Consider the following 245,819-nt stretch of genomic DNA (forward strand, 5'->3'; position numbering starts at 1 on the left):
GTGCGCGATTAGGAATTTGCTGTAAATACCTAACAACTTTTTCCAATTTATTTTTATTGGAACCTGAACATTTATAATAAATAAAGTTAATATTATACTAAACTTAAAGATAAGATAAATTTCAAATTATGATATTACTTTTATTTATTACTTTTATTTATTACTATTATTTTATCTCTTTTTTTATTATATTACACCATCTCTAAATGATAATTTAATAATAAGAGTTCTGGATTTAATAAGTGTACAAAATAAATATTTGTGTAACATAAATTCAGATGAATGCCCCTCCTCGCAGTTCATCGCTCTAGATCTATGCCTGGTACTTACAACTGCTTGTTACGGTTAAATAGATAAGCACAGATACAGATGACACACATGCAGTAAATATGCGAGTATTTGTATATATATTTAATGTAAACAATTATTTAAATGCATTTATACATATATGGTAATGGTATATAGAACATTTAAGCTGTAAATAAAATTAAGGAATATGTCATAAATGTATTCAATCAATTTAATTAATATTCGTTTTCTGTAACTTACCAATATCTATACTCTAGAGATATGAAAATTATCTAAAAAATTTTTTGTTGGTTTAAAGTGAGTACCTATGTCAGTCAAATCTATTTTTATTAACTATATTTTAAGATTTGTTGTTTTTAATTTATATAGAACTTTTAAATAGATATTTCAACTGATTAATACTTTAATTAATTTAGTATTATTACGTTTTAAAACTGAAAGTTAAATCGTAATAAATTGAACCATCTAATAATTATAATAGATAACTTATTATGTTTACTCATTAATAAAAAATATTTAAACGTGTACACTGTACAGGAAAACTATATATTATATTTTAAATAAATTAGTTTAAGCATAATTTAAAAAAATGTATTATCAAGTAATGTTTTTTATTAGTTCATAGTTTTGGAGATATTTTGAATGTTAATTATAAATTTTTAAATCTTCATAATTTAAGCTTCAAAGCAAATATTTTTGCCAATTGTCATATTTCATTATACACTATGGTCATTACCTAACCTAACCTAACCTTTCAACACATAACCATTTCACAATTACTAGCATAGTAAAAATTCACTAAACGTGAAAGCCTGGTATTCAAAATATTTTATCATTCTATTTTTTTTTTTTTTTTAATTATTTAAAGCATTAAGATTTAGTCCATTTGAACCACTCTTTTTAAATTTAATAGTTTAATAATATAAATAATAAAATTTATTTATTCTAAATAAAATATAATAGATATTGTTAATATTGATGAGAGAAAAAAGTCATATTTATTTTTAAAGCATACTATTATATTTTAAGTATTAAAAACCTCTACAAAAAATGAAGATAATATATGCTGGTTTTTATAAATGATAAAACTTCCATACAACGAATATTTCTTTTAAAGTTTTTTTTTTTTGTGTGTGATGATATATTTTTGAAAACTAAATTTATTTAATGCCGTATATAATATTCAATTTATTTTATTTTTTTTTTTTTTGTCATGTAACTTAGTAATATCGAAGATTCATTGTATTATTCTTTGCTAGGTTAGAATTCCTATCAGTCTTGTCAACTGCATCTCTCTATTAAATAACTTAACTTCATATTAATCTTAAATTTACTGAAAAGAGGTCGACAAAAAATATAACAAACAATAGCATACAAACGTTTTTATATGTATTATACATTTATAGGTACCTATACTCTATAGGTTAAATAGGTATATGTATATTATAGCAATAGTCATTCACTACTAAATGTTTATTAAATAATTTTCGTATAAAACTATTTATCACGATTGATTACTAACTAAAAACAATAGCATTTAACATCGTAAAACAAGGTAGTACATATAGCTACCAGTTTGTGTAAGCAATACATATTATTAATGTTTTTTTTTTTCACTCTTGTAACAGAAGAAGACAACACATTAGACTCGATTTCAAATTATACTTTTATAAAAGAAATACGATACAACAGTTGTCCCCTCCCCCCAAAACAAAATTTCTATTGCGATATCGCATACAAAAAATATACTTATAGGGTACCTCGCCTAAAAACCATTGTTTTTTCATCCTTTTCAAATCGAATATTAGTAACGGTATACGATTGTATGGAATGTCAATGCTCATTATTATTATTATAAAGCGGACCACAATAATAATAAGTGAGTGTTTTCTTTGATAGTCACGCTACCAATATCCTTGTGACCCATAGCAATATATAGGTTTCAGAAAATGCTACCTAATGTCCAGTACATGGTGGTAAGTATATACTATATTATGTATAGACTTTCTCGGTTTTAGTTATACAGGTACACTGCGTCGCTGCATATATTATGCATTCGTTACAATAATATTATAATTTTACAAATCGCACTTGTCCAGTTAATAAATAAATAATTGAACAAATACACAATATAATCAATATGATAAAACGTCCAAACGACATATTCTTTAGCTATTGATATAGCGTTTTGATAGAATATGTTTAAACGTATATAATTCGTGGTAATAAGTATAGCGTAACTGGCCCAGTTTATATATTATATTAATGTTAGCTATAGGTAGTTTCTTTACATTCGTCGTAATAAATGATGCTTGAATCAGTTACTTTACTTTTATGTAATAACCTATATACTAGTACATGCCTATTATAATTTACTATATATCTAAATTACACATATAAAATATATAAACACGTATTTTACCGTATAATTACACAGTTACTGCAGTTATACTCGTTTAAATGTAATTTGAAGTGAAATGTAATATTTGATAGTACCTAACTAAACTTTTGAGTTCACAATAATAACAATTTTAGTCTATTTTCGATATTTAAACTTTTAAAGTGAATGTACAATTCATTAATCAAAATTGGATTTACATATTTTTACTGTAACACTCAATAGAGTAATTGATAAATTGAAATAATTATTTTGTTAAACTATTAACAAATCATACAAAAAATAAAATACAAAATGATATGTGCTCATGTGAACATATAGCTTATCTGGACCAATTGTAATAGAACAATGACTAGTTAATTAGTAATTGATATGGACACAAGTAGTGAACCATTTGTAAATTATTCATTAAACTGTAAGAAATCTATAGTGCGTTTTTAATTTATTGAAACATTTGTGGTGATTTGATATCTATATTGAAGACAAGATTACTTATACTATTTATTTTGCCTAGTTGAAAATTTAATGAGTCGTAATCGTTCTCACAACCTCGTTTACATTACTTAGACTTGCTGGACTTGCAATATATTATTACTCCACGTTTTAACAAAGTAGGCACATGTTATAACAATCGTCAATCATCTAAATTTTCCATATGTTATAGGAATATTATATGTATTTTCTAAATTTAATTATTATTATTATTATATAGTTAATGATTTTTTTCCATACTATTGCAATACACCCATCTATAATGTACCTCTATGCTACTTCTTAGCACAAACTTTTAAACTTACACAACTATTTAAAAATATATATATAGAAACAAGTAACTCAACTTATTTACCTAAATTATCAATACGAATTTGCCACTTCAGATTTATAAATAATATTTATGTATAATTTTTCGACAAACATAAAAAAAAATGTTATGATAAACTACTAAATAATATTTTGGTGAGAGCTTATTAATTATTTTTATCACTATTAAATACACTAATAAAATAATATTAAATTGTGTTTTCTATATATTGGACTTTTAAATAGTATAATTAATTATACGTTTATACATAGTATCTATTTACATAGATATGGTATCAAATTTAGTAAAATGAGAAATAAATTGATCTCGATGTATATAAGGACAGCGAGTAAAGATTGAACATTAATTATTACTAATCAGTATAGCCTGAGTATTTCATTCAAGACTAGATATATTAAAAATTACATTCGGTAATAAATTAAAAATATTAAAATTATGTTAGGTCGAAAATTCAGTAGAATAACAATGATAGATAAATTGATAATAAAAAATATTAATCTGTTTTGTCACTTCTTTCTTATCTGTTCAATAAAAATCGTAGTGAGAAAAATTATTAATTAGCTATGTGATTTATAGCTACTTATAATAACAGTCAAAACATATGTATTTTTTTTCTGACCTGGCTTAATAGTTAGGTACCTAATAATATTAAAAATATGCATTTTTGTATACAAAAAAATAGGTATTCAAATTTAAATATATTACGTATATAAGTACTATGCACGATGCGCCTATACATAATAAAGAGCATTAATCAACCTTAACAACATGAATATTCTAATATAGTTAAAATGTCATGGATAAAATATGTTATTAATTACTTTTATATATTAAAGCAATACATATAAATTACTATTATATATTATTTTAAGGAATATTAATAATTGTAATTCATTGTGTATTTTGTATACGATAATATTAGCTATGATATTTATTAAATTAATTTAATGCTACTGTAATGTGATCGGGGAAACGACTAGTTAAATATGAGATATCCAAGGAGAGTCCGCGGGATCCCGTGGATATAATCACCTTAGCTAGATAGAGTAGGCAGAGATAAAGAATCCAAAATATTTTTAAATAACCAGGGCTTAATGACAGTTATTATTATTATTATATTACCTACTAAATACTTATATAATTATAATACTCACAAATATGTAACTTCAAAAATTTTACAATAGTAGGTAGCTGAATCGTAGTCTTACAGAATTCGATATTCGGCTGTGTGTTTATGTCTAATGTGTTCAATGAACTGTCATTCTTAAATGGTGTGTATTGGCAAAAAGCTTTACAGTTAATTATGTGTGAATATGTTTGGTAAGCAGTTAGTTGTGTAGTGTCATGTTACATAATTGTTACACTAATTTAAAAACACCAAAAATGAAAAAAAAAATCTTTTTAATGCTTAAAGAATAAAAAATAGATATTATATGTACTCTTAGAGTTAACAACGATACATACGCCTATATTGTATAGGTAATTGACCTACCATTATCGATAAGAAGTAAAGGATAAGAACTAATAAGTAAATATACAGGTATTTTTGAGATTTTATTTTTATTTTATTAGTTTTGTAATAAAGTGTAACCGTTAACTAAGATAACCAGAATTAAAGCTATTCAAGGCTTGTAAGCCCAATAAATTACTCAATTAATTTATTAGTTTATTAAATAATCCAATTTTAATCTAACCAATTGAACTTCGACTAAATCATAAGCAATAACTATTATACTTATAAGTCTTACAATATATTAAATAAATGACCAAAATGATTTTGTCATCGTTAGGAATATAAATGAAGCGTCGAAGGGACGTGAAATGTTATGATAATTTCGAAATTAAAATGACTTTAATAATATTCTATAAGACTTCAATACCTCCTGATTTATTTAAAGTAATTTAAATATATTTACCATAATTCTTGACATAGTTTTTATTATGTCGGTGCAGACGTGCAGTAGTATAAGGGTGAAATATCTTGTGGTCAACTATCAATATTTTATCTATACAACTCAAAACGTCTTCCGACCAAAAAGCTAAATTTCGACGTCAACCACATAAACTGTAGGATCTGAAGACAGTAATCAACCAACATAAGTTCAACGATTTCTATAGCGATTGTCACTTATCAGACAATAGAACACAACTGCAGTAGAGACATTATTAATTTATCATTTATATGTAAACCAATCAAATTATATTGATAATCGAAAGTACATTCTAGTTAGTCAACATTGTATTTCTAAATAAAGTATAAAAATTATTATTACTGTAATTGTAGTATAATATATAACAAACAAGATTATTAACATAAAATATGTATTCACCTTTTTTTATCTTTTAATTCTTATGAATATTTTTAAATTTATATTTATGGTATATTTAAAAATACTAAAAGACTATTATTTATTATAGAATGTATACACACACACACATACACACATAAACATATTGTGTATATTTGTGTGTAATTTTTATAACATAGCAAAACAATGAAAAATAAAATTTTAAGAATTTAGAAACCATAGGTATTAAATATTTATAATAAACTGGTTAATTAATGATAATAGTGTTTAAAAATATCTGAAAAATCTTTAAAACCTTTGACTTATTCGTTTAGCTTATTTAATATGTGAGTGTAAAATAAAAATATTTAAAAACTTCGTACATTTTTAAAATCAAGACATACTATTATATTTATTTTTATTTTTAAAACAATCAATCAATTATTACAATCGTACATAATTTAACAAAACAATATAATTTTAAATTTCAAATGAAACGCTTGAGCGTTAGATACTAAGATAGTTAGATACCATACTGATTTTAGTTATTGAAGTTTTTGGTTTTATTATGATTTTTATATCTTTATTATAATAATTGTTATAATGACTAAAAGTCTCTATATAATAACTTTTTACGTGTTGGTAAGCATTTCGTTAGTTTAACTTAATTAAAAACAAATACTAGACTCCCAAGTACAATAATTATTTAGACAAACGCATTATATAAATATATACTATTCATATATTACATTCTTAGGACGGAATCGTGTATGATCGAATTTCGTTGCTTATATAATCAAGTTTAATTTTCAATTTAATTGATTCGATACACGATAGGTATACCTCAGGTACAATGGTTATTTTTCGACCCTAACATTTACCAAGTGAGTGGCACACTACTGATTAAGTTTTCGCATCATTCGTACCGACAGCAGGTTGTCAAGTATAACTGACGTTTTCAAAACGTGCTCAGTGTGTGTAACCGGAAAAGGTTCATAGGTCAAATGATTTAAAAGTTACGTTATTATATAGCTTCTTTTTTATGCTGGCTTTTTTCCTCTCTCTTATTCTCTTTCCTTCTCACTTCCTCTTACTCCCCTCTCTTTATCGCAATATCGCTCTCTCTCTCTTTAAACCATTGTAAACATTCGTATGTTACAATGTTATAGTTATTTGCGCGAAAAAGAAGGTCATGCTGAACAAATAACTTTTCTGATACCACACTATAATACACACAGAATTACCTGGTATCGCGTAATAATAGCGCAAGAAGAAATTATTTGTGGAAAAACAACCGTTTACTTATTGGTCGCGCACAATGGCACCGTGAAAATGGTTATTTGTATTAAAATTACAATTATCAAGGGGGAAACGTGGAACAAATTTTATTGCACGTTTTATGATTTTTAATGAGATACTGCACAGTATCAACAAATTGTTTTTGTTTAATATAATTTAGGCAGTAGATTATAATAAGTAACCAATAGTAATTCCAGCAAACAGAGAAACATAATAAATTATAACTGAGGACATCTAGACCGATAACGGTAACGTTTTATTATAAAAGTCAATAATATTATTATCGATTTAGTTTCTATTATAAACATAATATTAATACAAAAATTTCACCATATTATTGTATTACTATAATATAATTATTATGTACAATGCACCAAGATTGGTACTACTTATGTTTTATACATATTTTACAATTTACGCCATTATGTTCAACTTACTATCTCCAACCAGTATACTTTACCATACACTCAATAATAATTTAATTGAGTATCTATATTCCATTACGCACCTTATCATTAAAAATTTTTAATTTTACCAAAATGTAAATACGTATTATATTATATTTATTCATTTTTAGTTTTGGTACAATAGAATATTAGAATGATACAAAATGTATGTAATTGTTCTAAAATTATCTATAGTCATGAAAGTCAACTTCGAGGTGTCCAATATTACTGTTATACAAACATGTTAAAAAAAAAAAAAAAACTATAATCATACTCCTAGTAAAATACTTAATCTGAAAAATCAAAAAATCTTAAAATCTTATTTATTGTTTGATGAAATTACTTTCAAAATACTTTTAAAACGACTAAAATAATATATTATTTTATTTAACTTTATTCTCGACATTTATGGTATGTTTATTTTTTTGTTTGAAGATGGTTTTTTTATTGAAAAACATTTGCTTGGTGATCAGCTTCGAGAGAAATTTCTAGTAGAAAATTAAATCTACTTTATTCCTTAGGGAAGTCAAAGTTGAAGATTTTCAGTACTTTTAAAATAATTGGAAAAAAAATACTTGTTAAAATTTTAATATTATTATTAAAAAAATAATAATTGCTTGGCATTCTTGGCAACCAAAAAATTAAACCATGTTTGCTCCGAAACTTTTTCATAGTTTAAATTAATTTATCATTTAATTAAAATACACATCCACGTGTCATCTCAATAACAAAAAACACTCGACTTCTACTGTATAGTATAACGGTTACTAGATAATACTTTTCCTCTTTTTTCTGTTATTTCCCGATTATTTAAGAAAACACTGAGAAATTTATACTTTGATCCACAAAGTACAAACTTTAATAAACTTTTTTACAGAAACCTTCCTAGAAGTTGATGATTGGAGTATTTTTTCTACTAAAAAGAGTATTTTCAGAAACTAAAATAAAAAAATACACATTATTAGAAAATCAATACATTCTATTCGTTCTTCTCAAAATGTAAAAAAAAACCATATTAAAACCAACAAATACGTAACCACCACTTTACTACATAATACACAAACACATCCTATCTCTACAGAACCTAAATTTGTACTATTTATTTTTTTTGATAACCTATAAAACTTGTTCTAGTACAAATGCTAAACTAATACTAAGTACCTAAGCTAAAAATAATTATGAAATTTTCTATTTTTTATGGTTTAATCATTAAATACAATAATAAATTGTCCAATTCAATGATAATAATTATTATAAAATAGTTAAGTTGTATAAAACTAACTGCAAAGCCATACATGTTACTTAATCATAAACTCTATTTTAAAAATGAGGTTTCAGAAATTTTGTTAAGTATATACTATATAGGTATAAATATAACATATAACTACAACTTAAAACAAGTACCTATTTTCACCTTTCACAAATTAAAAATTTTTTTTATTGACGAACTGTTATATTTTATTTGTTCTATTATAAAGCTTAATATTAAATAAACACTTAATGAAACATTTTTTGTTCCAAAATAAATTAAAAAATTATAATAATTGTTAACTGATAAATAAACCAATGCTTTGTACCCTTAAACCACTATAACTATAATTAGTATGTACAATCACTGTATATTAATGTACAGTAAATAATACATAATATACATGTTCTACGTTATTCATATATTTCATCAATAATGTATCTAAAGCGTATATCTTTACTTATACACATAAATACATTTTACTTTATTATATTATGAGTAATATACACATAGAATGATTGTCATAACGGAGTGAGTAGAAAGACGAAATAATATATTCTAAGGTTACTCGTATATTTTCTATCACATCAAATAGTGATCTTGGTTTATAATATTATATTATACGTAAGAAATATGATTATTATTATTCTTTATTAATAATATATGTTCGTACAATGGTACCTTTGTATTATTCGAAATGCATTATTATCTTAAACTCATTAGGTTATAATAAAAGTTTAACACTAACCAAACGATAGATTTTTAATAATAATTTATCGGCATGTATAATTAATAAACACCCACTTAGAAGCATGTACTATCTATGTAAACTTAAATTAAATATAAAAATAAATCTTAAATAAAGTACCAATAAAGTCTTAAATCACATTTAAAATTCAAAGTTAAAATCTTATTTTCTATGCAAACATAACACCATCTGTGTGTATTGTAGTCATTATTTAGGTAACTCATCGTCATTCTAGATGACATTTTATGAATACAAGTAGAGAGACCTATGTTATATTAACATAGTTCATAATTATGACTTTTAAAGTGCTTCTCAATAACGAGCGCAAATTTCATTACCAATAGTGAAGGGATTTCTATTGCTCCATTTATCGAATACGACACGCCTAATGAGCCGAAAATTATAAGCGTTCGATGAATATATATACGCATGCATAGAATAGAGAATAGACAGCGTTTATCTTATAAAATATTGTTATATAATTATCACAATGTCGGTCATCGGAAGTCTTTGGTATCACTATATCGATGTATTCATTTCATTATAATATTATGCTTGTAGGTACGCAATACGCACCTATCGCCTGTACTATATTATAACAGCAACATAGTACAACATATAGTAGAGATCTATTCAGTCTATAATAGGTACTCGTCAGCGATATTATTATATACCAAGTACACAATATTATATTATTAAACATGTACAGCCATTAATTAATGTATATAGTTACAAACGACCACGCCCACGCGTATAAATTTTATATATTAATTAAAATAATGAAAAGGAAAAATGAAAAAAGAAAATTATCCAATGAAATTTGTAAATAAGACGTCCGTGCAGATGTTCTCTGGCTAATTGCGGAATAAATAATTATTCTTACACCGGAGATCTCGGTTTTTCAAACTGCATGATTACTGTACACATATGATTATCATATCCATATCCATACCTAACCTCCTATATAAATTATTATATAAAAAAACGGTCTGGTACAAAAATAACAATTAAAAGAGCCAACACCGGTCAGAGAAGCGATTAAGCCTTCCGCCATAAACATTAAGCACACGCACGGAGGTGCGCGTGTGTATGTATATGTATATATATCACGGTTTAATATTATTATGTTTATATGCATGTTACCTACATTATATTTACATGTAGGTACGTTATTAACGCAGTTCCTATACACTGTTATATTCTTGTATCAAACACGTCTTAAAAAAATAAACAAGTAGAGCGCTATACAAGCTCGCAAACTCATAAAAATCACCGAACCGTTTACTTATAAAAAAAATAGATATAGCCATTGTAGTTTTTCGTGACATTCTACAGTTTTCTTAAATCTCATTAAATCTTATAACATATATACTGCTGCTACGTGGATATACGAACTAATTAGTAATTAGTTTATTTATTTACTAATTACTATCTTTATGATCTAGGACCCATGACGAGATTATCGTTCAAAACACGTTGTACATACACGAATACGGAATGACTAAAAACATATAAACTACTGTTGTTAAAATTGTGTAGGTAAAGAAATTATGAAAACTGTTTTGAAATATTAATATTATATTTAATACTATTACAGAAAAATGTAATGCTGAGCAAATATATTTTTTACTATTTTAAGTGGCGTAAAAGGCAATAATACAAAAACTGTACCACAAAATCAAACAGAATCTTAAATAAAAAATTAACAAGGTTTCCGTACAAAAAAAAAGTCGTAATACATTTTTTTAATTAAAAAATTTATCTCATTTCCCAAATAGATTTTACTGTTATTAGAGAACATAGAACTTATAATGCGCCTGTAAAATATAGTAAAACATCATTTTGCTAATCTTTTGTTAATTATCTAAATAACTATACATTTTTTAACCAAATGCCTATAACCCCAAAGAAAAATATTCACTTTGGATTATTCAACAAAAGAAAAATAATATAGGTATAACTGGCTATTTTCAGAATTATAATCAAAAAATATTTTTTATCAATAGAATAATTTTTGTGTGTTGATAGCTAATTAAGTTGATACTAGGTCGTATCTTTTGTAATTAACAATGAAATAATGCTTTATTTTTGTCTGTATACTTATTTTCACTATAACTTTAATTTCATCTAACTGTCCAACCTACTGTAAATCCTTTATTGCTGTTAATATATTTTTTTTCATATTACATAATCAAACTTGTTTAAAAATTAATCTCTACTCCAACACAACCTACGGTTTAAAGTATAAAATATTATTATATTTACATATTATTAGGTATGTTATGTGTGTATTAATTAAAAATATTTAATTAACATTTCAAACTAAAATAAACACAGAAACCGTAATCACAACAAATTATGAGTTTCAGATTTCTAGAACACCTGAATAAAGCGCACATTTTATAATTCCTACCAACGAACTATAATTAATAATTATTAATTTCTGAAGTGAAATAATTATACCAGCATTTTACTGTAATTAATTCAATGAACGACATATACAAGCATATATTTTACTGCATATTTAGACCTAGGTATATTCGACTTATCACTACAAGAACGTAAATATTGCTATTTATTATACGACCGTGTATTTGAAATACAAATAACTACTCATACTTATAATAAATAAGCGAACCCCAAGTACTAAGCTTAAACCCCTTGATCGTAGCGGCCAAGGGTCACTCGTTACAAGCTTCAAATACTAGTGGTGGGCTGCCAGTGTAGGTATACTTGAAATAAACAACAAGTAAGTATAATAAAATTTTTCAATTTTACAAGTACTAGCGATTTGTTGCGAGCACCTACTTGCTTTGTTTCTTATCCGTTTTAATCTTTGTACTTATTACATTTCACTACGTTCGTTTGTCGTCCACCATCACAAATTGAAATTCGTTAACCATTAATCTAACCATGGCTAATCGAATCTATTTAATACTGTACCCAAGAATAATTGAAATAATCATTAAACAGCATAAAGTAAAACACCGTGTAATTAAATAGTTTGTAAAAAAACACCCTATTCAAATTTCAAATTTGAAACAATATAAGTAGGAGCCCAAACATAGTTTTATCATGAAGTAAATTTAAAATGTACCCATGTGGTACCACATATTATTATAATATTGTGTATAGCAGTTACACGCAACGAGGAAGTGATTTTATACCAATTGGTTTTTTTACGTCTATGTGTATAAGTATAATATAGCGATGGCGACGAGCACCACTTCTACACTCAGGACACGAATTCATCACATCCAATCCGCGTGATGGTACAATTCCTTTCACGAATACCTACCTGTAGTTGCTGAGCGTGTGATAAGAACGACCATGTCATATATATTTTATGTATTATGTATACAGACTCGAGTTATCTGTGCAAATAAAACAGAAGAAAACGAAATAAAAAAGAGCTTTTACCACCGATCGTGTGAATCAGCTCAGAACGTACGCACGCTCACACTCGCACTATTGCGCGCACACGCACACGGCGCGTATCATAGAAATATCGTGTAAGTACATGCGAAGAGTATCTCATAGTATTTCGTGATGAACTCTTTTTTTTTCTGAGGGGAAACATTGTTGCAGACTCATCACGGGCACAATAGAGACTACGTTTTTCGAACGCACACGCGGCGGCGGCGGCGGCGGCGACAAGGAGGACGGCGGACACACACAGCACACATCCAGTTATATAGCTATGGGTGTTGACCCTTAACACCGGCAGGAGAGGGGTGAGTGGGGGGTCAGTCTTCTCCGTCTAAGTCGAAGAACATGTGCAGTCATGGTCTGGTGTACACACACACACACATACACACAAGCGCGCGCGAGATATGACCAACACAATATTATTACAGATATACAGCAACACGAAGGCCGAGGGTAAGCCGCGCGCGTGGAAGGAGCTCGTGTCGTTTTTACTATACTATAATATAATATATATTTTTTAATGATTCCGTATGACAACAACATTTATTTGGATGTATAATAATGACAACAGTGATGGTTGTGCGACGGGCTGTTACTGCTTCGGCGGCGTTCGGTCACGATTTTTACACACACGCATAATATCATTAAATATATTATTATTATTATTATTATTATTATTATATTATACAATATATATGGTGTAAAAAGTCCGGCAAAGACTGCAGTAATATACGTCCGTTAATATGCACTATCGCTACTTTATTGTAATAAACGCGCGCACATTGATATATAGGCAGGTACACTGTAAGAATTTTAATTGACTCGTGTCCGCGCCGCGACGTGACGTGTCTCGTCGTCGCATTGGATAATTTTTTTTTCGGTTGATTTTAATGTACCTATATACGTGTTTAAAACGTTTACAACTGACGCTACAGCGCAGTCGACAGTTTACAGACGTTTATCGTATCGATAAACTATATTCTATAGATTAGAAGTGTATATCGCTTATTCGCTTGTGTTGTTCGTATTAAATACTTATGTCTTATACAGTTGTTGTACTCGTATAAACACAGAAAAGTCGTAATCGTAAAAACTTAATGAAAAATCTTTATTTATCAAAATAAATAAAGTCTGAACGTAATCAGATTATTATGATTAACTTAATACTACGATTTTAAAAATATAAATGTGAAATGTTGAAAAATATTGAACGTATATACCATATACCTATACTTCGTACAATATTACACGTCACGATGTGTACAATCTAAACTATTCATTCTTTTCTATTCTGAGACTCTGAGTAGAGTTATATTACTGTTAATGTATTTTTTATGATTATATTTAAACTTTTTAAGCATTTATGAAACAATCAGGTATAAGTTGAATTAGTATAAAATCACAAAACGTTGTTACATATACGTATTATTATTGATACTAATGTATCAAACTCCGTCAAAAAATAAAAAATACGGAAAAAGAAAAAGAAAAAGAATAAACAATTAGGTAGTAAAATTAGTTTTCATTCATACAAATAAAAAAATATTATGTACAGACAGTTTGAGTAAACCAGCATACAAATGTCAACGAAGTTAAGCGGCTTCAGATAAAGGTACAGAATCACATAATTTAAGGCTGTCAAAATAAGGACTACAAATTTATAATAATAGAAATAAATTTAAGAAAATATACATTGAATGTTCGTTTATGTAGGGTTATAAATTAGAATTATATGCCAAATACATTTCCTACAGCATTGTACTCCATATTTGAAACACATTATATTAACCCATCCAATATAATGATTTTGTTATGTCATTATAATACTTAATAAAAGTAACAACCAATGGTAGAAAATAAATCTACACTATTTATAGCAACAATCAACACTGTGTATATATTTATCAAAGTAGTAGTGCATTATTATTATTATTATTATTATTATTATTATGATTTTTTTTTTTTTTGAATAATCCAAACGACGTACTTTTTCGGTAGTAGTATTTGCCTCAAGACAAGAGTGACAACAATTTTTCACAGCGCAAATTTCACTACTTTTTTTTTTTTTATTAAAATTTTATTTATAATTTATTAGTGTACGTTTAGAAACTTTGTAACAATACAAAGAAAATAATTTGTAGGTTTGATAGGCATGAACGGGAAAAGCATTCAACAAAATTTCTCGGTGGTGTATAACTCAACCTATTTTATAACGATTTGTTACTTAAGGAATTTATGAATTTCTCAGTCCATTAAATATCCAATAGTAAGTGTTAATAAAAAAATTTAAATACATGCAACAATAAATTTAAAAAAAATTTTAACAACGTTAAAAATGAATTGAGTATTCTGGTATTTATATGTATACGTGCTTTAAAAAGTGTACTATTTAATTGTAACTACTACTACTGTTATCTCTACATTTTCTCCCATTCGGTATTTAATCTGAATAAGTCATCCATTTAAAAATTATGTTTGAAGTCGGGTCAAGTCGACCACGTTACGCAGCACTTGGCTATTCTCTTTATGTTATTATTTGTCGTGTTAACTGGTTTAACATCACGAATTTGATTGTACAGCATAATACGACGGTTAAGCAATTTTGAGAACTTCACCGATGAAAAGAGTAGAGCGTGCATGCGGTAGCAATTAATGCTGCAGATAAATCACACAATCCGCTATTAAAAATATATACTTATAAGTTACAATAAACATAGCGCCTATAAAATTATCACACTATTTTATCAACACTACAAGTCAATCAAATGTAGGAACGCTAGTATTTTTTTTTTTTTAAATTGTATGGGGACACGAGGCCCAACCTCTACAATGATCAAACAACAATGCATCCGAAATGATGACAAACCGACCGCACAACATTATAATATATTATATTATTATTGTACACATATACTTATATAGCCGTATTGTGTTTATGTGTTTAGTGTACAGACGAGTTTTGCGTAATAATCATAATTCATTTTCCTAACACGTTCTCGTTTAATTTATGTCGAGAAGAAACAGAGATAAACTTGCATGACTCGTTGAATTTAAAGAGCTCCAACTGATGCGATCTTGTCCAAAAACGCTGCGGTTGACCCGTACGGGTTTAACGAAATTTCACATGACAATAATTTTATTGGTTGTAAACTAGAACACGACCGTGATGTGTATATATTCTTTATTTTATTCGTTTCACTTAAGAAACGTTGGAACAATAATTTAAACGACCATGCAATATTTATAACTGAGCTAATATAATATTATATTGTATACGATTATACGAATGCAAACATTATTTTATTGAATACTGATTATTTTAATCTACAGGCTAATATGGTGATAAAATACACATGCGAAATGATAAAAAAAAATTAAATCATGTGTCGAAACATCTTTATTTCTTTTTTATTGATTGTCCATATGATCTAATATAATATAGTTTATCAATGCATAAATAGAGAGTTATCGTTGGTACCTACTAGTTGTTTACTTTTGAGTTAAAAAAATAAATATACATATTTTTTTATTTATTGATTTTTAAAATATACATTATATTTTAAAAGACTATCGTCCTATGTAGTGTGTAACTATAGTAGGTAGTGCTATAAAAGCTAATATCAATAAAGTAACCAACCTACTTAATATTAACTTATAATAATATATATATATATATATATATATTTTTTTTTTTACAAAAATTCATTGGGTTATTAATTTACTGAATTATAATTTTTAATCAACTTAAACGAGTATATTCGATGATACCGGCATATTATAATAATAAATATACGTAATTGTGTCAATACAATATTATGTCATAATATAACAAAAATGTTGTTATGAAAAATTGAGAACGACGCTCGATGAAAACTAATATTATTCGAGTGTTACTGTTCAGTTGGTAGACAGGCGACTTCTCATAGCGATTACATAGTGTGAGAATAAAAAAAAAATTGTAAGCGCGTATGGTAAATAAACAAATGAAAACATTTACGTTAAGTGCTGTCTGCCACGACTCGACCGTTCGCTGACAATACGAGTAAATAATTATTATTACGTGCATCATAATTATTATATTGATGCTGTGCACCTTCAAACGAGCGATACGTCTGTAAATAATTAAAACATCAAATCACTCGCCACGTTATAATAATGAAATGAGGTCGTGTTATCGGACTTCGGTATCTGCCGCCTTTCAAACATTATTGTGCGAGTGCACGAAGACCAATAGGCAATAATTAAATAATAGCCAAACTGAAGACGTCGTTGACCACGGAATACTAAGCCGATAAAATTAAGTTTTATTATTATTATTATTATTATTATTAGATAACATAATCATCCTACATATTATGACCCATCGTGGCAATAATATAGAATTCGCACTTGGCACATTATGTTATGTTCGTGTGGGTGATACACACTCATTTCTACGGTACATATCATTTTACTATATACATATTGTAGATTATTAGACGGTTAGACGATTCAATTACACATGTATTGCATAAATTACTTCATAATATATTATTGTGATATTGTACCATGATAATATAGTGTTAAGATTCGCAATTAAATAACATGAAACGGTGATGTTATAATAATATTCAATTATTAATTTATTTGTCTTGTTATTAGACGATTTCATGTCAACCCAAATAATCTATACGTGGAATAGACACCAAGTTGTAAAAAAGAAAAAACTTTCTCTACGACATGAATTATAAACATATATTTTTTTTTATGTGTATTAAATATATACATATACACTTGTTACATATATGTTCTTCGGCTCTATACAAGTGTAACGCGTCTGCTGTCGTACCAGCAACCGATCGTTGCTCCAAAAGAGAAACCGAAATTCATAAATCGCACAAAAGGTCTTGCAACCCAAAGTGTACGTGCGAACGTGCGTGCTTGCAATGAATTATGTAACTGCTTGTCTGCTTAATACCATTACATTCCCTACTACTATAGTTGGGATTAACACGTTTTCGTGCATTTTACATTAAGATGGGTAATAAACTCAAGTACGTGAATATAAACTTATTTGTTTTAACCATTCGATGAGCTTAAACGGCTTATTCGTAAATAAACGGTAAAAATAAGCGTAGATACCTAAATAAAAACAAATGCACATACATTTAAAACATATTTAATGATATCTATACTTGCTATAATAGATGAATTAAAATCTTTGTCATCACGAAAAACATGTAAAATAACAATAAAATTTAAATAATTTATAAATTAGTAACAGTTTTGCCATTTAATCTATTATACTTGCGAATTTTTAAGAAAAATGTTTTTACTTATGAACAAACTAAATTTAATACAAATTATAATTATTTTGAACCATGTGCAAACTGAAAAAAATGATAAGTTATAATAAGTAATACACTTTTACCTAATACACACAATCACTAGATTATTTATACTAAAAGTATACCTTATACAGTTGTACCTACATCATTCAAATTTAATATTGAAATATTGCAAAACTTATAAGTTATAACCATTTTAGATACTATTCTTATAACGTATTTTAATTAAATTAATAACGAAATAAATACCATAATAATGTTGGGTTCAACCAAAAAACTATTATTAACTATTTATTATATCGAGCATATTGCATATAAGTAAAAACTACTACAATGTTTAAAGAAATTTAAAAAAAAAAAATGATTATTCATAATAAACTATAAAATTATTAATTCTACGGTTACTATTCTTTATTATTTATAAGCTGATAACTAACCATAAATTTGTGAAGAATTTCGGTATACATTTTCAGTATAAGTCTTAACAAATAAGTCTCCATCAAATATATCCTTATATTTTTTTTTGAAAAAATACAACAATCTATAATATAAATGCATAATGCTCATCAACTATATAGAATGCAGTATATAGTTTTTAAATATATTAGTTGCTATTACTGTTTTTGATATAAATATTAAAACTGTATAAGACTGTATGAACATGTATATTATTTGCAAATAATTGTATGGATTTGTTATAATTTAAACAAAAAATTTAAATTTTCTCGTTTCAAACCAATATATAAGTATATAATAATTAAAGTTTACATGTTTTATTCAATTAGTTGCGAGATCAATTATCATAACCGGTTTTTACATAGTTATACAAAATAGTTAATGCACACGTCCTATACGAGTAGGTACTGACATGTACTAATTTTAAAATGATTAGCTGGAAAATTCTCATAACCAACACTATCTCATTAAAAAAAAATAACTTCATATTTAGTCTCCGCGTAAAATTAATAATTTTAGATAGATCACGAGTAACTTATAATAATAAGATATATAATATGATATCACAATATAATATATAAAAATTGAAATATTATTTAATGAATTTAATTCATTTTTAATTATAAAATTGTATTTATTAAGTAAATATCATAATGATAATGTGTTATAAAAACTATACAATTATAGTTGCGCATAATTTGGCTTAAGCTAAATATATGGTGTATTTCATTAGAAAATGTATAAGAAAAAATATTATATTCTTATTCATATTTCGTATGCAATGAGAATTAATCAACATTGGACTATTGGATTGCCATTAGTGATGAATACGTATATCTTAAAACTAATAATTGTTTAAATAAATTCATAAACTTTGAAATATATTATACCTAATAATAATTAATAAATTAAAGAAAATAACAATTTATAAAAAAAAAAAAAAAAAACAATTCATACCAAATCGGGATATTATTATAAACTATGTAAAAATAAATACTATAAACTATTAAAACCTGCATGGTAATGCATTCGTAATAAACTCACGGATTATATTTCGGATACATAATTATCGTAGTCAGTGTCATTTTACCAATTACACGATATTAACGAATGACTTGCATGATCCGTACTGTCAGCCTTAAGAGTTAAGACTTTCAACTTTTAACCTTCAACTTGATAAAATACGATAAATAGTTTCTTTTGACCAAAAAAATAATATTATACATTTATAACCTACTCATACTTCTGATTTTTTTTTTTCAAATAACGCACAATAAGCATACAAGTATATTATACAGTATATATACAGTGTATTGTATAGTTTTATAGATATATATATACATACTGAACTATTATTTATAATAACATCGTGACTGATCGATATAAGAAAAAATATGTGCGCTTACATCTAGTATCTAATCGATTTTAAACGGAACGAAATCTCTAGGTTATTAATTTTAAAAGATTATATTATTTTGTTTATTAATCCTTGTTTAAGCTTTATAAGAATAGCGCAATAATTTCAATAAATAATCGATTTCCAATAAATTATGCATTTTATGCATTTTAATTTAAAAACATAATTCTTAACAAACATGTCATTTATTCGGTTCTACATTAACAATATAAATATAGATATAAACGATATCTCAATTCGTTTTCCTGCACTGCACTATCCGTGAATCCAAACGCTAACTAAAAACACGTACTTTTATAGAGATTTAAATTAATTTTAACTGCCTATTTTCAACAAATTAACTTAAATATTCAGTATTTAATTTAAATATAATATAAAGTTATATTTTAAACCAACATTTAAGAAAATGTTAACAATAAGTATGTAGTATAAAATTATAATTAATATTATGTTTTAATACTTATGAAATAAACATTTATAATTAGGTGAGTTATTTGTTCTGATATTAATTTCTAAAAACTAATGCATTGAGTTCAAGGATTTACATTATATTAAAAATAAAATTATATTATATAGTTTCAATCTGCAAATGTATATTAATAGTAAACTACTAAATTATATCCCTATAAATATTATTATATACTATAACATGATTATTGATCTATTATGATTTATAATTACAGTTATATTATAAATATAACAATTAAAAAACAATTACATTGCAAAATAATAATTTAATTTAAAAACTATATAATCCACGTTGAACTTGAATTTAAAACAAATTCATTTCACATTTCAATTAAATGCATTTATAAAAAATATATTAATTTTTATGTTGCTATACATACTTTTTATGATGAAAGTAGATTGTAGTTGTATTTTATGTATAATTTATAGTTATTTAATTTGATATAATTTATCAGTAATGTAAGATGTTACAATAACCATTTTAAGATATAACACCAATTTCAGAAACTTTGATTAGTTAATTTTTATGGAAGTATATTTTCTTTTTCTTTTTTAATTGAAAACTCATTAACAAGTGAAACAAAAGTTTATTTATATAGGTTTATAATATGCAAAGGAGTAGCATTGAGAATATTAATGCATTTTAATCATACATTTATACATAGATGCTTATATTTTATATTTATACCATATTCAATAAATATATTGAAACCTTTTTTTTTTTTTTTTGTGGAATCGTGAGACGTGGATTACTTGGACTACGAGTTACGTTCTCGCTAAGAATTACGGGTTGGAGAAAAATATATTGAAACCTGAAATGTCTAAAAAATGTATAAGTCATAACATCATAGATATTAAATGAAATTAGTTTAAATTAATATTAATATGTCATAACAATTTTAGTTTCAAGACAGAATACTTACAGGAAATCGCACTTCATTAAGACCAAACTGACCTTTATTTTGGACTTTGACATTTTATTCAAAAATGACATTTGAACTTTATAATTTCCAAACTACAGACACTAATACATTATAATGAAAGTAATAGTAAATTGCACAATACTGCCGTTGTATCATCAGTTTTATATTAAGAGTTTAATTAAAAAATTGGATAAAAATTAATAACTTAGTAATAAACTATAATATTGTTTTAAAATTGATCAATAATATACTAAATTACTGATAAATATTCTAGATAGTTGGTTGTTTTTGGACGATATAAATATATATGAACAATTATAAATTATCTACATAGTTTTTAAAATGTTCATGAGTAATAAATGTTTATGATTTCATACTGTTGCCAATATCAGTTTTTGAAACTACTTTTATTGAACAAAAATTTAAAAAAAGTTAAAATAATAAAAGTTTTTATCATTAAAAGCATTCTCAATATTGTTATTTAACACAAAATCACTAAAGATTTTAACATTATTGCATTAATTTATTCTCGAGTAATAAAATAAATTGAATATAAGGATTATGTTATTTTAAATGATTATAAAGTAATAAATAATAAACTAATACGTAATTAATAGTTAACGTTTTCCGTAATGCAAATATTATTAGTTTTTTAGTTCCTCGAAACAAAAATTAGTCCACATTATATTAAATTATCCTTTTAGGCTAAGTACAAGGACAAGTAAAAGGACCTTTTAAGGCCAAAGCTGAGTTTTTGTAATATAGCCATTATATTTAATTCATAGTTTTTATAAAATATAAGTAAAATTCCGGTTTACGTTTACGAATAACAAATAACAGATCCACATTCATAAAAATTAAATTGATTTGTATATATGCGAGTTAATAGAGCTATATTTAGATTATAGTTTATCCTATTCGTGACCATACTATTTTTTGATTAATAACAAATTTATTTGAATTTATTTTTTCTGAGTTTTTTGAATTATTAAGTATGCTCAAAGATTAAATCTTTGATTATTTCGATTTTTTTTTTATCAAGATGGAGTTACCACAATATCTAGTAATGATACTAATTTATTTTTTCTTCTTTAAAATGTTTGATCTAAATCGAAATTTTAGTGAGTAACATTTTAATATTTAAAAAAAATGTTTACAATATTTTAGAATAAATGGAAATTTTTTAGGGTTTAAACTTGTAAAAAACAAATTATACTATAAATTTCATAATGTGAAATAGAATATTTTAGTATGTACATCAAAAATTGGAAAAATAGCTTTTTCGTTTTAATTAAAAGCCACCTAATCAGGAATAAATTGTATCTATCTCACAAATATTAGATAATTGACTGTGTCTTAACACTTTGATCATTTGATATCTGCCTACTATTAATATAGTATTCCTACTTGAATTGTACATATACATATTACAAATTTGAAATTATTATTATTGCCACTGTCTTGAAGACATAATATTATATGCATTGAAAAAACTTCTATGCTAAGTCATACTTTACTACAAAACCCGTGTTTAAAAATTGCATCTAAATAGAAAAACTTTTACATTTAAATGCATTTACAAAAAAAAATATTTAAACCTTTATGTTGCTTAATAGTAAATGCTGTTAATAAAAGAAAGTAGACTATAATGATAGTTACTTTAACTTTAATGGTAATATTATATTTATTTTTATAGAGAATGCACTAACGAGTACAACTAGAATTTATTTATGTCAATTTATAATATGCAAAAGATAAATAGTAGTTATAGAGAATATTAATGAATTATAGTCTTTTTACTTGTAATATTATGTATACATAATGTATATACTCGTACTATATAAACAGTACTCGTATTAAAAAATATAGTTATTTCCAACCGTGTCGAGGAAATACATACATTATTAAATATACAATTTAGTATATAGTACTATAATACTAAGTCCATACTACTTATCATGATAAACAAATATTTTCAATATTGACCAAGTCTGAAATAATGTTATCCTGTTACCTATGTTCAATATTATTTAAAATAAGTTATTAAGAATACATCATACCCGCATGACCTCGTGTGTTATCTCTCTCTTTTTCTTTTCTTTTAATTGAAAAAGTACGTAACTATACACCTAAATAATAGTAATTCATATACTTAACCTAACGCTTCACATTAAACTTATATTTTTCCCTACAAATTCGATATTATATAAATTTACACCATTATAAACAATAAAACTGTAGTGAGAATTACTATATTACTCATATAATCATATGCTATGTGTTGGAAAGAAAAGTTTTTGAAACATATTTTATAAAGTTGCATTTTTATTAAAATACGATTATTCTAGACTCCAGTTGTCATATGATGTCTATGAAATGTCGGCACATAATAAATGCCTGTACCTTGGGGAGTATCTCCTAATTTTAAAGTAACAATAGTTATAATACAATTAAAATTGTAATATTTTTAAAAACCATACTAATAATAAGTATTGTTTGGTACACTTTTTCATTATTTGTTAGAATAATATAGTACCTGGTGACTGGTATTATAAAGTTGACTTTTCAGCTTAACTCAGAAGTAAAACACAATAACTAATAAGTAATATGAATATAACACCTTACTTCAGCGATTTCCAAACTATGGCACTGGTTATATTATACCATCGTTTAGCGGCACCACGGCACCTCAGCGTGAACCAATAGGAAGTCTTAACCCCTCAAGGGGTTGCTGAGTAAGAGAAAATACCTTCTAGTTATTAACAATAATTGTGTAAAATACACTATTTATCTGATAATTAAAGACTATAAATATAGACTTGTTGATCAAATATGTTTGTGTTCTGCGTCTTTCACGTGCCACTTAAATGCAAATAACATTATATACATGACTTCCCGGAATCGGCTATGATCAGTATTGTTAACTTCCCGTACTTGGCTGATATTTTTCACCGAAACAAACAAATTTTTTATCAACAAGAACTAGTACAAGTATATTATATGATTTATATGCATATTTATCGTAGTATTCACTGACCACAGCAGAGTACCACAGTTGAATTCGATCCAAAAGAGAGTATCGTCAACTAAAAATTTTGGGAACCGCTACCTTACATTGCTAAAACATGTGAACTGAAATATATTATTAACAAATTATGGCGGAAAACAAGATTTTAAATTAACCGTAATACAATTATTTTACTTATTTCGCCAGGTTGTTCAATGTTCAATTTGTTCTACGCATGAGAATACATGGAAAAAAAATGTATTACCTACTTAACGATTTTGCCCTTTTATTTCGATCACAAATACCTAATAACTCCAGATAAATACGTATCGCATATTTTTCCATTCAGTATCAATTTTAACGTCAATCATCGTATTACATTGTTATGGCAAACACTCGACGTATCCTGCAGGGTGTCATCTCATGTAATTCGCTTCCCATGACGAGTTCTATTGTGGGCGTTCCGTCGTCAACCTATTGCCTATTATAGCTATGTTTATTATTAAGAGCATGGAATATTATATTTTATTATTATGATTTTTATTTTTATTTTTTTTTTTTTGTAGTCCAACAGTTACAATGGCCTCGAGTTTATTATTTCTCTTTTCTTTCACAAACTCTTTAGCTGGCAGAAGAAAACCAATGACCTGCGACGGCCACGGATAATATTATATTTTTGTCTCCCAACACATCATATCATGGTCGATTATTTTTCACCTATCTACACCACAGATATCCCCCACCCCCGCCCTTGGTCCATATTTTGGCCCCAATACGTGACCGCCAGCTATGTGGTTAAATATATATATTATATATGTGTGTATACACTTCTTTTGAGGTTTTTGAGTGACGGTGGTAGCAGTATAACATGCGTAACAATGAAATCACAGTATATTATACAAAGATACTGTATGTGAATGTGTGTACCTATGTGAAATCAATAAGGACGAAAACAAAAAATTAATTGGCGACTATTTCAACCGTAACCATTTTAAAGACAATATTTATCGACCAATAGAATAAGAGAATGATTTTTTGTAATATAAATAAAACATCATACCATTAAATTATAATATATACGTATACTTTTATGTATATATTTATAGAAAATATCTTAAAACTAGTTATTTATATAATTATAATATATACAAAATCATTTTTTCATTTATATAAATTAAAAGTGTTAATTAATAGACCCAAGTTTTTTTAATAATTTTTTGAGTAATGTAGAAATAAATAATTTTTTATAAGTACCTAATTGTAATTATTAAAATTTTTAACCATAAGTAGTTTTAATATAGATTAACCAAAAAATAACAGTGCAAAATAAAAATACTTTTTATTCTTGAATATACCTACACATTATCATTTATCATATTCATAAACATAAATTTTCCTAATGGTTATTTAACACATTTAAAAAACTACAATTCATTATAATATTTTGGTTGAAAAATATGATATAAAAATGACTTTTTCAACTATTCGAGACATAATATGGTCTTCGTGTATGAAAAAGTTATTTTTAAAGTTTAAAAATACAATTATTTAATAATCTATTGTTTTAGACTATTTAAAATAAGATAACTTAATTATTATCTACTAAATATTAAAACACTATACACATTTGTTTTAATTTTAACTTTTAAACATTTATAATTTGCAAACTTTGAATTACCTAGTAAAATACATAAGTCATACAGTACCTACAACAAGTACAAAAAATAATATTCGTTTATATTTTAAAACAAAATTAAATTGTATACTTTATTTTATACTTTTTCTTTGTTTTTAAATCCTTTTTAAAATAACCAGAAATTGTTTATATTTAATATTACATGTAATTTTTATGCTATATAAACTTCAAAATGCCTTTTTCAGATACCTATTTTAACGTGACTGTAAATAAATTGTTTTCACGCATTAAATTAATAAACAGGTTTATTTTCACTTTTGATTTGCAATATTTTTATTTTTTTTCAATTACTGTTACTACGTAAATAGGCACTTATGAAAGATTATTTTACTTAATTTTATTATTTAATGTTTAAAAAAATAATACTATAATAATATTAAAGATAGTTATAAATAGTTAAAGTATTTCAGAAATATAAGTACTTAAATAATTCACTCTATTCAATATAATTAGATATTTTATATTATTATATAATTTACATAAATTCACTTAAAAATTAAAACTATTAAATTTATATTAAAAATTAGGAATATTTGTTTTTGCTAACAAAAGTTGTACACATATCCCTTCTTTTCAACTACATTCTTTCAAATATTTATGTATGTATTATTCAAGATAGTTTAATAAACATAAACAACGATCAAACCAATACGTTAATAATGTTTGCACATAAAACCACAAAAATAAATTATAGGTATCACTTAAAATAATTTAATTTTAAGAGTATAAATAATTATAAATTATAGTAATTTAGAAAATAAAATATTTAATTGGACGGATGTAACACGATTAAATACAGAAATACGCAAAAAGTTGCCTTTTTATTATTTATAAAATAAGTACATCAATATTTATTTTTACTCATTAAATACGTATTTCCTTTATAATACTATGGTTTTTGACCTTAAAAATTATATGAAATTATTTGTAAATGTCATACAAAAAATATATACATCAAACATTTTAAAGCAGTGTCCTTAAATACAAAGTTCCCACTTTAAATAAATATTTAAGTAAATCATTAAAATGTTTATTTCTGAAATATTCGACATAAGCCCCTATGGGGTTATATTAACTTTTTGCCTTTCAATAAAACTCATATTTTTATGATTCTTAGTTTTAGTTAAACCAAATTTTCATTATTATTTCAACCTGAATTTTTAGTAAGACCATAATTATCAAGTGTATATGTAAGTAGGTAAGACTTATAGAATTGTGAATTGTAAGTTCTATGAAAACGTCAAATGCGTTTGATGTTTTAAAAAATTATTTTACCAATATTCATGAAAAATTAACAATGTTAAATTAATTTGACTATGTTACTTAATTGAGTTGTTAAAAAATATGGACCGGGCTCAATCAAGTTCCACCGACCCAAACATTTATTTTGGTTTTTCGGGAAGAAGAGAGTTATTGCTTTCTACAAAATATAATCCTTAAACTACCTAAGCAATAATATTAATATAATTTATAAATTAATAATTTAACTAATTTATAAACTACAAGTATTAAAAGTATTTTATAGATAAAAAATTAAATATGGAATTAAAATGGGTAATAAATAATATAATGTTCGCGTATTGTGTTAAAATATTCACCTAATATTAAACTCATAATATTTCAGCTACCAAGTGGTCATCTTTCATGGAAACGTCTACTTAAATTTTAATTTAAAAAAATCTAAAGAACAAAAAGAAAACTGCAAAGACAGTAGACCTGACAGTAACCTATGTCAATATATTTTTGAAAGATGCAGCACACTTATAACTTATTATAAAGAATAAAAAATATTGAAAATCTAATCCGAATCGGTCACGCCTTTTAACACGCCTAAATATATACTTTCACCAGAACCATGTTTATAAACGAGCAACAGTAACAAATAATATCTTTTTTTTATATAACACAAGTTAATACTAATTTATATCCTACAATTATTGTCGCGACAACAACAATGTACTTCTAAAGTCACGACTCACGACATTGTTTTAAAAAAGAAACATCTAAAATTATATTCATAATATCTAGGTAGGTATATAAATACCTCCTATGATTTTGATTAAATATATAAAACCAGATAAATTATTATTCATAACTCTTGTAAGGTTATAAGTGATAATTATTGGGTTAAATGCTAAATTTAAGTTTTAAAAGTAGATAATTATTATGAAATACTTTTTATTTTTATTTAATATAAAATATAAAATCTGTGTATAGCTTAAATACAATAAGAACATTATTGACTAACAATACATAAAGAGATATGTATTTTTTTTTTTTTTTATACAATCAAATAGAAACAATTATATTTTATATATATATTTATCAATTATAATATTTTATAATCTATAATTTTTGAATATTTACATTTATGATTGTATTAAATATTGCTTTAAAATACTTAACATCTGCAATATTCAATTTATACATCAAGAAAATTAAAATAACGCAATAATTTTTAATAAGTACTCATGAAGCCATATAATATAAATAAATAACACTAGCATAATATTTTCACAATAATTGATAATCTTTTCATTATTTAAAATTAATACAAAAATGATTGAAAAATAAAACACTTATAATTTAATCTCATAGTATAAATATGTTATAATTTTAAATAATTTCATTAACGATGTAAATATATAATATCAAAATAAAGTTATAAATCATTAATTACAAATAGAAGGTATTTTAATTAATATCAAATTATACCAGAAAAAAAATCATAAAATACCTTGTGGTTTCTTACCTATTTTAAAACAGTATAAATAATTACAATCGTATTACTTTTCAAGTTAATACTTTAAAATTTTAAAATAATAAACAAAAAATTATGTTATCTAATTTGGGTAATTAAGTAGTTGAGAACGTAATACAAATATTACTTATGTTATTTACATAAGTATACGTTTATTTTGTAACAAAATCATAATTTTCTTAAAGTATATTACAATAGTTTTGCGATAAGTATTAAAAATATTAATTAAAATCACCCCAAAGAAAAGTATCTTCAAACAAAGAATATAATTGTTATAGCCTATAGGTATAGTCTATATCGTTGGAATTTCAATTACAAAACCAACTCTGTAGCTTTAGATATATAGTATAATTATACCTACAATTATAATATATACTTATAAATCAGTCTATAATATATAAATATATTTAAAATTAAATTAAATTAATATAAAATTATGAAATATATGTAAATGTACATAAATACCAGGGTTTAAATTATTATCCTAACCTTACATTCATTATTTTCTTATGTGGTTGTCTATGTAAAAAAAAAAATATCAACATAGAATAAAATCCGTAATGTGGTCCGAAAACCATCCATACAGAAGCAGCAAGATATTTTTCATCCACCGTGAAAGAATGCTACTTTGTTAAGTAAAAAATAACTGCTGACTAACCGAAATTAAACAACGAACATACAAAACCGTGCGTGGAAAACAGATAACATGCACTGATGACTATTTCCCAGGAGAAAAAGAAAAATGTCCGTTTGATAACTTTTTTTTTTTTAATGGTTAAAAATATTCAAAGTATTTTATTCTAATTGGTTGTATATTATAGTTAAGAAGTTAGAACTCTTAAAACAAAGGTAAAATATTATCGACTGAACAGATTTTTAATTTATTATTATAATATTTTACGTTTCTTAATTAAACTGCTGACAAATAGTTTTCAATGAAATTTATTTAATTACCTTTATTTTTAATATTATATTAATCAATGAAACATTTTTTACAAATAGTTGTAATCAAAATTAAATTTTCTAATAGATTTAATAAAATATTATTAATTATAATTTCATCTTAAATTTTATTTCTGTTTTACACAGTTTTAATGAAATAGCTTAAGCTAGGCAGATGGTCATGGATACTTGTTAAAACTATCATTGAATGTGATAAACGTTTATAAATAATTTAGTTTATGCACCAATTGTTATACACAATATTTACCTACTTTACATTTCAAAAGTAATGCCTAATATATAGGAATATATTTATATGAACACACTATATAAAATATACCAACATTATACATCTAATAAATGAATCTTATAGCCACAGTATGTATTGAAGTACCTACCTATAGATAGTATATATATTCACAGTATAGATGAAGGATTACAAAGATAAAGGTGGGTATTATGTTAAAATGATTTCTTAAAGAATGCATTTGTGTGAAGATGCAAGTCCACGCCCTTGACGATGACCAATAGTCATGTGTGTAATGGTAGGGGGCTCGCTGTAATGAGCACGTGAGCCCGACACATTCGTCCTCGCATGAACGTGCCCCCGCGATTTACATATAACTGGTGACATTTTAACCTCAGCCAAGAGCATAATAATAAAACGCAACCATTTATGGAAACCTGGCAAACAGCATATAGGCTTTTGTGCGTTCTATGCTTCTTTGCCGGCCCGTTAATAAGCCGCAGGTCACCTCTGGGGCCTGGGGGTCTTTTGTTTTCAATGCTATCCGATTGTGTATTGGCTACTTGTATTACTCATGTATATGTATTCACAATAATAATAAAACCAACCGTTTTCAGCATTAAATACATTTGAAAAGAATAGTTCTTTACTGGCAAAGCAATAACCTTAGGAATTTTGGAATCAGTGCGGCTTGTATTATATAATAGTGTAACCAACTGAAAGAGAAATGTTTAACAAAACAAAGTGTTTACACTTAAGCAAAAATAATATTTAAAAACTGTCTATACATTACAATAACTGTACAAAATATTCAAAATTTTATGTATGAAAAATAATGTTGAATAGCTTTAGGAAAAATTCAAATAATATTACTTTAACTTCGTAAAATACAATCTAAAATATGTTTTACAATGCCATTAATAACTGGTATTTCAATAAATTATTATGGGTTTTACAATAGAATATTTAATAATTATGAAAGTATTTTATTTTAAATTGTATGTTTCTTAAATATAAGCTTAACATCAAAATAAAGACGTTAAGTATAAAAAAATAAACATAATACCCATAAGAATATTTTACAATATTTGAATACTACAGAGTACAGACCATTGATACTACAGCCACAGGTGTTAAAACGATTACCATAACAAATCCAAAGTTCTGATTTATGGTTCTAAATGAAATCGTCACCAATTGTGTATAAAAATACCTACAAAACGTACTAGGAAAGAAAACTCCGCAATATCTTCTCTAAATAAAAAAATATGAATGAATAGAGCCGGTACCACTTCTGTACTCCCAAAAATTCACAACAATAATAAATTATGTTTGTTGAATGGGAAAGGTACATTATGTATCTCCCTTTGAAAATATTTTTATTTGTATGTTTGACGGTGATGTTGCTTTCCTGCTTCTTTTTCCCTAACCTAATGACCGTCGATTATAGCCATTGTATAATGTATTACTATTATTCTTCACCTGGGTATTATGTGACCTTTTCAGTTACAACCGTCAAGCCTGTCAAGAACATCAACTCGCTAGTGCAGAGCAACCAATATAAAACAAAAATTATTTATTTATTCTCAAATTACTATTTTGTAACTTAATATTAAAATATAATATAATATATATTGTGTGTGTGTGTGTGTGTGTGTGTATAATGTTTATTTATTAATTAATTCTATGAGGGTCTCTATGTCTGTCTGTTGAATTTATCTCCACTCAACAAAAGTTTTGTATTTTATGGAATATACCGTTTATATCTTGTGTTTTTGTTTTGATATAATAATAAGCTAATAGATGATATTAAAAATAATATTTAACAATGGATAGATTTTTGAAACCATAAAAGTAAGTATAAAAAAAAAATTAAAAATATGACCCTTTAAAACTTAATAAAAAAATATGGGCATTCGTTTATAAATATATATATATGAAGAACATTGGTCATTAATGATGGCGATTTTCTAAATTTTGAAAATAATAGTGATTTTTATATGCTTACCTGGTTTAAATACAAAATGTTAAAAGAATTTTTTTAATATGAATAACTAATTATGAACTGAGGAAAATAATAAATTGGAAATAAAAATAGTTAACTTTTTTTCGTTTAAACGTGTAATTAGTGAAAATTTTTGTATTTTTTCATTGATTAAATATTCTATTGTTATTAAAAGAAACATATCCTTCCAACAAATATTACAATACGAATACATCAATAATTTTAATTAAAATTAATTACTATTATTTTTATATGCACACTAATTTAATTTTATTTATTTATTGGAAATCTACATTTAAACAATTATTAAACTTGATAAATAATTTGTATGTTAAATTTTTTTAGAGTTTAAACAGAAATATGAAATTGTTGATTTAACAACGATACATGTTTTTATATTGCGTTTCAAAATATTTTAAATATTTAAGTTAAGATTTATTGTATCTTTATGTTAAAAAATATTTGTATTAGGTAGGTATTTCTATTTAATAAATATTAGCGAACGACTAATTGTATATAAGGTAAAATGATTTCGAGTATTTTATAAAATTTAATGTTATGTGTACTTTAAAAATTTACTCCTATTGGTTATTACCACAAAAAAAAAAATGAATTATTATTATATATATATAGAAAATGTCATGTTTGTTTAGTAAAAAGAGTATTGTATAATAAGTATATAAGTACTTATATATTTTATTAAATAATTTAATTACCTATAACTTATTAAACTTGAAGAAACTAAAATGTTATTAACTATAAATAATTTATGGCTAAAATAAATATTGTCTTATACCTACAGTTGTATTTGTATACATAACTCAATAAATTGATACTTTTAGAAAACATTTTTAATTTCAGCATTTAACATAAACTAAAATCTAGAATATATTTATTTATTTATTTTTTAGCTCGTTTATTGGAGTTTAAAATCTGATAACACTAATAAAATTATAAATACTGACAAAAAATTTAACCAAGTGTTCTAATATCAAATATGTCTACGTCAGTTTTTTTCAATCTTCTGCCATAATTTTTTGATGAAAAAAAAAAGTTATCTGATTATTAAGTTAAACAATTATTGTAAAGCATAATAATGGAATTTACGTTATGTTGCAGCTCTTTCGTGTTAATTTAGAATTTGACACCAAATTTTGTTTCAAATATTACTGATAAGACCGTCACGCGAACAAAAATGTGAAATTTACGCATGAAAATTATAACATGTAACGCTAATAAACATATTTCAAATTTAAAAATTAACACGAACCGATTTACAAGCAAAACACTGTAAAACTCATAGATCCGAATCACGCACGATTTCCGTTTATAATAATTACCATCCCCGACCGTCCAAAATGTTAATGTCATTCGACGACAACTTCAATAACAAACGAGTTGGGAATATTTTGGCAGTTGAATGCGCTTGTCGATATTTTCGTCATAAAATTGTTGCTAACCTCAGCACCTCACATCAAACGACAATAGGCAACATATAATACACACGAGTAATGTTTTGGCCACCGCACGAAACTGCCGTCGTTAGAACCTCTTTGGCCATCATGGCGCGATGCCTTATCTCGTTTTGTTGTTGTTTGTAAAAAATTGATTACAGATGAAAAAAAGAAGTAGGAAAGTAATATAATGTTTCACAGTTATTTTTCAGTTTTCAATTTCATCTTGACGTTAATGTCGTTTGTAAGTTAATCTTTCGATTGAATTTAATTGTTAAAATATTGATTGCTGTTTTTACTCCATCGAATACATTTTTCGTTTGCGTTCATTGTTCGAATTATGTTGAAAACAGTATGTACATTTTGACGTTTAGAAAGTGTTGCTCATGTTTTTTATTTATTTCTAAAAACCTATCATAAACGATCAGTGTATTCAATTACAGTTTTGTCAACATTTATTTCCAGGTGTCGTAAATTTTCATCTGTAGTATCTGCATACCATGTATATCGATCAAACTATTAAAGAGTTATGAGTCAATTGTTATAAGATTTACATTTCAAATGTTGAAAGTAGTACAGATGGGCATTCAAGCTTTCATGGTGTTAGCCTCGAAGGTGTGGGCCTGCATATGCTTCCTAATAAAACGACAGATTAAAACTGTAAGTTATAAAATTCAAATATTTGTTCGTTCAGTAAATTATCACGATCATAGTTTTTTATATAAATTAAGTATTATGTTGTACCTATTTACTTTTATTATTAGAATATTTATTGTTGAAACTGTTGTTTAACTAAGTTATAAGTTTATTTAAGTAATAATTCTTTTAATACAATCTTATAAGTTACAATAAAATCTACATTATGTAAACGCTGATTGATTTTATTTTTATAAATATTTCCTATTTTACTAACAAATACATTCTCAAACTTTATAAAAAAATTGAAAACTGGTCATTTTTATTACAGGTACGCCAATATCAACCAGTTAAATATGGAGTGTTTCCTTTATTACCATTGTCCAGGCATAGAATAAGTAAGTTACAGACATAGTTTTATATAATATCTATAATTATAAGTTATTTATACAAAATCAAAAGTTTCTAAGGTTAATAAAATAATTTTTTCTTCCTATTTTAAACCATAGGTATGGTAAAACGGAAAGTTTTGGTGCTAGATTTAGATGAGACATTAATTCATTCACACCATGAAGGTGTCCTACGTCATCCGTCCAAACCAGAAATGCCACCAGATTTTATTTTAAAAGTTACCATTGAACGACATCCAGTAAGATTTTATGTTCATAAAAGGCCACATGTTGATTTTTTCTTAGATGTTGTAAGTTTTAAAAATACTTTATTGTGTATTTAGTATTTTTAAATATTAAATTTAATATTTTCCATATTAATAATCATAGGTTTCTAAATGGTATGAGCTGGTAGTATTCACAGCTAGTATGCAAATTTACGGTGCTGCAGTCGCTGATAAATTAGACAATCGAAGGGGAATATTAAGAAGGCGATTCTATAGACAACACTGCACACCTGAAATGGGTTCTTATACTAAAGATTTGACATCAGTTTCAAGTGATTTATCAAGAGTATTTATACTCGACAATTCACCAGCAGCATACAGAGCCTTTCCTGGTAATTTAAACAATTAAATTTATTTTTAAAAATGTTTATTAAATAATAATATTTTTATAATACTTTTTTTCAGATAATGCAATACCAATTAAATCATGGTTTTCAGATACTTCAGACACAGCATTGTTAAACCTCTTACCAATGTTGGATGCATTACGATTTACAGATGATGTACGTAGTGTATTAAGTAGAAATTTACACAATCATAATTTATGGCAATGATCTGTTCAATATAACCTGTTGAATTTCTTATTAAATAATATTTTGATTATTTAAATAATATAATGTGAATATACTAACTAACTTAACTGACTTAAAGCGCAAATATTTAATTTATATTAGTATAAAATGTAATAAATAATAAAAGAAGTGTGATACCTACTATTTCAACAGCAATACTTTCATTAATATTCATTTATTTATTTTATGTCCATGCGTTATGAAATAATATTTATATAATTTCAAACAAACTTGTTATTTTATAAAACATATTTAATTGAGTTTATAGACTGGCCAAGTTTATGTTGATTATTATTGTCTTTTTATTTCTACTAGGTAAATAAAAATAAAGTATCTATTTTAAGGTTCTAGTCGCTGTTATTTGTAATATGTACTTTACAATACTAATTTTAATAAATTAAATGAAGTATACAACATTTTATAACTTATAAATACTAATTTGTATGGTACCTAAAATTAATTAATTTTCATTTTTCACTAATATAAAAATTCATAAACTATAATCATGTGAAATGTGTTTTCACTTTATTTTAATCAAAATTATAGATTATATTTTAATTTCTACTCAAATTTATTGCTAATTATTGTTGATTAAATTGGTTGATTTCTCGAATTCTAATGCATATCTTTTAGTGTTAATATGAAAACATATTTTGTAAATGCACACCTTTAAAAATATTTTTTTTGTTGTTGATATTTAAAACCCTAGAAAAGTTATAACTTAAAAATTATAAGTCATTTTGTTAGTTTTTATATGAAAAGAAATAATTTAAGTTAACTTTTATTGTTTCAATATTATTTATTAACTGTAAATTTGTTGTCATTCATCAAATAACTTCCATACACAAGTATTAATAAAATAAAATTTAAATATTATACGTATTTAAATTTATTGTGGCACCTAGCCAATAAAAATTGAATATAACACTTTCTGAAAAATACAATTAAAAAAAAAAACTAACTGTTGAAATGAAAAACAATCTTACTTTATAATAATAAAATATGCGATTAATTATATATATGTATAAAATATTCAAAGTCATATTACATGTATGTAATTTAAACTTATTTACATTAAATTTACTATTTAGAGAATAGTAGTAATTAATTTATTATTTAGTTGTGTGCTTACTGTGTGTCTCCAACAATAGTTGTGAAATATTTTCTCTTAATGTGATAAATTATGTATAAACACACATGTAATTTATAATAAACACATCATTTTTAAAAGTATGTCCAAGAATTAATGTAATAATTGTCATTTAGTACTTAATTTAAAGTTTATGCCACAAAATTGTGATGTAAATATAGATTGTCTTATTTGATTTTTATAATTTATGTACATATGTTTGTATAAATTATAATATCCAAAGTTCTTTAAATACAATTTTGTGGTTAAAAAAAATTATTCATATTACATTTCCAATGTTTTAATTTATACAATATTCTGTATTAATGTTTTCCACATTATTGTCACCTGTTATCCATTTTTTTGTCTACTTAATATTTAAAATGTTTTGGACCATTTATTATTGTGATAACTGCAAAATATTTTTTTGTATGCAAGTTATTGAAATAGAGTATACAGTTAAATGAACTTTTTTAAATAATGTTTATCTGGTGATAATTTTGTTAACTATTAATCTGAAAATGAACAATCTAATACTGATAAAGTTATTGATATTTAATTTAAAAATCTACGTGCATTGTTTAATTAATAAAAATAAATAATTGTAAAGTTTTATAATTTTTGCAAACAAAAAGAATTTATTTAAAAAATAATAATTTGAGTTGTAATACACTTTAATGAAATTAATAACTTGGAAATATTTTTTTGTTAAATTTTGTTTATATTAAATCCACTGGGTATTTTTTAACATTAGCATTACATAAACATAAAAACTGTAACATGTCTTCAATGTAATACAAATTATGTGTTTATAATGAAATATAAATTTCATTTGTTAAAATGTTTTTAATTTTAGATTTTGAATGTAGAAAAGTTTCTTTGTGTTTTAAGATTGAGGCTGGATTTTAGGGTTTTTAGTACCAAATCAGTTTAGTAGTGGAGAGAAGGGTTCTTAATTAGGAATCTCTTAGTATGTACTTTTCTTAATATTTAGAAAAGAACTAATAAAATAAAAATATTATTTTTAATACCTAACATCTGAATAAATTTAACATTTATATGTCATAATTAGAGCACAAATTTTTAAAAAGTATCAAAATATACCATATAATAAGCAGTAAAAATCATAAAAATATGCAACAAATATGCAAGAAAATTTTTTTATTTATATAAAATTTACAAATTAAACAACATACAATAATTAATTAATTAAATAAACTAAGTATATAAAAATTGTTTGTTTTAACATGCAATATATTTTCGAATTCTGTAAAAATATATAGAAATGTATAAATAAAATTTCACCATTAGATTCAAATTCTTATGATTCTTGAAGATAACTGAAAAAAATGAAAAAGAAAATAATAAGCGATTGCATATAAATCTGTGCTATGGTTATAATTTAATGTCAACGAAATTATTTTTAATATTTTTACTTGACAAAATGTTATTTTACACAATTTTTTTTTTAAACTTTTGCTTTAATATCTATGCAATATATTTCAAATTCTATAGAAATATGCAAAAAAAAAAAATCACCATTAAATTCAAATTGTTATGGTGAAGATAACTGACAAAAAATAAAAGGGAAAAAAATATACAATTGCATAGAAATCTGCACTCTAGTCATAATATTATCTACTTCATACTTGGTATACTATACAACAGAGACACAGAGTAAGACAAGTAAGTTCTCCAGTTTTAATCATAGAAACTCATATGGTACATCGTATCATTTTTAAATCTTAGTAACTATTTTCCTACTCAAACAATCTGTTATTACTTTTAAAAAAAATGTGTTAATTCTAATTAATACTATTACAATCATAGATATAATTGTAGTACTAAAGTATACATTAAATTTGTCCAAGAAATAATTTTCAAATTATCAATACTACTGCAACTTTGAAATTAAAATCTTAGCGAACATAGTAATTACCTTCATTTAACCATTTAAACCTGATTAATGATTATACTTAAATATTTAATTGTTCTGAGTCATAGACAATTCAGCTATTATAACTAGTGATGGTGAGTCAACATGTAATTGTATGTACATAATAATTCTAAAAGATGTAAGCATCTTTAAGTATTTGTTAAAAATACCAAAGTAAGTATGAAATACAAAAGATTGCTGGTAGTTATTTTCACCACATAACTACCGAACAATTATTATTAAATGTTTAATACTTAAAAATTCAAACTGGCAATATTAGACTAGTAACAAAAAACTGACAATAAAGTAGATCTGCCTAGTATAAAATCCAGAAATTTATTTTACAATTGAATAAAAGCAATTGCAATTATTTAATATTTCTACTAGGTTCTACAATTATTACCTGTACTTGAGTACTTCAGTACTTGACATGGAGAGAATTTTGAAAACATATAATAACATAGAAATGTAATAAACTCTTTTGATGAAAAAAAGTCGATTTATTAAATGAAAACTAAAGAATATATTTTATTTTAATGATTGGTAAGTAACTTTGTAAGTGGTACAAAAAAAAAAGAAATTGTTATCTATATCTTAAACACTTTAATAATGTGGACTGCGGTATCGTATATATTTTGTTATTTTTCTTTTTCATTATCTTTTTAACTCACTGCAACTCGTAAATCATAAACTCTACGTAAAATATAAGACAAACGGATCAATTATGATAGAAAAAAAGGATATGGAGATTAAAAAATCAAAATCTACTAATTCAATGTTACTAAAGGAAGCTCTTAAATACCGTAAACTAAACCTCAAATAAGTTATGTATAATATAATTAAATAGACATTATTATAATTTATTTGAGGTGAAATAATTGTTTTTTTTTTTTAATTTTTTTATTTTAGCATGAATGACGTAAAGAAACTACACCTGAATTAAAGAGACGTAAAAAAGACGAGAAACGTATAATGTTAAATAACATTTTGAACTAATTAATTAGTACCCAGGTAATTATGTTATTGAAATATTTGTTGTTTTTTTTTCATGTATCACCTATATACATAGAAAATTTACGTTCGATCAACTACATATTGTGATTTATGTCATTAGTTTTAATATTAGAATTAATGGTCCTATTATTAAACTTGAAGAAAATAATATTATAGGTATAATACACTTTTGAGGTTTTTGTTGATATTTAATACTTAAATTGTAATATTTTTTATAAATATAACTCACTTTAAAATAAAATTATTAATAATAGCCTTAGAGTATGAGGGCCGAGGGGCTTTAAATAATATTCTTAGCTTTAACTTTTATAATAGTAGGTAAATTCACTGCAAATTAAAGGCAACAACACAAATTATTTGGTTCTACGTTCTACCAAATGTGCATTTTCTACGTTGTGTTTGAGAAAAAAAAAATAGTTTTCTGGCAATCTGGCATACTGTAAAATATGAATTTGTTTTATTAATAGAAGATGTAAAATCATCAACTGGTATTTGTCATGATAACATAGTACGTCAACATCAGTTTAAAGGCCTAGTAGAAAATTAGTATTTTTAATCTAGCAAATCAGTTATAATTAAAACAAAATAGGTAGGTATACGAGTATTTAATCACAGAATTTATAATTAGGTACAGAAAAAATCTCCTTATTCAAAATAATGGTCTAAACACTCTAAACGAACTGAATTACGTCATAAAAGATATTCCTTAAATATGTTTATAATTATAACAGTAATTAATTATTATTATTTATAGTCTTAAAGAAACGTAGACAGTTAATGGGTTTTGTTGATTGATACAAAAACAATTAGATGAAATAAAAACAATCAAAAACCATCGTTTAAATAGGTCTATGCATTATTAGTAAAAATTCATAGAAATGTAAATAAAAGAATGTATTAATATTTATATAGGTACTATTATTATTATTACTATTTTTGGCCACTAGATTTTATTCTTCATAATATAAATACTAAGAAAAAATGAAAAATAAATATTTGTTACCCACTAAGTAACTTAATATATTATAGTATATAGGTAGTTGACGTTTATTATTATAGTATTATATTTTCTAATCTATTTTGATTCAAAATTGTTTCTTAACATTGTATTTAAATGTATAGGACAGGTGGATAATTAATTCAGTGATCATTTTTATTCGTCAACATTAACATAATTGTGAATATTTTCAAAAAATTGTATTTTAATATTGTTTCCATTGTATTTAATCATTTTGTTTGTTTTTTGTTTTGTTTATGTGTATAGTAATATACGTTTTTATGCGATTGTAATGTATTTAAGATGATTATGTACGCTTATTTAATTTAATTTTAATCAATTTTATTTACATGTAAGTATTTGAACAATGATTGACATTTTGAATCAATTATTACAGTTAAAAAGTGGTAAGTAGAAGTTACTAAAAATACTATATAATATATTTCAATAATGCTTAAATTCTATGAGGATCCTTGTCGCACAGTATTCGCAAAAGATGTAGGTACATGGATTATCCCAAAAATCTTCCACAGTTATCTTCGGCCATCTATATTCAGACAACCTCTTCATAAACTCAAAGATTAAGCGCTGAGCAGTGCTACCAATATCCTAGGTCAGTAAGTTTGGATTGGCATCCTCCGAGGTGTGACGAAACGCATGTATAGGTTTATTACTTGAAATTTCTAAAGTTAACAATAATATCGTGACTTAGCGTAATAGTGTAGTCTGTGATCACAAGGTATTATATGCAATCAAAACGTTCCGGTCGAACGGAATCAACAAAACGACTAGATCTGCCAAACAATGTGGTAATAATAATTATTATACAGACATAATATCATTAAAATCGTCAAGAGACAAGAAGAGTTTTTGCGCCTTATCTACCCGAGAAGAAACTATTCATAATAACTAGTACCGAAGGAATGGTATGCACTAACTGTTACCATGATTGTGGTAAAAGCCATTCGGGGACAATCATATATTCGCAAACGGTGTGAGGACGGAAATGTGAAAGTGACAGGTTACTGTTTAGGCGGTACCTACTGTGTACGGAGCCAACCAATTGTGTGTAAAATTAGAAATGTTGTACATATCTCAGCTAGTTATTTAATATAATGTATACAAGAGTGTTTTTAACGTTTTAAATTTATTTAGAGAGTGTTAAATGTCTATGTTTCTAACATGTATATTATGTAAGTATAATAATTGAAATGTTATTCCCGCTTTATTTATCAAGACGTAAAGCTGATTTTAACTTTTACACGAATTTTTCAAAATTAAGATCACTATAAATGCATACGGTATACCTTTTAGTTTATGATTATTATTGAATTATTTGTAAAAAAAAAATCTTTGTACAAAAATATTATTAAATCAATAATAATTAAACATAGAAACAAAATTAATATTTGCGGTGGTCCATGAGGATGACTGGACTATCAAAAGGAAAATGACAGACATACAAGTATTAAAAAGATTTCTTATAAAATTTAATTTGAAATATTAAAAATAGTGGTATAAAAGTGAAAACGTAGGGTACTACATGAATTAAGTAATTAAGATTATCCTGATTGAAATATTATGGGGAAGTAAGAATTAATATTCACATATATCAATCTACTATTATACTAACAGTAAAATAGGGTGTAGCAAAATAGTAATAGGGTACTTAAAATTAATTTTAACACCTGATGTTGATTTTACTAGGCACGACACTGATCAATGTTGTCAATTGGAAAAAAAAAGTTCTGATCGAGTTGAAAAAACTTACATACAACGAAACTAATAAAAAATTCCATCATCAACAAAAAGAGAATTTATTTAATTAATAAGTAAAAAAAATATCAAGTAGGTAATTTTTTTTTGTACTCAATATTTTTTTAAAATCATTTTATCAGATAGGTTTAATAAAAATTAAAAATTAACTCATTCTTTGTTATTTAATTATTAATTTTAAGTAAAAATGTCTAGAAACCTAGTAATAGGTAATCTACAAAATACTTTTATTATGATTTAAAATTACCTATGGTTAAATAGATCTATTAAGTCATGAAATTATTTACGTATTAAAATGAATAGTTATTTCTTGTAAACATTAATAAATTTAATTTCAAATATAAGTTTTGAAAGCTGTAGTGGCCCGTGGGAAGTTTGTGTATCTACCAATATGGTTATTTACTTAACATTTTCAAAGCTACAGAGTGTAGACGCTTTATAGTACGGTATACATAGACGTGCGCAGACTTTCATTTCCGGTTGAGCCTGAAACAATTAATGCCCCAATATTTGAACAGTACTCTTGATTTTTTTTTTTTTTTATAACATATTAATTTATTTTCTAATTATAAATTAAAGACTGTGTAAATAGAACCAAGTTGTATGTACAGTGTACACATAACATTAATATGCTAATTTTTAGTCATATATTTTTTAAATTAAAAATAAAATGATATAATTACATTATTATACATAAAAAGAATTATTATAATTTATAAATAATACATTTAAATACCCAAAATTTAATAAAAAATTTGGTTTAATGAACAAAAAATTGTATAAACATGATATTATATTATATAAATTTATAATTATGTAATAATTTTAATTAAAGAATTATAAATTAATTCTCCTATTTCCCATATTTTTGAATTCCCCAATAGCCATGTTAATATTAATACAAGATGTTAGTTTTGGTTCAGTAAACATTAATAATAAACTATCAAGTCGTTCTTGATGTATAAATATAATACTCCTTAATTTATTTTTTACTATTGTTAATTTAGAAAATATCCATTCGCAGGAACTGCAACTTTTAACTGGTATTACACTGAATAATTTCAGTGCAGTCAAAAATCCATTAAATTATTTTATGTAATTATTTACTTTCATATAATCTAACCACGAATGTATCGATTTATTATTAGTATTAGTATCTGGTTGAAATTTTATTATACCTCAAAAAACATTCTGGTTGAGCCAGGGCTCGCCTCATGCGCACATCTATATAACGCTACCATAGAGATCCACCATATGCGTCACTATTATAGTAGGTACTATATCGAACATCGATTAGGTATCCTAAAGTATTGCGTATATTAAATTAAATGTATGATGTTTATATTTAATTAAATTAAAATTATGGAAGTATATATTTATTATTTCATATTGTATATGTAATAAAAATTAATGTCCACTTAAAAACTTTATCTGCTTTTTACACGATTCAAATGGTATAATTAGAAATTATTATTAATAATTTTATTAAAAGATTGCACGTTTCATTAATGCTGCCAAATACGAGATAGACGTTTTATTCAATTGATTAAATTAAATTAAATTTAAATTCTATTCTTGTTGATATTCGTACATCAATATGTACTATATGTCAACCAACTATATGATTCAGCTATAAATTATAATAATAATTGTGTGAACACAGCGATAGAGAGAATTTCTGGGTGATATTTATATTGCACTGCTGCAGAAATAGTCAATGGCAAATAATAAATGTGTGACGTGTGTAATTATTAATTCATGGCTAACTTATATTTTGCAAATTTTAATAATACGTTAAATTTCAGCGTATTACAATAGCATTATTTAAATATTATATTGTGATGATTTTTCTCTTCTCGAGATCGTAATTTGGCAACTATCTACGACCTACCAGCTATACAACGTTGCGAAAAACACATCGATTACAATTTATAACATTATAGATATAGAATATCCTGCACTTTATATTAATCAATTATAACAATTTAATATTTTAAGAATTATTGATACGACTTAAGAATATGTAATACGTATCTATATCACTATAATATGTCTATCTATTAAGACTATTGAATTCTATTCTTTTACAAGCGTTGACTAATTATCTATACTTAAAAGTTTAATTATTGTTGCGTATTTTTGTTCACTTGACTCTATCGTGTGAATTCCGCTGTAGTCTGTAACAATATAATATAATATCTATTTTCCAACAATTTTCACACAATATAAATATTATTCCTCCATAACTATCTACACGGTCTGACAAATTTTAGGATTAATGATGTGAATTTCTTCGTTTAGGGAAATCGAATCAATATGAGTAATCGAATAAATAATGAATTACAGCACGTGATGGGTGAGCAAACGTCAAATAACTTAATACTGCAGTAAAGTAATACCAGTGATACTACTTACACGTTTGAAAGCCTGCATGTAAGAGTATAACAGGGGTTTTTAACCAATTACCTCCAAGTTATTATAATTTATTAACTAAACATATATTATGTACAGTACTGATATTGACTATTTTTAATTAAAAAAATGAAAAAAGCGATTTATTTCAAAATTTTTCAAAGTTATCTTAAAATCTAAAAATCTTTAATTCACTCTCTGAAACCCCTAAAGTCAAGCAGTCATAAATTAAGAAAATATATTTTTTAATAATATATTTCAATAATTCCACTAAATAAATAATAAATAACTAAAATATTTTATACACGAGTGTCCCCTGAGGCCCTGAGGAGTGTGCCTATTACCCTTAGTGAATAAAGTATCAACAGAACAAAAATTTTTTTTTCACAATTTTTCTAGAAGCTAAAAAACAATTCAAAATCATAAAAATAAAATGACATTTTATTTTTAAAAACGATATTTAAAAATCAATATTTGTCTTATTATTAATAATTACAAATTAAATCTGTTATATTTTTTTAAATAATTATATAATAATAATATTTAATTTGATAATAACATTGATAAATAGGAGTTTATACTTAATAGATTAATGGATAGATAGTTAGTAACAGTTATCATAATATTGAAAACAATTGCGGTTTGTAGTTAAAAATGTATAACCACGATAATACAATTTAATCATTGTACTTATTGAAAAAACTCTGCTGTCAACTACCTACTTTCAACAGCTATAATTATTATAGATATAATATTTCTTTCTTCGATTAATAAAGACACAGTTCATTGACAATTGGTACTTAAAAGCGAGCTATAAAAGCATAAAATTTAAAAATCAAAGGGAGCCGTTTAAAACTTGGTGGTCGGTTAGTGGTGCACGTCTCTCACACTCGGTATTGCATTGCGGCACTGAGCGCCGAGCGGCATTATTCACTATTATAGTAACAGTAAGTACTATAATCACTGTCAAGGTCATGCCTATATAATACTAGTAATAATCAGCTGAGTGTTTGTCGTGACTGTTCTCGAGTGTCGTCGGCTAACCTCGTCCTCGTGCACACGCCGCACGCTCAACACTCGTCCGTTCGTCACTTCATCAGTTGTAAATTTGTAATTCATAATTCATTAATCATTTATCGTTAGTGGTCTACTCATTTTTGAAGTGTGTAGCTTCTGTAGCTGACGGTCAATCAGTAGACTCGTTTCAAGTCCGCGTGTTGAAATCGTTGGCGACAGAAAATACATCGTTTTCGTTTCAATTCTAATATAATATAGAGGTAATATAAGTTCTACATAACTAGAAAGAAATACGTGTCTATCACCTTATGATATTATATTGACTAACATTATAAATTATTAAAATTATTTATGTATGCATAATCTACAGTAGGTACACTATATTATATTCCTAAATAAAGTAATAAGTAGTAATTTAATTTAGTTGATTTAAAGTTATTAATTCAAATTCGTGGCCGAAATTCAAATGGCGTGCGTCAGTGTATTGATTATTTTACAATTGTGAGGCAATATGTTGAAATCTAAATGAACATGTTTTTATCGCATTTACTTTTTTTAACTAAAAGTAGGTACTATTTTTCTTTCTTTATAAATCACGCTAATTTCATAAGCATTTAAAAATATTAAATATTTTAAACACTTTAATCAGACAATAATATAAATTACAATTCAAATAAACTGGTACCTAGGTATACGTATTTTTTACTGACTAAAATAAAATCTTTAAGAATTCATAAATCGATTTATTACTTAGTGAATTTCCTATAGAAAATGTTAAAATATATGAAATAGAATATAATGTATAATTGTAGATACTTTTAGAATTTTAGATACTGAATGGACCGTTGAACATGTTGGTTTTATGATGTGTTTTTTTTTTTATCTATCATAACTCATTATCTTTTTTTAACAATAAAAATGATCCGATTTTTAACTTAAAGAGTAGCTTCAAATAGAAAATTGAATTTAGCTAGCACTTTGAAGAGTCAAACGTAATAAAAAAAATTAAGGAAAATCTCGTAAAACAGGTTTTTAACAAAACCTATTTTATTTTTTCGTTAAAATTCAAACGCAATTCAAGTTCATTAAATGAAAATTTAACACACTCATTAGAGTGTTAAACTTATGATAACATAAATGTACACAGTTCACTCTCAATACCTACTTTAAAGTAGATTATGCAAGTACCCGATTTAATTATTTACATACTTATTGTATAATGTTTAAATGTGTATTATTAATTTTGTATTTAAATAAATTTATTCCTCGGTAAATGCATTGTTTTAAACTACTTCAAAACGGAAATTATAAATATTTCATTGAAAAGAAAGAAGAACAGTATAAACATATACCGATCGAAATTATTCCTAATAAATATGTCTTTATAAAATTAAAATCATAATTATATACGCAAAAGTACATTATAGTTTTGTGTGAAAAAGCCGAAATCTTGCCGATTTTTATTGGAACACCGCGATGTACATACTATGACGTACACGGCTGTTTATTTTTTGAGCGTTCTACCAAAATGTGAACTGTTTTTAAAATAGTGTACAATTATAAATCATAATTACAAAACACAAATATAAACTATAGTCAGTAGTCGTAGACAACTAGACACCGAGTTTCTTGTCTCCGCGTATTACTTTTTCTTACATGTGATATTTGCAATACTTGAATAATATTATCTCATACATTTAAAACCTATTGCACGCAGTTAAAGTAATCCAACTCTATATTTAACAACTATCCGTAAGCTAAACCATACACGTGGACATAGTATCGAAATATTTATCTCAATTGATTTAAACTAATAATATTACAGTAAGCTTGCACTTGAAAAAATTATGACACTGACATTAAAAAAATATTTATTTCCATGTAATACTAAATGAATTATTTTATGATGGCGTAAGCAATTAATACAAAATCTAATACTCCTCGTAAAAATGTTTAATACCCTATAATCACATTATCGATCACATTTTTGTTCTTTAATAAATTGCGTATAAAGTTATGTATTTTTAGATTTAGAATTTAGTACCTACCTATACAATAGATATTAGTATGTGATCATTAAATTTTAATATAGATATAGTCAATTAAAATAATAAATAATTTTTAACATAGCTTTTTTAATTTTTATAATTAACATAATAGTCTTTGTTTAAGTTACATTTTTTTTTAAATGGAGAAACTTTTTCAAAAATTGAACTGGTTTATTTTATAAGAATAAATTGGTTTCTACATTTAAATTGAACTCAATAAGTATGCTTATTATAACTACTATACAGAATTATAGTTATACGTAGGAAAAATCATTTATTGTAGAAATGTTTTCTAATAAGCTGTGTTAATATTATAGTAACATTTAAAATATTTTAAAAACAATTTGTTAAATTATATCTTGAAAATTATTTTAATCAAAAAGTTTATTTTAAGATATAAAGGCTTAAATTTTTAACGCAGAGTTTCATATAAATTGATTAATTTAATAGTTTAATGGTGGGTCATTAAATCATATTTAAAAAACTATTAGCCCACTGTTGATTTATTAAATTTATGTAATTCAGCATAAGCAGATTTCAAAATATTAAATAAACACTTTATTAGATTGACAAAAAATTTTACTTAACCGATCTAATTTTCTTGACTTACTAATATTAATATATTATATTACTATAGGTCTTAACTGTGCAGCAGAGATACATACTTATTACCAAACTTTAATATAAATTATTATGATTTTAGATTTTTTATCAAACATATTACTTAAAATTTAAAGATTTAAAATTCAATAATTGATTTTTTTATTCAATGTATTTATCAAGTTTATATTGATCAATACTATTACAATCAAGAACAATAGGCAATCTATAAATTTATAGGTATAGATAATATTTTAATAATTATTCATTTATTTGGTAATAACGCTCCGAAGAATATGAATAAATGAATGCTTTAACTTTTTTTTTATTATTGTACATCATGATATATGTTGCAATTACTAATAACTATATACGTAATAGTAACTATTACCTACTACATTTTTGGTAAATTGATATTTATAATATTATTTTTAAAGAAATTGTGAAAAAAAAATTGTAGCAATACATTTTTTAACATAAGTAATAATCTCGTCTAAATAAAATAAAATATGCTATACAAGATAATAATTTATCGTTAAAATATTGCTGAATATAGGTATATACTATATACCAACATTATTTATTATTACATTAACCACGTGTTATTAAATCCATTATATGCATGGTGTGTGTGACCGACCTTTTGATTCATTTATATGATATCACAATTAAAATAATTAAATATGACTATAATTGTAGGCAAGATCTATAATACTGAATACTGATATATATATACATGTCTGCAGCTATCGGATGCATACCAAATGAATGTTAATTCACAGTAATAGTAATGTTTACTATATTATTTCTCTGTATAAATAGTATTTTCATTTGTTATCAAATCATTAAAAATTTGTGATACACAGTACTTAATATAATTGTGTATAATATGTAAAAATTATTTAAATTTTTAATTGTATACAATTATACTTTATACAGTTATATTACTATAGACACTTAATATTACATAGAATATTTAAGCGTTCAGATTCGTATGTAGTATTATCTATAATTTAAATATTTATTTTTGTAATTCATTATCTCACTATATCTATAGTATAAATTTTAATAATTTTTAGAAATGGCCTAAAATGGAATTTGTATTGGGTGCTTTGGGCGCCAGTGGCGCTGTGTGTTTCACCAATCCGCTGGAAGTTATAAAAACTCGGTTTCAACTACAAGGAGAACTAAAAAAAGCAGGAAACTACAAAGTTCACTATAGGAACTTTGCTCATGCTATTTACGTCGTAGCAAAAAATGAAGGGCTGTTGGCCCTGCAAAAAGGTCTATTACCGTCTATGGGACATCAAGTGTTTCTGAACGGTACACGATTAGGCATTTTCGATCTGGCGCAGAAAAAAAAGTGGATACTTAAAAATGATGGTTCCGTTTCGCTAATTAAGTCTGCGTTCGTCGGAGGTGGAGCCGGCATGTTGGGTGGTTTTTTAGGCAGTCCACTAGGCATGGTGAGTTCAATTAATAGTTTAGTATTTATGCATCGTACATAAACACAAGCGCATCTTAGAATCATTGTTAGGGGAGAGAGATCGAATTTATAACTTTACTGTAATATCTAATATTAAAATAATTAATTTAAAAATAATAAAAAACAATATTTTAATGTTATTATATTATATATAGGCCGTAAACGACGGCAGTACTTTAGTCGCAGATCATCAATAAAAACCAAGTGGGATAGTTTTAACACCGAACAGAGTTTGCTATGTACACAGGCCACAGAGACTCATCTTAATTGTATTGATAAAAAAAAAAAAAAACTTATTATTCAATAAACGATGTATTGCGTATTAATATTTTATCAGTTTTTTTTAAGAAAAATATTCTACATCTTATTAGATTAAAAAGTCGAAAATTGAAAAATTCATAAGCAAAACATATTTTTTATTTTAGACGAGTATACGATTAAAATAGTACTTGAACAATAATAATAAAAGACTATTTTCCTCTAAGATTTGTCTGAGTGAGCCTTAGGTACTGTTAACAAATAATATTATTAAACAGCTTGTTCACATAATTTGCGGTAATGCGCTTTTATTTATCAACGAAAGTGTACAGATTTTTTTGTTTTTTAATTAATGTTGGGCACGTGTGTATTAATATTATACATTTATATGGTTCGGATCGTTTAGTTAAAAATTCACCTGCAATCGTTTTCGGCCCAATCAATCGCTGTCGGTCATCAGCACAACACCACCAGCACGATAAACGGTCTAATAACGTTGTACAATAAATACGGCATAGTCCACGGGCTGTGGCGAGGGGCAACTGGGGCTATGGTACGCATAGGTGTTGCATCGGCTACGCAACTGAGCACGATAAGTTTACTCAACGAAGCACTCATCGATCACGGGGTGTTGACCAAGGATCAGAAATTCTTGAGCACTCTCATTTGCAGTATGCTGGGTGGAGTGCTGATGTCAATAGTGATGGCACCGTTCGATCTGGTATCCACCAGACTCTACAACCAAGGTAAGTACTCGTATTTATGACGCACGTGGCCATTCTCGCTATTTACCAACTACATACATTCATATTGTTATTCACAAGTGGCGTCGAAACATATACGTAATATATAATAATATTTATTGCATATAGTACATACTTATGTATTGTGTTCACTTTGGGGCCTGGGGGGAGGGGGATTAAATGATATCAATGCCGTAGGGTAATATGGTGACTGCTAATGTATGAGTACTTAGGTAACGTAATTAACTAAATAAATGTACTATACTTTTAATTAGTGATTTGGTACATTTGATATATTTATATATTTCGAAGCCATTAAATATATACAGAGTGATTCATCAGGCATGCCCAATCCCATTTTTCTTTTGATAACGAAATTATGATTTTTGGAGTTTCTTAAGTATAGACACTTAAGGACCCTATTTTCGATTAGTTATTATACTGCTTAAGGGATGTCCTGTTGTGATACCAATTTCTTTTTTTTTAAATAAGAACTTCCCTTTTTTCACTAAATTTATACTTAAATTACTTTTTTAAAAATGCTAATGTATCTAAATTTATTCTTCAACGAGTAGTCATTGAGTTTCTTAACTTTTCTAGGTACAAAGAGTAGGGATAATAGGTTTGAAAGATTAAATAAAATGTATTTTATAATTCGTAAAATTTGTACAAATATTATAAATAATATATTCTATCATATCTGTTTAATATTTCTATAAAACCATTTTTAACTTTAAATCAACTTTAATTTTTATATTTTAATAACTATTCGTTCAAATTTTGATTTAAAGTTTAGATACATCAATATAATTAAAAAAAAAAAATCATCTGTTCAACAGTATACAATAAAGAAGATGAGTTCTCATTTGAAAAACAGAAAATTATATCATCACAATGATAAAAAATATGGAATGAAAAATCTAAATAATTTAAAATATGATCCTTAAATATAGGAACCTATTTAAAGATTCTAGAAATCTGAATTTTAGTAAATTTGAAAAAATGACGTTAAGCATGCTTGATTAATCCCTATGTATATTGAATATTTTTTCCTAAGTACATAAATTGTGCAATACCTACATTTATTACATATTTTATTATTATTTATACTCGATTTTCAATTGCAGCTGTTGATGCCAGAGGCCGCGGTCTTTTATATTCATCGTACATTGAATGTATGACCAAGACTTTTAAACAAGAAGGAATCTACGGACTTTACAAAGGCGTTGTTCCGTGCTACCTTCGACTTGGGCCTCATGTCGTTTTGAGTATGGTGTTCTGGGACAGGTTGCGAATACTCGAATCAGAATTATCCAACCGCTTTAAAAGCGTGCAAAGTCTTTAATTTTTAATTATTTTATTAAACGATTTCATATTGTGCATTTTTTACTCAACGTGTAAATTGGAAATCCCGAGGTTATAATAAATTGTTAAATAATTTATATTTATGTTCGAAAGGTAATGTTCCTGATGGTTTTGAATTTTAACCAAGTACAAAAAAAAAAAAACAAAAATGTTTACATTTAAATTTTCAAATATAACCTCTGGGTCAAATATTTTTTCACTATTTTTTACCCACGCTCAATGGTTATTTTATTTTATCAAATTAAGCGTATTAATTATGAAATGACCATAGTTGTATAATAATATCCTAAGCTTTAAATTATAACAACACTTTATTATGGTCTGAATAGTCTGATATAACTATGTACCTAAGTATTATGTGTAATTGATTAATGGTTTCGTATCTGCAACAAATTACAAAATATGTACCTATAATAACATATTAGAACTTGTAATTTGGTACCTACACAATATAAAATAGCTATTAGTTACAGAGTATTAACTATTAAACTTAAAAGTTGATATTAAGTATAGTACCTATATCATAATATTATATGCCTAATATAAATACCTAGGTATTGGCTGTAATCTTTATTGTCTATTATATTTTTATAATCTATAGTCACTGCTCATCAAATATTTGCATCATTTCTTGAGTTATCGCATTAATAAAAATATACCAAAGTACGTTATAATTTGACCGTTTATTTTTTTATTATAGTGGGTGTACCTCAATAATTTTTTTAATAGATAGGCACAGCTCATAGTAAATTTATAATTAGTAATATACCTACATTTATGTTACATTTAAGGTTAGGTAAATTAAATCTCGAATACGCGTCCGGCATATGTCTACGTGAATAATATTGTACAATAATAATTATTAGTATTTAATATATACTTACCAATACGGTTTTATCTGTTGTTATTAAATTTTTAAAAACTATGAAAAATAAAAATAAATGATTGTTAATAATTTTATTAAAGTTGTTTTATAATAGTTCATGACGTATAAAACTATTATTATTATTATTATTATTATTATTTAACCATTTTTAATACTTAATTGTTCTTTGTATTGAAATTATTTTTTTTTTCAAATATTTATGTATAATACCCATACATAATATGCATCTTTTGTACTTACCATTTTGTTATTATTCCTACATGAGTGTTATATAAATAACGTGTTTTTTAAACCTATGTTTAAACACACTCTTATCAGTTTTACGTATGATATAATTATAATTTAATAGGTTTATAATAAGGTATCCATAGTTAACAATGTTATTAATGGAAACTATGTACCTAATATAGCGTAATGAAACGAGGTGCTTATTGTAAACGGTGTGTAGTTTTTTCGACTACCGTAAGAAATCAGCTAAAAAGAAAAAGGTAAATCGAATTAATAATTTTTTTAGTTATTTAATAAGATATATGTTTTTAGTTTTTAGGTAAATTAGTTAAAGAACCTTTAGTCGAGTATAAGAATATAATTGTTGATTTACAAAATCACGAGAAAAAGCGATTTTCTTGTTTCATTAGAAGTAGCAGATTTTATTTTTTCTTATACATTAAATTTAAGTCAAATTCTTCAAAGTAAATAACAGACTTATCAAAAGCATTAAATTATGTTATAACTGAGAATATTTAGAATCTATCCATAAATATATTGATAGTCATATCAAAATTATGTTTAGTGAAGTACTTAGAATTGCTTCTAATATAGATGTCGATGTTAAAATACCTCGAATTTGTGGCAAACAAAATCAAAGAGCTAATGTGAATGTTACAAATCCGGATGATTGTTACAAAATAACTATATTGAATGGTATATAGAACTATACTTGAAGGGTGAATCCCATCACATTTCAATAAATATGATACTAAAAATATTTTAGAGGTTGCAAAAATGTACGAAAATGATCTTCCCTTAAATGCAATTGTTACATTAAAGGCTGAATTAAGTATATGGCAATATCAATAGAAAGACGATGGACAAAATAGTACATTGAATAAACCTCAAACCGCTATTGAGACTTTACCATATTGTACTAATATTGTGCCTAATATTAAATTGCTTTTACAAATATTCACAACTCTTCCTGTTACAACAGCTACGCTAGAACGTACTTTCTCTACCTTAAAACGACTGAAAACTTACTTATGATCAACAATGACTGAAAATAGACTAAATGGATTAGGTTTAGTGAACATAAATAAAAAAGAGGTCATTTCAGAAACTGAAATTATTGAGCATTTTGCAGAAAAAGCACCAAGAAAATTGCAATTTGTAGATTGGTCAAAATAATTTTATACAATTATTACTATTGTTTTTATACTCTTATAATTTTTTTGGGATTAACCCGTTTTTATTATTAAATTACTATTACTATTTATTATTATATATCTATATATATATATATATATTAACTTAATGACTGACTGAAAATATAAACAAATTATTTGCACTATAAACATTAAATATTTGGTTTATTTTATTTTTTTGTTTTAGACACTGTGTGCCCCCTCCTCCTAAAAAAAATCCTGGATACGCCACTGGATCTATCCAATGTATATTAAAGTAATAAAACAGAAGTAAGCAAGTGGCTAAACCATATATAATTGGGTTGCCATATTTTATTCCTCCAAACCAGGTCAGTTGCTGCTTTATTAAAGATTTTATGACACCGATTCCTAAAATGACATACGATTTCAAAAATATGTAGTTTATTTAGTTAACACATATATCAGTGAAGAGGCTAAATTTCCACCAATAATTTGGCTGCGAACATTACGTCACTAGCTTTCACTACTTGCGAATCATATCATGCACGTTTCAATTCCAAGTTCTATCACCCACATCCTACTATTAACCACTTTTTGGACATACTGAAAAGATTTCAAACAAAAACTTTGATTACAATTAAAAGTGAACATCTTAAAAAACGAAATTCTACTATAAGAAATAACCTGTTGAAAACTTTTCAACAAATATATGAAGACTTTTGTTAATTTTGATAATTTGCATTAGATTAGGACGTAATCGGAGATCGATTGCTTCTTACAGAGACGATATGTCATTATTATCAATAGAGTACAACAATATTTAATGGACACGCGTCACTACGTTTTATTGTATAACCTATGCAATATCAGTAAATTTATCTACTGGTAAATTCGAACTGCAATTGAATTTGAAAGTGTGGCCAAATTACATATTACATTTTATTTTCTGTCGTGACACAAAATACCAAAATTAATTTGTTTATGTGGCTCAAAAGTCAAAATACTGTTATATTTTTATATTTTTAACGCAAATTACATACGTACATAAATGTACCTATTCGTGGAGCAAATTACAAGCAATACAATTTGTGCAAATTACCATTTTCTCCGGTAAGATACGATCAGCGGTGTACTATTGCATGCAGCGTCAGAATAATAAAGGAAATGATATATCTAGTTACTGGATTTTCTGTACCATGATTGAGTTAAGTGAAATCTACAACCGAATAGTTTAGTATCATCTCAGACTTGCCTCAATGCTATATGAATTGCTTCTTCGAAATCAGTTATAATTAAATTTGGTTTTTGAAAATGTCCACATACATTACACAAATGTATGATATGTATAAATAAATTTACGTGAGTTGAAATTTTTTTTGCCTGGATTTAATGAAAATAAAAGTAGTATAATATAACGATCATTGCATAAACCACGCAAAGAAAACAATTGCATAAATAACTTGGGTCAATATTCAAAAAATCCATAAATGTATATAATTTCACATTGGCAAAGAACTTTTAAGTTTGTACTTCATGAAAATATTATTATATGATAGTTCGGATCATTGATTAATAGAAATTGCTCATTAAGATCCGATGTCAAATCTAAATTGATTATACTCTTTCACATTTCTTCCATTGTTTTTGGAAATGGTGACAAAATTTTTCTACGGGCGTTATAATTATTTCGTCTAACTAATGATGTATCATCGGTAGTAATGGTATCTAAATTAGATATACTTATTCGTTTACACTTTATTTTATTATATTAAACACGATTTTGGTGATACATTTAATTTACCATCCGATTATTACAATAAAATGGTTTTCAACAAAATATTACTTAGTATTTTAATGTGTGCTGTTGCCTGTTCACCTGTAATCGTTATTTAAACAACTGGCACGCGCTATTATTTAAGTAGTAACCTAAGTCATATAACACTCCAAACAAGTTAAATAATAAGAACATGTAAAATTTGCGCCAAAAGCAAACAAAAAAAAAAATAAAAAAATAATGATAAAATATGTCATTTGAGCCACATCTAAAAATTTATTTTGATGATTTGCACTAAATAAAACTAAATAAAAAGGGTTTATGTAATCTGTACATCGTGTACCTAATAATATTTTTATCAAGCCTTTTCTGTCAATTTTATTTTTTCTGTAATCTTCATATATTTGTTGAAAAGTTTTCATGTATCACCGGTAGTAATGGTATCTAAATTAGATATACTTTCGGAAATTTTTGTTCGTATTATCTTACTTGGTTTAGTATCAGACATTCCAAAGTTTTCTCTTACATCCATTGGAATAAATTTTTTCTATACTTGGTTGATCATTCCCGCCATGTTCATTTACAACTTCAACTATTTTTACAATATTTTATAATGAAGTATACACATTTACAGTGCAACGGCATTGTATTGAACAAATTTTTGATTCTTGAACTTTTCGATACATACAATTTGCATATTATAACAAATCTGAGTTACTGATATTTTTAATAATTTCACCAATATTTGTATCCATTACTTATACTTTTATATAATTCTGAAATGTAAAAATAGCATGAACGCACATGTGATTTATATCGGACTAATTGTTAATATCACGATTCGCACTACATTGCTGTTTAATTTTTGTTCGATGTCTAACTTAACAGCAAATTGATAATTTTCTTTAGATTAAACGTAATCGGAGATCGATTGCTTCTAATAGAGACGACATGTCTTTATTATCTGTAGAACACAACAGTATTTAATGGACACGCGTCCGTACGTATAATTTTATATCCTATGCAATATCAATAAATCTATCTTCTGGTAAATTTTAACTGCAATTGAATTTGAAAGTGTAGCACAAATAACATATTCCATTTTACTTTCTGTCATGACGATAAATACCAAAATTAATTTGTTAATGTAGCTCAAAAGCCAAAATAATGTTATATTTTTTATATTTTGGTTCAAATTATAAGTAATACAATTTGTGCAAATTACCATTTTCTCCGGTAAGATACGATCAGCGGTGTACTATTGCATGCAGCGTCAGAATAATAAAGGAAATGATATAAACCATTCAAAGGCATACGATTGTACGTGAAATTGGATGCAAAGTTGTCTTATTTTTTATTAAACATAACCAAGTTATATCATAATTTTTTTTAATATCTAAATACAGATACAAGCACTATAATATAATAATAATATAATTTAAAATAATAAACATAAGATTTAGTAGGTACTGTAACACAGTTGAAACACCAACACAACTGACAGTAAATACTAAATGGATATAGTCATAAGTCACATCATGCATGATTATAGTATCAATAGGTATACTCGTACATATACAGTAATTTATTTATGGGTCATTATTTAACACTTACTCAACTTAATGATAATATAATAATATTAATGTGTTATTTAATGAGTAATGGATATATCACATAATCAAATGCAGTAAAATTTGAATAAGTCAATACACTATTTTTAATTTTAGCTATATCTATGATATAATGTTTATATGGATACAAATTACATATATAAATATATTATGTGTTACAGAAAACAACATTTCAAAAATTATCAACAAAACATATAACATTAATCTTCATTTTTCAGCAAATTTAAATTTTTCATGTTCATTTATTTTCAATTATAGGTAGTTTTAAATAATCAGCTCCAAGGGCCCAACTTATATCAGAAATGATATTATAATTCTTGACCTAAAGTATGTAAGCATTTTATGAATTTCAATTTTAAAATCATATAAACTTATCGAAGTTATATACAAACAGTGATTGAAGGATTGCCACCAACATTAATTAGATGATTCAATAATGCATAAATATAGACCAAATCGAAACATCTGAATGGTTTACTGACTTCAAATGTTTGGCTAAAACATTCTTTAAAAAATGTATTTCTTATATTAATTATAGATGCATTAGGAATATCTGTAAATACATTTAGCTAATAATTTTAGTTATAAATAATAACAACTTACGTATAGCGGCATTTTTAAATTTTTCAATTGTTATGCATTCCTCAGTATTACCTTAGTAATTATATTATGTGAATTAAATTAAGAATAATAACATAATAATATCAATACGATATATGGTAATATTATGTTTGAATTTACATACTAATTAATTTAGCTTCTAATGCAGTTTCGTGAAAAAAAGAAATCGCCATGATAGGTTGTTTAATAGTTACTTTATTCACATTTTCTGCGATTAAAGATTGAACTGCACTCAAACATAGTTTGTAAATATCATCTTTAGGACTTGACCCACTGAAATGATAACATAACAATTATTTACATTGAAAATAAAAAATAACCTTAAAACATAAATGCATATAACCTATTTATATTTTATGTAAATACATTTAATGAATTTAGTTATAACAAACTTTACCCAAAAAAATAAAAAAAACTTACGTGATTTCGTAATTATTAAAAATATATGTATATAAAAAATTATCAGTTATGCCATGGCATGGAGAAGAATAGATGGATTTATTGTTATTCGATGTCAAAATTTTTATTCGCATTTCCATCAAACCAAAATCTAAATGGCTAAAAAATGTATTATGAATTTTATTTAATATAATTTAAATAGAAGAACTCCATTTACATTACCTTTGATTATAAAAATGTCTCTCTATTCCCATGATTGTATATTTTTTTACAAATTGTGACTCATAGTTTTGTAGGTTTTTAGGTGGTAAATAAAAAATGATTTGTAAAGATGAATCACGTAGATCTAAAACAGCTATTGTTTTATCTAAGTCCTTTATGGTTTCTAAAAATAAATACATTTTCATAATTTATTTATGAATTAAGTATTGTTTAATTATAGTATTTTTTTATATTTTTATATTTTACTGTTCATTAAATTAACTGTTAACCAAGCATAAAATCCTTCATTATTTTCATTCATTATAAGCACTGCATTTTCATTTATTTGATATACATTTCTATATTGACTCAAAATGTTGGTTACCTAAGATTAAATTATAATTGAGAATTTTGAGGGTTTTGAGAAAATTTAAAAATAAATAAAAATACTTGATTGACTATTGTTTCGGATTCTTTATTAAACAGTCTTAAACCAGCGGTTAATGCGAATACAATTGGTGCGTGTACAATATAATAATTTAATTTCAAAAATCGTTGAGCATCGTCTAATACTTTATATACTGAATTAATCAACTGTAACAAACAGAATATAGTTAAAAAACAAATGTCTAACGTTAATTTAACTTAATTAATTAAGTCTCCGTTCATTCAAATAATAACATAATATTTTTCTTACTGTTTGTTCGTTATGATACAATGCGACTAAAGAATAATCTGCTATTAGACCAGTAAAGTCTAAAAGTTCATAAATACCTTTAAATTTAAATAAAAATAGCAATAATTATTGTTATAAGCTTGTATATTAATTCTATATAAGTTATTATCTGATATACGTGCTAAGCAATACAATACATGTCATGTCTGTATAAACAATAATGTTTTATATTTTTTAGTAAAAAATATTAAGTTAAACCAATACATAACCAATAACTTATGTATTAAATATTTTAAATATTTATATATTTATTTATTATAGCTAAATTACCACCATAATACAGTTTTTTCTACAATACAACTGATTAAGTGGCTTACATATTTAATTTGTTAAAAACTGGCGCAAAACTAGTGTAACATTTATGGAGTGATAGACTATTGAATTAACAAATTAAAAAAACAATTATATTTTTTAATTTTTGTATGCTACATTTCTATTAATTTTAACTACATGTAATCTGTACATAACGAAAGGTATTTAAACATAATATTCTTTTTCCTTGAGCCAAAAAATAAAAAAAATACACATACTAGCAATCTTAAAGCAATAACATAGAAATGTTTAAATAATAAGCTGCACACACCTTATAAGCCTCAAGAGAACTATTAAACTATAAACTACAATTTCACAACGTTTTAATAACATAATTATAATCGAATTATTAACGTTATAATATAAGCTTGATGTTAAGATTTATGGGGATATCCGCTATGCAGTTTTCAAATGTTTTCAATTGTCAAGTGAAAGAACAATCAATGCTAAACATCAAATTTATCATATCCAATGACTAATTGTGCATGTTAATAACAATGCCAGTCTCAGAGCGTATAGAATATAATCGATAGAAAACTTTTAAGAATAATATTTTATAATCATAACGAAATAACTAAAATAAAATGATGATAAATCCTTAAAAATTTTTTATAATCTTTATATGTACAAATATATATGCATATATTTTTAGTTATATTCTGTATGCTGATATACCCATCTATTTTCCTAAGAATCAATTTTTGAATACAATGCTCATAATTATTTAAATTTAACACTTCCAGTATGTACATTAAACCTACTTTCTTCACTTGAATTTCTCCAGCAAGAAAACCAACTACGTTTCTTACTCGTAGAACTTTTAACAAAAACTGAAACAAATACTTTAGTTCTAATACTATCTGCCTCAACAGTAACATTATAATATTTTTTTTGACTTTCCGAATCTTTTTTTACTTCAGTTTCTTCACATAATATAATTGATTGAGCTGAAATGATTAAAAAATAACTTTAAATCAGTATAAATCATAAAAAAGTAAAGTTGATTAATCTTATACTAACAGTAGATTACCACAAAATATACCAGAGTAACGATAATCTTCATAAAATATTTTTTTTGATTTATATCAGATTTAATAGTATAATTATAACTATTATACCCTGAAATAATCTGTAAACAAATAATTACAAGTAATACAAGAAATTTTAATTTTATAAAATAACAACTAAAACTAAATTTAAGATATTGTACTAAAATACCAAACATTTTTTTCTTAATCACTTATGACACATCTGATTTCAAATCTGAAGACTCAAAAGCGATATGATCACTAGTAGGGTGTAAAGCCGCTCTCCGGGGATGCACTCACGCATTTGAACAAACCTTTTATTCATTTGGTGAAATATTTTTAAGACAATAGATTAGATTTGCATAAATTATTATAATTTATAACACTGAGTTAACGAGTTATGTATTTGTTAATGTATTTATAAGCGCAGTTAACATGGATAATATTATAAGATATACGGCGCACCAGCCAATGATTTTTATAAGCGATTCAATTGTCAACAAGTGAATCATTACAAAAATGTTATCGTTTTAGATTTACAACGTTATGCTGATCAAAATTGGCAGGTTAAATGTTATGATTTGTAATTTATAGCCTACAGTATACGTCGGATTTGTAAGGATGATCCAAGGATTAATGAGAAACAAAACAATTCTATAGATAACATATATATGGTTTATAAAATTAATCATAATTTTATTATCCACTTCAATAATGATAAAAAGTGTGGGTATGTTAAATAGTAAAAGTGCGTTGCAAGAGTTAGCTGTTTTTCCTATTTTGAGAATTCAATTAATTAACTTAAGGTAAAATCGCCTAATAAAATTTGCAATTATAAATTTTCCAAATTGAATTTTAGTAAGTCTATAAAACCAGTTTATCTGTAATGCGATGAGGTGAATGCGAAAGGTCGTTCTTTACATACCTTTTTTGTGCGAATAGTCATGTTTCTCAAGCGGCTTGTCCACTAATTAAAATTTCAATAACAATACGATATTGGTACACCAAAAACTTGATAGAAATGTGTCGTTATTGCAATGTAACAAATAAATAATTCCATAAATTATGATTAAATTTTTTATTCTTTAGTAGAAAAAAACAACTGCAATACACCTGTAATACCTTAGATATAACGTCATGAAATAACTTGTGTCTAGTCCTTTGGTGTTTTTGCATTCATTCCTATTAAGATAAACCAATATTTATATAATTTTAAAATGAATGTGTTAGCATTGTTGTTTTAAGTAATAATCATATTATGCTGTTTAAACTTTAAAAAAAATATGGCTTTGAGGAAAATTAAAATATTTATTATGCTCTACAATTAATCGAAAAATATTTGTACCTTACTTGCTAAAACTAAGTCACACTTTTCACATGTTCGTATGATACTTATTCGTTTACGGTTTATTTTATTAGATTCAACATGATATTGGTGATACATTTAATTTACCATCCGATTACTACGATAAAATGGTTTTCAACAAAATATCACTCAGTATTTTAATGTGTGCTTTTGCCTGTTCACCTATAATATTTATTTAAACAATTGGCACACGCTATTATTTAAGTAGTAACTAATATATAGAAATAATACCTTGGACTCTTTAGATATGAAGTCATATATTACTCCAAGTCAAACTGTAAATGCTTGTGTAATTTGCGCCAAAAACAACCAACCAATAAAAAAAAAATTATAAAATGTGTCATTTGCACTACATCTTAAAATGTATTTTGATGATTAGCACCACTTTTTAAGTTTGTAATTTGCTCCAAATAAAATTAAATAAAAAGGATTTATACAATCTGTACATCGTATACCTAATAAAATTGTAATTAGCCCTACAATTGTTATAATTATATATAAATGTATGTATTTTACGAGTTTGTCTTAGTGTAAATTATTTAATAATTCAGTAAGCACTTAATTTTTTTTTTTATATTCAAAACTATAAATTAAATAACAACAAGTATGTTTGAATAGAGAACTATGTTATGTTATATTCTATTTTCAATACGAAGAAAAAAAAGTTGCACATTTTAATGACACAATAATTCTTACTATTTTATTTGATTCATGTTTAGTCCTCAATGATTGGTAATGTAGACGTAGTGACTACAGATAATTTAAAAAATTGTCAAGAAGATGTTAGTATATTATGATTACAATATGTCAATATACATTTTATTGTATAGAAAACAAAAAATATATATTTGTGTTAATATTTTAGAATAAAGAATTGCATGGTTCTGCCTCAACTACAACTCATGTTTTGCACGATATTGCTTCTTTTGGAGTTAGTAGATCTTTAAATATCTCTGAAATAACTGCTTGCTTGAAAAATGCATATATACCGTCACCTTCTTACGATTTTCCAATAAGTATTGAAGGTAAACGGAAACCAAAATTTCAGTATAATATTTACTATCATTTCCATGGCTTGCTTATAGCTGTACCTAGCACATATATATGTGTAGATTTGATAAATGCTATTAACATTACATCATTACTATTGAGTGTGGTTAACATGTATTTATATGATAATTATTATGAATGTAATAATTTAATCTCCCGTAGAAACCTTTTAAACATTTGATATTCAATTTAAAATAAATCGCATGCCTACAATCGTTATAACCTACATGATAGTATTCATTGATTATTCTGTAGGAGATTTCTATCAAAATTTCTATATTAAAGTACCTAGGTACCTAATAAATACTTTTATAGTTCGACCTATACCTATTTTAAAACAAATAGAAAATCAAACACGATTGAACGTGTTCAGATCGTTGCTTAAACAGTCATACATATTATATAACCACTGTGGAACCCATACACACACTCTTTAATCCTTAATCCTGTCTTGCAGTGTCTCACAACGACTGGAAAAAGACATATACCCGTTAAGTACCATTATAGCGGTGGTGTTTTTTAATAATAACAACTTTATGGTCCAGCACATTTGTTTCATCGGTCTCTGACTTATATTAATTACTTTTTTTAATTAAATACATTAACCTCAGCCCGCTGGTTAGGGGTTACCTACTTAACTACACAAATACAATACTATTTGGCACCTGCATTGTGTATTGTTAAATAATTATAAATGGCTGTCTGAAAGTTTTATACTCGCAAGCAAGTTAAAAAGTTCAACATGACAACGATAGATGTCGCTATAGTTATCGTTAATCGAATGCGTCGATCGAATACTTAAATTATTGGTAACAACCTCCCCACTATAACCTTCGTGGATACTACGAAGTTACGTAATTTATTCATTCTTTTAATGACAATTGCAATAGTCAGTGACAACTTCAAGGTGGTCCAAGTCTGAGTGAGAATGAGGTGACTCTCATCCAGGTATAAGTCCGCGAATGTAATATAATTTATTATTTTTAACTATTGGAGAAATGCCTACCTAGATTTCAAAATAAAATTACAATTGATTATTCAAATTAATGACATTTTGTGGCAACATTGTATAATATATTATTATTATAATAATACACCTACATATAAATATTGTTGATATTAAACCATTGCATCAGTATTTTTTTTTTCAAAAATATGTAAACGATTTTAATTTCAGTTTTATTAGTTCAATATAATTTTCGTTCAAACGTATATTGAATGACAATAAATTATTGATTTTTATGCATTATTTATAGATTGATAATTCAAAATTTTTTAAAATCAACTTAAATCATAATTATACAGCTATTTATTCAAACTAATCTAGAATATTAATTTTTGTATATTATATTATATTTTATTTATATAAAATTCTGCATATTGATATTCTAAAATTATTTCTATGATTCTAGGTACTAAGAATATTCTTGACCAAATGAATAGATTAATCAGATATCGTCTATAGACATTATTTATAGGTATACGGACTTTTAAAACTTTATTTTTTGCAATATAATAAAAAAATTTATGACTTAATGTAAATTTAATACTTGACTATAACTAAATGATAATTTTTTTTTTTTTTTTTGGGGGGGGGGGGCTAACGTCTTCAGCTGTTACGTTTTCCTCGCCATGTACACCGCTGAGTTTCAAGAGTTCCTGGGTCGTCTCGAATCTTCCGTGAAGAGTCACTGCAACGTTGGAGTCGACGTCATCGTTGGGGGACCGCCTCACAGAAGGCCGCGGTCACGACCTTACTGCGTTCGCCGACTCGTTGGGTCTGGTCGTCCTGAACTCGGGGTGAGAGTCGAAATTCTTCGGGAGGGTGATGGGTCGTGCATCGATGTGACCTTTGCCCCCGTATAGGTTAGGTATATAAAGAACATGAGTATCCATCATCACTTGTGTTTCTCGTATAGCACTAGACGCACGCTCTCGGACACGCCCGGTAATCTCTCGGCGGCGTTGAAAGTTGTTCGGTGACATCCGGGTTGGCGCACTTCCTGGATGCTGGATGAACGCAAACTTCCTCGCCACCTAACCTAATCTCACCGTGGAATGGGCGGGAATGACTCAGCCTTCGAGGCTCCAGCTGGCAGCTGGTTCCGAAAACGCCGAAGCCTTAGCCGAGAGGTTAGTCGGCAGCGTGACGACGGCCTGCGACATGGCTCACCCCCGAAGGAACCCACATTCTCAGGGGGACCACCAGTTAACTGGTGGAACAGCAGTGTTGCGATCGCGCTTGCCGAATGCGTGCGACGGAAACGGCTGTGGATCAGGCGTTTCGGACGCGTTCACGGCGGTGACAAGTCCGCGGCCGACGCTGAGCGAGCCTACCTGGAGGCTCAAAAAGAGTTGAAGCACCGCATTCACAATGTGAAAGCGAAGTGCTAGGCAGAGTTGGTGAAGACCGTTGATGACGAACCCTGGGAGAAACCCTTCTGCAAGGTCGTCATAAAGAAGCTCCGTGGATCCATGGCGATAGAACCGCAGATGGTACGCGACATCGCCGCTGTCCTCTTCGCCCAAGAGGACAGAGACGGGGAGCCTGCTGACCTTGCAGGAGTCCAGTTTGAAAACGTGACAGAGTTCTCTCTGGAGAAGATGACCACCGCAGTCAGCCGCTTTAGGAGCCGCTGCAGCGCGTTGGACCCAAGTGGTATTCCAAGCTTAGGGCATCATGCATGCAATGCGTCCTGGGCATCTGGTTGAGGTGTTTAACCCCTGCCAGGAGGGCGTCTTCCCTGGCCGGTGGAAGCGCGCTCGGTTAGCGCTTCTCGCCAAACCAGGAAGGTCGGAGGGGGTGCGGTCTTCTTACGGTCTGCTGTGTCTCCTCGACGACGTCGGCAAGATCTTTGAGTTCTTGTACGTAGTCCAGATGAACAGCCACATGATCGCCACTGGAGTCAAACTGTCCGAAAGGCAATTAGTTAGGCTTCCGGAGCGGCCGGTGCATGGACTACACGTTGCGGCTGCTTTACGAGTAGCAAGGAAATTGACGACGATCACCACGAACGAGAGCGTCTCGTCGACGCGATCAGATCTTTCTACCAGGGCGCGTATTTCCCGATTCTAATACGTTTCAGCGCGGGGTGGAGCCAAAACCTTTCTGCATGATGTCAGGTGTATACATATTTTTACCGATTCTAATCTAATTCAGCGTGACAGTGGACTGGTTTTCAAAATGTTGGAGAGTCCGGCTAACTGGGAGACACGAGGGCTGTGATGTCAGCCAATGAGGCGTCTGAGCGCGACAGGCAGTTTCGACAGGGTGTCGCTCCGTTTAGGCTTCTGAGATCCGTGATGACGATACGTAAGCGGGCGGTCGCGTCGGTTGCGATGGCCTCAGCTGTTGGCTGAGAGGATAGGCTAGAGTAGAGATAAGTTTTTATTGTCCCTTCCGCGCCTACTCTGAAGGGCTATTATTTGTATATTTAAAATGTATTGTTGTTGATTTTTTCAATAAATGATAACGATTCACTTGGACTTACGAGAATGGGACGTTTCGGCAATACATTAAGGTACTTTTCAGCGCGTAATCAATTCGGCTATATACTCGTAGCATTGAACTTATATTTATAATATACAGCTTTGTCTCACTGTGCAAAGAGTGGCATAGAAATATTATCTATAATATATTTTATTTTACTATAAATTATTGTTATTACTACTACACAATAAAATGGTTATGATAGTCGAAAATTTATGGTTGATCTGACTGTAGACCAGTTAGATAATTTTATAATTTTTAGCTTATTACTGGGGTCGAAAATTTTTTATATTATTATTATTATTATTATTATTTACAAGCGACTTGTTTATGCTATTAAAAGAACTTCTTGATAATCACATCACATTTATATATATATACCTAATGGCTAATATCGATTGATAGTTAAAATATATTATACTTTTATTATTATTATTTATAAACCGGTGTTTGGTATTATTTATATTATAATTTATAGGTCACCCTATTTATTGACTCTTTTGTGAATATATAATCTTTGTATTTTTCTAACCCATTATACGGTGCGAGTTGTCAAACCAACTGCTATAGCTAAGACATCGATAGCGTATACATTAACTATAAGTCTATATAAATAATAATAATTATTTTGGTTTATTTATTTATGAATTAAAATGAATATGATATTTATTTCATTATAAAATACAATTTTACATTATATTACAATTTTTTTTACTATTAATTTTCGCCGAATCGCCCATGCCGAAACGTCCTACAGATCCTGGATTTACGCATGTTAGACAACCCACCCCGTGTGTGAAGAAAAAATTGTCTCTTAGTTACCTACACAAATATATAAATCAAATAAATACTATTCCATTTTATGGCAGTTATTATTTTTTTTAATTTATAGTCATTATTTGCATATAATCTATATTCTGTAAGTTTTGATTATTATTTATTAATAAAAAATCTGCACCTCAAGTAATATGTTGTATGAACTTCATCTCGGGTTGTAAATAAAAGAAATGTTTACTTTCTTAATACCCATGACAATAAATAATAACGTAATATAATAATAATACTATAATATCTTATAACATAACATCTGCTTGCATATTGAAAATCATCAGAAATTATTAATCAAATATATTTTTATTCTAGTAATATAATTTAGATGACCACTTGGCACTTACCCTAGGCATATATTAGAAATTATAATATTTATATTGTACGTTGTTAATTACTTTATTTTTGTTTTTATTATTTATAATAATTATAATTATAATATTACTATATACAGTTATTACGAAATTGCTATTATTCATAATTTGTAAAAAAACTGATTAATTCAAAGCCCTGTAGGTTGTTTTACATTCCTTTCTTCTTCAACACATTTCTAAAAAACCGCATCGTGCATGTATATTCAATATGTTGGTAAATATATATGAACAAATGTAATATAATGGATTTTGTATATCCTTCACATATTAAATCCATGGTCAAATCGTAACTGATTATTGACGTCATTTCAATTCAACCTACTGTAATACACCCGAAGTATTAATTAAAAACAAGAAATATATATTCTAAAAAATAAAAAGGTTATCTATTGTTTTAAAATTAAAAAAAAAATCAGTAGAACTATAAAACCAACTATAAAATTAAGTATCATGAAATAACTGTCTATATAGTATATATCATTTCATATATTCAATACTTATTTAATATATATATTTTTTTTTTTTTAGAGTGATCTTAGCACACTAATATAACATTATTTATTATAGATAAATGATGCAAAATTAATATAGTGACGGGCAACAATATAATTTCAAATATCGATATTGAACAAAATTTACCGATATCGTATCGCAATATCGTAGTTCCTGTGATATCGAGATCGTATACTCGTATCAAAAATATATAATATTAACTTTTAATAATAAAAAAAAAATGAATAAATTAAATATAATATAGTATAAGTATAGGTGACCCTTTTCATGGCTCTTCAAACGTGTAAGTTAAATTTAAAAACCAATATTTTAGAAAACAAAAATAATAACAAATTGTTACTAACAATAATTTATCATAAAACATGCATAAGTTAACACGTGCGGTGCAAGTCCACGGGTAGTCTAATATGCCCGCATTAGTATAAATTAAATAATAATGCCAAGCGAATATTTTACGATTTGTGTTCAATTTCAGTTTTCATACAACGTAATCAAATTTCAAAAAATTAAAAATACATAAAAGCAATAATATAAATTTAATTAATACGATATCGTGATATATTAAATAATTATAAATCGATATATCAATATCGTTACCCATTGCTAAAACGACAGTCTATATACATATTACACATTGATCTATTTAACCAATTGGCTATTACAGTATTACCTACTACCTAGTATCATTGTCCATTGATAATAAATACTAGTGTTTAAACTTAATAATAATAAGTGTTTTGCTGATTTTCTTAAATGTATAATATGAGGTTTTATGAATATAAAAATAAATATATAATAATATGCAGAAGAATAACAATATTATAAAAGTACTTAAATTTATTTCAATTTCAAATTTCTTTATAAATTAAAAATTATTTTGATTTCATGACTGTAAAAAATAAAACGATAATTTTAATATAAACTTGGAATAATAAAATGGACAACTGATTTCAAATATGGCGCTATATAAATACATATAAACTAATAATCTATTCTGATTTAAAATCCAATATGCCCCAAAAAAAGGATAAGATACTTTAAAAATATTTTATTTTCTTATACTACTTTTTTAAGCTATTCTTAAAGTTTATAGTTTTATACTTGTAGATTATTTGGTGTATTTATAATATTCAGATTGATGATCAGTTCATAGACAACTGGTGTTTTTATATTTTTTTTTTTTTTTTAATTAAATATAATTGCCATAAAACACATATTTATAAACAATATGGATACTTACAAGTTACATTCGACTCGCAGTTTTTTACGATGCGTCATATATAATAATATGATGTATTGATGTGACACATCAAAAAAATCTTATTTTGATTGCGATTCACTATTGAGTCATAGTTTTTGTAAAATATAATTTATGTGTACAACATATAGATCACATATTATTAACGTATACATTTTTGGTGGATACTTTTTAATTTTTATATACGTTAGGTTACGTATTGAAGGAATATTATAATCTCCTGCTTATAATTGACTAGTTGTTCCCATGCACTTCGTTACCCGTTAAAATTGACACCTCTTGTGTGATTTAAACTTTGTTTAATTCGTTATTTAATATTTAATGTAAATAACGTAATGATGTTCAAAACATAATAAGTTATAATTTGTGTTTAAATAATGAAACACGTAATATTTAGTAATGCAGAAATCAAAATGAAATTATTGATAATTAGGGCTCGGAAATTTATGACCTTAAAAAACATTAAAAATAACCTAAAATGATAACTGATCCACTAAAGAGATTTAGCGAAATAGAATTTATTTGTTGGCTTTCCATTTCATAAATCGAACAAAACAGTTGATTGGAAAATATTACTTTGTTTAATAAAGAAAACATAGTAGCTTCAGTGTGTCTAAAATTGCTTGAAAATGGAATTAAAGTATATAGAACATGGGTATACGAATATAACACATAGATAATTAGTGGATAAGAAAATTAAAAATACGATCTAATTTTTGCACAAATAAAAAAAAAACAGGTCTTTTGGCTTGTTACCTACTTTTGTTTCGCCAATAATACATATCTCTAACACTACCAGCTTTGACTGAGTTCATACTTTTAAAATATTATCATTCACACTTCGCGATAAATATGGGTAAATAACTAAATCAAGTACTTAGGTAACGAAAATAATATACTATGACATGAGTACGTGTTGTGCATTATTCAAAGCGACAATAATAAATTAATTAACCAATAACTTTAACAAGAATGTTCGTAAATTACAAATTAAATCTGTTAATACCATTGTCCATTAGTACCTACTATACCTATTCATAAATATATAAATGTCATAGAGAAGATATCAAATATAATTGCGATACTTAATAGCTCGTAAAATATATAGTTAAAGGAAATTATGTTAGCATTGCAACCTTGTCAAATAAATATTTCGGAGTTCACTTATCTTTTAATTTAATTTTTTTGAAATTATTACTTACTAACGAAGTTTATTGTAGTAATTATGTTATAGGTACATTAAATATATTATTTTATATATATAATACATAATTTTGTATATATGTAAAATTAAATAAACAAAATTTAAAAAAAAAGTCGTTGACATCGACCTCTGTGTACTGATCGTTTGATCTTTATTTTATATTTAGGTATACCTAACGAGAATTGTGTGACAAAGCGAGGGAAGTACAATTCCTATGAATACGCCATTTAACAGGACACGGTCGATTCACATCAACTTAATAATAAAACTTGAAGCGGTCCATTGGCCAATCAAGATTCTCGGCGAGAAATATGATTTCGTTACTACATTATGACTCATGATAATGCACCAGACACTCGGCTGAAAATATATTGTAGATTCCAAGGTATACATTCTCTAAAAACGTTTTATATTTTAGTAACAACCAACATTCCATTCGATAACACAGAAACGTATATCACTAAGTATCGATATTTATTGTATATATAGATAAATGAGTTAAAAACAGATTGAGAATTTATTCTCCATACTTAATGAAAACTTTTATAATGAAGATCGTATAATATTACAAAACAGCGTTGTTCGGGTGCGCCCCGTTAACTATATCTTATATTTTTATTAGCCCAATTGTGTTCGCGATAATATCGCTAATGATTTCGGTATATCCCAAATGCGTCCTAATTTTATCGCTGATAATATACTATAATGAAACTTAAAACTATATTGATCCACAACTAGACTTACCTACCTCTTTAATTACACATGGGCATATATGAGCAGTAGTAGTGAACAAACAACAAATACGTACCTATGAAAGCTTCCACTTAGAATTTAATTTGTATTTTTATACACCTCCTCTGGGCATATATTCTTTCTTAGAAACATCAAAAAGAAATTTAATTCAAACTTAATCATACATACATCTAAAAAAGTTAGATCGGTCAATAAAAAAAATTATTTAATTCATGGAAGATAAAATCAAAAAAAAATCCAAACTGGACAAATTTCTAAATTTGATAATTTGAAAATCATGGCATTGAAAAATCAACTAAACATCAATAAATAATAAATCATAAACACTATGAAATATTATGACACTCACCCAACATTTTAAAAATGGGCAGAGGTGTCATTTAAGGTTTTTTTTTGGATGTACTAAGTTTCAAACAGGCCATTTTGAAATTTCACTAGGCCATATGAAAAAAGATATACGTATATGGGCAAAATTCAGATTTCAATTATTTCCAAACATCGCATGTACCAAATTATTGCATCAATAAAAATGGGAAAAATCAATTTAAAAACTAAAATATAATAAATAATAAACATTCATAATAATTGACAGTATAAATTCAAATTAAAATACCATTTAAGAAGATTTAATTTTGAATATTATTTCAGCAGGGCGCAGGCCAATTGGCACTATTTTAGAAGTATATTGCATCATTATTTTTTATTATTTCAATTAAAATGTATTTTCTATACAAAAACTAACATATAATGCTATTATTAACAACTATATATTTATACTGTATAGTGTTGTAATACATAATATTCGTTTCTGTGACATATTTTGTTATTATAAATAAACCTACCTACATCGAATAACATATGTTCAAAAAATATTAAGCATACGTTTATTGTAAAAATATATTAACGTATACAATACTATAAGATCATACAGAATAAATTATGTCCGATGTCGAAATCCGATCGCTATCCGTTGCTTCCTGCTCGGTGATTCTGTTGGTTTCAGCCAAATCACTTGCAAATGGTCAGTCCGAAAAAGAATGCTGCAATTTTTCCGAGTCGATCATAAGGCAATATAGATTAATGCCTAATATTGCAGTGACATCTGGTGCAGATGATGCATTAAAGATACGATCGTCTTCGTCGTCGATATGGCAGGTTTGTTACCGAACGTGACAATAAGCGACTTCATCGGTCTATCAAGAAAATTATGGAGTTCAATGCCGAACATTCATATGGTGCTTGATGCAACCGAAACAACCGAATTTGAGTGCATTCTGTTGGAAGTTTTGGCTGAGATTGAAAACGGAACAACACTGGCTTGTGTGTACACTTGTTTAGATCCTGAAATAACCAGATGCAGTGCTGGAACAGAGCCCACGATAGCAACGGTCGAACTTAAAAAACATCGTTTGTTGTAGAAAAGGACAAAACAATTTTTTCGTTTCATGTTTTGCTGCGCAAAAAAAATGTATAAATTGTAATGTCCGAACTTATGATTGCGCGTATAAGTTAAAATAAAAATCAAGTAAATATATTAGGATAGTTATTGAAAATAGTATTGATTTACACAAATAAATGTCTTGTTATGTTATTTGATTGGTTTTTTTATTTGATGTATTATTATTAAATAAGGCCAACACGCATTTGTGAAAATGTTGACTTTATATTATTATATAAATAGGTATCTACTTTCACTTCTTTCAGTATTTGGTACTATTTTAAAAGTAAAGGCTAAAGGGTGCAATCGCATACCCTGATTCCCCCAAAAGACGCCCTTGAAATTGGGTGTAAGACAAAATAATTTAAAAAATAATAATAACCAAATATTTTTGGGGTATAAGCCAATTTACCTCCTCGTAGTGCACCCTGGGTAACTTTAAATGAACTGGAACGCGCAATTGGACTACGCTAAAGTATAACCTTTTTTTTCTCAAAATGCACTCGAATGAGTCAAATGACACCTTTTCCGAACGTATTTGAAACATTATACAAAGATCATTTTGGAATGCACTCGATAAATTCCCTATAAGACTGTTTTTTGACGTGTTGTTATATTTTAAAGGACTGTTATTGAAATATTTAAAAATTAATTTAAACTTTAGCGAAGAAAACCAAGATGTCAATGGACTTGGAATTTAGATAAACAAAAAAAAAGTATGTTCTCTACCTCTCTCTGTACACAAGAAATTTAAGCTTAACTAAAGAACTTAACATGTCACAGGGTAATCATAATTCATAACATTATACGTCTACAATGTCTACATGATAAAACATTTAATACAAGTTCAATTCAATCAAAATTGTTAAAATAAAAATAGGTAGGTACGCTATTCATAATTCATAAATTAAATGTACATAAAATAAAGTCAGAAAAACTTCGTATTGTATTACAAAATAAAACAGATATTATTAAATTGAATTGTTAACTGTAGTATTGTTTGCTGATAATTTTTCATTCTTATAATAAATGTAGTTTTTTTACAATATACGTAGTATAATTAAAAATATGATTTTGTGAAGGTTATACTTATTGTGATGTATGAGACTTCTCAATTTCTAAAAAAAAAAATTTGTTTAATATTATTAAAATAAAACTACGTAGCATTATAATCATTTCCTAGGAGGAGTTTCAAAGGAAACTTTTAATCTGAAGTAGTGATACTTAAAATATAATGGATATTGTTGAATCCAGGGATACCCGGAAGAGCGAATGCCACCCTTAAATTTCATTCACCCCTTCCCCGTAAAATACAACTGTCAACAAAACGTTTTTATTGAATATACAATACTCATCAAGATTTTGTTATCTTTTATTATTATTAAGCAATGAATCACTTACACATCTTACATCGAATTGCTTAAAATTTTTCTGATCGTGTTCAATAAAATATAATTCATTTTTATCGATGTTACAACTTTCAATAATGTGCACCCACTATAGTTACCAAAATTAAGAATACGAGACATATTGTAGGATATTGTATGAAAATAAGACGTATTGAAGGCGAAAAAGACTCACCTCGGGAGTTCATCAAAAAGGCGTAATCAATTTGTATGCGAAGCTTGATTTAAAAAATAAAAAATAAATTATCACCTTTTTTATTTGTATAAAATAAATAATATGTGCTCAGTGTATCAATTTCGAATGCACTGAATGAATATTGAATTGTGATTGTACAATTTATTTTATTAAAATGTATGACAAATTAAAAAAAAAAATAAAGCGAGCCCACTTAAAAACAAAAACATAAAGAAAATTGTTTGAATTCAACACTTGCTGATAATAAAAATATTAGAGAACAAATATTATTACGATATCGTTGTTCTATACGTGGAGCCCGAAGACGATATTATTATTATTTCGCTATAATATAATATTATTATCATTAGGTAGGTACTACACAAACGAAACGTTTTGTGTTGCTAATGGCTATCGTAGCAGCAATACGTATTGCGCACATTACACACAAACACACACACACACCCGACAGTTTTCGTCCTCGGTTGCGGCCCGCAGTCTCGGTGAACGCTCAACAGGCACGGAGACGTACACTGCAGATTGCAGTACTGCAGTCGTATCGCACGCGTCACGGCCGATAGACCCGACACGTGTGTGCAGTAAAAAAAACCGTTCTATGTTTAAATTGTATTGTTTACCGTTTTCGTTTTCTTTTCCGTTTACACCGCCGACGACGTTGTAAAAATCGTCGGCGGCACACACTCGCGCGAGATGGGCCGTCCGCCGTTCGCGTGGCTGCCGACGCTGCTTTTGCTGCGGACCGCGGCCTTTGCTGACAATCCGTGTCCGATGAACGTTTCGCAACCGGCACCCGACAACGCTTACCAGGTGAACGACGTACTGTGGGCTGGGCAACCGGAAAAACCGTATCCGCCGGCCGCGTACCGTACGATTCCGGGCGTCGGTTTCGTCCTGTGCACGTGCGAAATAGGACCGTGTGTCCGCAAGTGCTGCGCGCCGAACGCTGCGTACGTGAATTCGAAATGCAAGCCACTGAACGAGTCGGACCATGTCGCCAAGTTCGAGGTAGGGGCACCGTGATTGATTAAGAGTTTAAGACCCTAATGACTGTTTTATGCAACACGACCAAATGAGTTTTCTTATTTTTTGACCGTATACTGGGCAGGCATTTCCGGAATATCTTAAGTTCTTTGTTGTTGTGCGAGTCATTATTGAATAATTTCCATAAAACGTAGCGGCGTAATACTGTAGAAGGCATCACTTGACCCCCTAAAATGTTAGTGGGGGAAAATATATCATCCCCCCCCCATCAATCGCATAGATAAGCCAATAGTAAAAATTTTTAAATCTTCTAAGATAAAGGAACGATGCAATACATATTTTATAAGATAAAATATTTTATTTCTTGTTTCTCCTGTTGTATAATAATATGATGACCTCACATTACCCAAGTTACAAAATTAACTAACAAAAAAAAAAATTACCCATATTTTTATTTTATAAACTTTGATTTCAAGATTATCATCATATTATTTTAGAAACAAATTGTAGCATGTTTTTGTATGAACTCTACTTATTATATTTTACTATAACGGGTACTTACGATTTGTTTTTTACCCATTAGTTGAGCTTCAAGACTTATGTAAAACAACACTATTAGATTATAGTTTCAATTTAAAAGATAAATTATTTCCCCCCTCTAGTTATTTACCTAGTTACGCCATTTGTAAAACGTTAGTTGTGATCCTAACTCCTATGCAACGCTATCGTCTCCGTTCCAAGTTGTAAGAACAAAAACGTTTATTATTCTATAATAGAACTGATGGCGATGTGTTGATGTAGTAGACAACTGCGCAATCCTATAATATTACACTATTAATCTTAAGTAAATAGTGAATAGTTGTATCAAAATCTTGTTTTATCGATCAAATTTAGATCATCCGCCTCAGACCTCAGTGCTGGGCCAAGACTAAATCGTCTATACCTGGACTTTACTATCCCATATATGCACAACAGACTGCAAACCGTCCATTCAAATTTGTGTTTTTGTAGACCGCTTTCCAAACACACGGACTGTTATAATAATAAAACATAGGTTCCTTTCTATTTTCATGTGACTCGAAAAAATAAAATTTTCCCGAACGATATTGATTATTTCCTGTTAAGACTGAAAATCGAATGATTCCTGGCATAGAAAACATCCAATAGAAAGAAGCATCACGAATTGGCAGGCAGCACCCATTACACAATTCTCGGTTTTGTGTTGTAAACTTTTAAAAGAATAACTGCTGTTATTCCATTGACTATTTATTTTGTTTATAACATCATAACATTAATACAATATTATAATTTATCATGTATGATTATTTATTACAATTTACATTACTGCACATCGCGCTGTTCGAATGTCATCGAAACTAGTTTGGTCGTGGCTTTCTACATTTTGCACGTTCTGATTAATAGCGTGTTTTCCCACATTGATATTTCGTCGAAGTAAATATTATATATGTTATATCATTGTTTATAACAGTCTAGACCTCCTCATGGATTAAAATATTACAAAAATCGATTTATTTTGTTAATGCCAGAATCTCCCACAAATAACAATACATACGTAATACATGTACACTGAAACTGATATAAAATATAAATTACAAATGCATATTATCATAAGTCCGGCCGGCCGGCTGGTTATAATGTGTTCAATGTTGCCCGGTGCTTTTTGTTTGTGCGATAAAAATTGAATTAAACCATTTTATTTACGACAACTATTCTGTCCTACGATATTATAAATTATCATATTTTCGCGTAACTGTGTAAGGCGTAAGCTATTCGTAATAATAACTATGTTTCCATGGTTTGTAATTATCTGTTTTGATGTCTCTGTTGAAGATTTTACGTAGGTGTAGTATCACATAGCCCAACGATTTCTATTACGTAAACTTAATATTATGCAATATGTGAAAACTAAAAGATAATATTATAACGTGTCTACAAGTATACGGTGCAAATGCATTAAATAGTTTCAATACATTTTTAACTACTGACCAATGGGCCATAGGCATACTTGTATATTTCATGGAAGGTTCCGAGACACATTAAAATGTGTTTTCCGTATCTATATAATACTTCACAGTTCACACATCAGTACGTTGATATTCATAAATCATAATAAACAACATCATTGGTTTAGCTCAGAAATTATATTAATTATCATAGTTGAATATATTATATGACAATTGCGTATCTAATTCAATTTTTAAAAATTAAAAACAATACCTAAATAAATGTTTAAGCTAAATATTCAATAATTGTGTATTATTTTGTCCTTGGTTTATGTTTATGTTCTAAAATAACATACAAGTACTGAAATACCTAGTTGAGTATTTATAAATATTCTACTATTGTATAGGTACATGTATACAATTAATATGAGTGATAATCCCTAATCAAGAAGCTAAACTTTATCAAAATATAAACTTAATCTATTAGTTTTCTAATAACTTTTTCTTCAAAAATGTCTGGTTTTTATGTGTATCGTAATAATAAACACATCTTAGAGGTTCATCGACCCAAAATTTGGTTAGATATAATTCTTTAATGGATAACATAGTTAATTTACATTTCATTTTGGACCACAGATTCATAATTACTGAATTACCATAATATTTTACTGGACTTCAAAAGTAATAAACATTGAATAATTTTGTTCATGATACATTAATACCTATGACCTACGCTTAAAACGTAATTATATAATTATATACATCCTCAGTTATAACTCATTATTTTATAAGTATAGTCTAAAATAATCATATATATGCAAATTTATTTTTTTTATATAGTTACGAGTTTACGACTAGCTATGGAAGCGATAAGAACACTTTGTTATAAGAGATTAACGAAAATTCATTTTTTTAGTTATTTATGATAAATAAAAAAAAACAATTTAACGTAGGTAGTAAAAATAGACAATAATGAGATGCTGAATTGATGAATAATGTTTAATAATATACCAACTTTAAATAAAAATAAATATCAGCTAATACTTGTGTACAATTAGTTCTGCTAGATTTTATGTGTAAGTACTTAATACATATAGTTTTATGTTCATTCATAATATACATTTTTTCAAGATTAATTCTATATTATTAATCCTATTCAACACGCCAACATTGATTAATATATTCATCACACAAATGTTTAATTTATTTAAACTGTATAAATTTATTATTGTTAATAAAAATAATAGTTTTTATATTAAATTATACAATATATTGTAAACAAAAATAATTAATTATGACCTTTATAAAATCCACACAATTAATTTTTATTATATATTATATATTATATAAACTGATTAAGTCTTTAATTAAAATGTAACTAAGATTATATTTACTTATTTACTTTATTGGTATATGTATACAGTACTTTGTATAGACTATAGAGTATAGGATGTACATTATGTTTTTTTAAATATAATGTAATACAATTTTGAACTATCTTTTTTTAAAAAATTTTGACTTAATATTGGCGATGTAAGCCTTTTTCCGTGACTGCTATGTCTTTCCAATGTTCTCTATATTCATCATATTTTTTTAAGTTTTTTGCTTTGAAAGTTGGATTAGTTCAACAAAACACTAGTCCTGAAGTACGCGATCACGCTTTTTTGGTCGTACCTAGAGTTACTTTCTGTGGCATCCAATCTTTCTTCGTAATTACCACTATATCCTGTTGAATATCTAATTTATTGAGGTAAATAGGTCATCAATGGTTCAACGTTTATACTCATTGACGCCCAACTATATTATTAAAAAATCTTTTAATTTTATTTTATACTTGCATACAATTTTTAAATTAAGTCAAAAAATAATAAAAGTTTTAGACTTGAGAATTAATTTAGTTTTTATTATAGGTTCCGAAATTAATGAATGCAAGCGGGACGGTTGATGTATATGAGACGAGCGTGTTTCATATAGTCCATGGAAAACCGGCATGTGCTAAAAAATATAAATTGGTTCCATCAGTGGAGGAAAATGATCATTTCTTAGTATCTGGTGCGGGATGGTTGCTGAATGAATCGAAAACTGTTATTGCTGCACCGAATCGATTTTGTTTGGAGCAATTTTCTGATTTAAATTATCAAATTTTAGCAATTGTTTGTTCTCCGGAAATATCGGAGAGTCCACAGGGAGGTGTTAGTATAATTTATACGATCGGCATGATGCTGTCACTACCATTTTTGTTTTCAACGTTCCTCGTTTATGCGCTTATCAGAGACTTACAAAATTTGCATGGAAAGTCTTTAATGTGTCATGTAGCAACGCTATTGGTGGCCTACACCAGTCTAATAATTGTTCAATTTATTACTAATAGCGTTGTTAAAGAATGGTGCGTTTTTTTAGGTAAGTAAATATATATATATATATATATATATATATATTTTAATTATACTTTGGTATAATTATATACCTGAAATATATTTTTATACTAATGTCAACATTTTAAATTTATGATATAAATATAACCAGTAAATAAATTAAATAATTTATTCATTAAAATAATTTTAAACAACACATTATATGTCATATTTTATTACACATTTTTGGTTAACACAATAAACTACCATTATTATGTTATAATATAATATGTTCTAAGAACAATAATATTATTCATTATTCTATATTAACACGCAAATACGTAATAATAATTCTAATATGGTGATAAAATAATACTCGGACAAATATATGTATCTACATTGAATTAAACGACTTTTTATGACTGAAAAATCCACTTATAATATTAATTAATTAAGCAAAATTTACCAACACTTTTTCATCTGTTTTAAAATCATAATTTTTAGAAAATATATAGTTCAAGGTTATAAGCTGGCCAAGCTAATAATCTATATTATAGATTTACTTAACTCTTTTAAGTATTATAAATACGGTTTATTTAACATATATTTATTCTATGTAAAAAGATACTTTAGAATAAATGTCAAAATAGCTATTAATACACTTTGAATCTTTAAAAAATTAATTAAAATACAATTAAGTTAAAATAAATTATTGCGTACAAAAATTAACTTATATTTTTTTAGCTCATTTATCGCTTATCAGTAGGTAATAGTTATAGGTATAGGTATTTTTATTTTATTTATTTAGTTTTTTTTTGTTCAGTTAATGTAAGTTTAATTTATAAAATCTAAAATATTAGTTAAGCAATCTGTAGGACTTTAATTAAAATCATTATTTTAATATTATCTTGATAAAAAATATAGTTTTTAGTTGAAAACATAATACCTAAGTTTGAAAATGTATTTGTTGATACTAAAACTAGACAGAAAAATGTAGCTTTCCAGGAACTTAAATATTAAGGTGTGAAAATGTTAAGGCTATTATTGTTTTTTTTTTTTTTTAAACAATAGTTTAAAGCTCCATGTACACCAAGGTCTAATACGCGGTACACATCATCATTAACCGTTTGACAACAATAAGATGATTTTCAGTTTATTTTCAAAATACACATAATTATTTTATTTTAACGAATATATATATATATTATATAATTAATTAATTTTCTAAGTCGTAAAAATTTTAATGTTTAATTTTAGTTTCAAACGTTTGATAGAAAGAACTTAAGTTATTATAAAATTATTGAAGTACGCAAAACTAAACATTTCTAGTTAATAAATTAAAATAGACCAAATATGTGTTCATTAATTAATTAGAAACAAACAATAAAATATTCATTTATGTGTTTGAGTTATTTAATGTTTTATTTTAGGACTAACTAAATTCCATATAAACAATAGAAATACAATCAAAAAATCTAATATAAATTCTAATGGCTCTTTAATAAAAATTATCGAGACAAAATCGTGTTAAAAAATTTAATTTGAAATGTAAAAACTAGGAGGTGTGAGTTGTTGTCATACTGGCACTAAATAACTGATGATTAATGCAAAGCAGAAGTTGTTTTGTACAAAGTACGTTGTTTCTTTTTCGGAGCTATAGTAAAAGTAAATAAACCTGGACGATAAATTCAAGATTTTCCATACAATTGTAATCTAAAATCGAATTTGTTCGATTCAATATTTTAATTATATAATCTATTGAATTATATATTTTACTTTAATTTTGGCTAAAATTTATTAATTCGTCTGTTTCACTTCGTTTTATTCTCGCAGTCGGCCATACATCTGCGCTGTCGTGCTGATATATGATTATAAAATATGTATACTCAAATTTAGTGATAATACCAATTGATACAATCAACTGGTTGCTTGAGAAGTTGCAAATTCGTACAAATGTTTCCATTAAATGTTGGTACACTTCCTACACACGTGTAGTAGTAAATGCTATTGCCTCAAATGAATAATAATGTGTAGGTATAGGCACGTTTTTAAAATAAAATTATTTTAAATTAATTTCCAAAATTTAATGAAATAATAATTATTGTTTGAATTGTATAATATTTAATTTAATCACACACAATTTTAATAACGTAGTTTTAAAAATCTGATTTTTAGAATTTTTATATGTATTTTAAGACTACAATTTTAAAATCTTGACATATTTTGTACTATTTAAGGAGTTTTTTTTTTTAAATGAAAACTCCTCTTTTTTACTGTAAATCATTTATTGGACAATTTTCCAAAAAATTTTGACGTGTCTATCAAAATTAAAATTATAATAAATAGTTTGTTAGTAATTTAAATTTGTATACTAAGGATATTATTGGTTCATTATTATGGGTTTGGGAGATATGTGAACTATTACGATTTTAAAATTTTGATGATTATGATAATTTATCAATATTCAACATGGTATGTAATCCGTAAAAGTGGCACTACTGGTATTAGTATCCACCTCTATAACTATATTTTATAATTTTGTACAAATACAAAAGTTCTTAAAAATTCTTATTCTTAATATAAACATTAGTAAGTACTGGGAAATAACTCGTTCGCATTTAAATTGGTGCATCAACATTTAAAAAAAAAAATAAAATATTCACTATGTAAGGGAAAGGGGATTCTCATTTAAAAACAGAAGTTTGTATTACCACATGACGTATTAAGTAATAAAAATTATCTTATGGATTTAAAATATGGTTTTTAAGTTTATTTAAAAATCTTAAGAATCAGAATTATATATTAATCATAATACTTTATGAATCACTCAGTATATAATATACTATTAATGAAATGTGGTTTTTATTTGTTTCAGCGTATACCGTTCAATTCTCATTTTTGGCAAGTTTTTTCTGGCTTAATGTTATGTGTTTTGATCTATGGTGGACTTTCAGGTAAATAAAATATTATATATTGAATATTGAGTGTTAGGTCGTACTGATTTCTTCAATATAACAATCCTTCAGACAACAGCTAAGAAATAACCTTATCTTTGTCTGTATTCTTGCGTTATTTAGGTTTGTTCTACAGTCTACACCGCTACTATATTATATATTATAATTATCTATATGATCTGTACTATCGTCTATTATTATTATTATTATCATACTTTATTTTTTTTTTCCTTTTCTTATTTTAAATATAGCCGATAGTCATGTATGGTTATTGGTTATATTAAGTTCTTGACTATTATAGACTATATAGTTATAGATAGCCGAAACAATCGAAAATCTATCTTTGATTATTATAGTTGTCAGTGTTGAAAAATCTCCGAGTATTAGTATGCCAATATATATTTTTAATAAAAAACGAATCTTGAAAAAAATGTACAATCACGATGATGATGCTGTTAATTGATGATATTTTTGTTGTAAAATAATATTATAAACATATTGTTTAAATAACACGAGCAAAAATTAATTGGTTTTTAATTTTATTTATGATAAAATGTACGATACTCTGTTTGATTTAGTCGACGGTTCGCTGTATTTCGTAAACAACTTGTACTTACCATGTCAGCCTATATTTTATTATTTACATATTGTATATATAAGATGTACGTGTTTTTATTTATCGAAAAAAAAATTTCTTTATCGTAAACATTTAATTATTTTAACTAGGTATATACAAATATCTACACTTTATTTATCATTTAATTCATTAAATGTTGATAAGTGGCCAAAAGTATAAAGCTTTAACAGCGAAATAAACTGTCAATATGTGTAATTTAATTGAAATTTGAATTTCGATACAGTATATAGTTTTACCCTTTACCCATATCAGTCTTATAATAATTACTTAATATAATATTTAATATAATTACTGATATATGATTTACTATCAATATATTATGACTATAATTTCCTACGTTTTTAGGAAATGAAACAAAATGCTCTTTTATTTTTAAATTGAAAACTTACCAATAAAGTTTTTATATATTTTAATGTATAATTAAAACTTAGTAAATCGATACGGTTTATCACGGTAAAATATTTTATTTTTAGTAATGAAATAAAATTAACGATATTAACATTATTATCTACTAACAATTCAATACATTTTTGGTTTGATGTACATTATTTACATTCGTTTCAATATTTAAAAAGTTAAAATTAAATGTTTTATTATAGTTTGATATATTAGAGGAAAGTATAGTTAATTTCTATTATTCGTAATAAATTCTATAAAAATATAGAATTCATTATAATATTGTATTTAATATACTACTGGTTAAATGGATGCCAATTTATTATACACAATATATTGCATCACCACTAGTTAGATGCTATCTAAATTTAAAACTCATAGGGTTGTAAATTATTAATATTTTCAATAAAAGAGTATACTGAATATACATGCCATCACAAGGTAAAAATATGTACGTATATTATTAACTTTATAGAGTTCCCTCCATAATACTACGCAATACTAAACACCTAAAAATAATACACTTATATCGTCAAAAAAAAAAAAAAAAAAATTAACAAAAAACGTAATTTAGTTGTATATAAACAATTCTACTTATTAAAATGTTAATTTTCACACGACAACCCATGTACAATATTAATCGTATTTTAGTTTTAACGTAATAAAAATAACATTAAAATTTAAAGTATTTATATACTAAAAATAAAATAAAAACATTTTATACTGAAATATACTTTTTAATTTTTTGTCAAATTTAATCAGTATTACCAATTTTGAAAAAAAAAAACAAGGTTATAAATTATAATAATGTATTAAATTCAATATTAATTAAGAATAGACATTTAAATAAACGGCAAGAAATAGTGTTTTGGTTATAAGTAGTAAAATAGATACGTATACTTTTTAAATTATTTAATTTGTTTATGTATTTCATTTTCAGTGGATTTAGACCATTAAGAGGAAATTTAAAAGAACATGAGGCGAAAAAGTTTATTGTCTACTCTATTTATGCTTGGGGATGTACCTCATTTATCTCAATAATTACATTTGGTATGGAGGAATTACCATATTTACCATCTGGTGCAATTCGTCCGGGATTCGGAAATAAGAGCTGTTGGTTTGGTTGTAAGTATTTTTTATGAAAGTTGTTTGTTTTTAAATAAAGTTAAATTCTATACAAAAGATTTTAATCGAAGTCATAGTATTTGAGAAATTACTGTTATTTATTACTTCTTATATATTAATATTTTATAATAATTTCTAGTTTTAACAAAGTAATTACTTTAAATATATGCAGTTATTGTAAGTAGTTGGTGTATAATAAAATATATATTACAATTAGTAATTATTAGTTCTTATTAGAGTTTGGATTAAAAATTAACGTAAATATATATTATAGTATAAATAGACAAGTATATTTAATTAAGTTTATATACATTTGAAAAGAATAAATTTTATTAGTCTTTTTTTGTTGTAAATAATAATAACCGTTTTCTTTTTATATTTGACCTATTTACATTAAAAATTGATAAGAGCTCGCAAAATGCAATGTTTTAAAATAATAAACTAGAGAGTAAATATCCATTATCAATATTGCTCTCATGTACATTTTGATAAAGTCATTTTTAACATTGACTTTTAAGAATTAAAGAATCATCAGTCACCACTCACCACACAACTGTTTTTAAGGGGTGTGATATAGGCAATTTATATGTAATTTAAGAAAATACAAAATTTTAAATTTTACTTTCGAATAGTAAATTACTATTAGTAATTCAAGGTAACTTAAAAATTGTCTCATGATATCATTACCATTTACATAAATAGATTACGTTATTACTAATTATAAAATTAAAACGAAAAAGCGGTTTCTTATGGAATAAAAACAAAAAAATCGAATATTTACTACAATAAAAAAGAAAACTTGAACTAAGTTCATCTAGAGTATGATACACTCAGCATTATCTAATTCATACATACTTTTTTTTAACAGATACTAAAATAAAATAAAAAACAAGTAAAGAGAATACCTTTATCAAATTAAGACACGACTATTAAAATTGTACAGAATTATAACATTAAAAAAATAAATAAATAAATAATCAGACATATAATGTTATTTAATTATTCATAAATTTATATTTTAGCAAATTCAGCCATGCTGTTATATTTTTATGGTCCTATCGCTACTCTATTGTTAAGTAATTTGTTGATGTTTATACACACAGCAATAATGATTGTCAAACATATGAGGGATGCTAAAGTACTTAGAGGATCTGAAAGTCAAAAGAATGTGGACCATGAAAAGCGAAGGTAAATACTAAAAATTGTATCTATATTATTAACAATGACGTTATTTATAAAATTGGTAGTTTTATAGAATAGCAATTAAAATTATGATAATTTACCTGATGAATTTGATAAAAATAAAATTTATACCCATTAAATTAGTTGAACAAACTATACTTGAAATTAGAAATGTATTATGTTTCAGATTTATGTTGTACTTGAAATTATTCATCGTCATGGGTGTTAATTGGTTAATGGAAATTATATCATGGGCATTAGGTTCAGATGGTCCTGCAATTTTGTGGTACATCACAGACATTGGGAACTGTTTGCAAGGGGTGTTGATTTTTTTAATTTTTGTGTGTAAAAAACGTGTATTAAATTTATTAAACAAAAAGCTTTGTCCACAATTACAACTTTTTAAGACATCTAATGTATCTACTAGAACCACCAATAGCACCGTCTCTAGGACTAGCTCCAATGTAAAAAATAAAGACGCAGTTGAAATGTCCACTAGAAGTTCAAGCAATTCAACTAATAATCAATTGCACGACTTTAAAGCTTAACAAAAGTGTAATAAAAATAAAATAAACTTAAATTCAATTTCCTTATACTAAATTTAAAATTTGATTGTTATTTAAATTTATGCTTTTGACCACGATTTGTATTTTGATTAGAATTGAGTTTTTTGTTTTGAATTCTACTCCATGTTAGTTCCAAAATATAGTCTCATAATAAATACACTATTTTTAAATTATGCTTTGTTAGTTAGTAACATGTATAATTTACATATAAACGTAATGTATTTTTAATATTAAGTATATTAGGAGATTTTTAATAATTATTATTAATCTACTTTTTTAATGTATAATTTTACTAGTCATTTATAAATCATAAAGAGTACTAAAATTATATTAGTATTAAATAAATTATTATTTATTGACAATTGTGTATATTTACTTATCAATTTGAATTAGTTATCCATATTACATACCCACCTATTATAATAATTAATTGAATAATAATTATTTGATGAAATATTTTTTAACCTAGGAATAATTTAAAATATTTAGATGTTTTATTATAAAAGATTTCCATATTTTAACATTTATAATTAAAACTGACAAATAGAAAAACAGTACCAAAGATTTTTTTTAAGAGGATCTCCAACAGTACCATAAACATAAACATAAATTAATAATCTAGTTAATAAAAATTATTTACACAAATTTACTATGAAATTATGTAAACTATATAATTGTTTATTAAATTATTATTATTAAAACAAAATTTTATTTTATTTTCAATGAATGATGTATTTTTTTTTATTTGTGTATCATTACTTATAGCCTTTAGAGTTTAGGGTGATAAAATGCTTTGATTTTCAAATTTAAAGATGATTTCTAGTAGTAATTATTATTGGATTTAGCCGGTACTTGGTTATAGTCATTTTCCTTTAATAATTTTTTATTAGGTTTATCAATAAAACTTAAACATAAATTATTGTTTATGAATTTTTAACAATTCTATTTTTATTTTTTTATTTTTGTTTTATAGGATATCTCAACAAAAAATAAATATTAATTTAAAGAAAAAAATATTAGAGAAATTTATGATTATTTTAATATTTGGAGGGAAATGAATACAATTTTAGTCCAAAAAAATATTAGGAAGAAAACAAATTATTCCACAACTTAAAATTAACAACTCCTAGTACTTTCCAATACAACTGAAATTTTACGCTAAACCAGTTTTTAATATAATTGATTTTGTTTTTTATTATTTGTTTACTTACTCAATTTAAAAATGAATAACTATAAATACTTGAAATATTAACATTTTTATATAAGCATTTCTTGTTCATGGAATACTTTTCAAAATGTTTCGACAATCTAAGTGATTTATTAGACATTTTTGATTTTTTATGTCGATGAACTTTTTTTTACCTGGTCAAAAATCTTGAAATATAATATAAATTTTTCTCATAAGTAGGCTTGCCACATTTTGAAATCCCCAGGTTGAAACATGTGACTTTTTTTATGTAACACTTAATGCACTCGCTAAGCGACAGATGAACCTAAAAACCATGCCAATTAGATTTAATCATTTAGATAACATAATATAAGATTATCATATAATGATACAGTGTATAAAATTATTCAGTTTTATTTCTAAATAATAAAATAAACATTATTTTCTCTCAGTTTCTATTAACCAGAACAAACTAAATGACAGACCAGGATATGCTGTTAAAACTGGTACTAATGGCAAGCCTACTCAATACTCATAAGAAGTTAATAAGTTAATATTCTATACAAGCAATTTATTTTTTTCATAGACACCTGAAGTTTAAATTAAGATATTTAAACGAAAAATAACAATTTTAGTTATTTTGTTGTGATATAAAAATATTAATCATAGATACTTGAAACTTTTAATAAATATTATATTTTATACACATAATAACATTTTCAAATGGAATGTTTTTGGCAACAATTAATTCAATCTACTGTATTACTAATAGTAAAATAAGTTACTTTAATATAAATATAAATATATTTTAATATACACTTAGTAATATAAGCTGGCGTCTGTCTACATTCAAATTCATTTTTGGTAAGCAATGATTTATCATTGAATTCAAATTTAACCTAATTTAAAACCTAAATCCAAAATGTTAAATAATCCTTTTATTTCTTTTTACAATACACTAACAAAATTACAGTGTAAACATTTAACTTATAGCCTATAGGCTTAAGTAAGATTATAAATTTTTGAAGTTCAAAATTACAGTTAATGTTACATTTATTTAAATACATACAACAATTATTTGAAAGAAAAATGTAATAGTGTACACTATTACAAAGGATATAATATGTCCTAGAAATATTATTTAATAAATTATTTGACACAGCTAATTTAGTAAATGAAAACAAAAATAATTGTTTCTACAATTATGTATAATAGCAAATAAATTGTAACAAAATGTGCAAATAACATAAAAATACATTTTTAAAAGGAGAAATATAATAGGATGGACGGTTGATCTGTAAATCTTAAGGGTAAAATAAATTAGGAGCACTATAAAAACAGCTCATTTTAAAGATATGTAGTTTTAACAAAGGTCCTTAATATATATAGTTAAAAAATATAAAAAAAACTTAAATAATAACATATTATGTTGGAGATTATCATTTCTCATGAATATTAAATAATTGTTATACATATGTTTATATAAAATCTATGGTGTTACTAATTTATATTTAATTAAAATTATAATAATAGGCAAGAATACAATAATATATTAATAAAATGCTTTGTATAAAAAAATCAACGGGAAAATAAACACTGGTAAATAAATAACGGGATAGTCTTTAACAAGATTAGGGTGAAAACATAGGTACTATATACAATCAACAAAATAGAGAAATTATATGCATATAGGAATATTAATAGAGGAAGATTATCTTTTATTTTATTTTTTTTTTTGTTCTTTGGCAGGGTCAACTCTCTTTGGCTACTGCTTGTGGTATAAGACACAAGCCAGAACATAGTATGATATACAAAATATTATAATATTTACATTTGTTTTTGCTACTACTAAATTTAAATATTTTAACAATAGATAATATTAGATATGAACATGTTATTACTTATTACACTTGATCAGATAGTACTTTATAAAAGAACTTGTGTTACACAAAATTAGATTATTTTTACATTATATCATCAGTATGTTGAAATAACTATATTACAATTTAAATTAGACAATTTTCAACTTGTATTAATAATAGAAATTAAAGAAATGATAAATAGTCATTGCTAATCTGGAACAATGAGAAATGTTTCAAAATATATTAAATTTATGTATATGTACTCATAAGTCATGAACAATAATGTTGATAATTTGAATAAAAACACAGACTACCACAATCACATGTTAATAATTATTAAGTTAATATAAAATTCTATTTTAACTCGTCACTTGATCAACAAAAATCTCAAGTTATTAAAGTTAAAACATGAAAAAAAATTATCATTCTAACTATATATATATAAAAAAAAAACCTAATGCTAATTTGATTATGATTACTGAAATAATCTTTTGCAATTTTATTTAGTGTGATGTGCGCAAAGCAAATATTCCCCCACCAGAATAGTTTTTACTGTCAAAAATTAATGATGTAAGATAAATTTTGACAAGTATGACGTGTGTTAGTAAATCTTGGTAATGACTGTCTTATCATAAAAATAATAAGATCACCCTGCCCGTCGTCTGACCAACGGAGGAAGGTCACTAAAGTACTACGTCAGGCAGGGGCGCCGCACACTAGGCGGACGAAGTCACTTTACGTTCTTTATAGTAGATTTCTTCAGATTCTTTGTTGCATAACAGTAATACAACAGCACCAAACAAAAATATTCCAGCGCCCCATCCTACGCCGTATGCCCATCCAAACTCCCACACAGTACGGTTTCCTAAAATTTTTTATTAATACATGATTAAAATTTCAATTAACAACAGTAATCACAAGTTTATATTTTACCTAAATTTAATTCAGCTGCAAAACATACTGGATACACAATCAACGCTATCAATAAGGACAACACTATATAAAAAAAAAAAGAATTAATTAAAACGATTTTTATGACACAAATATAAAGATCATTAAGGTATACAAACATGCAAGTAACATAACGTAAACGGCTACTCTGTAGAACTTGTATTTAGTTCGCTGATCTTTGCTCCTCAACCCAAGTCCTGTTAAAAGAGTGGCCACTATATCTGTGACCAATGTTACTATACAGAGAGCTGCAGCTACTCTTATGTATCCTAAGACATAAAAAACAATAACATTAATTAAAGTTGAATAGGTGAACAAAATGAAACCTGATACATACCAACTTCACGTGTTGGATAACAATCTGGACCATTATCAGGTACATTAAATGGTAATGGGGTAGGTGCATTGACCGCAATGCAATGAGAAAATAAACCTTGACGCCAACCGGCTGATAATAACCAATCAGTGGAAGTCAATGTCAACAGCATCAGAACAATTACAATTAGTCCACATATCAAAGCGATCACCTGTGAAAATGTAACATATTATCAATTATACAAACCCTCAAATTGACCAAATTATGATATATCATAAGCAATTTTGGAATGAAATACAAAATGCTTAATAAATATTATTAAATACTTCTGTATTTTGATTTTTAATTTTTTATCATTAATTACAATCTAAAAAAATAAAAATATAATAATATTTAACAAACAAATTGAATATAATATCAATTCAATTATTAACAAAAAAATATGTGTACATAGAGGTATACCTACTTATATTCATGAAAAAAAAAAGTTTGATTTTAAAATTATTTTATAACTGTTTTTCTTATTTATTTATTTCATCAAATAAACATAATAAAATATATTACACTGCGATTAAATCTTGTGTAACAGTCATGGCAGTTACATACTTACATCTTGCCTACATTATTAATAAGACTATTCATTCACAGCAGTATTGCAGGAAGGAACGAAACCAAATATTTCAATAGAACAAACACTATGCAAGTGAAAAATGAAATAACTCATTGAAACACTCAAATCAAAAACTTATCCTAAAAACAATAATTAGCACACGCTCTTGGTCCACAATAGATGAAGAAAATTGACGACTTGTAACCCTCGTGCACCTTATGTCTCGTACTACTATTATTCTCAATGCATTTATACTTAGGTATTTATCGACAGTAATTGCAGGTAAGTGTAATTATAAAGAGCTATGCCTGCCCCTCATACACTTCGTTCTAACCTGAGCGCTGTAACCCTTGTCGGACTGCATCGACCTGCCGTGCCAGTCTTCCGTTTCAGCAGCCGTCGCCGTCGCCGGATGTAGCGACAGTTCCTGGCGCCGCTGCCACGTAGTTTCCACGGCCGTCCGTGGCAGGATCAGCTTGCCGCTGTATTGCGGGCCCGTCTTGTATACGCGTTTCTGGGCAAATGCCCAGAACAATTTTATCGGTTTTAAGATGTATTATACACACACGATAGCGTGTCTATAATATAACGCGCGTAGTCAGATTGAGAGGACTATATTATTATTATTATTATTATTATTTGTTATTTTTAAGTAAATCGAAGTTCGGGTGTTAAGACTGTATTATTATATACTATGAAATAGACGTTTAAATATTATTCCACTAGCACGTGCACAACAACGAGTCGAATAAAACGATATATTATATTAGTAGCTATTTCGAGAAGAACAAATTGATTTCGTAAGTCAGCGTTCGATTTCTCTACGGGACGACTCTACCCTTATCCGGAACGTCAATAAAAAACATTCGCGAGAATGTACGTAGATAGACGTGCGCGCACACACACACACATACACAAAAGCACACACACGAACAGTATACTATCGTCCCTCTCTCCGCGCAAATCTAGGCGATTGGCACGCGCAAGCTCGAGAGTTTACCCCGCCCGTAACTCACCTTTTAAAGGCAATTCGTACTCAAAAGCCGTTTCGACGAACGCCGACGAGGACGGGTCGCCCGCGAGCGAGGGTTCGATCGATTAGACGTGCTGTCGAACGCGCCGCCGCGAAGACTACAAAACCGCCAAGGGTGGTTACTGGTTATTACCTTATATACATATACACACACACACACACACACACATATATATATATAGACGATAAAGCAACATACATAACACACATACCTATATTACTATACATATTTACAAGAGCTTTACAGTTAACGCGTTGCGACGTTATACCGTGCCCTACATCGCCACCAGCTAACTCCCAATATAAACACAATAATATTTTCTCTCTTATACCTTCTATAGGTACCTCTACAGTCTCTCTATAGTATAGAATTCGACCGCACCCCCATCTGGAGCGACTCCGCACAGTTCAACATAAATTTATAAATTTTTTTTTCCCCGTCTGTGTATACACATACAGTATACATTCATTACGACTACACCCATCCATCGCTGACAGATTGAACTAAAACGGACGTACAGCAAGTATATCGTTTACTATTATATACATTTGAATAGACTCCTGCACACATCACACGATAAATCATATATAATTGAAGACTGCGGCATAAACGATATATAGACGGAAATAAATTGGTCCAGAGTAAGTATTATCGCTATTATTATTGGTAGTAGTAGTAGTAGTAGTACTAATAGAAGATATTTAGTGTCTAAATTTTTATATTATAATCAAACTTAGTTATTGAATCATTATTATTATGATGGTGTTCCAAAAACCATAGCTTTCAATCATAATTGTATCTATTAGGGGTACACCGTACACCACATTCTGACAATTACAGAATAAATATGTTTCTAGGTTGTAAACTGGCCAAATTACTAGTTAAATGAACGCTGTTTTATTTTTACAATTTAATTGTATCAGTTATAATCTAAAGTGAATATTTGATTGCTTTAAGTAAAAGCTTTGCTCAATAAAATTAAAGTTTTTTTTGTTTATTTCTCAATAATGTTTGTAGTTTATGTAATAGTTTAAATGATAAAGTACAAGACATTTTTTAACTGTGAACAACTTAAAGTTATTTATAAGGGTACAATAATTCTCAGTTCAGGAATCTTATGTTATGGTACATTTGATTTAACATATTTTATGACATGATTTAGAACAGCGGTTCTCAAACTGTGGTATGCATACCAATAGTGTTATACAAAAAAACCGCATGGTGGTAGGACGGAAAATTAAAAATAAATATTTTTACTTGTGTTTGAAATAGTTGTTACAATATTATTTATAAAATAATTACAACTATATACTAGATATTCATGTTTACACTAATGCAGATAGTAATTCGTTATGTTGCTAACACTACAATAATATCTTATAATATATACTGAACTTTTACATTCATATTAGCAAATCATTTTAGTTTCTTATAACTTAAGATATACATAATTGATAAAAATTAATTTATACATATTTATTATTTCAGCATAAAGTAAATTATATATCAATAATAAAAATAACTTACTTTTAAAGGTCTAGTGATAGTAATAGTTTCAACAGTAGTTGCAACTTGGGCCATGTTATATATTTGAATTTAATCCTGTCAAAAAGAAAAAAAATATATTAAAACAATAGTTGAAGAAACTAAATTAAATTTAGTAATAAATTAAAAACTAGTTTTAAAATATAATGTAGAAATTATTAGTTTATAATAAAAACCCCTGTAGTACTAAAATGAAAAATTCTTTGAGATTTATAAGTTGTAACAGTTAAAAAATTAATTAAACACAAATACTATATAATCTAATATTTTAAACCAAATGTCATTAGTCATTTTCAATATTAAAACAAAAGTATTTTATTAGTTTTTAAGCAACCCAATTGTGATAAATACCTGTAGTATAATAGTACATTTTTCCTGAGATTTATCAAATTATTAGATTATTAACATGATACTATGATAGGTAGGTATATCAATTATTATAATAACTAACCTCGACGGCATAACAATAACAAAACAGTATCAATAATTTTAGCACCTAAATATTTTAAAAATAATAATATTTTACTCCTCGATTCCTATTAACTTTTTATAAAAATATAACAAAATATAAAAGCACAGTAAATCTTAAACTTTTAGGAATTGTTTTGACATATTTACATTAAATTTATTATTGATTAATAAGATCTTCATAAGAAGAGATTGGCACCCTTTAAATTAAATAATAATTGTTTACTACTATTCATTGGCTTATTTTGTTTAGATTAGGAAGATTTTAATCCTCCTGCCTAAAATTCAATAAAATCTACTTATGAAAGACATTATTCATTATAATAAAAAATGCTATTTAATTAAAAAAAAAATTAAAAACAAATAATATGTTCTTAATATACAATAAAATGGAAACAAGTAGTTGAGATAATTGTTTAATATATAATCTACCAAAAATTATTTGATACAAATGTCCATATGTTTATTATCTATGCAATCTACAAAACATATAATGATTTACTATCTTTTAAAATGTAATACACATTTATTAACTACTTTATTGGCTATTTCAAATTATAAACAAAATAATAGATAGTGAAATAGAGAAAAAAAAATAATCCAAATATTTAGTTATTGGATGTCCTATAATAATTAATAATTGATATTTATTTTATTTATAATTTTATAATTTTTTAAATATTAATACCCCACACTAAGATTTAAGCAAATTAAATATTTTTATTAATGTATACAGATCACACACATTGTAACCACTATTTTTCGGAAAACAATTATTTAATTGTTTTATTTTGTAGATTATGAGTCTTCCTGATATAATTTGTAAACCCTTCATTACCAATTATTATTTGTTTATTAAACACAGTTAATAATGGTTAAGTTTTATAAATAAATTTAAAACATACCTATTTCTTATACAAAGACACAAAGACATTTCGTTAAAAATATTAATTATAAAATAAAGATATTTCCCATTAAATAAATAAAAATAGTATTATTTGCATGGCTGTAAAAAACATATGCTTGAAATTATGAAAATTAAATAGGTATATTTATAAAGGATGTACTGTATTTATATTATCAAGACATAGAATATTGGTTATTCCAATTAGTCATAAATACAAAGTTTAAAAATCCTTTATTTAAATGTGTACATTCTAACTACTAAAGACCTACCTTCCAAACATTCTGACTACTATTTATAATAAAAACTTGTATTAATTAAAAGTAAACTTATGCACTTCAGTATTGACCTAAATTTCAGTGTACTAAAGATATTGAAATATTATAATAAGATCAATACTTACACCTTGTGTAGACTAGTGTCCAATATAAATTTGGTATATATAAATCAACATAGTACTATAACAGACAATAATTGTACAGCAATAGGCATTTAACATCAAAGTCTCGAAAATAAATTGAATGACGCAATATATAAATACATAAACACTACATTAAAATTCATTCATGATAAGGATTAAGGACCGTGGCTATGGTACACGGGTACAAGTAATGAATAATAATAATGATCGTTGTTTTTTTATGCGTGAACAGTGAATGGTGTTTATCCTACATTATTATCAACTACGAAATAAAAAACATAATATTATAGTAAATAAAAATACTATCACTTGCTTGTAAATAATCAGTCTGACCATATAATAATTCTGAAATAGCTACGTATAAACATTAAATACTAAACTACTTGCTTACTAAGGATATAATATAGTTGAGTATAAAATAATGATGTGAACTTTGATAGTTTTAAATTAATATTATAAATAAAATATAAATTAGGTCATTACTCATTATAATTAATAACAACTACATATCCATTCATGTTTATAAATATAAATTTTCAGTACTAAGATAGATGCCTAAGTATTAAATACGAATCCGATCACAAGCTTGGCTGTCGCCTACTTAGGTATTTGCTTTACGATTTATAAATTAAACTTACTTATTTTGTTTAAATATATTAAGCTAAAAAATACTGTATTTATAAGTTTGTATCGATTGTATATTTTTAGACATTTTTTTCTAAATGTGCACACAGACTTCACTGGTTAAGTATGTAAAAACAAAAATTAAATCCTTTTCCAATAAAATAAAAAAGGAAAAAGTAGGTAACTATTTGCTGCTGTATCCAGTAAACCTCATAATTGGGTAGGTCTTTGTAATTTATAATACATTAATACGTTATTTGAATTCAATGATGACTTGTTGCACGCGAAAAACGATTTTGATCCAACAGTCCATCAGGCATCAGCCTATATTACTTAGTATATTGTTAATGTATGATATACCTACACTAAAACCTAGTTAAGACGCTCCCTCTTAAGAAAATTGCTATCTCGCTTAATTAGTGGATTTTTTTCGGTCCTTAGTACCTGTAGTTAGGTCTTATAAGTTATAACATTGAAAAAAAAACACGCTTGATAATCTTTCTCTTAATTCACTCTCTTTTCTGGACACTTGTACCTCCTATACAGTATACATAGAAAAAAGTAAAAACCCATTTAATTCGTCGATAAAAATTTCGTTGAAACGTGTTTACGTATATCTTAACTTCATAAGATAATAAGATAATATTATATATGTGTTCTAGCTCAGCGCACTCGTAAACTGTGTATACCTACATAGTTGATAGTAGTAGTTGTGTTTGAGCATTGAAGTGATGCACATAAGACACGTAGATTTTTAATTTTTAATTTTTATAGTTGTTGACTCAGTGGTGTATTGGAGAGTATACGCGGGTATACGATATATAATCGGATCCCTATTTTTGGATTTATACGTTTACCTTAAAAAAAATTCGGCTATTGTAGGTATACGCCAACTGAAAATGCATGTATTATGGGTATGCGTAAGCTTCTAGTTTATCACCAGTCATAATTAATATCACAGTGACAGTATAAAATAAATAATAATAATAATCTGTTGAAAGACTAATTCATCATAAGATACATTCAATGCCGATGAGTTTAACTCGTTCTTTAAATTGATACCAGATGATTCGCTAGTGCTGAAAGATAAAAAATAGTATGGTGGTAAACTAAATTAGGAAAGGTTATAACTGTTTTAGCTTGGTAAAACTGGACTGGAACTAACAAGTTAAAATTATTGGTAAAAGTCAATAGGTAAATTGAAGTCCCTCAGATGTTTTAAAAATGTACACTCTTTCGTGTGAATATAAAGCTTAAAACCGCGTGTGGATGACTGGAAGTTTATTCATTGATTGGGTAAAATAGCTTAACCTCGTGTTTGTTAAATAAAAGAGAAAAATTATTTTATTAATCGACAATTGTTCTGTTCATTCGGAAGAAATTTTCCTTACAAATATTAAAGTTGTACTTTTCTCATCGAACATCACAAACAATAGCTTCAGTCTCTTGATTAGGGTGTAATCAAGGTTTTAAAACAAAAGTTCCATAAGAAATTGGTACAAAGGTATTTATTATCAATAGAATTAATGACCGATGAACAAACCCCCAAAATTAATATTTCAGATGCCATTCACTATATTTCAATTGCGTAGGATGAGATAAAATCAAATGTAATTAAAAACTGTTTCAATAAAGCTTACTTTAGAAACGTCCCACATGACATTTTGAACTCAGGTAAAGAAGATGAATTTGAAGAAGCTTATCTAGGCTACACATCTATTAACGACCAACTGATTACGGGTGAAATGCTAGGTTTTGAAGAAATTATCAACCCTATTAAAGTTAATGAGTTAACCAGATGTTTTAAAGGATGGCGAGAAAAAAATCTCTTCATCACTCCCTTCACTTGTAAGTACTGTACAATCAATATCTTCATTGAGACAGGCACTTACTGTAACTGATGGATTCGAAAATATATTTCAATCCTTAGGTAGGATAGAAACCTTTTAATTGAATAATCATAGAACAGACTTATTAAAACAATAAACCTTTACCATCTTCAAAAAAAAAAAAACCATAATATAATATAACATAGTAGTAATAATTAATATGTATAGTGTATACGTAATATAATATAATATAAAAACCTTTTAAATGTGTATGTATCATTCTATATTTGATTTTTTTTTTTGTGTGTAATAAATAACATGTAATACTATGAACTTTTTTCTGTCTAGCATCCCGCATAATACGTAGTTTTACGATTTCCCCTTCGAGAGTGTCTTAACGAGGTTTTTCTGTATTTCTATTACTAATTTATTTTATTATTTCTTATACAATAGATATTAGTTACTGTATAAATAGGCTTAAAATCCTAAATATGTTTAAAGTGTCATTACTCATTACATAAATAGTATAGACGTTAAACGTATAATATAATATAAGCATGTAAAATTCTTAGGTCTTAATGAATAATATTATTTTTAATTAAAAAAAAATAGCATGAATCTTTATTTTTTGTTCAAATATGTATCTGATTTTGGTATTGTCCAAATTCAAACTTAACATGTTTATAAAAATAAATTGTGCCTTTATACTTTTTTTAAGGTTTTTTAATTTCAATATGAATTATACACGAGGAACCTATTGTATTGAATTTTTAAATACTTTTACCTAGTGATTTTTTTTTCATCAAAATTTAAAAGTAAAAACCAAAAAAAGTTCCGAAAGTTTAAAATTTCTAATAATAGCTAAAAAATAGTCAAAATATTTTGAAAATTTTATCTTGTATAGAAAATGCTATTATAAAAATGTTGTAAGAATTTCAAGTATCAATGATTATTTGATGTTTAATAACAACCATATGAATAATTATTCTGTAGCTAAAATTTTTTAGTAGGAATTTTTTAATAGATATATTGTATATAATGAAACCAAAGTAACGTTTATTATTATTTTTTCCACACTAAAAATGTACAATGATTTATAACTTAAGTGTGCTGGCTACAACAAATTTATAAATAAGTCACGTAGTGGCCGACTAATGGATATGTAGGTACTACGTATTAAGTAATACTTCCATGGATATATAGGTATATAGATAAATGTATGATTAAGGCTACGAAAACTGAAAAAGTTCACTGATCAATGATTAGCAATTACTAAATGTACTATAAATTATAGATCAATGCACTTGAGGGGGAGTAATTAAATAGGTTAAAATTAATTTAAAACTACTGTAGTTTGTTGCTTTATAATTTAATTATTGGTTTCTTATAGATATGTGGTAAATAATGAGACTACAAGGAGACATGGAATCAACCGATGACGAGCTTGACCAAAGTGTGTTCGAAAATAAAAATGGCCTAGCTGATGATATGGCGTTCCTGGCCAGTATGCCCGAATTATGTGATGTAACATTTTTGGTCGGTGAAACGAGAGAACCAGTGTGTGCTGTAAAAGCAGTCCTAGCTGCAAGGAGTCGGTAAAATATTTACAGTTTTGATTAATTTTTGTCTTATTATAGAAATATCTACTATTTAAAATAAAATTTACGTTATAAAATGCCTGAAATTTTGCTTGAATAATAATATAACAACGGTCAATAATATAACGCTCAGTACTTAAAAAAAATAAATATGTTTATTAAAGTTATTAAATTTAACGTAAGTTTAGATATAAGAATAAATAGATAAAAACCGCTAAACCAAAAGTGTTAAGTAATTCTTCATCTATACCTATTACGTATATCGGATATTTCTACAGGCTTCAACCTTATGCATACATAAAAATATAAAAGTTTAGGTACTAGTTTATACATAGGTATTAGGTAGTAGTCATACTAGCCAGCTAATTAACAATTATCCATAGTTCATAAGTACTGTACAGTGTTAATCATGAATTCGTAAAATTATTAAGTACCTATATGTTTAAAGCCATAAAAATAATTAATGATATATCTATCTTAATTTCGAATAAGTACAGTCTTATTCAATATATAATAAAATCTCTCACTAATATACTTATTGGTATTAAGTTCGTATAATTTAAGGTTTTCGCCACTTAGAAGATTCATTTAGAAAAGATCAGTATTTATTTTATTTCATAGTAATAAATAATGAGCAATTGCGGTGACCAGTTGTTTAAAAATATTAAATTATTAAATTAAAACATTTCTATTTAAATTAAAGAACTTAAAGTAAAGTATAATTGTGACAATTGTAAGAACTTATTTCATAATTGTGTGAAGTTTTTATCGCTTCCTAGTAGATAATTTTAATATTTTTATTGATTAATCTCATGGATCATAATTATTATATTTATGAGTAGAAAGTATTAAGTGTATCTCAGTATCTATATAATGTTGAATGATTAAAAAAACATATCAAAAATAGCGACCAAAACAACAAATTAGTACTATAAAAACAATATGCCACGTTTAAAAATATTTTAATTATTTCTTTAAATTATTTTATGAGTCAACACAATATAATAAAAGTCTAAGAATACTTATCTTGTTGATTTAACTCGAGGGCGTCTTGGTAAAGATTGGCCAGAATTTGAAGAACGCATCATTTTTACTATATAAGGATTACACTATAATAAAATAATATTTGTACGGCAAATACGTATACATTTTTCAATAAATTTAAATGAATATACGTATATTTCGTAATTTTTATTAATGCTTTATACTTTTTTTCAATATTTTGTGTTTGATACTATAAATGCCTAAAATATTATAATTTTTATATCTTACTTTATTTGTTTAAATAAGTTTTCCATTTTACAACTCAATTAGTTATTTAATTTATTACTTTTTTAGCAATACAAAAATTAATTAAATAGTAACTACTACTTTATCTTTTATGTTTCGTGTTACGTACTTGATTGGGTCTTGAATACAGTTGGATAATTAATTTTATAGTAAAATTCTATATTACCTATGTTTTAAATTTTTAATAATTCTGTTACTTTTTGACATCAGAAATGTGACAATATTAATCATTAGAATAAAACGCATTGATCTTTGTTTTTAATATTACAATCAACAAATTAAATTTTTGTTATGTTCACGTATATTACCAGAGAATTTTCAAAAAAAAAAAAAAAAAATGAATGAAATATAAAAAGATATGGGTTTAGTATTTGGTTTAGTATAAGAATAATATACAAATGGAACATTAATAATGTTTATATGAAAAGCTAAATAAAACTATAAAATGGATATAATACGAATTATTTTTCTAAGTCTAAGTCATATCTGTAAGTAGGTGATTTTAGTAATATTGTTTATAAATTATTATAAAGTATAATTGCTTTTAATAATTAAAAAAATATATTTCAAAATAAAATATGATATAATATACCTATTTTAAATAATTATGAGATAAAATTGTAATATGAAATATAATTGTATAGGCTTGTGATACATTTTTACGTTTTAAAAATGTATCTTACTTATGTAAGATTTAAAAAAAAAGAATATATATAAACTTATCATATATAATTATTAATTAATAAATAATTAATGTAATATATAATTTGTAAATTATTATATTATATTATATTATATAATAAAAACACTTTTTATCTAAACACAGAAGTAACTAATTATGCAACCAATACTCCCCATCATAGAATTATGAAAACTATAAATAAATTAAATATTGATCTGTTCATATCACCAAACTTCTATTCATTCAAAAATTATTGTAATTTCTTACTTCGTAATTCATAGCTTTAAGTATATTAATAATAATTAATATTCTGCTTTATTGTTTTTCTCTATAAGTATTCTGTTATTTGTATATTATTTTAACGATCGATTGTTTTTATTATTATCATGTATGTAATTGGGCCTGGCCCGTTTAAAATTTAAATAAATAAATAAATAATTATCAATTTAATATAATAAAATATAAAATAATTTGTAAAAAAAATTCATTGATATTTTATGAATATAACTTATTGAATATTATACTTTCAGAGTATTCCATAAAATGTTGTACCAACCACCGAGTCCCCAAAGAAAAAAAGAAGTTTTACCTAAAGAGACCACAAAACTAAGACGGCCTACATTTCTTAAACGAAGCAGCGAACCACTTCTCAATGTAAAAAATGCTAATACACAAGTATGATTATAAATTGATTCAATTTTATAAATTTTAACACAATTCGATCAACGGAAATAGGTTCTATTTAAAATGTGTCTTCTGAATCAAAAAAAAAAAAAAAAAATTGACTAGGATATATTGTATTTACTTTATTATTTTATCATTTTATATATTATATAGACTCAATCCAATCAACATCAAACAGTTGTAGTTGATGAATTCGAACCAGACGTGTTTCGCCAACTCATTGAATATATACACACTGGTTGTGTAACTTTGCAGCCCAGAACATTATTAGGTGAGTCAAATTAAATAAATATGCATAATAATAAATTATTAAAAATAATTACTTATGCTATTTTTTGAACACATCGTATTTAAATACATTAATTTAAATTTTAATGATTTATAGTTTTATATTTCACAGAGAAGCATTTTATACTGCTACCTATATACATACTCTTACTGTTATAACCTATAACAACAAACTATATATACTTTAAAAACGACCACTCAAATAAATTGCATTTTAGATGATATTCTATGTGTTTATAGGCGTTCTGAATGCAGCGGATTATTATGGCCTGGAAGATCTGCGAAAAGCTTGCACGGGTTTTGTTCAATGTTGCATAAATGTGGACACGGTCTGCGCACTTCTATCATCAGCAGAACGGTACATTCAATACAAATGTACCAAAAGCCTCGTGCAAAAGGTAACGGTATTATAATATTGTCCCTTGTAAAATATTATTCACTATATCTGGTCGACATGATTTTTTTTTGACGCTGACGCCAAATGTCTAGGTTTTGGAGTTTGTCGACGAACACGGTAACGAAGTGTTAAACCTCGGATCATTCGCTCTGTTACCACTACACGTGGTTCGATTGATATTGAGCAGAGATGAACTGAAGGCAGACGAATTCACTAAATTTCAGGTGCCTACCTTACGTATAGCATTATGTTATGTAAACATAGTATAAGTACTATTTGTTCACAAAAAGAGTAAGACCACTGTAACCAGTAACCACTAACCCCGATATAACTGTATTATTAAAAGGCTGCGCTGATGTGGACGATGAAATATGGCGATACTAACCCGAATGTCGACTGGAAAGAAGTTTTTGTGGAAAATTTCATGTCATCCATTCAATACCATAAAATACCGGCTAATGTACTGATGAATGAAGTGGAACCTTTAAAACTAGTTCCATACGAAGTGATCATGACATCATTAGCGTATCAGGTGCGCAACAAATTTCATAAAAATATAGTTATCGTAGTACCTAATAAAGTTCTATTGGTTCGTGAATAAGTGCTCATGATGTTATTGTTCTAGGCAGACCCCTCCTGTGTCGATCCCGACAAATTGAAGAGGGCCTTGAGAATGGGTAATTATCATGGACTGATGGGCATCAGTAGTACAATTGGCACCGTGACGGCTGAAAGGACCATGTCGGTGCAGAGTTCAGGCACACACCATGGTTCCAGTTCGACTATTAGCTCCATTGGATCTAGTGATCTAGTTGGTTCTGACAAAACTTGATCCGAGAAAACTCCAAGTTCATAGGCGTGCGCATTAGCCTTAATCTTGGTTTTACTTAAATAAAAACTTACAATTCGTTATTAATTAGATATTGCGTCTAATTAATTAGGTATCGTTAATAAATAAAATTCTTATCAACATAAAACAATCAAATTTACTCTAATAAAAAGACTGTGATGGTTACTAAAATGAATTTTACTTTAAAAATACAATATCATATTATTATACGTACAAATATTATTATCATTAAATTAAATACAAAATATATTATTATAAGGACCAATGGTAATCCAAAGTTACCTATAACAATAATCTGAGCATAATACATAATATGATAGTCATATACAATTCAAATCCTATCTGCGCACGCCTATGTATAAATATTTATATATATACATGTATGTATGTATATATATATTTATATATACTCAAAAATAAAAAACATTTTATCAAAAATGAATTAACTTGAGATCCATAAAAAGTTCGATTTAAATTGACTCTAATGTAATCATTCTGATTCAAATTCAAATAATCACCTATACCAATGAGATTTTTAACTTTTTGAATTATTTAATATACATGACACTTTTTTATACCTACTATAGGTATCTTTAAATCATTGTAATATTTGTATTCAAATTCAATTTTTTCTGTTCTTAGAATTTTGTAAACACTTTAATGTATTGTTCGTGCACAGTTTGACAATTCACTATAAAATAATTTAGTATATTACTTACAATTTAAAATTTATGTGTGATAAAATAGATATTCAAACATTTCGCTTTAATTTCAGCTTAAAGATACTAAATAATTATATTGATTAATTTTATTCAATACAATTTTTAGCTTATGACATTTATCAAATTAATATTTATTATTAAAATACACACAAAAAATTCTAAAAATTTTTTCGAAAACGTTCAGACATTTTAAAATAATTAGTATTTACTGAAAAAACCACCCCTTTATTAGAACTAACTAGATACTCAAATCCATATAATTTCTTGATAATAACGTATAATAGAAACTAATGGAAAAAATAACTTTATTAATTTGAATTTCATTGGCATATGGTTATCATAATTGTTGCCCACGTTTATATAATCATAACTTTAAAGATTTATATTACATGACTTGTGCCAAAATGTATTTATATATATATATATACTTAAATCTAACAAATAATTTTTAAATTATATATGTGTTGTCTAACCTGTTTAAATTATTTATGTGTCTTTTATTAAAAGTAATATTTAATAATTTTGTTTAATAATAATAATACTATTAAAATATGAATGTTATTATATACTTTGTATAAAAAATTATAATCTTTTTAATCATTTTAAAGTTTATTAATAAAATATAATATATAGAATATAGTTTCTTTAACACAGGTAAGACTTTTTCTATACATATTAACCAAATATATATATATATATATTGTATATGTCTATAATATATATATATCTAATATCTACTATATTTTTATTTTATTGAAATAATAAAATTTTAATTACTAAATGAAAATTTACAGGTACTTAATAATAAAGAATTATACTCTTATAGAAAATTCATATTTATAAATTAAATATTAAATTATATTATTGTATTTCTGACTATTCTAAGTATAAAATACAATTTCATAAAATAATTTAATAGTTTTATATCTACTCTAAAATATATAATATATATATATATTATGCAAAATAAAAACATTATAAAAATAATTGTAAACGAATTATGTTTACGATCTGTATTCTGTATACTTTATTATTAATGAATAATACTTATTGCCTACTTTTAATAACATAAGTAGGGATTTATAAAATTGTTTTATTGTTTGTTCAAGTAGATTGGCTATTTTATTATTTTATTGAATATTTGTCCAAGACACTCTACTTTCTTCATATTCTTCAATAAAATAATTTGAAAATTTGAAAGAAGTAACAACAATATCGATTTTTAATCTTGAATACGTATTTGTATTTTTTCACTTAATTTATTAAAGTTATAGATTATTTGTGTTAAATATATTGTATATATGAACATACAATATACATTTATACATTTACTCTTCCTTTTTGATAATTTTTTTATTTTATTATATGTATTAATTTATTCAAAATTATATTAAAATGTTTACTACAATAAATTATAATACTTTAATGTTATATTAATAACTCAAATGAAATTGTCTTGTTTTTTGTATGCTTATATTTTTTTTTAATATTTATATATAATATACATCTTACAACGGCTACAAAAGAAATATATCATTAGGTACATACTTCATGTTCTCATTGTTTGTATAAATTACATAGTATTGATATGAATCAATTTAATTCGGGAGTAACATGCATAGTTATAATTTAAAAATTTAATGTTCAAGAACATTAGGTATTTAATTTAGTTTATTAAATTTTAGGTTACTTAAGGATTAAAAAACCCATATAAACAGTTAAATTTGCATTAATAATAATTTTAGAAAATATTTCAATTTTTTAAAACTATATCTTAGTCATGAACATAAGGAAATATTAAATCTTTTAATAATCATGACCATAAAATACATATTTTTCATCAAGGAATAAAATATTCAACTTTAACTATAAAAGATTCATATTATAAGTAATGTGGCTGTGGATTAATCATAGTCCATAGACCTATAAAGAAATGACTGAATACATAGGGATAAGGTTACTGGATTACGAAATTAAAATAAAATGGATTAAAAAAAAATATATATATTATCTTTATTTTATATATTAAATGTCAAAATCCTGATAAAATTGTGGGAAAGTACCTTAAGATATACAGCTAAGTATTGGACGATCTTTATTCCAATGAAGGATAAGTTAATTTTAATATTATTTTGCTTTTGCTAAAATATAATAAATTAAGATTTAGTTTTAAAAAATATATCAGGCGCTTCTTTTAAGATAAACCACTCATTATTTAATAAATAATTAACGTTTTTGAAAATATTTCTTTTAAATAATTTTAAGTAATAAAAAGCAAGTGTTTTAAAAAAATTATATTTTTTACCTATTTTTATGATTATATATTTTTTAAGTTTTTATATGACAACATGCAATTTTAATTTCATATTCTGGAGCAAAAATTATTTTGAGAACTTGAATTCATATAAATTAGACGAACAATCCAAATTAAAATTAATAAGCGGAGTGGAGTGGTATTTGGATATCCCGCAAAATATTGGTCTATTATTCAAAAACTATAATAGTGCAAAATTTAATTTATACATATCGAAATACTTCAAATAACTGTCTGTTTCATAAAATAAAAATGTTATGTTATCAAATAATACAATGAGAAACTTAAATAAATATGACAATAAAACAAATAGTAAATATATAATTACTTTTTAATAAGTAAAATATTTAATAGTTATTAATTTAAAATGTTTAGAATTCATACGAAATACAATTTTGATCAAGTTTGACAAATAAGTTTCAAAGACTGTTCTTAGAATCATCAGAAAAATTTATGAAGAGTTTGAACACTCTGAACCACGTCCGAAAATACTATACCCCAATATCCAATCCAAGTATCCAACATAGGAATGTCCAACTTGGTCTAATTAGTATACAAAGCGAGGTAGGTAGGTAGGTACACGCTGTTTTCTAATTTACTCATAAACTAAGCTTCACTAAAATTAAGATATCACTGATTTAGTGCCATGTTTTATATTTGTTATTTTTTTTCCGTTCAAAAACTTCAAAGTCGGGAGTTAATTCATATACATGACATGTCTATATGTCATATATTCATATACATACGATATGATGGCGACATAATAAACAAATAACTAATCATTGTGTTTTTATATTTGTCAATTTGTCATGTGTCAATATGTATTATCGCATGAATTTCTGCAGAGAAATAGCGTATATCTACGAAAAACTATATACAGTCGGGTCTCGATAATCCGAAGGTGATTGGGGAAAGGGGTCGTTCGGATTAGCGATTTGTTCGGATTACCTATAGCTTAAAAAAAACATCAATTTTATTGTAATTTAAATTATGAATTTTTATTTTTATCTATATTAATCGTGTAAAAACTTGTAATTTCAAAAGACAATGTATATATAAAAATATTAATATAATTATGAGTATAATTATGAACCTTACTATTAAATGTTACAATACGCAGTGTAAAACGATCTTTATGCAGTACGACACTCAACTGACGAACGTATGTAATCGACGTTCATATCTAAACGACATACACGTGCGATTACAAACATAATCGAAAAATTTTATTAGCGAAAAATATTATTTATAAATACATACGTACATACGTACATATTACATACAGCGATAAGGTAATCCTCAAGCTCGTTCGGATTACCGCGTCTTTCGGATTAGCCTGTGTTCGGATTATCGAGACCCAACTGTATATATTATGAATCATAATATAAGTGCCTATCTACCTAATATAATTTATTAAGAGTTTGTCAAGCCATTATAATTTGTTTTCCCTTTCTTCCGCGTTACCCGTACACGACAGCAAAACCAAATGTATGTTGACATGTTGTTAGTTTTATTAAGTACATTCGTACTTGCAAGAACAAGATTGAATTTCGGGACATCAATTACATTTAAGCGTTAACATTTTTACAATATTTCAATTTAAAAGCGATATAAAAGAATTTTTAAATCGCAATATTTTACATACTCATAACTCGCGTAAAAATTAAAATATCGTAAAAAAATTCAGTATGTAAACATCATGGATAATATTCTTAACCATAAGTCTGATAACGGGTCGATTCACTTTAATATTAATGCTAAAAACAAAGAATTGGTTTTTTTGAATGAAAGTTTATCATGTTTTGCGTGAATCTTCAGAGAAAGAAAACATCGTGCGCTGACATTGCATAAATTTTATTTTGTATGTATCTAAAGTCCCTGTTTCCTACTATGTCATATTATAATACCCAAAATCCTATAATATTTTTAGGAATACGTTTTACTTGTTTGAGCGTAAGTACATTATGTAGTATACTATTACAGTAATACGTGTACTGCCGCGGCCGTACTGGAGAAATTTACTACGTTTGAAGTTACTAAATTTCTGACTTATCCTTTGTTAATTTATCTTGTGTAAAAATTGATTTCATAACTATAGATATACATCAGCCTTCAAAATTATTTTCTGCGTCATATGGTTTTGTGGTAATAATGTCGTAATTTTATTTTAATGTTTATTTTGTATTATCATTATCCAATTTTTGTAATTACCATAGCCTTACTATATGTTTGATTCGCGTAGTCGTGTCGTACTGCGTGAATATCTTAGGTGAATTAATTGTATTTTAATTAATAACAGCAAGGACTGAATTTTTTAGTACTTCCCACATGCAGTGGCACGCTGGTTTGGATAACAGCTAGGTATATAATAAATAAATATAGTATATACTATATACTATATACATGCAGAATTCATCAAGTATTTGCTCGCTTCAATTTTATTCTTTAATTATATATATCATTATGTATCTATTTAAATTCTGATTTTTTTTTAATTTTGAAGTATATTTTAAGACCACATTTTTAAATACTTGAATTTTATTGTCATATAAGAAGTTTCACTTATCTGTGAGTACTTATTGCTCTTTTTTATCATAAATTGTTATGATTTTCATTTTTTGTGAATGATAATACATTTATATTTCTTATATATTGCTTGTTTACTGAATTATTAAATATTATGAACAAAAATAAAAATAAGCATGTCATTAATACATTATACTTATGTGATAATAATTTATAACTTATAAGTATGGTATTTAAGTAAAATACCAAATAAAAAATTCAAAAAATTAGAACTTGAATAGATGTTTAATCAAAATATAAAATGATACTTGCTTGGTAATTAATGTGGAAATTATGTAAACTTATATAATTACAGAAAATTTTTTTAATCTTTTATAATTTTCGTTTTTTTTTTTTGTTTAAAAAATATAACTTTACTGTTTTAATGTTTAGTCGTTGTTTATTTGTTTGATATTATATACATAATTGCAGTTGTTTTGATTCAATTATTATTACAATAAAACATATTTTAAACATGATGACAAGTGATGAAATGATTAAAGTATGGTTGCAAGGTGGTTATTTAGTAAAGAACCACGAGTGGTAGACTTGTACCTATACTATTTAACTATTTAATAATATTATAATTCATCTGGTTTTGTTTTTGGTTTAGTTTCGTTAGATTGGCCGGATTAGGTATTATTATTCATTATAATCAGAATTTACATCATTAATTATCATATTATATAATCATTAAAATAAACAGAAGTCTATTTGTCTATAGATTGATAGTTACTTTAATTGATGTTACTTTGATAGTCTGATGTTACGTTATCGGAAAAACTATAGTGTTTAGTAGGCTACGTATAAACTGCGGCCTTGTTAACGAAATAATATATGTTATTAACTTAAACGGATTAATATTTTATGTTTATGTATTCTTAATTTCTTTAAAATTAAAATCAAAAGAAAGGGGCTGTCTTACAGAAAATTAAACAAGGTTTTAATTTTTATAAATTACACATTGTTTGGTTTAGCGCGTATAGGAGATACTTATCGGATGCCTATATTGTTTTAATTAAATATATAATATTATGATTCAATTGTTTCAATTGAACCAATGATTCCCAACTTTTTATAAACGTGGACCTAAATTATTGAAATTTAATTTTTTGCGAAAATAACCAAAATAATTATAAAAATAATTCTCCGTTATTAACATTACTAATTATTATTGCATAAAATAATGAAAATATGAATAAAAAATAGAAATTACACATACAAATACACTGGTCACTAAAATGATATTCAAAATACGATATCCTTTCTCAATTTTTTTATTAATTTAAAAAAAAAAATTGTGCTGAAATAACAAGGCAACTAGTGTATAATATACACTTGCAACTTACTTTAAAAACATCCGTGACCCCAATTTGAATCACAACTCGAGGTTGAAAACCACTGAATTCGAGAAATTTATTGTTATTGCATGAATATAAAAATATATATGTAAAACGATTAGAAATTTTGGGCAACGAGTGACGAAAATACAAGATTAGTATTCTCTGTCCAAAGTAATAAAAAAACAAGATTTTTTTTTTACAAACCTTTAGTATACTATTTTGCTTAATTTTTCGAAAACTATGACTAGTTGTTGTTTTTAGATTTAACCACCTCAAGGACAAAAACGTGTAAAGAAACCGACAACATTATAACACCAAATATATATGTAACAAACTAATAAATAATACACATTCATAGTACAGATATAATGAGTTTTTTTTACTAAGTAGTACACAATCATGTCCAAAGGTAATTAACAGTATACAAATAAGTTTTAAATGCATATTAATAGTAGTATAGTACATTAATACAACGTTGATATAATTGTATACAATATACATACGTAATCTATCAAAAGGAATGATTAAAAATATATATTGATTATTAATTATTATCATCGTTTTTCTAAAACCTATATTACTTTATAGTATTATACTATTATACTATAATACTTAAAATTTAGTATAATTTTTTAGTAATAAATATTATGCATCGCTTAAATGGTTTTATGCATTTGATTTGTTAATAATATTCATATTACAGGTATAAACAATATAAATTATACGCGAAACATTAACTTTAAATGCGTTTTAGAATTTACGTTGTATTTAGTTCAATAATATGGAGGTGGAATCGAATGGACGTTGTTCTCGTATTGCTTATGGGAGATTTATCGGAGAAATTATCGTTAGTTTGTATTAGTTAGTCATAATGGTCGTATACGCGTTAAGTTTTTATAAATATAATGCATTTTTTTCGAAATAGATTTATCAATTATTATATTATTGAAGTATTTAAGAAAATATAATCTATAATTATAATATAATGGAGAACGATATAAAAGAAGAGGAGAAAAAAGGTAAAACTATGAATTAACAATAATTAAATGCATTTTGCACGCATTAGGTATAGGTTATAAAATATGCATATCGCATATGGGATAATAACATAAATAAATATAATATTATTATTATTTTTTTTTTATATAATTAGTTACTTATTACTTAATAAATGTTTTATAAAATATTCGCAAACTAAAATACAAAATATTAAAATATTTTAACAAAATTATAGAAAAAATAAATACATGATCATAAAAAGTGTTACCTATTTAAAAAAAAACATGATGTATAATTAATTTTTTTTACTCTTACCTAAAGAAATTTAATTAAGTATATCATGTAAAAATCAAAAAAAAAAATAATAATAAATAAATAAACAAATTAACTAATAATTAGAGTTATTAAAATAAGTAGGTATTTATATGTTAAACTTTTAATCAAAAATCGATAATTTTATTTCATAAAAAATTCAATTAAAAATTTATTTTTATAAAATAATATAAAGTTTTTATACAAGTTTTAAATGTTGAGCTAATGTGCTTATTTTTTTTTTTGCGTTTTATATCTTTTTTTAGAATAAAAAAAATACTTCAACTTTTAACATTGAGAGTGCAGTTTTTCGGTAGAAAATTTAAAGTTTAAAAAAGAATTCTTAGTACTTTTCTTAATGATTTGGAAAAACAAAAAAAAAAAAACAGAAATATTTATATACAACATTAGTTTTCTGTCATTTTGGCTTATTGTACTCCATATAAAACTTTTTTTTAATTTCTAGTAGGTACTTAATTGTTTTCGTAAAAACATGTAGGTACTAAGGTACCTAAGTATATGACCCATGTATCATTCCATTTAGAAGCTAACACTAGAAATTTTCTTCGTTAATGTTTCAAATTTTTGTATGATTAATACTTTTAAATAATAACGAAAATTGTTCGATGAGAAATCACTTTTTTACGCTTGAATATTTGATGTAGCATTTAATGCTATAAGCTTTTTTATAGTTTCTAATAAAAGAATTGTATTACCACTATAGTATTTTTCAAGCCTTATTGGATAATAAAATTAAAATTTTATGTGCATTTATGAGTATAAGTTCAAAATACCAACAAATTCCTAAATTCTCAAAGTTAAATCATGAAGAGTTTTTGCTGCTCAAAAAAAAGTTGGTGGTGAATACAAAAAAAGGGGGTAAAGTTTATATGTAATACTCTGCTAATATTAGGTGTCGATGAATGTAAGTATTTAATTATTGAGTATAGGTCACTGTAACGTATCTATTAATTTGAATTCAATGATATCATCATTGAAATGAAAAACTATTCTGAGCAAAGACAGTCTGTCAACTTGTATTACTAAGTTAATTTTATAATGTATATTAGTTAATATATCGTTATATATTCTCTTTTGATTTCCAGATATAACGTTTAACATATTTATATATATATATATATATACATATAAAAAAAACATTGGAAGATCAATCAGTCCCTAGTCCCTTTAAAATTTAAAACAAATCATTGTAAAACTAAGTCTCAATAATATACTTATCGTTCCGTCAGGGGCATCATTTGGGGGGATGGGGGATCAGGATGTGCAGTTGCATCCTTTATTTTTAAAATAATACTAATAGGCCTACATCCTGTTGATATAATGCTCAAAGTTAAATCTTTTTAAATTGTATTTTAATTTTTATATTTACATTTATCAATATTGGTATACTATCAATTATTATGACTGTTAATTATTTATTATATTTTAGTTTTTAAATTGATTTTTATTATTTATATTGATGCAATGTTTCGGTCTATGCGACGTATGGAAATAATTAAAAGAAGGATAATGTACATATACGTATATATATTTTTATATATGGCCTGGCGAAATATCAAAATGGTCTACTTGAAACCTCGCACAACCAAAAAAAAAAAAAAAAACTGAAATGATGCCCATGCGTTCGGCTCATCAGAATTTAAAATATTACGTATTAGATAAATAAAGAACTATTAATCGATCACTCCTAAAGTCGTAAATATGTCTTTCTTTTATTCCTGTTTACACAACGGCTTATAAATATTAAAAATACTTTTTATCTTGTAACCATTTTACGTAAACCAATAATTTATTAAGCTAAGACTATAATATCTGTATAAATAATATAGGTCCTCAGTAAGGCGACACTGTGGTAAACAAGTATAAATTAGGTAGGTATACATAATTTATACTTGTTTACCACAGTGTCGCCTTACTGAGGACTCTATATACATATACCTACCTATATATTACAATATGTAATTATATTGTATTATAATTATTAAACGTAATAATGTAGGTAAGTTACCTCACTTATTACGTTATTATTAGATTATGAACTGAACGATAAACGTATTTTTTAGTCAATACTTATTAGTTATTACTTTAAAAGTAGGTAATTATTAACTTATGATAAATGTAAGTAGAAGCCATGTATACTATATAGTATATAGACGCATACATATACTTGTATACATACATATATATAAATATATAAATTAATATGTAATAGATAGTGTTACATTTATAAATAACTTTAATTACTCTAAATTAATGATTTGATGGTACAATCATGACACATGGTCAGATTATCAGTTATAACTTTAATTATCATAAATTTAATTAAAATAATTAAATGGGTAGCAAAGAAGCATTTACGAAATAAAATAATATTATATTAGGTAAAACTAGTTTATAGTGATTTCATTAAAAATATAAAAAAAAAAATTATAATTTCCATTATTCTTGCGTACTTTTATAATTAATATCATTAATTTATTGTAGCCTGTAGGTGCGCCGTATTATTGGGTATACCGACCAACAGCTTGTGACTTTTATATGTTTTTATCATAGTTTATAGGTAATCAGATACTGTATAAGATGTTAGGTATAAATATAATATATACTTGTTAGATATATTTGCAGGTGAGAGTATGCGGCAGTCAAGAATTTTTATGCAAATTCTGTAGCGACCTATACCCATTATCTCAAACTCAAATATTGCCGTTAAAAATGTTACTTATAATTGATTAACATAATTTAAAGCCATAATTTTTTATAATTCACGACTCATTTAAATCTCAAATTAGTGGGCACTCTATCAAATATAGGTGCACTTATGCCTAAATACGTATATTTAGGCATATAGATACACAATTCCTTTAACCAAGTCATATCAATACAGCGTTTGTATAGCATACAAATGTACACACATACGTATATTGTTTATTTATCAAAATATTATTTTACATAAACTATTAGATTTTGAAAGGCTACTTCATGATTACTCAAGTCCTCTTCGATTTGTTCGTTTTTATATAAACTAATGAATAAGAAATCATAGGTATCGTATACTAAAATATTTTTTCCATATTAAAATTAATTTATTTTTAATTATACGGGGATCGTAGGTATAGGAACTATTCAATCAATAGATTTGGGGTGTTTTTTGATTCGTTTTTAACCCCAATATAGATTGCTATAAAGATTCACATGAATTTATTTTTGGTTCATATTATAAGGTTATCATTGATTATGAAGATAATAAAATTAAAAAAGCTGGAACTTTAGTCAAAAGTAGATACACTAATACATAATGCTATATTTTATATTTCAACATTTGTTCATTGTTTCCTCGGGGAAATCGGAACCATATACGTCCCGCTTTAGCAGAACAGGCCTACTTTCGAGCTTTGTCAAAAAAAAAAAAACCACAACAAAAAGCAATCTGCATTGCATTGCATTCTATTAAAAAAGAGCACGTATTTGATTATCGTAATAGAAAACGTATGTAATTATACATATTTACACAACTTCTAATTATAAATAAACATTATTTTACTTATTTAAAATAATTTGTTTAATTAAAATTGTTATAGTTGTAAATTTACACAAAAAATTTTGTTTTCCAATTAAAATTTACTGTCCTACTCTGAGAGGTAAAAACTATGGTCGCGTTAGTTATACAGCTGGTATTACAAAATACATATATGTAGATTCCTTGGTGTTCACAGGCTAAAATGTTTTATGTAAGCATGAGAAACGCTTTTCTGCTATTATGATTAAATTTTGAATAGATACTTATATTTTATCCTCTCTGTGTACCATACGATTTTTAGTAACAAATTCACTGAAAATAACTAAGTACCTTGCTCAACCAAGGTAAGGTTTGTTTATATTATACTGTATGATATATATCATTATTATATATTTTATAAAAAAATAATTTTTAATTTACATGAATTAAATTTCTGTATTATCTGTTTTATTTTAAAAAATGGCGGTCACTGCTAACAAATTTTTCTATTTAATTACATTACCGATAAAAAGTGATAGAAATCTATTTTATTAACTAGGTTTATCTTTAAATTTGTAGACCGTACTATATTTAAATAATAGGACATGGTTATCAGTTTATCGCGATAATTTTAAAATTTTGTATCTGTCTTCACTCTTCTGGGCTTCTGTATGCCACTGAGCATTACCATATTATATTACGTTCTACTTATATCAAAAATAAATTATAATATGCATATAGGGCAAATATCCCAGATTTGTTGAAGGGAATAAAATTTAATTTAAATCTCACAAATCATATTTCTAAATTATTTTCTAAAAAATGATACTTATTTACATGCTTAGTAAAAAGTAGGTACTTATTTAAAATTAGAATTATTTGACAGAAATTTGTGAAGTTTGTGAAGGGACTATGTTTCTTAAGTCAATTCCATATTTTTGTCAATGTCTATATTAAGTACCTACAATATACCTGAATTGAATAGATATACCTAGTACCTACTTCCGTATAACTGTAGGAGCTGGAGTAAATTTTTAATGGTATAGCAAAGAATACATTTAGTTATTTAGTACTTCCACTACAATCCTACACCAGTACCACAATCTAAACTACAGAATATATCAATCAATTAAATCATAAATATTTTAATATATATATAAAATTAACTAAGTTTACAACAAAACAGCTGGGTACCCCGAATCGACCAACTATAAACCATTTTCATTAATTATATCGAAAAAGTTATTTCATTATTTTTAAAGGTTTTTACTTGTTAAATAGTATAGATAGTTTTAATAAAATAAATAATGATTTTTGTTGTTTTTCTAAAACTTTATTATGTTTTCCATTAATATTTTATGTGTACTTTGAAACCTCATGTTAAACATACTAACTATGCGTGATATTTTCGGCATACACTTCACATGTTTGGACATAACTCATTGGTTTTTATTATTAATACCTACCTATTCCCTAATTATACAGATTAGATTTACGAGTATAATACACATGGATGGTTCAAAGGCGTGTCCAAAATTAAAATTCTTTTGAAGGGTATTTTTAATATACTTTTTAAAATATATAGTCTACCATAATATTAACTAATAATTAAATTTATATTTTAGCGAACCTACGCTTGTAGGATTGAACGCGTTTAATAACCTATTTAATGTCCTCAAATAACTTTCTCAAATCGCGAATTACTTTGTAAAAGTTCATAACACTTTTATACTTATTTATTTACTGTACATGTTTTTTTGCTAATTTACTTTGATTCATTACTTTATTCGAAAAATATTCATCATTTTTGTAATAATTTGTAAATTTTAAAACACAATTATCATTTAAAAATTAATTGATATAGGATTAAGTACTGATACTACAGATAAAAAATCAGAATTGTTGATAAGTATTTTATTCATTTCACTCATTATTTTATTTACTACTGTAAAGTATATACCTAACTCGTATTTTTCGAATCGTACCTACTATATATATATATTTTTTTTTTTGAAACCAGTCGTTGAAATAATAATATACCTAATCAGTTAATATACTATTATTAATAGATATTCTTATGTTTTTTGTTCTCTTTGAATGACTAATTTTTACGACCTTGAGTGTATATTTTTTATGTACCTCATTTACTCATTGTGTCATAAGTAAAAATTGTAAATTTCATTTATAAAAAAAAAAAGAATGTTTTTATCACTTAATAAAAAAATATTTAAATTTAAAGCCATAATTCAGATTTTGTGTAAAATTTACCAAAACATTTATCGAAAGTAAGCGTTCGAGTTTTGTTAAAATAGTTTCAACTAAATGTAGTTACATCTATATTTAATTATATCGAGGACAAAAATTGTAAATGTTTAGAAAATTAATTAACAATTTGTAAAATGCTATTAAAATATGTTAAAATAAATATTATGTTAAAAGAACAAAAATAGTTACACATTGATTTTGAGAAAGCGATTATTCAAGCTGCCAGTGAAAAATTTGAATTTGAATTACCTAGTAATAAGATAATTTTATCGCTCGTATAAAAATACGTAGATACCAAAAAACACAAAACCTAGACTTACCTACAGAAGTTGACAATGTATATAAATAACGAGTTTTCGTTATTTTTGTGAAATGTTAGACGATCTAGCTTTTTTACAATTACACAAAATTGACAAAGACTTAATATGAACTATTTGAAAACCGTCGAAAGTCGTTACTTTGATTGTACATACCCACACGTCACAGGTACTTACAAAAAGGCTGGTTCGGGAAAAAGTATAAAACTACGTCGAATTAAATCGTCGTATCCACCAAAAATTTGGAACATACATTAATCAACATTAAATGGGAAACATAAAAACAAAAAATACTCCGATACTCGTGATAGGTGATTTAAAAAATTCAAACATGTGTTGAGGCCATGGGCGTCTCCAGGGAGCTGACAAGACGGAACACTTGCCCCCCTTAGGATTTTAAATTCGTTACCTAATTGTAATAATGACGAAAAATAATAATGTTTTATAAATAAAATGTATAAAAATCTTCATTTATTTTTTTAAATTAATCCTCCCCCTAGAAAAATTTCTGGGGACGCCCATGGTTGAGGCACAACCAACTTATGATATGGAAATTAATTGATAAAATGCAATGGGAAATAAGTGTCGTTATCGCAAAATTAGAATTAGACAAATGAAATTAGATTAACATCTAAAAGGATACAAAATACTTTCAAACTCATGAAAAGTTGTCTTCGAATATTATACCAAAAATCTATAAACGATGAAGCAGTCGAACTGATATTACAAAATATATCACATCTCTTACGGAAAAGAAGTAGGTAGTAGCAGTTTTTGCGTTAAGAACATTTTAAAACTGTACAAGTAGATACCTGAACTTATTTTGTATTCAACATTTTATTATTATCGTTATAATGGGATCAATCCACATCATAGAAAACATATTAGGTACAATCCACATTAGTTCATGGTTGTATTATAATTCATAATATCATGATAATATAATACTTAAATAGGTATATTATGAACAATATTTGGTTGTTATAGTAAATTTGTTATTTTTTTTACAATGCTAAAATAAGTAGCAGTAGGTACTGCACAATTAGCGTTTTATAACTGCACATTAGTACAAGTTCTGGGTAGTAGTAATTATAATGACAAATTACTTGTAGATAATAAATAATAATTAACTTATATAACTATTTAGTTGTAATAATAATAAATTAAAATATTATTATTTTTTATATATTTTTACGACTAATTGTATAATGATAGTTATGACAATGATCAATGTATAATAAATAGGTACCTAATTATATTTATATAAATTAAATAGGTACAATTTTTTCTAAATTATTTGTTTCTCGAACTTTTTCACTGTTTAATAGTTCCGTAAACCTATAGGTATTTTGCCGTACACGTTATAAAACAGAACAAAATACATTTTTTAATACTTCCAGATTTTTGGTTATGGTTTCTTCGACATAACTATTAAAGAGTTGACAGTTACCAACATTTTTTTTGGTTTCATTAAAAGAACTTTGTATTTAATCTTTAAGCTATAGATAGTCAGACATTTTCAACTATAAAACAATTTGTAATTTTTCGTGATAATGACGAATTTTGTCAAAATTTTAACTTCAAATGCCAGGTATTATATCTATTGTATTTTAAATATTTGTACACACATATCTATGTAAGAATAACTTATTTAGGAATGTGGATCTTGTATTAAATTTTCTAACATTTTTAAAGTCATTATGGGACAATAACATAAAATTACGATCCAAGGGTAAGCCTACGTCAAGCATGAAACTGTAAAAAAGTGCTTTTTGCGATGTGATTTTAGTCAATACGACGAACAGACTTAATACCAAATCAGAGATAAAGAACTTACTCGTATATCACTTTGAATAAAATCGTTTCCACTCATGACGATCGTTGATACCGATTACAAATGTACTGAACGCATTAGCCACTGTAAAGGACGTAGATTATTTCATATCGTCAATAGAGGTAGAAAGCAGTAATATTTTCTTTTCTACTGTAAGTTTAGCAAATGAACTTAATAAATTTACAGAGACGGCATAGTTATTAACTAATGAAACTGAGTAACTTTTTCCCATCAAACAAATTGTATTTAAGTAGGCACCTGTGCATTTTTTTATTATTATACATACAATAGGTTCCTATATTATCAAAAAAGTTAAACATAACACTAAAATAAAATTTAACATGGTGCATTTTATTTTTATTATAACATTTACCGTTTACCTATACATTTCAAAAATTTACCCCCTTTGAAGAACGGACAAGATTTTAGTAACTCAGAGTGTCCGCTATTCAGAGGCTTCACTGTAAAATGTAAACCGTGTTGAATTTTAGAAATGATAAAATCTTCAAAGCGGAAAAAAATGACAGAAAATAGTGAAAAACTTTTTAAAGAACAAAAGGTCTGTGATCATATATTATATTAGAGGATGACACACCCGCGTATTTTCTTCGTCCTACAAACGTATAACATTGTAAATTTGCTTTCAGTAGAATCGACTTAGTGTTACATTTAATTTTAAAGTTAATTTATTAATGATCTGTTAAGATAAAAACGTTTAAAAGACAGAGACAATTTATGTGGGTGTAGCATCTTCTCAAGTATTCCAAAAGAAGAACAAAACCTTTCAAAAATAAAAATAAATGTGTTGGTGATAAACATTTAGAACGACGTTTACCAAATTGGAAAAACAGTATAGTAAAAATTGATTATGTACCTATAGGCATTAAGTGAGATGTATAATTTGATTAAATGTTTACAACATACACATAAAAAAAAAAAAAAAAAATACACGTCATCATTGTAAAATCAATATATTCATTAGTCCGCTCATAAACTAAATCTATTAGTTATGGCCTGGAGTCAATATTCAGGTAATATTTAAGTAATTAAAATGAATATATAAATAATACTGAATCAAACATATGTTTTATTTATGCAAAAAATAGTTATTTATTAATTTTAATTATTTTTAAATAACCAAAAAATGGCTCCTCCAAGATTAAAATTAATTTTTTTTTTTTATCAATTAAACTACTTACTTATAAATGTTATTTTACTACATTAATATTTACAACACCTTTTAATGGTTTACTTATCATAGTATAATTCTTGTTCAACAGTGCATAAAAACTTTGTTATTTGATGTGATCAACAACTGAAATTTTTATAAAAGTATCTAAGTGTATTTTAATCCCTAAAACTTCTTTTAATTTATGTTATGCTTTTAACTATTATTTTAACTGCTCAAGTTCTTTAATACAACATTTTTTAAATGAATATAAGTTAGAAATTTGTAAATTTAATATTAACAAAAAATATTCAACAGTAGAGTTGGACAAAACTTTGTCTATATAATTATTTGAATAGTTTTCAAACATATTATTGAACTTTAACTCTATAGTTATAGATATTATAGTATAGCAATGTATAGATAGAGCGTATATCATAAATCTATAAAAAGTATCCGTTTAACCTTATATCTATTATAGTATAATTTATAAAAAAAAAAATCATCAATTCATCCCTGTATACAATAAATACACATAAAATATTTTAAGTATAGTGATATCACTTACCTGTTTTCCGAAAATGTTGAAATCTTTTTGTTTATGTTGTTTTTTCTTCACTAATTAATTAAACCAATCTAGGTATTTGAATAATATTCAATATTGATTAGTCAGGTAAATTAATTTTTTGAATCATAATATATATCTCTATCGACCATTCTATATTCAATTTCAATAATTTAACTAAAATAAAAAACTATAAGGTAATTAATTTATCATTAATTATTAAACTTTTATTAAATATTATATTATAGGAATCATAATAATAGCCAATGGAATTATTAGTGTCTAATATCATTATTCACTTAAAAAAAAAGTATAGTAATCAATTAGAATAAGTATTAATCTCTATACATGGAAATGCATTAGTATTGCATCACTGAAATAGTGAAGCAATTAATTAATTTATAAGTATGTATTACAATTGGAACAGCTTAACCATTAATATACGCTAAGTAATATTTTGTCATTTTAATTTGAATAAATACAAAGAATTCACAAAAAAAATTATAATAATAATGCACCTATATACTATTATACATTTAGTTAAGAGTTAACAAGTAACAAATTTTCCATACTAGAGGTAAAAAATTAACCATCAACATAATGTCGACACTAATGAGAAAATATTAGTAACACATCATACCTAGTAAATAATATATATATGTAATAACACAAATAATTAAAAAGTGTTGGGCAAATTTTAATTTTCAAAAAAAAAATATACTTAATATTATTGTTTGTCATACAAAATGTATGTTTTAAAATGCTTTACCATTAGTTATTTAACATCAAAATGTTTTGTAGAAAAATTTACATGGGGCGAACGATACACACAAACATTATTAATTTTTTTTGGCATGGTCATCGCATATGGATTGAGAGTTAATCTGTCAGTAGGTATTGTAGCCATGACAGACAAATCAAGAGCCAACACTCATTTCATTGTGAGTATGGCAAATTATTATATTCAAGCAAACAAGCTCTTCAGGTAATGGTACAAAATTCATATTTATATAAAATTAAAACTTTATAGGAGCTACCCTGGGATGAATCATCAAAAAGCAAAATATTAAGTTCATTTTTTTGGGGATATCTAATAACTCAAGTATACGCAGGACAAATGGCACAAAAATATGGAGGCAAATTTTTTTTAGCTGGTGCATTAGGAATCAGTGGAATCTTGACGATACTCACTCCAGTGTCAGCGATACACGGTGGTGTATTAGTTATGTGTGCAAATAGAATGGTTCAAGGAATGGCACAAGTAAGTAAAAACAATTAAGGGAAATTTAATTTTCAAATAAAATATATTTATTTATAGTATTTCAAAATTAAATAATTTTACATTTACTATATAAAATGTGATTGATGGACACGTCCACTGAAATTATTTTAAGTGGGTAGAAAAGGTTAAAACATATATAATGGTAGCAAATATTTCAAATAATCTATATCATATATTTTTGAATTACCCAATTAAACAATTTGAATAAACGGTTTTGTCAAACATTTATTTTACGACAAAAAAATAATGAATTAAATTCTTTTTATCAACTCATATAAACTGAAAATGTTCACTTGCATAAATGATATATATATAAATAAAAGTTGTATTTTAGGGTTTCGTATTTCCAGTAGTTAATGTTTTGATATCAAAATGGGCACCTGCATCCGAAAAAGGACGTTTGATTTCATTTGTGTTTAGTGGCACGCAATTTGGATCATTAGTTATGCTTCCTACCGCAGGTCTTTTAGCTAGTAGTTCAGGAGGTTGGCCAGCTATATTTTATGTAAGTGGCGCTCTGACATTAATATGGGTACTCATATGGTCTTTGATGGGAGCCAACAGCCCATTAGAACATCAAACTATGAGTGAGGCAGAAAAAAAATTCATTATTAACTCATTAAGTAATACTACATCAAAAAAGGTAATTAATACAATTCTGATAGTCAATTAGACCTAATATTATATTTTTATAGCCTTTGCCAACTCCTTGGGGAAAAATATTTAAGTCAATTCCAATGTGGACACTTATAATTGTGCATCTAACACAGAACTTGGGCTTCTGGATTTTATTCACGAACATGCCAACGTATATTAATTATATACTCAAATTCGACATTAAATCAGTAAGATATTAACAGAATTAAAACTTTTAAATTGATAATTTATTATATATTATTACCTAGAATGGATTTTTATCTGCTATGCCATACTTGATCATGTGGATATTGATTATAGCATTTTCCTGGACTAGTGACTATATCAGGACACGCGGTTTGATATCAAATACAAATCAAAGAAAAATGTGGAATAGCGTAGCTCATTGGGGAGGAGCTTTAACATTAGTCTCACTCTATTTATTTGACACATCAACTATAGGAGCAATAGTCTTGTTGACTGCAACTCTTGGTTTAAATAGTGGTGTTTTCACAGGTTTTTTGACTAACCATATAGATTTGGCACCAAATTTTGCAGGCACACTGATGGGAATTACCAATAGCATAGCAAATATTACATCAATATTGGGACCATTATTAGTGGGGTTTGTCGTGACAGACAGTGTAAGATGCTAACTTTTCTTTTAAATCACTACAAAACATAAAAGTACTTTTTATTTTAGTCTAACAAAGATCAATGGGGAATTGTGTTTTTATACTCAGCTGGTGTCTTTTTCATTGGAAACTTAATTTATGTCATATTTGGAACTGCTGATACTCAATCATGGAATGATTTATCAATATACAATGAAATAAAAACAGGCAAGAATGAAGACCCATGAGTTACCATTTCAAAATATTTTATGAAAAATAAAATATAAATTTGTTTGAAATTTTTAAGTATAAATAATGTACTCTAAATATTTTAATATCATTAATGATAGTATTTATTTATAAAATTTTAAAAATGTTGTATAAAATTAAATCAATTAAAACAAATTATACTTCTAACTGTAAAAAAGGTCTCCTTTATCAATCACCCAACCTAAAACACATCATAAGATTTGAATTTATATTTCAACAGTCACAGAAGTGTTAATCAGCGCCCAAAGTAGTGTGCAAAGCCATTATGATTTGTTGAGTCATTTATTACCGCAACCATTTTGGCTTATCCCAAAAATCGCATTTGGACATGCAAAACTACACTAAAAACAATCTGTACGCAGATTTGTAACAAATATTATGTAACTTTTAATAATATAATGTGTCGCCTGTTGTGGTTAACAGGGGACTTGGTAATACAAGTCCAACAGGTCAGCTGTGAGGGATAGCCTCGCCTGGGGCTGTGTTTCAGGGGACCCAATTTAGGGTCCAACAGCTTCACTGTGATCACAACAACCAACCTCAATCAGTGAATGTAGTATATTTGGACGGCAGGACTTGATAAACAGATACAAGTACCTGGTAGTGATGATCATATTCAGATTTAGAAGATCCATAAACTACCTTAAATAGGTGTTAAAAGGATTACAAAAATTATTCATATACAATGTAACAAAATTGTCCTAAATAACTAATTATTATTAGAATTTAAAAAAATGTATTAAGTTTTAGATATATTAATACAAATTATTTTAAAATACTCAGAAAATATACACTTTTAATTGAAATGAAAAATAATTAAATAAAAGAAATTCAAAGATCTGTTTGAATCCAGTCATGTACAATAGAGTACATTGAAATTTAAACATATTATTATATGATTTATTACAAGTATATTTTAAACCATATTCAAAATTTCAGTTTCATACTCAAACAGGATTTTAATTTTATAGGTGAATTATCCATATACAATTTTAAATAAATTTTCAAATCTGAATATCCTACACTATAATCACTCTTAAATGATATAATTATGTCTTCAAATTATTGGTAATAAGAAAATTGAATAGAGGATTAATTAACTTTTGTGAATAAGGTACTCACCATTTTCAGAGGATTCACTTAATAGAAATAATTGAACTAATTTTCAGATATGTACTTACATTTATTTGAAAAAAAGTAGAATATGCATCATAATAATCAAATTTTTTTTTTAAGAAAATTTGATTACAGTGCATTTTCAAAAATTTAGTATTATAAAACAAATATTTCTTACCTTGAATTACATCATACACACGTACTTAATATATAATAAATTATAATAATGTAATGATAATAAATTTGTTAATGATTTAGAATAATAAAAGTGTGTTTTTTCTTGTTTTAATTTTTACAATTATATTTTTAAATCTATATGTTAGTAATTAAAACCCTAAACATTAGGCCTTAAATTTATTTAAAAATGCAAAATGACATACCAAAGATAATAGAATTCTGAGCCGCGTCATCTGAGAAATCAGTAGGCACGTTATATATCTAAACCTAAAAACACGCTTTTTAGAGATGAACAATGAAGGTTTACTATCTTATACGTGAGTGATTAGTACTTACTCATTCTCACAACATAACACTATATAAATAATTAAAACACATTCAACAATATATATATATTTTTTTTTTTTTTTTATTTAAACAAATTTGCTGTGCATTTTATGCTGAGCGTAAAAAGTTTGTACGAAATCCACGTCACACTAATAAATACTACCACACACGTTCTACAAAAAAATGTACGTGTGACATTTAGTTACAAACTATTTTTGGGAATATACAAATAAATCAAGAAAAAAAAAATCCAAAGAATGAAAAACGAGGGGTAAAGGACATTTAAAATATAAAAGGACTTACTGATTTTTCACTGAAACTGCGTTTCAGTTATTATTCAAAATTTTTCCTTTTTCTGTAAACAAAACTGTATGAATAGAAATTTGTTATATTTTAATTAGCTTAATGAATAGGGGTAATAACTAACTTCTGTAAATAAATTAAATTCATAGATAGAAGTTTTAAAATATTATTCATATAAAAAGAAAAAAGAAAATCACTAACTTTTATCTCAAATAATCCTAAATTCAATTAGGAAATAAAGTTTAATTTTTTCTCTTTTTTTCAATAAATTTAACAATTTGTTTTTAATTGGAAAAAAAAAAAAAAATTAACAACTTACAAAAGTGACGGGGGTGTGTTGTTGTACACGAATAATACGCCCCCCAACAAACCTGATCATCTGAAGCGAGGATGCATCATCGGTGCTAACATTTGAGCGCCTGGGAAGCCCATTGGTCCGCCGGGAGCATAAGGATTGACCATTGGTGGATTAACCATTAAACCTAATATATATAATTCATTAAAGAATCATAAAAATTAATACAAGTGTTAATAACTGTATTTTTTTTTTAATAAATACCTGGATGTATAGGCATTTGAGGTCTTAGCATGCTCATAGCATGAGGAGGTAAACCACCTAGAGAAGGCCGTAAAAGAGTTGGCATTTGCTGAGCCATAAAAACAGTAGGAGGCTGGGGCATCATATTAGGCATTGATATAACTGGTGCAGCAAATCGTTGTTGTTGCTGTTGCTGCTGCTGCTGCTGCTGTTGTTGTTGTTGTTGCATAACTGCTGCCATAGCAGCTACTTGTCGTTCCATCTAAAATTATCAAAATAAATTATTATTAAATGTTTGAAATTAACACATTAATTGATACGAAAAATTATCCTAAATTTTATAAATAATGATAAATTAATAATAATAATAATAATAATAATAGTAATAATAATATAATAATAATAATAATAATAATAATAATAATAATAATAATAATATACAAGTATAAAGCAAAATATATATTCATGAGCAGATACAAATTAACCAAAAATACCTGAAAATTTACTCACTTTTGATTCACCCAACCTCTGATAAACCTTTGTATCTTATAACTTAAGTACTTTTTGTTACAATCTAACCACAACTGAAGAAAATTTGCATAACAATAATATAACAAATGATAAAATAAAAAAATAAAAGTCCTAAATTCACCTAAAAAACCTGTCCTAATATTCACATTTTATTGTACTTACAAAGTCAATCCACTCAATTTAAATCTACTTTATGATTTTAAGCAGTTTCGGTCGTCAACAGAACATTTAACGGACCTTGAATCGTTAAGAGGTGGATAACCTCTATTAAGAATTAGAAGCTGGAACCATATGCTTAAATATTCTCTACCTTACCTCATTTTGAATTGCTTGTTGGTGTTGTTGATGTTGGTGATGGTGATGGTGCTGCTGTTGCTGTTGCTGTTGTTGCTGCTGTTGCTGTTGATGTAGGTGCTGTTGCTGTTGCAATTGCTGCTGTTGTTGCTGCTGCTGTTGTTGTTGCTGTTGATGTTGTTGCTGCTGCTGTTGTTGAAATTGTTGAGTGTGAGGAGACACTTGACCATGAGGTGACATTAGTGGTGCACCAAGTTGATGTTGCTCAGTAATGTTTGTTGATAATGGATTCTCCATATGAATAGCATACTTAGGAAAACGAGCTTTGTGTTCTTCCTGAAATTACATTAAAAATATTTTAAGTTATAAAAGTATAATCAATTTATAAGGATACTAAACTTACCAAAGAAATATCCTCTGATGGATGAATTATTTTACTAGATGTTCCAGTAGAACTAATAAGTGATTTAGATTTTGAATCATTATCATTCCTGAGATTTAAAAAATAGTAAAATAATAATTATTTAAAATAGTTAAAATATACACTATAAATGTTGAGAGTAATTAAGTGATTCACTAAATTATTATAGAGTTATGAAATATCTATTACCCTGACAAAAAATAATATATATTTTACCCAGAGTAAGCAGGAAATGCAGACTTATTTAGGCCACTAACAGGACCACCAGATAGCATTGAACTATTTGAACGACCATCAGAGTTACTAGCCTAAAATATATATATATAAATGCAATTACATTAAAATAAATATAAAAATATATTAAACTTACAATTGCTGCAGCACTAGGAAATAGTGGCTTATTTGCCATTCCTACTGGCTGACCAGGTGGCATAGGACCAACAGAAACAGAAGGACCCATCATTGGCATTCTAATAAATATAATAAAATATAAATTAAAATATTATGAACAGTCATAAATAACATTTTGAATATATCCCTCAATTTCAATTAATTTTCCAATAAACAAAATAGTTATTAATTTTTTTTTTTTGGTGAAGTCATTATAAAAATATTTAAATCAGTATTGATTTAAAAGTGAATTACACATAAAATGATTTTGATGATTTTGTATTCCAAATAATGTAGAAAGTGGAAATAATGAATATAATATATATTTTTTCCTATCAAAAATTATTTGTATGGACAATTTTAATTAGCAATCAAATATTTGTAGAATATAACTAGATAAATATTTTTATCCCCTTGTTTTACTATTCTAAGTTTGTTAAATAATCTACACCATCAACAAATAATTATGTTAGCACAACGCTAATACGACACCTATTTTGATACAAAACATAGCGATACCAGTAACGGGTTAATAAAATATTTATAATATTTTAAAGGGTATAATAATCATATACCAGCTAACTATTGTATAGTTTTATTTTATTTTTTAATTATATTTAAGAATATCAATGTTATACATATACTAGTGTTTATTTTTGACTATACCAATAATAATGATTATTTAATTACCCAGGTCCCATATAAGGAGGGCCCATAGCTTGCATATGATTCATCATAGGATTATAAGGTGGCATGATGGAAGGACCAGCTGGGTTTGAATACTCAGGTTTTTTCTTTATAGGTGGTCCAGCATCATCATCACTATCTGATCGAGTACCTATAATTAGAATACATTTAAATATGATACAATTATTCTTTTTCAATTGTTATTAAGAAAATTATATTATCTTTTACAGTAAATTAAATTAATAGATACGACCAACAAAAATATTAATTCTTGTTTATTTAATTTGTAGATATATATATAGTTATAACTAGGGCTTGGGATATAAATGCTTTTAAAAATACCAAAAAATGTCCTTTCAAAAAATACGTTATTTATTATATAAATTCAAATTACTATGTAAAAAAAAAAAAGTATAATATAAAAATTAAAAAATGATTAAACTACATTTGTATTACACTGTACAATAAGAGCTTCTTTTATGTTTTGAAACTTAAATGATCGACGGTTTTCTGCCAACAAATTTTTATCCACTGAAAATGCTTCATCTAATTTAAAACCAGATTACCTGATGTTAAGTTAAAAATGAAAATAATTTATATTACGTTGTACTATGCATAGTACTTATGTATCAATTAAGTCAATTTTTTTAGTCATAATATGAGAAATACGTCAAAAATGTCCTTTAGAGTATAAAATCCGCTAAAATGCAAAAAAATATGGTTAGAACACGGAGTACTTGAAATACGTTTGTAGCTTGGAAGGCATCATGTAAGACATTAAAAAAAAAGATGCAAATGCATTGAAATTCAAGCTCTAGTATAACTTATAAGTTATAACGATGTAAAATGTTATATTATATTAACCTTTGCCACCAGACTTTTGTCGCTCATGTTCTTTCATATCTTCCTCTGGAATTCCTTCCATCCCATAAATTTCTATTTCAATATTAGACCGATGTGAAAGTGCATTGGGCACTTTGTCTATTGTCTCCTTGTGCACCTATAAGATACAATAAAAAATTTTTTGTTATACTATGATAAGTATAAAAAAAACAAACTAAAATTAAGTATTTAATGAATTATTAATAAATTGAAAAATTAGAAACTTCAAAAATATATACATTTAAATTATAATAAATAATTGATTATTTTAGAAGAAAAGTCGAATTATAAAATAACTAAATAAATATTATAAAGGTATAATAGTTATCTTTAATTATAAAATAATGTTGAATTAATCATTTACTAACCTGCATACAATGAATTGATAAACCAGGACCAGTATATAGTTTTTTATGGCATATATGACATTTAAAATGTTTTGCTTTTTGATGCTGAATTAAAATTTTTTCATCATCAAATTCACGATTACAATACCTTATTATTTAATTAAGGATTAAATACATTTAAAAATTAACAATTTAGTTATTTTCTATTTATTTTAAGTAAAAAAAACAATTTTAACTTTTAAGACATAACTACAAAAAAATTAAATCAATACCAACTAAAGATTAGGTAACTATATTATATAGGGCGTTTCATTAAGAACGCCGGATTTAATTTTGTTATTACTTTATTAATATTAAATATTAAGAACCAAAAAAATTATATGAGCATGAAGTATACACACTCCGATTTATGTATGGAATATAATATCTAGCATATGTCCACCTCTGCTTCACTGTCAAGCTTCAATTCTAGCCACAAAATTGCCTATCACACGCTGACACATATCCTGGTTTAGTTCACTAATAACACGACGAATTTCATCCTTAAGTTCTTCAACGGTTCGTGGTTTATTTTCAAAGACGTGAGCTTTAACGTAACCCCAAAGAAAGAAGTTCAGTGGGGTTAAGTCACATGACCTGAAAATTACTGGGCAATTTAAATCCGGCGTTGGGTGTTTCATTAAGAACACTGGATTTAGCGTTCCATAATGACCTCCCAGGTTATGTGACTTAACCTCATTGGACTTCTTTCTTTGAGGTTACATTAAAGCTTACGTCTATGAAAATTAACCGTGAACCATTGAAGAACTTAAGGATGAAATTTGTCGTGTTATTAGTGAACTAAACCAGGATGTGTCACCGTGTGATAGGCAATTTTGTGGCCAGAACTGAAGCTTGCCAGCGAAGCAGAGGTGGACATATGCTAGATATTATATGCCATACATAAATCGGAGTGTGTATACTTCATGCTCATATAATTTTTTTGTTCTTAATATTTAATATTAATAAAGTAATAACAAAATTAAATCCGGCGTTCTTAATGAAACACCCTATACTTATAACAGTAACTCTAGAATACATAAAAACTTTTCTAAATTAGTATAAAGATCTCTTAAATATTTATTCTGATTAACTTTTCGATAGCAGTAGGCTTTTGGGGATATGTTCTATTACCATTGTAAGTTATCAGGTAAGTTTTGCAATAGAATTATTTAGGACAAATGTAAATAATGCAGATACACTAATTAATAAATATATATAACTGTAATATTTCTACATTAATTTTGATCATAATTTATCCTAAGACATTAAACTTAAGACTATTATCGAAAATTGTTCTCTTATTATTTAAGCAAAATTATTTTAAAACTAGAATAAATTCACATTATTCAATAGCTTTATAATTTGAGAATGAAAAAATACCAATGATTCAATTTTAACATTTCATATTTTTGTTGATGTAAACAATTAACTTAAGTTGATATAAAAAATTATAAAAATAATAAATAAAACTTATTAAGATGATAGTAATCAAGTCAAAGTGATATAATATTAATCTTTCATGTTAAAATGATGCTAGTTTAATAGTATATTTCTAATTATTACTTGCACAAATTTAATTATATTTGGCAAAATGGTAACACATACATTTCATTATTTTCCAAGGTAATGGTAAATTAGCAAAAACATTTTTGGCAATAGACACATGTCATGGCTATCAAATCTATTTAATTAAATTATTCCTTAACATTTAGTATGAGTCATTTTAGACACTACAATCAATCGCGAGAGAACCCATACAAATGTGTTGTAAACTACAAGAGAAATCAATAATAATTACAACACATACATGGTATATAAACAGATAAAAATGCATGTAGCTACATTAAAATACAAAATGGGTGGTTTTGATTAAGAGTAGATGGATATTCATAAATATTTAATTCTATAGAATAAAAACAAAAACCATCATAGTAATATCAATAAAAAGGATACCAGCACCATGGCTTGGACTGCTTCTTCTTTTTGCGACCCATATTTTAGTTAGTGAGTGTTCGGTCGACAGCTGCTCGGTGGCACAGGCAGTGTACCAAAAAAATCGTATGCTATTTCAACAACACGTATTCGTCATAGCGCGGGAATCACAAAAACAGCAATAGACCGACTTGAAATTAAACGTCGTCCTAGTTGTTATTAATTGTAATTATTTTGAATGCAATGCCAACTTAAACGAATTTAGAACTTGCTTCACTTCAAATGTTTGATCTGAAGGATATTTTTTACGAGATGGAACAGCGCAAAGAACGCGACAAAACAGATAATAATATACCGAGTACTGACCAAGCGACGTTTGTTAAGCGACTTTAATTTATTTTATCATGACGGACTGTACAGGACGACATTCGTAGTGTAGTAGTGTACTGTAAAGTGTATAGTGTATTCGTTACCTGTGTAGCGCCTGTAGTTGTAGTAGTAGTTAGTTGTAGTAGTATTAGTGGTAGTAGTTGTGGATAGAATAGCGTCAAAATGACGAAATGAAAAAAAAAATCGAACTTAAAACTCCGTCGCATACATACACATTAAATAATAAATACTCGACTCTCTCACACGAAGGCCGCACGGGTCATGGAAGAAAAGATACGATCGTTTGATCTGGTGGACCTCAAGAATATGGTCTTTCCGTGGCGTCGTTGTTAGCGGCGCTGATTCAAAACATGTGTTTTCGAAAACAGTAAACACACGGACCGACAACTACCACAACTACCATAGCGACCGACAATCATGGAAAAACTTTACAACTCATCCTACGCGGCTACATCGTTTCAGTCTTCAGAACATGTAAGATTGGTTTGCCGAAAATACGGTAATGCACTATATGTCTATATAGCTCGGTTTTCACAGGCGCAAGGTCAATCAGTGCGTCCACTTCCGTGAACACAGGTCAAACCAGTTATTTCGGTAGTAAGGGGCGTAGTGACACACTGATACGCACCGTCAGTACTCAGCCAATTGCCCGTCGGTATTCGGCATTCTTCCATCCAGCAGCTGCCAATTGCCATTATTTGCTGTGCGCGGCGATTGCCGATTAGTGTTATTGTTGTGTGATGCGCGTGCGCTCGCTGCTTGGTTGACGCCGACACCGTCGTCCGCCGCGATCGCCACTTCAGATTTTCAGAACTTCTCGCCACCGCTACACTGCTTGTCGGATGAGGGCAAAGTTCGCGTTTTACTTTTTTCTCTCGTAAACGACGTCTGTCCGACTCGTCGCAAAGTCGGTTCAACCACCACCGTCGTTCGCTTGTTTTTCTTTCGTGCTCGCTGTTAATCATTTTTCCAGTACATCGATGACGGTGTCGTTCAGCATAGCAGATCTCGTGACACAATTGGCATTTTTTTCCGGTGAGTGATAAAAAAGCTGCTGAATGGAACATCAGCGTTATTTACACCGGATATTCTCGTGGATAATGGTGATTGGTGATCATACGGTGACCATGTCAACTCTACGCATGAAATTATTTATTTTTTTAATTCTCGCCATTTTGACTGGTCTGTTTTTTCTATGCTGACCATTGACGAATACAAATTAAAGTATATATTATCTTAATTCGTGACAGATAATATTTTATCCTTTAAATTATGTAATAGGTCAATGCACTCTATTATTAAACATTACATAAAATTGAAACTACCTAACTTATATTTGATATGTTGTACATTTGTAAAAGTATAGTGTGATGTCCTTTTGGTGAAATATTTCAAAATAAATTACGCTACTTAAGTCTTATGAATACAACATTTTTTTTGATTTATCATGAATTTATTATACTTGATAATACTTAAAATAAGTTGCGATGAAAAATTAATATATTATTTATCAATTCCTGTCATGTGCTTGTATTAAAATTTTGTACAAAATCGTAAGAACTTGAAAATGATTTTTTATTTTTGTTTTAGTTAATTAATTTCAACAAAGTGATTGACAATGCCGAGAACTAGCAGTCGTAAAAGAAACAGTCGTCGAATTGATAGTACAATCAGGGTTACTTCCAATTTATCGCCAAACGCTCCAGAATTTATTCCTCTAAGTAAATATGATATCTATCATAATTAATAATTTAAACATTTTCATTAGTATTTTTAGTTGTGATTAACTACCCGTGTGTGTTATGATTAAAAACCATGCACAAGTCTTAAAGTAATAAGCAAATAAATATACCCAATTGTTAAATATTTTATATTTATAAATCATATCAACCTACCACCTTTATCCTAGCCTATAATATAATATATAATAATTATTAGTAATCATAATATGTATAATATATATGTGCTTATACCTAATTACATGCTTCATTCTACCTTTTTTTATTAAAATATATTTACAATCTGTTATTTAAAACAATAAGTAATGGTTTACAAAAAATGTTTATCATTATTAGCACATAAGTAATTTGTAGAAGAAGTTGTTCATTAACAATACCTCAGAATGTTTTTTAGTCATTCTACCTATATTTAAAGTTCATGTTCTCTCCCCTCATGTGTACTGGTTTAGTCTATTAAATTTAAGTTTATTTCTATTGTCTTCTTAAATAAATTATAGCATCAATATTAATTTTTCTTTATTGTTTTTATTTTTCAAAATGTTATTAATTTGTTGATGTTTGTTTTATAGCAGATAATGATAATAATGCTATTCAAAGAGAAAATGTGATCATTAGATCAATGACATTTAGTGCAAGTTCCAGTGCATCAAATAGTAGTGGGTGGGTATTCATTTATATAAAAATGTTTTATTAAATATTTGACCATTAAATAATAATTTTCATGTTTTAGGAATAATAGTAACTCTAATTGTGAAGCTTCTAGTTCAATTTCAACTATACCAGATGCATTACAACATAAAAGTCAAAGAGATTTACTTATCAGTCTTTTAAATGAATGCAAAGTAGATTGTGTGATATGTTATGAGCGAGCTAAAAATGTAGAACAAATTTGGAACTGTCGTAATTGTTACCAAATTATGCATTTAAAATGCGTATTAGTTTGGTTCCTTAAATCTCATCGTAGTAAGTAATGTTAATTATTTAATATTTTTATGGATTAAATTTTTAGAAGCTTTTAAATGTTAAAAATTGTTCTATAAAACCTATACTATTTAGCAGAATTATTCATTTCCCAGAATTCTTGTATTGTAGATCTGTGAAAAAATGTTAGGCCTAAATTTTACTTATGGGAATTTTTTTATTACTATGATTAAAAAATTATTATTGCCATCAAAAACAACTTTTTAAACTTGATGATAAAATAGCATTATCTCGCATCTAAGTAAAAATTATAACAATTTCAATAATAAATATATTTACATACATAATTTGTAATTTAAATGTTTAGCTATGCGATTTTACTATTTATTTGGTCTGCCAGATTTTCTAAAATAATAAATTACATATTACCTAAAAATGTAGAAGACCACATGGCAGGTGAATTTTAGGTAGATAATAAAGACAAGAAATTAAATTACTTGTATAGTTAATATTTTTTTCTAATATATCAATAATGCATCTTAACACTAAATTATTGCCATATTTATTTTTTTATTTTATTTACTAAAGTATAAAAATAATTTTTGTAGATGCTGTTTGGAGATGTCCAGCATGTCAAAGTGAAATGACTGGAAAACCAAAATATATTTGTTTTTGTGGAACTTTACCAAATCCATATCATAATAATGTGGATACTCCTCATTCATGTGGTCAAGTTTGTGGATTGCAAAGAAAAAATTCTAATCTAAACTATGACGATTGTCATCATAAGTGTACACTACTTTGTCATCCTGGTCCTTGTCCACAATGTGTTGTACAAGTCTTAAGGTTATTATTTAATCAAATTTAATTTAATTTTAATTTTAACAAAATTAAACTATGTTCAGATCATGTGCATGTGGAAAAAAACGAGTTTATGCTCAATGTGGACAGTCAACCCAGATTATATGCAACAATATTTGTTTCAAAACATTAAACTGCTTTTCCCATAAATGTGAAAAAATGTGCCATGTTGGCAGTTGTGAACCATGTACTAAAGGCTGTCCTCAAAGTAAGTGTTGCATTTTTTTTTTTAACAAATTAAATTTATTTTTGAAAAAAATAAAGTTTTGAGTACAAATTATTGTTTTTCATAAGATATAAAAAAAAAAAATCTTTTTTCTCTTATCGCAGAGGTTTTAACCCAGATCTATAAATTATATTTATACAAGCTCTTAGGTTGTTAGTGTAAGTATTAGTTTTATATTAAAAAATAATGAAACATGATTTGCCAACTTAGAATTAAAGAAATAAACAGTTTACACAAAATTACTCAAATAGTAAATACAAAAAAACTTGTTATTAGACAAAAAATATCTATTATAATTTTTGTGTAGTAGACAATAATAGTCCTGTTTATTTTCATATATTAAGTTTAATTTTTATAATGCATGGATTCGATTTGATTTTCTTTTAAAACTTTGGTTCGAATTCATAGCAATTTTATAAAATAAAGGAGCAATCCTATAATATTAATTTAGTGGTTAATAATATATTAGAGTTCATAATAATACTAGTTAGTAATTATAGCTACTATATTGAATTTTTATTATTAATATTAAAATCTAAAATGATATTTTTAAAAGTTTTTGTCCAAAAACTAAAATATAAACTTTAACAACTTAACTTATTGTTATTGAAACCTTACTTCAAATTATTGTGATATTGTATTATTCTGATACTAATCTTTTACTTATTATTTGTATATGTACATAATTATTTAATTTTTTACTGTTTTATTAATTACATTTTAAAATGCATAAAAAGATGCCTCAAATTTTGATTAATCAAAGGCTTTATATATTTTCTACTCTACTAGATGGCTGTTAATCAATTATTATTGTTATTATAACTCTTAATCATTATTATTAGATATATCTAAGTTTTGTATTTTAGTTAATTAAATTGACTACTTCAGAGGATTATCAAGCTAGTATTTCAGTTTTTTCTGATATACCTATTTTACAGTCTATACTTAAAAAGAAAATATAATGGTTTTGTTATTAATTAAAATTGATTAAGACATAATATTTTGTGTTTTCTTACATTTAATTTTATTACCAAAAATTTAAATCGTTATTATTATTTAATTAAATATCTTTAAGCTTAGATCTTACTCTTTACATATTTAATTTAACTTTTGAACATCTAAATTTGCTGAGAGTCAACATGTGTTACCATGTTAATGGTAAGTAATGATAGAAATTAATGTAAATTTTAAATTAACACTTTAGGCGTTTTTTACTAAGTTACGCTAAGATTTAATATTCTCTATAATTGATACAAAATTGTTGAAAGATTTGTGCTAAGAATTTTGTTTTCATAAAAATAACAGATATTGATATAGAAAATTGTATATATAACATTTTCCATAAGAGATAAATTTACTATACTCTACTTAATTTGGAAAATAAAAGTTGAATTCTTTTAACTACAATACGTTAAAATGTCTTTAAAAAACTCAATTGAATTTTATAATATCCATTTTAGTCAATATATCATAATTTTTTATTTAAGAAGTTCATCATGCATGATTGTGTTATCTCTGTCTTAGTAATAGATAGTGTTGGGCGAGTATTGGTTTTTTGAAGTCAAGTCGAGTCGAATCGAGTTTCAATTACATCGAGTCGAGTCGAGTTCAAAATTCGAGTACTCGAAAAATGTCGAGTACTCGAAAAAAGAGTCGAGTATTAGACAATTCCAGAATATTAAAAAAAAAATCACCCAAGTCGGTATATCCGTTCTCAGCGATCTTTCATACATGCAGCAATTGATATTTAGGTTACTATAGTTACTATAATATTGTTAATAATTTAAAGTTTAAACCATCAACCATCCTAGAATTCTTATCGCGAATACTCGTATTTGGGTTCTCTCAGTTATTTATAGTTTCAACATTTAATAATTATTTTTACATAATATACTATATAGTGAAACACTGAAACAAGTACTCGATTCAATTCGAGTATTTGGTTCAAGTCGAGTACTCGTATTTACGAATACAAAATTTTTTTAGTCGAGTCGAGTCGAGTTCAAGTACTCGACTCGAAAATTTTTCCCAAAGTCGAGTACTCGAACAACACTAGTAATAGATGAATAACATAGCAAATTTGAGTACAGCTCTTTCCTGTGTTAACTTTAATGTGTTAAATGTTAGTAAGACAGAATAAACTATTATAAAGTTCTTTTAAAATGTTGTTTTAAATTTTTAACTATTATTTAATTTTTTAAATATTAAATAGATCAATATATTAAAAGTTAAATATTTTATGTTTTGAATTCTAACAAAATAATAATTATTTTAGATTTATAAAGAAAATTTTTTTATTTTGTTAAAATTTTTAATTGTAACATTTCTATATCTACCTATAATTTCCGATTCAAAAATTAGCAATTGTGAGTTACTGTCTTTATTTCAATATGTTTTGTCCATGGGCTTAAATTTTTCTTAATTATATAAATTATGTCTTAAAAAACGGTTTATAATCATTAAATCTAATTATTATTCCATGTTACAAATTTAAAATGTCATTGTACCAGCATGTGTTGTCTCTGTAATAAACCATAGCAAATTTATATATTGTACTTACTACAATTTATTTATAGTTAATATTTGAATAAATTCACTTCTTGTCGAATGTTAGAGAGTAACGTAAATTGTACTTATATAAAAAAATTTATTATCATATTCTTCTATAATTTTATCTTGAAATTAGTTATAAGTACTTAAATAATTTATATTTTTAATTTCATGTCAATCTTTTTAAAATTAAAATATTTAAAAAAACTGCTCAAGCGTGGTTTATATTCTCTACACATTGCATAATAAATAATTTTACTCTATAATAACTCTTAATCACACAATATTAATACGTATCACAAAAAATAAGTAAATTGTCTTGAATTTTACAAAAATAAACCTCTGCTTTTAAATTATAAAGAAATGCCTTTTATTTCATAGTTTTTGTTATAAAATGTAAAAACATTATGTAAAGAACGCCTAAATATTTTCAATTGTATTCATTATATAATTATTTACTATTATTTGTTTTAGATTTTAATCCTCCAGAAGAAACTTTCGCTATGTCGAATGAAAGATTTGCTAATGCAATTTTAGAGGTTAATCGATTACCGCCTGAATCAATAGTAACAGAGGAAGAATTAAGAATGCTAGGGTTGAATCCAGAAGAATTATTTGAACGCAGGAATGTTCCTAATTCATATTATTCTGCTTCTCATATTAATAATATTGTTGCTGGTATTGGTCATTTTTATCAAGAAGAAGATGGTTCTGTTGATGATTTAATTGATGAAAATAATGTGGAACGAATTGTATATGGTATAGATTATGGAATGAATAGTCGTTCATTATTTCCTTCGATGTTACATTTCCCACGTTCTGTTTACCCTCGTGGCGATTCATTTTTTGAGAATTACTCTGATGACAGTGAAGAAAATAGTGATTATGAAGTAGAAGATGACGATGATGGTGATGGTGATGATGATGATGATGATGATGATGATGATGATGATAATGATGATGATGATGATAATGATTATGAAGATTGTGACTCAAATAATGATAATCATAGTTCAACAAGTGGTTCTAGTGAAGAAGTTGAAGAAAGGGTAGTTTCTTCACCGATGCGTAGTGATTCAACTGATCATTCATGGGACATGAGTACTGAATCTATTGAAAGTGAACTAGGTTTTAACCCTTCTAGTGATTCTGAATATTCTACTGATAGTAGAGAAAGCAATTCCAGATTTTCAAATAATGCTTCCAGTAGTACCACTAGTGCTAGTTCCAGATCACATTCTAGTTCCAGATCACATTCTAGTTCCAGTTCCTCTTTTTAAGAAAACAAATGTATATAAATTTTTTTTCTATCATTTTAAAATGAAATATAACTTTTAAAATAATATAAAACAAAACATGCATTGTATTCAAAGTGCCAATTTATATTCATTATACTTATTTTTATTTTAAAAGAATTATTTATTATAACTTATTAGTATGATAAATATATTTTATAATTAAAAATATAAATGTCTAAGAATTAAGCAGTAAATTTAATAATACTTATTTATCTTTCAACACTCATTAAATGTTGTTTATATTTAAACTGTTACATATGCTTAATAAGTAAGTTATGGTTTTCTTTAGTTATTATTTTAATAATGGAAAAAATATAATTTATTTGAAATAAAATTGGTAATTTTGACATCAAATTATTTGTTTTTATTATTCTAGTTTCATATGATTATTAAAGTAGAATAAATAAATGTTTTAAATCACATAACTGATATTGTTTATTAATATTTTATGTAAGCTTTACTTTTAGACTGACTAATACAATAGTTAATTTATGTTATTGTAACTATCTTTCATCAATGAAAAATCCAAAGATGTTATTATTAATTGTTTATTCTTGAATTTTCAATTATTAACTAATTTTAGTTAGATGAGTGAAAATGTATTTATTTAATTCTAAGAACTCGCATTAGAAAAAGCCATTATAAAAATACTTCATTAGACAATCCTTTAGTGTTATCTACGAATTTAATACATATCAAATTTTTAATTTTAACATAAACATTGGTTGAGCTATTGATTATTACCAAACTTGGATCTTAGATAAGCTTTCAATAATACTTGAATTTTATAATTGTTATATTTTTAATAGTTGTAACATTTGTTAAAGGGCATTGTTAAGGACATTCCAACAAGGAATCCAGAATAATATTTTTATCTTTAAGTTTGATAATAGATTATATCACTAATTTTAAATCTGAAAATACCAAACCAGTTCAGTTGAAACTGTTGAAAGTAAATTTGTTGTTTAGTTTTTTTAAGAAAAGACCGCATGTGTGAGTTTGGCGTTAAATTTTATTTCATACTTGATACATTATTGAGTTTTGTATCTAGTTTAGTAACTCAACAGCTGTACCTTAACTAGTGTTAGGAAAATTTACTGATCAACTGAATTTGTTCGAGTTCATATTCAAAATTTTTTTTATCAAAGGGTTAATTTTTTTTTTGATGTTTGATAATTAAATTTTAATTTATGTTTAATAATAATTAATTATTTTTTTAAGTTTAAAAATATTTAGATGTTTGATAAATTTCGTATAAACACCATCAACATCAACGATTTTACCATTTTTTATGAGTTTTAGAGCGACTTTCACTTCTTCTACATTAAAGTCCTCAATTTCAGATTTTTATATTTTATATTTGATGCTTTATGAAGTATGCTTGAAAAAAAAAACGAGTGTATCTACACTACATACAGATACATTTTTACATGTATATGTCTTGTTTCTACTGAAAATATAGTTGACATAATAATGTCGATGTCAATTTGGTATTAGATACGAGGAGATGAGAATTAAACTGTATGTAACTTTTTTAACCCGTGTAAAAAATAAACAAGTTTCAAAGACAGCAATTATTTATTAAGAATACATTTTTCAAAATTTTTAATTTTTTAAACTACAGAATCGTCATTTACAATACTTTTAGTGATGGATAATAAAGGACGGTGTTTACTGAAATATGAAATGTACTCACGAGTCACGAGTTTCAAGCTTCTCGAATCTCGATGTGTCGATAAAATAGTTAATAAAAAAATAAATAGTTGAAAATAGTTATTTTTATCGTCAATACATTCATTATACAACGGGCTATATCTAATGTTATTAATAGATCACAAGTCACCGCGATTCCGATAACGTTCGTATAATCGCTAATTTCCAGAAACCGGTCCCCACGATCCCTTCAGTCGACGCACACACACACGCACCAATGACGCCATGGTAAATTGGTAACATTCTCGGTGTTTAACAGAATGATCCCCAGCCATAAGACATACATGTCAAAAGTTTAGTAATACTTTGCAATCTTTCCATGAGGTTTAAGCTATAATGGTACACCCAACTTCCACAAAAGTGACCCACTTTCTCTACTCGACTAAGCAAAGTCTGTTTCATCCATAAATACTATTCATCTTTTCCTCTGTTCCTCGTCAAGGAGGACAGCAAGTTTATTTTAACTGATTTTTTCTCCACCCCTTATTAGTTCTTGTAATATTTTTTCAAATTCTTTTGTCCAACAATGAGTACAATTATGTCTATGACCTTTGGGCATTGATTTCTTGGCAACTGACTATGAAATTGATCTCGTTATTTGGTATGGATTCAATTTAGCTGATATGTCCTCAACATATTCTGTTTATTCAGACTCATCCGCTTTATATTGGCTACACAAAAGTATAAAAGATTTGTCTATGTTTGGGATTAAAAGACCTATAGTCCTAATGGTTGACAAGTGGCGACTACTTGGCAAAAGATATGTAGGTTAGGTAGCTATGTTTAGGGGTAGGCCATCAAGTTTCTTCAACTCTAAACAGAGATTTGATGATATTGTCGTGCCTCATCTCTATCAGGTTTATAATCATCTTCCTGTTGTGACATCTAAAATCATTTAAGGTGGTTAATTTCAGTGAAACACGATTGCACCCTCCCTACCTTTTTACATGTAAAAAACGCAACACGATTGCGCCCAACAAATAAGCACGATTACGCCCGTTTTACCATTTTACCCACAAAAAATGCAACACGATTGCGCTCCGTGAAATATAGGTATACACTATTTAAAAATACAGTCAAAATGATAAACTCAAAGTTTAAGTTAAAAAATCGAGTTAATCAAATTCGACTGTATTAATACATATCATAAATTTTACAATTATCTTTTCTAATTTTAAAAGGTTAAAAATTGTTTATGACCTTGAAAACATTAAAAAAAAAAAAAATGCATGTAAATATGCCCAATAAATATCAAAATATGCCATTGAACAAATAAAATAATATGTAATATAAAATACAAATATACAAAAATATGAGATTTTTAAAATTTTAATGAATCATTGAAACAAATTTTCATAGTTGAGCAGTACTGGAACATTCAACTAAAATAATTATAGCAAAGATAAGTAAGTAATAATGATAAGTTAATAATATAAACCAGGGTTAATATGCGCTTATAAAACGTTTTATACGTTACTACGATACCTACTTTAATTTTTCGTCTATATAATATTATATAGTCTTTCCTAATTTTACAGGCTTAGAATTGACAACAAAATTAAATTATTGGCTTTGATAAAAATTGTTTCTTATTGATACACTAGTATACACTATTAAATAGTAATACATTTAGGTACCTACATGTAAAAATAAATAAATTTATAAATTTTTACTTGTAAAAATACTCAATAAAACAGTCGAATTTGATTAACTCGAACTTTTAACTTAAACTTTGAGTTTATCATTTTGATTGTATTTTTAAATAATGTATACCTATATTTCACGGAGCGCAATCGTGTTGCATTTTTTGTGGGTAAAATGGTAAAACGGGCGTAATCGTGCTTATTTGTGGGGCGCAATCGTGTTGCGTTTTTTACATGTAAAAAGGTAGGGAGGGCGCAATCGTATTACAGCCGTTAATTTTGGTCCAGTGTTTTGCCTTTTTCATTATCAGCTTAATAGTATCCCCATTCAGTATTGTGTTAAAATTGTATTTAATCTTAACATTTTATATACAATAAATGTATCTAATATTTTTTTATCTTATCCTAGAATATTCTATAATCATTACAAAAAAAAAAAATATATATAAGTAAAAAGTCTTGAACTCTTTTACTATTACGCAAAAACAAATTCCTTTATTTTTCAATTTATACTGATATATATTAACAAATAACTAATGTCTTACAATAGAAAAGTTATCATTTAAAAATATATTTTTACTCCTAGAAATATACTTTTAATGTTTTGTGTTTCCAATCTGGTTAAATTGACAAATTAATTTGTGGAAATTAACATTTTCCAACAGTTTTCAAAAAAAACGGAAAAACAGGAATTTTTACGCAAAACCAGTTTTCGACCAAATCGATTTTTTTATATGGTTGTAATTCAAAAACTAATCACTGTAAATACTTGAAATTTTCACCAAATGTTTATGTTAGTGTTATCTATATACAGTTTAATTTTCAAAATATTTTGACTTTTTTTAAGTTATTTATAGTCAACTGAAATTTTCAATTTTTCTGAACATTTTTTTTCGAAGTGTTGATAAAAATTTTTTGGTCCAATCAAAATACTTAAAAATTTAATACAAAGGTCCTCATAAGTTATTCTTATAGTGATTAAAAAGTTTTAAGAATACATAGGCACAATTTTTGTTTATTAGCATTTGAAGTTCAAATATTGACAAAAATTCGTCAAAACCATGAATATTTGCTAACTATTTTGTATGTATAATTCATAAAAATTTTTGTATAAGTAGCTAAGAGTTGAACATTTAATACAAGATTTTCCATAAATTTAGCTTACAATAATTATAAAAGAATTACATTTGTAATTTGTACAATTACAAGCGATTAAAGATTAAAACATTAACCAAGGAAATTTAAAAATTTTAAATTTTCACATTGATTGTACCACAGGTTATAATATATATATAATAATCCTACAGTAAAATAATAAAACGTATATACCTATATGTATTATACGAAATGATTATTGTGGTTACGAAATGTTTTCATAGATATTAGAGAATATCTATGAATGTTTTACTACAGGCAGAGTTTGGGGGATATTTTCCTTTTAGCATTACTAGCGCTGTTATCCTAGACTGACAAATCATCTCTGTTCAGAATCGTTTTTCGTATACAATGACACCTATCATTGCATTCAAGTTTAATCTATCCTAGTCCGAGGTTCACCCCACCTCCTAATGTACAGCAGAGTGGTACCCACTTGCCCGCTTTTTTAATATCTATTACAATTAAAGGGTTTATTTTTCAGTATGTTATTGTGGGAAATCAGAGCGACAAGTACCATGCACTCAAGAGAATGCCATGGTGATGTATTACAGCTGTGGAAATCTGTGTGAAAAAAAATTGTCTTGCGAAAATCACTTATGCCAGAAAGTGTGTCATGTAGGTCAATGTGACCCATGTATAGCTTTATCTGTTAATAGATGTCCTTGTGGAAAACGGTCATTGACTGAAGATGAACTTGGCAACCGTACATTATGCACACAACCAGTACCCACGTGTGACCAACCATGTGGAAAACCTCTAGAATGTGGTCCCCCAGGTATGTTACTATATGGACATATATTGCTATTTTATTAGCTAATTTATTGTATTTATTTATGTAGAAAATCCACATCTTTGTGAACAAAAGTGTCACGAAGGCCCATGTGTTCGCTGTGAACGGAAAACCAAATATGTATGTAAATGTGGTAGTAGATCCAAGGAAATAAAATGTAATTCTGTGACTAGTGAATTGACTTGCAAAAAAAAATGTAACAAGGTAAAATCATTTTTTTTATAAAGGTCTATTCAGAAAGATTATTTTGAACAACAAAAATTCACTATCATTGTTTGTTATTTTCTTTATTAAATTAATGTTTTTATTACAATTCAAATGCTTTTCTTAGTAATTAAATATTAAGTTCTATATAGCTTTACGATTTTTGTATACTGCAATTATTATAATATTTTTTTACTTTTAACAGTTGGCAGTAATTTTAATCTGATCTTAATATACATAATGCAAACTACTAATTTAGAAATATAAAAATTATGTTTATAGCCTAGACTCACACACAAAGTGTGCATGCTAATGATCAATTATTAGATAGTTATTTTCTATTATTTATAAAATTATATTTTGTGAGTTTTAGATGATGTCTTGTGGTAAACATAGATGTATGACAGTATGTTGTAATGCACAAGAACATATATGTACTAGAACTTGTAATGGACTATTAAATTGCCGTAAACATCGTTGTGATCGTGTCTGCCATACTGGCAGCTGTGCAATATGCTTTGAAGCAAGTAGGTGTAAATATATAATCTATAATTATTAGTAGTGCTAAATGTATTTTTATTATAAGCTAACTTATTTATATAATTTAATATTTCAACTGTCAGTTTATATTGTTTGAAAAAAAAATCATTTATCAAATTTATTCATAGAAATTACAATTTTTCATTTAATTGCAGTTGTCAAGATATAAAGTATAAGGTATAATCATTATTAGTGCAGGATGTGCACATATATATATAATATAAAAGTGTATAACCATCTGATCTTATTATTTATCATGTGAAAATATTGGTTTTGGTATTTTTTTTTTTACATATCAGTTATCCTAATAGTTACATATTAAGTAACATTTTGACGTAATCTAAATTTCTGAAATCTTATAACAAAATTATGCTATATAGTACTAATTTACATTGTTCACCTCAGGGCTCAGACTATTAAGGCCCTTACACTAGGCGAATAGTTCACGCGCGGACACGATTTTAAATCGCTGTGAACATTCGCTTAAAATTAAACAGTTTGTAATAGACCATTCACCCTAGTAAAGCGAACGGATAAAATCCACAATCATCCACGATCGATTGCACATGCTTAATTTTGGGCAAACATTTGCAGCGATTTCAAATCGCATCCGCGCGTGAACTATTCGCCTAGTGTGTAAGGGCCTTTAAAAATGTGTTTTTTCTGTTAGTTCTGTGATAGGTTGTGTTATTTCAATACAATTGTCTTAAAAAAATAATTTATATCAAGTTCCAAACATATATTTATATTTCACCATACATTTTTAGGGTTTTTTTTCCATTTTTTGTCCTCTCAACAATAATTTTACACTAAACATTAGAGTCATTGTATTATAAATGCAAGGTAGATTTATAAATTAAATTTCATTCATTAATAATTTTTTTTGTATTTTGCTATATAAATATTTGAATCTTCTTGTTTTATAATCTTTTATTAATTTAATAGTCATTGGTTTATTTTAATAGGTTTTGAAGAGTTATATTGTCGTTGTGGCAATAGTTTCATTTCTCCTCCCATCAGGTGTGGTACTCGTCCGCCATTATGTACATTACCTTGTTCAAGGGAACATGAATGTGATCATCCAGCTACTCATATATGTCATGACGAGGAAGAATGTCCTCCTTGTATAGCTCTGACTGAAAAGTTATGTTATGGTGGTCATGAGGTATAAATTACAATACATTATTCTACAATGTATACCACTTTTCAATTTTTTTTACTATTTAGCTGCGATTTGCTATACCATGTCATATAAAAAATGTATCATGTGGAATGCCTTGTGGCATTCCACTTCCCTGCAAAAGACATACTTGTGTCAAACCATGTCATCCACCACCATGTAACACTGGTCCATGTCAGTTACCATGTAATTTACCTAAAACGGATTGCAGTCATCCATGTTCTAAACCTTGTCATGATGGTTCATGTCCGCCAGTAGCATGCAAAATAATGGTAAAACTTTATTTGATGTAATAATACAAATATATAAGCATAATTTATAATGATTTTTTAAGGTGAGTGTTAGTTGTATTTGTGGGAATTTGACAGAAGCTAGGATATGTTCTGACCCCAAGGTGGTTGAATATCGTCTTCAAGTTAAAGTACAATCAATGAACTTCCTAGACAATATTGTTAACTCATCGCCAATCATAAAGTCGTATAAAATGTAATTTATTTAAAAAAAGATTTTGACTTGAATAAATATTTCAATTGTATTAATAATTTTTAGTTTGGAGTGTACAACAGAATGTGCTAAATTAGAAAGAAATCGCCGTATTGCCCTTGCACTTCAAATCCGCAATCCAGATTTATCTCCTAACGTCACTCCTCGATATTCAGATTTCATGAAAGAATTTGCAAAAAAAGATGCATCATTCTGTAATTATGTCCATGAAAAACTTGCTTTATTAGTCACTAATGCCAAACAAGTAAGTATCATAGTTAAATTTTATACAATTTAAACTAACTAGTAAATTACAATGTTATTAGTCTAAACAAAATTCTCGAAGTCATTCATTTGAAGTAATGAAATATGAAAAACGGAAATTGATTCATGAATATAGCGAACATTTTGGATGTGAATCAATAGCTTATGACGCTGAACCAAATAGAAATGTTGTAGTTACAGCTCTTAAAGAAAAAGTAATTTTCATATCTTTTTCATTAAATATTTATTAATTTTATATTTTTTTCATAGTCATGGCTTCCCAATTATAGTGTGGTAGAAGTTATACAACGTGAAAGTGGATGTCCACGAGTCAACCCATTTGCAAGTATTCAAAAACGAAACACTGTTATTCTGAACAAAAAACTTTAAAATCATTGAAATATTTATGTTTTAATTTAGAATCTATAAATTTTTAAATTGCCTTAATTTATTAAAAAATACATTATTATATAAATACAAATTCATAATATTAATTATAACTACTTATAAGTATATAACATTTGTTTTCTTACAGTATCACTCTTATTGGTTACAGAGCTCTGATTGAAATATAAATAATTTAATTTAATATTAAAATACTTATTTGGATATTTGTTTATTATTGAAAACATAAATTGTATTTTGAAATATTTTGTATTAAAGTTTGAAGTTTATTTTTAACCTCTTTTACTATGTACATTAATAATCAAATACATGTTTTAAACAAATAAAAAACAATATTTTGACTAAATATCGCAACAAAAATGTCGTGAAACCAGTATATCGTAAAGAAATATTACCGCCATAATTTTATATTGTATCTGCTATATACGTTATAGCCTCATCTAACTGATTAAAAAAGAACAAGAGAGTCATTTGGACTAAACTAGTAAAGAAAGTTATAGCAGATTATCATTATCAAGAGTTTGAAGATCATCTTCAAAGCATTTCATTTAATATAATATACTTCCATTAATTAATATACATATCAATCCTACTATATATTTATATGACAATATTATATAAAATTATTTATAACTATTATATAGGTTCAATCAATGATCAATATTATTTATTTCTAATTAAATTACTGCTATTTTTCATGCGATGTACATATTAGTTTCGTAATATTTCAATTGCGAATTTTTAGTGGCGATATTTTGTTGGTGATCCATAAAAAAATCATTATTTGTAGCAACATTTCTAGGACTCAAATAACTTCTTAAACAGGAGTACAGTTGTAGAAATTGGAATTTAAGTAGGAGAACATTGGTCTTTTATAAATCTATATTTCATAGTATTCATTTATTCACAATGAAAATATTTGGTACAGTGTCCACTGAGTGGTCAAACTTTTCAACTCTGTTAAAATAAAAAACATATTATTATCTTTATCTTTGCATATCTTTAAAATGCAAGTCAATTTTTTTGCCTTACAGCTATACCTAAAGTTCTACAGGACCAATTTTCATGTTTCTTATTAAAATGCAAGTGATTGATGTGTGAATAAGCCATCTAATGAGAAAAGTCAAAAAATGTATCGATGCATGTCCCTTATAGTGTACACTCACGTTTCCAACAACGCTATTCCTACGTCTACAGCAGTGCTACTGCTTTGTCATCTTAAATCATGAGCACAGGCTTTCTAATTTCTATGAATTCTCAAATTTGTTTGTTGAAATTCCTGGTGAAACATTTTCAATATAGTTGATATATTATGTAAGTTTGTAACTAATGTAAAGTATTATTAAAAATGAGTTAAATCACTTAATATTCTTAGTTACTTCTAAATACTAAACATATTGTATTATTCTAAATTAAGGTCTAAGTGTACTTATTTTTTATAATTTTTTCTTATTTTTACTACACATAAATGACAGCGAAAGAGTTCAGCTAGTATTTAAATATTTATATCAGCAGTTCCCAAAAGCTTAAAGCTTTTAAACTTTTTACTCACAAATATAAAAAATAATAAAGTACTCATAAAATGTGTGTATTATATTAAAAAATCAAAAACATTAGCTAAAACAATGAATTAAATTTTTATATTTAGTGAGGCTCTTATCCTAATATTAATATGCATAGACGATTAAAATGAATGAACGGTGCAATATTCAATCTAGAACTGCATTCAGCTTATTTGTGTTATTTATTTTTAATATAGATATGTAACAAAAAACCTATAGTGTATCCCTTGGACATGTCAAGCATGAATCATTTACCTCGAGTTGGGGGAAACATCCACGATGTGTACAAAAAGATAATAGTTGAATTCACTTACATAAAAATTCAATTGTACGTGTGTTAATCATTTAAACACCTAAAATTATATTCTAATTATTGATGTCCTTTGGTCGCATATGGGGAATAATATTAAGTGATCTCAAAACATAATCCAATAACACTACCACATCATTGATACATAATTAGTACCTTAGTAGTCATTTCCTGTGTTTAAAATTGTAATCTTTTAAACTCCTAACACATGGGTTAAAGTTTATTCCATCTAAAAGGTGAGAGATCTCACAAAATACCCTTAAAATAAATGTAATTACAATTATATTGTGACGGTGTTAAAGGACAAATTACTGATATAATATAATACACATAATATGTAACATTTATAACTTTTAACTAGCAAGATGGTTTTAGGCGCACAAATTACAAAAAATTACAAATTTTTAACGCTACTTAAAACTATTATCTCCCACACATTTTGTTTTGCATATATATAATCAGCATGACAGCATCAAAGTCACTATCATTTAAAAGTTTTTATCAAATATTTATAGACACCATGTTGCAACAGATTATTGAAAAATCAAGTTTTCCAGACTTGTAGTAAATTTCTAAAACCAAAGGGCGACAATTTTTTTAAACACTAGAATTCAGTATCTAAAAACAGACATTGAAAAACCCCCAAAAAATTAAAAGCCAAGTTACTAAAATAAATATTATGTAAAAAATTTGTTTGCTGAAATATTAAATATATCTAAGTATTAATTCATTTCTATCAGGGATGTATGAAAAGTTGACAAAATAACAAGCTGTAGAGCAGGTTAGATTAGAAGTTATATATATTCTACAGGTTATGCAATACATTATTATATAATAATACAAAAATTGTTTATTTTATTAGTATAATAACAATAAAAATAATAAAATGCTATACATACAATTTTCTTTTCATGTCATGACAATTACCAATAGATTAATGTAATTAGTTCCAAAATTACAATAAGAACAATATAAATAAAAAAATATACATTTTTTTTTTATATGAACCATAAGATGATAAAATAAAGAATGACAACAAGCAAAATATAAAAAATGAACTAAAAATACTCGTTATTTCAGTTTACACGAACTATTTAAAAATGTTCAGTTAGACAATGAACACAATTTTATAAATTGGTGGAATACCAGATTTTGATTAATAATAATTTTTAAGATAAAGTAAATTAACTAAATAAAGAATTTACTATAAATACATTCTCTGTTATGCCGAGAATCTAAAATATAGAAATATCACAATTTATATTTCCTCCACAAAACGTTACTTAAATACTTTGAAAAATGATGCAACACCATCAGTCTTTGACTTTTTTTTCTTATCTGTATGATTGCTACGTCGTTGTCCTTGAATTGGCATGTATGGAGGAACATCATCCAATGATGAAGATAGAGCTGATGAAGTAGTACTACTACCTAAAAAACGATTCATAATTATTTAAGTGAATAAATAAAAACTAATTAATATTTAATACACTTACAAGACATATCTTGTAATTCAGTTCTTCTTGAATTATAAGTCGGATCAATAGCAATAGCGATATTAGAAAGAGGTTCTTGAGTACTTGCTACAACTTCAGGGGATTCTTCCAACTGTTGTTGCTTTTTAAGTAATGCTTTTTGTTTTGCTTTTTCACGAGCTCTCCTCAATCGTGCTTTTTCCTAAAAAAATTTGTAGCTTAGTAAATTTTTAATACATTAAGGTTATACATCTTACTTTTTCTTGTAAAAGCTTAGCCAATTCACAGTCTTGTGTTTCAATAGCAATTAATCTATCTCTATCTTCAATTGACATGGGACGTCCTTCTTGTTCTTGTAATCGTTTGGCCAATTCCTTATATTTTATTATTAATAATTACTAATTTAACTAAATATTATATATAACTAAGCTAAAATATTAATTACATTGGAATCCTAGTGCTTAGGTCTTTAGAATTTGACGAGTGTAACTCTAGTCACGATTGTAAATATTAACGTGAACTAAAGACAACACCCGTTAAATGCTATGACTGTGGATCTAATAATTATTTAATAAAGTATGAACAACAAAAAGGCAATACTCACAGCATCCTTTTGTTCTTGAATTCGACGATTGACCTCTTCTTCATAATCAATGTCATGCAAAATGTCATCAATGTCAAACTCTGTATATTCATTGGACTCAACTGTATAACTTTATTAATTTATTAATATATATTTATTTAATTAAGACCATATTTAAAGCAGAAATTAGATACAATACATACCTTTTAGTAGATTCAGGTTGACGATGTTTTTTTAATATCCCAGGTCTACCTCCAGCTGAATTTGTCTTAATCCCAATGTCTTGTGTATACTTATTTTTTGTTAATTTTTCAGCCAATTCCATAGCAACTTTGAGATCTTTTTCTTCCCTAGAAAAGTATAAATAAAATAAGATAGTTTAATCATAATATAATAAGCTATTAAAAAAAAATAAGTTATTGTGCTAAAAGAACAACTTTATGAATGTAATAATATTACTGTAAAACTACCTTTTAATGGAATTACTCATACCAACTTTTTTTCCATTCTAAGAGTTTTAAGTAGATTAAACTACACGAAAATTTCATTAATTTTCATTGTAAAGGAATTTCTGTCTTACAGAAAATCTATTATAAAAAGACATTTTACTATACTATCAAAATTCTAATAAACCTAAATTTTATAGGTATTTATTTTTTTATTAATATTATTAAGAAAATTGCAAAAAACTTATACAGGAAGATAGCACAGATAAAGACTTAATTATAATGTTGGTGTTTAGAAATTATTTATCTATACTCTATACATGTACTCACTGTTCTTTGATGAATGCATTATACCGTTCTTCAGCTTCACGTATCTCACGTTCCTGTTCTTCTTTGGCTGTAGGTAAGTCTTGTCGAACGATAGCATTTCTTGAACGATTGCCACTGTAATGCTCGTCGACTGTAAAATAATAATAAATACATTAAGTGGAAATAATGAGCAACAAGTATACTGACCTTCCAACTTTTGTAAATGATACGCCAATGCGCCGTCCTCGTGGACCAACCATTCTTTACACACTAGAAAATAATAAAGCAGTTAAAATGAGAATTCAATGTAAAAAAAACATTTCATCATTAATAATAAAAATAATGATACAGCAAGGCCTACCTCCTACTCCACTTTATAGACACTACTATAGCATAAACAAACGACGATCTTATATACAACAAACAAAAAAAAAAGGTCTAAAATACATTCCATGAAATGAGTACCTGCAGAGAGAGACGAGCGCGTCAGCAATAGACTCTATTGTTGATTGTGAATAGACTGTGAGAAAATAATAACAAGAAAAAACGGTCCTATATGAGGTTCATTGTAATGGAAAGTCACAATGGTTTCACGCCTGGATGAATAGATGTGTGCGTGCGCGAGTATGAGTTGTATCAGGTTTACCAACCGGTTAATAAGTTAAATGTTTCTCTGTATATTTAAAATATTTTTATACAGTAAAAAATAATATTATTTACCTCTACTACCTTTATAAAGAAAACATTTTAAAAATAAAACAAAATTGTTCTGGCGGGAAAATGACAGGCGTTGAGCGACGTTATACACTTATACATAAAATAGCTACAATTTTCATCACAAATAATATAAAATAATAATAACAAATAATATTGTTCCAGCGCACGTATAAGTAACACATGGGTGCATACGCTGTATACTGACAAACTACCTGTTGCTCTGGGGTTGGCAGGTGGTTTTCGGCAATGGGGTGCGGCGGAGGCGGCGCTTTCTCCCTCTCCCTCGTGATGAAGAGTGAAAAAAATAAGTAGGATAAATTCCACGGGTTCGAAAAGTCGTGCGTATCCGAAAACAAAAATTTACTTTTATTCAGATGGGACACTACTCGTTATAAACAATTACGAAAACAAATTTCGCGATATAATAATTGCAATTTAATTATTATTCTGTCGTCATACATAAAACAATCAATCAGCTATACTAGAAACAATGACGATCAACAGACGAGCGGTGATTATTTCATGTTCAAGAAAACGCCTGCAGAGTAGGTGTATCAGTCGTTAAGCTGCTCGGAGGCCTGGACTACAACTGGAACTGTAGCCTGTAGAAGTCCGAGTCGTACACAATTGTATACCATGGAACATTAATCGAACCGTGCAACTACACCTACGACTATAGTCGTGCAGACAGCGGTCAAATATAATATTACATTATTTTTTTCAGCAACTGATCTCGCGCGAGTGATTAAATTTTACGATGAAAATTGTAAATATATTAAGTACTTACATGCACCACAACAAACGTTTTTAATATATGTACCTAATACTTGTGCACAATGCGTCACTACATGTAAATAAATTATTTTTACCTAATGTCCACCATTTACTTCCCATACATTCAACCCCACCGACCGAGCCATTTCCTGACGTACCAGCCACCTTAATTCCCTCTTTGCACAGCTCGTACACCGGTTGTGGCGCCCGACAGACAGACTATTCATCCTGCCACAACTACAACTACTTTCGTTTAGTTTTTTTTAATTATCCAAGGAGAGAAAATAAATAAAAGCAGAATTTGTTAGATGCAATCTCAATGTAAACTTATAGTAAATTATAATAATGTGAACAGAGTTTCCTAATAGCTGGTATTCTAGTTCAATTAATATTAATATTAATAGATATTTATTATCAATGGGTATCGAATACAATGTAATATTATATTATATATTTAAAGTTTAAAAATTCTTCAATCGAGATTGTTAATATACATATTTTTACCAAGTATAAATACATTGTTAAGAACCCCTTAGTTAGTAATAAGAATACACCATGTAAGCAATTTCGATGCGTATGCGACATCCGTCGCCAGCATATTTTCTTAAGTCAGTCGTTCATAAGCCGTAGTATTAACAAGACATTTGTCTTACAGTGTAAAATTTAAGGTTATTCATTAAATAAATTAATAAAAGTAATTTAACGACCAAAACTGTATTTGTGATTTCTTTCCTCGAGAAAACCCACTACCAAACAAACAACCGAACCAAAAACCAAATTGGAACGAGATATAACAACATAATGACCAGTAACATGACAAAATAAAAAATAGATCACATACAGCATTTCAGTTTTCAAATGGTAATAAAGGATAAACTATACCTAAATGACCTGAATACAAAAAATATATAATAAAAAGTATTAAAATACACGATACAGATATTATTATGACACTTATTCCTCCAACATAAATATGCAAAGCTCATATTATCACTTATTTGTAACTCGTATACAAAAATATAACCGGAATAAATGAATCGGAAATAACTACAATATACCTATGTAAAATTGTAAAATAGTTATCGAGACTTAAATATTATTTTCTATTTTTCTAGTACGTTATGAAGACAATTAATTTACTTTAAAGCACTTTCACGAAACCAATTATTCGCTTCAATGAGTGTCGTGGTAAATTAAACAAAAAATAAAATTCAACCACTAGTTAAATTAATTAAATTAAAATATTTTTTAAATGGATTGTGAAACATAAAAATGTGTATAATCTTAGTCTACCTTTATTTATACATAAAATGTAAAACTGATAAATTAAACATTTGAGTTAGTATACTATATTGATAAGCCATTAGCCAATTAGTTGTAAACAATATTAATAGGTTAATACTAGAAATTGTACATAATTTTATATGATACATTACATAAAACTATAACAAATATTTTGTTTCACGAATTTATACATAAATTGAATTAATAAGTATAAAGAAGCTAACTCAATAGTAGACAGTGGCATAAGATACCTCTTAGGTTTAAACCAGAATACATAATATATTTTATAGATTTATTATTGACTATTGTTATACCTCTATTATTGATTACAAAACATTAAGAAATTTAGGTATACATTATTAAAAAGCAATTAGATTGCTTAGATTCTCAAATAAAAATATATTTAGCATCGATAATAATTGTTAACTATAAGATGATGGTTAAAGATTTAATCAGTAACAAAAATATTACTTGGAATCCTAAATAAATAATACATTTTTTAAAATTATTATTTTGTCTTACAATGAAGGTAGGTAGTTGGTAGATATATAAAAAATTAATTTACATTTTTTAAAATCGATCAAATTATATACTTAATACATAAATAGAAACATATTATTTATTCATTATTTTAAATAATATTATCAATACTATACTTATATTTTTTTAGAATAGTAGTTATGGCAAAACATTAAAAATAAACTTACAGTTATGTTTAATATCCTTATTAACTGACCTCAGTCTATCAAGAGACAAATAAAAGTATACTTAATTGCAATTTATATACATAAATGACAATTTACTACGTTACATAAGTACTTGCGTCTTGCACCAATTACCAAGTCTATGATTAAATAATATGAAGTTAAATTTCTTAATTAATTACTCTCGAATTCCTGATGTTCTATTTTAATAATAACTGATTATAAATATAATTAAATGTACATCAATACGTAATAATGTCAAATTTTTTTTTTTTAAATAACAAATTATTCTTTTAAATGATAATTAATATTCTTTTTTACTGTTTATATACTATAATATACTAATATTATTATTATATTAGTTATAAATGTATTAAACTATTTTTTTATAGTATAAACTTTAATTAACAAGACACGCCCAAATACAATATTTTAAAGCATAATATTATAATATATGGCTACACTGCTTTTGAGATTGATAATAATGAAAACAAATTGAGGTTATCGTTCCAAATTAAGTTTAGTAAGATTTATGATATTATTATTTATTATTTAATTATTTAAAAAAAAATTTAAGTTATAATAGTTATATTATACATTACAATAACATTTATTAAGTTGTAATTCACTATTTTTTGTTTTGTGCTAATAAATATACCTAGAAACTTTTAATTTTTAATCAAATACAGTTAACTATAATAATTAGGAACATCATGTTAAACAGTTCAAGTAAAGCTATTTGTAGCCGAGGATTTATACCAAATATCATCAGTGTTCGATACAGAAGAGTCAACGTACAGAAACCCAGAAAACCAGATCACTACCGTGCAGTCATTGAAACAATATCAATTCCTAAATATCCATGGCCAAAACCATCAGATATGCCATGGAGTGAAAGATGCCCTAAACCATTCAGTAAAGCATTTAAACAAATCGAAAATAATCCATATGAAAATATTTTAGCTAAAGAACTTAGAGAATTATTTGAACAGAGTGCAATGGTTGCAATATTTCATAAAAATCCAGTTAAAGGAGAAATTGACTTCAAAACTAAAAAAACTTTTAAAATGGCTGGTATGGAACACGTTGTGTATGGTAAAAGCACTTTAAATCTAGCCTTAGCAGACACAAATTATGCTGCAGTGTTAGATTTATTTCAATCACACAGTTCAATAGTATTCAGTAGCACATCACAGGTACCTAAATTATTAAAAATTACGAAAAAGATGCCTCATTTAATTTTATTAGCAACCATAATTGATGGAAAATTGTTAAGCAAAAACCAAACTATAGAATATGGAAACCTGGTAAATATTGATAACGCCAGAGCAGCACTGATTGGTGTAATACAACAAGTAAACAATAGGTGCTTGCAGACTATAGGACAAACACAGTTGACAATGGTTCGATATTTGGAACAATATGGAAAGTCATTAGATATTAATACAGAAAAAAAGTCCACAGAAGAATCAGACTAACTTTAAATGTCAAAATAAACTTTATAAGAAGCATTTTGTTGTTTATACTATAACATAAATTTTATGAACAATTTATCTGATTTATATTCAATAAAATATTTGTAGAAAATGAAGGCTTATGTTTATTTTATAACTTAAGTGATAGACTAATAATTTAGTATATTTATTGTTAGAAACAAATTATGTTTGATTTAAGGTGTTAATGGATTTACTAAAAATTAAAAAATATTTTATAGAGCATATTATGTATATAATAATAAAAAATACTTTATGTTAAAACATTATAAAAATAATAATTTTATTTGAAGATAATTTTGAAATAAAAATTTATTTTTCAACATAGTTCTTAGTAATTAAAACGTTTTGAGATGTGACAAATTTATAATAACATACTATAAAACAAAATATGTGTAACAATATTTTTTGGAAAACAACATTCTGATGTCATATATTGAGTAGTTAAAATAACTGAACAAAAAACTTAAAAATAAGACAGTTTAATATTCATTAAATCAGACACCTTGCCACCTTAAGTAGTATTATTTATATGCCTGATTATGCAATCAATTACCTACTAAGTATTAAATGAATCAATAGTGAGCTAATTTTCCTTTGTACATTTAATATCTCATTTAATTTTAGTGAACTATTGAAATAATATAGAAATCAGATGTTCTAGTAAATGTTAATAATCCAATTTAAAAAAGAAAGTATTTATAATATGAAGAATTTTCCTCCTTTATAAACTTCTCAATTCTGATCACATCAAAAAATTCATTTTATTTATTATGTAATAATTAAATAAAATATATAAATATATATATTTTAATAAGATAAATAATTTTGATAATTAGGTATTTTTTAAATAAATTTTATTTTTTACATGGCAATAAATTGTTTTAGTAAATACCTTATTATGTTATGAACCAATAAGGATAGGGGAACTGCATTGAAAGTGCTTCTCTATATTTTGTACATAATATTAAGTAGGCTCTTATTACCTAAATATAAAACTAGACAATTTTTATTATATTTGTAATCAATAAATGGCTTACAAAACAACAACTAAATTATGCTTTTTTTTAAATATAATTGATTTAAAATAGCTATAAAATAAATACTACAAATATATACGTTTCTTGAAAAGATAAAAATATAAAACAGATAGTAATCACGGGAACTCAAAAATCAAAATATATTCAATTTGAAAATTTAAAAAAAATTATTAAACAAATTAGATTTACTGACAACTGATCCTACTACTTCTTGTGACACTAAAAAATACCAATACAATTGAATCACTAAATGTGACCAGAAATACACCAAAACCATATAGGATGCAGTTACAGTGAAAAAAAATTTTGTGTGATTGAAGCAAAATGAAATTATGCTCCTGCCCATACTTAACATGACCCAGCACTATGCAATCATGCAGAAGTATTACAACACCCCGGGCTAATAGAACACCACAACACTGAAGTGAAAGTAACCCAAAACACAACAACCACTTTCTTTCTCTAACGAATTTAGGATATTTACAGGGTTACATACATAAAAGAAGACGGAGATCTTTGGCCTACATTTCGGGTGTATGAATAAACAAACTACGATATGTTTATAAACATTTATAACTAACAAGTACAAATAAATTCATCGTTCCGCTCAAAATCTCTATTACGTAAATAACAATAACAATAATAATAATAATAATAATAATAGTATAGTACCAGAGTTGACCTTTCCGGGTTTGGGCAACGTGTCGCTGGTGGCCTTCTTCCTAACGTTGTCCCCCATGGATCCAACGCCGCCAAATCCAAACTGACAATGCATAGCCGGACGACGCTCAGCGTCGCAGCACGGTACAATGTTCTCTGATGGCATCGGAAACCATTTTCTGTCGTTGTCTATGGCTACACACGCACAAACACCAGTGGGCAACGGTTGTCGCGAGAGACTGAGGCAGTCGCGACCGTCGGCGGACGAACGCTCTGTCGACGACACGCTCTTTGTCGCTGTTGCTCCGTCAGTGACGAATGGTTAATGGTGATACTGGCCGTCTACCGTCGTAGTACCAGACTGTGACGCGCCACCGACACCTCCTAACAAGTTCTCCTCCTTGAGGTCAGTTTATAAACATCAACAACGCACTGTACGTATTACCTACTACATCCTACCAAGTAGTAAGTACTAAACTACTAACTGGAGTGTAGTGTGTGGCGAGCATCAGATGGTGAGCGACGTTGACGGTCGGCATGAAACACGAAACCGTAATGTAACACATTATTAGTCATCAATTGATCAATATAATTATGTATACCCAACCCATATAAATATTTTTCGTGTGATATTATTTTAAAAGTATTGTCGAATATTTGACGAATAGTCAATAGACCATTAAATTATAAGTCTATAGCAATCGCTTTATAGGTCTATGATTCCATAATATTATTATCCCATAGACGTATTATATTACCAGAATATATTATGTCTGTTAAATGTTAATGAAACATTTATAGGTATGTTAGCGACCGCGATGTATAGTTTGTTATAGTTCCTCTTACCTATATAATACTAAGTACTATGTTGTCAATAGCCGCTACTATAAGAAAACAATCAACGGGCAACCATTATAAATCTACATAATTTAACGAAAAATGAATTTATCATAGTCCATACATCGTAATAAATAATAATAAGCAATAGTCGAATAACCACCAATAGGTAAACATTATATTTGTTGACGAAACCTGTTGCTGTTGCACGCCGTAGGCTTCTCATTCATGATTCATCACTCATCAGCTTCCAAAATTTGGTACAAATTACTATTGGAACAAATTTCTTGTGGAAAAAGTGGTTATTGGGAGAAATATTGTTTTGAACAAATGGAAGATATTTGATGGAAACAAGTAGTGCATTGGAATAAATTTAATTTGAAATATAACTTGATAAAACAGTCTGCATTATATTTTTATTTTATACAAAAGTTGAATTAAATAGGTATTTACACTTGTGTTATGTGATTTGGCTTAAAAAGTAATTATTGTGTTATTCTGGTGTATAACACATTTTGAAACTATGTCTCACAAAACCATTATTATTTATAACCAAAGGTCTATGTTTATAATAATTATAACATACTTTACCAAAAATACATAAATCTACGAAATATTTATCCCTTCAAATTTTTGTTCCGAAAAACAGTGAACCTGTTGGCTATTACCTAACAGTTAGAAAATAGTAACACCATAGTAGTAGTAGTTTAAATGTTTTAATAATGATTTATTTTCTTTGTCGTTAAAATTTATTATTTAAAATTTGTATGGATTTGAAACGTAATGATTTACTCTATCAATGAAAATATATTCAACACCTACTAAAGAACAAGAGCAGAAACATAGTAGTTCCCTGATTTTGTTATTATTTTTTATTTAAACTCAACATTTCAATTTAAATGCTTAAGTTTGAAATCTAAAAAATATTTCTTTACTGTGACAAGATTTATAAATAGGTATTTTCTAGAACAAACGTATAATATGAATATTATTTAAATTTGAAAAATGTGTCTATATAGTATAAAATTTTGTAGAAATAATAGGTAGTGTTCCAGAGTGATGTGATGTGCAGCATTTGATCGGTATTTGGATCATATACATACAGTGTTTATGATTTAAGTTTTGGCACGACTGTTTGTGTACACGTCCGTCATCATCGGTCGACGTTGATAATGATACTGATAAGACCGATGTACTTGCTGCCGACGACAACATTCTACATCCATACATACTCGTTACACGAATACAGAATACATATAATTAATAATAATTTTAATATTTTGAACCCGTACATGTCATTCCTTGAACCATCAAATAATTCACACGAATACTCGACACAGTGGATATTCTGAGGCTTTAATCGTAAAACCTTAAAAATGGTGAGTGTGCCTATTATAACTGCCTGAGATATGACTACATCATATTATATAAGACTTATCTAGAGTGTTGTGTTTATTCGTTTGGAATTTTCCAGCCTTTGCGTTTAGACATCAAGCGTAAGTTGACTGCTCGGTCAGATCGTGTGAAGTGTGTCGACCTTCATCCGAAAGAACCATGGATGTTGGCATCTTTATACAACGGCACTGTTCATATATGGAACCATGAAACAGCTATACTCATTAAATCATATGAAGTAAACATACACATTATTAATTAAATTATATTTATCATAATACTTTTGTAATATTTTAATATTTGCCATCAATAATAAGGTTATTTCTATATTAAATGAAAATTCTTAGTTCTGAGATTTACAATTGATGTCTTGAAATGGAGCACGTCTATGTATTATAACTTAAAATTAATTTTCTCATACATATATTTATGATTAAATTGCATTTATAACTTTTAGTTAAATATTGTAAATTAATATGGAGATCCTATCATACAAATTTGACAAAAACAAATTAATATTTGATAATTATAATTAAATATTAAAACATTTCCTAGTTATTAATTACAGTTTATATTTATTTTGTAACTATTTTTATTTACATAATTAGTCATTACATTTTAAACTCTTATATTAATAAAAAGTTATTAATTTATAATTTTGATTTATTTTTTTTAGTAATAATTAATATTTTAAATTAGAGAATCAATTTTAGATAACTAAAAGCTAATTAATTATTTTTTATAAATTTTAAAAATTTACTTTGTATAAAATGTACTACTTTATTAAAGTGAAATATTTTATATTTACTTTTGTAGTTGTTACGTAGATATAGAAATAGATATTTGTATGGCCTATATTTAGTGTGAATATATCTTTTATGTTTATACATGTGTATGTATAAATGTAGATGTTAAATTGTTGATATTCATAATATTTTATATTAGGTATGTGAACTACCTGTAAGAGCAGCTAGATTTGTTGCTCGAAAAAATTGGATTGTTACTGGTTCAGATGACATGCAATTGCGTGTTATCAACTATAATACTTTGGAGCGTGTTCATCAACTAGATGCGCATTCTGATTATTTACGAAGTATTGCAGTTCATCCTTCACAACCTTTTATACTTACAAGTAGTGGTATGTATTAAATGTTTGATATACTCTGTATGGATGAACTGATTTGTTCTCCTTAATAGTCTATTAAGCTAACAAAGAAAAATACATACTACCTATTATGTACAAAGAAAATTGTTTTACATTTACAATTTGTATGGTTTATAGATGACATGTTGATAAAACTTTGGAATTGGGAAAAACAATGGGCATGTCAACAAGTTTTTGAGGGACATACACATTATGTGATGCAAATTATGATAAATCCCAAAGATAATAATACTTTTGCTAGTGCTTCGTTAGATCGAACTGTTAAAGTATGGCAACTTGGTTCTTCAACACCAAATTTTACGTTGGAAGGACATGAAAAAGGAGTGAATTGTGTTGACTATTATCATGCTGGAGATAAGCCTTATTTAATATCGGGTGCTGATGACAGACTTGTTAAGATTTGGGATTACCAAAACAAAACATGTGTTCAGACATTAGAAGGCCATGCTCAAAATATTTCTGCTGGTAATAAAATTCTATTGACTGTTTATCAAATTATTCTAATTCAAAAATATTTGTTTTTTCAGTTTGTTTCCATCCAGAACTTCCAATTGTTTTAACTGGTTCAGAAGATGGTACAGTCAGAATTTGGCATTCTGGTACTTATCGATTAGAATCATCATTAAATTATGGATTAGAACGTGTATGGACAATCTGTTGCTTACGAGGATCTAATAATGTGGCTTTAGGGTAAGAATATAGTTTATTATTTTAACTTATAAATTCTATTGTAAATTTAACTCAAAATGGTAATTATAATTTATGATTTTTAGTTATGATGAAGGTAGTATAATGGTTAAAGTTGGTCGTGAAGAGCCAGCTATGTCAATGGATGTTCATGGTGGTAAAATTGTTTGGGCACGTCATAGTGAAATTCAACAAGCTAATCTTAAAGCAATGCTTCAAGTAGAAGGAACTGAAATCAAGGATGGAGAACGTTTATCCATACAAGTTAAAGATATGGGTAGCTGTGAAATTTATCCACAGTCAATATCTCATAATCCAAATGGTAGATTTTTAGTAGTATGTGGTGATGGCGAGTATATTATATACACATCCATGGCTTTACGTAACAAAGCATTTGGCTCTGCTCAAGATTTTGTATGGTCTTCTGACTCTGAATATGCAATAAGAGAAAATTCTTCTACAATCAAAGTCTTTAAGAATTTTAAAGAAAAAAAATCTTTTAAACCAGAAGGTGGAGCCGATGGTATTTTTGGAGGTTATTTGTTAGGTGTGAAATCTGTTACTGGTTTGGCTCTATATGATTGGGAAAATGGTAACTTAGTACGAAGAATTGAAACTCAACCTAAACATGTATTTTGGTCAGAATCTGGAGAATTAGTGTGTCTTGCTACTGATGAAGCATACTTTATATTACGTTTTGACGTTAATGTACTTAGTGCTGCAAGAGCATCCAATTATGAAGCTGCTAGTCCTGATGGACTTGAAGATGCCTTTGAAGTAAGTTAAAAAAAAGATTTAAATCTTAAATATAGTTAAATTATTTATTTTTTATTGACCATAAATTACATTTTAGATTTTAGGAGAAGTTCAGGAAGTTGTAAAAACTGGTCTATGGGTTGGTGATTGCTTTATTTATACCAATGGAGTAAATCGTATCAACTATTATGTTGGTGGAGAAATTGTTACCGTGTCTCATCTTGATCGTACAATGTATCTCTTAGGATACGTTGCTAAAGAAAATCGACTCTACTTGGGTGATAAAGAACTTAACATTGTTTCTTATAGCCTTCTTTTATCTGTATTGGAATACCAAACTGCAGTCATGAGGAAAGATTTTGAAATTGCTGATCGTATATTACCTTCAGTGCCATCTCAATATAGGACCCGAGTGGCTCATTTCTTAGAAAAGCAGGTATTTAACAAATAATTACTCTTGGTTCTTATAAACATAAAAATATTAAAGTTAATTATTGTTATTTCATTATTTAACCATAAATGAGTAATATTAAGTTACTTAGCAATGTAAAAGAATAATCAAATAACTTTATCTATGTCATAACCCGAACTACTTAAGTAAACTATATTATCCTAAAACAGTTTTTATTATTCTATTACATGTGTTTGTGTATTAACTCAACTATAATTATGTAATTATAATATTTCACAGGGTTATAAGAAACAAGCATTATCAGTATCAACGGATGTTGAGCATAAATTTGAATTGGCAATCCAATTACAAGACTTAGCTAAAGCGCATTTACTTGCAAAGGAAGCATCTAGTCCTCAAAAATGGAGACAACTCTCTGAATTAGCTACCGCACAAGCTGATCTTGAATTAGCCCAAGAATGTCTCCATCAGGCTCAAGATTATGGTGGATTACTTTTGTTAGCTACATCTTCTGGTATGTATTAGAATTAACTATCCTTATATTATACTAATTATATTAATTTTAATATAAATTAATTTACTCATCTAGGAAATAGTGAAATGGTAAAAAAATTAGCTGAAAGTACTAACTCAAATGGCAAAAATAATATATCATTTCTGTCTTATTTACTATTGGGCGATTTAGACAAATGTTTACAATTATTAATAGAAACTGATAGGTTACCAGAAGCAGCATTTTTTGCTCGATCATATTTACCAAGTAAAATGTCATATGTTGTTGGACTATGGAAAGATTCATTAAGCAAGACTAATTTAAAAGCTAGTGAGTCATTAGCGAATCCAGATGAATATGAAAACTTATTCCCTCACTACCAAGAATCTTTAAAAACAGAAGTTTATTTACAAGCTGAAAGGAAAAGACAATTGCCAGCTGCTGCTTATGCTAACACTCCAGTAAGTTAATTAACTATTAGCATCATTTATTCTTTACTTTCTTTACTACATGCCTACATTTATTTTCAGTTGAATCACGAAAGAAACTGTTTAGAAGAAATGAAAGCAGCTGAAACTAAAGAACCAAGTTTTAGTTTAAATGAACAAATTGCTAACATCAAAGCCGAAGTTTTACAAGCCAGTTGTATGTAAACAGTTATTTGTTTAGTTTTTAATATTACTCAATGATTAGAAAAAAAATAATTATCTCATTATACTACAATGAACTAATAAATATCAAATATCAAAATATAATTAAAGGAGAAAAGTTCTATTTTAAACATAGAATTAATTTTGTATTGGCTTTAATTTAAGTGTGAATTGTTGTATTATTGAGCTTATAGATAAGAATATTATCTGTATTTGTTAGTTGGGTTTTTTAAGATATTCAATTTTTGAGCAAGTTATTGACAGATAAAATTATTTCAGTAATATTAGAATTCTTCTATAAGTTATAATTTGCTTAAAAATTACAATACTGTAAGATACTAGTGTACGAATCTAGGTTATTTTCTTAATTTTAAGTTTAATAATAGATCAATTCATTTTAATATTAAAGCTGAGTAACACGATTTTGTTATGTTGTAGCATTGATTATAAATATTAATAATCTATAGTGTTTATTATCAATGGTTGTAGGTTTTTAAGTTTATGATAACACATTTCCGAGAGTTTTATCTTCTAAATTATAAATATCAAAAAATAAACCATGGAACTTGCTCTGTTATATATACATTATTTAGGTTAAGACTGAACCACAATTGTGTTAGCTAGCTGAGCCACTTGATTCAGTCAAATCCTCTAGATCAGTTCCTGAACTATACATTTATTATATATTTGGTTGAAACTCATTAAAAACAAATCATATTATTTTTAAGTTTGTAAATGCCACACTTTGTGTGTTCTTGGGTACTGTTGTTTCCACATCTTACTATACTGCTTTGTGTTAAAATTGAGTGAGATCTGTTTTACCAGACTCACCAAAATATTAGTATGAATAAGCCCTAGGTGATGTCTAACTCTATTTTATGTCAAAATTATTGGTGGTTCAGTTATACACAACTGTTATGTTGTAGTAGGAGCTCTTTTTGGGTGTAACTTGTACACAAACAGTTTATTCTTAACTTAAATAATGTAAAGTAAGTTTTAAATTTACCTTGCTATTGAGTAGATCACTGATGAATTTACTGTATTTCAAATCAATGATAAATTATTATATTTACTAAAAAAATGCTACGTAGAACTTTGGTCTAATATAAATAACCATCAATGTTTAAAATCTAAAATTATTTCTGTTAGAAGTTAAAAAAAAATTCTGAATTTAGTATTTCCATTAATAGCTCAACATTTTAATTTGTTAATTAATTACAAAGAAATAATAAAATTTTAACTAAATTATGTTAATCATTTTCAGAAAATTAATAAAATACATTTTTCAAAAGTACTAATATTTGAAATTTATTATTTTACATTAGCTTATGTTTAACTTTGATATATATCCTGTTCAATAATAAAGTAAATGCCATTGAAAAATGACAAGATATATCTCTTGTTTAGAAACTAAAATAAACCTTTATAATACATTTAAAAAGCTTGCATAGTTATGCATGTGTTAACTATATATTTTTATCAGTGATAGCCGATAGGTAATTGTATTATTGATTCATTGACATTAAATTGTTTGCTTTGAAGTGAAATGCTCATACATTATGTAGTCTTAAATTATTATATCACATAAACATTTGTAATTATTTTGAATATTTAGATGTAGAGAAGAAACAAGAGGATGTAATTTTACCGCCGCCATTAATTCCTACAAAAATTGTGGATGATTTTGAAGATGTAGATAAAGAATTAGAAGAAGAGCTAGAAAATATGAACTTGGATGATATAGGATCAACGGTAACAAACTAAATCTTATCTAATTTATAAATAGTTAATTTGATTTAACAAAATGTTAGGTTAATTCATGATCATAAATCATATTTTTTTTATTACTTTTTTTAAAGATATGTTGTCATTATTATATTCTAAGGTTTTAATTAAAATCTTAATCTGACATTATTTTTTACACCTCTATTAATTGTAAAAGTATAATTTTCATAACTGAGTATCAAAATAAAATATTATTAAATTATTTTGTTTTTATATTTTTAGGGCATTAATATTGATGCTGAATTATCTGATGATGATGATGACGATTATGCTTGAATAAAGAAATATATAATATAATTTATTTGTAATATTCTTGGATATTTTGTTTGGTAAGTATAAGCCTCAATAAATTAATGATGTAATGGCTTTTAATTGTAAAAATACTACTATATATAAAATTAAAATTATATTACTATCTTTATTTTTATTATATTCTAATTTATGATTTATTTTTACTCACAAATATGTTGTCCCTTCATTCCATTTGTTGTATTAGTGTTATTAATTTAATAATAGTAATATTAAATTAAGGTTTAAAATTATAATAAACCAAACATAATTTCTTCTATTTTAATTATTATTTTTTGTTTTAATGAATAAAATAATTCTAAAACAGCATATTAGTTAGTTATATTAAATATTACTTATCTTTTTTGCATTTTTTTGAACTAAATTGTATTTTATAAATATTATATATTTAGTACCAGTTTATTATTTGGAATTTCAGGTCAATGCATTTAATTTCTTGTACAGTATTAAGTCTCAAAATTGTTGACACCAAGAATATTTAATGAAAAATATTGTGTATCTCTAACTTAGTATAGTATAAATAAGTGTTTACTATTTTATATTATATAATTATACTGTTACATACTTACTATAACTGTGTGTTCAAAGTGTGAAAATATATTTCAATATTTGTTTTTATTTTACATATTTTTATTATATAATATATAGTCTTATATGAAAAAATTAGTTTGAATTTATCAAAATATAGTCATTTAAATATTTAATTGTTATTAAATGTATGAAATTCAAAAAAATTATCTTAAACCTTACTTCCCAACAATGTTCTGTAAAAACTTAAATTTTTATTATCCAAACTCACAAAAATAGATAAAAAGAAATCCAATTTTATATATCAATATTTTAGTTTATTTGGTTTGGTTTATTGTCTGTTTTTTTCAAACCAAATAATACTTGTTATCTAGGCCGACTGTGTATAGAATCACTGATTAAATAAAATAAATAAATAAAAATATAATAATATAATAATGAATAAATAAATTACTTAATCTGTGATAATAGTATATTATGTTTATGTATAATAGTTTTTATTATTTATTTTATCAGTTATAATAAGTCAGTATCGTTTCATTCTCAAGTTTCTTTAATGATAAATCATTTCGTGGGAAAAAGAAACATATAATTTCGCTAAAAATAGATTAATGTTGTATTACGTATTATACATTCATATTATCAGATATACTATCTATATAGTTTATAGGTTCTATGGTGTCGACTATAGTACAATTATTATAAATAAGTAAAGAATATTATTTTTAAATTCATTTAACTTTAAGATTCTTTATAATATTGTGGGTACTAGTTTATTACCAGCCAAATCCGTTATCAAAATATGTCATGATAATCAAAGTAATTAGTTTTCCTTGTGTTTCTGTTTAAAGTTTAAACTGGTCAGTGATTAATAATTTTAAAAAATGAGTGCTAAACTGAATCGTCGAGTCAAAGGGGGCGCAGATAAAGCTCGACTGAAACGGAATGCTGATTTAAAAGCTGCTGCAAAAAACCCAAAAAAACTAAAATTATGTTTTCCATTCACATCAAATAATATTTTAGTACAATCGGTAAGTATTATTAATTACACATACATTTATTTTTATTAAAACTAATCATTTTATGTATTGTACATTTGTACAATGGTGAAATCATAATATTATTGAAATCTGGAACTGGGACACTGGTTTACCTATGTAGTTTCAAGAAAATGTTGTTACAAAGTAAAAAAAAGAATTGCTCTACTCAAAATGAATAATTGCCAATTGGTAGTATAGTAACAATGTTATACCTATATATACTATATCTTAGTGATAAATAAAATAGGTACTTAATTACGCTTGTATAAAATAATTGAGTATACCTATAAATAATCTTTAACAAGAATGATGATTGATGACACTTATAAAACTTATATATAATTGTCATACATTAATTATCATTATAAAAAGTAAATGGAAAGTGAATTCAGGATTTGATTCGCGTTATGCATTTTGTCATTGCCACACAAAAAAGTAACACAACACATAAAAATACGAATAAAATAATAAAAAAATGAATACTTTAAATAAATGCGAATAATTAATTTTAATTTAAAAAAAAAACTACAATAAACGTTTTATGTGGTTATATATAAATTAATATTCTTAGAAAATATAACTTTATAATAATATTATATAATTTATAGCGTTTCGCATGGTTCAAATAAAAATTTCTCATTTTCAGGTTTTAAAGTCAGGTATAATAAAATTAGCAGAACACTCACTGATTTTAAATAACTATCTATAATATTATTGTTTCTTTCTTACTAATAATTTTAGGATTTGAAAAAAGGAATTATGCGTATGTAATATTTTTGATAAAAAAATTGAACCTATAGTATTCATAACAGAAAAATAAATTAGATATTTACAGCAATATTTTTTAAGTATAAAACAACAATGTATACTAAACTGACAGAGCATATACGGTTAATATAATTTTATTCGATCATTAAATTAAAATTTACCGCAGTCATGGTAATTATAGTAATCTATACTATTTTCTCATACAGTAAAAGCCACTTATTAGAAACATTTTGGGACCAAGGTGAATTGTGTCAATTAACCAATTGTTTCTAATAAGCGATTGAAAAAAAAAAAAATGAATAATAGGTACGCGAAAAAAATATGAATGTATGTATGTACCTATATTGTATAATTTAAAAAAGTATGCACAATTGTGTATATTTTACGATATTATTTAAAATATTTATCATTCGTAATTTGTTTTTTTGCGTCGAGTAACTCCATGACCATATTTTCATTTTCATACGAGTAATATTGCCCCTTTGGCTTTGTCACTTATTTTGATTGCGTTTGTGTGTTCAGATAGAGCTCCAAAATAAAGCTCAATCTTGTCCGCATTGAAAATATCAGAGGGTGTGTATTGGGCTGCTAATCGGTCTAATGAGTTTCAAACCACGAATGGTCGCATGAAAATTGGCTAAAATCTTAGCGTTTAGACATTTTTAGATTTTTAGAAAAAGGAAATACTAATAATCTTTACATATGCACGCTGAAGCTAAACTACAAACAGTACGACCAGTACGTATAGAAAGAACATTCTCACGATAAATTACAGTAAAATAAATGTAACGACAGCAAAGATAAAATTGAAGTACATTGGTTATTGCCGGATAATCGGTGTATATGTCAACTGACTTTCTCCTAATTGTTTCAAATAACCGATGAGATGTTTCAATTATCTGATTTATTTTCAATGTTCTAATATACGGCCGATCCGTCCCGAGACATTTTGTTTCAATAACGCGATTGTATCAATTATACGTGTTTCTAATAAGCGGCTTCTACTATAGTTGTTATATTTTAAGTTATAAGTATTAAAATAGTATAATTATAAAAATGACTTGTACACTTATGTTTAAACAAAATATTTTTTAATTTATTATTTACAACTTGAAATATACAATAGTAGATAATGCTTATAGTTTTTGTTTTGTATATAATACAATAATAAATAATACATGATAAAAACAATTACGTACAATATAAATTTGTTTTTATAATAGAAAAATTGTAAGAACATTTGAAAAAAACAAGATTAAAAATAAAATTCATAGAATATATATATAATAAATAAAAATTATGGTAGAAAATTTGCCCATAATATAAAAAAAAAAAATGAATAGTTTGATTAACCGTAAATTTGTGCAATGTATAAATCACAAAATTGGTGTATAAAATAATGTATAAAACATTTTCTGACTTTTTTAAAAAAACAAAGTCTAAAACTTTGTGTTTAAAGAAAAATATATTTATGAATGGATTGACTTCAGAAAAGAAGAAGGTATTTTTAAGTTATTTAAATGTATTAAGATCAAGAACAATTATGACGTGGTTAAATCGAGGTCTACATATTACATTAAAAAACAGCAACTTCTCCTTGTTTTTCATAGGTTAATCTTTTAAAAAAAATAATTTTGGAAATTTTATTGAAAATTAAAAGGAAAAATATCATAGTTATAAACTATAATAATAAATTAATAGCCAAGTCTGCAGAGACTATCTAATAAATATAGGTAGGTACTGTACTTACTGGGTAAGTGAACTCATCGTTCAAAACTTCTTCAGCAAAATCTTGAGGATAGTCTTCTGCAAGACTTCCCACTCGAATACAACTCTTTAATGAAGAGCCATCATCTTCGTCATCACCCAAGTTGCCCGATGATACACTATCATCGAGCGAATTTTCTGTAGCGTATATCATAACAATTAATACTTAACAATAAAATAAAACGTTAATTTGTACACTTACTTTGAACATAGTAGGTTCTTAATTTTTTGTTGATTTGACATTGAACATTAACATCGTCATCAACTAACGAGTGCTTACGTTTATTCTCCATTGTGTATATAAAGTGTAAGTACGTAATCAAAAAATTTTATACAATTCTAATTCATTTACAAATGTAACACAATTGTATTTTATTTTCAGATATGATCAGATAGAATTGCAGAGTTAAACTGATCCATATATTGTTTGTACTTCACACCGAAACCATCCCGTCGGCAGTCTCCTTGGTTGCGTGTTATTTTATTTTCAGCCATCCACAAAATAAACCGTTTTTGTCGAATTAATTTTATTATGCATTATTTTTTACATAGATTCGCGTTCATAATAAATATCATTATATTTGAATCACGGGCAAATAATTGTATAATTACATTTAACATTATTTATATGCATTTTCTTTATATATATTGTTATTGACTATTTTTATATGCCCCAACGAAATTCAGTTATTAACTTAGTATAAATATTTACATTCTATTGATTTATGCATTTCGATTTTTTTTATTAAATTTTAAAAAAGATCTGCGTACAATTTTGTATGTTAGCTAATGCTTTAATGATTAAACATTTGAAGGATTTAAATTGTTGTTTTTGTAAAAACACACCACTTTTCATCTTTTATACATAATCTAACTGTATGATATTGGCGGTCGCTATTTCTACTATAATCCAGCTGTTTGACATTTTCACTTATACTTTTATCGCTAAATTATTTAGTTACATTTATGTACATAAAGTAAAGGGCATAGTCTACACTCTACGTCATAAACAATTCACCATCTAGTACCTATATAAAATAAATATAAGTTCATCTATTCTATAATCAACCTTATTCGTATTTTTGTACTCCTTAATTTATTATTCAATTCGAATAGGTAATATCATTATATTATTTAATAGGGTGACCGTATATGTCCCGTTTAAAACGAGATTATCCCTTTTTTGATCATCATGTCCCGTTGTCCTGACAAAGTCTAAACGGGACGCTTTTTATCTTGTTTTTAAAAGATGATATCATTTAAATCCCATTATTTCCATATTATTAATTAATTTTTGTAAAAAAATATCAATGTATTAGAAAAATATAAAATAATTTTAAAAAGAGCAACATTTAATTATTATTTATTAATTAGGTATTATTTTATTATATTTAAATAAATTGTATCTTATATATAATTGGAAAAAATAAAAATTTATCATATTACGTAATAAAAAATTGTTTGTCCCGTTTTTTTATTTTTTTTTAAAATAGTCACCCTAATCTAGGGGTATATACAAGCAGTAATAAGATTAAACCCTACTGCATGGAGTTATTTAAAAACATTTTTTATGAAATGTTTTTTAGAAATTCTCATGAAATAATATTATGACTATATATTTTAAATATTTCAGAATTGAACAACCTATTCTAATGAGTAATTTTATATCAAGTTTTCAAGCTTATTAATGCTTAAACAAAGATTGTATCATGCAATAAAAAAAACTAAAAATGCCTATAAGTAGCATAAAAAGAGATAGAATATTTTGGAAATTGTCTAAAAAAATGGTATGTAATATAGTTACTATATGTTGAAAATTAAAATTCTACACTGTTATTCACTTTGGAGTTACAAAATATATGAAAATTTACTGTCAAAAACTGGATTTATGTAAAAATTTTCATTTTTAATATTTAAAAATAATACATTCTCAATCTATATTGTAAATTACATCATTGATTACATTATAGTATAAATATCATATATAATTTAAAATTGCTCAGCTGAACTAAATTTATATCATCATTATTTTTTGTTTGTGACAACTCACATTTACAACCATTTTACAAGCATATTATAATATGTCTAAATAGATATATTTTGTCAGTCATTACTAAATAATTTTAGCATAAAGTTTATGAATTTACATGTTTCAGCCCGGCGGCATTAAAAATCCTACGCCCCTTTAGCACTATTTTCACTGTCCTACAAGGCGAAACTTGAACATTTCCAAGACAGAACGACGGATTATGAACCCATTGTTCATAAACATATGATTGTCTTTACACGACCCCTAAATAAATCACTGCTTGCAATAATTATTATCTTATTATAAACAAGTCATTGCCGTTGTATCTAATTATAAAATAATTAATTTCATTACGTAAACAATAAAAAATTTTTTTTTTATTAATACTATAGAACAATACGAGCTTTCCAAAAACAATTTGGAGCAAAATAAATCTGGGATTCACCTTTCACTTATGTGCAATGTGCTTTTATGCATTAATACTTGGGTATTTAAGATTTTATTTAATCTCACCTCATAAATTATATTGTTTATCCTTCCCGCCATCATTCGCTCAATATATAAAGGATTGCTCATCGGATGATGGCTAAAATAGTAAAAACGATAGTAGATAACACGTCCAGTGTAACAGTGTCGGCCATTGTCATTAATTTATAGACGATGTTGATATTTGATACATTGACATAAAGTAATAAGTTATTAGTTATTACTAATAAAGAACTAATATAGTTTAATAGTCGAGAACGATTATTTATGTGTTCCGATTTATGGTTGGTCAAGGGATGACTTAGACGTTTATTTGTGTCACAAAATAAATTAAGATTCTGTGTTTGTACTTACCTCTGTTGTTTTTTATAAATTGTTATTCTTTATTATTTATTTTATTTTATTTCGACGAGTGCTATGAAAACAAAACTATTAACCAATTTTTCAAAATTATTTTGAAATCAACGTAGTTATATGTACCTATTTGACACCAAGATCACTAATTACACGGCATGACGCCATTATGACCAAAAATTATCAAAAGTAAATGTTGCGAAATAAATTTCCAATGCTTCGTCTAATTCGTGTACCTACCAATCGTTTTTTAATAAAAAATTGGTATGTAGCATGTAGCCATATAATGATATGACTGATATGAGTATACAACATTAGGGCTATGACCAGTTCAGACGGTTATTAATTTTAACGTCGTAAAATCTGTGATAAGCTTCTAGATAGTTAAAGGATGACAAATTATGCTTGAATCGAATATTCATGATATAAATATATAATACCTATAATATGATTATTGGGAAAAAAAAATTCTATCATTTATCTTTGTTTATAAAACTTGTGTACAAAAAATAGACATAAATGTGTTATACATTAGGTGTCGCTTTGCATTCATGCATACATGGTTTTAAGCCAAAAAGTAATGGGGAAATCAGTGATTAGCATAGGTAAAGCTACGGTCTAGTCCAACTGGGCCTTGGACTAGGCAAATCTCGCCCCGTGCTAATATTTACAGTACAATTAATAAATTAAATGAACATACTGATATGTAATATGTAATAATAAATTAAAATACGTAATAATATCACATATTATACAAGAAAATATATTTGAAAATAAGTAAAAATATTCAAAATAAATATTATGATTTGTTTCTTAGTAAAACCTAGCTGGAATTATTTTTCCAGTATAGTATCTAAAGTTCTAAACATTGTATTTATTTTTTGAAAATCGTATATAATGTGGAACGCATAAATAATATTATAGTGTTTTATTAATTATATTTTGTTATTTAGACTATTTTTTCGCTCACCTTAAAATCCTTAAATGGTTTCGATTATAATAACGCAGGTACTTCAGGTATACATGTTTAAACTAAACCTATTGTACCACTATAACCAGGAACGTCAATAAGCGATTCGTTACTTCCATACATTGGGATATATCATGGCAAAAAATATCGACGTCAAAAAAGTAATAGAAAATGTTTGAAAAATGGTTCCATATTATCGTCGTTTAGTTTTATAAAATATTCTCTAACATTTTTAAAGTATTCTCTTGATTTAAATAATATTGAAATGCATTAATTATATCAATTATCAATTTAAAAAAGTAAATTTTATAGTTTGAATTTCAGTTATTTTTAGATATAAAAATATAGTATGCTATACAAATATAACAGTACAAAAGGTACCTAATATGTTGAATCAAAGAAATTCAGATTTTGACTTAAAACAGAAAAAAATATTGAACTGTAAGTAGCCATATATAATATATATATACATATATTTAAATATATTTTTAAATAAAAATTCGTAGATATTTAAGTATTTAACACAAGTATAAAAAAATGTGTATAAATACAACAAATTAATTAATGAATAAAAATAATATCAACAATTTTTCACAACCTCCTCCTAAAGTTTATAAATACATATCGGAACTGATTAGGAAAAGTGGGCCAGTCTAATAAAATTCTCTAGTTTTGCCTATAGTGAATAGATCTATTTTTTATAGGTAGGTACTTAATATTTTCTGTAAAATAAATTTATATTAATACTACAATTTGTATAGAGTATAATTTTAGCTCCTAGTTTCTACTATAGTAGGTACTGTACCTACCTGTTATCATTAAATAAAATATGTGTATTACCACCATATGTTGTGAAATATATTGAATAATATAGCCTATAGGTAATGGAATAGCTACATTTTTTATGAATATGATTAATAACATATTTCTGAAATTTTACCAAAAAAATTTCATAAAATGTCTTTAAAAAAAAAGTTGTTCGGGAATCTGAACCTCGCATTGTCTTCTTGTGCTTGTTCTAAATAATTTTGATCCTATGAACAAACCCCAGTTTCAATTTCTATCAACAGATATTGCTGCCGTTTATATACATAATTATAAGTAAATAGTAGTAAAACAAAATTTTAAGTATTCATCCACTTGTTACCCAGTACTTAAAAATCAGTAAATACTAAGTGAACATCAATTTGGACTTTTTGTTTTAAGTCACAAATTGTAAGTATACCTACTATTGATAATATAATACAAATATCCTGTGTACCTATAGTAAGTTACATTGAAATTATGAAATAGTAATAATTATTGGATTTATATAATAACTATAATAAATAATTTTTATTTTAAATATTTAAATCACAAACTGTTAAATATAAGGCACTTAATGTAAATATTTGTGTTTAACAATAAGATAGGTAGGCACCTACTTAAAAAATTAATAATGGCTATAAAAACCTAATATTTTATAATACAAAAATACAAAAGTAATATAAATAATATTTATATATCAGAGGCAGACTTAATTTTATTTGTTTATTATTTAAATTATTAATTTTTGTTTGTACTTTTAAAATGTTAAGTAAGTCTAATTATACTTAAATTATTATTATTTATGAATTTTAAAATTGACATAAAAATATACTCTTTTCCTTAACAATATAATACTGACTGTTAATACTAAAAATATTTTAATAAGGTTAATTCAATTTTTTTGGTATATATACAAATTAAATCATGTGGTAACAATTAAAGAAATAAAATGTTTTATTTCTTTAACATTAAACTAAAAAAAATAATTTATAAATAACACATCTAAGTATAAACAAGTGCTATAGGTCCTTGTTAACACTTATAAATTGACAAAATCAATATTATTATTATTTTTTTTTTTTTAATTAAATTATATTTTACTTAGGTATTTACTTTATAATAATTAATGTTTTAAACTTGGCCTGCCTCTTAGAATCCCCTTAGTAACACTTACTATAATATTAGTAATTCATAAATTAATAATTATATAAACTTTGAATTCAGATAAAAACACTAAGTTATTCATACCAAGTTACATTTCTTTGTTACTTATTATTAATGTATTATGTATAAAAATTATATCATAGAACCATAAATAAATGAGTGTTTAAATATAATCACAAATCATTTTTCATAAATAACATTTTTGTCGCGAATCTGTAACTTCAAAATCTACATTTGGGGTTTGTACGTCAAAATGATCAAGGTTCAATGTATCTTGAGTTTTTTCCAATAAATTCAAATGTTCATCTTTCACTAAATGAATAAAAAATATTAATATTTAAAAATTATTGGTATATTTAAATATGAATGATCTGAATAATTAATACCAGATATCATATGATCTGGAGAAGATGTTGATGTGGCCCAATAAGAATACTGAAGAGTAGTATCTGGTAAAACTTCTTGTTGTGGACGCCGTTGACATTGTGGATATGTCCCACCAAATGTCATATTTGAACTTGCTAAAAATATATAATACAATCAATAAATTAAAATTAAAATAGTATATATATTATAAAGGTAATTTTATTTTGATTTTTCTTACCCATAGTTGTTGGTAAATGATTGTAATTTGAATGATTCATTGATGAGATCTGGACAGATTGCACTGGTTGCAGCTAAATTCAAAATTAGATTTAAAAATTACCTTTAGACTCTAATTGCTAGTTTTAAATATTCATAAATCATAAATTTATTGTAAAATATAATCATGTACATATAATAAATATTATAGGTATCTATACAGTAAATAATTATTAGTTTGAAATTTGAATGAATGTTTTAAATGGATACAAAAATAATATAAGGAGTAACACTTATAGACTGATCCATTTAATGTAAAGACACTTACTTAAAAACTATATTAACGTTTAAAAAAAAAAACTTTCCCATAATCTTAAGAAAACATTTTTCTAAAATATATTTCTTTAATAGTTTTTGGAGTAGGTACTTTGATACATAAAAATCGATTTTTAAACAAGTAACTTATGAATATTCAAAGTTACCTGGTACCCTACAAAATTTTAATCCATTACTTCACTTATAAAAAGTGTAAACAATAATTAACTGTAACTAATACACTAAAATTTGATTTTTATAGATCGAAATACTCTAAAGAATATTATTCGTATTACGAAATTAAAAATGTATATTGTCACCAAAGAGTAAAAAATTAAGAAATAATAACAATAATAAACATAATTTTTTCTAAAAAAGTAATTTTGTAACGACTTAAAATTATATAAAAGAAATATATAAATGTTTCCAAGAATGTTAGTGTATTCTGAAATAGCGAGTGCGTCTAACATAAATTGGATCTCTCGCTCCCTCTGTATACTATATAGGTGTTATTTCATTTGTACATTTATTATTTATTTATATTACAATTTCGTTATTAAACTCCAGGAATGAATAACTAAAAGTTACCTGAGATGGAAAATGCAATTGATGCGTTTGAGGACCTGCTGTATAGGGTGATATAGGCCAACTGTTACTGAAATAATAATATCAGTTATTAAATATGCAATGCATAACTACAATAATAATTGTTGTTAAAAATATCATACCTGTGGTCAAATCTCGATGTTATATTAGGATTTGAACCAAAACTTGTCGGGTGTGATCCTAAAATGCCTCTACTATAATCGGGTCCAAAATAAGTTCCAGGTGTACTGTAAGGTGTTGTTCTATATGGTCTTTTCATTCTTCGGCGTCTTCTATAGTTCCCATTTACAAACATGTTATTATATTTTGGATCTAAATAATAATTGTTAATAAAATACAAATGCATAATAATAATTAATAATAATAAAGATTAAATAAATAACGCAGCTGATTATAAATTGTGTTATGTAAATCGTTCAAAATTAGACTGCTCGTGGGTGTTTTAATGTTACAATAATCATAGATAAAGGGATTGAATTGCTTGTTTTGTTTCTTTTCGTGTCCTCGGTTGAAACTATAAACATTCTTTAGATAAGTTACTGTCATTTACAAAAAAAAAAAAAAAAACACAGGGACTTGTTGGTTTTATAATTTAGTGTGTGTACACATAAAATAAAAGAAAGTTTTTTTACTAAATATTTTTAATAGAATTTCATTTAAAATATATATCAAACATTTGACATTCTTCTCTCTATAATATTATACGTCCCATTAAATTTAGACTTTTTAGATTTTTTGTGTATAGGTAAATAATATATAGGTACTGTTTACCTATTACACAAACTTCATGTAATAATTTATGCAAAAACACAAAAATTGACTAAATAAAAAAAAGGAATTTACTGTTAAAATAACCACCATATAGGTCTGTACGATGTAATATTAATATACCTAATCATTTTTATTTCAGTAGGATATAATCTGTAAAAATACGTTTACAATAATATAAGTGATGGTTATCTGGGTTAGGTTAGAATAATGTAATAATACAAAATAAGAATACGACAAAAATGATCTCGTCTACTGTATAGTACAAATTTGATTCGCCACAAACACTATTGTATAATTTCAACTTTTTTGTATAGCACAATAACAAAAGAATAGAACGAATTTTTAAGAAAACGATCTTATACTTGAGCAAAAATATTGCCAATTAGAGTGCATTTGTATGAAGATTTTTTCAGATAAAAAAATTAAAGTACAAAATAGTGTGCATCATGTTGTACTCTAATATTGATTATTAAATAGTATGAAGTAATTTAAACGTCTTATTGTCAGGAAGTTTAAACAAGCTTGAATCCTGAAATTCCACCAAATAATTTGGCTACAACCACTTTGTACACGATTTTATAACTTGTTTACGTATAAAACTGCAGTTCTACAAATAATAGTTATCCTTTTTTGAATAATTTGAGTACATTTTCAGATACACAAATAAATAATAATAATTATAATACACAGAATGTTATGATATACATGATGCGTGCAGGGTGTTTCACCTGTGAGTTTCGGTTTTTAATAAAATTCCAAATATAGAGAGAAATTGAATGCTATAAAAAATCAAACACACTAAAAACGTATACATTTTTAATTATTAAAAATTAACTCATATAACATTTTTTTAGCCTTAAAAATGGAACTTTCTCTCTCATCATACTTTTGTATGGCTAAATGGGTCTAATCATAGATTTCTTAGATTATTCGACAATTTGATTACAATATTACAGTCTATAATATGAAAATATTTATTAATATTTTTGATCTTATTAAATCGTGTAATTTAATATTATTTAATGTTAAAAAGCGTTTTTCTTCTTGCATATTCACTACGACACTACAGTGATGTTCACAGTTGTATTTAATCATGTCAATCACAATGTAAATGTTTAAAATACTTATAGGTTCTACATATGAAAATGGGTTTTTATTGTTTATAACTTAGTGTTTGAACGAGTTGTCATAAACTTTGTAATAATATTAATTGGCATATACTTAAATGAGTTTCTATCAATAATTTATTGAATTTGGATCAGATACTCGAACATTTCAAACTTTTAACCTTTTTCGCCTCTGTGTTCAATGGTTGATAAAATTAAATATTTATATAAATTTTAAAGATAATTATTTATTTCATAATTATAAAAAATATTAATAATATTAATATACTTTTAATATCCAACTGCATGTAGATATAAATCAGTATTTACTATTTGTCTATTTACACAGAAGTATAGAACGTCATAATACAATCCAAATGAAACATAAAGTTATGTTGAACCGTAGATACATATAAAAATAAAAGTTTACGAATAAATATACAATGCAACTCTATAATATGTATCTCCTACTATAAAATACTTAATAATATTTTAGTATTTTTCTGAAATTACAAGAACCTATATCTAGTACCTACCTATAGGTATGAGTGAATTAGTCACTGTAAAATGTATGTAATTACAATAATAAATAATAAAGTAATACAAGATTGTATTTCCTTATTTGTTTTTGAAGAAATCTGAAATGGTGATTACTGATTATATTTTATAACAGAAATGAATTTTTGCGTTTTATGTTGTGATAACTATAATAATCTTTTAATATTATAACCTACTTAATTTCTTAGGGACTAATAGGTAGGTTACTCTATTGTTTTAGTGTGTAAAAGTGCTTCCCGGCCTATTACGGTACTTTTAAAATATATATTATTGTAATTATATATAACTCATTCAATTTCCACAATAGGTCAAACTATTAATCTAGCTATTTTTATTTTAATTAATTTTATGATATCTACTACCTACGACAATCTACATTTATAAATAAGAATGAATTTTATTAAAGACTTTTATATAAAATAAGAAAAAGTCGAAACTAATTTTAGTATCTCAAGGGGAAAATTATTTCAAAGATAACGAAAGAATCAAAATAATTATTTATATTATTTTGTTTTGGAATAAAAGTACAAAACCTAGCATGGGTATTTACCTATATACTTGTTTCTTTTCTAAATGATTTTTAATGTACCTTCTTTATTATTTCTTAATTGTTATTTATTACATACGAGTAAATAACATAAAATGTATTTGCAAAAAATAATTACATATCTACCTTAAGTAACAAATAGACAATTTTAAAACTTAAAATAAAAATTATTAACATTGCATTTATGTTAAACTAGGTCAAAAGATTAGTATGTTAATACAATTTACTTGATGTATAATTATAAAATAACAGTGAAAAAATATTATTATCTGAAAAACTTACTATCTTTAAAGATACGATGTAAGTACAATATACCTATCTAAAAATGTTTAAATTAATATAATAATGAAAATAATATTTATCTACATTATTTAAGTCCATTTTGTATAAAAATTAAAGAGTTAATTATATTCTAAGCATTAGCTAACTAGTGAGTAATATAGCTATTTTAATGAACTTTGTATTGTAAAATTATTATAGTAACATCTTAGGGAGCCTTAGTGCCCTCAGGGTAACGCTTTATTAATTATATTAAAAACATTAGTAGGTATTTTAACTCAAGTTTAGTCAAATGTTATACTTAAATCTTTAATATTTGAAACAATAAATAGTTTTGAGTTGAAAATGGATTGTAAAAATAGTATGGTTCTCTTAATAAGTATATATATTTCTTCTTTAAGAGGTTGTCAGTGAACTGTTTGGTTTCTTTCTAGTCCAAGCAAAACATAATATACAAAATCTATTTATGCAAAATATTTTTTTTATGTTTTTGAGTAATCTTAGAATGAAATCACTCATTATAAAAATAATAAATAATAATATTATTTTTGTGATTGTTTTTATTGATTTGATTAAATTTTGTCTAAAAACAATTTAATATCCATTTAAATTCACAAAAAAAATATTTTTATTTTTAAAGTCTAATATAAAAGCAAATAATAAAAAAATATAAAATCGATTCGTCAAACCTTACAATTAATCAAAAATCTCATATGCTCTCTATGTGTGACCGCTTAGGATAGGTTAACTATCTTATCCTTTAACTTTTGAGAATGTCTACTAAATATTAAGGTATTCAGTTTTATATTTGATTTTATTTCATAGTCACCTTTATTTCTCTTTAGGCTAAATATTTTTCTGGAATATTATTGGTTTGTTTTTGTCAGATTTGGTGGATAGCTACATTCCATTCCATAAAGTACAATGGGTTTAACCAGAATTATGCATAATATTATTTTAATTATTTTTTTCTAAATTAAAACAATCTAAAACAATGATGCCAATGTTAATATTGTTGATGAGTAAAGTAAAATTGAATCTTAATAGCAAAACTAAACATTTAAATATTTAATAGTTGAACGTATATGCAGTAACTTATATAACCTATAACACGATCACATTGGACTCTTGTTGTCGAATCAATAGGAGAGTTTATTTAACTTTTTATAGTTACAACAATGTTATATTTTATTCTTACATTGTATACAAGTAATGAGCCTCCAGCTGCATACCACTTAATTAATTTTTCTTGACTAATGAATGTATATATTTATTTTTTTACGTTATTCATACCAGGTAAAAAACTAATAGTTATAGTAGTTCATTGGCACATTGGCATAAAATATTTCCATTTATTGTTAACAAAAGCTGAGAAAGATTCTATAATTATCTATTTTCCGCCAATACGTTTTAAATCATTTAAATTGGTCTTATTGGCTGTTTACCCCTCTCTCTTCGTACACAGTGCGGCTAACATGTATAGGTTGTGATAAAAAATTAACTATGTTCACATAACTATTAATAAATATTATCAATTAAATATATATTTAGTTTTTAAGGTAAAAAATGATAAATAAATATTTATACGATAAATTGTACTTTCATCATTATTATAAATTATTTAAATATGTTATTCGTACCATGTACTCAATTAATTCAATTTAACCCAATAACTAAATTAAAATTAAGCATAGTTAATATATTTTGATTAATAGTTTTAAAAATATGATTTATTTTAATTTTTAAGAGTACCTAGGCTATACTCAATATTGATATCAATAATGCAGTATTTATATATATATATATAATATCTTTGAAAGTACACCGTATTATAAATAAGTATAAAGTAAATAATAACAAAGTCATGTAGTATCTATAAGAATTATTTAAATTTAAATAATCAAAAAACTTGTTTGTTAATGAAAATAAAATTATGAAACAATAAAAAAACCATAATGCGAATGCCTTGAAAATTGTTCTCTTCAATAAAATTATTGTCGTTAAGTATTCATGACATTGTATACAACAAAACATGTCATGATTACATCATAATAAAACGTTGTTTTTCCGACCAAAGCCTTTTAACTTTTAACACATTTATTAAACTAACATAAATTTTCCATAATCTATACTTATTACTTATTCACCTACTATACCTATTTGATCGATATTAATAATACATTTATAGTAATGACGGTGAATATTTAATTATCAAATAAATGTGCAACTATCATCTTCATATTATTTAAATAAGCATTTAAATTAGGCCAGATGCCAGCTATACTGCAAGTAGTATTCAAATTTCCAATGCGTAGCAAAATATTTAAGTACTACTTGTATACCTAATTAAATATTAATAATAGTTTATTTCTATATAATAATAATTAATTAATAACTCAACTATGGGCTATGGTATATGCTATAATTTAAATAATAAAAAGTGCTTATGAAGCGGGCAATTCAAATTTTTTCCTGGATTATAATATTAGGCCTAATAATAAATAAAACATAGTGATATTTTTGAAACGTAATGAATTTCATGTTTTGGTGAGCTAAGCACAACGCACGCGTACAAATCTTTATCATATACCCAATTCTGCTTTAACAGCAGTTTTCACACATTGTTACGACCATCAGCTGTCGTTTCAATGTAATAACAAACAAAACAAAATCATGCAATTTTAAAATCTTTATCGCTCTTGATCAAAACTAGTTTGGATATTTTAAGTTTTGTCGAAATTATAAATGCTGAATATTTTATAACAATTGCATATAAAATATCAAGTATATCTATAGTTTTTATTATATTACGTATTAATTTATTGGTTTATTTTAATTTGGTTTAATGAAAAGATTACAGAAAGATAAAGAATAAGATTCAAAATCAAAGTTTTAAAAATATAATGCACAATTAAGTATTTACTATATATATACATATTATTTAATATGATACTGACGTATCTAATATGAAATATAATTTCAAGTATAAGTATTCTAAAAAAAACTTTTATGTTCAGATGAATAAAGTACCTATAGGTTCATATACAATATTAAACAAATATATAGATGAGAAAAAAACAAATAAAATAATATTTGTATTGCTATATTTAAAAAATTAATAAAATATAGCACAAAGTGCTAAAATATTTACAATTTATTTGTTTTCTTCCTTTATTTTATTGAATTTAATTATTAAGTAATTACTAATAATATATTACCATATTATTATTATATCTATTAAAATAGGCACAATTTATTTAAACGAAAACAACCAGTGTACAATTAAAATATTTAAAATTTGCAAATAGCTAAGTTTTGGTATGAAATAATATGTAGGTATATTAATATTTAATGGTACGCAATACACATATGGTTTAAGGTAGAACGCCTATTTTCTCAATAACACTTGTATTTTGAATTTATTTTTTGTTAAATTTTTATAAATGTATTATATAATAAATTATAAGTACTAAATTATGTATAAAATTCAAATTTGTATACTTTCCATACATTTTTAATTGAACATTTATAAATATTTTAATTCATATTAAGTTTTTTGTATACGAATAACACACCGATACGTAAAAATAACTTCCAAAAACTTATAAATTTACCATTATTTATATATAATCACTAGGTAGCTGAATTACCCATTAATAGTTTTGCTCGATAATATTATGTTTATGGACTGCAATCACATTAATATTTATTATTACGTATTTATTGATAGGTATTTTCGATCATTATAAGTTATAACTAACATTTATTATTTAATCAAGACTCTCACAATATTATATAGGTAGGCACTTCTATCTAATTAAATGATTAGCTAGGTACTTACCTATAGGTATTAAAATTAAACATACAATCTAATTATTTTTTGTGTTAAAATCACTAAACATGCACATAATATATTTATCTACAGAATAATTAATTTATCATGATCCAGCCGGAATGAATTATAATTATATTAGTTCTAAATTTAAAAATAAATTAAACATTAAATTAAAAAAATAAATTTTCAATGAATTTTTGTTTTAAGCAAAATGACAAGACTTAGGTTATCACACTCACGTATGGTGTTTCAATCTCATAAACGTATAATATTTAATTAATTTATGTTCACCGGTTTCAATATTGTGTGTACCAAGTAATAATTAACAACAAAGTGAATTGACCTATTAACGAACTTAAGGGTAAGAATACTATTTTGATTTTTTCACAATATTTTGATTTTTAAGTAAATTATGAGCATGTAAAATATTACAATATCAAAACTCTTTCAACTAGATAAAAAATTTAAATGCTGTAATAAACCTATTTCTTTAAGGTTGATAATAGTTTAATTCATCCTATTATTAAAGATTACTACCTACACAAAATTGGAATTTCTGAAAATAAATTTGTCAACGTTTGATAGATGAAACTAAATCACATAACACGTGGGTATAGCGTCTTTTCAAGTAATTCTATAAAATTATTTTATAGCACCTAAATCAGTGGTTTACTCAAGGGAGGGGGCTAGGGGCTTCAGAAAATGATTTCCTCGTTGAATTTAAAGTTGCAGTAACTTGTTTTGCCTACACTTTGCAACTCAATATTTCTCTATAAGGCAAAAAACAAGATCTTTCTAAGGAGTATTATCCGACGTCATGATTATTGGTAATGCATTAGAAGAGCTTTGAGAAGGTGCAAATGAACACTTAAAAATTTAAAAGAATGTTTCAAATTTAGCAAATTTAGCAGATTTTGCAAATATTTAAATTGTATGCTTCGGATATGAGCAAACAAATAGAGTAAATGTAAAATTAACTGATCTAGAGACATCATTCAAGAATTGCATGTACGTTTTAATCAATGGCTGTGATATATAACACATTTACTGGAATTCGTTCTATATAATTTTAATATGTACGATGATGAAACTATTTTGAAGGATGTTTGTCTATGTTCAAGACCTTACAATTAATGATAGTTCTATTATTAAAGAAGAGTAGCGCATTTGGAGATGTCAATGGAGAAATAAGGATTTTAAACCAAAATTCGGCTAATAATACGTTACCCTATTGTACAACTGTATATCAAACATTTAAATATTTTTGTGATTATTGGCAAATATTGCCTGTTATCTTAGTCATACCTGAATGTACGTTTTCAACAATGAAACGAGTAAAAACGTATCTGCGGTCAACCATGTCAGAAGAATTGGCTTTGGCCAATACTAATAAAAAATAACTATACCAAGTTAACTTGAAATAGTCAAATAGTATTTCAAAAAGACGTCCAGAAAAATGTATTTAGATGATTGAAACAGGTAATAAAAAACTAAAAGGTAAAAATAAATATATTTTGAAGTCATAAAAAAATATTAATTCATATAATTTATACAATTTATTGTTATCACATTTGTATTAAAAAAAATTCCTACTATCTACAAATATTCATAATATATGTAGGTATGTGTAATGTATATAATATATTAAAAATATAAAATTCTAATTAACTTTGTTTAGCCCCTTCCCCTCCCCAATTGAAAAATCCTGGGTACGCCACTGACCAAAATTAAATGTATTTAATTAAATTTTCGGATTTCTTCGGCTGGATGATAAAATAATAACAATAAAAAAAATCATCTGTGTGTTATCTCTATTTCTAATTCATGCATTAACTAAGCTATTGATATAATATATTACTTCATACCTAAAGTCCAATAGTTGCCTTTTCTATCACCGCCGCCATCTCTAGGTATTTTGAGAAAACACTCGTTTAACGACAAATTGTGTCTTATCGAATTTTGCCAACCTTTTTTATTCTTCTCGAAGTATGGAAACTTAGCAGTGATGTATTTATAAATTTCAGACAACGTAACTCGTTTATATAGTGAATTTTCAATGGCCATTGAAATTAGAGCTACATACGAATACGGTGGTTTTGAGGGCAAAGTCGTAGCAGTTGGCTGCTGTGATTGTTGTTGGTCGGTAGACGTCGGTGATCGTTCCTCGGGAGATCCCAAAGAAGTAACCGTATTATTGCTAATGTCTCCCGAATGTACAACACCATTATTTCTAAACATAAATATATGTATATATGTTTATTACATCAACATATTTGTAATTATAATTAATACATAAAACTTATAAGAATATAATAGTTATGTACATACTGCAAGTCCGTTTCTGCCGGATAAATAGTTAACGGCACTAACTCCGTGGTAGATGGTTCGTGCATAGAAATATGATGAGACTCTTGAAAATAGTTAGGTCGTTTATCTTCACTGGTGTTGTTAGCATTTATATCTGTATCATCTCCTAATAAAAACAAATCATGTATAGTTTAATTTTTATGCCATTGTGAATTATAATAATAAATATCTATTAATTTGTCAGCTGTATGGATTATTAATTTAACAATATGTATTAATACATCAAATTGAAAATAGTATTAATAACTATAATAATGTACATAGTACCAAATTAAATATTAAATCTGATTATAAAATAATATTAAATAAAATGCATATAATCGTATCTACATAGTGTAGATTTTACCAATAAGTATATTTTTTAAGGTACCTACGTAGATTTAAAAATAATTATTATGAACTATGAATAAAGTTATAATACATATTATAGTGTTTAGGTTAAAATACTCATTTAAATTTTATGTACTTACTTATTATATATATTATATACCCATTAATATCAATTTGTATAAATATAATATGTATACTTATATATTTTTATAAATTATTTAGACGCCGTATTATAGACTATTATGTATAAAAAAAAATGTTGTCATAAAAACGTGTTTAAAAACGATTTTAGATCCTGTTAAATATTATTTATTACAAAATGACTAAATTGTTTACTTATATACATATATATTATAACTTAAAACCTCAAGACAGCAAACTGCAGCATACGCTAAAACTAACATTAAACGCAACAGGTTTTAAAAGGGTTTATTCGATTTTATGTCGTAAAAACGCCACACAGCATACTTTTTTAAACTAATATTATATTATAACATAGATCTCATAAATAAGTTCTAAATTTAAAAAAAAATTAAAAAACAACAAATATCAATTAGTAAAGTTTTATGATTCCATACTATTATTAATTCTAAAACAAAATAATTATTACACATACCTAAAAGAATATATTGTTTTGATTAAAACGTATACTCAAGTAAATTGTGTGAGATAAAACGTATTAAAAATACACAAATTATTAGTAATATAATAAATTAATTCTGAGAACTATGACATTTAATGAAATTTATAGAGATCAACTATATAAATAATAAAAAATTCTAAAATATAATATTGAAGCAAATTTATGAAAATAATCAAATTATACAATTTTATATTTTTATATCTAAATTATGTTTAGGTATTTTTAAAATTTTAATTCATTTATTGCAGAAATCTGCAATATACATTATAGGAATTTAAAATATTAAGTATTAATTCTATATCTGCTGGTTGGCGACATGTCTACTCAATTCGATAAACTAGCCATGGCGTTTAACAGATCATTAAAATGGTCCTTGTTAAGTATACCCCTCTCCCAACACCTCTTGATCCTACTACCGATACCTCCACCCCTTCCGAGTTATGATTGAAACGTGACGAAACTACCTTTTCTGGGCCACCTCTCTTCTATAAGTCTGTGACCCATTATTTTAAAACACTATATATAAAAAATAAAAATGCATAAAAAACCACACCTACTCACACGGGTCACTCAAGTTAACACAAAAAAAAAAAAAAAATTAAAAAAGAATCCTAGTCAAGCAAAATTTAAACATATGATTCTATGATCACTTATTTTAGAAAATTATTTATAGGTATTTTAATGTTTAACTAAGTATTTTATAAATATACTATGTACTACACTACTACCTACTTCAAATTATTAATAACTGTATAGGAAATTTAACATTAGAATTCAGACTGGGTACCTATTCAAATATAGTTAGTCAGATAAAATGATTCACTATTTCTGTGGCAATGAAGTATTTAATTACTTTAAGTTGTCTTTTACTTTATAATAATAATATATTATGCACCTAGGTACGTAGTTAAATATACATACCAAATTAAACAAATGTGTTGATATCTAGAATAACACTTCAACCAAATGCTACTTAACTATTCGGAAGTTTATAAGTGTACTGTACACACTTACAATTATATAAAATATACATATATCTTTGAGTATACTCCTATAAGAACTATAGTTTAAACTGAAATAAATTTTCGTTAGTTGTGATTCCGATTAGGAGCTATACATTACCTATGTTTATAATCGGATTTTAAATATACATAAGTAAAGGTTGTAACAGCTGTAAAAGCTGTTGACCTTGACTTTCTAAAAAATACTTACCTATACGCATATGCATTAAGTAATATTTTATACTTCAAATTTTTAAAATTAAATCCTTATCAATTAAAACCTGGTTCACAGCTATGCCATCTGTCGTATCGTGTTCAAAAGTTAAATTCAATCTAACTCTGAGAAATTTTACGGTAGACCATAGTTGTAAGTTGTAACAAATGATAGATACTATGATTACAGCAATGAGTAGTCAATCAGAATAGGATAAAAGTTACGCGATACATCAAACGGCAAACTTGTGAGCCCAGTTTTAATTCTAAGAAATATAAAATATTCATAAACTTTATATATACTTAATTAAGTTTATGGATACATAGAGTAAAAATTAAATATCAATATACATAATATTATGAATCTTACCTCGCATCGAAGTATTTTGTTCGGTGTAAAAACAATCTTCTCGAATATCTTGAAGATAGGTTGTTTCGTTTTTAATGTTATTCTGAAATAGATTTTTAATAATATTAAAATTAAAAAATACGGCTTTATAATTTACAGATTTTTTTTAAATGTGAAAACAAGATATATTGTTTTCTATGAAATAAGAAACTATAAATAAATAAATAAATAAACGTATAGTTTATAGTATAAACTATATTTATAACTATATTTACTTATTTATAACGTATAGTTATACGTGATATAAATTGTTGTCATCTACATTATTCTTCATCTTAATTCTTAACTAAGAACTTTATAAATTTTAGAAATATAAGTACTTACTATAGTTTATATTATTTTTAATAATTGTTTATTTGAATTGAATAAAATCACGGTAACCGTTGTAGATAACATGTCATATAAGAATGCGACTTTTTTTAGTAAAATATTATACATTGAATATATATTTTAATTTAATTTAAAAAATTCATATATTTAAGAACTATTAAGCATTATTGGTAGATATTTTAGAAGAGAAATATCAGACAAATTAATATTGGACTAAATAAAAACTGAGTTACTTACGGATTTTATTGTGTTACTAAATATTTATTTATAATTAATAGTTAACTTAATTTATTTTCTGACTCACATCGTCACATGGTGTTATTCAAGGGTTAGGTGATAAATATAATATAATCATAATCAAAACAATATTACTTTTTAATGGGTAGAGGTTTGATTAAGCAAACAATTGTTTAGTTTTATTTTTAATTTGCACATGCCAGGCAAAATTGTTTATATAACTACGTAAGAGAATAATAAACTCATATAGCTTCCTGGTTGAACAGCTTGGTGCTCTCAACATTCATGCAGTATAACTGTACGAGCATAAATATCGCTATGAAATAAGTAATATAAGTCAAAAAGAATCCATTTATATAAAAATTTAGTAAAAAAGAATATAGCGATTTACATTTAATATGTTTATAAATTATACCTATTTCATTCCTGTAACTAGTAAATGTATACACCTAGTTGTTTATTAATAAAATGATGAATTAGTTTTTTTTTTTTGTAGTAATTTAATCTTTAGTTGGGTTATTTAGAAATATTTTGTGTAATTATTTTAGTCATAATAAAATACTACATATTATATTGTTATATAATAGTATTGTTCAACACTTAATAATTTATAAATACTAAAATACCTACACAGAATACAAAAAGTACTTTAAAGTATTTCAAATGAGTTACTAAAAATTAAATTGTTGACATACATAAGTACAAAAGGGTAAGGATTACATTAACGAGTTAATTATGAGTATCTATATGTTTATTGTTTAATAATAATAAATAATAAACATTGCAATGTTAAATTGACTTGATTTTTAAGGATATTTATAAACTAATAAATAAATAAAAAACATGTATACTAATAGAAATATCCAGTTAAATATAATATTCAATTTTTTTATAAAAAACCTACAAAAATTATTAAATATTTTAATGTTTAAAGAAAATAAGATTTCCCAAAATGTGAATTACCCTATTTCACTCTTAATTAAAAATGAAATAATTAAGAGTCCTATTTGAAATATTTCATAGTCTAATTAAATTTAACATATTAATGCAATCATTACGTAAAAATATTTATAGAAAAAAATAATCAAAATTATAGTTATAATTGCTCACATAATATATAGGTATAGGTATAATACTATGTATATATAATATAAAATAAAATGAATATTCGTAAATTCGTGAGAGAGAACGGAGAACACACTATTAACATGAACTGCTGTATAAATAGGTTTTAACTTTACCTCATTATTGAGTACTTACAGAGGATAAATTTAAAGCCAATGATAAATATGTATATAGTATGTATATACATTACATACGAATAAAAATTATTGAGTGAAGCAAACGAAAGAATCAGCATCAGTTAATCCTATAAGGACGTTTTATAATAAATTTATATTACTTTTAGTAATAAATTTTCAATTAAGTAATACTTAAAAATTTATGAATTTTAGATTAGTTTTTCTTATAATAAATAATTACAACATAATATCTATATTTTTATTGTTATTAACTAATTTTTAGTTAAATCATTAATACACCGAAATACACACTGTATAGATTGGTATGAAAATAAGTTTGTGGGATAAATTGCTTTAAATTAGTCTAAATATTTTGAAAATTTAATTGTGCGTATATCAAATAATAACATGTAAAAAGACAACAAATGTAGATATCTGAGATTAATATTTATTGAATTACAAGTTACAACTAAATAACTAAAATCACTGTTATTATTGTTTCAAACTTCAAACGCTTGATATAAAAATCGTGACGATGTATTTACAATATTATTAAATTGCTATGAGAAAAGCTCTAGTAAAAAACCTCTTGTTAATTTTGTAAGCTTTTTTACAAAAATAAAAATATGTTATCTACAAAATCATTTTTTTTGTTATTTAAAAAAAATAGAAATAGTTACATCATTTCAAATGTCTATAATCAGCTTAAAATTATTCTAATTATTTATAAAGTTTTAATGAGTGCAGAAAGTGAAAATTTAAAAATAGCACGTAATATTTAATTTCCATACGATTAATATTTTTTCAATAACAACAAAGTATCTAAAATCATTTTAGGAAAAATTATTAATTTACATTTTGTTAACAGTTAAAGTTCTATCACAGACAAAAAAAAAAATTATGATCAATTTTTTTCGATATAGCCATAGGTATTTAAATTACATTTTTTATAACAAAAATTATAAGAAACTTTGTATGTTATTTTTATGTTTAAAGTATTGAAATTTAAAATCATACGAATCATTAACTTTAACAGAATATAAAAATCGTAAAAATATTTTCGAAATTGTTTAAATGTTGTTAGAATCATTTGTGAGAAACCTTACATTAGTTTTTTAAGTTTTACGACCGAACAATAAAATTATTATCGACAAAAATCAAAAAAGGGCTGAAATATTTTGAAAATTATTTCATATACCTACATAGAAATTGCTAATACAAAATATTTGGATAAATTATTAAGTCAGTACGTTTATTGTTTTTTAAATAATAATAAAAAAAAATGATTTTGTCAAAAAATTGTATACATTTAAATGTTCCCGTATTTTTTAGTTTTTTTTTCAGTTATTAAGAAGTAAACTGGGAATTTTAGATTCTGAGCGGTGTAATGAATGCACCTATATATTTTACAATAATGTACTTTTTTTTCCTGTCTGTCATCACCTCAAGTTAGACTGAAAATTTGATTTTTAAATTTGGAATGGTTTCTAGTAGATATTAAATTGGATCAAACTGGTATTTGGGTAGATCAAAAATAAAAAAGTTCAATATTTTCAAAAGAAAAAAAATAGAAAAAACAAAAAGAAATAAAATAAAGAAAGACGGGACTTTGTAATTTTACTATATTTAGTAATATATGATGACAGATTGTTTTTGCTCAGAATCGTTTTTCTTATGTAATAATTTATTATTGAATTCAAATTTAAAACAAATATTACAGTGACCAGAAATTTATTCTTTAATGATGAAGTACACTCAATATCTACTATACATAGCAAAGCGATTTTATCTGCTTTACGCTTTTTTTTTTACCTGCTACCAAAATACCAACTACCTATAACCTATATAGTTCATATATGATTATTATTTAACCTGTAGAAATTTCTCATAAATATTGAATCGTTTTTCTTTTTTCAAAAAGTCATCATACGTCATCGGATTTAAAAAAAAAAACAAAAAAAAACTATTAACTCTTAGTATAGGTGGGTTAGTAGTTGGTAGCTTATTTAAATTATAATAATGCAAATAAAAAAACAATTTCAATAAAATTAAAAAAATTAAAATATTAAAAATCATAAATAATAGCTAATTGAATTTTTCCTATAAAGTTTTTATGTTATTGGATTTTTTATTTTATCATTAGAGTATGCTGTGGATCCAAAACGGTTGAAAATTTCTGGTATTGTTGATTACAATACTGTGTTAGAACGAATATTTATACTTGAAAATATATTCATGTAATCTATTATAAGAAAATTATTTCAAAAATTTAGTAATTCAAATAGATAAATAAATAGACAGCATTATTGAAGGTTGTTCTCACAATGTTACACAATAGGTATACTAGAATTGTTTGCAATGTGCTGTTAGTAATAATATTTGTGTATACATTTTATAAACAACATGACAAAACCTTAGCTCCAATATTATCATTTTTTTAGATCCGGTTACTGTGTGATTTTTTTGAATTATTAATAAACATAATATCATCCATTATCTACGTGAATTGGTATGTGATGTAAATAAAAACATAATGTTTATACATTAAAACAACGTTTAATTCATTATTACACTGTATAATAGTATTTCATGTTACTTCAAACTAATTAATGATTATAAATTATTAATAGTCTTATGTCACCCAAAATAAAACATTTACATAATTAAAGCAAATTATAATCGAAAAACCTTAAAAACGTACCTATAACTTTTCCACTTTGTTGAGTTATTTTATAATTCGTAATACTTCATAACATTCATGTATACGTTAGTAACATATATTTTACACGCATATAGAATAAAATTTAAATTTGAAATTAATCAATAAAAAAATTGTCCTTATGAAATATTAAAGGCTCTATATAATTGAGAAAAAATACTTATTAAACTTGATATTGTAATCAATTACCTATTTATACACGTACACTTGTATTGGTACATAGAAATATTTTGAATATAAGAAATATTAAAAAATATCGAGTACCTACTTATAGACACTTTAATTATAAACTACAAAAATAATAAAATATAGATTATATTAAATAATATACACATTTATTTTATAGCTGTAATTTGACATTTGTTTTTAGAAAAATTAAAATGCTTGCAATTTTATTCTAACATTTATTGTATTACTTCTAATTTTACTTACCTTATAGTCAAGTACTATGTTTATATTGTTAAGAATGTTAACAACTTTTTAATGGTAATCTTTACCTTTTATTTTATGATCTGAATCAAAACACTTTTATAATAATATTACTTTTAAATGATTATAATTTTTTTTAAATTAATAACTTTAAAATGTAGATAAGAAACAGCAAGAAAGATGAGTATTATAGCGTAGGTACCTATTTCACAATAATTGTAGTGACCATTTTCTGATCTATCATAAATAATTTTATTGAAATTAGAAGTATGAATTTTCGTAAACAATTTATTAATTAATGAATTCATCAATAATAATAAATTTAAAAAAATATATTAAAAGTTACATAAAATGTTTGAATTGTAGATATATTGTACACCTTAATATTTTTAAATAGGTAACTTACTTTAAAAACATATTTTTTTCTTGTAAAATTTATATTTTTATTTTTTCACTTTAAAATTATCCTGAGCTACTGAACAATGTTCACTTTTAATTTAAGTATACCTATTCATGACTATCTAGTATAATATTATACACGAAATTATCAATACAAAAATAATAAAAAGTTATAATTACCTATTTACTATTGAAATAAAGAATGTTTAATATCCGAAAAATAAATAAACAGCCATTTTAATGTAAATCTTAAATTTTACAGTAACAACTTTTAGGGCAAATGTACAAAAAAATATTAATCAGAATCGTTTTTTGAAAATATTAAATTATTCATCAAGTTTACCTATTTAAAATTCAATATTGCATAAAGAGTTTTTTAATTATTGACTTTTAAAAAGTATTTAAACAAGAGCTCAATCGAGCTACTATGTATGGAATTATCCAATTTAATCGATTTCCAGCTATTTATATTATAGTTCTATAGTAGGGAACTAATAATTTAAAAGTAGCCAGTATAGGTATATTAGGATAAATAATACAGATGTCCACTCGCGAAATACAATTTCAAATATGAATATATGATCTACGTAATAAAAATGCATGTTCATGTACGCATTGATATTTATTATTATTATAGCTTACATTAACTTAATGATTATTCATATAAACGAATATAAGTTATTGTTAAATGCATTCTGTTAAAAATGTAATCATAAATATTAAAATATATACTATTATAATATCTATTCAAAATAAAATAAAATTTTCCAATAATAAATTATGCATTATTAATGAGGTAATATTTTAAGTCGTTGTTAATAATGTTTAATAATAGATCAAACATCATAAAAATTAAAAAAACACTTTGTACAATGAGTGCATTATGATTTTAATATTATACATGGTATCTATGTCACGTGCGCTATGCTATAGCATGAATTTTCAGAAAATAATGTTGACCGTACGCTATTGAACAAATTGAAAAAAAATTTTTTATACTCCTGGCTAACATATTTGGATAGGACGTTTCGTAATAGACACAATGTGATGATGTCACTTCAGTAATATGAATATTGTATTGTGTGTCTGTCTAATACTCTAACAAGTCATACTCGCACACAGCTAATTTTTTTCATAGAAAACAGAACGAAAACCATTTCTAAAATTAGGTCCATTTAAACTCTATATGCGTTTTTATTTCGGAAAAATTACAATAACAACTCATCAATTTAATTGTTACAAAAATACATTACGTTATCGGTTCTTCATTCTATTTTTAAGATATTGAATGCAAAAAACGTGAGATTATCGATATGAAAATAAGAAATATGCAATCGTTGATAATAATAAGGCGGTTAATTGATTTTAATTTCCCTTTTCTAATTACGCATTATTGTATTTAAGTTATTATGGTTTGGAATAATTTTTAATGAAATAAAATTAAAAGGAACGCTGAAGAAGTCTGCAACCATCTTTTTTAATTTTACAAAAAAATAGTATATTAAAAGTGCTTCTAAGGGGAGGTTTCTCCTCAATAAAATGTTTCCCTAATAATTAAATATACATATTTTATTGTAAATATTTACGAATTGTTTTAATGAAAAAAAAAAAAATAATAATAATAAATAAATAAACGAGAACTATACAATTTATAGGTACCTACTACTTAGGGACAAAGAAAAGAAAAATACATGAAGGTACCATAATCGTCTTTAAAGTTGTTTAAACTGTTATATCACTTATATCTATAAAATATTAACATATATAAGATAATGACTATTAATAGTAGTATTTCATGCTTTATAATCTGTACAAAAATTATTAACTTAATGTTAAACTTACATTTTTATTGTATTAAACAACCTATTATGTTTATTTATTTTGCTGTAACAAACAGTTTTCTCGCATTTCAAGTTGTAAGACGGATATAACATTTTCTAAATATAAATGTAATGATTATAGTCGTATATATTATTTTTTATTTGTCTATTAAATATACCTACATACTATGTATTATACATTACGACTTACCAAATAAATTTAACGACTCTAAACTAAAAAAAAATCGTGAAATATAATACTTAATTACCATACATAATATGTGAGTTGATAAAAACTAGGAGAATATTATACTATATACCTACTTCTCGAAGACAAAGATTTCCCTATACAATATCATTGTTTTAATTTTAATAACTAAAAAGAATTTCAAGCATTTTCTGAGAGACAAAACTTTTGAACAATGACATTCAGTACCTATCATAATTCACTGAACATAATATTATCTGCATGTACAAAATATATAATACAAACTTATATATATATATATGTGTGTGTGTGTGTATAGGTAAGTGACATACTAACACTACTAACGATAAATGCGTATAATTAATGATCTACGCTGAACGTTTCGACTGTAAAGCAATAAGTACTTACTCGGTCTTTGGAGAGAGAGTCAAAGTTGTAGTTCTCTGCAGTTGTACCGGCCAAATCGCCGGAGCCCGGAAAGTAGCTCATATAAAATATAGTCCTCAGACTGTGCAGATCTCTCGAATTGGGCCCGAAAGCAGCGCGCGATGACCCTTGTGGGGCGCGGGAGGGTCAGCCGAACGGTATAAATATATGTATTTATAGAGGTATTGCGGATGTAAAACGTACGAAATCCGGCCGCGGAGCATTCGACGCGTGGACTTATCATACACACACGCGTATTCACGACGTCGTACAGGTAGGTAAACAATGTCGAGCGTACCTGCTCTCTATTGGCACTGCGGGAGGTAATTAGTCGACGATCATTGTTTGCAGCGCGTAGGGTTCGCGACCGCCGACGATGATACAAATGCCGTCGTTATCGGAAGATCCATTTTCGTGGTCGTCGAATCCGCGGCGTTCGGGAGTCTCGATAAAAAATAAAAAAAAAAAAAAAAAATTAAAATAATACTAAAGACAAAAAAATCACACACCGCACTGGCGACTAATTAACGGACGCGCGCGGCGTAGCGTGTATACCGCGAATACGTGACACGGTAATAACTGCAGCCGGCGGCGGCAGGGCGTTTTGGTCGCGGAACGGAAATGATTCGATACCTACCTAATAATATTGTTATTGTGTTCCGAGACCGAAACCCACTGCGGTGGCGGTTAGGGAGGGGCAGCGGTAGCGATCGTCGTGCCGTGCGGCGGTCTCGTTGTGGCGCCGACTGTGTTCTCCGGCGGGTGGACTGGTTATCGCGCGACGGCTTCGACAGGGTGAGTGAAGAGCGAAACGGGTGCGCGTTCTCGCCGAGCGACCGACCGCGGTGCGCCTCTTTACCGCACACCGTCCGCGCCCGCGCCGCCACTCATTGGGCGAGACCCCGCGCTGACGTCACCGCCCACCGGACTGGACATTGGCGGCGGCGGCGTCGACGCCCCGACGGACGAACGCGTACGCGACGACGACGACGACGACGACGACCCACCGTGGCGCGTGCGTGCGCGCATCTGAGTCGGCACAAATTATTTAGGCTATATTATAATATCACAATAAAATTATTCACAATACGCGCGGCCCGTCTCTGCGCTTGGCCGCGTGTGTGCGATGCAGCAGACATTTTTCGATAATTTTTGTTTTTACTGTTCCTCGCCCGTTTACGATAGTTTTCTTCGCTGCTGCACATTTGTCGTAATACAGCGATTACAATAACACTATCAATGTGCGTTATATACTCGATAATCGTACGCGAGATTATTGATGTATATACGCATCAAGCATAAATAATCATTATATTATTCATTCTATACACATATATTGATATATATATTATAATATTGTAGTCGATGTAGATCGCGTCTTGTACGGGCTGTATAGCCGAACATAATACGTTGTTTAAACCGTTGTACGAGTCAAAAATATGGAATCCTCCGAGAACGTCAAACGAATTTAATTGTTTTTTGAATTTGTCTGCGCTGTGTCGATTAAAGTGTTGCTGCTAAGTCGACAACGGTTTTACAGTAGCTATATATATATATATATATATATATACAATTGCTATCCCTGAACTATTCAAGAACAAAGAAGAATAATCAACATTTTTTTAATGGATTTGTTTAGAAAAAAGACGTAATAATAATATTATGTATATACAGTGTAGGTACACTAAACCATTGTCGTCGACTGATATACGCGTACCTATACTCGTATACTTACTTAAACGTATCAAAATATTGAGAACAAATATGAAATAACCGACTCCACTCGGGTTGTGGTACAGAAATCTTTCATGAATGTATTGTTTTGGTACATATGTACCTAATAATATGACATATATCTATAAAACGTTGGTATTAACGTATTATAATATATATATCTAGAATATATTCTGTACGTGTGTTCATTGTTTAGCAATCAGTGGTTGTAGGAATAAGACGCACTATTTTTGATGTACCTAATAATGCGCTATATCGCTAACACCGTTATACATACCTAAAAAAAGATTGCTACAATCATTGCTACTTGTATTTGTAAATCAGTAATCACTGCAAATGTGGAGCTATCAAAATACCTACAACTTTTTCTGTTTTAGTTAGACAAATAATATATTACATATATAGATGTAGAATAAACAATATAAAGATAATTTGATCAAGAAGGAAACTCAATAGCTACAGTTAATATGTCTGCCAATGTCCATGCAATTTACATTTTTTAATAACTTTAATAATTTGTTTGAATGTTTTTTAAATTTATTATAACTTTTATTTATTTTTATTTTTATTACCACGAAATGTGAATATTCACATAAATTTATAACTTCCAAAGAATCATTTAGTGAGAATGCGCACTATTAATTTCATTAAAAAACACTACTTTATAATTTAATACATATAAACAAAGCGATATCGGCTTCGTTGTGTTAAGTTATAATAGTTATATTACTACTGCATGATGGCTGCAAAAAGTAGAGCTTATTACAACGAACATTTATCATGCTACTTCCAGCATGGTTACAAAAGGTATCTATCTGAATAATTTAGATTAATTTATTTATTCCTATAGATTTTAAAAGCAATTTCGATTTTCTTTCTCGTTTTATATAGATTAAAATGACATGGTATAACGTCTACCCCAATTTTATACAATAAGTATTCGCCTCAAACTCATTTGTTTCATGTTGTGATTATTCCATAATATTCTCATGCCTTAATCTAAAATTTTCTCCGTGAAATAATCTACAAAAATTAAAAAATCACATCAAAATCTGTTTAGCCATCTTATGAGGAATTATTATACAACCTTAAGGTATGAGGACTGAGTGCATGGACCCGAGTAGTAGGTTCACTCTTTACTAAATTTAAAATCTATATTTATTTTAGTTAAGAGGGTACTATAGGTAGTAGGTATACATCCCTACTATTCATTAATTTATACTTTACTATTATTTTATTGTTAAACGTATTTTCCAATAACGTTCAATATTTTAGTTTGAACACAATAAGACATAATAAAGATACATTTTTTTTTATTGAATTACGTTGTGTCTATACGTAATTTTATCAGTGCGAATTATCAGGATCAAATTTACAATTTACTTTATTATAATCTATGATACTCGTACATACTGTCGACTATCAGATCAAATTTTTATTTTTGTAAATTCACATTTAATAAATTATTTCAAATTATTTTAATCACAAAAAATATTTAAAACTAATTTAACACATTTATATTTTTAACATAGGTGCTTGGCACTTTATTATATTCAAATGTGCATAGATTTTATGTACTATGCAAACATTTATAACAAAAAAGTCAATAACCAGTATTGTTTACAGCTAATACCTAAGATAAAATTCAAAACTAAAACTAATTTTACTGTTTTATTTTTACATTTATAAGTTATATCTAGATAATTACTAGAAAATCAAAAATATTTTTATAATTGACCTAGTTTGCAGTAATTTGACCTAATTGTTGATTGCAAAACAATGTATACTATTACTTTAATTTGAAACTAACAAAAAAAATTAAGAGCTAAAAAAAATTATCAACAATAACAGAGCCTTGTAAAGTATTGTGATGCGAAGATTTTTGTTCGATGACACACTAACCTAGTTGTTGGACAAACCGCATATATATTCTTTATATGTGTGTAAGCCTATTTTTATTTTAACGCGAAATCAGCGAAATATTTGAATGTGTTCTAATAACGCTATGTCAGTTTTTAATCGAAAACCTTCAAAGTGTCGATATTCAAATTATACATTGCGGGAGTTCTATTTTTGTAGAATATAATATTAATCTTATTTGACAAAAAATATTATTACATTACAGTATATAGAAATTATTGTTGCCCGCAATTGAAGACGGGTTTTACAGCTTCTAGTAAAGATTTTATGAAAATAGTATTAATGTTGAAGTTGTTTAATTCAATTGAATTGAATTATAAATATATTTCGTAAATTAACAAGAATTATTAATTTATATTTTTTAAGTTATAGGTTGTTTTCATTTCAAGCATGTACAGAAAATGTTAATAAATTTTCTATCTGTAGATAGGTACTGGTGTCAAAACTCAAATGAAAAAAAATAAAAAAATAAAAAAAAATCATGACCTCCTGTGGTCAATATGGTATCTGCAAGTATACTAAAAATCATAATATCGATTATCGCTAAATTATTAAAAATTTATTTTAAAATTTTTCTTATAGATTATTGAATATTTGCATGATACACAGTATTGCTGGGCATCGAGACGACATTACTAAAGAGGCGAGTAATTGTAGCAAGCATATTTCTGCAGTAGTATTTGGCTCGGCTATTTAAGTTTTGTGTGAGCTATTTATAAAATTTATTTTTTTTAAATACATTCAGACTACGATGTTAGATTAGATATTAATAAATTATACTATTTAGTATAGTCAGTGAATGGGATAAAGTTTAAATGTGATGGGGAGTGAATTATTTGGTTTTATTTTGCTACTTACATTTACGTATACTAATTAGAATAACGGTTCCCGATATACCGCTATAGATATAAGCTACTGTCGTTGAATTCAATAAATATTTTTATTTTTAATATATTCATACATGTATTATATAATTTTACTTTATACGCTAATGGTAGAATAAAGGCATCTCTAAAGTCGATATGTTGACTGTATTTATTAAAGGCAAAAGAGAATACAATAACAACGTTATTATTTTATACTTAAATATAGTCAAAATTTATTCATTTTTAAACTTTAAAATTTTCTTGAAATTGGGGTGGGGGGGGGGGGGGTGGCGGCAAATGTCACCTTTTTCAATAAGGACGTACCTGTGATAGAGTATCTTAAAAGGTTTAGATTTTAGTTAAATCACACAAGTTTTTTGTCATATTTTATTTGATATAATTATTATTTTGCTTGGCGCATTGAAATACAAATAATGTTTTCATATTAAACCATTTAATTTTTCTGGCATATGCTTTGCAAAAGTTACATAAAACACAATAATAAATGATTTATTATCCATAAAAAGAATACTTGAGCACCTTTTACTATAGATATTCGTATATTGTGAAAATATCAATGATTGTTGTGCGAGTGATTACTGCAACAGAAGTTTCGTATATAATTATTATACTATTGCAGGCTACATCATGTTAGGATCTTACGTTAAATAACTTTTTGTTGAAAGCTAGAGATGGCTTTGCATGGGAACTATAGCCTATAGAGTCAAATTCCTTCTTATATTTGTTTTGCTGCGCACATTATAATTGTATACATAATAATATAATATATATTTATGAATAGAATGATTTAAGATATTTTTTTTATTATTATCTTAAATCATGATGTATAAAATTAAGGTATTTAGAATATAATTAATTTGTATTAATCTACTATAATTTATATAATTTATGTTTTTTTGTAAGAGAACATAATATGTTTATCAAAATTAAATGGAGGGAAAATGATAATATTTAAATATCGTAGCTCCACTCCCCCCTCGATGATCATTGAAAACATATTGCCTCCTGGTAAATAAGTCTGACGCAATCACTGTTGAAAGCTTATAAAAAATAAGTTAGGTACCTAGACTACTTAGAGCAGGTTACAGCTGCAGGTCACGTCTGGTCCAGTGATATTACATAATAAATTTAATTATCCTATCTGACCTAGACGTGTCTCATTTTTCAGCAATCTAAAAACATATTATAAAACGTATTTAATATAGATAAATTATATAAGTTATAATAGTAAAGTTATTATACGCCGAGTTGAGTCTATAAAAATATATATTTTTGCCACTCATTAATAACAAATGTATTGTCATATGGTTATGGTTTTTGTATTTATGTTTTATTTTTGATAATTCATCATGATAATACCCGGAAAAGTTTATTTTTTCATAAAATAATGGACATATCATATATCAGACGGAATATAGAATGATTTATATTATAAGAAAATTAATAAGTTATCGCTGTATATAAAATACATTTCCGCATTGTATCAAACAACAGTATATAACAAAATATTTTAATTTATTATGTGTTAGTATGTAACTATATGTTTTGAGAAGAAGCGACACCAAGGTTTGGTGTACATATATAATATATATCGTTCATGCATAAATAATAACTAGTGAAATAGCAAAATCGAGAACAGAAACTTTATAGTTAATGCAGTTTTGTTATAAATAATTAGGATTATTGAGATAAAACATTTATTACAAAAAGTGAAGGAAACAATATTTTCAAGGGCATCCTCTAAAGTTCTAGCATTTATTTGAAATATGTATATATTAAGAAAAAATAATTAGAAAGCTAGTGAATCATTAGTAATAATGATATACAGAGTGATCCACTTAACATGCTCAATTCCTTTTTATCCTATTCTTATAATATATTTATTCATTTTTTTTTTTTGATATTCAAAATATATTCTAATATTTAAAAAAAACGTAATTAATTTTTTGCTTAAAAATGGATATTATAACTAATATTAAAATTTTTTTAAATAATAATGAAAGTTATTTCTACTAAAATAAATAAATAAATAAATTTATAATAGTTAACATTGGGGATTAAAAAAATATTTTATCAGTTTTAAAAATGTTTAGGTTATAGCTGGTATGTATATTGCAATTTATAAGTTAATATGGGCTTTCTTTTATGTAAAACTTATTGATTATATGATAGAAGTTTTTGTTTTAAAAAAGAATTTAATTATTAAATCAAAAATGTACAATAAGCTACAAAAACACGTTTACATATAATATTTATATTTACATAAGTATATGTACCTACTACCATCATATCATAAATATCCTTATTTTTTTTTTATATAATTTAACAATTTTATTTTTTATCTGTTTGTAGGCATTTAAAAGCCATAGTAGTATAAGCTTATTAATATATACTATTAAATATCTTTATAATCCTGCTCAAATTAATTTTAAAATTTATAATCTGTACAAATAAATATAACGTATAATAAAAAAATGTGATATTATGAAAAAAGGAACGGGGGGGCATATGCGATAATATATTGTTATCTTCCTTATAGACATTTTAAGTTCTAGTTTTTATCAATAATCTAATAAATATTTAAATAATAAATAACGGTTTTGGTTATTATGATTTATATTAAAAAATACTAATCGTGGGGACTTGAACATTTTTGTCATTATGTATTTTTTTTTCTACACACAAAGAAATTGTCTAAATATTATTAGACTAATTTTAATCTATTTATACCTAGAAAATATTCACACTATCATAATATTACATGGCACGTGGCATTAGCTTACGAGTTTTAAGAAATAATATTATATCATTTTGTATACTGTACTTTTACCCCTTGGGATATTATATAAATTATATATTAATATATGTGATGTTTTTGATAAAAATTAATTCATCATAGTGGACTTCAAATATAAATACAAATTACTTATCTTGATAATAGATTATAAAATATCATCATAGCTGATACATAATTTCCGCTCAAAATCGTTTTTCGTATGTATTGATTTATAATTGAATTAATTCAAATTTAACACATCAACACGATAATTTATAGGTATTATAGGTAGGTACTCAATATGATAACTGATAAGTTACATTTGAAACATACTATTCTACAGCAAAGTGATTTTTCTAATTTTTATGTAGGTACTAAGTTAAACCTATAATAAGTAACAGCTAAAAAATCGAGCTTCTTGCAGAATTGTTTATCAGTATATTGTAACTATTCTAAGTAAATCTAATATAACAGCATAGTTAGGTTGTATACGTAGTGTAATGTATAGGTATAGTTATTTGAGTTAATACGATCCATCAATGTAATAATTATACTAAACATTTCGTAGATAGATAAGAAATAATTTGTACCTACTGGCTATTTATTAATAAAGCAAATTAATCATTAAATAATATAATTTGGTGAATGTGACAACGTTGTAATGCAATTCAATATTCATTAAGTGTACGCAATAGCATCAAACATTCAGTTTATTTGCAGTATATGCAATAACTTAGGCAGAACTAGACATTTTTAATAAGAAGGCATGCTCGTAATGAGGGCGGCAGGAGTAGGAGTTGAGTAGCACATATAATATTTCCATATAATTTATGAGGAAAAATACTTTGTTTTATTTAGTTATATGTAATTTATGCTTTACTTATAAAAGTTATATAGATACTATTCGGCAAAACACTTTGCTATTTAAGTATAAATTATATGTGTAAGTACTATATAGGTACCTATACTTAAACTGATTTTAAAAATCTATAAATTAGTGGTTTCTTATTTTAACAAATTATAAGTATAAATAATTGCAATTACTTTTATATAATATTATAGTTCGATGTTTATCGTAATTATTTTATAGTAGAATTATAGAAATAATTTAAAACTAATGTACTTAAATCTAAATGATATTTGTTACAAATTATAAAATAGAATATATTATAATGTATTATGCATTATGTTTTAAAAATATTAAAATTTATCAAGTACTCACTTATCTAACTATAATTCACATTTTTAATAACTTTTCAACGTCACCGTGGGTCGCTTGTAAAAATTAAGCTTCTATCGACCAACCTATATCGGGCATATAAATTGATCAAATTTAAGTTTTTTTTAAAATTCAATGTTATATGGTATACCTATACTAATACCAATTTATATATATAAGCTAAAAGCTTTAAGTGAATGATCTCAGATTGATCTATTCGAGGAAAAAGGTTGTAAAAATCAAATCATTCAATTACCTACCTAATAATTAATTCTAGGTACCTACCTATTCATGATTTGTCTAGTTCCGACTATGTAGCAATAATATTCAATCATATTCATCAGTGAAGATTTATTCAACTGATTTTGTATACTTAAAATATTGGAATCTCCTATAGATGACTTGGCAATAAAAATATAGTTGCATACCTACTTCTGCCTATGACCTACAGAAAAATTGTATCAAGTATATACATACTATATGGAACATAGTCATACATAAGTACCTATCCATTAATGTAAATACTATACATAATAGGTATACAGGAGTCATACAGTCTCAACAGGAAGATGATAGTGTTGATCGTGTATCGTAGCACTGTGATTATCGATATGACTACCTTCATATTCACCCATCTATAACTATTGTATATTGTTATTGAGCGTACACCATCAGTAATGCTTATTAATAGTATCAGTATCTACTTTGGCAGTTGTCAATAATTGACATAGCTCGTTTTTGATGACAAAATATGTATTGCGGACTTAGCGTATAATCGATTGCATTTTAATTGTTGACGAACAGTTCAGAATTTTATAGGTTTTACATTGATGACTTTATAGTTTATTATAATATCGTGCTATTATTTTATGATCGTGCAAATAGTTGACCAGATGTTATGCTTTAGTGCCTACGTCACAAAAGTATAAATGCACATAATATATACTTATTACTTCAATACATTTCTCGTAATAACCGACACGATGTCACAACCGATATAATTTTTCGGTTTTAAAATACTGACGTTTTAAATAGGGAATAAGATCCGTTTTCTTTTTAATTTTCAGTTTATTTTTAATTTAATTGTTTCCAGTTAATATTTATTGTCTATGTATAATATATATATAAATAACATATTCTGGCTCACTGATTCATCATTGTCTATAGTTGGAACCGCTGAAGCTTTACGATTATGAAATTTGGTTAGTAATTTCATTTTATGATGTAGAAACCCACTAAGAAAGGATTTCTCAAAATTCATCCGTCAAAGGGTGTTTTTTTAAACTACTCTTTATTAATTTTTTACTGCAATAATGTGTGTGTTGCTTAATTAATAATAATGTATAATTTATAATTATTACTAATTTATAGTAAATTTGTATAACACTTGTTATTATATTAAATATTTAAATAAATTAGAAAAAAAATATTTAGTTGTAAAATAATTTATAAATATTTTTAAATATTTATAAATAGTGCTTAATTATTCTCGAGAATATATAAATATATAAAATTGCTATATTTTTTTTCTCCGTGTTTAACCGACAATAGAGGAGAATCTGTTTGAACAATACTACTCCTCTGCTGTCATCGTTAATTAGTGAATGAAATTTATAAATACTCACAATATATAACATACAATTATACATACAAATAAGTAGAAACAACTTAGGCCAGTCTGTATTTCCGTTCTACTGTTTGCCGGAGAAGTGCTCAGCAATTTGAGGGGGTAACTCATATATTGCCTTTTGCTTCAGCCTCAGTAAACCCTCGTAAAATTCTTTGCAGCCTAGTATTCCCTCTACCATATTATTGTAGAAGGACAGCGTGACCCGCTTGAAAGCAGCTGTATTCAGTCCCAAAATTTTCGGCTTGATGGCTAAAATCAAAAGTGAAAATTGTTATTTTTACCAAATTATAAGAAACCCTTTTCTTAAATTTTCAAGCTTTTTAGCGGAGAAAAATTTCAAAACTTAGGTCAATAATTTTTAAATGTCTGATAAATAGCTCAAAAAAAAAAAAAATAAATATTTTGAAAATAATACCATATCTATAAAATGATAAAATTAAATACTTGATAATATTTCTAAGTATTTATGAATATTAATTTGAAATTCTAACAAAAAATCAATTTGTCAGAAATTGGTGTTGCGTAAATATTCCAATTTTTCCGATTTATTTTTAATATATACACGTAGATAATCACTATTTACTCAGATTACCCATAAATATACGCCTGGTAAAAGAATTGTATTGATTACTTTGTTGCTTAAAAAAATATTTATCTTAAAATTAAAGCAATATGTTTCTTGTGTTGCATTTAAATATTAACAGAATTATAACGTATGCAATATATATATTTATATACACACGACCCAACTATAATGTATTATATTATAAGAGTTTAGTTTTTATATAATATGTGTATCTTATTTCGGCTGTGTATGTAAGTCATTTAATATACGTATAAAATATACATATATATATTTATATATATATGTAAAACAAAAATTGTTTATTGTTAGTTTTTATACACTATACCATAGTCCCCAGATGTTTCAAATTTCAGAATGCTTGAAGTAATAATTTACAATATACAGTACTTCAAAATTTACATGTTTATTTAATAAATAATTTACTGACTAATGAGTTAAAGAAATTTCTTTATTAATTATGTGAATTATGTGTTTACATTATCCTTGAACAACTGCGTTCATAATGCTGAATAATGAAAATATTTGTTAGTAATAGTATATTTTATTATGGTGTACTTAACAAAGGTTCAAGCTGTACTGATAATGTATAATATTTTGTATGGCTACACTAAATAGGTAGGTATAGTATGCCAGTACCTATATTTATATATATTTATACATTTCAATCGACCATACTCCTACAACTATACATCAACATCAAAATATTGAATTTGATAAAAAAAACGATAAAATTAAGAAGACACACAATATCTGCATTTGCTCTCAATAGTTTGATTGTCTCTATTTTATACAATAGGTACATGCAGTTTAAAATAGAAAATGTACATTATGAAGTTTTTCTCTCTGTGTTTTGATGAAGATGTTTTTTTAAGTGACTAAATTAAATGTGAAAGGCTGAACTTAAATTTGTAATATTATGCGCACCTGTAAAACGGAGACAACAAATGGGAGTGTAGTGTCCTCTTAATAATTTATAGAAATATTATTATCTAAGTCTGATTTTTATCTGTAGTATAAGTGTATATTAAACTAATTAAACAATTAAATTACATACTATTATTTATTAGGGCTCCAACATTTTATAAAAACAAAAACAATAATATTACATTTTTCTATAACTTATACATATTTTACACTACACACTAAATGTAATAATATTGATCATGATCTATTAAAAAATAATATGTATTGGTAGTGGGAGGGACAAAAGCCCGTAAAAGTCACACCTCACTATAAAATATTTAATTCTTAATCGCATTTCACCTCCCAAACTTAAAGACCTATTTTAGATATGTTTGTATATAATTAATAGCTAAATTAAATTTGTATGAAATAGCTTATTCATATTTATTATTGTTATATCAAAAAAAAAAAATATATATATTTGATTCTGAATTTTTAAATAAATTATGAACTAAAATAGTCGTAATTTTTCTAGAAAAATTGGCTGAAAATTAAAAATGGCCTTAAATTACAAATAAATAAATTATTTAGATTTTTATTGTATTGATATACATATATACTATTAAAGTAAAAAAAGAAATGTTTAGGTGTTTAAAAAAAAAATGTATGAGAAAAATTATCAACTTCTGATCCTTTAATTTCTATATATTATTATTATCTGTATGACCATATGCATAAATATTATATATATATGGTATATTATATTTTAAACAGCTCTCTAACTTAATATACATAATACAGTATAATATATACCCAGTGAATTATTGATGTATCTGATTTTAATTTTTAAATGATCTGAGATTAATAACTTTATAGTAGAATCAAACTATAATGTATTATAAAATTGTCAGTTATCATTTTAAGTATAAGGTACAAATCATTATTTCATTTTGAGTCGAGATAATAGAATAAAGGAACATTCAAAAGTACAACAGTGCCACTTAAATATGTTATCGATCTCCAAAAATAAAATACATTTACCCGTGTCTCAAATTGAAAATTGTTTGTAAAATGTTTAAATCTAGCCACACACATATTATCTGTATAATATGTCCAAACACTACTTTTAAAACGTATACGACCTATACCTACATCTACTTGGTATTTATTATGTTATAAATTATTTAATAGTATTGACAGTATAGACTATATAGTTACTTTTTATTAGCATTTTATTTGGCTTATTGTCTATGTAATATGTAGGTACTATTACTTGTAGAAATTATGTAAATTATTATTGGAATAATAATAATGATGTAGTTATAATAAAAAACATAAATCGAAAATAATTGTTTTGAAAAAAATTAATATAAGTATATAGTTGCGCATAAGCGCATTATAGCTGTTAAGCATGAAAGTCTTATCTTTTATTCCTACATTAATATTTAATCAAAAACCCACGAAATTAAATATATCTACATTTGGCTATACAATCGTCATAATGCATATAGTTTTTTTTTAGTATTTGTCGTCCTTTAAGTGTTTTCCGCCACTTTATTTTTAAAAATGTTTATAAAATAAATTGCAAAATTGTTATTGTTGATGTTTACGTTGATGATAATATAGTGTTAAGGATGCACCTTATAACACGTATGGATATGCTTTGTATGTGATATTATGATCACTTTATTATTATTATTGTTTACAACAGCCGTAACAACTATAGGTTGTCGGTTGTCGATTGTTTATTAATTTTTTGTTAAAATGTTCAAGCCCAGTGGTATTTTGTAAAGTATAGATACTTCAAGTCTAAAAATGCAACAATTGATTTCTATATATGACTCTCTATTTTGTTCTCAAGAGGTGGCGGCGAAAAAGCGATCGCTATAATTTATTTCCATTGAAGATTTAACAATTTTATATGGATAATATTATACCTTAATATACATAGAATTTTTACATTTATAAAATATTATAAAATAATTATTAATAATCAATGATTTATATGAATGATATGAATTGAGGATATATAGTATGTAAAAAATCACAAAAATTGTTATATGTTATATTAAAAATAGTTAAAGTTCGTATAACGTTAATAGCGTAGCCGGCCTTTATATACAAGCTTATTAGTTAATTAAGGTGAGTGTTTGACGATTGCACATTAATACATTAATATAGCCGTAGTAGTATGAATAAGTTATAGACTAGTTATGTGGATAAAAGTGCTTGACATTTTTCCCATATTTTAGTGAAATACTCAGACTATTACAAAATTGAATTTGTGACTATAAGTTGATTTATGTCAAAGCATATTAAGATAATAGGTGGTATATTTAACAATTATTATTTAATTTCCCAATAACATTAGGTTAATAGAAATACTTGTTAAAGTATTTATAGGCAGTTATAAATACTATTTTCAGTTTGTTAATGTGTTACAATATGTATAAAAAAATTACTAACATTTTATCAATGTAAGGCTTTTTATCATATAAATTTCAGATTTAATTTTTATTGAAATACCATTTGAAACTGACATTGGTACCACTTAAAAAGCAACTACATATTTTATCAAGTAAAAATTCAAATTTATATAATCATATAAAGTATACATATTAAATTCAACATGTTCTAAAAACGGTCGTACAAACTTGTATAACTCTTACATAAAGAAGTTTGAACCCACAAATGTGACTATATATTATCTAGATGGCGCATATCTCTTATTGTAGAAAACTGCACATTATACAATAAGTCGTACCGGAAAATAATGAAAGTTAAAATTTAAATATAATTGGTGCTTACTTATATAAAATCAGGACAAGTCTTCACGGAGGTAAATAAAGACGAATTCCCCAATCCCCAATTTTAAGGGCTCTCAAAAGGTATCTTAAGTTTTTTTCATTAACATATTTGACAATGTGAAGATGTAATTTCTTTTAAATGTTATATTGTTGCATAAATACAATTTGAGATAAAGAAAATAATGTATTAAATCCAGAGGCTCAACATTTTTTTGACTTGTTTAATCACAATTCTAAATCCCACCCCAAAATTTGTTTGTTCACGATTTCCTCGCACAGTACACATTTAATCATGATAAAATTTGTACATAATAAATTTAATTCACATATAGCAACAGGAAAATTAAGTGATCTAGTTATAATCGTTTATCATAGAATTGGGTGACGTGTACTCGAATTATATGGTCGGTGACTTAGACTCACTAACAGATAATACCGTTGTTATACGTTTGCAAATGTTATGACTCACGATAAACCATGTACGGATACGATGTAAAATTATGGACAATGGTGGCGTCAAACGGTATCCATGAAATTCGTTGATTTTTTAATAAAGCATATTATAGACTCGAGACGTTAACGGCAACGCCATCTAACGTCACTGTTTTAAACGTTTTAATAAGCATAGCAAGTACCTACTCGTCGAAGATTTTATGAGGGCATGTTATATAGGCAATTTTAATACATCCATGCAAAATGTGTTCACTGTATCCAGTCATTTTTTTATTCAAGTATTAAGTAATATAATAAAACTTTCAGATAAAAGTAATTGTAATAATAATAATATTTTACAATTATATGTATTTAAATAAATACAATAAACTTAAAAAAAATTTTCATAAAAAACTATGAAGATCAATCGATATTATACTTGTTTCTTGACCGATGATCATTATTATTTATCACACATTTCATTTGTTTCTGCAGGTTTTCAGCGACAAATGTGTGTTGAAAAATTGTATATGCTGAACACAATGGCGAGTAATAGTTATATTACTAACATAAAAATTCTTAGAATGTATTCTATTTTCTAATATCCATATACATGTAGTGAAATTACCTCTAAATTCATATTTATTAATTGAAATGTAATATACATTTTAAAGTTTTAAAATAATATTTAGCATTAACCACGTTAAAAACAGTGACACGTGCTCATGGTCTAGCGCCACAATTAGACATAATTATATTGATATAACATGCTGCATGAGAGCTCTACAATTTATTGAGTTTGTCATGGAATCAACTAAAATATTTACCCTAAAAAACTTAGTTAAGAAGTTGTTTTATGCTCTTATACGTGATACATTCTAAAATATTATTCATTATTATGAAATCTATATCTAGTGTTCATTGCCATTGGTTTTATTACACTTAAAAAAGAAAGTTCATCAAAAGTTCTTAAGGTATGTTATTACTTATTTTTATTTTGTATATTTTCATTTATCTACCGCTCACGACTACATGCACTTCTGTTACAAATATTCTTGATTAAGTTTCTTTAACTAACCGTAGATGGGTATTATGTGTAAATATTTTTTAATAGGTATTTTCACTAAAATTATAGATTCTTCTATTATTTTATTTCTTATTTTGAAATTCCGCAATATATTACACGTTCGGCTATAATATCCATTTAGTTTCGATTTAATTTCGATTTAGTTCTATTTATGAATAGATCTCAAATCTCAAACAACTCTCGGTTTTCGTTACATAATTTTTTCCCACTCCGTGCAAACTTAAGATGACTCAAAGAAATATGGTAGAAATGTGTTGGTGTTCTTTAAATTTTATTTAAAGGTCAGCATATCAATAATTTAAAGTTTGATTAAAAAAAAATAAAAAAAATAGCCATAAATTTAATATGTCTTGTGCGTTGAAACATTTCGTAATTGGAGTATAGGCTAAGGCAGATAATTTATCAGGTACACTTTTATTTTAAATATTCAAGTCAACAAATAGCTCGTTTAAATCACCACACGTCTACACACAATATGAATTTTAGATTTAGAATTTTTATTGTCAAATACCTATAGATTGTTTGGGAATTTACATATATAAATATAATCGTAGGAACTGTTTGAAAACCAAAAAAAAAAAAAAATGTTTTCATAATTATGAAATCTGAATTTTTTTCATAGGGATCGATCCGTTAATTATTAACAGTTTAGATAAATAAATAAACATTACATTGTAATACTTGCCTATGCCTATGCCCCGTATGCGATCAAGTTCATTCACTCATCAATTTCCGATACCGAATGGTGGATCTGAAAATATCATAGATATCACTTATAAGGCTCATTCTCGATTTATGGGACACGCAGCGAACATACGTACGTTAGATGACCTAATATCATACGCGTAAGTGACATTCGAGTCTTTTATTTATTTATATTTATTTTTTCAGTCACTGCATCAGCAACATATAAGGACATTCCGTTCGCCCGTCAAACATGATTATGTACGCGATGACGTTAAGTGATGTACAGCGCATTGTGACGAGGAGTCCTGGCCGTAGTTTAACGGTAATTTCGTTATAATTATGTCATTGCGGCTTCAGCACCATTATTAGGTAACCGCGGTCGTAACAATAATTAATAATTTTTTGTCATTATCCATATTTATTACAAACAGTAATCGCTGTTCTTAAACATCAGCGGACGTCCTGCACGTCATCACTGATGTAACTAATGTGACGATATTTTAATAATAATATTACAATATATCTATTTTTATAATTATTAATGCGTTAGCGTGACGATTTAACGAATAATAATTGTCATCCATTCATCTACATCACTACCAATTCATCACTTTATTGCGCTGATGACTTCACCACTTGCAGGGTCAGTGACATATATATTTGTCATTCAACCAAAATTAACCATCACGGAAAAATCTTATTTTGATTTGATAGAGGAAAATGGTACAAATTTGTTTTTTGTTTTTGAGGAAAATAGCTACATTCATATTTGGAAACTTTCATCGTTGATTGCTATTATTATTTTGATTAATATTTAAGGTAGTTCTTCTACAGAAATAAGTATGAATGGTCGGTCAATGTGATCACATTATGTATTAATATTAGTACTTGCTATACATTGACATAATATTATTAATCGCTAAATTATAAGAGTTAATAAAAATAACAACAAAAAACTGTTTTAATTGTTTAAATAATTGCGATGTAGAGATTTTAGTGTACCTATATGTTAAGTAAATAGATAAATTATGATTTTATTATTTTTATGGTCATATATTATATATTACATCGTATTTATAATTTATATTATGCTTATATAGCCTTATGATTTTGTATTGACCAACTCTTATTTTGTCCACGCTCGATTTTAAAGGGATTTAATATTACTTACAGCTAGTAATTTTAATGACATTTTGAAAAAAATAAGCATTTTGAATATATTTTAACAAGTGTACTTGTTAAAAGTGACATATATGTAAATTGTAATCCTTTACTCTCACATCACTACGACACTACCATGTCTATATCAGTATTATATTTAATTGTTGCGAAATCATCTAGAGCGCAGATTTAGGCATCTGTCAAGACCTTAAGTCGATAGACGTAGGTACGCTGTATTTTTTTAATTGATAACTGACAAGGACCTAAATAATGCAAACGTTAGATCTTGGTTAGCCAATTTACGACACCTGCAGTTTTAGAGAAAATGTTTGCTTATACGATTGACAGAATACGGTGGTAAATAAATTAGTTTTTCAAATAAGTTATTACTAATTTTAAATGGAACTTAATGCATAGAGCGATTAGCTAATTTTCAATGTGCAAAATGCAGAAACTTTAGTAAAAGTTTTAGATCAAAGCATTTTTCTATTATAAGTAGTGTTAAAATAATAAATACACACATGAGACACATATTATTGTAAAATTGATACATTCATCGTTTTACACAGAATCTAAAATATTATTTTAAAATTAAATTTTAGACTATATTGAACGGTTTGACAATGATTTTGAGTCATAGGAATAAAAATTATTTAATAGTTGATGAAAAATAATCGTAAAAATAAAAGAGGAGTCGATTTTATTTTGTTAAAGTTATTCATAGATGCGTCATGTACACGCTCAAATTTTAATTAATAAAATAAATAAATAAAAATTCAGCTAGAACTTTTTTTTCAAGTATAAATAATGTTTTTATACACATGTTATATTTCGGGGCTTAAATCCTTAAGATTAATTGGAAATCCACCACTGATTTCAATAATAGTATGATATAAATAAAATTAGAAAATATGAATAGAGACTTATGTCGTAGAATGATAGAACAATACATTCTACATAAATCATCCCCTAAATCGTTTTTGACGTACAATAATTTATCATTGAATTCAAAAGTAATTCAAGATCTATTATTATATTATCTACTATACAGTAGAGCAGTGGTTCTCAATCATTTTAAGACTGCGACCCAAATTTTCTTCTAAAAATCTATCGCAACCCCCATAGTTTTACCTACATTTACAGAATTTAAAAAATAATTTCAAAAAAACAAATTTTTTTATTACTTATTTACTACTTTATAATAATTTCTTACAATCTGTATAGTTAAAAAAACTTCTCGCGACCCACAGTTTGAGAAACGCTGCAGTACCTATTTCTGTCTTTTCGTTTTATTTATTATATATAAATTATATAATGCCGAAATGTAAATGGTTTTGACGTTCAATAGTCGGTTACATTCATAATATGTAGTATGTTTTAAATTCACAAATGTTTGGAGAAAGCATTTTTTCAACCGTCAGAAGCAAATGGTTACGTAAAGTTTGTAAGATAAAAGTAGGAGCTGATAAAGAGAATACAGTCGTGAATTCAAAATAAGGAACCCTTTTAAATCCTGACAGTAATTTACTTTATTTAGGAAAGGGATGGTCGGGGTGTCATAGTCATACATACCTTCTAAACCATCCCAGGTCTTAGCTTGCAGCTACGGTTTTAGAGGGAGTGGCTCAATTCTCCTAACATATTTTTGTTTATTTTATTATAAGTTCTCCAAATTTTGAAACAATAATTATTTTATACAGATTTAATTGGAATAATCGTTATTTAGAATTTAGAAAAAATAAATAAATCTAACTGTAGTAGTATTTTTAATTGCATTTTTCCTAAATAATAATTTTTTTAGTAATAATAATTAATATTACAACTTACTATTCGACGGTCGCGTTGGTTGGATGCACTGCAAAGAAAACCCCTTTCGTGTACCTATAAACTGTTGATAGCCAATTATTATTGTCCTTGTTATCATGTAAAATAACTTCAAATTTCCAAATAGCATGTAGTAGCATCACAATATATTTTCACTTCCCTATCGTAAATTCTCCAGGTTTATTAAATACGTTATCTACTAAATTTTAATTGGCCCATTTTAATATCGTTTGGTAGCCACGAAAATTTGTATTTATCATTTTCAATAATATCAATATCTAATTTTGATTTTTTTAACACACTACAATAAGATATTAAAAAATATTAATTTTACGACTTCTTATTTGAATTTTACTCTTAACAAAACAAGCTATTAATTGATATCATTTCAAGAAATTTATTTATCTAGGTAAATATTATGTTAACTTACTTATTATATAATTTCTTATTATATTTTATTTTTTAATGTTTTTTTTAACTATGTTAACTGTGTGATTTTTTTCTAACAGACGCCAATATGGTGAAATTGTTTGCTATGAGTGTGTTGTACAAAGGACCCAATGATTCAACGCTATTGAAGTCTGCATTTGAATTGCAGTCATTTGGTTACTTTCAACGTAAAAGTGTGCAGGAATTTATGGGATTTGTAACTAAAACCATTGTAGAACGCACAGCAACTGCTGCTAGGCAATCTGTAAAGGAAAAAGGTTTGAATCTATTAATTCTATTAATGCAATTAAATAGATTATCAGTGTTTATTAATTTTAGAATATATGTGCCATGTTTATGTACGAGCGGATAATTTGGCTGGTGTTCTAATATCTGATGATGAATATCCTCATCGGGTTGCACATACACTTCTAACAAAGGTAAACTCATGACAAAATAAATAGATATGATTACAAATTAAAGATACTCAAATGCGATTTCAGAAAAATGGTGAGTTTTCCATCGTTTTTCTTTGGTGGTTTTGTAATGATTTATTATTTTATATATTTAAATATAAGATAATTTAAAGACGTATTTATCTTTCAATCTTAAATACGTATAACAAAATAAAATTCAATTAGTTGTAATCATAACTTTTTATCTTATTATAGGTAAATTTAATTTAAATATTATATACTTATCACTTGCCTATAGTCTTTTAGATTTAAACATGTAGGAAACTACATATAATCTTTATGCACAAACATATTTTAATGTACATTTTTAAATTTTACTTCTCTTTTCATTTTAAATTAAATTTATTCATTTTTTATTAATTTTATTTAATTTTAAGTAAATAAATAATTTCAGTTTATCAATATTTATTTAATATCTCTAATTTGAAAACTATAGTTGCAATTATTGAATTGTTATAAATTATTATTGAGGTATAATAACAAATTCATTTCATTTAAAATTAACACCTATTACATTTGAGTAAGTTCTTACATTATTCCAAGATGAAAAGTTATCATTGTATAACTAATTTGTATTAATTAATCTTACCATTTAAATGCATTTTTTTTTTTTTTATCTAGGCATTGGATGAATTTTCTGTAAAAGTTCCATCACATAGTTGGCCAAAACTCAATGAAACACAAGTTACATTCAATGAACTAAATGCTATGTTAGCTAAGTATCAAAATCCTAAAGAAGCTGACGCTATGACAAAAATTCAACAAGATTTAGATGATACAAAAATTATTTTGGTAATATTTTATTTTTAATACACTGCTTTATTCAAAATTTTCATTAGTTTTGAGTACTTATAGAAAAAAAAATGAGAATTAAATTATTTAATTGATAATTTTTATCTTTATGACTATTCATAATTACTTGTCATTGAATGAGACAAATTACAAAATATTAATGTTTTCTGTATAACTCCTGATGCTAAATGACTATATTTTTTTGTAATTAATAAAAATAAAAAGCATTTTTCTTCCTTCTCATTCCAACGATTTATTTCCATATAACAAAATTATCTTTTTACCCATCCTAAACAATCTGTAACATTCCTCATTTTTTTTTTTAATCTATATTACTCATTTTAATCTATTTAATATTTACACATTTTGTTATCATTTAATTCATTTAATGTCTTCTTCAATACCCTATGTATCTCTTAATAACATGCTTTAATCCTCTCTAGCTTTTATAATTTTATTCTTTATTAATAGGCCTTATTTTCTGAGTTTTATTAGTTTTTTATTATTTCTTTTATGAACTATTCATCTTATACATTTGCTTAAACTATAGTGTATTTAATGAAATCAATGTTTTTTTCATCAAAGTTAAAATATTGTATAATATTTTAGCATAACACAATTGAGGCTGTTTTGGAACGTGGAGAAAAACTTGATGATTTAGTTGCCAAATCCGAAGGTTTAAGTATGCAGTCCAAAGCATTTTACAAAACTGCTAAGAAAACAAATGCATGCTGTCGAATGTAATGAATTGAATGGTAACCGTTATGACTACTGATTTAAGTATAAACATTTTTTTACTCAGTTAGTCAATTAAAATATGACTACTTATAAAGATATACAAAACAATATTTAGACTTATTTATTATTACATTCCGATCCCATCCCAATTTATATTTTATATTATAGTCGGTGAAAAGTGTGTTCATTACTTTTTATCCACATTTGGGGACATGATCAATATTTTGTTATTAACAAGATATAAAAATATATATTTTAACAAGAACAACAATGAGTTTAATTTAAAATTGAAATAAATTTGAAATTATTTCTTAAAATAAAAATCATTTTTATTAATATTATTTAAATATTGATATGTAAGTTAATTAAATTGAAAAATTTATTCAAATATACTGGTAATCATTGGATTTTTTTATAAAAATTACGCATGTTTCACTTATTTTTGGATCTGATTTTTTAATTTTCAAAAAAATTTATAGGAATTTTTTTTAGATGTATCGCAATAATTATTATCCATGACAATGTTTGGTAAATTATTGTTTTGTCAAATGTGAATTTATATTTCAATGGCCATACATTTTTTCGTAATTGAATTAAAGCATAATAACTGCTAGAGCTTGTTATGCTTCTAGAATTGTGGGATCTTGTAATATAAGGAAAAACAAACATCAAAACAACACTGATTTAAATATGTATCCAGTCAATTATTTCTGAAATCTGTATTAAAATGAAAAATAAGAAGAATAAATTGAAAATTGAACTCTATTTTGTAATTTCATGTTCAGAAGAAATTTTTAAGATTTTACCAATTTCTACCATTTATAATTGAAGAAAAAAACATGTTTGTTAAGTGAAGGTTCAAGGAATAATTGTTAAAGCTGTATTTTTTTTATTTTTTGTTTATATTATTTTATTGTTGTAAAAAAATAATTATTTAACTAATTTATAGTTAATAAATTGTTTAATCTTTTAAATTATTAGAATAATATTTATTGATAGTTTTGAGTTTAAATCCTTTAATTAACATAAGTAATTATTCTATTATTTGTACCATGTACCATTAACATATATATGAGAGAGGGCTTTTAAACATGTATCATAGAAAAATTTTAAATTTGATTATTACATAGTATGCAATTTGTTATTTGATAATCTCCATAGCCCCAAATATTTAATTAGCCCTTAAAACAAATTATTTAATCATCACTGTAATTTTACGTGGATGTTTGGATATTAAATTTGTGATATTTTATGTCATGTAATTTTTAACAAAACAGTTTTTTTTTTTACAATAGAACGGTTTTGTTCCTTATATAAGTATATTTCTTAATAGGCCCAAATTACACCTAAATGTGGATTTTTAACAAAAAAAATTTTTATGAATTGTAATTATGTATTTAATTTCTTTATTCAATTTTAAAGTTTTGTAAAATAGTTTGTTATTTAAGAAGTTAGTAGTTATTATGCTAAATATTATGTAATATATTAATTATCGCATTTTATTGTTAAATTTTGTGATTTATCCAAATATATTTAATATATTGATTACATATTAGCGATTGTCAAACATTAACATTAGTTTTGATTTTAAATTATACAATTTCTATACATTTTAGATTAATTTATATGTCCTTATTCTTGTATTAATATATGCAAATTATGGATCTTTTATTTATTTATTTTTAAGCAAATAGTTAATTTATTATGATCTTTCATAATGTATAAATACTCATGTGATCTTTATGTCCTTCATGATATAATATTAGAATTATTGATAATAATAATAAAATAATATTTTAACCATAAAAAATATGCATATAAATAATAACTTAGCACAATATTAATATTTCCATTCACAATTAATGTATTACTCAAGTTAAATAATTTAATCAATAATTACTCATTAAATTGAAATCATTGAATTATCTAAAAAATTACACTTAAAATTAAAAATATAAAATAATTTTTTTGTTAATTACTTCTGATTTCTAAATTTAAATTTTATATACACAGGTACTAAAATACTATACCTATTATATATTATATGGTTGTAATTTATAATTTAAAAAAATTGGTAGTAATTTTTTGCGCTGTATACCAATTGAGTCCCTATACCTGAAGGGAAAAAAAATTATATACTAATTGAGTCCTGGGTACTAACGAGATATATACTAATTGAGTCCGGGGTTAGGAAACTAATAGTATACGAATTGAGTCCGAGGATTATTTTGAGTAAAATATAAAATCAACCGTCCGAGTCCAGACAAAGCGAAAATTATGCCGCACAGCCGTGCCGGGCGTCAAAATGGATGTACTGATGTACAATATGTCAATATACGTATATAATACTATATATACATTTCGTTCATATCATTTTTATGACTTTCATCAGATAATATAGTAACATATTATTATACTATAGGCCGGGAATTTTAGATTTTATTTCTATCGTCACTAGTATCATAATTACCGATATATACTGATATAGTTCATATCAACTTGGAATTTTTTTGATTATATTACACACTCTAGTTTACGAGGTACACCAAGCATCATGGATGAAGTTATACTAAGTGAAAGAAATAAAACTATATTTGTAATCGACGGATACAAATTTCGTTTTCACAAAAATTTAGCCAATAATCACCAACGCTGGACTTGTTGCAAAAATAACTGTAAGTCATTTTTTAAATTAAATGAATTTAATACTATAGTTGAGAAATCTATTAATCATAATCATGAACAACCGAGTGAAAATTTAATAAATAGACAGAAAATTATCAATAAATTAAAACGTAAAGCTTTAGATGATCCAGTTGAGAGACCTTCAAAAATTATTCATAGAGAACTCAGAGAGAATGATACAGATACTTTAAATACCTATGACTTACAATTAATTCGAAAAAATATACATCATGTTAGAACATCAATAATGCCTAAATTACCTAAAACCTTATCAGAATTACATGCAGCTCTCATAGATTTTAACCCGAAGACAAACAAAGACGAGTCATTTATATTAATTAATGACGATACTAAAAGTATAATAATATTTTCATGTGTTACTAATTTAAAATTTTTAATTATGTGTGATACGATTTATATCGACGGAACTTTTAAAAGCTGTCCAATACAGTTTACTCAACTGTTTACTATCCACGGAATGAAAAATAATAACTACATACCTTTAGTATTTTGTTTACTTTTGGACAAAGCTTCAACGACGTATGAGGCTTCTTTTCAATTAATAATTTCAGAATGTCAAAAACTTAATTTATGTTTTAATCCTAAAACTGTATTTTCTGATTTTGAAAAGGCAATTCATGTTGCCGTAAATAAAGTTTGGCCATCAACACGACTTAGGGGTTGTCGATTTCATTTGGGACAAGCATGGTTTAGAAAAATCCAATCATTGGGTCTAGTTGATGAATATAAAAATAAAAACTCCGAAATTGGTAAATATTTAAAAACTTTTTTTGGGCTTTCGTTTTTAAACCCATTAGATGTCAATGATTGCTTCACCGATGACTTAATTTCTATTTTACCTCAAGACTATCGAGTGGAATTTTTTACTGACTACATATTAGAAAATTACATAACTGAAAGCTCACAATATCCTCCGGAAATGTGGGCCTCATTTACATATTCATTGGCGAGGACCACTAACAGTTGTGAATCCTTTCATTCAAAAATTAATGCTATGTTGTATTCAGCCCATCCAAACATTTACCAATTTATAAACATTTTGTTGAATGTACAATGCGAAACGTATATAAAAATTAGAAGTATTCATATAATTAATACAAGAAATTCTATAAAAGATAAAGAAAAAGAAATTCAACATCAAATACAGCTATTGCAATCAAACAAAATAAATAGATTTGAATATGTACAATGCTTGTCCCATAAATTTTTACCAATATAAAGAATTATAAATTATCATTATCTATATTTATTAAATTATACACAATTAATTATTCATACTGTATTATACCCCTACATTATTATATATTTATATTGTAAAATATTTAAAAAAAAAAAAAAAAACATTTTTAACCATACCTGTAGAATTTTTTAGTTTGACGAGACTCAGTTAGTATTAAAACATGGACTCAATTAGTATTATACCTAAAATTTCACTGGACTCAATTGGTATATACCCTTAAACAACCCGGGACTCAATTCGTCAAAAAAGGTTATACTCGGACTCAGTTCGTATGCAGCCATTTTTTGTATATTTAAGAGAACACTATGTAGGTATATACCTGTTTTTTTATCTTTGTCTCAAAACTATTTAATATAGGACTACACTGAGTTTATGTTTATCTTCGTTAGTTTAAAAATTAGAGTAATTCGGTCTATTAATGAAACTTAACGGTTAGAAATAAGATTAAACATCTGTATTCTTAGGTTAGTTTTTTACAATAAGTTGTTCAATTTTTTAGCAAGTTTTAAGTATTTATTAATTTTGCTATTTTATATGCGTACAATATTAGAAATAATATTAAATACTTGGATATTTACATTTTAACTGTTCAAGTTACCTATAATTTTGCCATTACTCATTAGTTTAGAGCACAATTTTTTTTTCTTTAAAAAAGAACTTGTAGGCTGTAGGAAGTTTTACAATGAAGTACAACATTATGTATGTGTATAAGAAAATTTAAAATACAATTTTTGGTGATGTAGGTACTGATGTGTTTAGCTTCGTCGTATTAATTGAGGATGAAGTTGGTGTACACATAGATAGTTTTATTTTTTTATTTGCATCAGCTATGTAATTATAACCATGGTAATCATTAATGTAACACGGTTATGGTTCATAAGCGGATATTTGGTTGATATTGTAATATTTGTTACATAGGTAGGTACTATTTAAATATAATATTATGTTACATATTACACAATAAATCCACCAATATGATTGACCAACACAAAATATACATACCTATTAAACACTTTAACACGTACGAATTATTAGTTATTACTAAAGTGACACACGGCAGTCAGTTCGACATTGGCCATCAACACAAGCGAATTCAACAATACAATTATTAACAGCCATCTTTTATACAGTAACGTATTGTTTTAAATATAATAGTTATTATAGATGTGTAAACCAAACGTGTCTTATTATTGATAAATACCTCTAATATAGTGCTTTACGCCCAGCTACGGAAAACTTATCCATAAGGAATTGAAAATCTTCTCTGGATTACTAATATTGTAATAAGGTTCCCCGACCACGTTACAATATTTTTATTTATTTTTTTTACGAGGGATAGCGGTTATTTGTTAATTAATATCTAAAGTAAAGTGTCTTATACACGTCGCATTCCGATGACTTGATATTTGATGATTAAAATAGCTAGTATAATATGTTAAGTCCCTTCAGGAATCCTCCTGTATGATATTTATACATAAACATTATTTAACCTGATGAAATAACTTACGAGTTAAGGGTTAAAGCTTTTGTATTAGGTGCTTAGTACCTTTTACAAAGTTATCGAAATAGAAACGCACAATTCCATGGGTTCTGAATTCCGATTAATGATAATTATCGTTTAAAAGATTCCTAGTTCCTTCATATTTTATAGTAATTAATAGAAATAAAATACACTTATATAATAGTTGTTTTTTTAAGTAGGTATTTGTAGAAAAAATATTAACTATACATAACTTTTTTCTATTTAAGCTTAAGCTATAATTGCACCGCGCAATTTGCACGAGATAAAACAAATAAATTACATTTTAATACGTGTTATCATAAAATCGTATTATTATTAATTCATTATCTGTAATTACTATTCAGCTCAAATTTTAAATTATTGATGCGTCTTATATTATAATACCTACAAATACATGTAATAGATTTGGTAAGTATAAGTACCTATACAAATTGCTAACAGTTGGTACTTTGTAGCTTGTATTATAGTCGTATAAAAAATTCAAAATACATTTTTAATGGAAGCAGAAATTTGAGACTTCTTGTATACATTTATAAGGCTAAAATTAGGAGTATCAAATCAATTTTAATTACAATATTATAAAATTTGGATTAATCGCAACTTGGTACAACTATACTCAAATAAGTAATTATGCTGTATTTTGTATTATAGTGTGTCATAATGTCATAATACATAAATAATTAATATCGTAAATAGAACAGCAATATGTTTTTGATTATTGAAGGTCTTGCAGTAGGTTTAATTTTTTTTTTCAAAGAGATTAATATTTTAAAACGGCTGACCGATTAGAACACGTCATTATTTCGACTAAGATAATTGGGGAAATATATTAACTTTTACATCATATTTATTTAATGTTATAATATTAATAAATAATCATGACAACTATTACCAATTAATTCGAGGAAATAATTATCCTTGTATCTATTATTTAATTATGTATTTATTAAATTATGTAATTTCAAATTTTATTAAACCTCATTAGGCCCAGATAGTAATCTCATTTTCTTTTGCTGGCATTTATTATTCATTTTCGCCGCTATCACGATCTGTTAACACTCTTCCCTATTTGAACTAACGTATTACTCTCCAATTTTGTACCCCTATTTTCTTGAGATATTCTTGCACTGTCCATCCATCTCTTTGTAGCCCATTCGTGAAGCCTCTACTTCGTTAATCACCATTCCAGTATCGTTCTAAACGTCTCTTCCTCATTTCTGCGCATTACATGACCAAGCCATTGTATTTGCTGGCCATTTATAAAGCTACTGACTGGTGCCAGTCCCAACTCATCTTGTAATTACTAATTTCCGATTAAATTTTCTTCTTCACGTACTTATTCTGTTATCATAGACAGAACCACAAATTATTCTTAAACGTCTTTAGTCTCCTTTCTGTCCAGATTTCGTATTTATATAGTTTAACGTGGATTTAAACATCGCCGTATACCTACAACTTTGCCTTTCTTTTCTTTAAAAATAATTTTGATTTCATAAATTTAGTGCGATTTTTCCTTTTCAGCCTATATTATCCTTTTTTATATCAATCTCTCTTAACCAATCATTCTTTACACTGAACATGATTTCAAAATATTAAAAATCGTTAACATTTCAAAAATTACGTGTTCATCATCATAATCAGCATTCTTTTCATTCTATAGTAATTTCATTATCTTTGTTTTTTCTCTATTGATTTTTAATCCTACTTTACCAGCTGCTTGTTCCAAAACTTGGTTGCACTTTTAAGTTCACTTAAAGAGCTTCATAAAACGTTTAAATCATCCGAAAACTCTAACACCTGAATTTAATTGTTTTCTCCAAAGCTAAATTAAATAACATTAGATACAGTGCATCTCTCTGTTTCAGACCTGTCTTTACTTGAAATACTTTTGATATTGTATTATATAATTTTATTTAATATTGGGTATTCTTCATACATATTTTGGTTAGACCTATTAACTTATTTGGGATTCCAACTTTATACATTGTATTACACAGACTATACCGGTGTACACTGTACATTTCTTAAAGCCAGTATATAACTGCTAAATGTTTTGCCTGTATTTATTACTTTTTTCTATTATTTGGCCAATTATTGACAACTTTTCTATCGTTTATCTCCCTTTCTGAAAACAGAATTGGTGTTATCCTAGATTATCTTTCACATAAGACACTAGTTAGTTCACCAATCTTTTCGAGAATATTTTGTAAGCTAAATTTAATAATGTGATATCTCTGTAATTTTGGCAAATGGTTTTGTCGCCTTTTTTAAGTAATGGTATAATAAAATTACCGCTTTATTCCAATTCGTTTGCCTTTGTATTTGACTAGCTAGGAAATAGTATTTGATGGTTTGCTGCAGTCTGATCCAGGTACCTTCCAATTTTTTAGGCTAGCTATCGCTTTCTCAGTTTATTTTTGAGTTACTAAATTTAGTATTGGTTCGGTTCTTTGGAAGGTTAGGGTCAACGGGTTGGTCACCCCCTATTACCACCTAAGGTATCACATGCGGGGCTAGATAATAATGAATAGCATAATTTATTGCACAATTAAAAATGATTAACGAGATATTAGTATACATGTATTTGAGTATCTTAGACAGTCAGACTTCAGTAATATTCACTATATTACAGTATATAATATATACTCTTTATACGGGGTGATTTTTTATAACAGTGGCTAGTTTCTCTCAAAATGTTAATCTAATATTCAGCTCATTTAAATTATATTATTAGAATTAATTTAATTATTTTAAAATTTGGTTTTTATAAATAACTATATCATTAATCTCAAAAAAATATTCAACTTTGATTATGAAATTAAAATGTACTTACAAAATATACTTTTTAATTTAAAAAAGTAAAAAACTTAACATCAATGAAAAACACATTCCTAATATTAATGTATGTATAAGAATGATGTTGAACTAGGTAGGTAGTACTGATTTTGAGCTCTTCATAATAAAATATTTAAAGATCATGTATGATAATGATCAATATGTTTTGATCATTTTATTATGTAATATTATATTTAAATGCATTTAGAATAATACAAATATTAATTTCAATAACTAATTTGTAAAATATAATAAATATATTCAGTATATGATGCACTACATCCATGTATTAAGTGATTTAAATATTTAAACAAATAATACTTAATAGTACCTATTATAGGTACCTCAAGTCGTTAACAAAAAATTTTGTAAAATAAAAATATGATAAGATATAATTTATTAGATATCTACCTAACGCGGTACATTTGAACACAATACGGTGAATAATGCATAATATGATCTATGCCAGTAATGATTAATAAAAGTAAATAAAAGAAACTAGAAGGTATAATACTATTAAATTATTACTTCTTAAATATTATCATACTCAGCATAATTGTTTTTTAAAAAACAATAGTATTGATGTTATAAGTGTTTCATAAGCAACAAATATTAATGTTATAAATTATAATTATTGTAATAAATTATAGGGTGATGGAGTGATTCTAAGTATTATATCTGCTAATTTAGTAAACAAACTTATTATTTTGAAAAGTATTAACGTTATTGAAAGTTTTTTTTATATCCTATTTAATTTAACTTCAATATAAAACAATATTTTTGAAATAAATATTTAAAATCCATAAAAGCTATTTTTTCAAATAATGGGTGATTGTGGTTTTAAGAATTATACTTTAAAAATCAGCTGGCAGTCAGCATCCACCTAGACTTGCCATGTTATCTAATATAACCACGGTTAACCCTTTATTTTTGGCCCTAGGTTTATATTATGATTTTGTAGCTTATAATTTAACTGCTGTTAGTTATTACGAGTTATATTTTCACATGCAGTTTAATATTTTTGTAATTTTATGATTTATTTCTAAATGAATGAAAATAAAATTGTTTTCAGTGGTTACAAAGGTACTAACGTCCAAGGTTTTACACTATTACAACTTATATATACCTAGTTAAGCCTCAAATCGAAGGGGTATTTAAACAGATTAGTTTAGGACTTAGATTTTGTAGTAAAATACATCGTAAAAAAATATTTATAATTTCTAAAAAAGTTTTTATTTAATTAGAGCTTAAAAGTACAAAAAAAATAAAAACAATTTACATATCAAGATTGAAAAATTAATTTATTATCATATATATTTAGTTAAATTATTTTCAGTAAAACGTTGCCTAATAGGTGATAATATATTAGATATTTTTTAATTTAAAATTTTTATTTTTTTTTTTACGTGGGAATCATATGCATAACACTTTAAAGAACACACTTCACATTTATTGATTAACATACCTTTTTGATAGTACTACAAATAATTTTGTTTTTTATAGTCATAACTTTGATTAAAATATTTAGTATTTTAGTTTTCTGATAATTATTTTATATTTTCTATAGCATTGTAAGTAGAATAATATAGAGATAAGTGAAATGTTCGTGAAAATAATGCAAATATTACTAAAAAAAATATTATTTTGAGGAAAAAAAGGTGTATTATAAAAATGTAATTTTACACCATCGTAATCAAAATGATACCAAATACATTTATGTATATATATATAAAGAGATAAAAAATATATAAAAAGAACGTTTCTCTAGATTCTTTGTTTTATTAGATGAATATTTTTTAACCAGGTATTCAATATCCCTGATGTAGATTATGGATGAAATTGCATAGGTCTATAGACATTATAATAAAAGAATAATGCATATTAAGTTTTTTTAATATTTAAAGGACATTTAGGTGATAAAAACACTACACGACATTATATTATAGTTTGCTTTTATATAAATAGGTCATCTTATTAATTTTAAGATTATGACAAATAATACAATTATTATAATAAAAATTATTACAATTTTGTTCTTTAACGTATGTCATTATATAAAGTAAAATGTTCTGATAATTATAAATTATAATTATTGTTTCTTTAATCATTTAACATATTTTATAATCATTTTTAAACTATTATATAAGCAATAGTCATAAATATTACAGCTTAATATATTTTAAAATAAATAAATATTTAGTGGGATTTTTGGGTGTATCGCTTAATGAGTTGGTAAGGAGTTTTTATTATGAGAACTATCTAACTAATTTTTCAGAAGTTTTAAATAGATAGGTAAGTATTATTTGTATTGGTGCCTACCTCATTAGAGAATAGATATCTGTCTTATAAACATCATAATATATTTTAAAAATCGTTTAGATTTTTGTAAATTTATCAAAAGTTAAACTTAAAAGTTAATATTAAACATTTTAGTAAATATTTGATGATTTATTGTTTTGAGTTTTTTTTCTTAGGTGATATTTAAGACTTCTTATATATTTATATCGTATATTTATTTCAACTTTTTGAGAAAAATGAAAATTTTTAACACACGATAAACACAATTTTGTTTAATATCAACAATGATTAGAGATAAAAGGAACTATTTTTACTATATTACCTGTTTTTAATTTTAATCTAGCTATAATATCGAGATTAATTAAATACAATTAAGACAATAATTGAGTTAACGCTCTGATCAAAGTAATTTGTTTTAATCAAACTTCGAAATTGTGTAGTAGATACTGTAATGTACACCTGTCTACTTCTCATTTTATGCATAATTTATTTACTATTTACTATATTATGTAATTTGTTTTTAAACATGACAAATGACAGTTGACGTGTAAGTACTAACTACATTGATAGGTAAATAGAACATAGTAACTACACCGGGCTACACGTGATAAAAATATATAATCTGCACAAGGCTTATAATTTTACTTTTTAGCACGCATTAATGATAATAAATACTAATATTATGTAAAACTAAAGTTGTTGTGCAATTTTAAATAACAAAAAAGATAATCTAAAATTTAAAAGTAATATCAAAACTTGATCTGTTAAAATTGATTATAATTTATAATGTTTTGCCATTTCCATATATATTTATTTTAATTGTATGATATTGCAAAATAAAAAACGATTCTAAACTATTTAATACAAAATACATTTGTAACTTTTGGATAAATATTTTAATGATACAGATTTAAAAATGTAATACGTATCCACAATCCACGAAACCTTTCCTATTTAAATTTGATTAGACCTTGATTTTAAAATCATCTTAATAAAATATGATTGTGGAATATTGTGTCCTTTGTCTAGAATAAATAAATTTATTATTTGTATGTGGTCTTATACTTATACCTACAACAGCATTTCATTTAGTAGAATTGATTATTTGTATTGTTAGATTTAATATTAAGAGTGAATTAGCTAACTGTGAAATTTAAAGATAAGAACATTATCTATGTTTGCACATTGGGTTTTTACAATATTTTAATGTTTTTGAGTGATTTATAAGAATGTAAAATATAACAATAAAAATTTTTCATATTCAGCTTAATAATTAAAACAATGTAAAAACACAGATTATGTTGTAAATTGTTACCTTTACGGTTGATAATTATTCATTCTACCCACCTATATTGAAATTAAGAACACATGCAATAATATTTCAGGATAGTTCAGAATTCTACTAAATGAATATTTCTATGTTGTTCGTTTGTAAGATGGTGACTTATAATAAAAATATATCAATGTTAACACAATTATTTAAAAACAATAATTTTAAAAATATGAATTTAATAAGCTTATAAAAAATAAATGTATTGTATGGAATTAAAAAGAATTAACGTATAATAATAGGTCAATTACGTTTATTCACGGACGTCGGGTTTTTAAGATCTTATATAATGCAAGTGATTTAATTTTTTTATTATAAAAATATTAATATTTTTTATATTAGAGATTTTTCATTATATATAATTTAAATTCTACACTCGAAACTTTTAAAGTAGAAAATTTCAACTATTATTTAATGATTAAATTAACATATAATGTTAAAATCTTAAATTAGTTGCGTATCATTCTTTATTTAAAAATGCTTAGACATTTTTTAACAATTATATTTATTAAGGTTTTTTAGGAAACTACCTTTATCTATGTTTAGAAGGTTTTGCACTGTGTTTAGTAGTTTTTTCTTACGCTTAGGTAATTTAATGATAAAATATGTATTTGTATTCACATAATACCAATGTAATTATGAAAAATTTAACGAACTAACGAACTGTTTAATTAGATATTCTTTTTACTACCTACATCATATTATTTAAATGTCTTGATCCTTATACTAGTTAATGTAATCTATAAGCTATTTAATCATAATTTTAAAAGTAAATTAAAAAATAAAAATAAACGACTAAAACGTATTTTATAGAACAAATATAATAATATAGTAATAATTAATAAGTAATAATATATTATTATAGTTTTCTGGTTAAAATATTATGATGGCTGATTCTACAGAATAAATGTGTGATGACTAATATTCTATTCAAATAAGAAATAACCTACATGAATACCACTAAATGCTATAGTAAGGATAAAAATGTTAAATTTAAAAATGGTTTGAAATGTATATTTGAAACTTGGTAAGAATTTCAGATTTACTTCACACCTGACTGTACATCATTTATCATTACTATCCTAAATTAGACTTAATACGTTATAATAATGTCAACTACAAAATATTATATTTAAAAGCCATTGCTCATTATATTAATAAATATATTTAAAAAAAAAGTAATTGAAAAGGTTGCTAAGACTTGAAACGATTAAAAAGTTGATTGGAAAATTGCTTGATTACATTCTTGAAGAGCGTCAAGTGCATTTTTTGGTAAAACTTCCGTTTTTACAATTTTTTATGCCAAGTTTTTATTTCTCCAACTGCAGTTAATTTACTGTAATTCAAATTATCTTGGTTCATTTCAATTAGTTAATAGTTGTTTTATATTTTCTTATTCAAATTTACCATTTTATGATGATAGAAAAACAGGTACAATTTTTAAGCATAATTTATGTGATAAAAACCGCACATTTAGTTTATTTCTAAAACTTTTAATAAATGGAATAAATAGAGAAATCCTAAAGTAATCGTCAGGATAATTTTCTTGTATACTACAAGGATTTTTAATAGAATTTTTTCTATGACGGCAAAATTATAATACCTAATAATTTGATTATATGAATTGATAAATTAGAATTTGAATGTAAGAGTTAGTTTATTCTTAAATTTGTAATTACTAATTTGTAAGTTTTAATTTATTACACTATCAAAAATAGTAGATAAAAATAGTAATCTTTTGAATATCGTGATATAAGCAAAGAGTTTAATTAAATATTGTGATAATACATTGTAATCAGTCTTCATACGAGTAGTGATCATAATTAATAACCATAAGTAATATCTTAAATCATGGTCATCACCACAGTGTTGTTGAAAACCCCGCGATAGTTAAAATGTTTATTATTAATTATTATTATTAATCTGTTTTCTGAACAAATTCTAAGAAATATTTTGCTTTTGTTTAAATAAATTATTAAACGTCATATTTTTTTGTAGAAAGTAGGGACTAGAATTAAGGAAATATAAAATAATGAAAATACTACTTTTACTAGAGAACGAAAGGCAATGGAGGGGGAGATTAAACACCTAAAATTCCCTTAATTACATCATTGGAAATATGAATGTGTTAAATTTAAATCCAATCATAAATCATTGGTTACAAATAACGATTGAATCAATTTCTATAGATATTTTATAATTTATTTATATTTTTATTGATAGTTTATTTTCTGTTATTAATAAGATAGAATTAGTTGATATTTGCTAAAAAATGCTTCCCTTCAAATACCCTAAATACCAACAAGATACAATTAGCTGCCAGAAACCACTTTCAAAATTGTAGATTTAAATATTTTTATAACTATAAAATATACTCACACACCATTGTAAAATGTATACAATACTTTGCTCGGAATCTAAAATCGAACAAACACGTAGGTACTATTTAAAAAAAAATATCATTAACATAACTAATAATAAATTTCTTGTTTCACTCGATAATATGTAGATGTTTGGTTTCTTGTTATATATTATATATAGGTAAATAGGTTAAGTCCCAATGATAAAAAACATAGTTTGTTTATCATTTTATATTGGCCATTGGGTTGAATGTTAATAGTCATTACCTACGTATTAAATTTACAATCCACCCACGTAAGTTCTTGAAGCCTTACGCTTTACTTTATTTTATTAGATATCGTGGGGAGTTTTTGAACATCATATTAAACATTTTAACATTTTAAAGTATTGTCTGTAAAACAAAATTATATAAAATAAATGGTCATGTAATTTACTATTTTCGATAACACAAATGCTAGACAATTTTAGGAGATTTTGATTGGAAATTATTAAGTAGGGTCTGAAAATTCCTAGTGTGGCTTAAATTATTAAATAGTTTATTTAAATGTATGTTATTAATATTATAGTAAAGTGTAACTGTGTATAATTATTGTAGGTATAATGCTATAATAAATTAATTCATTTAATATATGAAGTGTGCAATATACTGTATAGTGTACAGTGTACCTATACTATGTAAATAGAAACTATACTATAATAGGTACTATATTATAATCAGGGGTGAATTTAGGTATGTGGTGACTCCTGGGCGGAATGCATTGTGGAGGTCCTTATACATAGACAAGGAAATATATTTTCTTACATATTAAATAACATGTATTATCATATTTAGTAGTAGTAACAATTAACTACTTATTTAATAATAAATAAATAATATTTATAGAAAAAATCAATTCGAGTATATAACTAGTATAAGTAATATCATCATAATATTAAGTGTAAGTAATTAAATAAAGAATAATATAAGTAATAATGTCAACTAATTACAATTAAATGTCTGCAACTTTTCTTAATTTTATTTATACAAACTTATCAATAATGCTTTGAAAATCAAGTTTTCTTTAAATATCAGACTCGGAGCTCATTACCACTAGTTGATTGAGCCTGTTTCCGTCCACAAAAACACTCAAGTACGTAATCTATTTTTTATGTGCTTTAAATTAGAAAATGATTTTTCACTACTGCTGTTTGTAATCATAAAAACAAGATGAACGCGAAGAACTATGGCATTTTTCTAGACCCACATGTGCACATATTTTAGAAACACATTTACTAATATTATTAAAATTGACGGTGCACAGCGATCACGGACGAAATAAAAACTTATCTTATCTAGATTCTTAGACACCGTTCATTATCAATAAACACGAATATATTGGTTATTTGTTAGTAAAATTAAAATTTTTAAATGTTCAAGTAAAGTTCAATTTTATTTAATTATTTATATGTAAATATAAATAAAATATTTTTCCTATATCCTAATTTAAATATCATAAATTAATTGGGTCCCCGAATTTGTGTAGGCCCCTGCCTCCTAGGCTTCAGTTAACTCAACTTTCCTCTAAATCCGACCCCGGCTATAATAAATTATTTTATTAATGAGCATTTTATATTAAGTATGTTAACAAATTAATAATGATTAATAAAAAGTAAATTATAATAAAAATATGTTATTATATATATATATATATATATATATTACGATTTACATTAAATATATAATTTTGTTCTATAACATAAAACATGAATACCTAATGATTATATTATGTACAATAACGTTAAATCTATGTTTTATAGTCAACTTTGATATTACTTAAAGAAAAGTTTTGATTAACGAGAGGGTGTGGTAAGCAAATTTTATGCTATTTTCTATTTAGCTTATGTAACAATTTGTCTCAATGTTGATTAAGTTAACAGTATCGATTGACAATTAAAGTGGTTAAGATCAATTACTAGCAATAGTTTTAATAGAAATCAAACGTGGGCTGGTGTTGTGAGCCACGTTTAAGCAACCGTAGTAGTAGTTGCGGTAAAATAAATAAATAATAAAAATTCTTTTAAGGGTTTTTTTTTTTTTATTAAAAATTGTTGAAGTTAAAATGATCAAATCTTGACATAGATTGGCGTGAAGGTGCTCGTTTACATCTGTAAAAGTCCTATCTCGAGTTCTTCTATATAGGTCTTCCCCACTATTCTTAGTCATATCCCTTCTGTTCAAGAGAAGTGCACCGTCGCGTTCTCGCGGTTCACACGTCTTCGGGTTTATACGTACGTGGACGATCTTACTATCTTATGGCATCCGGATAACGTTCTAACCATAACTAAATATTTTAAATAGTGTCACGTGCGGCTGCATCTAACTAGTTTAAACTACTGCATAGTTTCTTGTATTTAACGTGTCATATTATAAAACTATAATTACATCCTAAATTAGTTTTGGTCAATGTCCGATGACCATAGAAAGTTATATCAAATCTACTTTGTAATTATGTTCGATATTGTTGTACCCTTTTCTTTTTTAATTAATATATACAGGAATATGTTTTCTACGTCGTAGTATCTTATTATATTGTTATAGGATATCAGAGTACGTAGAACTGGTATAAAAATATGGTTGGTTTAAGATTCGATTAACATTTAAATAAATCATGTATAATACTATAATAGAGATGGTTTAATTTAAAGTTGGTTATATTATTTATTGAAGAGTTTTAAATTCTTATACCATAAGAGAATGTTATTAAGTTTTAAAATAATTGTTATGTGTATTATTCATAGAGATTTGCATTTTTGAAATAATAATTGATGATTGAAAATTTGTTTGTAATTGTAGAGGACATATAAAATAATATACAATAAGTTTGGAATTTCGGACGTTTGAACGAGTTTATAATATTTAAGGTCAACGGCAAAACTATAAATGTGCATACAGCAATAAATTAAATTTATAAATTTGAACACCACTAGTTGGAATTTTTTTAAGACTGTAAATTTAATTAAAAATTAAACATATTAAAACTTTGAAATCGAGTATTATTTAATACTATTTAATATTTTACACAAATTAAAGTAAATAGTATTTACATTGTATTCTGAACACGTTTTGTTTAATATTAATTTTTTTTTTTTTTGGAGCAAGTCCATTTCCTGATCTAACATCAATTTACATCATTATTACCTTCCTATATAATAATAATACAATGATATTCAAGTGTGTCCTTCTTTTCCTTTTTAAGTGATTCTACATCATCTTTTTATTTTATAGTTTGTTTCATTTTATTAATGTGTAATCGTCATTTGTTATGAATATAAGTCTAACAGTCATATTAAACCAAGTGTTTATTCATTAAAATGGACAGAAGTACCTACCTACGTATTTTGTTTAGGTCATACTATTAAGCTACGGATATAGATAATTATAATGTAATGGATTCTATTTTTAATATTATTATATGATAAACAGTGTTGTCTTATATATAACTGACTACAGTACATTGATTTTAATTGATCCGTTTTAAAAAAAAAGTAATTATTACGTCGATAAGTATAAAGACTAAAGACGTAGGTACCTATTAAACTAAGTATTTGTTTATTAAAACAGTCAAAAGTAACAAGTGAGTACCTACTTACATATTTTTATCATAGACATTATAGGTAGGTATAATAAAATGATTTATTAGTTTATTATGCATAGAGAATTGTAATTTAACTTAACTGCGAATTCTAATTTTATTATTTTATATTATGATAAATTATTATTTTCTGTTAGGAACTATGAAACGAATTGCAATAAATTGATTTTATTTAAATCTGCTTAAAAGTATTATCACTGCTAAGGTGTATGTAAACGTTTAGACCCTATAACTTATATTTTTATTAAATGATTAAAAATGAAAAACGTGCAAAACAATATTTTGATTTCAATAATTAAACGTTGTTAAATTGTATTTACTCACCAACTAAAATACGTTATTACTTATTAATAATAAATGACAAAACAGATTAAATGCTTAGTTAAGTATTAAATGTAGCCACTTTAATATACTTGTATAAGAGTACACTGTATATAAATACAGGTTTACACGATTTACACAAGTATGGTGCATTTTGATTTGGACCTTACCTAATATTTGATAATTATTTTTATATTGCTCGACTTATGTTTATAATTATTATTTATTGTAAAATTCTAAAAAAAAAAAAAAAATTTGTAGTAAAATTTAAAATGTAAATTATTATTTGTTTTCAGATTTCATTACATTCAATTTTACGATAATTATATAATAGTATACCATTATTATAATATCTATTTATTCTTAGTAGAATAGTATTATAATTCGCTTTAATTACTATCAAAGTGAAATGTCGAGATTTTTACGTGATGTCTAGGACTTTGTATTTTGTTTGATGTGTTTTGTCTTAGTCATCAAATAAAATGCGATAATATTAATTCGAAAGCTTAACTTTTCAATAGTTAGTTATTTAGAATTCAAAGCCGGGTGATAAAAATATATTCATTTCACAGTGGTGTGTTACATTTTTTTTCTGTTATGTTCTTTTAAAGCAAATAACATTTTTATTCCATCTTCAACTCAGAGATTGATTCTCGGTAACAAATCGGATTTAGCTAAAACATTGAGGGTTATAAGTTAAAACATCTAAATTGATTTTGAAAAAACAAAAATAATAATTAATTGTAATATTGATTCGTTTTTTTATCTGCTTTTAAAAATAATTTTTTTACAAATTAGTAAGTATTTGCATGATATTTTCGTAATTATTTACACTCTAATAGTTTCAAAATGAGTTTTTTAGTTTGCCAATATTTATCTCAAAATTTGCATAATTATTCTCGTCTTGTTAATCCGTTTTTTAGTAATCACCATACAGAAGTTTATGTGATTAGATTTGGTTTGCTTAATATTTCACTTCCACTTAGAATTGCTATCAATTTTTTAATTTGTGTAAAACTAATTTTAAATAATAGGATCTACCTACCCTTCAAAAAAAAGAATACTTCTGGTCAGAGCTAGGCGGAAAATAGTTCTAAACACGATACTGGTAATCATAAATTGTTCTAGTCCTCTGTCTATAAAAAGGTTAAATAAGTCGATATTATTTTAATTTTTAATTTTTTCCAACGCCAATATACAGTATGTAGTACTGCATTTGTATAAATTCTCTGACCAATAGCTTAACAATCCATTTCTGAAATTCCGAATTTCCACAAAATCTCAATACAATTTACAAGTTTAATAATGTTAACTAGTAACTACGTAATAAACAATAAGAAATGTAATTTAATGGTTTTTATTTTTGTTTATTTCAGTTTAGATATTTTATATTTATATTTTCCTCGATATGATAATGTTTATAATGTCTAATTGTTTAGTATCTATTATTTTTACTCGAAGGTTGATAATAACATTGTTGTCTGAACAACAAAATAATATTAAGGTTAAGGCTATATACTACGTTTTACATCGTATTCAATTAATAATGATAAAATATTTTTAGAGGTAAATAGCGTGTTTCCAATACTTTCTTCATTTTTTCATAAGATAATTTAAATTTAATTGTGTTTATATAAAAAAAAAAATATCATCAAAAACATTCAATTTAAAATATCATTACAAAAATTAAACTAAGTACTTATAAGTAAACCAGAAAAAGAATTTATATGCGGTTTATCTAACAACAACATTTTAAAATGGTTACATTGGATAGATAATGGATGTTCAGCAACGTTTTCATATTCTATTATAAATCCATATAACTTTTTATAACTATTTTTGTTATAAGTTATTGTTATGAGATAGCATTTTTAAAATTAACTAATATTTAATAAAAATTAAGGTCAGTGATAACTGATGAGTTTTAATATTATCAATTATTTAATATTCTTTATGTTGACAAAATACATACAAAAATATTAAAATAGCTATAAAATATTATACAGAAATACAGAATATATAGTTACTTAAACATAGTAATGTGTCAACCACGGTACTCAAAGCATTAATATATAAATATTTGTATCCAAAAAATTTACAGTACTTCACTTTCTTGCAAAATATTTCACTGTACTTATATGGTGAAAATGAAATATCCTAGACTACAAATACTAAAGAAAAATAATAATCAAAAATAACAATATACAAAATAATATTTTATGTTATACCTATCTATTAATTATTATGTACATATCTTTTGTTATTTAAATTAATTTGTACCTTTGTAAAAAGGGCTCAGCCTGTAAAATATATAATAAATTAATTAATATTATGTATATTTAGTGTATATACCATTATATAATGTTTAATAATGTTTATATTATTAATATCACGAATTAACATAATATTTTATTAGGTGGAATAGTAATTATAATATACTTAATAAATATCATTATATATATTATAATTATTATAAAAATATTTTTTTAATTTTTAATTTTTATTATTAAAAATAAAGGGTTTAACAACAGAGGTCATTAGCCTGCAAAGTTTAATAAAGGTTAAGTTATGTATAATTTAGTAACTTAGAAATATTTATACTTAGTTATATACATTAGAAATATTTAAAATAATTAACAAACAATATTATTTTACCTATATTTAATATTTATAGTAACTTTAATAACTATTAGAACAGCGTGCTATTGACAGTTTATTGATGTTCGAAGCATGGACTCTGAAATATTAATTGTTCAAAACTTAGTCTGGAGCTATACGTAATAATTGCGTTTTTTTATAGAATCAGACGAATGTGAAAGAATTGCTGCAAATAGGAGATATTTTGTGCGAATTAAAAAAATTATCTACCAACATTTCTATAGTTACTTAATAATGTCTATTAATATTCAATACATTTGATAAATAATTAAATTTTGTTTGAAATTGGAAAAAGAATCTAACATTAAAAGAAATAAAATATTAATGTACAGAAGAAAGAAATTAACAATTATTTTTAAGTCTTAAGTAATCTACTAGTAAGAAATTCACACGACAATCTTTTCCCAATAAAATTATGTAAAATAAAAAAATAAACGGAATAAGGCGGCGACAAGTTTCTTTATCTCACTTATTGATTTTAAAAATTAACTTTTTTCAAATGTTGTTTTTGTGAATATAAAGCACGCCATTTCTGTAAAAACGCATTTTTAATTTTGAAATTTACTAAATACTTCTAGTTTCTACCTATGTCAAATTAAAATCATATGAAATTGGTAAAAATAAATATTTCAAGCTCTTTTTTATTGTAAAAATTAAAATTTTCGAAAAATAATTTTACAAATATTTTATGCTCTATGCCAGTAAACATGTAAGCTGAGTTATCCAAACTTGAGTTCTTTTTATAAAAGCCGATATACTATTTGCATACAGTATATTATTGTATTTCTTTGATCATTTGTTAAAGCAACTAGTAGTCGATCAACGACTGTGCAATGACGATGAATACCTGGGTTCGTATTTCTGCGGTAAACATATCAATTCGACATAAAAATTATCAATAGTTTACAGAGGCATCTGCGGCAATTACGGCCGACACTTCCGTCGTTATCTCGATGTTCAAACTCATTGTGTTCGACGCGGTATCATATTTTGCTTATCGTTGCGTGTCTAAACAATCGTAACCAGAAGAGAAAACTGTGAAGACTGCAGCGGACGTTGTCTCCACTGATATCACGACAATTATTTAAACGAATGGACATAAGTTCAGCATATAAATTGGCAGATTTGCACCTATTATTTTCATCACAACGAGTGCTGATATCAACACATTTCACAGTTTATGATAATATTATATTTTTATGGTATAATAAAATGTGAAATTCTGTTTTTACAGGTATATATTATAATATATGTAGAAAATACATTGTATCTGATTATATATTTTTTTCTCTTTAGATATTAATGTTTCACTCTTATAAAGTTGCTGAATCATACATGCATTATCTACGGTATTCTCGACTATGGTTAAATAATTCGAATTATGACGGCTTTTATAAATTATTATTTATATCAATTAAATCATTCACATTCAATATTTATTAAACCATTTATCCTGAAGTAGTATTAATGTATTACTGCAGGATATTAGTTACCCCCATATTCTTCTGTCCAATTACATTCGTTAACACTTTTAAATATAATAATATTTTTTAACAAATCGTTGCTTATTAAAATAAACGGGATACAGTCAAATACACGTATTTATTTTTAGATTAAAGTAAATATTATTACATGATCGAGTTATATATTAATCTTTTACCACATTTTTTTTTTTTTTGGAAAAATAACAATACATTTTTATTATCCGTATTCACTTCTTCAATAAATATTGTATAATAA

At 25.9% G+C, this 245,819-nt stretch overlaps 15 protein-coding genes across 27 annotated transcripts; 10 read left to right on the forward strand and 5 right to left on the reverse strand.

Annotated features, from left to right (window-relative positions):
• The first annotated feature begins 33,863 nt into the window (after positions 1–33,863).
• LOC112596366 (CTD nuclear envelope phosphatase 1 homolog) lies at positions 33,864–35,759 on the forward strand. Its single transcript, XM_025342009.1, has 6 exons — positions 33,864–34,044; positions 34,158–34,352; positions 34,660–34,726; positions 34,838–35,028; positions 35,108–35,336; positions 35,410–35,759. The coding sequence occupies exons 2-6, from the start codon at positions 34,254–34,256 to the stop codon at positions 35,556–35,558; spliced, it is 735 nt and encodes a 244-aa protein (XP_025197794.1). The 5' UTR covers positions 33,864–34,044; positions 34,158–34,253; the 3' UTR covers positions 35,559–35,759.
• Positions 35,760–45,909: 10,150 nt separating this feature from the next.
• Positions 45,910–52,434, forward strand: LOC112596327 (solute carrier family 25 member 35-like). The gene is made up of 4 exons (XM_025341943.1): positions 45,910–46,117; positions 49,585–49,971; positions 50,656–50,995; positions 52,120–52,434. Exons 2-4 carry the CDS (start codon positions 49,597–49,599, stop codon positions 52,335–52,337), a joined length of 933 nt encoding a protein of 310 aa, XP_025197728.1. The 5' UTR covers positions 45,910–46,117; positions 49,585–49,596; the 3' UTR covers positions 52,338–52,434.
• Positions 52,435–58,230: 5,796 nt separating this feature from the next.
• Positions 58,231–62,790, reverse strand: LOC112596334 (ectonucleoside triphosphate diphosphohydrolase 5-like). 3 transcript variants are annotated; one of them, XM_025341960.1, is made up of 14 exons: positions 62,678–62,790; positions 62,450–62,509; positions 62,253–62,338; positions 61,320–61,428; positions 61,061–61,246; positions 59,949–60,025; positions 59,702–59,845; positions 59,519–59,636; positions 59,273–59,435; positions 59,072–59,209; positions 58,776–58,924; positions 58,634–58,684; positions 58,423–58,535; positions 58,231–58,352 (listed from the first exon to the last, which is right to left on the reverse strand). In XM_025341960.1, exons 3-14 carry the CDS (start codon positions 62,271–62,273, stop codon positions 58,269–58,271), a joined length of 1,353 nt encoding a protein of 450 aa, XP_025197745.1. In that variant the 5' UTR covers positions 62,274–62,338; positions 62,450–62,509; positions 62,678–62,790; the 3' UTR covers positions 58,231–58,268. The 3 variants fall into 3 exon arrangements, with proteins under 3 accessions (XP_025197745.1, XP_025197746.1, XP_025197744.1); XM_025341961.1 differs by having other exon boundaries at positions 62,673–62,790; XM_025341959.1 differs by having other exon boundaries at positions 62,253–62,509; positions 62,673–62,790.
• A 3,633-nt stretch (positions 62,791–66,423) lies between these two features.
• Positions 66,424–66,819, forward strand: LOC112596452. Its single transcript, XM_025342140.1, has one exon. It carries the CDS (start codon positions 66,424–66,426, stop codon positions 66,817–66,819), a length of 396 nt encoding a protein of 131 aa, XP_025197925.1.
• Positions 66,820–75,664: 8,845 nt separating this feature from the next.
• LOC112596466 (G-protein coupled receptor Mth2-like) lies at positions 75,665–87,547 on the forward strand. 2 transcript variants are annotated; one of them, XM_025342158.1, is made up of 6 exons: positions 75,665–76,208; positions 80,059–80,548; positions 83,378–83,456; positions 85,430–85,614; positions 86,637–86,802; positions 86,966–87,547. In XM_025342158.1, the coding sequence occupies exons 1-6, from the start codon at positions 75,894–75,896 to the stop codon at positions 87,342–87,344; spliced, it is 1,614 nt and encodes a 537-aa protein (XP_025197943.1). In that variant the 5' UTR covers positions 75,665–75,893; the 3' UTR covers positions 87,345–87,547. The 2 variants fall into 2 exon arrangements, with proteins under 2 accessions (XP_025197943.1, XP_025197944.1); XM_025342159.1 differs by having other exon boundaries at positions 75,667–76,208; positions 86,984–87,546.
• Positions 87,548–91,029: 3,482 nt separating this feature from the next.
• LOC112596469 (transmembrane protein 47) lies at positions 91,030–96,874 on the reverse strand. Of its 2 annotated transcripts, XM_025342162.1 has the most exons (6): positions 96,624–96,874; positions 94,831–94,905; positions 91,681–91,870; positions 91,463–91,612; positions 91,326–91,388; positions 91,030–91,257 (listed from the first exon to the last, which is right to left on the reverse strand). In XM_025342162.1, exons 2-6 carry the CDS (start codon positions 94,882–94,884, stop codon positions 91,109–91,111), a joined length of 606 nt encoding a protein of 201 aa, XP_025197947.1. In that variant the 5' UTR covers positions 94,885–94,905; positions 96,624–96,874; the 3' UTR covers positions 91,030–91,108. The 2 variants fall into 2 exon arrangements, with proteins under 2 accessions (XP_025197947.1, XP_025197948.1); XM_025342163.1 differs by lacking the exons at positions 94,831–94,905; positions 96,624–96,874 and adding an exon at positions 92,604–92,899.
• On the forward strand, positions 93,363–104,988 carry LOC112596467 (serine-enriched protein). 2 transcript variants are annotated; one of them, XM_025342160.1, is made up of 8 exons: positions 93,363–93,944; positions 100,485–100,689; positions 103,195–103,339; positions 103,502–103,619; positions 103,877–104,034; positions 104,126–104,257; positions 104,380–104,565; positions 104,659–104,988. In XM_025342160.1, exons 2-8 carry the CDS (start codon positions 100,499–100,501, stop codon positions 104,863–104,865), a joined length of 1,137 nt encoding a protein of 378 aa, XP_025197945.1. In that variant the 5' UTR covers positions 93,363–93,944; positions 100,485–100,498; the 3' UTR covers positions 104,866–104,988. The 2 variants fall into 2 exon arrangements, with proteins under 2 accessions (XP_025197945.1, XP_025197946.1); XM_025342161.1 differs by having other exon boundaries at positions 93,474–93,944; positions 104,663–104,786.
• A 7,733-nt stretch (positions 104,989–112,721) lies between these two features.
• On the forward strand, positions 112,722–125,658 carry LOC112596318 (putative inorganic phosphate cotransporter). 2 transcript variants are annotated; one of them, XM_025341927.1, is made up of 7 exons: positions 112,722–112,846; positions 123,606–123,745; positions 123,835–124,065; positions 124,421–124,729; positions 124,782–124,931; positions 124,992–125,366; positions 125,426–125,658. In XM_025341927.1, the coding sequence occupies exons 1-7, from the start codon at positions 112,813–112,815 to the stop codon at positions 125,582–125,584; spliced, it is 1,398 nt and encodes a 465-aa protein (XP_025197712.1). In that variant the 5' UTR covers positions 112,722–112,812; the 3' UTR covers positions 125,585–125,658. The 2 variants fall into 2 exon arrangements, with proteins under 2 accessions (XP_025197712.1, XP_025197713.1); XM_025341928.1 differs by lacking the exon at positions 112,722–112,846 and adding an exon at positions 122,045–122,102 and having other exon boundaries at positions 125,426–125,584.
• A 2,242-nt stretch (positions 125,659–127,900) lies between these two features.
• LOC112596394 (BUB3-interacting and GLEBS motif-containing protein ZNF207) lies at positions 127,901–134,181 on the reverse strand. The gene is made up of 10 exons (XM_025342052.1): positions 133,615–134,181; positions 131,641–131,767; positions 131,255–131,390; positions 130,394–130,541; positions 129,684–129,783; positions 129,530–129,621; positions 129,296–129,383; positions 128,914–129,228; positions 128,089–128,329; positions 127,901–128,011 (listed from the first exon to the last, which is right to left on the reverse strand). Exons 1-10 carry the CDS (start codon positions 133,653–133,655, stop codon positions 127,905–127,907), a joined length of 1,395 nt encoding a protein of 464 aa, XP_025197837.1. The 5' UTR covers positions 133,656–134,181; the 3' UTR covers positions 127,901–127,904.
• Positions 134,182–134,929: 748 nt separating this feature from the next.
• On the forward strand, positions 134,930–150,007 carry LOC112596393 (protein shuttle craft-like). 3 transcript variants are annotated; one of them, XM_025342051.1, is made up of 16 exons: positions 134,930–135,018; positions 135,574–135,704; positions 136,292–136,382; positions 136,453–136,685; positions 137,252–137,489; positions 137,549–137,712; positions 140,755–141,291; positions 146,574–146,867; positions 146,932–147,086; positions 147,460–147,613; positions 148,592–148,791; positions 148,854–149,078; positions 149,141–149,292; positions 149,356–149,554; positions 149,616–149,768; positions 149,824–150,007. In XM_025342051.1, the coding sequence occupies exons 2-16, from the start codon at positions 135,602–135,604 to the stop codon at positions 149,941–149,943; spliced, it is 3,018 nt and encodes a 1,005-aa protein (XP_025197836.1). In that variant the 5' UTR covers positions 134,930–135,018; positions 135,574–135,601; the 3' UTR covers positions 149,944–150,007. The 3 variants fall into 3 exon arrangements, with proteins under 3 accessions (XP_025197836.1, XP_025197834.1, XP_025197835.1); XM_025342049.1 differs by lacking the exon at positions 140,755–141,291; XM_025342050.1 differs by lacking the exon at positions 140,755–141,291 and having other exon boundaries at positions 136,295–136,382.
• A 3,085-nt stretch (positions 150,008–153,092) lies between these two features.
• On the reverse strand, positions 153,093–161,830 carry LOC112596413 (coiled-coil domain-containing protein 50). Its single transcript, XM_025342078.1, has 8 exons — positions 161,328–161,830; positions 154,851–154,913; positions 154,665–154,794; positions 154,092–154,238; positions 153,910–154,018; positions 153,563–153,679; positions 153,327–153,507; positions 153,093–153,261 (listed from the first exon to the last, which is right to left on the reverse strand). The coding sequence occupies exons 1-8, from the start codon at positions 161,479–161,481 to the stop codon at positions 153,110–153,112; spliced, it is 1,053 nt and encodes a 350-aa protein (XP_025197863.1). The 5' UTR covers positions 161,482–161,830; the 3' UTR covers positions 153,093–153,109.
• Positions 158,753–159,673, forward strand: LOC112596414 (39S ribosomal protein L10, mitochondrial). The gene has a single exon (XM_025342079.1). It carries the CDS (start codon positions 158,836–158,838, stop codon positions 159,598–159,600), a length of 765 nt encoding a protein of 254 aa, XP_025197864.1. The 5' UTR covers positions 158,753–158,835; the 3' UTR covers positions 159,601–159,673.
• A 1,389-nt stretch (positions 161,831–163,219) lies between the features above and the next one.
• LOC112596412 (coatomer subunit beta') lies at positions 163,220–170,329 on the forward strand. Of its 2 annotated transcripts, XR_003114776.1 has the most exons (13): positions 163,220–163,531; positions 163,627–163,785; positions 164,493–164,685; positions 164,830–165,177; positions 165,240–165,402; positions 165,486–166,176; positions 166,253–166,591; positions 166,847–167,081; positions 167,157–167,521; positions 167,591–167,705; positions 169,326–169,462; positions 169,718–169,824; positions 170,223–170,329. XR_003114776.1 is itself a non-coding variant. In XM_025342076.1 (12 exons), exons 1-12 carry the CDS (start codon positions 163,529–163,531, stop codon positions 169,769–169,771), a joined length of 2,802 nt encoding a protein of 933 aa, XP_025197861.1. In that variant the 5' UTR covers positions 163,220–163,528; the 3' UTR covers positions 169,772–169,887. The 2 variants fall into 2 exon arrangements, 1 of the variants encoding a protein (XP_025197861.1); XM_025342076.1 differs by lacking the exon at positions 170,223–170,329 and having other exon boundaries at positions 169,718–169,887.
• Positions 170,330–179,552: 9,223 nt separating this feature from the next.
• On the reverse strand, positions 179,553–201,954 carry LOC112596353 (forkhead box protein I1c-like). 2 transcript variants are annotated; one of them, XM_025341991.1, is made up of 10 exons: positions 201,726–201,954; positions 201,071–201,532; positions 193,241–193,322; positions 190,645–190,789; positions 190,182–190,546; positions 181,343–181,532; positions 181,203–181,269; positions 180,322–180,394; positions 180,104–180,238; positions 179,905–180,029 (listed from the first exon to the last, which is right to left on the reverse strand). In XM_025341991.1, the coding sequence occupies exons 2-10, from the start codon at positions 201,149–201,151 to the stop codon at positions 179,905–179,907; spliced, it is 1,263 nt and encodes a 420-aa protein (XP_025197776.1). In that variant the 5' UTR covers positions 201,152–201,532; positions 201,726–201,954. The 2 variants fall into 2 exon arrangements, with proteins under 2 accessions (XP_025197778.1, XP_025197776.1); XM_025341993.1 differs by lacking the exon at positions 201,726–201,954 and having other exon boundaries at positions 179,553–180,029; positions 201,071–201,151.
• An 18,925-nt stretch (positions 201,955–220,879) lies between these two features.
• On the forward strand, positions 220,880–224,058 carry LOC112596365 (synaptobrevin homolog YKT6). Of its 3 annotated transcripts, none has more exons than XM_025342008.1 (6): positions 220,880–221,150; positions 221,251–221,448; positions 221,510–221,610; positions 222,268–222,438; positions 223,048–223,193; positions 223,962–224,058. In XM_025342008.1, the coding sequence occupies exons 2-5, from the start codon at positions 221,259–221,261 to the stop codon at positions 223,180–223,182; spliced, it is 597 nt and encodes a 198-aa protein (XP_025197793.1). In that variant the 5' UTR covers positions 220,880–221,150; positions 221,251–221,258; the 3' UTR covers positions 223,183–223,193; positions 223,962–224,058. The 3 variants fall into 3 exon arrangements, with proteins under 3 accessions (XP_025197793.1, XP_025197792.1, XP_025197791.1); XM_025342007.1 differs by lacking the exon at positions 223,962–224,058 and adding an exon at positions 223,809–223,933; XM_025342006.1 differs by lacking the exon at positions 223,962–224,058 and having other exon boundaries at positions 220,882–221,150; positions 223,048–223,446.
• Positions 224,059–245,819: the final 21,761 nt, after the last annotated feature.

Source organism: Melanaphis sacchari, unplaced genomic scaffold, assembly GCF_002803265.2.
Source record: "Melanaphis sacchari strain LSU unplaced genomic scaffold, SCAv2.0 Contig31_pilon_pilon, whole genome shotgun sequence".
Classification (NCBI taxonomy): Eukaryota; Metazoa; Arthropoda; class Insecta; order Hemiptera; family Aphididae; genus Melanaphis; species Melanaphis sacchari.

What these genes read in the sequence shown, in the direction of transcription:
- LOC112596334 (XM_025341960.1), bottom strand. Translation starts at nt 62,273, where the DNA reads ATGACTATTCGCACAAAAAAG. An exon ending in ATATTTTGTGGTAATCTACT is followed by an intron (nt 61,247 to 61,319) that starts GTTAGTATAAGA and finishes TAATCATTTCAG; the next exon opens with CTCAATCAATTATATTATGT. An exon ending in ATTAGAAGCTAAATTAATTA is followed by an intron (nt 58,685 to 58,775) that starts GTATGTAAATTC and finishes ATAATTACTAAG; the next exon opens with GTAATACTGAGGAATGCATA.
- LOC112596365 (XM_025342008.1), top strand. Translation starts at nt 221,259, where the DNA reads ATGGTGAAATTGTTTGCTATGAGTGTGTTGTACAAAGGACCCAATGAT. An exon ending in GCAATCTGTAAAGGAAAAAG is followed by an intron (nt 221,449 to 221,509) that starts GTTTGAATCTAT and finishes TATTAATTTTAG; the next exon opens with AATATATGTGCCATGTTTAT. An exon ending in ATGATACAAAAATTATTTTG is followed by an intron (nt 222,439 to 223,047) that starts GTAATATTTTAT and finishes ATAATATTTTAG; the next exon opens with CATAACACAATTGAGGCTGT.
- LOC112596466 (XM_025342158.1), top strand. Translation starts at nt 75,894, where the DNA reads ATGGGCCGTCCGCCGTTCGCGTGGCTGCCGACGCTGCTTTTGCTGCGG. An exon ending in ACCATGTCGCCAAGTTCGAG is followed by an intron (nt 76,209 to 80,058) that starts GTAGGGGCACCG and finishes TTTTTATTATAG; the next exon opens with GTTCCGAAATTAATGAATGC. An exon ending in TAAGAGCTGTTGGTTTGGTT is followed by an intron (nt 85,615 to 86,636) that starts GTAAGTATTTTT and finishes TTTATATTTTAG; the next exon opens with CAAATTCAGCCATGCTGTTA.
- LOC112596366 (XM_025342009.1), top strand. Translation starts at nt 34,254, where the DNA reads ATGTTGAAAGTAGTACAGATGGGCATTCAAGCTTTCATGGTGTTAGCC. An exon ending in TTGATTTTTTCTTAGATGTT is followed by an intron (nt 35,029 to 35,107) that starts GTAAGTTTTAAA and finishes TAATAATCATAG; the next exon opens with GTTTCTAAATGGTATGAGCT. An exon ending in AGCATACAGAGCCTTTCCTG is followed by an intron (nt 35,337 to 35,409) that starts GTAATTTAAACA and finishes ACTTTTTTTCAG; the next exon opens with ATAATGCAATACCAATTAAA.
- LOC112596318 (XM_025341927.1), top strand. Translation starts at nt 112,813, where the DNA reads ATGGAGAACGATATAAAAGAAGAGGAGAAAAAAG. An exon ending in TCAAATTCGACATTAAATCA is followed by an intron (nt 124,932 to 124,991) that starts GTAAGATATTAA and finishes ATTATTACCTAG; the next exon opens with AATGGATTTTTATCTGCTAT. An exon ending in GGTTTGTCGTGACAGACAGT is followed by an intron (nt 125,367 to 125,425) that starts GTAAGATGCTAA and finishes TTTTTATTTTAG; the next exon opens with TCTAACAAAGATCAATGGGG.
- LOC112596353 (XM_025341993.1), bottom strand. Translation starts at nt 201,151, where the DNA reads ATGAGCTACTTTCCGGGCTCCGGCGATTTGGCCGGTACAACTGCAGAG. An exon ending in ACTCTCTCTCCAAAGACCGA is followed by an intron (nt 193,323 to 201,070) that starts GTAAGTACTTAT and finishes AATCTATTTCAG; the next exon opens with AATAACATTAAAAACGAAAC. An exon ending in TCATTTACCAACAACTATGG is followed by an intron (nt 180,239 to 180,321) that starts GTAAGAAAAATC and finishes ATATATTTTTAG; the next exon opens with CAAGTTCAAATATGACATTT.
- LOC112596327 (XM_025341943.1), top strand. Translation starts at nt 49,597, where the DNA reads ATGGAATTTGTATTGGGTGCTTTGGGCGCCAGTGGCGCTGTGTGTTTC. An exon ending in TAGGCAGTCCACTAGGCATG is followed by an intron (nt 49,972 to 50,655) that starts GTGAGTTCAATT and finishes CGGATCGTTTAG; the next exon opens with TTAAAAATTCACCTGCAATC. An exon ending in CACCAGACTCTACAACCAAG is followed by an intron (nt 50,996 to 52,119) that starts GTAAGTACTCGT and finishes TTTCAATTGCAG; the next exon opens with CTGTTGATGCCAGAGGCCGC.
- LOC112596393 (XM_025342051.1), top strand. Translation starts at nt 135,602, where the DNA reads ATGCCGAGAACTAGCAGTCGTAAAAGAAACAGTCGTCGAATTGATAGT. An exon ending in TACTAAAGGCTGTCCTCAAA is followed by an intron (nt 137,713 to 140,754) that starts GTAAGTGTTGCA and finishes TATTTGTTTTAG; the next exon opens with ATTTTAATCCTCCAGAAGAA. An exon ending in TAGTCACTAATGCCAAACAA is followed by an intron (nt 149,555 to 149,615) that starts GTAAGTATCATA and finishes CAATGTTATTAG; the next exon opens with TCTAAACAAAATTCTCGAAG.
- LOC112596413 (XM_025342078.1), bottom strand. Translation starts at nt 161,481, where the DNA reads ATGCCATCAGAGAACATTGTACCGTGCTGCGACGCTGAGCGTCGTCCG. An exon ending in TTCAAGAACAAAAGGATGCT is followed by an intron (nt 153,680 to 153,909) that starts GTGAGTATTGCC and finishes ATAAAATATAAG; the next exon opens with GAATTGGCCAAACGATTACA. An exon ending in TGAATTACAAGATATGTCTT is followed by an intron (nt 153,262 to 153,326) that starts GTAAGTGTATTA and finishes ATCGTTTTTTAG; the next exon opens with GTAGTAGTACTACTTCATCA.
- LOC112596452 (XM_025342140.1), top strand. Translation starts at nt 66,424, where the DNA reads ATGCATGCAATGCGTCCTGGGCATCTGGTTGAGGTGTTTAACCCCTGC.
- LOC112596414 (XM_025342079.1), top strand. Translation starts at nt 158,836, where the DNA reads ATGTTAAACAGTTCAAGTAAAGCTATTTGTAGCCGAGGATTTATACCA.
- LOC112596412 (XM_025342076.1), top strand. An exon ending in TGCTCAAAATATTTCTGCTG is followed by an intron (nt 165,178 to 165,239) that starts GTAATAAAATTC and finishes TTGTTTTTTCAG; the next exon opens with TTTGTTTCCATCCAGAACTT. An exon ending in TTTGTTAGCTACATCTTCTG is followed by an intron (nt 167,082 to 167,156) that starts GTATGTATTAGA and finishes TTACTCATCTAG; the next exon opens with GAAATAGTGAAATGGTAAAA.
- LOC112596467 (XM_025342160.1), top strand. Translation starts at nt 100,499, where the DNA reads ATGAGACTACAAGGAGACATGGAATCAACCGATGACGAGCTTGACCAA. An exon ending in TAAAAAATGCTAATACACAA is followed by an intron (nt 103,340 to 103,501) that starts GTATGATTATAA and finishes TATATTATATAG; the next exon opens with ACTCAATCCAATCAACATCA. An exon ending in TGACATCATTAGCGTATCAG is followed by an intron (nt 104,566 to 104,658) that starts GTGCGCAACAAA and finishes TTATTGTTCTAG; the next exon opens with GCAGACCCCTCCTGTGTCGA.
- LOC112596394 (XM_025342052.1), bottom strand. Translation starts at nt 133,655, where the DNA reads ATGGGTCGCAAAAAGAAGAAGCAGTCCAAGCCATGGTGCTG. An exon ending in TATCAATTCATTGTATGCAG is followed by an intron (nt 131,391 to 131,640) that starts GTTAGTAAATGA and finishes TGTATCTTATAG; the next exon opens with GTGCACAAGGAGACAATAGA. An exon ending in AACAAGCAATTCAAAATGAG is followed by an intron (nt 128,330 to 128,913) that starts GTAAGGTAGAGA and finishes TGATAATTTTAG; the next exon opens with ATGGAACGACAAGTAGCTGC.
- LOC112596469 (XM_025342162.1), bottom strand. Translation starts at nt 94,884, where the DNA reads ATGGCCCAAGTTGCAACTACTGTTGAAACTATTACTATCACTAGACCT. An exon ending in TTATCCAACACGTGAAGTTG is followed by an intron (nt 91,613 to 91,680) that starts GTATGTATCAGG and finishes TTTATGTCTTAG; the next exon opens with GATACATAAGAGTAGCTGCA. An exon ending in TTACGTTATGTTACTTGCAT is followed by an intron (nt 91,389 to 91,462) that starts GTTTGTATACCT and finishes TTTTTTATATAG; the next exon opens with TGTTGTCCTTATTGATAGCG.